The sequence below is a fragment of the Rhinolophus sinicus genome, linkage group LG17 (assembly GCF_036562045.2).
Source record: "Rhinolophus sinicus isolate RSC01 linkage group LG17, ASM3656204v1, whole genome shotgun sequence".
NCBI lineage: Eukaryota > Metazoa > Chordata > Mammalia > Chiroptera > Rhinolophidae > Rhinolophus > Rhinolophus sinicus.
The window spans coordinates 10,518,846-10,807,203 of NC_133766.1; the positions used below are offsets into that span (position 1 = coordinate 10,518,846).

The 288,358-nt window shown below is 42.2% G+C and overlaps 5 protein-coding genes and 1 long non-coding RNA gene across 10 annotated transcripts; 5 read left to right on the forward strand and 1 right to left on the reverse strand.

The window, feature by feature from the left end:
- The first annotated feature begins 2,544 nt into the window (after positions 1-2,544).
- On the forward strand, positions 2,545-133,112 carry XPR1 (xenotropic and polytropic retrovirus receptor 1). Its single transcript, XM_019733509.2, has 15 exons — positions 2,545-2,962; positions 26,775-26,826; positions 78,973-79,074; positions 89,107-89,330; positions 92,182-92,331; positions 92,701-92,784; positions 95,650-95,731; positions 102,128-102,318; positions 102,535-102,714; positions 107,215-107,386; positions 108,531-108,734; positions 117,749-117,915; positions 120,945-121,084; positions 126,054-126,275; positions 128,822-133,112. Exons 1-15 carry the CDS (start codon positions 2,894-2,896, stop codon positions 128,880-128,882), a joined length of 2,100 nt encoding a protein of 699 aa, XP_019589068.1. The 5' UTR covers positions 2,545-2,893; the 3' UTR covers positions 128,883-133,112.
- Positions 133,113-135,070: 1,958 nt separating this feature from the next.
- KIAA1614 (KIAA1614 ortholog) lies at positions 135,071-177,757 on the forward strand. 5 transcript variants are annotated; one of them, XM_074322258.1, is made up of 10 exons: positions 135,071-146,451; positions 149,110-150,056; positions 150,722-150,785; positions 159,429-159,575; positions 163,781-165,342; positions 166,458-166,614; positions 168,319-168,577; positions 171,473-171,600; positions 172,383-172,567; positions 176,727-177,757. In XM_074322258.1, the coding sequence occupies exons 2-10, from the start codon at positions 149,144-149,146 to the stop codon at positions 176,918-176,920; spliced, it is 3,609 nt and encodes a 1,202-aa protein (XP_074178359.1). In that variant the 5' UTR covers positions 135,071-146,451; positions 149,110-149,143; the 3' UTR covers positions 176,921-177,757. The 5 variants fall into 5 exon arrangements, 4 of the variants coding, with proteins under 4 accessions (XP_074178359.1, XP_019589395.2, XP_019589472.2 ...); XM_019733836.2 differs by lacking the exon at positions 135,071-146,451 and adding an exon at positions 146,458-147,451; XM_019733913.2 differs by lacking the exon at positions 135,071-146,451 and adding an exon at positions 146,458-147,451 and having other exon boundaries at positions 166,488-166,614.
- Positions 177,758-184,755: 6,998 nt separating this feature from the next.
- Positions 184,756-215,381, reverse strand: STX6 (syntaxin 6). Its single transcript, XM_019734272.2, has 8 exons — positions 214,901-215,381; positions 204,664-204,833; positions 202,371-202,465; positions 199,727-199,789; positions 199,127-199,252; positions 197,857-197,963; positions 193,916-194,010; positions 184,756-189,961 (listed from the first exon to the last, which is right to left on the reverse strand). The coding sequence occupies exons 1-8, from the start codon at positions 214,933-214,935 to the stop codon at positions 189,885-189,887; spliced, it is 768 nt and encodes a 255-aa protein (XP_019589831.2). The 5' UTR covers positions 214,936-215,381; the 3' UTR covers positions 184,756-189,884.
- LOC141569372 (uncharacterized) lies at positions 204,828-211,570 on the forward strand. Its single transcript, XR_012492937.1, has 3 exons — positions 204,828-204,965; positions 205,719-205,992; positions 211,200-211,570. It is a non-coding gene; the product is annotated as an uncharacterized LOC141569372 (long non-coding RNA).
- A 1,671-nt stretch (positions 215,382-217,052) lies between the features above and the next one.
- Positions 217,053-243,051, forward strand: LOC109444414 (major histocompatibility complex class I-related gene protein). Its single transcript, XM_074322445.1, is given in 9 exon segments — positions 217,053-217,136; positions 220,417-220,492; positions 230,025-230,183; positions 230,186-230,269; positions 230,908-231,063; positions 231,066-231,182; positions 234,676-234,951; positions 235,581-235,683; positions 241,161-243,051. Coding segments are annotated over 9 exon segments (1,137 nt in total). The 3' UTR covers positions 241,243-243,051.
- Positions 243,052-255,199: 12,148 nt separating this feature from the next.
- Positions 255,200-257,377, forward strand: IER5 (immediate early response 5). Its single transcript, XM_019734162.2, has one exon. The coding sequence runs from the start codon at positions 255,435-255,437 to the stop codon at positions 256,401-256,403; it is 969 nt and encodes a 322-aa protein (XP_019589721.2). The 5' UTR covers positions 255,200-255,434; the 3' UTR covers positions 256,404-257,377.
- Positions 257,378-288,358: the final 30,981 nt, after the last annotated feature.

Consider the following 288,358-nt stretch of genomic DNA (forward strand, 5'->3'; position numbering starts at 1 on the left):
GAATGTTTGTTTCCTTGTACATGCCTTAACTACAGCACATATCACACTGCAATCTAGCTATTGGCCCATTTGCCTATCTTGCTGACAGAATTGTATTGTCTTCCAAGGAGAAGACAGTTTTATTTATTTTTGAACTGTTCTTCATTTCCAAAGTGGCATAACTGGTATATCATAGTGCACAATAAAATTTTGTTAAACTTAGAGTTATTTGCCTATTTAAAAAAGAACATGTAAGGCTGGGGACCCTTCTGATTCAGAGTAAAACAATTCAGATTATCATTCATAATACCTAGCCCAGTGCTGTCCAGAAAGTAGGTGTTCAATAAATACTAAGTATTTGATGGCTCTGTCAGTGAAATATCTGAAGTCATAATAGGAATAAGGAAACTTATTATTAAATCTACTTCTGTGGATAAATTAGGGTTTCCATGTCTGAGTGTCAGGGCTCTGGATCAGGCATGAGAAAAATTAAGAATTGGGTATAAAGCTAGCAGTGAGGATTTCCTTTCTTCTCTGGATTGTGCCATGGTTCCAGGATCTTATACACAGTTAAGGCACCAAGATATGGAGTTGTTGGTACAGGATACTATAGTCTACAGGAATTGCTGCTAAGAGTCTACCATTCTAGTCCATATCTGGCTAAAGGCTAAGCAATCTCTTTTGCAGCTGCTCCTGGTTCCGTCTTCTTAGACATACCAAGCAGCCATTTCCTCTCTGTGGTTGTGCCTTCTTCCTGGGAGCTTAACCCTCTCTTTTGCCTATTTCTTCCTCCTGGCAACATTTACCTACAGTAGAGGGGAACTGTTATGGTGGGCAGAGGGTGTGGTGCTGGGTTGAGAAGAATCCTCTGTTTCCTCCACCACTTCCTCCTCCTCCTTCTTCTTCCTCTTCTTCTCTTTAAAGTTTATTGGGGTGACAATTGTTAGTAAAGTTACATAGATTTCAGGTGTTTAATTCTGTATTACATCATCTATATATCATATTGTGTGTTCACCACCCAAAGTCAGTTCTCTTTCCATCACCATATATTTGACCCCCTTTACACTCACCTACTACCCTCTTGTCCCCCTTGCCCTCTGGTAACCACTGAACTATTGTCTGTGTCTATGAGTTTTTGTTTCTTCATTTATTTGTCTTGTTCTTTTGTTGTTTTCAGTTTTATATACCACATGTCAGTGAAATCATATGGTTCTCTACTTTTTCTGTCTGACTTATTTTGCTTAACATTCATTCTAATCTCAAGATCCATCCATGTTGTTGCAAATGCTAGTTCATCTTTTCTTATGGCAGAATAGTATGTCATGCCTTCTTCTTTTTGACCTTGTTTATCCTTTCACCAGAGGTTGAGGCTTTTTTATAACAAAAGTCAGAAAGACTCAGAGCCTATGCCTATTTGCCATCATGCTTCATCCTTCTCCAGAGAAAATGATTGCAGAACTTCTAATGGTATGAAGTTAAGAGGTTTGGAAAGGAGAAAAATTCATGGAGGAAAAAAAAGCCAATATCAGAGATTGATCTCAGAATACTGCCCCACTCACAGTAGTCCTGCAGTCTCTTTGGGTCTCATCAAAACTGTAAGAATTAAAAAACAAAGTACCTGTAAGAGATTTAGAATAGTATTCAGTACGTGGACAGTGAGTGCTTCAGAAATGCTAACTATTACTATTTAGAGGAAGGACCTGGGTTTCTGTCCCAAGTCAGGTCTTCCAGGAAAGTCACTCTCACTTTCAAAGTAGGGCCACGCTGTGTGAGTGATCTATTCCCCTGCTCCTGGAGGACAGTTCAGCCTGGATGCTGGATCCATTTCTGTTCTCCCTGGGTTGCTGTGGTACCTCTAGGGCAGGGGTGTCCAAACTTTTTTCAATGTTTTTCACCAAGGGCCATATCCGGGAAAATACACAAACAGCCGGGCCACTCGCTCGAGGTGAAGTACGTATTGCCTCACTTGGTTTATTTAAGTAAACTAAATATATTTTTGGAATTTGCTGCGGGCCAATAAAAAATGGATCGCGGGCCACAGTTGGCCGGTGGGCCGCAGTTTGGACACTCCTCCTCTAGGGGATTCTCTTTCTTCCCAACCCTAGTTTCCCTCTTAACCCTACCCCTAATCCTCAGAAAGCTCACTCACAAGTTCAATTGGTACCCCCAGTCCTGGTTTGAATCCAGGTATTATTACTGACCTTTCAGGTAGACCTAGTTCTGGATAATTACATTGAAATTCAGAAGCAGCATGCAATCTTTGGCACTGATGTCTTTAATTAAATCCAACAAGCATTTATTGAGCACCTAGAGCATGTAAAATCTGGAGCCTTTAAATATATTTGGCTCTTAACTATATAGTCTGTTTTAGTTACACATTTTGGATGAATTCTGATCCATCTTTGTTTTATGAAGAATTAACACAAAAATGGAAAGATATTTGCACAATTCTTTGCAAACATAAATTTCTTGTGAGGATTACTGTTCCTACAGTGCTAATATTAATTGTAATAACAACACTGCAGCTTCCCACACAGCTGAAGGCCAAGAGGAGCCCGATGGCAGAGGTCAGGGGAGGTGCCTCCAGCACGTCCGGCCCAGCAGAGGCGGAACCTTAAGGAATGTACCCACATCCCGCCCTTTACCCCGCCCCTTTCGTCGGCGCGGCGTAGGCGGTTACCATGGCGATGACGTATGGTGGGCGGGGCGGGGCGGGGCTATGGAGAGGAGGAGGAAGATGGCGGGAGGGCGGCTCTGAGGAGACCTCGGCGGCGGCGGAGGAGGAGAGAAGCGCAGCGCCGCGCCGCGCCGGGGCCCATGTGGGGAGGAGTCCGAATCGCTGTTGCCGCCGCCGCCGTCGCTGCCGCCTCCTGTAACTGCTGGACACGAGTGGAAGTGAGGGGGAAACGTCAGGATGAAGTTCGCTGAGCACCTCTCCGCGCACATCACTCCCGAGTGGAGGAAGCAATACATCCAGTATGAGGTACCGGTGGCGGCCGGGCTGTGGGAGGACTCGGAGGGGCCACCGTCTCGCCAGTCCCGACCTCCACGGCCGCCTTCCGCTCTTGCTGCCTCCCCGCGTCCGGGCGGACTTTGACTGGGTGCCGCGGGGAGCCACTGCGGCATCCCCGTCGCGCCGGCCCCCTCCGGGCCCCACTGACCTTCCCCTCCCCCGCGGCCCCGCTGCCGCCGGGGTAACGGATATGAAGGCGGCGGGCCGGGAGGGCACAGCCTGGCCAGGGCTGGGGAATGGTGGTGGGAGGGCGAGCCGCAGGTGGGGGAGTCGGGGTGTGAGGGGAGCCCGGGTCGCTGCGGCTCCGCTCTAATCCCCTTTGCCCCACTCACCCTGACCTCTGGTCCCCACCCTGGGCGAGCGACTCCTCGGCAAGGTTGGCTCTTGTTTCATTTTGCTCACCTCTCACCAAGGAATCCTTCTCTTTCTAGATAAGCCCCTCCAGTTATTTCCTTCATTCCACAGAGCCCTTCAGCTTTTCTCCACTTGCCCGCTGTTGACAAAGGCTTTGTAACAAGGTTGAAACTTGATTGAAATGTACATCACATATGCAGTGGTTACGGTGTGCAGACGTAATCAACTCTTCTGGGTTGGTAATAAGACGGCGACTCTCGTCTTACTGATTGCATGAAGTATACAAAGTAATCACATCTTTGGTTTTGGCTCTTCTGTTGTTTTGGAATGGAGTGCAGGGGGAAGAGGAAGGAGGAAAGAGAATTATTAAAATTGTCAGATTAGTTTCCCTAAAATTTTTGTTAACCAGGAGGGAAAGTACTGTATGATCAACAATGTACTTTTAAAACATACCTGTGTATTACAGAGATCATGACATCCCCCCTCCCGCCCCCAATTTCTGTGATAACAGCTCCTGGAGGGTTTCTAATAGTGATAAGGAATGGAACGTTAACACAGGGAAAAGTAAAGATAATGGACCCACTTACAGATTCAGAAGGCAAGATACCTGGAGGGCTTTAATCATTGCAATAGGTTATTATCAGTAGCTGGCAATTCAGCTCCTGGATAGAGAAAGAAAGACTTACCTGTAAGCTCCAGGAATTCACATCTACGTTATGTGCAAGAACAAAGAGTATAAAATCAATAGGGAACGCAAATATGCTAGGTAGATTTTATGAATTAAAATATTTTAGTTCTCTATTTAATTTCTATTTAAGTTCAGTGATAGGATGTTTAGGCAATAGCACAAGTTTATTTATTCATATAGCAGTTGTAATAATTGAAGAGTACAGGGAAAGCGATGTAGATAGGTTAAACAGAATGTTGAAGATTGTAAAATAAATTCACCTTGTAACATACAGTGTTGGTTATTGGGAGAAATGAAAGGCCTAAAATTATTAATGCTTTCTTGTCACTTAATTTTCTTACAGTGTTTTGTGGCTACATTTGGAAGAATGAAAAAGGGAGTAGCTTTTCAGCCTGTAGAGTTTTTGATTTATTATTTCTAATAACATTCGGTCAGTTTTAAAACCTTGGCTAGAGTCCAGATGATGGTTTTTATTGAAGGAGGGTATTGGTCTTTCATCTTTCTAGTAGTAATTTTCAGCACCACTGCCAGTTCTTCACAGAAGCATAGGACACAGCATGCTGAAGCAACCTCTTATACTTGTTACATAGTACGGAATGCTTGATTTGGGCAGAAGTAATAGTGGCTGTGTGCTATGATTCATTTGAAGTATTATAGTACTTAACTGTTTCATAGGATTGTATTAATTTGGAATATCTGGAGCTGGAAGGGGCAGCATACAATTTAGTTTGAAAATACAATTACCTCTTGATTTGTAGTGTCAGCTTTGTGACTGGAGTAACCACAGTAATTCTGGGACTCCTCATTCACATACTCCATTTGGATACTAGTCCTAAGTGGTTACTTCTAGGTTGATCACAGAGGGACAGAATACCTGAGCATATGTGTGACTGCATTCATTGTGTTTCCCGGGCCAATTATAAATTATTTTTTGAAAAATTCATTTATTGTGGATAACTGAAATTTTATTCTGCAGAGAGTCCCTAAAATGTGACTCCTGTCCTGGATAAGCTCATTGTTTGGTAGGCAACATTAAAAAAGGGGCATTTTTCTTTGTGAATTGGTGCCATTAAAGACATTGTTTATAGGGTTGGGATCTGTGTGTTACATGTTGTTTCTCAAGAACTGGTACTGTTCCTTTAAAAATACTTAAAAGAAGCATGAATAAGTATTTGGAGTCCAGAAATTTTGGCAGTTTAAAAACTTAGGGGAAAAAAGGACATCATAAAAGATGTTAGCCTTTGCTAGAGAAAAGAACCTTCTTGTAATGCAGTAACGTGTAGTTTCTTATGTATGAAGATGATGCTCTGGAAACAGAACAAACACTTGAATTTGTTTTTCAAACCCTGGTGGTGAAATTTTGGAGTATTACCCCTGATTTCTAACCTAGGGTGTTTTCTAGTGCTATAAATAACTATGCTTCAGCTTCTTTGGTTTTTATGTCATTTCACTATGTTCAGTTTTACTAAACAGAGCTTTAGATAGAAGCTGAAAATTTTGTTTTACATCCATAATCATATGTATATCGGGTATACATGGTCACACGATAAGTGCTGGTTCTTGTATATGTTAGTTGTGAGACCCTCGGGACAGCCTTTTTGCCTTTCTAGGGTTCTTTTCTCCTCCATAAAATAAGAATATAGGACCAGAGTTTTTCAGGGTCTATTGTAGTTACAGGTTTTTTAAATTTAACTTTTAATGGTTTTTATTCCTTGGACTGTTAAAATTATTAATGTTAGTGATCCATCAATATCCTGAAAATTATTGTTTGTAATTTAAAGATAAATTGTGAAGTTCCTAGACTCAATCTTCATGGGCAGAATAATGAAGCATAAAAGAAGAGGGCAACAATGGAGAACCATGTAAAGAAAATCTCTGTGGTCCATTTCTGAATAGTTTTTAGAAAGAATAAACACAAATGAGCAGAGACTATTCTATTGCTGTTTTCAGTAATCTATTTGAGTTTAAATCTTGGCATATAAAATAAAACATTAATAAGTCTTTGTAAGAACACTTTTTTGATTTAGAATCAGTAATTGTATATTTTAGAGCTCTGTAATTGATTAATCAAAATTAACTTAGACCAGTTTAGACCTAATAGACTAGTATGGCCATGTTAATATTTTACAGAATATTAGCAGAAGAAGCAAATATATTTGGTGCCGTAGGCTGCTGACTTGTGTTTTCTTCCCTAGGGTCCTATGCTGCTTTGGTTTCTCAGGAACCAGGAATGATTTTTTCAGTGTATACTGTAGTTTTGTAAGATACTAAAATAATGAGGTATCTAAATTTGATGCTTTTAGAGTTTAAAGGGGATTTAGAGGTTATCTACCTCCTTGTTTTTTTAGGCAAGGAAACTAAGGTCCAGAGAGGTTAAGTCACTTGTCCAGGATCATACTATATAGATAGCTAGTCTCTTGAGGACAGATGTTTAAGCAGTGAGGGTCAGGTCACCCTAGCCTAGCTTTGTGACCCTGATGAAGTCACTTCCTCTTTCTGGGCTTTAGGTTCTTCATCTGTAAAGTGAGAGAACTCGACTGCATCATTTCTAAGCTCATAGCCCTATATTTTTTAAGGACCCATCTAGCTATAAATTTCTGATGTTTTTATGGCTTAATTATGTTTGATATATGAAGAGGAAAGAATTTAAAGGACTATTATTAATAGCATCTTTTTAAATTAACAATGTCCTTTCGAACATTTTTGATAAGATTTTAATCTGTGAATGGAAAGCTAATCCAATGAAACTCTTTTGTTTAACTTAAATAGATAAAAACTGATAGTCATAGATTAATTTTTTGTTGCAAGATTTGGGAACGGATTCTGCTAAACTACACGTCCCTTATTTTCAAGTGTAAGGAAACATTGCCATAACATCATTGTGATTTTCATTTATAGAACTCTCCCATGAGAACACTTGTGTTGCAGGCTTCAGTTTCCCAAAGGTATTATGTTGATTAGTTAGGGTTAACTTGCCTTGCTGGAACTTGTTTGAAATTTCCAGTTTGGCCACCCGATGGGGCACAAACCACACTTTTTCGTTCAGCGCTTCTGCAAATGCAAGTATAGTATAGCATATTTAAGATAACACTTGTAAATGATTGTGTCAGATGCCTAGCATTTACAAATGTGTCTTAAATGAGTGAATGAATGTTGTATAAGATAGGAAGGTATTACTGTTTATTGTCTTTGTATGATAAAGTATGTTAGGGTAAGTATTCTGGAAAGGTTATACTTGTCCATCCATCCCTGAAGGTTGGTTTTGGATCAGCTTTTGGGTGAAGGCCCAGATCATAAGAACCTAAGAATCTTATTTGACCTGGGGTGGCCATGGAAAATTAGTCCTGGCTTCAAATCCAGTCCTAATCTGGAAAGCATTTGAAAGACTGATTGAGTTGTGCTGGTTAGGGGCTTCAAATATATTTGTGTCATATCCCCCAAAGGAGAGGACCCGAAACTCACATGGAATAAGAGAAAGTGGTATTGGAACTGTTTGTTATACTCATTTTTATGCATAAGACAAGGAAGAACTAAAATTTTACTAATAGATCTAATAAATGGATTGATACCTTCTTTAAGAGGTATTCTGAGGGAACGAGAGAGAGGATTGCTAATAGTTTTCTCACTTGTTTTCACCAAATAGCAATTAATGCAGTTTATTGGTGCATAGTTAAATGAATTTATGTATATTATGTAGTTTTCACTAAACTAACTCTCATAAAACGGATGTGATTTAAAAGACTCCTGTAAGGAAGCCTCAACAATAAATAATAGCAATAGTCCAAGCACATGTGAACAACAAGAAAATGGCAGAGCTGACAATTCCACGTCAAGTACTAGCTTTTTGTCAGGCAAATTATAGATAAAAACAATGACACTTTAATACACCTGGCAGGAAGTTCCCCCCAAATTTCAAAATAATTAAGGTAATTCTTTGAAATGAGATTTTTACATCCACTGTCATCCACAATGAACTTCACCCTAAATATTATGTATATTATGTATTAAAAGTATTCTGCCTTTGTGAGGTCTGTTTTTCAGCTCATAATATTATAATCAAGTTTCAAAATCAACTGAATCCTGAAGTTTGAACTAGAATACTATATCACAAAATGTTAAACTAAAATTTTAAAAAATAATGAAGCTTTTCACTTATGTTGTTCTCTAAAAGTATTGTTATTGATGGTAATCTTTTAGAGTTAAAAAAAATTTTGTACTATTCATAAATGAAAGGTAAAAATTATTTTGTTATTGTCTTATCTTTTAAAAACTTCTATTTAGAAAATCCCATGTTTTATAATGTACACAGTTTTAGAAGGATATAATTTACAAATATACAGGAGGTGCATAGTACACCTCTTTTTTTTTTCTTAATAGGGATGTGACATAAACAAAATTTTGAAGACTTTGCTCAAGTTGTACAGCTTAAGCAAAGATAGTTTGTGGGTTGTCCGGTATTGAGCTGGCTTTTAGGATTGAGAGAGTGTGATAATTCACTAGGGTTCTTGCCTTCTCAGGGCTTCCCCTTACCTAGTAAATGCTAAAAGAAGCCAAGCAGACAAAGTTCATGAACAAATGCTTTACAAATTATTCATTCATTCAACAAATATTTGCAGCGGTTCTGATGTTTGCTGTAGGGTGATAGATTTGTTGCTAAATTCTAGCTCTTTTATTATCTTAAAAATAGAAAAAGCAAAACATTATTTTTTGGTTTTTCCTTTTTTTAATATGTTTTTTGGTTTTATATTTCAGTCAACATAGTGTTTTACAAATTAAAATGGTGTGGCAAGGGAAGATTGCATGTTAAGGTCTTGGGACATTGTTATAAATTTGGATAACTTATATAATGATATGAGACTTTCTCCTTAGCTTTTCAAACTTTTTATGTTATACACCTTTAAATATAATTTGTTTATAGGAAGAAATTTAGTGACCTATTCTCATCACCAAGCAGGTGTGGTATCTATAGGGACTGATCAGAAAATCCTTAAAACATTGTTTATTTATTAGAGGTCAGAGGAAAGTACAATTAACCTGCTGTAAGCATAACTTACAATTTTGTTAGCTCTGTAACAAGAGGGACAATATGTTGATTAAGAAAACATAGTCATCTTATTTATTGAGGGCAACCTGCAGTCTTTAGGAAGATCATACACCAGCAATAAGGAAATATAAGTCCTTAGACCCAGTTCTGTCACTGACTGTTCGTTCATAAATAGTGACCAAGTGATTTTTTATTTTTTTTTTGAAGATTGAAGTGGGAACTTTTTAGGTTATGGTGTGAGATACTTATTTAGGCTAAATTGGTAAAGTTTTAATTCAGAGTAATCCATGTGCTTTGTGCACTTTTTCTGTACCTTAGAGTTGTGTTCTTTAACTTTTTTGGTCTTGGGACCACTTGAAACTCTTAAAAATTATTGAGAATTCCAATGTCTATTGATATGTGCTGTATTAGAAATTAAAACTAAGAAATGTTTAAAATACAAAAGTATACAAGCACACCTACTAGCCATCAGAGACATGACATCACACTTCATGTAGCCTTTGGAAAACTCCACTGTGTACTTGTGAAAGAATGAGAGTGAAAAAAGCAAATGAAGTTGTAGTATTATTATGAAACAGTTTTGACCTTTTGGGTTTCCTGCAAAGATTGCTGCCTGAGAGCACAGGACTCCTTTCAGAAAGTTTGGACATGGCCTAAGAGAAAGCTCTCTAGTCTTGGGAAGCACATAAGAGAATATGGAGACTCCATGGGTGAGGATTCTCTGGTATCCCCTCCACCCCCACCCCACCCCACTGTAAAGGACCATAGAGAAAGAAAAGTTGGTTTCCCTGGGGTTCCCATTTTCTTTTTTTTTGAGTTAGTGGAAGTGTAGTCAGCTTGTCATTAAAGTGAATTAATATTGGGCAGTCAAGAATCAGGTGTTAGCTGCTTTACTATATGCTATTTCATTTAATCTGCACAATAATTTTGCAAGATGGATGATTTATCTTGATGAGGAAAGCCAGGCTTAGAATATGGCTACACACCTAGTAAATAGAGCCAGAATTTGAAATCAAATCTGTCATATTTTGGAGTTCTTGCTTTCATATGGGAATTGTAAATAACAACAGTGGTAGTAGCTGTGGCAGTAACAACAGCTGTTGTATTTTGAGTGCTTACTGTGTAGAGCTCTGTGGTAAGTACTTAAAAATTTTTTTTTCCTCTTCATAGCATGCTGTTTAAGTGGGTTGTTAGCTCTCTTTATAGATTGGGGAAACTGAGTCTTAGAGCCATTAAGTAATTTTGTTGATGTTGCCAATTGTGGATAGCAGAGATGAGATTGTAAGAGTCCCTGCTCTTAATTCCTACATCAGACTGCTTTATGAAAAATAAATAAATTCACCTATTTATGCATACATGCATACATACATACATACATACATGCATTTATGCTTGGTCTGAGCTGTTCTCTGGCACCTGCTGAAGTAATGGCTGGTCTGTTTTTAGTTCTAGGTCTGGTCTGGGTGTGGCTTGGAGGTAGTAGAGTGTGGTCTGGAAGTCAGAGTTCACCTCTGTTAATTTATATTTTCTTTAAGATTATCGGTGTAACTATTATTAGGTAAGCAGCTGGTAAATAGAGGAGCTTATAAAGGTGAGCCATAAGAAAAAGATAAAGGTAAAAAGAGGAAGGTAAAGAAAAGTGGACATGCTCGTACCTGTTACTATGTCACAGTTCAGGCATTTGGCTTCTAGATCATAGATCATAGAATATTAGAACTGTAAGAATGTCAGAAATTATTTAGCCCAGTTCCCTTTTTTACCTAAATGGGAAATGAGGTCCAGAGAGGTTAAGTGATTCAAAGTCACATGGCTTGGTTAGTGGCTGAGTTAACACAATTACCAATCACCCTGATTCATTTTATTACTTTAAAAAAAAAAAAAAAAAAAATATATATATATATATATATATACATATATATATATATATTAGTATGATGTATACAGAGACCAAACTCTTCTGAAGCCAGATGCTAGGTTCATGTTCCAGCTCTAAAATTTACTAGCTGAGTGACCTCAGACAAGTCACTTAACTTCTCTGTGCTTCAGTTTTCTCATCTGTAATATGGGGATAATAATAGTAGTTTTATAGGCCTTTTGTTAGGATTAAATGAGTTAATATATGAAAAGTGCCTAGAACAATGTCTGGCACATAGTAATATATATATCATATATATTAAATATATCATATATATTTAAAATTATTTATCTTACAGAGCTCAACAGTATTAGATAATGTTAGGTTAACAAAATTTTTGTCAGGGAAACCAAGCCTCAAAGCTTGTCCCTCTGGGCTTGTCCAATTTAGGTTTTCTTGGAAAATGGCTTTGTTGATTTTAGCTATTATTCCTGTTATCTGTGATACTTATATTAATAAATTGTCCTTAACCTTTGTACATGTACTAGTAAGAAAACCTGTTATGGGAACAGTTATGTGGTTTTGAAATAAATTAGTTCAACCTGGTCACTTATAATTTCTGTTCATTTCAGTATCTGTGTGTTGTTGTTTTTTAAATTGTGAAATTCACATGTGTATTCTTAAGTATGGCTAAATAGCTTACATAAATAGCTTACATGAGTTGAGTTTTTAATGGATATCTAATTTTAGTTCTTTTCAATTTTATAATAAAATTTAATTTTAATACTAGTATTGATTTTAGAGTTGAAAACAACCTCAACACCTTGGTTTTATAAATGAATAAATTAAGGGCAGAGAGGCCATGATATGTGGTCAGTCTTATAACTAGCTGATAGCAGAGCCTGGAATAAGAATACTGACCTTCTCACTGCTGTACCTTGTTGGATCTTATCACTACCATATGAACATTTCTTTGCTTTTAATTTTAAGAATGAATTGTCTTTGTAAGAGTCAATATGAATTTAAATGTTTTTGTTAACAATTACTCACCTACTCTGCATTAATACATTTAATCTGAATCTAATCCATTAGATCACATTAACAGCCTAAAATAGTTCTTGTGTGTGTTGGTTAAAAGACTGTGTAAATTATGAGAATCAAACTAAAAATATTATTGTTTACTTGACTATAGAAAATTAGCCATTGCCCCATCTAGGTAGAAACCTATTTTAGGTGAGATAGGACTAAGTAATTATGGTAAGGCTTACGGGGTTAGGTAGAGAGCAAAACTCAGGAAAGTTGAAAAATCGTTTGGTCATTCCTCTGTAACATAATCTGTGTTTGAAGTTAACAAAGGTTATGTGTGTTACTTGTACATGAAGAGCACATGCTCATCTCTTCTGACATGTTATGAAGCCAAAGTTGGAGCATATATGACTAGAGAAGATCAGAATATGTATTATATTAAATCAATTCATAAGTATTCTTGAATGCCCCTTCTTTGAAAACAAAAAACAATAATGATGATAATAAGAACAGCGAATGTTTATTGAGTGTTTCCAGTATGCCAGGCATTTTACATTTAATCCTTATCCTCTAAGGTAGGTTTTGTTATCCCTGTTTTAAGAAGACAGTAAGTCTTAGATTGAATAGGTTGCCCAAGGTCACATAGCTGGTGAGTGGTAAAATCAGAATTCAAACACAAGTGTGTTTTATTTCAGCGCCTAGATTCTTCACATGGTGATACACTGTCAGACTTATGCAAGGGGCTGGAGATGTAGAGATAAGTAAGACCCTGCCCTAGAGGAGCTCATAACTTCCATGGTCTCCTAATCATAGTACACTGTGATTATGTTACAGAGGGATGGCCAATTGATCTTGTTCTGGAGAGCAAAGGTGTTGATCTTGAAAGGTATTACAGAGGTAGTATTTGAACTGAGTACTAGAGATTGAATAGGGTTTGATCACATGGTGTAGAGGGGAAGGGCACTGGGGGCAATCTGGGTTGAGAGAGTAACACTGAACAAAAGCATAGATAGGTGGACGTGTCCAAGCGTATTAATGGAATTTGGTTTAGTCGACGTTAGAGAGCCTATAGGGTGAGATTGCAAAGGTGGCCTGGGAGGATCAAGGGATGGAATATCATGCAGAGGAGTTAAATGTTTCCTGGGTGTGAACCATCAAGGATTTTAAAGAAGAGATTAGGTAGGGGCCAGGGATCAGTGCAAAGGTAAATGTGCAGTTTAGATCATGGAGGATGCATTGGAGAGGAAAGACCAGACAGGAACGCTAAATAGGTTAGCTAAAAATAATGAGGAGGGGGCTTGAATTAATATGTTATTTAATCTGTTTTAATATGTACTTTCCCCAGATTTTAACACCCGAAGTCAGGATACATTTTATAATTAATGCTGATAGATTAATTGACAGACTTTTTTTTTCATTCTTAGGAGAACATAAAATAATGGTGTATATTACTATTAGTGGCATCTTAAATTTGAAGAAATATGATAGTAATAATACAAAATATTTACTGAATGCCCACTGTATGTCAGGCAGAGTAGTAGATACATGTCAGCATCCAGCATCTGGCAGTGTCTGGCATACTTAGCAACTTTAAAAAAAAATATCTATCTATCTATCTATCTATCTATCTATCTATCTATCTATCTATCTATCTATCTATACACACACACTCACACACACACATAACAGAAAGTGACTGAAAGGCCATGGAATCTGCCTGAGGTGTCATTAAGGGATGAGAAAGAGATTCAGAAGAGCACGGGAGAAGGCAGTGAGTGGAGAAAATTAGAAGTTCATGCCTGTTCCATACACTGTGGTGGCTAGAGCTCTGGAAATGAATTGCTTTGGTATCAATTTAGAGACATTTTTTATTCTTTTAGTTTTGTTTATTCAGTGAATGTGGATTTAGCCTTTTTTACTTAGTTTTATTTAACAAACAAATGTGATCAGCAATAATGAAATTGAGATATCTTTTCCTGTTTTTCAAATATTTTTAATAGCAGGTAACTATTGATGAGGGGTTGAGTCACACAGAGTTCATGCATCTTTTGATAAACCTTTCTTTTTTAGTAGAATAACCTTATTTGAAATGCGAGTTTTCCAAATTATGCTCTTATTAGATATTTGCTAAGAAGGTTGCAAAATGTTTACTCTAGGATTTGTTTGCTTAGTATCATGGACTTTCAAAAATTCAGTTCTTGATAGATTGAGAAATTAGAATTGAAATTATAATAACCCTGTGAGCTTGGGCAAGTCATTAGCCTTTCTGTGCCACAATTTGTAATCTTTAAACTGGGGATAATAATGATGCCTACTTTAGTGGATCATGTAAAATGCAATGAATTAATAATTGGGAATCACTTAGTATAATAGTATAATACTAATATAGATATTGGAGGTGAAGGAGGGAAGAATTCAACATAATGTTTTAAATCTCGGGAAACTGGTAGAGAAAAGCTACTTTGGGGGGTGGTAAACTCATTAAATTAGATCTTAAATATGCTGATTTCATGTGTGAAATGTTTATTAGAGATAATAGCAGGAATTTGAGATTGTATCAAAAGACGAAAATGTTATAATTGAGATAGTAATTAAAGAATTCACTAAAGGAAAGTATATAAGGCAGAAGAATAGAAACACAATAGAGGAAATATTGGAAAATACATTGTCATAGGAGTCAAGGGTCTTAAGGGTAAATGGAGTATCAGAAGTGACATTGTAGACAGATCAGTGAGAATGAGGATTAAAGATAGGCCTTTGGATATGACAAAAGGAGCCCATTGGTGAATTTTGAATATAAAAGGTCTTTTGCTAACTATTCTGGGTTTTAAGAGGTTAAAGTCATTGAGGCAACACGTGTATTTCTCATTAGAGAAATTTGGCTATTAACAGAGTGAGGAAAATAGGATAGAACCTTTAGGAATGAGTAGAATAAAGGAAAAGCTTCTTTGAGGATATTTGAAGGTAGGAGAGAAAATAGCTTTAATTTTATCTAAATTTTTGCTTTAATTGCATTTCCCTCATTTATTGCATGTGAGACTTTTAAAAAGTTATTTTATTTCTCTGAACCTCAGTTTTGTTTTTGTAAAATGGGGATAATATTTACCTTTCAAGGTTATTGTGAGAATTAGATATAATAATATATGAAAGTGCCAGCAAGGGCCTGACCTCTAGAAGGCACTTTTCAATGAAATATAGCTGTTAATTTCTATCATCATTAAAAATAAGCCACAGGAGTAACTTTTACTCATTTATTCAGTAGACATTGTTTTAGGGTGTTACTCAACTTTTTAATATAACAAGACCCCCTTTCAGTGGCGTGAAATTTCTTGAAACCAAATGATGGGAGCTGGACTTTCAGAATCCATTGTTTAAGGAACTGCATTCTGACAAGATGAATTGCTATTATTTCATAGATTCTGAGATGCACATTCCCTGGGTCCACATCCCAACTCTTTTGAAACTGGGTTTCATCTTACAGATGTCATAGTTTAATTGGTAATGTTTTTCTTCCTTACTGGTATATAAAACAAGGGTATGTTTTAACAACTAATCAAATAGAAAGATGATGTATTTTGTAAGTACAGATATCTTCATATATTTTGATAAGTAGTAACATATTTGTGGGAAACATTATTTAGCCTCCAAAGAATACCTAGTTTGTTAAGGTTTTGTAGTATTGAAGTTAGAGCCGTGAAGTGGTGTGAGACCCATGGATTAGAAACCATTTTTATAGGTATATAGGAAACAGCATTGCAGCACCTTTGGGTTCCTTTTTGTTTTCTTACGGATAAACTGGCAAACCAAGAGCAGGAGTGAGAATTTTATGTTGCGATAACTATTACATTTGGCAAAATCCAACATATTTTACCAACCCGTATAAACTTTAAAATTTAAAGAGGGCTGGAAGCCAAAAGCACTATGAACTTTTCTTGTGACTAGTAAATGAAAGAGGTTTGAATTTTGTTTAGAAATAAAATATTATGAATATTGGGAAAAATAAGAAAGAACTTTGCATTTTGATATTTCATGAAACTGGAAATGCTATAATTCAATAAAAATAACAGTAGCTAACACTTTAAAAAATTAACTGATGTGTTGATTTTAGATGTTTAGTTTTTGTATTACAAAGTCTGCAGTTTACAAACATTTTGAACTTGTACTGTGCTAGATGCTGTGGCCTATAAAAACTGAAGTGAGATTGCTCTCTGCCTTCAGAGAATTTACAGCTGTCATCACAATAAATGAAGGAATGAGCCATATAGATTTAATTAGTTAGAAGAGAGCGTTTGTTATCAGCTTTATTTTATCATCAGAATAGGATCCTCAGACAAGGCAGATGCTGATTTATTCTTCTGTCAGACCTGCTTCAGCCCAGAAGTGTGGCTATATGACTTTTCAAGGGCACTCAGTGTAAGTTAAAGAACAGTGTTGTTGGAGGCTTTGGCATACAGGAATGCAATTTTGCTTATTATTGTTAATATAAATCTCTTACTTGAAATTGTCAGTTTTCCTTTCCATAATTTTGTATCTTTATAAGAATAAAAATTTTAGCTACTTTGATCAAGACAAGCCAAACAGGGATGTTGGTTATGATCTAATAATGTGTGCATTCTGTGATATGAAAATTGTTTTTCAAATTTAGTCTCATGAATTATCTATTGCTGTGGCTTAAAACAAAAATTTAGTAGATTAAAACAATAATAATCATTTGTTATCTTATACTGTTTGTGTGTGTCAAGAGTCTGGAAGCAGCTTAACTGGGTGGTTCTGGCTCAGGATATTTTGTGAGGTTGCAGTCAAGATGTCAGCCAGGGCTGCAGTCACCTCAAGGGTAGAGGAGCCAATTCTAGGATGTCTCACTCAGGTGGTTCACAGAATTCTGCTAGTTGTTTTCAGGAGGCCTCAGTTCCTCACCCCTTGGACGTCTTCATAGAGCTGCTTCAGTTGTTTCGTGACTGGCTTTCTCCAGAGTATGTTACCCAAGAGAGAGCAAGATGAAAACCCCAGTGTCCTTTATGACCTGGCCTTGGAAGTACTCGGTCATTTATGCAATATTCTATTGATTATACAGGCCAGCCCGGTTTAGTATGGGAGGAGATCGCACAGAGTGTTACTGCCAGGGAGGAAGGAATTATTGGGGGTCATCGCAGAGGCTAGTTACCACACCTGATATAAAAATCTAATGGTTTAGAAAAGTTTTGGAAATAAAAGGGAGAGTATCAGGAAATTAGAGGTAAATCTTAGAAAATAAGGTTTTGTTCCATATAGTGGGGTACATGTCTTTTTCTCAAAGAAGCATGGGTTATAGAATGAGTAATGCTGGGGCAAGATATTTCAACAACCTCTCTTGAGTCTTTGATCTTCAGTGGTAAAATGAGAATCATATTTACATTAAAGAGTTGTGAGCCCCTGTTAACATAATGTTTAAAATACTCAAAACAATATCTGATAGTAGGCATTCAATAAATGGAGCCTGTTACTTTTATTGATCAGTATTTGTAGCCATCATATCCTCAACTCTCATGTGTATTCAACCCAATCTAATCTTGCCTCTGCCCCCATCTCTATTGAAGTCATATTTTTGAAGGTCACTAGTGAGCTTCTGATCCTCACTTCTAATTACCCGCTCTTAGTCTCTTCCTTCTTGATCTCTAAGCAGCTTATTATTTTTATTTTCTTTAACTTAAGGTTATATTTTATTGATCTTACATATGGATAGTTTACATTATAGGCTCTAAAGTAGAAAGTCAGAGTCTAGGCATTCTAATGTTAGCTGTTTTACTCTATAATTCAGTTGCAGCTTTCCAGTTAGATAAATAGTTACATAGAGAGATGCGTAGGTAGAATAGACATCTATATTCACCATCTAGCTCAATTATCTTAAATATTTTTTTACTTTATTGAGATATAATTAACGTGTAACTGTAAATTTAACATGTACCACATGTTGATTTGATATTTATATATTGCAAAATGATTACCACCGTAGCATTATCTAACAATTCCATCCCATCACATAATTACCATTTCTTTTTTGTGGTGAGAACATTTAAGATCTGGTTTTCAAGTGTATAATACAGTATTATTAGTTATAATCACCATTCTGTACATTAGATCCTCAGAACTTGTTAATCTTATAACTGGAAGTTTGTGCCCTTTAACCAGTATCTCCCCATTTCCCTATCCCCCAGCCCCTGGTAACCACTATTCTACTCTGAGTTTGGCTTTTTTAGATTCTATATGATAAGTGGTAATCATATAGTATTTGACTTTCTCTGACTTCTTTCACTTAGCATAATGCCCTCAAGGTTTACCCAATTTGTTGCAAATGTCAAATTTCCTTCTTTTTCATGGCTGGATAATATTGCATCACACACACTTGTGCACGCATGCGTGGACCCCATCTTCTGTATCCATGTATATTTTGGCATACACTTAGGTTGTTTTCATGTTTGGGCCATGATGAATAATGCTGTAGTGAATATGAGAGTGCAGAAATCTCTTCTATAAGCAGCTTTTGATAGTTTTTAATTTCTCTTCCTTTTGGAAATGCTCCTTTAGTTTTTGTGGTACTGTATACAAGGTTTGCCAATTAAGTTCTCTAACTTGTTGCAACGATATTGCTAACCTTTTTTGATACCAGAGGAATTATTCCTTATGAATTTGTACCAATTGGTCAAACAGTTAACCAAGTTTACTGTTTGGAAGTGCTGAAAAGACTGCATGAAAAAGTTAGACGACCTGAATTTTTTGCCAACAATTCATGGCTCTTGCATCACGACAATGCACCAGCTCACACGACACTGTCTGTGAGGGAGTTTATAGCCAGTAAACAAATAACTGTATTGGAACACTTTCCCTACTCACCTGATCTGGCCCCCAATGACTTCTTTCTTTACCCCAAGATAAAGGAAATATCGAAAGGAAGACGTTTTGATGACACTCAGGACATCAAGGGTAATAGGATGACAGTTCTGATGGCCATCACAGAAAAAGAGTTCCAAAATTGCTTTGAAGGGTGGACTAGGCACTGGCATTGGTGCATAGCTTCTTCCCAAGGGGTGCATTTTGAAGATCACTGTAGTAATAGTCAGCAGTGAGGTATGTAGCACTTTTTCTAGGATGAGTTCGTGAACTTAATTGTCCGACTTAATACATCTCATTTTGTTCCTTATTTCTGTTTTGTATTCCAAAAGATTTCGTTGTTTGCCCACTTCTCACTTTTTGAGAAATTTCATTTATCTAGTCTAGGCAATTTCAAATCAACTATAGATTATTTCATTATTGACAATTTCCAACTCTTAACCACTAGCTTTGACCTATTTTCCAAATTGTAGATCTCTATTTTTTTTTTGTCTCCTGACCATCTCAGTTGTCCTATTGGATACCTAAAGTGGTTTGTCATCCCAAACTCCTCTATCTTTTCTTTGTCCAAGTTTTTTCTTTGTTGTTTTTCCTACTTGGTTAATAGTGTAACTGATCAAACTTCTTTTTACCTGGGCTCAAAATCTTGGAGAGCTTCCATTCCCTTAATTCATGTTTAGTTGTTTGCCTAATTTTTGTTTCACTTCTTGATATTTCCTCTTTCCCATATTTCATCTACTTTGAAATTTCTTTTCATTGCTACTGCTTTAGTTAGGCCTTCAGTATGCTTTGTTCATGTTTTATTTTAGTATTTAACATATTATATTTGAATTTGTCTTTCTGTGTGTCTTCTCCATGTTTGGTTCATCATTACAGTTGACTCTTGAACAACATGGGGGTTAGGGGTGCCAATTCCCCTTGCAGTCGAAAATGCGAGTATAACTTTTTAACTCCCTCAAAACTTAACTACTAATGAATAGTCTACTATTGATAGGAAATCTTACCAATAACACAAATGTAGTCAATTAATACATATTTTGTATACTATATGTATTATATGCTGTATTCTTATAACAAAGTAAACTAGAGAAAAGAAAATGTTATTAAAATCTTTAGGAGGAGAAAATACATTTACAGTATTTATTTAAAAGCTGTGTATATGAGGACCCATGCAGTTCAGACTCATGTTCAAGGGTCAACTGTATTTCTTTAGAGCCTGGCATAGTGCACAGAATAAACATCTAATAACTTTCATTGAATAAATAAAGCTTAGTAACTTACTTAATGATAATATTAAATAATCTAGAAATATTTATTTTGCACCTCTTTTATACAAGTATAAGCAAGGTGACAAAAACCCTGACTTTCCAGTCAAATGGGGAACAAGTGACATAGATAAGTAATGAAAACGAGGTAGAAATGTTAAGTGCTATAAATGGTTTCAAATGGAGTACTACAATATTTCATAGGAGTGAGTGATGATATCCAGCTGGAGGAATCAGAACAAAGCATAAAAGAGGTTAAATTCAATAAGGACCTTAAAGGATGGTTAAGATTTGGAAATTATATTTAAAAGGTGGGGGGTAGGGGAGCGAATTCCAGGTAGAGGCAATAGTCATAAACAAAGGCAAAGATGGAAGAAATATTGAGGTCGCTAAAATGAGTAGTAAGTAATTCATTTTGGCTTTAGGGTCTGATTGTGAAAATGAAATTGTTTTTCTCCAGTTTGGAAGATAAGCCTACAAACACAGTTTGGACCATTCTGGGTACCTTAGACTGGTAGATGAGTATAGACTTTATTCTTGTAAGTTTTGAGCAAGACAATCAGACTGATGCTTTGGAAACATTGATATGGCAACAGTTTGTCAGATGTGTTAGAGAGATGAAAATCTATAGATTAGTAAACCGTTAAGGTCTGTTGTAATAGTTCAGGTAAAAGGAAAGGAGAGAATGAATGTAAATGAGATTGTGGTAGTGGAATTGATTGAACCGGATTACTGAACTCAGGGGTGGAAAGGAGAATGTAGGAATGTGAACTCCACCAGGACAGGGATTTTCACTTTGCACATGATTTATCCCAGGTTCCTAGAACAGTGCCTGGCACATAGCAGATTCTCAGTAAATTACTTGTGGAATGAGTGAGGCGATGATAACTGAGATTATGCATCAGTGTTATTTGGATACTGGCCATAACGTTAACAGAAAGAAAGAACATGAGAAGAGCAGGCTTTGGGAAGAAAACAAATGGAATTTTGGACATTCTGAGTTTATTTTAGTAGACATGTGGCTGAGGATATAGATTTGGGATTTATTTACATATAAATAATAAAAGCTATGTCAGTGAACGTCAGAATATGCTAGTATGGATATTTACAAATGTGAATATATCATATATTCTAAATGAATTCTTCCTATTACAAATTATATGTTTTATACATTTAGTATGCATTTAATAAATTCAATAATAATTTAATGTAACAGCTTTTGCATATTGAATTGCATTTTACTAATGGGCTGCTTTTGAATTCCATGAAAATTTTGAGTCATGCATATTCTTTCTAATATACTATAGGTTTTGGATTTTTGATTATGTGCAAGAGTACACTGATTTTAAAATTTAATTGATTATAAGAATTTGTATAAGTTTTTATTGACTTTATAGAATATATCTACCATCAAAGCAGAGCTAGGTTAGTTTATTTCTATTTGGGGATAAAAATGAAGATTAATTAATGGAGACTCTTTATACAGGACACGTGAGAATGCTAGAATGCCCTCTTTTGAGGTTTATGATTTGATTTACAGAACTGACCTTAGAACTTCTGTGTTAGGAAAGCATGACTGATTTCTAGCTGATGAGCCAGAGAAACCAGGTCAGATGTAACTGACTTCCACATTATTCACAGACTACCCAGTATTTCTGGTGAAAAAAATTAAACAGGAAATGCAAAAAGAAGAAGTGGAAACTGAAAAAGAGATCATTGGAGAATGTTTCTGTGATGCTGTAGGTCAGCACATGATGGACATATTTTTAAGCATATATCAGAATTTTATTCAAGAGTTCCTCTTGGAAAAGTTTTCAGATAATAAATGTCCGATGTAAATTTTATCCAATTATAAAACACTGTGAAACAGGGATTATGGCTCCTTTAAAGGTTTATAACAAATATTCCTTGCCCTTTCTCTTCAAATACCTGTTTATTTTATTGTGTATTAATCCAATAATTAGATTGCAGTGTGCTGACTTTGAATGAATATTGAAGCAAATGAGAGCCATATAGGTTAGATATCTTATTGATGGAAGTGATCATATTTCTAGTGTGTTATATATGAGGCTAATGGTGAGTTGATAGGAAGTAGGAATTTTTCTAGCTTCTGATCTCCTTTGTCTTCGAAATGGTCTGTGAAACCTATCTGTGCTTGGAAAGGAGATAAGAGGTGATCTATGGGTTATTAAAAATTAACAAGACATTTGTATTGGCAGTATTATTGAGTACGTATTAAATTTGACCTATACCCTATTTTGTACAATAGATAACGTTGTAGAAAGTTCAAGTAATATATTTAGCAGACCTTGTTCTTTAAAGCATATGTAAACTGGGCTCTCCATATATTTTCTTAGCAGTCTGTAGGTTTCCTGTGAGAATTAAAAATATAGTGTATTTATGTCAGCAGTCATCAAAAATATAAAAGGAGCATAGTCTAGATAATGTGGAGGACCGTTTTATAACCTACTACTGCCAGGAGGTTGCAGTGCCTACGTTTATGCTTGGCTCCCGGTGGTACTATCCTACCTTGTCAAGTTAATAAGAACTGAAGCATATCTAATGCGTAAATGACCAGTAGAGGGCCAGATGATGCCACAGCCCATTGTATGACATAAGTTTTGTGATAATTCACATTCTGTTCTTAACTAACATTCTTTGAGCATCTTCTGTGTCCTAGGCACTGTTCTAAGTACTCTTCATGTATAATCATGAATCATAATTAATGTAAGGATTTGTGTTTTAAGAATTTTTAATTTTCACAATAGACCTGTGAGGTATATGTGGTCACTATTTCTGTTTTACAGATGAGGGCACTGAAGTACAGAGAAGTCAATTTTCCCAAGCTAACAAATGCTAAGTTGGTTTTCATACACAGTGTCTAACTCTGTAGCTCCTAGCCGCTCTCCTATGCTGCCGCACCTAGAGAAAGGTACTAGGGGAATTACATCAAATCCGACACAAAGTCATTCACCTAGGCATTCCAGACTCAGAAGAAAAGGTATGTGGCGGCCAGCATTGTATTGGCGGCCAGCATTGTATTCATTCATATTACCAGTTGAGATTTTGTTTCTTCAAACAACATGTATTTTCCTGTCATGTTAATGTTGGTTTTGTGGTTGTATTTGGATTGATTTTGTTAGGTTTTACTATTACATGAGTTGTTATAAACCCTAAAAATTTTGTTCTAGTTTACATATATTTCAATAATATAACAAAAAAATTAGAGTAGAGATTACAGTATAGGTGCTGATGAATAGAATTGTTTTGAATTCTTTGGAAATCAAAGAAATTTTTTGTAATGGACATGAATACATGTATTGATTTTATTTATTATACAAATTCATAGTTTTATATAAAGTATTAGATTTTCTTAGAAAGAAATGAGGAAACTCTTTTTGTTGTTTTGTATATTTGAATGTACTCCTTCCAACCCAGGCAAGTGCTCTGGTGACTCACTAGAGACAAACAATCCATAGGTACTAATGTAGAGACATTACTTTGTAGGCTTTTCTCCCTTCCCTTGGTTCCCAGTTGCGGGCTATTTTGTCACAGGCATAGAATGGTATCCTGTTTAGGGAGTACTCTAGAGTCTATTACTATAAAAAAACGCAGAAGGTCTTTTGTTCAGAGGGTAACTGAGGCAGTAAGAAGCAAAAAGAGTTGTCCCTGATTTCACTGAGATTGTCTTTATTTAAATGAAATTATGATTCAGCCTTATAATCAAAATGAAGACTTTCATTTTTCTCTTTATAAAATTTTAATCATTTTTTAAAAATTTGTAAACTTTCCTTTTGCAAATTTAATTCATTTTCATTACATGTCAGAAATTCTACTTAGTATGCTTTTTCAATCATCTTTAATTTTCTCCAAAAAGGAAATCCTTTTGAATTTAAGAATTATTTACTGAGCTCCTACTGTGTACAAGCCACTTTGCTAGTCATTGATGATTTATTTGGTTTCTGATCACATCCCTTAATTTGGTACACATGCCTGTTATACTCCAGAAGTAGAAAAACTTTGTGAGACATTTGAGTCTCTGATACTACCTGCCCCCGTGATAATTTATTTCCATAAGTATTCTCTGGCTGAATTTATTTGTTCCTTATATTTTTCTGCTACTAGCAATTTACTCTAAGCAATGTGTTCATTTACTCTCTTAAAATACCTGTGGAAGAACTGTAACACAATCATTACTCTACAGTTGTAGGACTTCAATATGGAATTCTAATCTGTGAACTAAAATAAAGATTTTCTGATGTTTGATAAGATCTTCTGGACTGACTTCTTTTTTTAGACTAGAAGTTAGTAGTGTCTAAGACTTATGAAATTGTAAAGAAAATAGTGAGTGTATATACCTTTTTCTTAAAAGAAGGTCCATACCTTAGGGCTTTTGTACACGAATAAGTTTAAGAATTAATGGTCAGTAAACATGAGGTTGAGCTTCAAATGTAATCTTAGGAAAGCTGTGGACCACTAATAAAGTTTGTTTCCAAAAAAGATTTCCGTTTGGGTATTTTTTGTGACCACTTCCAACACAAATATAGTTCTTTTTTTCTGGACCAACAACCATTTTCTGACACCAACTGTGTGTCTAACAATTCAGTTCAGTTCTGACACTATCTGGAGTTAGCACAGACCCCACAGTATAAGGGCTTAGTCTCACAAGACTATTCCCACTTAAGACGCCTGCTGCAAATGGGGCACCTGGGCTACCCACACTTCTGCCTGGATAACTATAAATTTGAGGGTTCCCATGACCCCCCTTCAGGATTGGTAATTTGCTAGAATGACTCACAGAACTCATGAAAGTGCTGTACTTACCATTAAAGACTTATAAAGGATACCACTTACGGAAGAGATACACAGGACAAGATACGGGGACAGGGATGGCATGGAGCTTCCATGCCCTCTCCCAGTACATTGATCAGCCTCTGAAACCTGAAGTTGTTTGGAGTTTTTATGGAGGTTTCATTACATGGGCATGATTGATTAAAGATTTTGTCATTAGTGATTGAGCTCAATCTTCAGTCCCTTTCCCCTTCTCAGAGGTCTGGTGTGGGGCTGAAAGTTTTAACCCTCTAATCGTTAATCGGGTTGTTGGTTTTTCTGGGGACCAACTCCCACCCTGAAGCTAACTCCCCCCTACTCCCACCCACTCAAGAGAATCCTCTCATTAGTATGTAAAAAACAGTCAATTCCAAAGGTTTTCAGAGCTTTGTGTCTGGAAGAACAAATTTTTTTTGTTATAAAACAATTGCATTACTGTATTGCCTCAAATTCTATATAAATAGTGAATCTTACTGAATATTTTTGGATTTAAGAATGTGTGACATTAACATTTTTATACATAATTTTCCTACAAAAATGAACAAAATTGCATTGATTTTTCAGTTTTCCTTGTTTTATTGGAAATCTTTTTTACTGTATATTGTCAAACTTGTTTAGTCACGGAACTAACAGATTGGTCATTAATCTAAAGCAAGTGGTAAATTCACTTGGGCAGAATGTCATTCACTAGACTTGAATACAGAGTGAGTTACTCTAGAGGTGTATTTTGCGTGTGTTGGTGTTTATATGCTTGAAACACTCTCAGCCAATGGTTCTGAGGAGGGCTGATTTTGTTCCCAAGGGGACATTTGGCAGTGTCTGGAGACATTTTTGGTTGTAACTACTCTGGTGGTGGTGGAGGGGAGTTCCTACTGTTATTTAGTGGATCCCTAGATGCCAGGAATGCTACTAAAAATCCTGCTATGCACTGAATGACCCTCACAACAAAGAATTATCTGCTCCGAAATGTCCACTTCTACTGAGGTTGAACAAGGTTGGAGGCCAATTTAGGAATCACGCATGGTTAGATGGTATTTGAGGCTTTGAAGCTGTGAGACTGGATACAGTCACCTATGAGTAAGCTTATGACCAGCTCTTGAGCTCTGGAACCTTATCCACTTAATTCTACTGTTTTGCTAGATATGGAGAAATGATTTTCATTTCTGTCCCCAAACCACTTAGTGAGAGACCAAACAGCAACCATCCAAATTACCTAAACATGGTTGTTAGTTTATCTACTGGTTTGGAAAAAAGAATGCAACCTTTACCATCTTTATAGTCTTGAACTATTATGGAGGACTTTCTAGACCTCCAATAAAAAGTATTTGTATTCAAGATGAAAAGATTTCTGAAGATTTTCAGAATTCAGAATAACAGTATGAATGTACTTAACACTGCTGAATTACACACTTAAAAATGATTAAGGTGGTGAATTTTATGTTACGTCTATGTTACCACAATTTAAAAAATTTGTACCCAGTGTTTCATATTTTCTTCTGTTGTGTTCATTGTATTCCTTTAGGACCATTGTTCTCTATAACTATAATCTTTTAGTCAAGAGAGTCTGTGATCTCTCAGGTGATTTTTTAATTCTTTTCAAATGTCCCTTAATTTTTAAAGTGTACAAATTAGCCATTGTCTTAAAAATTAGACAATACTACATTGGTATAAAAGTATAGTATTTTTCTTTTTTAGCTTATTAAGGTTAATTGATGTATTTCACTAAATTCTCAATTTAGGGAATAACATGTAGGCATTGTGTGGATACTGAAAAAGAAGCAATTGTTTAGCTTCAAATCCTTTTAATATAAAGGTTACTCAATTCATGTATTCCTTTTCTTTCTTCCTAATAGGCTTTCAAGGATATGCTGTATTCAGCTCAGGACCAGGCACCTTCTGTGGAAGGTAAGATGTACTAACCCCTACATTTTGTCACATCAAACCTCTTTTTAAGGAAAGATATTTTAAACTGCACAGTATAAAACCAATTTAACCTGCCTCATTATGTAGATATTTTTTATTTTTGTAATATATGAGTATATTATGATTATATTTCAATCAAATTTTTTTTGTTCACATTTTCCCTATGATGGATTGCTTGTATGTCCTTAAATCACCTTAGAATTATGAATCACAGATATTGGGTTAGAGTCAAAGTTCTTATTTGTGTCATGTTCACCCCCCTGAATGTATTTGCATGTCGGTCTGTCCGTCCGTCCATCCATCCGTGAATCCTTAGTCCTTAATTAGTCTAGGCAACACAGCTTTTCCTTTCTATTTATGCCATTCTTTAGACGGGGACTAGTTAAGACAACGGAGTGTCTCTCTCTCTGTCTGTCTCTCTCTCTCTCTCTCTCTCTCAGAGTACAGAACATACTTCCTTCAACATCTGAAAATCTTTACCAGGATACTCGCACTTAGATATTAGTTTTATGATATGTCACTGAATTTTGGTTTATAATATTTTAATATACTTAATTTTCTAATATTTAGCTGAAGACACTTAAGATTTATTAAAATGTTTAGTTCTTTTTTGGATTATCTCTTATTTTGTGTGTCCTAAAGAGTACCACCTCAAAATATTTTAAGAATATAAGAAAAATGTGATTACATGGAAGTTAAAGATTTCCTCACCCTGTGTAGCTTACTTTAATAGCTGGTCTTTTCATTTTATTTTCAAAGTTGGGCTACTAATATTTGATATTTTTTCTTTTTATGTTTTACCATGTGGTTTGTAACAAAGATTCTCTGAGATATGTTGAAAGTTATGATGATCTTTCTTCATCCATCCATGCTAGATCATGTTGCAATTTTCATTCACTCTTAGCTGTTATTATAGAAAAATGGAATTCTGTGAAAGTATGCTAAAATGAAAAATATTTAGAGTTAAGAGCTTTTTACTTTGTTTCATTGCCAAGAGATGTGCATTTCTTTGGACCCTGTTGTAAAGAGAGTGTTGTAGGCTGATCATCCAGATGTATGGTCTGCTTTCATAAGGGAAATACCTGCACTTGTTTGTTCTTTGTACTCTCAGATAAACAGACTAAAGCCCTATAGTTTTTATCTTCTTAAAATGAATTTTTCTCTTTTGAGACACTGGAGGATTAAAGGTATTAGAAAGTGATTTAAAGAAACTTATTCTGTGTAGTATTGAGGTTAGAAAAAGTTATTAGGTTGGTACAAAAGTAATTGCAGTTTTTGTAATTATTTTTAACCATTTAAACCACAATTAGTTTTGCACCAACCTAATAGTAAAGGAACTATACTTTTGTATCTCATTTGCACTGTGATACTATATTAATTTACTGCCTTGTATATGGTGTTAAATTTAAATGATCATTTTTGTCATTTATTCTTGCTATTGATTTCATATATCTTTAAGTTTTTATTTAGCAGTTATCTGAAAAATAATGCAACTTGAGCAGGTTTATCAACAAAGTCTAACATAGGACTTTCAACCTTTAACATTTTTAAAGGAAAAAACGTTTGATAGGCCTTGATTATTTTTTTAAATATTGTCTTTCTTTTCCTCACTAATCTTTTTTCTATACCTTAAGTTTTAGTGGACTTAAAACCTTTGGTGTCAGTGAGCACGGTGTTTTTTTATTTTTATCTAAAACTGAAATATACTGTAAATTGGTGGTTCTCAAATCTGTTGCACATTTAACTCAATTTACCTGTATTTTGTTTGTTTGTTTGACAAATAGTGATACTTAGTCTCCATCTCAGACCAATTAAAATAGGATCTCCGATGGAACCCAGGCACTGTTTAACAGTCTCCCCAGTGGAGAATTCCTGCCATAAATCTTAAATAATTTTAGATCAGTATCGTTAATGCTAACTTCTTTTAGACAGTAATTTGCCAGTAGGTTTATAGGCTTCTTAAGCTCATTGATAGTTTGATTATTCTGTTAGCATACAGGAAAATCTGTCAACCTACGTCACAGAATTAAGAGATCAGTGACATTTCTAACTGAAAAGATAATTTTGCCTCACCCTCTTTTTAGATTTGTGTGCTCTGAGACCAAGCTAAGCTGGCATGGCTCAATAAGAACAATTGGGATTACTGATGCTGTATGTAACGACAAAAGGAGAATTCCAGAGATTAACTAATATTGAAACATAAAGACTTTTTTTATGTTGACTTTGCATTTTTATCTAAATATCTTTGAATAAAATTTTTAACTGGACATTTCCTTGCATCTGTGTATTTTTAAAAGACTTACAAAGCATTACTTTTTTTGAATAATACTAAACTGTTTGATTTGTTGTGGTAAAAGCTAAATTGTATCTTTCAAGAAACCTGTCTGTACTAAATTTTTTTTTTTATTACTCCACATAGTTCCCATAAGTATTTGGAAAGGTTTATAGAATTAGATAAAATATATTAGATAACGGCAGTTATAGAGGTTAGAATAAGGGAGAAATGAAGACAGAATAGTGACTTAAAGCTCCCCTAAATTTAATATATAAAATAGACACTGTAAAGATCCTGGAACAGAAACAGAACATCTGGTAAAAATTAAGGTAATCTGAGTAAATTATGGACTTTAGTTAATAATAATGTATCAGTCAATATTGGTTCATTAAAAGTGGTAAACGTATCATACTAATGTAAGATGTTAATGGTAAGAGAAATTGAGTAGTGCGTATATGGGAACTCTTTGGGCTACCTTTGTAGTTTTTTTGTAAATCTAAAACTTAGAAAATAAAAAGTTTATTAAAAAAATAGATGCCATAAGGTTTTATATAATTGCCAGAAGTTTATTATAAATTCAACTCTGAATTTTCTGGAATTCAGAGGATAAAAGAGAGCATGATTAATTTCAGAATTCATATAAGGTAAATTTTTAGCAGTTCCTCAGCAAAAGATCAGTTTTTACTGAATGTGAGATTTGATTCTTCCTTTGGACCTTTTTGAAGAATAGTATTTTGTTCAGGATGGTGAATAATATCCCCAATAGCAGTTTTACAAAACGCATGACAGTGAGTTTCATAGGCTGCTTCTTAGCATCCAAGGGTGTAATGTAAAAATGTATCACGCTGACCTAAAAGGCCCTAAATAATCTGGTCCTGTGTCAATGACCTCATCTTCTGCTATTTTCCCTCTAGTTCACTAGGCTCCAAATACATTGCCTTTCTTTCTGTACCAAAACCAGATGAAACTTGCACTTACAGTAGGACTTTAGCTGTTGCCCTCCGCTGAGAATTATTAGATCATTCCCTGCCTATGCCCTTCAAGAGGCCTTCTGAATACCCAGTCTTATGCAGCTACTCCGTTACTTCACATCATAGTACATCACTCTATTTTATTTATTTCTTTGCATAGCATTTGTTACTTTCTGATATAATGTGTTTTTTCATTGATTTATTCTCGTGAGATCAATGGAAGTCTCCTGTGGCCAGAGATTTTTTTTTTTTTTTTTTTTCTTTTACTGTTTTATACCTAGTATCTAAAATAGCTACATACTTTACATATTTACTGAGCATATCAGTAATGGGTAGGAATAAAAATAAATGCTTTCCCTCAATCTTACTTGAAGTCCAAGTACTATTTATGAAAAGAAGGAGTAAATTAATCTAGCTTGCTTCTTTGTTTTTATTTTTGGTTTTTAATTTTTAACTTCGCTTGATCTTTAGATACAGAAATTTACCTGCCGGTTAGATAGCTAAGGATATTGTTTGTTGTTGTTTTATATTGCTGACACTGTAATTTCATAAAGTATAGTTGAGGTGACACATGTAGCAGTTCTTTAAAACCAGTAGAAAAGCAGATGATATGAGGACCTAGTTTAAAGATTTTGTGTGTTTGTGGCATTGTGTTATCTTGGTTCCAAGCATAGATTGCTGAGAAATTATATTTTACAAGCTACTGGGTGACTTTGATTGCTGGGAAATTATATTTTACAAGCTACTGGGTGACTGTAAATTTTTTGTAAGACACTAAAACCACCTCATTTCATGTTTTTACATATTTGGTATGTCTCCTTTAAAATATACATGAAATAGGCATATATTTGAAAAACCATATATTAATTGTTAGAGAATTTTTATATGTGTCTACTCAGTGAAGTATATTTTTTAGATTGTTTGAATTAAAATGGAAAGACCTATTGATGCTTTCGTTGTTTTCCTTTCACATTTTGCCTCTCTTGTTATAAAGTATTCCTTTTGATGGGGAGTATACATAGCTAATGTTAGCTGAATACAGCTGTCTGACTTTCTGAAATGGAATAAATAGATACACTTAAGGATGTAAGTCACCACAACTACACTAGTCTCTGCTTTTCTGCCGTTTCTTTTTAGTCCCACTGTCCCCTCGTGAACAGGTTTTGTTGGATCTTTTTTGCTTAGGTTCTCTCTGCTTATTCAACTTGGTTAGCAGATGTGTTACAGTCTCCCTAAGCTCCTTAGAATTCAGCTCTTAGTAGCATAGAAGATGAAAGTACGCTTGTAAATTATTCATTCTGATTATACGCTTGAATGGACAGAGTCCACTTTAGGCATCTTCTTCCATCTCACCTCTGTCCCCAGGTCTTTGTTGTTTTAACAGATGTGAGCTTGCTTTTTAGTTCTAGAGGATGGAAGACTGAATTGCATTTCTAAAATTCATGAAGTAATTTTTGCATGTCTAGGATTACTGTCAAACCCATGCATTCATAATACATTACTTTTCTCGTGTTATGTATAATCTTGTGCCTCCTTTCTGCCCAGTTTTCCATTTTATCATCGTGTATCATTATCTCTGTAAAAATTATTTACATGACTTTTTTGACTTAGAAATAAAACCATTTGATATTTATAATAGAGAGAGTTGTCTCATTTGTTACATTTTCAGCTCGGTGATGACAGGAGAGTATCTTTACTGATTTCCATTTTTCTATTGGTGTTTTGTTTAGTCATGTATTGTTGATTTTCAAAAATCCTCCTGCTTGTAGTGGGTTAATGGTGCACGAGAAGACTATATACTGGGGACTAGTAGAGAATTTAATCCAAAAGAAACACTAGATTCATTTGTAGACACTGCAACCCTATTTTGAGAGCCTTAAAAAAAATACAGATGGCTAAGAGTGGAAGTTGAGGCAAGAGCCAAGCCAACAAGGTAATTGTCATCTCTTTAAGAATGATATATTTTTATCCTCCGTTAAGTTGTTTTAGAAAGGATGAAAAGACCTGACTGATACTCAAAGCCATGTAATGAAATTGTTTCTGAAGGATGTGCTTATTTCATGTTTACTTTGGAAAAGGATTGCATATTCATAACAAATATTATCACCTTCAAAAATAAACTTGTTGATTCTTCAAAGATGCCACTAACCTCAAGCTAGTTCACTGATAGGAAAGATGTGCTTCTGAGTAGTAAATAGTATTACTATTGGAGTTAATGCAATATCTACTTAACTTTAACAGAAAGAGAAGTAATTTGATGCTCATTGCCAGAACATAAGATATTTTAGTAATGTAATTTAATGTTCTAGTAAATGAATGTAATGCTCATTACTAGCATATAAATAGGTAGTAAAATTATGTGATATAAATTAGTATCAACTTTGAGTAGTATACAAGTAGGAAGCTAGAAGAAATGAAGAAATGTTTGGAAAACACAGACCTAATAATCCTTTGTGACACAGTAAAGTATTTAAAGTATCTTCGGTGTTTAAAATTTTCCTTCGCTTATAAAAATCAATAATGTATAAAATGTGTCAATTATCACACAGTGCTGTTTTCTTTTTTATTGGTACTTTTGAGGGAAGGGCATGAAGTAGAGGAGGGATTATTAAATATTGTACCATGAAACAAAAAAGCTCTGGGAACTATTAGTAAATACTCTACATTGTAGAGGAAAACATAACATACTAGATGAATGAATCTGGTGAGTTTCCTAGACTAACTGTTAGAAAACTGGAACAATTGTTAAAGCTTAAAGTTGGCAGAGTTTAAAGTAAGGGAAGTTCTTCTTTATGCACCTTTTGTTTCCTTTAGGCAGGGCCACTTTAGGTGTTTAGTGAAAGAATGCCAATGAGAAAGGTAGAAGAAGCATAAAAAGTTATGATCAGAGAGGATTTCCTCCCCCCCACCCCGTGCTAGGTATACATCATTGAATAAAAAACACAAAAATTCCTGCCCTCAGCATGTTCTAAAAATTGTTTAGATTTGCAACAACTTCTAATTATTGAGGCAATATGAGGAAGGAATAGGTGGTCAGTGATTGGAAGAGTAGGTAATCCTCTTCATTAGTTTTCTATCACTGCTGTAACAATTTACCACAAACTTGATGACTTCAAATGCGAGAAATGTATTTGCTTCAATCTTGAAATTTTGGGGGGTGTATATATATGCCTCTTTCATGCTCTAGTGGTTGCTGGCTTCTTTGGCTTATGGCCACTTCACTCCAGTCTCTGCCTCTTCACTTTGCCTTCTCCTCTGTTCTCTGTGTATCTAAGGACATTTGACATTGGATTTAAGGCCACTTAGATATTTCAGGATGACTTCATCTTAGGATTCTTAATTACGTTGCAAAGAGCCTTTTCCTAAATAAGACAGCATCATGGGTTCCGAGGATTTGATACGCCATCTTTTGGGAGGGTCTATTCTCGGCCTAACATATCCCTAAATCTAAATTGAAAAAAACACGTTGTAATGTTCTTCAAATTATGAACCAGAGCTAGAGGTCCAAATGAAGTATTGCTTTCACATTCTACTCTACCCACTTTGAAAGGAACAGTTAAATGGTGTCAAAGAAAAATTCAGGTATGACACCGAGAAAGTGAAAAACTGGGCAATCGGCTTGAGTGTATAAAATATAGTAAAGGACAGTTTATCTGCTTTTAACCAGAGTTATCTGCAGAATATTCCAAATCATCCCTCTTAAGAATTTCTTTTATATTTCTAGTATCCTTCCTGGGGGGAAACAAAAAAGCAAACCTCTTCCTAGCACACAGGTTAAGTGTCCTCTCTCTCCCCTCCCCCAAATTTTTATTATGGAAATTTTCAAAAACATACAGAAGTAGAGAGAATATATATAGATTCCCATTTATCCACCACCCAGCTTTAATCATTATCAATACAATTCCTAATCTTGTTTCATCCCCCCTGGTTATTTTCATGCAAATTCCAAAAATTGCATAATTTTACCTATGAATATTTCTAAAGGATAGTCTCTGCCCCCATTACCAAATCGCAATTATCACACATAAAATATTAATAGTAATTTCTTAATATTATTAAAAATCTGACAGGGTTCACATTTCCTGAATTATTTTACACTTTTTAAAAAAAGATTGATTAGTTTGAATAGGCACCCAAATAAGATCCATTATATGATACATTGTGATTGATTAGTAAATCTCTTAGTTCTCTATCTATAGTAGCACCATCCAATATGGTAGCCACTAGCCAGCCACATGTAGCTATTTAAAATTAAATTAATTAAAATGAAGTATTCTGATCCTCAGTCATACCACCTACATACCAAGTGGTCAGTCACTTGAGCTTAGGGATTCATTGAATAGCACAGAGTATTTCTCTCACTGAAGAGAGTTCTGTTGGTCAGAGCTGATCTATAGGTTTCCCCTCTAACTCTGTTTTCTGTCATCCTTTGAAAAATTTTTATTATCATTATTAATTGGTAGAAAAAACTGGTTTATTTGCTTCTTTTGGTCTTTCAGAGTCTGGATTTTACTGATTGCAATCCTGTGGTGTACCTTACCATGGTTTCTGTTCTTTATATTTCCTGTAAATTTTTAGTTAAATCTAGAAATTTGATACAGTTCAGATGAAATATTACGTACATATATATTTTCCCCTAAGAACACTTTATAGGTGCTGATGTGTACTTCTATTAGGAGGGCTATATAATATTCGATTGTTTCTCTCTTTGTAGTGTTACTAGCTATTGATGATAATTGCCTAGCCCTAGATACATGAATTCATTAAGGTTTACAAAGTGGTTGTATTTTAATACTCCTGTTTTCATTAGCCAGAAATCTATAAAGAGAAATTACACTTCATCAGCTGTTTGGTGGACAGATTGTATGGGAAAGGTAGAATAATTGCCTAATTCTTTCCCTTTGTTTTCTAGTTTTCAAAATCATATTGGTTCTCTAACATTTTCCAAAGAAAACCAGTAAATGTTTTTTTAACATGTCTTAATGAATTAATATTTAAACACATTCAGTATGTTTTAGTCCAGTGTAGTTTTTATCCTTATTAAAGGTCAGATTTTCATCTTTGGCCCAGTGGGAGCCTCTGCAGGTGAGTTTCTCATTCCTTTTGATATGACCTTCGTAGTCTTTGATAGCTTCTTTTCTAGCTGATGCTTCTATTCTGATATGACAAAACTTTCCAGACTCACTTTATGTATTTCAAGCCTGGGACCTGGGATCAGCCATTCTGCCAAGGAGTTTTGGTTCTTTTAGTGCTAACCTATGAGTCTTAGTTCCTTTAGAAGCCACATACTGGGCTCTTCTTTCAAAATGTCATTGCTACTGAGTTATTCATTGTTTTAGGCTTTCTTTTTCAGCAGAAAGAAATATGTATATACCCACACATGCATGCGTATACATATACTTATAAATAAATATATATATGTATATTTTGAAAGATATACCTCATTCTTTAAAGCTTAGATTCTTAGTGTACTTTACACTTAGACATTTAGAAAATGTCTGCTCTAATTGGATAGGTGAACTGTGATGATTTTTAAGATTGTACTCTTAGACATCATAACCACAAGTATAGCTCTTTGGGATTGGAGTGTTGAGGGTAGTGAATCCACCAGTACTGATTAAAATTTCATTTTCTTCATTGAACGTTGAAAGGGGAAACATAGTTAATCACCTACAAGACTGAATGCCAATTTATGGTTCCGGATGAGAAATTGATCCGCTATCTATTTGTTACAAGAAGTGCATGCAATCAGTGAGATTGGAAAAGGAAATTGAATTTATGTTGGTGTGTTACCACATGCAATTAATTTTGCATATATATCCCAAACATGTGAATCTTATTTGCAGTTGAACTATTTATACTTTGAATCAGGGCATTACTAATCTAGTATATATACTTAAGAGTTTCTATTGTTCCATAATTTCTGTACAATTCCAAATATATTCATATCAGGCTATTCACAAAGGAATCTTTGATTGTATAATGAGAAAATGAAATAGCTGAATTTGTGCATTCCTTTTACAAAGGTTGGAACAGAATAAGGTAATTATAAGATTTATTATTTTTATACTGCTATTTTTTTTCTGTCTGGTATCTCTGTCATCTCAATAGAACAATGGGTTATCTTTTTTTTAAAAGATTTTATTGGGGAAGGGGAACAGGACTTTATTGGGGAACAGTGTGTACTTCCGGGCCTTTTTTTTTTCCCCAAGTCAAGTTGTTGTCCTTTCAATCTTAGTTGTGGAGGGTGCTGTTCAGCTTCAAGTTGTCCTTTCAGTCTTAGTTGTGGAGGGCGCAGCTCAGCTCCAGGTCCAGTTGCCGTTGCTAATTGCAGGGGGCGCTGCCCACCATCCCTTGCGGGACTCAAGGAATTGAACTGGCAACCTTGTGGTTGAGAGCCCACTGGCCCATGTGGGAATCGAACAGGCAGCCTTTGGAGTTAGGAGCATGGAGCTCTAACCGCTTGAGCCACTGGGCTGGCCCCAATGGGTTATCTTTTTAAAAGACTAACACTAGTCTTTCTACTTAAGGTACAATATGATATGGTTCACTCATGACATGATAAATAAATTAGGGTATTTACAGCAGGAAGGAATTTTTAATAGTACAAGAATAACACAGTGTATTAGGTAGATATCCTTTATCCACAATGACCGTAAAAGAATGTTCATAAATGAAGTAGTAAGAGAATGATTAATGGCAGAGGTGAGATATGAGTTGGGTCTTGAAGCATAATTACAGCTGTAGGAGAGGTCTTCTTGGCAAAGAAAAACAACTGGGCAAAACCAAATGGGTGCAAGTACATAAGACGTTCAGAGGAGAGTCAGTAGAGCACTTTAAATGAAGAAAAGGGTTATTGCAGGAGCGAGAGTAGTGAACTGTAAGGATGAGGCCAAATTTTCAAGGGGCTCACATTTTTTTAAAACCTGAGCTGCATTTGGTAGACCAGTATACTCCAACACTTGGAACTCTTAGTCTAATGAAGATGAGAATTTAGAGATGATTGTGTTTTTTGTTCCAGTCCAGCAGTATCCAGAAACTTCCACTTAAGAATGTGGTCTCACATATAAGCTTATCATGATTGCATCTCTTCCCAACCCTATGTTCAGTGTTGGTAGCTTGACATTAGCCTTGATGGGAATATTTACATTATGGAAATTGGCAAACACTACAGGTGAGCTGTCACGTTGGAGAACATTGACCTGTACACTACTAGTTAAATGTAGTAGGGTGGGATAGGTGTAAAGTTTAAGGCACCTGTAAGATGGCAGAATGGTAGCATAATTACAGTTAATATAAAAAATATCTAGGGATTTATCTGTCTTTTTTGATGTAAGCCAGTAGTAAGATACAGCTTTCAAAAAATGTTAATGGTCTATATTAAGTTATATAGAATTAAGAAAAAGTGGTAATTCTACTGTGCGAAGCACTAATCATAACTTTTCCTGGAATATTGTGAATGGTTACAGGTGCCATATTTTTAAAAGGATATTGAACTTTTCTAGAAATGAACAATTAGTATATGGGAATGAGTTTGAAGATTGTTGTAAGGGTAATGATTGAAGAAAAGTGTAGCATAGAGTACTTACTTAGAGGGTACCTCATAGCTCTGATAGAACAAGAATAAGAAATATTTTATATGACTAGATAAGGTAGAATTTGGATCACTGGGTATGGAGTTGCAAATTTTGTTTGTTAGGACTTTCAGATAATTAAAATTGCCCTAAAATTAAACTGATTGAATATAGTGAGTTTTGAAATTGGTTGTCAGGTGACTACTGGCTACTGAACAGGGATATTAAAGGAATTTTTGCATTTGGGAGGAAGGTGCATTAGATCAATGATTGTTAACCACGGTTGCACATTAGAATCACCTGAGGAACATTAAGAAAACAAATACTTCAGTGTATGAGCTGCACCCTAAATTTGCTAAATCAGAACCTTGGGACTCAGGCATCTGTATTTTAAAGCTCTTAGCCTATACGTGCAGCCAAGTGTGGGAATCCCTGGGTTAGGTAAACTATCACGTATTTTCCAATGTAATTTTACAACATAACTCTGACCGTTGGCTGTATCATTTTATTTTCCTGAACAGATTTTGAATAATCTGCATTTGTAAAATATTTAGGAAACCTGGGATACTAGGTACCAAGGAAATGCGTAGACACAGATTTATTGATTCTAAGAACAGAGGTTTTAATTCTAGAAACACTAGTTAAACATTTGTATACTAATTTCATAATGATTAGCAGTAAAATTTAAAGTCCAATATGTTTAAATCAAAATGCATTTAAAAATTATGAAACAATGAAGTTGTGAATACATTCAGAATTTTATTTCTTATGGTTAAAATGTGACAATGATATTGGCAAAATACAGAGGGTGCCAAAAAAAATGTATACACATTTTTTAAAAAGGAAAAAGCTATTAAAATTGTAATATTCAGTATATACTGATGACAAAAGATTAATACAAGTCACGTTTGACTTCTACAATTACAAAAGGTGCTCAAAGTGGTTACCATCAGCGTCCAGACACTTCTGATTACGGTGAACTACTGCTTGAGCAACATTGACCAACGTGTCCACTTGTATACATTTTTTTGGCACCCCAGGTATTAATAATTGTTGCTGGGTATTAGGCATGCTGGGGCTTATATTATTTTCTGTACTTTCTGCTTTATTAATTTTGAAATTTCAATTAACAGCTTAAAAAAACCCAAACTAATGCTAGTCATAATGCATTGAGAGGGAATGTGTAGCTGGTGTGTCCTGAAAACATAATGTATTAGAATTTAGTATTTTCCTCTTTTACAATTGGTTTCTATGCAATTTTATGTGGTTATGGTCTTTCTAGGAAAAACAAATTATTGGTACATTATATTGGATGCTTGGAGCAGAGACACTTGGAAGCTCTCAAAGCTCTATGAAATTCTGTCAGTGAGAATATTAATATCTGAAGTAAGAGATTAGATTATATTTGCTAATAATATGCACAGAGAGAGTTTCCCCTATAGCGAGAGAAACCCCTGGTGTGCAGAGCTCAGTGTCATTAATAATGGTTGTGCTAACTCTTGGTACTTTTTCATGCACTAGTAGACTGTAGGGATCATGCCTTTAAGTAATGAATTGATGAATACAATCCCTCGTCCCCTGGGTAGAGGTGGGGTGAGGAGAAGCTTCTTTTTTCTTCCCTTCACCCTCCCTAAGTTCCTTTCTTTCTTACTGCCTGCTTTTCTTTCTCCTTCTCTCCCGTGTGCCCACTGCCTCTCTGTCCGTCTGTTTCTTAGTCTTTTTCCCTTTCACCTGCCCCTTCTCTGTGCTGATACCTGGATGTGCTTGCCTGTCTTTTTCCCTCTGACATTTCTCCTTGTCTCTCTGACTTGCTCTGTTCACCTTTATCTCTGTCTTTCTAATGCTGTCTCATCCTTGTCTGAGCCTCTCTCTTGTGTCTCCCCTCATTTGTCCGTCTGTTTCTGCCTGTGTCTGTCTCTCCTCTTATCACCATCTCTGCATCCTCGACTCCTGGTCAGTCTGTTTCCCCTCTACCTTTGGTCCTTCTCCCTCTCCCTGTCTGCCCATTTGTCTATCAGTTTGCCTCTCCCTGTCTGTCTTTCTCTCTGTGCATCTGTCTCTGTCTCTTCCTGTCTTTGCCTTTTTATTGTTCTCTCTGCTATGTTCTGTTAATAAGCTCTCTTTGTGCATCACTCTTGTTCTCCCTACCTCCTGTCTGTCCCTCACTCCCCTTCTCTTCCTGACTCGTTATCTTTTACTTGTTCAGTCTCTGTTACTAACCCTTCATGCATTCTTTCACAAGATAGAGTCATACTGCTATCTGCTGTACTTGGGGTGCCACAGGAGTACCAATGGGAAATTTAAATGTTTGAGGGAAATATAGCATTACTTGACATCTGTTGGCAATGCTAGATAGTTCAGTTTCAGTGTTAGATCTTCCTACCTTCCTTTTGATGTTACATTTGTGAAGATGAATTTTCAATGGTTTTTCAGATAAAATGCAAGTACTGTGTGAAAACCACTGAAATTAGAAAATGAGGATTGTAGTGTCCAATGTGATATCAAAGTTTGAGAAGTTATGTGGTGCTGAAATGGACATAAATGCTTATTAAGTTATTTCTACTTACCTGCTTAGTCAGTGAAGTATTAGGTATTTCTTTTGGCCTGAGGTCAGCATGTAAAAATTACTGGGACAACTTGTGGTGTGATTCACGTAGATCCTGAAACTATGTCCCCAAAGTAGATACAAACTGACGTATATTATGTGGCCTGTGGTTATATTGGGGGACTTGATAAAAGTGTGGAGGTCATTTCAAGTTAGAGGTTGATATAGTTCCTGAGTAGGAAAAGCTCACTTCTCTTGTATGACTCTCCTTTGCTACTTACACAGAACACTTCATTTCTGAAGCTTCTGGTCACTAAATGTGTAGGGGTTTTTTTTGCCGTTAGCAAGCAATTAATTCACCAGCTGGGTGTCCTATAATTCTATTCAATTCTGATACTATCTATCTGAAGTTAGCATCAGATTCCACAAATTAAGGACTCACTCCTACAAGACTGACCTACCCGCCTCCCTCCACCCCCCCGGCACATTTCAGACACCATTTGCAAGTCCTAGGTCATCACCTGTACTTCTGACCAACTGGCTATAAATCAGGGTTACCATGCCCCTCTCCTTGGGTTCAATAATTTGTTGAGTGCTCACAGAACTCAGGGAAACACTTAATGTTTTCCAGTTTATCATAAAAGGATATGATAAAGGATACAAATGAACATCCAAATGGACAAGATACCTAGGGCAAGGTACATGGGAAAGGGCATAGAGCTTACATGCCCTCTCCAGGTGTGTCACTCTCCCAGCAACCCAGAGGCTCCCCAAACCTGAAACTTGAGGGATTTTTATGGAGGCTTCGGCACATAAGCATAATTGATCATTAACTCAATTTCCAGCCCCTCTCCCCTTCCTGGAGGGTAGGAGATAGGGCTGAAAATTCCAAGCTTCTAATCATGGCTTGGTTTTTCTGGTGACCAGCCTTGATCTAAGAGCTCACCAAACATTGCTTCATTAGAACAAAAGATGCTCCTTATCATCCAGGAAATTCCAAGGGAATGAAATTGACTAAAATCTTGATTGCTGAAATCATCACCATCCATTCTGCTTCCCCATCCCCCACTTCCCGAGGAGAAGATGGCTTAATAGTGACCATAACAGCTTGGAAAGTGGAAAGTATCTTTCTTTTCTTTTTTCTTTTTTGAAGATATCTTTCTTGAAAAGTGTTTTTATATTTTCCAAAAGATATGGCCTTCTATTATCCAACTTACAAATACTTTTTTGATGTTCTTCTTACTTAAAATGTGTTGATAGTTACCAAATTTTCTCAGTGACAGGCCCCCTATATACATAGTTATGTGTATCCTTTTACTCACAAAAACAACTGACAGACAGTATGTTTATTTGCATATGGATGTTTTGACAGACATTTTCTCAAAAATGAAGAAAGTATCACTTCAAGCAGAACAACTGACAATGTTTGTTGCCAATTTAAAAATTTGAGCTTTTAAGTGAAAATCAGAATTTTGAAATCTTTGACCATTTTTTTTCTTTTTTGTTGAGGTAACATTGTATAATAACATTATGTAAGTTTTCAGGTGTACAGTATTACTTCAGTATCCGTATACGTTATAGCGTGCACCATACATTTGCCCCTTTTACCCATTTGCCCTCCCCACACACCCCTTCCCCTCTGGTAACCACCAATCTGTTGTCTGTATCTATGAGTTTGTTTTTGTTTTGTTTGTTCATTTGTTTCTTTTTTGTTATATTCCACATATGAGTGAAATCATACTGTTTTAGTCCTTTTTCATCTGACTTATTTCACTTAGCATAATATCCTTAAGGTTCATCCATGTTGTCACAAATGGGAATATTTCATCTTTTTATGGCTGAGAGAATTTTGAAATCTTTTATCTGTCACTGTAAGCTTGATAGCTTCCCAATACTTAACGCTTTTCTTTTGAGACCAGCAGTAGTATTAACTGATGTCATTTTAAAATGATATATAATGTAATGTGTCAATTTTTGGAAGATCTATATAACTCTGAACGAATATTTTTCAAATGATGCATGATATTGTAAAATTATGAATGGATATAAAATCCATTCAAAATATAGGATAGACTAATGGATTTCAATGTTAACAGTATGGAAAAAGATACTTACACTTCGCAACTAACCTTTAAGAAGCTATTACTTGTTGAGTTTTAGTATAGTGTCAAAAAAGAATATCTACAGTTATCTGAAAAGAATATTAAAATACTTTTCCATTTTCCAATTGCATATATGTGAGGCATAATTTTTCTTCAATCACAACATATTGCAACAGACTGCATGCAGGAGCAGCTAGGAGCATCCAGCTGTCTTCTATTAAGCCCGGGATTGAAGACATTTGAAAAACTGTAGAACAGTGCTACTCTTCTCAGTAAATGTCTTTCATTTTAGAAAGTACAATTATTTTTCATAAAACATGTTACTTATGTCAACTTGTTAATGGGTTTATTATTTTTTAAATTGACATATAGTTGACATAAAACGGTTAGTTTTGGGTATACAATATGATTTGATATATGTATATATTTTGAAATGATTACTACATTAAGTTTAGTTAGCATCTATCACCATTTTTAAGCGAATTAGTAACTAAATATTGTAAATGTTTGTTTTAATTTCTAGTATGGTATATATCCATAGATAAAACCCATAAAGAGAAGCACTTTGGGGTCATCAGTAGTTTTTAACAGTGTAAAGGGAGCCTGAGACCAAAGAGTCTCAGAATCACTGGCTTGGACAGCATAATGTAGTATCCTAATTGGATTTTCTAACTGCCATATTGTGCTTACAAAAACTGATCTTTTTTAAAAACTCTAAACTTTTTTACTATCTATCAGGTAAAACTCATGCTTGTTTACTTGGCTTTCAAATGGGTTTACCCCAGATGAAGTTTTTAGGTACACAGCACTGTAGTCTCTGAAGTTAAACTAGATTACTTCCTGGGTTTTTTTGCTGTTTTTTTTAAGCTCAGCACTTTTTATAGTGAGTTCGTTTTTTGCTTATGCTGTGTTTTCTTCCTAGAAGGAATGTAACTGTCTTTCTATATCAGCCAATAGAAATTTTAGTAAACTTGTTTATTTGTTGCAGTAGTCAGTAAACATTTATTACATGCCATTTTATATGGAATATAATTTTCTTTAAATGAAAGAATCAAAAGAAATCAAAGAATTTCACAGTGTTTTTGGAACGAGAAAATATACACTGAAAAAAGCAGTTTTTTGAAAGTTACAAAACAATATAGTTCAAACGCAATACAGACCTGCCTCATGTTATTGCACTTAGCTTTATTGTGCTTGCAGATACATACTACGTTTTTACAAATTGAAGGTTTGTGGCAACCCTGCGTAGAGCAAATCTATCCGTGCCATTTTTCCAACAGCATTTGCTCACTTTGTGTGTCTGTATCACATTTTGTTAATTGTCACAGTATTTCAAACTCTTTCATTGTTATATTTGTTATGGTGATGTGTGATTAGTGATTTTTTTTTAAGATTTTATTGGGGAAGGGGAACAGGACTTTATTGGGGAACAGTGTGTACTTCCAGGACTTTTTTCCAAGTCAAGTTGTTGTCCTTTCAATCTTAGTTGTGGAGGGTGCCGTTCAGCTTCAAGTTGTTATCCTTTCAGTCTTAGTTGTGGAGGGCGCAGCTCAGCTCCAGGTCCAGTTGCCGTTGCTAGTTGCAAGGGGCACAGCCCACCATCCCTTGCGGGAGGCAAACCGGCAACATTATGGTTGAGAGGACGTGCTCCAACCAACTGAGCCATTTGGGAGGCAGCTCACCTCAAGGTGCCGTGTTCAATCTTAGTTGCAGGGGGCCGAGCCCACCATCCCTTGCGGGACTCAAGGAATTGAACTGGCAACCAGTGGTTGAGAGCCCACTGGCCCATGTGGGAATCGAACCGGCAGCCTTTGGAGTTAGGAGCATGGAGCTCTAACCGCCTGAGCCACAGGGCCGGCCCTGATTAGTGATTTTTGATGTTACTATTGTAATTGTTTTGGGGCGCCACAAACTGCACCCTTATAAGACAGTGAACTTAATTGATAAATGTGTGTGTTCTGTGTGCTTCACTGACTGGCCCTTTCCTCCCTGTTCCGACTCACAATCAGGCCATTTAAAAATCCTACAATGGCTTCTAAGTTTCAAGTGAAAGGAAGAGTCGCACATCTCTTTGCTTTAGATCAGAAGCTAGAAATGATTAAGCTCAGTGAGGAAGGCATGTTGAAAGCCGAGTTAGGCCGAAAGTTAGGCCTCTCGTGCCAAACAGTTAGCCAAGTTGTGAATGCAAAGGGAAAGTTCTTGAAGGAAATTAAAGTTGCTACTCTGGTGAACACACACATGCTAAGAAAGTAAAACAATCTTATTGCTAACATGGAGAGTTTTCATGGTCTGGATAAAGTATCAAACCAAGCACAACATTTCTTTAATCCAAAACCTAATCCAGAGCAAGGCCCTAACTCTCTTCAGTTTTGTGAATCTCTGTTACAACATCCATTCAGCAGCCCTGTGGATCAAGGAGAACTTTCGACTTTCAAGTCTTACAATTATTTAAGAAATCCATTTTGTAAGGCTATAGCTGCCATAGATAGTGATTCCTCTAATGGATCTGGCAAAGAAAATTGAAAACCTTCTGGAAAGGATTCATCATTCTAGATGCCATTAAGAACATTCGTGATTCATGGGAAAAGGTCAAAATATCAACATTAACAGGAGTTTGGAAGAAGTTGATTCCAACCCTCACGATAACTTTGAGGGGTTCAAGACTTCAGTGGAAGAAGTAACTACAGATGGTGGTAGAAATAGCAAGAGAACTAGAATTAGAAATGGATCCTGAAGATGTGACTGAATTACTTCAAAAAACTTGAAAGGATGAGGAGTTGGTTCTTATGGATGAGCAAAGAAAGTGACTTCTTGAGATGGAATCTACTCCGGTGAAGATGCTGTGAAAATTGTTGAATTGATAACAAAGGATTTAGAATATTATATAAACTTAGTTGATAAAGCAGTGGCAGAGTTTGAGAGGATTGACTCCAATTTTGAAAGAATTTCTGCTGTGGGTAAAACGCTATCAAAGAACATCACATGCTACAGAGAACTCATTCATGAAAGAATCAATCTATGCAGCAAACTTCACTGTTGTCTTATTTTAAGGAATTGCCAGAGCTACTTCAGCCTCCAGCAGCCACCACCCTGATCAGTCAGCAGCCATCATTGAGGCAAGCAAAAAAATTATGACTCGCTGAAGGCTCAGATGATGGTTAGCATTTTTTTTTATTCGTGTCAGGTTTACAAACACTAGTGTAGTAGACATTTACACCCCCCTCTGACATCATATATCACGGTTACAATTCCATTGAGTCTATTTCCCATGCAGTACTCCGCATCCCATGACTATCATTAATTATAGTTGACATCAGTATTATTCAGCTTCAAGTGTACAGCACAGTGTTCAGGCATCTACAGTCCGTGAAGTGGTCCCCTAATAAGACACGTGCCCATATGATCCCCTATAAAATCTTTGCAACATTATTAATTGTATTTCATATCCCTGTGGCTATATTGTGATTACTAATTTGTACTTTCTAATCCCTTTACCTTCTCCCCCGTCCCCACCCTCCCACCTAGCAACCCTGATTCCCCCCCCCATATCTCTGAGTCTATTTCTGTTTTGTTTGTTTGTTTATTCTGTTCTTTAGATTCCACATATAAATGAGATAATATGGTATTTGTCTTTCTCCATCTGATTTATTTCACTTAGTATAATATTATCTAGGTCCGTATATGTCGTTGCAGGTGGTAATATTTCAGTCTTCTTTATGGCCAAATAATACTCATTGTATAAATGTACCACAGTTTCTCTATTCCATCGTCTATCGATGGGCATTTCGGATGGTTAGCATTTTTGAACAATAAAGTATTTTTAAGTTAAGGTTTATTCATTGTCGTTTTAGACATAATGCTATTGCACACATAATAGTCAACAGTATAGTTTGAATATAACTTTTATGTGTATTAGGAAACCAAAAAAATTTGTGTGATGCACGTTATTGTGATGATTTTCAGCATAGCCCTTCATATCTCCAAAGCATGCCTGTATTTGTAGATCAAAAATGATTGGAATGAATAAAATGAAGTCAGGGAAAAGTGAGTTAATAGCTAGTTCATACTATTTTCAAAGGTGATGTTAATTGAAAGAGGAGAACATAGAGCTTTACAGTTGAGAAGATGAAATCTAGTAAAAGTTAGCAGATAGATTCGCAAGAACAGGTATTATGTAAGAGAATCTGAAAGATAAGTTTGGAGATGTATGTTAGGATCCATTCTAGTGGATCAAAATGTTTGAATTTGATTTTTAATAAATATTTATGCATTTTAGCATCTTTCTAACATTTTATTTCTTAGAGATCAACAGAGCCAAAGTATGGTTTATGAAAAGATAAGTGGTTCTGACAGAAGAAGAGAGGAGAGAGTTCTAGGAGATAAGAGAGGAGCTGCCTTTTTATATTGTAATGAAGTTTATTTGATTATCTTTCAAGAACTATTAAAGGAAAACAAACTGAGTTATCTAACCCAAACCCAAGCATAATGTCTTAGAGAATCGATCTGATTAATGAGGAATGACAAATATAATTATGTAGTGACATAGGACAGAATTTCTGAAAACTTTCAAGTTCCATTGTCTTAAACCTTTTGGAGGTTTTTCTTTCTTGGTCGAAGTATAACATAAAAACTTGAGGAAATAGGTCATGATAATTATCTGTCATACAATAAAAGAAATTTTAAAACTGTTGATATAAAGTAATGTATATAAATTGATGAATTAGAGCAATCTGAGGTATGATTTTTATGTGTGGGACATGAAAATTCATATTATAATTTAATATTATTACATCAGTGGTTTTCAAAGTATGGTTTCTGGACCAATAGCGTCAGTTATTGGCACTTGTTAGAAATGTAGATTCTGGGACTCAGCTCAGATATACCAAATCAGGGAATGGGGCCTGGGCTATCTGGTTTACCAAGCTCTTCAGGGGATTCTGATGCATGCTCAAGTTTAAAAACAAACTTAGAATGTTATTATCCTTTCTTGCACCAGCCAGTAAATATAATCCTGTATATGTTATTTTATTCAAGAGTTATGCCTTTGTAGAGTGCCTTAATCAGTTGTACGATCTGTATCAGAATGTTTAAAAGGTAGAATTTATCAGAGCATAAAATCAGAGCATGTGGTGGTTAGATGTCATTAGAACGTAAAAGGAAATTTCTCCATTCTGTGCTGACACTGGAGAAATCCAGGTTGTAAGATTTCAGTGTTTTAGGTAAATATGTCTCCCCACTTTTTCTTTTTGGTACCATTTGTTAACATTTAGCCAACAACTCTGAGAGTGTAGTTTGACAGACTAAGGATAGACTTAAGAGGTGTTAGTAATTGGTCTGGAATGTCACTTGGAATAGTATCAATATCAAAGTAGGTCTTTGATAGAGGTGCCAAAAGAAGTTGTGCCTGTCATGAGTTTGAGCAGGGATTGGAACCATCATTTTGCCATGATTATGTGCATTATAGTTTGAAAGTCATTGTCCTAATATAGGTAAAATGTGTCCTTTTTCCAAGATATAGTATTACGGTTTAGATTTTTGTTATATACAATGAGCATTTAAACAGAAATTTTTGAAGGAGAGAGTTAAACTAGAAGCATTTAAAATGTTACTTTAAATTATTATACATTCATTTATATGTTTTATTTTGAACCCTCATTTTAAGAAAGGACTGAATGAAACTAGAGATTAGTTGAGAAATTGGTCTATGATATAAAATTATCTGATGTATACTGTAACTTAGTTGAACAAAAATGTAATTTTATCTTGTTTTTAACTTGTTAGTTAATTTATGATTATTTACCTGAGGTTTGGCTGTTCTTTTGAAAAATCCTGCCTAAGAAAGCTAAATGCTTGACCATCAGAACACTGGTCCCAAAATAGAGTTCAGACTGTTTTTCAACTTGACACAGTTGTCTCTCTTGCTTTGCTTTCCTCCTGAAATGATGTTTCCATTTTTGGGATGGGAAGAGCTCTGAGTATTTATAGGCTAGTGTGTTTTGGACAGGTGGTGTGTTTACACAGATCAGTGGAATTATCAAATGTCCCCCGAGACCTTTAATGTGAATGCATTTCATTTTATCATCACTCTTTCTATTTAGGAGAACAAAATAATTATGTTGGGTAGATGGAGAACATTCTCTTTAATTTTATATTTTAATATATAAGGTGTCTTCCACATATTAGGAATTTTTCACAGTTTTGGAATGCTAGAGTTACTGGTAAGCCATATAGGTTTGTCATTGAAAAATTTTAGTTTTTTTTTTTTAGATCTTCTTAAAGAGCATACAAATTACAAACATCTCCCCCTTTCCCAGTTTCTGCTTTTTATTTGAGAGGAGTTTTTTAGGGAGTCAGGCCCTGTAAAAACCTAAAGTAGTCATAAATTATTGAAGCTTTCCATATTATATAATTCCAAAATTATAGTAAAATCAAAGTTACTATTGGCGCTACTGTATAACAAAAACTTTGCAACTTAAAAAATTTCTGAAGTTTGGCACGTGTGCGTATTTTCAGCTCTAAAACCATTGTTCTATGGATTATATAAGTAACTTTTCATTGTACTAGGACCATTTTGTCACGAAAGGCACCAAATGAAATTCTTTCTGTCAGCCTATCTATGATAGCTGTCTTCTCTAGTAAACAGAAGTACACATAAATAACTCCTTTCAATTCTTCCTTTCAGTAGGCAGGAACGACTTTCTTTTTTTATCCTTTTTGAGAAACCCCCTCCCCAGTCTCTTGAACCTACTCCCATCTGCTTAGAGACTGGATGATATAGTCCTATTCAGGAAGATATTGAGTCCCCCTCCTTTTGCGCCCCCCTTGCCTGTCTTCAACTCTTTCTGGAACCTCCTCTTTGTTCTATATCCATTGGGCCCTGGTCATCCAAAGCCATCTTTAGTTTTCTCTGTTCTTTGTTGTAATGAATTAACTACTCATTGTAGGATTATCCAGACACTTCATCTACTAGAAGTAGTTAGCTTGCCTCTTGAGACATTTGGCTATTTCATGATTTTGTGTCATATGGTTAAAAACCTCTTTCTATCTGGATGGTGTGTGTGACCATAGTGTTCATCAGTCTTTTCTGTTCTTACAGTTCCTATTTTACCCTTCTACAAACAGAGGTGGAGAGAGGAATGGTAGGTTCTCTCCATGGTTATTGAACACTTAGTTTAATAAAAAATCAGAATCATGTGCCAAATCCTGGAAGTGAGGAGGGGTAGTCCAAAAAAAAAAAAGAGAGTAAGCCATGGACCTTATAGGGGAGAAGATTGTTAAGTGTCTAATTCAATGAGATAAATATTATAAGAGAAAAAAGAACCAAGTGCGGTGAGAGTAAGAAGGTGAGATTCTGCCTTGAGGCAACTTTGGGAGATCAAAGAATATCCATGAGGTGACTTTTAAGCGGGGCTAACATCCATTAGGCACCATAAGCACAGTACCTAGGCTTCACGATTCTCTTAGGAGAATATGTTTCAATTTTAATGTATTTTAAGATCAGAAAGGAAATGAGTATAAAGTAATGAATATATAATGAATCTGGCCTGAATTATATTCTTTATACCAGGGGTATCCAAACTGTGGCCCGCGGGCCAACTGCGGCCCGCAATCCATTTTTCATTGGCCCGCAGCAAATTCCAAAAATGTATTTAGTTTACTTACATAAATCAGGTGAGGCAATACCTACTTCACCTTGAGTGAGTGGCCCGGCTGTTTGTGTATTTTACCGCATATGGCCCTTGGTGAAAAACATTGAAAAAAGTTTGGACACCCCTGCTTTATACTAATGCAGTTATTGTGAAATATAATTTCAATATTTCTTTAAATGGAGATAGTGGCTTCCAAGGCAAAAGTGTCTGGTCCTCACAAATGTCATAATGTGGCCTGCCTTGAAGGGTAAGTAAAGGTTTGTGGGGAACTAGGGACTAAGATCGGCAAAATCTTGAGTAAGAAATTGATAAACCACAGTCACTCTAAGGAACTTAAATAAATATGGTTTCTCTCATACATGCTGCTTCTAGTTGAAGCTGAGTGATGGCTAGAGAAATAAACAGTACTTAGTTAGAATAAACACCACTGATAATGCTAAACCCGAAATATAGATGCCATTATTAGTCAGTGAATTAGTCATTATGTTGAGAGGCCATATCGATTTTAATATTTACTCATTTATCAATTTAATATCAGCTTTACTGAAGAAATATTAAAGATGTATATATCCTTGATAACAGAAATGTGGTTAAAATATGGTGGTATGGAAAATAACATCTTTGATTCTAAGAAGCACTGTAGTTTTCCACAAATCCATCGCCATAAAACTCACATCTCACCATAGAATGGGGAGCAAGGATTGACTATTTCAGACCTTGATTTTATTCACTATTATAAACTATAACCTGTAAGTGTATGATAGTTATTATTTCTATTTCACAGATGAGAGAAACAATCTAAGAAAGATTGGAGTATCTTTTTCAGGGTCAGATATTTAATAAGAAGAAGGCAGGGCCAGGCTTTCAGCCCAAGTATTCTTGACTCCAGAGCCTTTGCTCCTAACTATTAGGCTTCCAAGTTGCTAAATTCAATTTGGGGCATGTTGAGTTCAAGGTGTCCGTCGGACAGCACATAGCAGATACTCAGTATGGTGTATAAGTCTGGCGCTCAGTTAAGTAGTGATGTGGACCAGAGATAAACATTTTGATGTCTCCCTCCTATAGGTGGTAGACTTTAGTAGGAAGAGCCAATTGTCAAGATTAGTATCCTGGAAACCAGGGTGGAGAGAGAGAGTGAACCATAACTTCACCTCATGAACTACCGTGTTTCCCCGAAAATAAGACCTAGCCAGGCACTCAGCTCTACTGTATCTTTTGGAGCAAAAATTAATATAAGACCCGCTCTTATTTTACTATAAGAATGGGTATAATATAATATATAACAAATATAATGTAATATAATACCAGGTCTTATATTGTTTGCTCCAAAAGACGCATTAGAGCTGATTGTCTGGCTAGGTCTTATTTTTGGGGAAACACAGTATGAGTGGTCAGTATTGTGAAATGCAGCAGAGGAGGTCTCAGAATATAAGCACTGAAAAGGATCTATTGTCTTAGCAGCAACAAGGACCTCATTGGTGACTATGGCAAAAGGTAAGGTTTTATTTAATCAGCATGGCCTCTGCATTGGAGAGGAAGTTGGAACCCAAAAAGATTAACCTCAGAAGGTGACCTTATTTGGAAATACCATCTTTTCAGATGTAATTAGTTAAGGGTCTTGAGATCCTTGTCTATAATGAGCCAGTGAGGAATAACAGAGATGCAATTTAGTTCCCTTGACTACTCAGAAGGGAGAATTGATCTTTAGTATGTTTTTATTGTGGCTTCATTGAATAATGAATGCCTGTTGAAAAGCAGAAACACACTTAAATTCAGAAATGCATATTGTCGGACAGAATGTGTCTGTTCTGTACATAATAGTCCAAGTCTATTTGAAAACTGACTGATCAAATAGTGTCTTTTTAAATGGTTTTAAACAGATTTGAGTATTACATTATGGCTCCCTCTAGACATTTAACTTGTTTAGACTTAAGAAAAATTGATTTCCAATTAGCACCAGATTTCATAAGAAAATATTAGCTAAATAATTAATTCCATGAAATGACATGTATTCCAAACAAAAACAGGCAACATCTGTTAATTCAACTGAGAGGACAAGATTGAGCTTGATCCTTTAAGTTTTTAAATTAAATGTTGTTCACAATTTTTATTTCAAGCATCTTTTAAGTACATTTAGTGACTAATACTTTTTCACGCTAGAACTTGAAGTATTTCTTTTGTGTATAGTCATTAAATATTTTATTGATTGACAAACGGTGAGAGCTAGTCAGCTGACATTCTCTTAACTTGAACCCCGTTAATGATCCCCTTCATCTACAAATAATGATTATTAATAATATATTCGTAATTCTTAATAACTCTGAGGCACTATGGTTTTACAATTGATTGTCAATAAGATAGTAAAGGATAAATTATGTTCAGAATAGTTTTATTATATAATCCATTATACTCTAATTATTTGAAAATTTGTAATTCACATTATAAAAAGATATTTTGGAGGATTTTGAAGGTCGTCTAGTTTTAGCTCCCATCCTTTGCATGAATCCCTTTTACATTTTTGCTGAGATGGTCACACAGCCTTCACTTTACACTTCCAGGGATAGGGAGAGCATTACCTCTTAAGTCATACAGCAGCCAGTCATGTGTATCTACCGTATACGAGGCACCAGGGATATCATAAGGCCATGAACAAAATCGACCCTCACCCTGTCTTCATGGAGTCTGCAACCTAGCAGTGATTTTGAATAAGTCATTAAAAGAAGTATGTAAGCAATGTGAGGAAGAAATAACAGAGTGCTATAGAAGGATATGACAAGGGAATTTAACAATCTGGGAGTGTCAGAGAATGTTGCCTTACGGTATTATTATTTAGCTGACACTTGGAGGATGAATTAGCTAAGAAAAAAGTGGGATAGTTTTTCAAGTTGAGGAATCAGCATGTACCAAGATCTAGAGTTGAGAGCATGGTGCATTAAGGAACCTGAAATAATTAGGCGAGGGCGTTCTCATCTCTTACGTATTGAAGAATAAAGGAACCTTTTAAGGATTTGCAGCTTTTGAAGGTCAGCATTAGCTATGGTGAAGCACTTTCCTTAAGTGACTTTATAAGAATCAGACATCAACAAAATAGCGACAGGATGTGAAGAACATAAGAACACCTGTGAGACATCTGTGGCCTCCCAAATATAACCAGAGTTGGGGGTGGGGTGGAGAGCAGGACCAAAAGGAGTTATGAGTCATCACGCAAGTTAAGTGCAGCAAACAGTAAACATCGGAGCTATCATGAATACACCTACAGGCTAATAAGGCTGGAGAAAATGTAGGTTATGTATTACCTAATACAGAATTTTCTAAAACAAGTGATTTGACTTAAACTATTTTCTTCTTCTTTGTTTCATTTCCCTCTTTGCTGGGTAATGGCCTCTTGCAATAGTGATAATATAAATTCATAGAGTCATTTGATTGCTTGACATTTAAAATTTTCCTTTTTAAGTTAACATACAGAAAGGTTGACTTTTTTTGGTTGTTAGTTATATGAATTTTAACACGTGTATAAATCCATGTAACCACCACCACAATTGGGGTACAGAACAGTTCTGTCACCCTGAAAATCTCCTTAAGCTAACACTGTTAATCACACTCTCCTCCTACACATAACCCCTGTTAACCACTGATATGTTTTTCATCACTATAGTTTTGTCTTTTTGAGAATGTTATGTACATAAAATAATACAGTATGTAACTTTTTGATACTGGCTCTTTTCATATAGCACAATTCCCTTGAAATACATGCAACTTGTCACTTGTATCAATAACTCATTCCTTTTTATTACTGAGTACTATTTCTGTTCGATTCCGATCACCTGCCTTAGGAAATTAGGGTTCTGTCCAGTTTTTGATGATTATGCTGCTTTAAACATTTGTGCACAGGTTTTTGGGTGAGTGTAAGGTTTTATTTCTCTAGATATTTAAGTGGGATTGATGGGTCCTTTGGTGAGTGTGTTTTACTTTATGAGAAACTGCCAAACTGTTTTCCACAGTGGCTATATCATTTTGCATTCCCACCAGCAACATGAGTGAGTACCTTTTAGTTCTGCATCTTCACCAACACTTGGTATTTATTGTTAGTATTTTTAAATTTATTTTGTTTATTATTATTTTGATATTTGATTTTTTACTACTTAACATTTATTCTTTTCATTAGTTTCAGGTGTACAACGCAATGTAGTAGTTAGACATTTACACTCCTTACAAAGTAGTAACCCCCCTGCCCCAGTTAGTATTTTTTATTTTAGCTATTCTAGTATGTGAGTAAAGGCTATCTCATTGTAGCTTTAATTTTAGCATCTTTATTATAATTTACATAACATAAAAATTACTTATTTGAGGTACATGTAATTTATAGTGGTTTTTAGTATATTCAGAGAGTTGTGCAACTATCACCACAATCTTAAGTTTTAGAACATTTCATTACTGTGGTTTTAAATTTTGTGTTTCTCTAATGGCTAATGGTGTTGAACATCTTTTCATGTGCTTCTTTGCCATCTCTATTTCCTAGTTTTCTGCCCATTTTTTGTTTGGGTTGTCTGCATTCTTAGTGTTGAGTTTTGAGAGTTCCTTATATATTCTGGATAAACGCTCTGTTCCTGTTTACTTTTGAGAACCCACAAGTAACTATTACATGCATTCTGTTTGTGTTTTATAGATGAATTCAGTGGGAGAAACAGATGGTGTGTGCTTATTAGTACATCTTGATCAAAACCAAAACCTTGATTGCTTGATTTTTTTAGTAAGACATTCTAAAAACTATCACCTTTTCCTCTAAACAAACAAACAGACCTTGCTAGAACTGAGTTATTCTTTAGTATATTTCCTCAGGTAATCTTCATAAGCCTCTGAAAGGGGATCCTTTTTGGGGTGGGGGACATAAGTACAGGAATTACTTAAAAGTTTGTTGTTCTGTATATAAAATGCCTATATTTAACTGGCTTTAAATTATATTTATTTTATGCAGAATGGTTGAAATCAGTTTTATGATTTTTATGGTTTGTATTTCAAATTGAAATCTAGTAATTGTATTGTTTTTATGACAAATGGTCTTTTATTCTTAATCATTATTAATTAATACATGTTTATTTAATATTTGCAACAACTACGTCATCACTCACTATTTAATAGATCTGATCAAGGAATCCAAGTGTTATATAATTTCATTGCCCAAATCCAAAACTTAGAAAATGATGTGTGTGTGGTTGTGTGTATTGTGTTTTTTGTTTGTTTGTTTAAGAATACTAGTAATAGTAACAATTACGCCTCAAGTGGTTATTGTAGTTACCTATAAACAGCTTTTATCTTAGTTTTTATCTTCACCGGCTGTCAGGATATGCACTGGCTTTCAGATATTAAGAGTTTTGGAATAAAAAAAACTGATTTTAAGGCACTTGTATTCAAAGCTCTTATCCATTCATTTGGTAACGAATAGTTTATTTGTACTTTTTAGCCCATAAAAACTCACAGATGAATCCATTATTTAGTTTGTAATTTGCCTTAATTGTTAGATTTTTTAAGGTTCTTAATATAGGCTTTTTTTTTTTTTTAAGTACTTAACTATTTTTTGGTCAGTAGATACTCAGTGAATAAGTTATCTGGAATTTGGATAGTGAAGGTATTTTTTTAATAAGTTATTAGGGAAGACTTTACTACTAATTAAATGTGAGATGATACAGAAATATTCTGATTTTTAATTGAACTCTACAAGGCAGAAAAAATGAGATAATGCAGATGCCTGCAGAGAGTAAACAGAGCACATGTACTCAGAAAATAGAGACCTTACAGCCATAAGGAATAAGAACACAGTTCAGTCCTCAATTGCATGGCTTCCCAATTCCTATGTGGTGGTTCCCGAGTTTTCCACCCAAAATGCTTATGTCTTTGTGGCAGACCTTCTCTTGTTAAAGTGAATAGTGTGTCTGTTCTTTGAAATCAAAAGAACGTAACAAAAACAAGTTTCCACTTAATTGTTTGCAAAGGAAAACATCCTATTATGAATTTTAATATTAAAATTTTATATAAATTATATCCTTGATAACCTGATATGATAGAACACAGATTTCGTCAGTCATACCCCAGCTTGAGTCACAGTGTTCCCATTTACCAACTATGTGATCTTGAACAAATTTGCTGAGTTTTAGGTGCCTTGTTTGTGAAACATTTATATGGCATCCAGCCAGTAGTGTACTGGAGCTGGTTTGTACCAGTTCACAAGAGCTAATTGTTAAATTTTTAGAAATCTTATGAGCTGATTGTTAAACACAGCTATCATTTAAAAATTATGTAAACTTATAATGATGTGCTATTGCATATCTCTTCCCAACTCTGTTCAGTGTTGTCACTTTGGTAACTTGAAATCTGTTGTAGTATTTATACCTTGGAAAATGTAAATACAAACCAAAGCTTGATTTATTGTGTTTGTTGATTGTCTAGATTTAAGAAAGCAGTGGAGAAAGTTCCAATAAAGCAGATAAAACTTAAAAGTTTGTGTCTGTTGCCTGTTATTGTGAGCAGAACAAAAAAATGGAGGAAATAGCCTCAACTATTATCTAACTCAGCAAAGAAGTTAGTTGCTCATGTCATTGGTGAACAAGTGAGGTTATGACATACGTCTTTGTTGTTTTCCTTTCCTCTTATTTAACGTAAATGAAAATATCAAACAACATTCAGGTTGGAACTACACTCATTTATCAGTTGCAACCCCAGGTTGGCTCCTCATGACTTTGGGAAAATCAACAAGAACATTCTGTGAGAATCAGTTGGGTCTATGAAATCTACAACAAAGAGTATTATATATTTTATTATAATTTTTAAATTGTGTCCTAAGCATCCTTTACATCAGTAAAATTTATAATAAACGCATATACATTTCATACACACATACATGCTGAGAGCTGGTTGTTGAGCATTTATCAGCACACAACTCACTGTGTCTAGCACAGAGCAGGCATTCATTAAAGACTGCTTTCCCTGATCCTTTTTACCCCTTTGGCCTTTTCAAACAGAATCAAAATATCGGCCATACTTATGTAATCAGGGTTGGTGAAAGAAAATCTTAACACTGGCTTTAACTTCAAGGCTATGAGATCCTCCGGTATTATCACTTTCACCAGTATTAAAAACTACCTTAGTTAAAAGGACAAATGAAGGGATGAGGGAGTATGGTTTTCTTTTGAATTCCATATGGTGGGAGTTTTCAGGTCTAAAAATACCAATACTTCATTATATTTCAAAGAAGGACATTAGAAGCTTAATGACTTAATGAATATTAAAAAACTGAATCATAGCAATTATCAACATTTTCTTGAAAATATTTTTTCTAGAAATGGGAGTAATTTAAATTTTGGGTTTAATTTTCATTCTTTTTCGTCCTTTGTTCCCTTTCCAGTGTAAATAAGGAAATGATTTTATAAAAAGCATTTCAGCATTAGCTACAGTTAAAACACAAGCTGATTTTCAATCACTACAAAGATGTATTATGGATTTTTTGACAACACTGAATTTTCCATTATGATGGTTTTTCTTTCCATTTTTAATCTGGAATAAAACCTTTTTTAAAGCTTCCGCTTGACAGGGATTTTTTTTTCTTACACATTCAGGCTATATTGTAGGGGTCATGTAGTCAATCTTCTCACTTCCCCTGCCTTCATCTAGTTTAAATAAAAGAAAAGCAGCTATATTTCTGTAGTACATAGCTGATCATTTTCCAGCTCCCAAAGGAGAGAAATTAATTGCTGAACACAGAGATGATGAAACATTGAGATACCTTTCTGTGTGGATTTAATGTTACTAATCAGGGAAAAGTAAGCTTTTACACGTTTTAATCCTATTATTTGCAAAATAATAACATGGAGTAATAATGTTTCCTCCTCATGAATGTTTGAAAATATATAAAGGAATGATTGAATTATGTTGGTATCTTTGTAGAAAACCAATTGACCATACATGTGTGGGTCTATATCTGAGCTCTCTGTTGTATCCCATAGGGTTTATACTGATGTCAGTGTAACACTTGTCTTCATTACTATAGCTTCATAGAAAAATTTGAAATTGGACAGTATAAATTTTCTAGATTTTTTTTCCTTCATTTTCAAAATTGTTTGGCTATTCTAGGTTTTTTGCGTTTCCAAATACATTTTTAAAATCTAGTTGTCAAGTTTTGCAAAACCTGCTGGGATTTTGATTGGGATTGCATTGAATCTATAGCTCATTTTAGTGAGAATTGACATATTAACAATGTTGAATAGTGTAATCCATAAACATGATATATTTCTCCACATATTTAGGTCTTCTTTACTGTGTCTTTGCAACATTTTTAGTTTTCCATATTGTTATATACAGATCTTGCAATATTTTGCTAAATTTATACCCAAGTATTTACTATTTTTGATGCTGTCATAGATGGTAACCATCTTAAATTTCATTTTCGAATCGTTCTTTTCTAGTGTATAAAAATACAGTTGCATTTTGTATATTGTCCTTATAATCTGAAACCTAGTTAAAATAGTTCTAGCAGCGCTTTTGTAGATTTCTGAGGATGTGGTACATACATATTGCATTGTCTGTGAATAAAAACAATTTTAATTTTTTTTCATTTCTGATCCATATGCTGTATATTTTATATACTTGTTAACCCTCAAGCTACAAGGCATTCCTTATCCATTTATGTATCTCTTGTCTAATCATTAGTGAGTTCCTTAATTTGAGATCATAATGACCAATTTTTCTTGCCGTTAGTAAATAAAGGAACTCTTTGGCATAGCTTTTCTAATAAGGTCTTATTCAAAACATGAGTTTCACATCAGTACCTAATAAACAATGAATGAATTTACTAGAAAATGAAAGTTTCTAATTTTTGTAGAAAACTGAAGCCATCTTTTTTAAACTTCTTTTAAGCTGTGTCTTTTTAAACAGTAGCAACTGTTTAAAAATTTAAGACATAGTTTATATTAGTAGATTTACTTTGTAAGCATTAACATTAGTTTTATAAGTAAAATAGCAATAAAAGGGAAGTCAAACTTGCTGACAGCATTTTAAAACTTTGTGTGTTTTTCCATAGAATTATTATTGTCACAATGCATTACTGTTGTACACATATCCTGGAAAATTAAATATAGGTTACTTTCAGAGGTAGAATAATTTAAATGAACCGATAGTTCAATTTTCAGTGGCAGACCCTCTTTCCTATAAAATAGAAAGAGCAGATGGCAATAATCATTGAAGTAAATCTTACCATCATGTCTATAATTTTAAGTGTGTAAGGGATGGTGAGCTCATCTTTCACATAGGCTATTGAAAATTGTTTCCATCAAGGAGGAAGGAGAAAGGAAAAGTTAATGTCTAAGGGGAATAAATGTGTCGCCCATAAGTCTGGGGATATGAGCTTGGAACCTTATAAATACAGAAAGCAATGTAATGATAGCATCATCTATGACACTTAGTAATGGAAAAAGAGGAAGGAGATAGTATGAGTGAAAATGAGATTGAAGCTTCAAGTGAAAGTTGAATGTTTATGGCATTAATTAACATTTACTTGCAGACTCGAATGCTAACCATGGCTGGCAGAAGATGCAATGGAATGGAAAAGGAGCCTTGATTATAAAAAAGAACAAAAGAAATGTGACAAAATAAAGGACAGTAGTTAGCTTAGATGACTAAATTTTGAAAAAGAATTGTTTATTCTTTTCTCTTTTTGGAATTATATGGTTAAATTTGTTGGTTCTCTTTGGTATAGTTTCATTGTAGATCTTGAATAATAAAAATTATTTGAATATGAAAACAAAACATTATAGAATTATAAAACATTAGACAACATAAAACATTATAAAATTATAAAACATTAGACAACATTGCTATCTCCCTATTCTTATGTTTATCTTTTCTGAGAGCTTTAACAATAACAACTTTTTACCAAAAGTCTTATAGTCTTGATTTTTGGCATATGAAACTTACATGATTTTCATGTTTTCTGTGTAACTATTACTGTCATTTTTATTTGGAGATTTTTAGTAATTTCCCCCTTGCTCAACCCTGCATGCATCTTGGTTAAAAAACTTCATTGTGGTCAAGAATTCTGATTGACTGTAATTTTAATCGAAGATTAACTTATTTTTATTCAGCAGATCTCAGAGGAAAAAGAATTTCATACCTCTGAAATATCCTGATTGCGCAGTAAAATTGAACATTCAGGTGTTTTTTTTTTAAAGAAATACAACAATTCCACATAGATCTTCCAGCTTGTCACTAGATCATCATAGACAGTATCAATGTACTCTTAAAAGGTACTCAGGAATATCCAGGTAAGGTTACTGCTAATCATTGTAGATAGGCACAATGAATCAGAACTGAAAATTAATTCTCTAATTTGATACTGAAACATTGAGCGTCAGAAGTTGACAGAAGTACTACCGTGTAGTAAAGAAGTATCAGGTATCCAAAAAAATTGCTTTTAATGATTTAAAAAACAAAAGCGTAAGATAGTTTTAGGTGTACATTATGTAGAAAAAATACTGTGTTAGCAGCAGAATCTGATTTAGTTGACATTTGGCAAGTCACTTGGAGCCTAACATTGCTCCGTACAAAATAGCAATTGGAGTTCTGACAATTGAAGCTTGTTATGTGCGGGCCCTGGCGCAGGACCCAGCTGGCATGTTGTCGTCGATGCTCAGCAAGTCACAGCCGGATCTCGTCTGAAAAAGTACAGTTAGAAAGTCCTTGTTAGGTAATCCTTGTTAAAGGGGCAGCGCTGAAAGTGTTAAAACTGTCGCTTTAGTTGCATTACTAAGAAATAAGCTGAGAGGAAGACTGATTTTCTTTTTTTTGGAGTGATGTATTCATTTCATCATTTAATTATATATCATCTTATAATGTTACCCTTTGATATCTGTCTATATAATTAATAGATTGTATTTCGGCTGAGAGGACAAAAATGTCTTCTACTCTCAGCATAGTCCTGACACAGTGCTAAACATACGTATGTGGTTAACAAATAGGAGAATATGTAATTCTAATTGTACTTTTATTTCCTCAACTTTCACAACTATTGTTCCTATAGTTCTCTTACAGTACTATTTCCCACCACTGAAACTTGTCCTCAGACATGGCAGGTTTTCTTTAGAGCCTTTGTATTTTTTATTCCCTTTGTCTATCTCATTGCAAGGGGGGTTCCTTCTTGTTATCTAGGTCTCAACTCAAATCGCACCTCTTCAGAGAGGTGTTCTCTGACCACCCGTTCTTAATTCACTCTCCCTGCCCTCGTTACACTATCATATCACCCGGTTTAATTGTCATCATTACCATTATAGCAATCTGAAAGTATCTTAATTTATTTAATTACTTGTTTACCCTTCTTATAGAATATGAATTTGCAAGAGCAGAAATCTGGTATGTCTTACACTAGATAAATGACCCCTTGTGGAAAAGTTAATATCATTTATTTTAACTATTTAGTTTCTTTACCTGTGTCCAGTCTATTTGTTGTATTCCTGTTAATTGATAGGTATATGAGAGTTCATTATACTGCCCTCTCTAGTTTTGTATGTTTGTAATTTTATATAGTATAATCTTTTACAAAGGGTAAAACTGATTTATGTTACAGAAAAATGTGGTGGTATAGAACCCAAGTTTGTCCTGAACCCTTCTCTTTTCTTATATGTTAAAATTACTTTGTAAGAGTGGGCTCTTTTTCTCTCTCAAGATTACATCCCCAATAAACCCATTGTTAGCTGAAAATATCTTAAGTTGAAAATACATTTAATACACCTAACCTACCAAACATCATAACGTAGCCTAGCCTACCTCAAATGGGCACAGGACACAATATCCACAAAACACTGGCCACACAGTACCGTGTAGAGTATCTGTTGTGTAGCCTCCTGCTGGCTTGGCTGACTCTGAGTGGAGGCTGGCTGCTGCTGTCCTGCGTCAGGAGGGTATCTCACCTCATATCACCAGCCTGGGAAAAGGTCAAAATTCAAAATTCGAAGTACGGTTTCTACTGAATGCATATTGCTTTTACGCCATTGTAAAGTAGAAAATTCGTAAATTGAGCCATCTTGTTTTGGGGTGAAGCAATGAACAATGATCTACAAACTTATTGTCTACTTTTGTTTCATAACTCCCTTTAACAAAAAGTTTTACCCGTTAACCCTGTTTCATAGAGGTTTTATTATCAAATAAATTTGTCCCCTATATGTGGTGGCCAAAGAGTCATGATGCAGTGTATAGTTTCTAATGTTGAAGCTACAAATACTCAACTCAAAAGAAAAAAAGCAAATTCTAAAACACTGTCTCTTTTCCCTTCTCTCTCTCCTTCTATTTCTCATTTGACCAAATTCTTGTTCAAGTCTACAAATGAGTATTTGTATTTAAGAGGGGAGAGGGAAATCTTACTGAACTCCAAATGGATATTTTGTCTTTGTTGTTTTTTAATAAGAAAGAAGTTTTTATGTCTTTGCAATAAACTTTGATATGCGACATTAAATAATTGAATTGCTGTTCAAAAGCAGTATAAATAGGAGAGTTTTAATAATAAGAAAAACACCCACCCACTCCCTTCAAAATAAAACCATTTTAATAGGAAATTGAATTTAGATATGATAGGCATGACTCATTAGAAAATAATTAAAATTTTGTTCATTAAAATGGTAACGGGAATTGTAGTTTTCAAGAGAGAATAGACTGTTAAAAGATGGATCTATTCAATTGTTTTCATAGTGTGGAAATTTTCAAAGTATATAAACTGGTAATTCTTAAGTGCATTTTTCTTTTTTGCAGTTTTCTTATAGAATGTTGACTAGGTGAAAGTTGCCTGTGGCTTATCATTGTATATATTTATTTGAAAAAATAATATTTGGTGATCTTTTTAATATAATTTCCAAGTAGTCATAGGAGATAGTGAATTAGAAAAATTGGTATATATCGGGCATAGTTATATTCCCCCCTTTTCAGATAATACAGCCATTTCATTTATGATAAAAAAAAAATTTTTTTTAATTGGGGTACGGGAACAGGACTTTATTGGGGAACAGTGTGTACTTCCAAGACTTTTTCCAAGTCAAGTTGTTGTCCTTTCAATCTTAGTTGTAGAGGGCACAGCTCAGCTCCAGGTCCAGTTGCCATTGTTAGTTGCAGGGGGCACAGCCCACCATCCCTTGTGGGAGTCGAACTGACAACCACGTGGTTGAGAGCCCACTGGCCCATGTGGGAATTGAACCGGCAGCCTTAGGAGTGTGGAGCTCCAACTGCCTGAGCCACCAGGCCAGCCTCTGATAAAATTTTATTTGGCTTAATTCCTTACATTTTTGTAGTGCTTTTATATTCATCAACTCATTGAAAACACTGAGAAACAGGTTATTGTAGCAGTTAAGTTTGGGCACAAGACTTAGGCGCTAATCCTAGCTCTGCCACTTAATAGCCTTGTGTCCATGGACAACTATCCTACCTTCTTTAGACTTGTTTCCCCACCTTTACCTGTCCCATGGTTGTAAATGTTAAGGGAGATAATCCATATAATTTGCCTTAGAACATAGTTAAATATTTAATAACTGCTAGATATAATTTGATTCTTCCACCTTCTCATGAAGTCATCAGGGCAGGTATTGTTACTTTCATTTTACAGATTGACACTGACGTTCAAAGAAATTCAAGTGGCTTATTCAAGCTAGTATATCTAGTAAGTATTTAGAGGTTAGGACTAAACTATTGTTTTGATTACTCCAAGTTCAGTATGTTGATTTTACTTAAGAATATTTAAACCAGTAAGAGGTTAGATTAGGAAATTTAAAGATAAATTCTTCAGAAACTTTCTGTGAATAGATTGCCAATTTGGGCAATCTGTTACACATTTTAGAAATAATTTTATCACCTTTAATTGCTATTATTTTCTTAAGGCTCCTTTATAAAACTGAATATTCTTATACTGTTTGATTTTATCTTAATAATCAGCTTTATGAACAAAAAAGCAAGGGTGAAATTGTGTATTCTGACATGGCTTAAAGTAGAAAATTTTGAAAAAGTAATGTAAATACCAAATAATATGAAAATGAAATAAACTCTAGAACATGCATATGCGAGAACATTATGAAGCCATTAAAATCATGATGTTGAAGGATATGTAATAACATGGTAAACTACTCCTAATATATTACATAAAAGGGTATAAACTACACACAGATAATGATCCCAATTCTATACATCACATACTTATACATATATGTTTATAGAAAAAATATGCCAAAACAGTGGCTGAGATTGTCATGAGTAGTAGGAATACTGGTGATTTTTTATAATGAAGGTTTATTACTCTTATAACAAGAAACTTAAAAAATTTTTTTCCATTTAAACTTAGTGAGTAGAGGTTTGGCCTAAGACTAAGGCTTACTATGAAGTTATTAGAGGGCTTTGTAAACACTAGGATCTGTATATTATGTCCTGTTCACAGCATTCTAGGAGGAGCTGCTTCATTCATAGATTCATAGGTCTGCTTTTGGACTTTATGTCCCCAAAATAAATGGTCAGAAATGATGCTTCTGTATGAAACCCTCAAGCCCCATAATTCTGTTATAACCTCCTTTTGGTGAATGCCACCTGAGTTCAGATTAGAGACATGACTAGGATTACATTTATGCAATTCTTTGTGACTCTAAGATGAACAAAAGATGAAGAGGATGTTGTACAATGAAATCATGATCATCAGGTATTTCACTGCAGGATTTATAACAGACTTAACTAGAAAATATGAAATGTGAGTCTGAAGAGCACATAAATTTTGCTCTAAGAATTAAAGGCTTCTTATTCCACTGAATATATTCCAGTCTCTTAGACATTTCAGATTCCTTCCTTTAGTAACTAGAGCCTTTTCTCAATGTCCTTAAGACTCTAAGCTGTTGTTGTTCATAATGCTTCTCAGGATTTTGCCCAAATAAAATAACTTCCCTTTATGTGAGTAGAACTTCTATGACTAAAGACGTCAATAAATTCAGGGGGAAAAACAGTGCTTTTCACTGACTAACATTCAGTAAGTTCAGTCAACTGCAGTCTGCTTGGACTAATTTGTTCCAGGCATCCTGGAACAGGGAAGAATCGCTATTGTATCCCCTTTTCTTTATTTTAGAGATTTTAGCATTCTGTAGCAGTAGGTCTTAACTTTCTTTAAGGTAAATAAGTCACTTTAAGTATTTTAAGAAAAATAGAGATATCTTCTGGGATCTATAACATTTTACATCTAGTTTCAGAAGGAATTCCTTATTGTTTACCTGTGAACTTCTGGTTGAAAATGCCAGTTTTAGTGGTATCTGATTTTTTGTGTGTGTGTCTTTATTTTTGTGTTTTGGGAACTCTTTTTGAACAATGTTCGTCATTTTCTAAAGGATTGTTCCCACCCTGTTGCTTCCTAGAAATATTGTATTATTTAATTTATGTTTTAATATCTGTTTTCCTTGATTTGATGCTTTTTGAATGTTAAACAGAAGATCTAATTTTCTTATGAAAGAATAAGTGAGGTACTAGGGCATGTTCAGAGTTAAACATGACAGATGTGGAATCATAACCCTGTGCACACAGATCATGTCCTCCTGTTGTGCCAAGAGGCAAATTATTACTTTGAGGTTGACAAAGCAAAAGTATTTATGATTAAATACCTCTCACTCTCAAAGTGTGATCCTTACTGGAATCATTATGATCTCTCCTAGCACTTACTGGTAACAAGTATATGCTAACTTCAGGCCCCTGAGAGAAATATGGGAGCCAAGAGCTATGCGAAGTCTAGTGACCTTGGCATAAGACACAAAAGAGAGCTAAGAGATATTTAGATGAATCGCGTTTAGAATGACTAAGTCACCTGAAGAGAATTGCATCTATACTAAGGAGTTAACTCGTTTGTTTTAAGATCTAAATTGTATAATAAAGTTGCCTAAACAGTTTTGCTTCCTGATCATATACTGTGATTCACCTGGTGATAAATATACTAAATGTAGGTAGACATTATTCACCTCTGAAGGTGTATGATATATTCTACTTTAAGTGTAGAAATGATTATTAGTTGAGTTTTTTCATTGTAAGCAATTGAATTTGAATGACTAAGTAAAATAAGGATTTGTTGAAGGATGTTATGGTAGCACATAGAATTGAAAGAACAGAATAGCTGGATCACTGGAAAGAAAAAAACAGGTCAACTTTGATGCTCCAGCAGTAGGGCGTGTGTACTTACTTTTTAGAGCATGTGTATCAAATTATCTGTAATGAAGGACATCTGTATCTGTTGGTTTTTTGGTTCAATATTCGTTCTTTTAAATAATCATTTTGTTTTTGAGCTTATTACTATATTTGTATTAAATACTGTTTACTTTTGATAGTCTATTGCTTCATTAGCCAGCGTATCTCTGCAGATGTCCTTGAGGTAGCCTTTTGCTTCAATGCTCAGTTCTTTCATGGGTTTTTGTTTTCTCTTAGAATTCTTCTGTAAGGAGAACTGTCCTTTCTCCCATATTTATCTATGTATTCAATTATTTATTTATATCAATATGGACCTGTATATATTTCTTTTGTTCTATGGGTTATCATTTCATTTTATTGCTTTGGCCACTGGGAGCTTCTTCAGGTTGGTTCTTGTATCATTTTGACATGCTCCTATCTTTTTGCACAAATGTCTTTTCTGATATCACAAGATATTTCAGGCTCATCTTGTATTTTCCCTGCTCCAGCCTTGGAATCAACCTCTTTTCGTAACAGCACTGAATCTTTCTGTTGGGGAATGATACTTAAAAATCAGGATTTCAGTGCCAGGTGTGCTCACTATTTTTAGAGTATCATTGCTCCTATACTCTGACAGTGCATAGAGCCAAGAAATATGTGTGTGTGTGTGTGTGTGTGTGTGTGTGTGTGTGTATTAACCCTTGCATATACACACTATATTTTTATGTCTATCTACATGTATGTTAAAAACCATTATTTTGCACTGATATTTCTGATTCCACTCCAACACATAAGGTTCATTGTAGCTTTTCCCCTTTTCTAGCCCCCCAAATTAGTTTCCCAGCACCTTTCTCCTATGCCTGAAATATACCTGGTACTCCTTGTTCCAAGAGATTTGGACTATTTACAGTCAATAATTTAAAGTGTTAAGTATTCTCAGGGTTGTTCTGGTCATTAATGTCTCTGAGAAGGGTTATTTAAGAGGGTAAATGTCAGGGAACAAGAGAGATAATGTGAATATGAATGTTGGGGCTGGGGAAGAAATAGTTTTGGGGTGCTTAGGGAGAAAATGTTCAAGCAGAACAGCTTGTGTTAAGTAAGTAAGAAAAGTATGTCTGGTTCAGGGAAATGAATACAGTTCAGGGTAGCTATAGAGGTTGTGACATAGAATTGCTGTTTCATACCATTGTGGTTAGGAAAGGTGCTTGATATAATTCAGCCTTCTTAAACTTATTAAGACTTGTTTTATAGCTTAACATACGATCTATCATAAGGAATGTTCTATGTGTGCTTGAGAAGAACATGTATTCTGCTGCGGTTGGATGGAATGTTCTGTAACTGTCATTTAGGCTAATCTGGTTTAACTTGTAGTTTAATTCCAGTGTTTCCCTGTTGATATTCTGTCTGTGTGATCTGTACGTTATTAAAACTGGGTTATTGAAGTCCCCTTTATTATACTGCTGTCTGTTTCTTCCTTAGATAAGGGGTCCACCTCCTTCTCTCCTCTGGGAGAAGTTGGGAGTTGGGAGTGCCCTTTCAGTTGTCTGGTGCTTTATTGGGGGTGGTGTTTATGGCAAGAGTGTGTCTCAGCTTTTCCTCATCATTTCAGTGTGGGTGATGTGGACATTTTCTCATTCTCCCAATGTGTAAGAGTCACTCAGCTGGTTTCTGGATATTTTTTGGAGGAAATTGCTCTGTGAGTAGCTGTAGATTTAGTGTGTCTGTGGGAGGAGGTGAATTTAGGAGCCTCCTATGTCGCCATCTTGGACCGGAACCCCCAATTCATATTTTGTTTGAAGAAAGATACAGCTTTAAAATATGCTTTAGTTGCTTCGATTGTAAATTTGTCTATATGTAATTAAGAGCCCAAACTATGATTTTTGGATCAGAAATTATTTATGGTTTTTTAATTGAATATGTTCCTTTTTCTTCAGTGAAATAGAAACTTGACCACTTGTCCATATCTTCTATTTGAATATATAAAATCACTAAGCTTTTGCAAAAATTGCATTTTAGTAGTCAGTTATTCATTTCCATGATTTCATTGTTTTACATACTTTTCCTTTGTTCTCTCATCTTTCTCAGTATGATTCTGGGATGTATTTTAATTTTCTGTCAGTCATCGGGAGAATCTCTTTATCAGTGGCTGCTTTTCTAGTCTAATACTGAATGGTCCCAGGATATAGGGGGAGGAAAGCATATAAAATCCTGGCTTTAAGGGATTTTGAGTTAAGAACTTTTTACTTATTTATTTTAGTTGGTATGTTGCTATTATATCAGAATAAAAATTGGGAATATTGGGGAAATTTTTCAACAAAGACGTAGTTTATGGATCTTAATTAACAAAGAGTGAAACATACTTCGGTTTTTTAGTATTTTTGTTAAAAACCTGTGTCTCCTAGCTTTTTTAATATTTGACTTGAATATTGATGTTATGTTCATTATAAATGCATTCTGTCTTTAGCTACATGCGTGCCACTTCAGAGAGAAATGAAATAGTTACATTAACTGTAGTTCTTTGAATTTATTCCTGGAATAAATAACCAGAGTCGTTACAATTCTTATGGTTCATTCTTGTACTCATCTTCACAGAAAAAAAGAGACTGAAAATTCAGTTAAACTAATGCTATTCATCTTGGGTAAGTATCAGGCATTTTGTATTTGTTTGGTTGATAGTAATTCCAGTCTTAATAATACAGGATATATATAACCTGTTACTTTGCAGAAGTAAAAAAGAACTATGATTCGTAATAATTTAGCTAAAGGTGAGTTTAACTAGATAGATATGATTAACAAAGTGGCTTTAAATAATAATATATACTTTCCAGTTATATGAAGTAATCAATTAGGCTAATAGAATTAGAAAATGGAAGTCCTTCTGTAAAGAATAGATAATTCTCATTTGTTTACAAATTAGTGTTTTGTCAGTGCTGAAAAAAGTCCCTTTTTATTGTCTGTTAGGGGAATCCATTTCCAGATCTTCTGTGTTTCCCCGAAAATAAGACCTAACCGGACAATCAGCTTTAATGTATCTTTTGGAGCAAAAATTAACATAAGTCCTGGTCTTATTTTACTATAAGACTGGGTGTAATATGATATGATATATGATATGATATCAGGTCTTATATTAATTTTTGCTCCAAAAGATGCGTTAAAGCTGATTGTCTGGCTAGGTCTTATTTTTGGGGAAACAGGGTTTCATATATACTAAATCTTTTTTTTTTTAATTTTTATTGGGGAATATTGGGGAGCGGTGTGTTTTTTCGGGACTCATCAGTTCCATGTCAAGTTGTTTTTTTTCAATCTAGTTGTGGAGGGTGCAGCTCACTGGCCCATGTGGGAATCGAACCGGCAACCCTTGTTGTTACGAGCACCGTGCTCCAACCATTGAGCAAACCGGCCACCCCCATATATACTAAATCTTGAAATTGATTTGCTTGAATAAAATCAGTAGGTGTTAGTGACAGATTTGATACAGTCAAAGGAGTCCCCTTTCAAATGGCCTTTCCCCGATTTTATAAAATAAAGCCTGTCTCTTAGTAAATCTGAATTTTGTTATGATGCATGCCTCTCTGGCCCTCCAACAAAGGACTATATACAGTTCCAGACTTGCGATTTTTTGACTTTATGGTGGTGAGAAAGTGATACACATTCAGTGGAAACCATACTTTGAATTTTGATCTTTCCCAGGCAGGTGATATGTGGTACAGTACTCTCTCTTGGTACTGGCAGTGGCGGTGAATGATTTTTGCCTAACTGTGGGCTAGCGTAAGTGTTCTGAGCACGTTTAAGGCAGGCCAGGCTAAGCAATGATATTCGATAGGTTAGGTGTATTAAATGCATTTTCAACTTACGATGGTTTGTAGGAACATAACCCCATTGTAAGTCAAGGATCATTTGTAGTGTGAAATACTCAAGTCCTTGGTATAGATGTTGAGAAAGTAAGTGATTAATAGGGTGACATCCTTTCAAAGTCAGATTGTTTTCAATGAAATTGAAGGAAGACTTGTCAGCTTATATATTATTAAAATTAATTTTTAACAGTAGAGCCCTATGCAAATTTTTGGAAAACACTTGGAAGGAGTTCAAAGAATTGACATAGCTACAACAAATTTTCATTCTGATCTACTTATTTATGTGAACAAGTTTTCTCAGCACTTAACATCTATAAGATGAAACACGGGGAATTAGCAATGCTTGTTAATGGTCTCATTCTACAATATTTATAATATTCCAGCAAATAATGTAATATTCATCATTCGGACAAATAATGTAATATTTACTGTTCTAGCAATAATGTAACATTTATCACTGGATATATGAACTAATTGGGAGGAAAAACTCTATTCATTTAAATATGAGATTTATGTTCAAATTCTCAATAAAATTTTATGTTTAATATTTATCAAAGTTTATTACATATTTATGTTGTTTGATGTAGTGTGTTCTAAAAATTGTAGTGATAGCTCGATCCAAAAGAAATTTTAATATTTATACTTTCTAGATAAGAAAGTTTTTGTATTTAAATTTTAATTTGTATACATTTAGTGGCTAGGAAGTATAGGATCATCAATAAATTACTTTCAGATCTAAAAATACGTTAGGATAAATTCTGTAATGTTAGTAGAATGGAAATAGAAGTCCAAGAAGAAAACAAAATGATATAAAATTTCCAACTGTTAAAGAAGAGCTTATTTTGATGTATTTAATAATATTGATGGTGGTTGTCATATTGCTATGACATTTAAATTCCATTAGCTACATTTAAACAAAGTCATTTTATTTTAAAATGCAAATAATTACAATGCATCAGAAATTACATTGTTTATAACTATTTAAAAGTGTTTAAGTCTTTTGTCATAACTTAAAAATATGCAAGATGGGTTTTCAAATTTTTTTATAGGTTACAAGAACAAACAACATTTGAGAGCACTGGCATATAACACTTGCTTTATTATTGAATTATGCCCTTGTTGGAATTATTTATTGCTATTTCATTTGTTGGTGTTTTTTGCTTAGCAGACATTAGGTAAACATTCATTGGGGTGATAAATTGTTTTGATTGTTTCAGAGTTAGTGCCAGTAAGATTAATTTTATCTCAACATGTCACTAAGGTAAATTAAAAGAACTTTTTTGTTGTTGTTCTACTAGGACTATTTTAAAAGCACATTTAGTTAAACTTCATATGATGAAACCTTAAGATAGATCAGAAAATCTTATTTAGGACCACTTCAGCCTAGTTGGATTCAGAATATTTTGCAGAAATTAGCAGCTTTATTTATGGAATATGAAATTTGGAATTAGACGAGGACTTAGAGATTTCCTATTGAAATGCCTTCATTTGTCAAAGAGAAAACGTGGAGTCAAAGAGTCACTTAATCAAGCTAATACAGGTAATTGGTAACCGAACCGTATCAAATCTGTCACTGAAACCTATTGACTTTTACCTCCAGACTATCTCTTGAATTTCTCCACTTCTTTATCTCCAGTGCCTTCACCCTAGTTTGGGCTGTCATCTTTTATTTGATATCTGTACTACATCTGATTTGCTAGCCCACAGCCTCTCATTTACAAAGCATATCTGATCACAATTGTTCCTCTGCTTAAAATCCTTCAAAGATGTCTCATTGGTCATAGGAAAAAGGCCCTAACTGATCAGGCCCCTTCTAGCCTGTCTAGGCTTAACTGCCACCACTGTCCCCCTTGCTCCCTGGATTCTAGTCACACAGGCCTCTTCAGTTTCTCAAATGTACCATGCCCATTTCTTTTCATATATATAAATTTAATTTTAATTGTAATTGACGTACAGTAGTATGTTAGTTTCGGGTATACAACATAGTGTTTCAAGATGTATATACCTTACGAAGTGATCAAAGTAAGTCTAGTAACCATCTGTCACTGTACATAGTTACTGTGATGTTACTGACTCTATTCCCTGTGCTGTACATTATACCCCATGGCTTATTTTATAACTGGAAGTTTGTACTTCTTAATCCCCTTCTCCCTTTTCACCCTTCCCTCTACCCGCCTCCTCTCTAGCAAACATCAGTTTCTTCTCTCTGTATCTTCTGCAGTGTCTTGCTCTATGTATGCTCTTCCTGCTGCGTGGAGCACTTCTGCTGCTCCAAGCCAATGCCTATTTAGACTTCAGATTTCATGTCAAATGACACCTATTCAGAGATGCTCCCATTTCCCCTGAGTCCTTACAGACTAGCTAGGTCCCAGTGCGTGTTTTCTTATCTTTACTTCTTCAAAACTTATATTACAGTTTGTATATTTGTGTGATTATTTGATTAAAGTCTGTTTCCTCAGGTCGAGTGCAATCTCTGAGGGCAAAGTTTATGTGTATTTTGTTTATCATTGTATTCCTAGCACCCGCCTCATTTCCAGGTTCATTCAATGCTTACTGAGTGAATGACTCCCAATTACTTCTATTTCTACTACACAAGTGATTTTAGAGTAACGTGTATGAAATCATCTTTGCCATATGCTTTATTTAATTCACCCATCTGGTGATAGAGTAGCATTTGGGAAAAAAATAGAATTTCAAGTTATTTATTCCTATTTTGTAAATCACACTTAAAAAAACCCACCTTTTTTTCATAAAAGCATAAAACCAATAGTGCTAAATATTCTTTCTATATTTGATGGAACCTAGTCACATATTAATTTTTATTTGTCAGTTCTCATTTATGAGTAGTTTTTGAGACGCTAAGAAGTCATAGAAACTTGCGTATGGAATATAATAAAAATACAAAGAGGTGGTGGTGATATTAAAGTTAGTGCCTCTCAAACTAGTATTGCACAGAATAATGTTCCTGGAAATTTTCATAGAGACTATCTACCCTGTTCCCCACCTCCCCCGTTATTCCCCCTTCACCCAACCAAGAAGGATTGTACCCTTATAAATAACTTGGGGAAACATTGTATACTAAGTCTCTTTCTCATAGAATAACAACAATGTATATTAGCTTAGTAAAACTACTTGGGCCTTGAAGCAGAGTTTCTCACCCTTGGCCCTGTAGGCATTTGGAAAGAGAAGGTGGTTTAGCAGTATCCCTGGCTTCTATCCAGTAGACTCCAGTAACATCCTCCCACTTTGATAACCAAACAAGCGCATTCCAGACATTGCCAAGTGATTCCCGGGAGGCAAAATTGTCCCCATTTGAGAACTACTAGTTTTTGTTTGTTTGTTTTTTTAACAGCATTTTAAAAAAACATTTTATTAGGGAATATTGGGAAACAGTGTGTTTTTCCAGGACCCATCAGCTCCAAGTCAAGTCGTTGTTTTTGTTTATGTTTTTGTTTTCATTCTGGTTCTGGATGGCGCAGCTCACTGGCCCATGTGGGCATCGAACCGGCAACGTTGGTGTTATGAGCACTGCGCTCTAACCAACTGAGGCAACCAGCCACCCCAAGGGAACTACTACCTTAAAGAGATCAGCTTTTCTCTGTTGATATTCATATTTCCCAAACTTACTTGAATTCCTTGGAATTCTCCTTCATTCACATACCTAATGTCCTGGGAAATGCTATTTTATGTTATCGTTTAGTAAAAGTAAACTAATTGTACTTTCCCACCTACTTTTTAGACTCCTCCTTAAAACTTTCAATACTTTCCACTGCTTAGAATAAAATTCAGACTCCTCAATTTGGCCTTCCTGCATGTAAAGGACTTTGTCTCCTTCCGTAACCTGACCTCCTAACCTTATCTTCTGTCCCTTTTGACCTGCTTTCAGGCCCTCAGATATCCTCGTTTCTCTCCTAATACGCTGTTGCCTCTCGAGAATCATTTTGCCCTTGTTCGTTTTTATCCTTTAGGTTCAGGTTTCAGATTAAATGTCATCTCATAAGGAGAGGTCTTTTCTGACCATCCCTTACCCTGCCAAAAAGGACAGTCATCATTATATCCCCAGTATTTAGCAGAGAGCTGAGCATTTTATAGGTACAATAATTATTTGTTGAATAAATAAATGAATATGCTTTAATTTATCACAGTGTTTCTGTTATAGGGTTATTTAAAATTAGAGTTAAAAATATTTTTTATTGAAATATGGTTCAGATACCATAAAATTCACCCTTTAAATGTGTATAATTTAGTGGTTTCTTATATTTTCACAGGTTTATACAACCAACACCACTATCTAATTCCAGAACATTTCATTACTCCCCATTCTCCCCTACCCAGCCACTGACAACCACTAATCTACTTTCTGTCTCTATGGATTTGCATGTTTGGACAGTTCTTATAAGTGGAATTATGCAACATGTGGTCTGGCTTCTTTCCCTTGGATTATGTTTTCATGGTCCATCCATGCTATAGCATGTAATAGTACTTCATTCCTTCTTGTGGCTAAATACTATTCTATTATATGGATGTGCCCTCTTTTGTTTATCCATTCATCTGTTGATAGACTCTTGGAACGTTTCCACTTTTTGGCTATTATGAATAATGCTGCTATGAGCGTTTATGTATAAATTTTTGTGCAAATGTATGTTTTCACTTCTCTTGGGTATATACCTAGAATGGAATTGCTGAATTATATATTAACTCCATATTTAAGTTTTTGAGGAACTGCCAAACTGTTTTCCAAAGTGAGTGTACCATTTTACGTTCCCATCAGCAGTACGTGAGTGTTCCAATTTCTCCCATCCTTGCTAGCACTTGTTATTGTCTGTCTTTTTTATTATAGGCATCCTGCTGGGTATAAAGTGGCATTGTGGTTTTGATTTGCATAGTAGTCATTTTGATATTCTTTATTTTAAGAATATACAGTGAGTCTTTATAAAAGTCACATTCTTACAGGGGAAGGGGGAACCTCATGTTATCTAGGCTCTGTAAACCTATATTTCCTTACCTGTAAAACAAGGGAATTGTACTACTGTGTTTCCCCGAAAATAAGACCTAGCCGGACAGTCAGCTCTAATGCATCTTTTGGAGCAAAAATTAATATAAGACCCGGTCTTATATTATGTTAGATAAGACCTGGTCTTATATTACAGTAAAATAAGACCGGGTCTTATATTAATTTTTGCTCCAAAACACGCATTAGAGTTGATTGTCCAGCTAGGTCTTATTTTCGAGGAAACAGAGTAGTTGGTTTCTGAACACTGAAATTCTCTGTTCCTCCAATTTAGAGTTAGTGATTTCCAACATTATTAGGAGATAGGTTGTAGGAAGCATCTGGTAATAGAAATTGATGTTTTGTAAATCAGCATTCTGCCAACTCCTAACTGAAATTATGTACCTCTAAATTCTGGTATCGATACTCTTTTCAATTACTTATGCTGGTTAGGTTTTACTATGTACTTGTATGATTTAAAAATTTGGATGTGACATGTTTCTCTTTTTCTTCCAGTTAATAATACCCTTTATTTATACAATATAATTTATTTATCCTTCAGAATATGTTTCATTGTAATAGGTTCAAACAATACAATAAGTATAGATATAGCAAAATGTTAGAATCCCTCTCATACCTACTCCTGTTGCAGAGAAGATGACCATAATTAATAGTTTGATATGCACCCTTCCAATCTTTCTATGAATGTACATATGAATATTAATTTATACACATATTTTTTCATAAATGAGATCATGCCGTATATATTCTGTTATTTAAATTTTTCCCTCAACAGTGTGTTTTGGGATTTTAAGACGTATCAGGATATATGTATATTATTTTTTAAATGACTGCATAGTGTTATATGATATTATTATAGTTTATTAAACTGTTCCCCTTTTGTTGGGCATCACTTTGTTTTCTTCATCATTATTAAAAGTAATGGCGCATGGCATCCTTGCACATACACCCATTTGTACAGATATTCCTTTAGAATGTATTTCCTACATGTGAGATTGAACACAATGAAAATTTTGGTAGACTGATTATCTTCCTAAAAGGGTTTACAAATTTACATTTCCACCAACAGGGACTGAGAGTGTTCATTTACCTTTACCATTGCCAATGTGATGGTTGAAAAATTATATTTCATTATTTTAAAGTTATATTTATCTGATATCTAGGATGTTGAGCATCTTTTTTATTTGTTCATTGGCCATTTGTGTTTTTTTATGAATTGCTCTAATTTACCCATTTTTCTTATAGAATATTTTTTTAATATTGTTTTGGAAGAATTTTTAAAAATATATTTTGCAAATGAATCCTTTATTTTAAATGTTGCAGGTATGTTTTTCCATGTCTCTTCTTGTCTTTTAACTTTGCTTATGGTATCTTGTGGAATGGAGATACTTCATTTTGTGAGAATGTCAGTTATTCTCGTTATCGCCTGTTTATGTAGTGTTTAAGGAGACTTTTCCCCATGTAGAGTTATTGTTTTTTCTAATATTTTATAATATTATTTCTTTAACTCCATTTGGAGTTTATTTAAATAGATGGTCAACTGACCCAACCCTATTTGTTATATAGCTGATTCTTCTACTCGTTTGAAGCCCCCTTTATCTGAATCTATGTGTATACAGATTTATTTCTGGGCACTCTCTTCTGTTCTTTTTGTTGTGTTTTGCTAATTCATTTACCAATAAATAGTGTGCTTCTAATCACAGTTGGTTACTGTGTCTATGGAAATCTAAAAGGACAGAACATTTTCCTTCATTTAATTTATTTTGCATAGTTATTCTTGCTATTTTTATCTATAGTGGTTTTTTTTTTCTCTTTACTCTGTTTGCTATTACTTCCTAGTGTTGCTGTAACCTTACTCTGCCCTCGTCTGATTGGTGGCTATTAAGTTATATATATATTAGGAAACTAAATAATAGACTGATAATATTTTAGATAAACAGTCTCTAAATTAAGGAAATGAAGAATTCATGAGATTGATTCATGGATAGAATGTTCATACTTTAATACATAAAATTTATTACGTATGTTTTAGTTTCTCAGAGGCTTAGATTTTTTTCGTTTCTAGATTCTTAGTAATATTTAGATAGATGTTGCTGAATATGCAATTTCTATATAAACATTAATATACGTATGTTAAAATTATTTTTAAAACAGAAACTATGTTTAAATCACTTTGCTGAAAAACTTTATTTCCATCAGATTAGGTTAATGAAAGTTGTCTGTTTATAGGGAAACAAATTAAATGTGACCAAGCCCGTTTTTTGCTTTTGTGTTTTCTTTCCTAACAATATTATAGAGAATAAAATAAAAATGGGGGGGGGGAGAAAGTAATTAAGTAGAATAAGATATTTCTCTTATTTTAAATCAGCTATAGCTAGCTAGATGTGATCATAAGAGTAGCATCTGTTGCCATGGAGCATCTTTCACTCAAGGTTAGCTTAAAAAAAAGGTTTGACCTTCTTTATGTTTAGAAAAAATAATTCTCAGTGGCCTTGGTTGGTTGGGTAGCTGTAGTCTTTATTGTACCTAAATTGCTTAGCTTACATGAGGAAGTTAAAGTGGCATCCCTTCTTTACTGCAAAATCAATAGAATACTGCATTATCTAAAGCATAAGAAATAGATTGTGTGTGTGTGTGTGTGTGTGTGTGTGTGTGTGTGTAAAGGTTTTGTGTACTAATTTTGTTTTACATTTGTATTCGTATGAAATGACTAGATTCAACATGCTTTTTAAAACTTCATATTAAGATTTTGTTTTTCTTTGAAATATCGGTGGTACTGGGAATTAGTGTGTATAGGTATATTTGTTTTGTGTATTACTAAGGGAAATACTATTTCTCTTATTCCTGGACAGGTGAATTATTTAAGAATTTCTGGGGTTGCACTAAGATTTGGGGCATCTGGGGGACATAAAAGAACAGATACTTTTTTTGGATATTTCAAGTTTAAAGTGCCCCAGAGATTCAGAAATAGGATGGTTCTATATAATGATTAGCATCTGGAGTCTAGTCATACCTCACTTGGGCAAGAAATGTATCCTTTTAGGCTTGGGGGTTCCTGAAGATACATATGTATCTGTATTTAAGGAATTCAGTAAAGCTGTGTGCAGTATGACAGAACTCACGAAGTGGATCCAGCCTGCAGACACATATATTGATTAGCCCACTCGGTATTTTTATAAAATATCTAGGTTTATGACTTCTCCTGAAAAATTGGAAGATCTGACAACCTGGGCCACATATCATCACATGGTAGCAACTAACTAGATGGACAGGTGCTCTCCAGTTTGCCAGAATCTATACCACTCCTTATCCTGACGGTGGTGGTTGTCATTTATCACCACACTTGGGTAGTCACCCACTAGCTCAACTCATTTATGTTCTTACCCTGCAACTGGAGGTTTGGAATGCCTGATTTATAACCATCCATCTAAATCTCTTTTTCTGGGTCTGGTGCAGCTAAAGTAAAAATAAGTAGATAGCAATTTAATATAGATAGAACAATCAACTCATTTTTTACCAGAAACATATTACATATTCATGTCTTCATTTTCTCTTGCATCTTTTTTCCCTTGAAGTATTTAATCTACTCTCTTGCAGAGTCCTGTTCATTTCAACTGCCAACACCTTGACTCGTCCTTGACACCTCTGTATACAGTAGTGTGTTTCTTTTCTGAAGTCTTAGAAGACTTATTTTCTTCACCACTATATATTCATTACAGTAGAGCTTTAGAGTCTCATTCAGTTAAAACAAATAATTGTGTTCCTGTGAAGAGAACTTTGATTAGTCTTTTTTGAATTTGGTTCACAGTTCATTTTTTCCAAAGAAATACGTATGTTGTTGTTATTTTGAAAACTAAGAAAGGAGTAACTTTAAATTTTATTTCCCTAGTTTTCCTAATTGGCCTTCAGACATTAAAGTTAAATACTCTTTTCCTTGCTTTCAGTTACTGATGAGGACACAGTAAAGAGGTATTTTGCCAAGTTTGAAGAAAAATTTTTCCAAACCTGTGAAAAGGAACTTGCCAAAATCAACACATTTTATTCAGGTGAGTGGTTTTTTTTGGTACAACACATAAGAGACAATTTCTGCTGCTAAGGGAGGAGAAACTCTACCAAGTCATTGTTTAAACTTCTGATCATCATTTAAACATTGGGGCGTGTTTTCCTTGCTGTGCTGCACTGATGTGGGCATTTCCTTTGGCTGAGGTGGGCATGTGTCAGGTACCTCAGTGTTTAGTAATTAGCCTTAGGTGGTCATTGCCTAGGTTCTCTTGCAGTTGCAAGGATTTCAGGACCTCACTGGGAAGCAGTACCTCGCTAGAACTTCACTATAGCCCAGTCCAGTGCTTGAAAGAGTCAGAAACTTGATTTTATCATTTCTCTCAGAGCTGAATTACAGTTCCAGCTTTTTAGTAAACATCAGTTTTATGCCTGTCCATTGCCTTGCAGAACACTCCTCTCTGGAGCATGGTCTGCAGAGTGGCATCTACAAGATGTAATTGGAGTTGAAAAGAAAACATTAGGACTTGTGTTTCTTTATGTCTTACTCTTTAAAAAATAATTCTGTATATATTTACTCCCCTACCTTTTTAACATCTGTTTTTCCATCTCACTGAGCTCAACTCAGGTTCCTTGACTCCCTTGTTGTATTCCAGTTGTCAGGCCCCTCCCAGAATTACGTCTCTATCAGTTATTTTATCTACTCTGTCCCTTGTGCTTTTAATCCCTTTGCCCTCATTGCCCTGTAATGCTTCTGCCTAGCAAACTCCAACTGTGGACGCATCTAGCCGTTTGCCTCCTTCATGCCTACCCCTGGGCTGCTTAGGACAGCTGGAAAAAAGTCATATAGCAGAACAAATCGGAACCGCTGTAAATTCATTGTTACATTCTTAACTGTGTCCTCAAAGCTTCATGTGGGTCCTAATCAATGCCCTTTTCCATACTCCAAATTGTTCATCTAAACCCTGTATCATTTTCTTGAATTCTGTGACCTATCTTCCCCATCATGCTCCTTAATGTCCTACTTTGCAAATAAAAATAAAGGCCTTCACCTCCTGTTGGTGTATAATACTTATGCAGATCTAGGCCATTATTTCCCCAAATGCCTATAGACTTTCTTACCCTTAGTCATTTTCCTCCAGTCTTTGTAGAAAAGGTAACCCTCTTAAGTCCATGGAAAAATCTCTACAACTACTGACTGAATTTCAGTTCCTTGAGACCTTGCTCCAGTAATTATCTCCTCCAAGAATTGTTGCGTAAATGCATCATTAACTTCCCTTTTTACTGGTTTAGTCTCCTTAGCAAGTCATTCCCTTCAAAGAAAAAAGTGAACAAAAAAGGAAGCAAATATCTTAACTCTGTGTCCTCCTCCTCATCTTGCATTGATAGTTGGACTTCTTCCTAGGCAGAGGGAACAGTTTATGCAAAGGCAGAGCCATTAAAGGAAGTGGCATAGTACATGTCCTCCTCGCTACATCACAAGTGCTTAGAAGGCAGAGATGAAATAGAAATATTGTTTAAAACATGCAAATGGAAAGATTATCAGCAAGGGGAAAATGTACGGAAGGAATGGCAATATTCAAGGACAAAGATAATCTCCATAATAAGGAGGTAGAAGGATAGAGAGGAACCAGCAGTACAGCCAGCCGTGTAATGTAGAGGGAGGAAGAGGAGACTAAAAGAGAAAGAGTATTTAGACTGAGAAAAGGCTATTGGATGTGATTTAAGGCTGTAAATGAAAAACAGATGAGGTCAAGTTTATTCGCATTTTCTTTTACTATGATTTTTTGAGGAAGGATCTCTGAGCCTAATTCTAAATGGATAATTGAGATCACAAAGAATAAATAATGTTTCTTGGTTTACAAAGAAAAATATCTATTGTTAACAATAGGTACATACCTTTATATTTGAGTTACACATAGATATGTGTGTTATGTTTGTATGCACCTATATATGTGTGTATATGCAATATATTTAAATAATTAACTTTTATCATGAAACAATCCTTATCCTTACTACTTGTCATACGGTATTCTATTATTTGTATATTCTGTTTTCTATATTTAATTATTTCTATTTGAATTTTAAAATGTTAATTTATGATCCACTAAATTGCTTTCATGAACCTGTATTGGATTACAAGCCTTGGTTTGAAAAATGATATCTTAGACTTGGTTACTTTTCAACAATAATTCTAGATTGAATGTCCTGAGAGGTCAGTTTGCTGTCAGACATGGCCCATGGACATGGACATGAACATAGTCAGAGTAAGGTGGAACTTCCAGATTATAAACAGTGGGAGACAGAAGGGACACCATTAGAAACTGTCCAGAAGTTGGCTGCACGAGGGCTCAGGGATCCATGGGGCCGCATTGAAGCTTGGAGATACATGGGTGGCTTTGCAAACAGTGTTTCCTTTGTCGGTGCATTACATGGGGATTTGTGCACTTGTGATAGCTGTGGGGCTGAATATCACCTGGAGTCCAAGAAGGAAGATAAGAAGCATCACTGAAGAGAACACCTGGAAGAATCTTAGTGGCTTCTTCACTCTCTTATAAAGATAAAATTTCTTCACTGTAAAAATAAATAAATAAATAGATAAAATAATAATTCCAGTCTTTCTACTATTAAAAACTTGGGGGCTAACTGATTTAATGACTTCCTTTTTCTGTGTGTGTTGGCAGGGACATTAGGGCATGTCTCTTGATGTCATCACAGAGTAGGTACAAATTGATAGTCTTCAGACTGACTTTTTGCCAGGTCAGGAAGTGATGGGTAATATGAAGACATGATTGACAGAAATAGAATTTGGCCCTTGTCCTAGACAGTATCATTTTTCTCCTTATTTAGCCACCTGTTCATTGGCAGATTGTCTTGTAGACTGCAATGCTCAGACACTAGGGCACATGAAAAACTGTAACTAATACAGGAGTGAGTTCAGCTTATACACCTACCTCCACCCTCTTACATCTCACAAAAATATGTAATGGTCAGCTAAAAATGGTCATTTTCTAAGTGAGTTATAGTCTTGACTGAAACCTTTTAATACCCGAAACAAATGCTATAAAAGCCAAACAAACAAAACATAGAAAGAATACTACCAAAATGTGACTATTTATTTTCATAGCAGTTCTGTTACCTACCAATTACATTTTGGATTTTTGAACCTTATTACTTTCTTTAGAAGAAGTCTACCATTTAACCTTCCTATACTTCCTATACTTCTATATATACTTGCTTGTAAAATGAGCAAATTGATTCCCAGCCCTCTAGGGTTGCATATGTGAGGAGTCAGAAGCTACTTTCAATATTTCAGAAAATCTGATGTAAGTTGTTTTCTTGCTCTTTATTTTTTATTACATATTTTTAGTTGATAAGATATGAGGATTTAGTTAGATTTGTAGATAAAATCTTTTTAATATTTGAAAGCCACGGGAGGAGAGAGTAATTTTTTAAAGAAATAAACCTTTTTGGTGATAACATTACTAATCACTGATCTAAGAGTCTCCCAGGTCTCTTCCAACACTAAAAATGGTGTCAATCCTGAAGGCTGTAATGTTAGAAACCTTTTTTGTGGTGACCAGGTATGTCCTTTTCCATTGGTGATAGTAAACACTTCACGTTATAACATCTTTTTTCTTTCTTGAACCAGTTTGCTTTCTTTCTCCATTCAAAATACTTAGCTTCAAAGCTCAACTTAATTGATCTTCAATAAATTGGAATATATTTTGCAAAAAGAAACAAACAAACAAAAAAATATTTAGCTTCTCAGCAGTGTTTTTATGGGCCTACATTAAAAAAATACAAACCAGAATATATCTGTTGCTTTTAATATTCCACAATTAAAACAGGCAAGCCCTTTATATTGATTGGTATGTTTTAAATAGCTAAGAGCTTTTTCCTTTGTTTCCAAACAGTTTCAGTTTTTTTGAGCCTATCCTAGTTTTTTTGGCTTCAGTTTTTATGTTAGGAACTCACAGCAATGTTACGTGCTTTTCCTTTCATACCACAAAGGAGGGAGTGAAGGAGGGAAGAAAGGAGATTGCAGTAGTATTATTTATAAGTAGGAAAATCATGGCAAAATAGAAACAGATTTATTTCTTAGTTAAATATTTTCAGGCTTCATATAAATCAAAGACCAATTGGATAATAATTACTTGGAACTATTCCTGTTATACAGTTATCCTTATAATCCTATTATGCTATATGTTTGTTTTTCTTTATTCTTATTGAGACACTTTATATTATTATTACCACTGAGTATGTGTAATGAAACATAAGAATCTCTTTCACTGAAATACTAAATGTTCATTTTACAAGTGATTTTATGTATCTAGTACCCACATATTTAAACTGACTTAGTGGCTGGTTTTGCTCTTTGCTTGTATGTGTGTTAAAATATAGATTAGATACATATTTAAGTAGGGTGATCATTGGTCTATAATGTTGTTTAAAATTCCCATGGGCGCAGCATTTCTTCCTATATCATGACTCTCTTGAATTTTGAGCTCATTACAACAGAATCAGTTACTTAAGAACTATTAGAAGATGGGGGGTGGGGGTGGGGGAGGTGAATTAAAGCAATCAGTCTGGCTTGCTTTCTTGTTAACACTTCTGATGAAAATTAAAAATTTTTATATATTATCCACAATAAATTTTTCTTTCTTCATTTTGTTAAAAAAAAGTGATTGATAAGTTTCTATTAAAAACAGGCCATGTGAAACCAACTTCATTTTCTTTCTCTTCTTTCCTCCTCCTGCCCTCCTCCCTTTTCTTGTGTTTCTTTCTAAGACTGAAAGGTTCGGGAATGCCCATGGTCATAGGGTAACACAATTCTAGGATGGCATCTTCACAAAAAAAGCAGACTATCATCTAAGTTAATGCTCTTTTAAACTATAGGCTGAGGCCCAATAAATGGGTCAGGAAAGTAAAGTACCTGGGGTTACCACAGGAATTTTTAAAAATATGATTTAAATGTAGTTGAATAGAAAATATCAGAGTTTATTTACCAGTTATGTCTACTTCATGTGTATCACATGATACCTGGCATTTTAGAGTTTTGCAAAGTACTGTGGAACAGACATGAAGCATTGACTTTTCTTGGAGGAAAAGAAAGGGATTGAAGAAAAGCCTCCAGAAGAAGTACCTTTGCAAATGTATGGACATTTGCCAAATGCCGTTGGAGGAGTGTGTTTGGGGATAACGGTAGGGGAGTTGGAGAGTAGTGTCCCAGGGCAGGGAAAAGTATCCAGATGCATAGTGACGTTAAAGTACGTGACATATTTAGGGGTGAGGAGGGTGACAAATAGTCTGCGGAGGCTGGAGTTGTAGAGAATAAGGAGTAAGTTGGTGATTAGAGAGAAAATTGAAGGAATAGGATGTTTTATTCACACATGGAGATTTTAGACTTCAGTGGTTGAGGTGTAACAATTTCAGTAATAAGAATACCAGATAAAAGCAGAACAAAAATTGCATGCAATGTAATAAGATTAACTATCCTGAATCATCTATGATGGGTCAACATTCTTATAAAGTTACTTTGTATTTTGAATTCACATTGAGGTCCATAAATGTTGGTAATATTGCAGGAGAAGTAAACAATAAAAGTATTCCAGGACACTAACTTTATCAAGACTTATTCTTCAGTTGCATAACGATATATAACAGCTTTGCTATTCTGAAGATAGCTTGTAGTTCTGAAATAACTTTTTCTAAAAGTAAAACAAAATACATAAATCTGGTGAAAACTAAATACCTTGTTAACCCTTATTTTAGCCCTTTGAGGGGCACATAGGTGCTTTGAAAGTTCTTGAATGGTTATTGGAAATGTCTATCAAATATTTTTTATATGAGATCTTATACCATTAATTATATATTAAAATAATCAATTCTCATTCACAGTCACTTGATTTCCTGGCATGAGTAGAAATTGGAATTTATTGCCAAATAGGGTGTTTTCATCAACATTCATAAAATTGCTTTGAAATGGTCATTTTTATTTTATTTATTTTTCAATTAAAGTTTATTGGGGTGACCACTGTTAGCAAAGTTACATAGATTTCAGTTGTACAATTCTGTAATACATCATCTATATATCACATTGTGTGTTCATCACCTAGAGTCAGTCTCTTTCCATCACCATAATAATTTCTTATAAGCGTATTTGTAGATTTTTCATTCATAGACCAAAGTATGTTCTTACATACACATATACCTTTTTCCAGGTTTTGTGCTGTCCCATATGTTTGAGTTTTTTGGAGGTCTGAAAATTGGGATGTCATTGCAAAATAGATTTGGGCACTTGTCAAAAGCAGTATTTTTCATCCTTTTTAAACCTATGCCCCTTTTGATAAGTATAAAATTCTCACTCCATAACTATAGTAATATTGAATATTACTATATTGGATATGATTTCTTTCAAATATAAACATGTCCTTTATATTTCCCTACTCCCACCCAGGGACTCTGTCTCTCCCATATGCTCTTCTAGATAGTCTCGTCCTTAAGAAAGAGAATCAGTTGTTTAAAGAAAGTAGCAAAATACCCCTGAAATTTTCATTTCTCCTATATTTCTGTATAGGAACTTGGATTACTACGGAGAACTTTTCCCTACATATTCATTCATTCATTCATTCATTCACTTACTCATTCACTCAACAAACATGGATTGAGCCTGCTGTATGCAAGCTTTTATGATACAATGGTGAAGATGGTAGTCCACACAAAAGCTTGTACATGAATGTTAATAGCAAAATTTATAGTAAAAAAACTCTAAACAATCCAAATGTCCATCAACTGATGAGTAATTTAAAGAAAATATGGTGTATCCACACAATGAAATACAGTTCAGCAATGAAAGGAACAAACTACTGATCCGTGTTCTGAACCTCAAAATCTTTATGCTAAGTTAAAGCCAGACGCAAAAGACTACAGATTGTATGGTTCCTTTATATAAAGTGTCCAGAAAAGGCCTATCTGGGGAGACAAAGCAGATCAGTGGTTACCTGCGGGTGGGGATAGGAGTGAGGAATGACAGCCAACAGCCAGGACAAGAGTTGCAGGGGGTGATGGAAATGTTCCAAACTTGGATCGTGGTGATGTTTGCACAACTCTACAAATATACTAAAAGTCAGAAAACTGCATTATTACCGTGGGTGAATTCTATGGTATGTAAAGTATACCTGAAAAAAATCTATTAAAAAATAAGTTGTTCATTTAAAAATGAAGATTATAGAACCATTGCCCTCAGAGAACTCAGTCAATGAAGCAAACATATAAACGAAGAATTCTACGCAGGGTGCTATCCATACATGTATGTGGTGCCTTGAGGCCCTAAGGAGGGAGCTTCATATTGTAACAGACTTGTTGGGCAAGAAAGACTTTACATAGAAAGTTGTACTTGAGATTAGCCGTGTAAAATGAGTAAGGGGTTTGCCAGATGGAGAGGCATTGGTTTCTTGACTTATTGCTGGCACGTAGGAAGTAGCAGATCCTTTCTTTCCATTTTTTGGACTTCTTACATTTTAAATATCATGTGATGAAAGATGTAAATAATTACAAAATTTATTTTGACAACTTAGGCTAAGGAAGCTAAACAAATAGCAATTTCATATATTACTCCTTTAACAATAAAAATTGATCATATTACTTACGATATTCTGGATATGGGCTTTTACTAATTACCTGAGTTATTTTTATCAGCAGAGTAATTTATATACTTAATAAGTCCTCACGTCTTTTATGATATATGTGTCTTTAATTGTGTATAATATATTTTTTCAATTGGCTAGTAAGTGGTTAAAGCATGAATACTTAAGTTCTTTAACCTAACTACTTAATAAACAGAAGTGGTAAGTATATCTTTTGGCCTAGGAGCATCATGAAAAAATTACTGAGATACTAGTTGCCCTGTGAACCAAGAAAGCACCAAGAGGGTCCGGTCCCTACTGTGTTTGATCATAACAATAACAAGACAAACACATTTGCAATAGAAATGTTTAACTTGTATAAAAGTAACCCTGAGATTCATTTTCCCTTTGACTTCAGTGTGAGATCTGAAAATAGGTGAATAGTGCTTTTTCTTACAACATGGAAGACTAGAAAGAAATCCTGAAAACCTCTCATTACAAAACACTAAAGTGCTGCATAAAATACGCAAAATTATTAGAAAACAAAATATATGCTTAATTAGGATAGAGACATAAAAGAGTATCAAAACCATGAGGAAAGAATAAGAAATGATCAAAATTGCCTTTTAAAAATAGCCAATTAGAACTTTTAAAAATGAAAATATAATCACTGAAATGAATATCTTAATTAAACTAAATTAGGTAGAGCTTAAGAGAGAATTTATAAACTAAAAGATAGAGTTGAAGTAGATACCCAGAATATGACACAAAGAGATAGATAGGAAAATATAAGATATGTAAAAGACAGCAAGAAGATCAAAAGGCCATAGTTGATACCTGTGATTTGCTTTTTCCATTACCCATTCCATATTTCCTTTGCCCTCAGCTAGAATTCCAGCTGGCTAGGGTTTTTTTTACTGGTTGGGATGACCCAAACTTTAATTCTTGAAGGATCTGAACCCTCAATAGTTCTGTCTTTTTTATGATTGCTGTAGTTTTTTATTAACTTTTATTATTGGTTATGGAAGTACTAGGATGCGTTCCAGAGAGCTCCTGGGTTGCAGACACAATCCTCCTCGCTCCTATTGTGTATCAAGAACTCACTGTCCCCTTGACAATCAGCATCAATCACTTTAACCTGTAAACACATTCTTTGCCTACTGGTTCAGTGGTATGATGAGCCCAGAATGGCCAGGTGCAGTCTTGTCTTCCAATTCAGTGGAACCATTGCTGTATTCCTCTGAAAGAAGCATTTCCCCTTCAGAACTAACCAATAGGCTGAGCTCAAGTTGCAGATTGGGAAGCGAAAATTATGTGAGTGGAGTATAAAAATTATGTGAGTGAGAGGAACCACTTACACTTCCACCCCTTGATTCCTAGACAGTGTTTTGGCCATGGTTGGGACAGCACCATATAATGGTCTCAATACTGCATCCTATAAGACAGAAGCCCATCCTTGCAGAGTTTTGTCTCCCAACTCATTTCACTAAGCTTTTCTATTAGGCCAGCTATTTCTGGGTATGTGGTAAGACCATTGTACTTCATGGATATTCCCATTGCTTTACTGCCTTTGCTGTGAAATGAGTTCCTTGATCAGAAATAAAGCTGTGTGGAATATCACGAAAATGGGTAAGATGTTCTACTTAACAGTGGTGCTAGCAGGAGCATTCATTATGAGCAGGGAAGGCACATCTATGTGAACAATACATTTGTTCCGGAGAGGACAAATGTCTGTCCTGTTCTGTTCTTCCTTCCCCACAGACCCTGGCAACCACTGGTCTCCTTTCTGTCTCTATAGATTTACCTGCTCTGGACATTTTTATAAATGGTATCATACAATATGTGGTATTTTGTGTCTGGCTTCTTTGACTCACCATGATGTCTTCAAGATTCATCCATGTTATAGCATGAATCAGTACTTCATTCTTTTTATGCCTTAATAATATTCCATTGTACATATATGCCGTATTTCGCCTATCCGTTCAGTTAATGGACATATGAGTTGTTTCCACTTTTTGAGTATTATGAATGCAAGTTTATGTGAACATGTTTTCAGTTCTTTTGGGTTTATACCTAGGAGTGGAATTGCTGGATCTTAAGGTAACTATGTTTAACTTTTTGAGAACTGCCAAACTGTTGCAAATTACAGTGTGCTGTACCATTTTGCATTTTTACTCTTAGTGGCTTTTTAAATACAGTATCTTCATCTGTAAAAAGAAAGGGTACACTTGAGGTTTTGCAGGGAGGGAAGTGTGGGATAGAATGAAAGGAGCGTGCTATACTGAAACATTTTTTTCATATCCAGTTCTAACTGTTACATGTTAATGGTTTTGTCTTAGAAATTTTAGGGAAACAAATTAGAATAATTAGTAAAAATTTAGACGAGTCACTGAGAACTTTCACCACCATTTTTATCTTGATGATTTGGCAATTCTGTTTTATTTCTTATAGAAAAGCTCGCAGAGGCTCAGCGCAGGTTTGCTACTCTTCAGAATGAGCTGCAGTCCTCACTGGATGCTCAGAAAGAAAGCACGGGTGTTACGACGCTGCGGCAGCGCCGAAAGCCAGTCTTCCACCTGTCGCATGAGGAACGTGTCCAACATAGGAATATTAAAGACCTTAAACTGGCCTTCAGCGAGTTCTACCTCAGTCTTATCCTGCTGCAGAACTATCAGGTACTTAGATTCTTACCCTGGAGAATGGCTCCTTTAAATAATTGAGAAATTATACTAAATAATTTGAGCTGTTTTGATGAGCCATTCCAAAAAGGGAAGTCCTTAGCATGTCATTATTCTTTGTACTTTCATCTTTTTAATATTACATATTCTTGAATTTTTTCCTTATGTTGCTTTTGAAATTTGGTGCAGTTTCTCCCATTGTTGTTACCGCACACAGTAGCAAGTTCTGAAAGATGTGATTGATATGATCCTAACAAATCTGAGCCAGTTATCAGAGTTGCAGGATGGAGACTTGAAGTGCTAAATGAAGCAATCCAAAGGAAATTTTTAAAAACAATTCTAGCTGAAGAATTCAACTGTAAGAACATGGTATTTATATACCATTTAGTATTTTTGAAGACTAGTGAGATTTCTTTAATAATTTTAACTGTTTAAAAAGTCAAAGTTCAGTGTAAAGTTTCCTTTTTTTGCTATTAGAAGGAAATACTGAGAAAAATTTATTGCTTTCGTGGGCAGTTAGTAATTTCGAATCTTGTTTATTTGGCTAATTTGTAAGCCTAAATTATATGAAGCTGAATTATAGCTCTTTGGCCTCAGAAGTTTCAATAGTCAGTATTTCTGATTAGCTAAGATGAAACTTTTATTAGACATTTTCAGTTGGTAATTCAGTTGTATATTCTACATATGTATTTTAATGAGAAGTTTGGCTTCATCTCAGTTGAGACATTCAGTCAAAGCTAAAAGAACGTACATACATACACTTTTGCATGCAGTTTGTAGGTTGTATACAGAATTTTTATTAAGATTTTAAAAAATTGGTAAGCAATTGAAAGTATTTTTGAAGTATTTTTCTGATTTGATTAAAATTTTGTATATCACCAAATTTTTAAAAAGTTACAGTCAAATGTTAAGTGCTTTAGTTGGCTGCTGTTATACCTTAAAAACTGAGTTTATACACACCCAATTACTATTTATATGGTGCTCATTTGTTCTCAAAGATATTGCGTGACTAAGAAGTAGTGAGACACATTCTACCAGCCACTGTTTCACTACTTTTTAGTCAAACTGGGTTTGTTCTTAGCATTCATTAATGAGAATCATAAAATACTTGTACTAGAAGGCCCAATCACAGAATGAAAGACGGATTAGTTGACATTCCATACTAACATGCATTGTTTATGCTTTCTTTAAAATAAACTAAAAGAACATAAAAATTCTCAGAAGTAGTTTGCCGCTAATATATACATATATTGTATAAAAGGTATATTTTGTTTTTGTTAAAACCCTTGTTGACTTTTCTACAGTGAACATTTTTATAACTTGATTGAATAAAAATGTTAATTTTGGGAAAAATATATATATATAAAGGAAAATTCCTTTCCTTTGAAATTTATCGATAGGCTTTATAATTTATTTTTAAAAAACAAAAATATATTTCTTCTTTCTTCTAATGCTATAAAACATTAACATTTCATATTTTATTAATTATGCTTGTGCGTTACAGGCAAATACCCTTGTTAAATTTTATTTCATTAACTTTCCCAGAAGCTTTTGTTTTGGGTCATTATAAAAAGCTCCTTGGGAAAACAAAAATAATTATTAATTATAAAAGTTTTGATCTATCCTCTGTTCTTTGAAGCTGTCTGTTCTGTATGAATACATTTACTTTGAGAATAAGGAGAAGGGAAAATTGTTTGAAAGCAGTCTCTCAATCATGGTATATGTACCCCAAAGAGAGTTTAAAATGATTCATTAATGTATGGGGGGAAAAAAGTAAATAAACCAGCAAGCAGTGAAAGCCTAATTTGGAGTGAATGCTCAATTTTTTTACTAATGGGGATATGTGATCAGCAAATTTGGGAGATCTTTGGTTTAAAGAACCTTGCAAATCCACAGTTTATTGCTTTTTCTTAAAATAAATTTTATTGGGGAGTATTGAGGGACAGTGTGTTTCTCCAGGGTCTGTCAGCTCCAAGTCATTTTCCTTCAGTCTAATTGTGGAGGGCGCAGCTCAGCTCCTAGTCCAGTCGCCGTTTTCAATCTTTAGTTGCAGGGGGTGCAGCCCACCATCCCATGGAGGGAATTGAACCGGCAACCCTGTTGCTTAGAGCTCACACTGCAACCAACTGAGCCACCCGGCCGCCCCTCTTGCTTTTTTTTGCATGTTGATCAAACAACAACAGAATTTGAAAATGTAGAAAAGTAGGATTTTGATATTGTAGAAATGGAGAAAAAGTGCTAGCTCCTATCCATTATCAGCAAAATCCTGTGTGATCATTAGTTCTTTTCTACTGACTCTTCTTTGCACTCCCGTCCCCAAACTGAGAATGGATGGAAGCAAAATGAAAGTTAGAAATAGATGAGCTTTCATTTTCTATGTTGGTTCATACATGTTTGCATAGTAGTAGGGGGGAAATACATAGCTATACCACTCCTTCAAAAAGCAGAGAACTTATAAATGTGTTCGTGCATGATAAATCCAAAATATTTTCTGAAAATACTCTTTGGATCAAAGAATCAAAATAATGTAAATTAGCTATTTTGAGAATAATTATACATAGGAAAATGGAAATAAAAATGTTTTGAGTTTAGGACTTCTGTTAATTTTTTTGAAATAGAAATAATAGGATTCTTGGTTAGGGTTTCTTTCTATTACTGATTGCTTACTACCTTGAAATGAATAAATAAGAAAGAAGAGTCTTATCCTTTTAGTAAATTGTTTTATGAAATCATTGCCATTTCGCTCAGTACTCAAAACTTCAGTCAGCTCTGTCTACTCATACTGCTTATTATTTTTCATCTTTGATGGTATAGAAATTATAGTAGTGTTTCTCATTTCTTTCCATAGAATTTGAATTTTACAGGGTTTCGAAAAATCCTTAAAAAGCATGACAAGATCCTGGAAACATCTCGTGGAGCAGATTGGCGAGTGGCTCATGTAGAAGTGGCCCCATTTTATACATGCAAGAAAATCAACCAGCTCATCTCTGAAACTGAGGTACAGTAATCTCACTTGCATACTACATATTTTCCAATAATTTACATGTCTAATTTTTAATGAAATAATTCCTCATTTCTGTTCTCCTTTATTAGTTGCTAGCATTGAATATATACATTCTTAACTCATGATTTTTTTCCTTTTGCTTTATCAATACTCATTTACCAAGAGGTTATCAGAATACCATATATGCCAGGGGTGCCAAAAAAATGTGTACACATGACTTGTATTCATCTTTTGTTATCGGTATATATTGAGTATTAACAATTTTAATACAGTTTTTTCCTTTGTATAAATGATTCAGAATTATTTATACAATACTCAAGTTTAGTGTAACTTTTGTCAACATTTAATAATGTGTCTTTCTAGGCTGTAGTGACCAATGAACTTGAAGATGGTGACAGACAAAAAGCTATGAAACGTTTACGTGTTCCCCCTTTGGGAGCTGCTCAGGTTAGTATTTGTTTCCAGTTATTTGGTGGGTTGATTTTGCCAATTTAATAATCAACACAATTTGTTTCGCTGGTAAAATATACTGATTTCAATATTTGGAAAAAAATGTTTCAGTCACAGTTTGTAAGTTATTAGTATTGTTACTTTTGTTCTAAAAAATTAGGTGCCAAGTCTCATTGCATAATGAATTGTAATGTCTTCCCACCTTTCTCCATCTTATCCTGTATTCCTTCTCTTGTTTATTGTTATTGACATGCTAACTTCTTGGTCTCACTAAATGATTAAGAGGAGATATTTATTTGATGATGAGGGGGTTCAGATGTGCTGGGCTACTACATAGTTTCATCCAAAACATAATAGTTAACACCTAAAAAAGCATTTATTAACTGATATCTATACATTAGTTACACACACACACACACACACACACACACACACACACAAAATTAAGTGATACCCTCTGTGGTATAAAATAAGTCTCAATAAAGTTCAAAAGATTTAAATTATAGAAAATAATGTTCTCTAACCACAGTGGCATAGAAATCAATAACAGAAAGAGCTTTCTTATCCTAATAAAAGGTCTTTACAAAAACCTACAACTAATATCGTACTTAATGGTGAAACACTGAATGCTTTCTCCTTAACTTAAGGACAATATTCGACATTGTACTGGAGATTATAGCCAACGCAGTAAGGTAAAAAAAAGAAGTAAGAGGTATTCAGATTAGAAAGAAAGAAGTTAAACTGGTGGGGGTTTTTTGCAGATGACATTATAACCTATGTAGAATATCTAAGGAATCTATAGACTAGCTACTAGAACTAATAAGTGAGTTTAGCAAAGTTGCAGAATACAAGATCAATATTTAAAAATCAATTGTATTTCTATATACCATCAAGAACAGTTGGAAATGAAAAAATTTAAAAATAATGCTATTCATAATGAAAATATGAAATATTTAGGGATAAGTATGACAAAAGATGAGCAAGATCTCTACATTGAAAGCTACAAAACATTGCTTAGAGAAATTAAAGAAAAATAGGTAAGCGATATACCAAGTTCATGGGTTAGAAAACCCATTATTTTAAAGATATTTCTTTCTAAATTGATCTATAGATACAGCACTATCCAACTCAGAATCTCAACAGGACTTTTTTTTTTATAATTGGTAAGCAGATTTTAAAATTTATGTGGAAATACAAAAGATCAAGAATAGCCAAAACAACTTTGGAACAACTAAGTTGAAGGATTAACACTACCTGATATCAAACTTACTATTAAAGCTACAGTAATCAAGACAGTGTGGTATTAGTGTCAGGATAGGCAAATAGGTTAATGGAACAGAGTAGCATCTATAAATAGACCAGTAAGTGTATGGATAACTACTTTTCAATAAAGATGCAAAGACCATTCAGTGGAGAAAGGATAGTCTTTTTCAACAAATGGTGCTGGAGCAATTGGCTTACATATGAAAAACAAAGAACTTCCATGCATTCTTCACACTATATACAAAAATTAATTTTAAGTGTACCGTAGACCTAAATGAAACCTAAAACTACAAATTTTTGAAGAAGACATGGGAGAAAGTACAGGTGACTTTGGGTTACATAAAGATTTCTTAGAAATGACACTTCATCAAAGTTTTGGAAACTTCTCTTCAAAAGACAATGTTAAGAGAATGAAAAGAAAAGCAACAGACTAGGAGAAAATATTTACAAAATATCTCTGGTGAGGAGGGGTAGGTATTTGGATCTGGAAGAACTAGGAACTTCAAAGGTAATAGAAATGTTCTGTTTCTAAAGATTGATGATAATAAGTTTAGGTATATGTTATGATTCAGTTCCTAACAGTCCAAATACATTTTATTTATAGAGATACAGATGATATAGATATAGATGTAGATATGGATATAGATATATAGATATATTCTTTTGTATGTATGATAAATTGCCCAATTTTGAAAACTAAAGAAAAAATTTTTGAAAAAAACAAATCACTGTCTTCCTTCTGGATGCTTTCAAGTCCTAAACTAACAATTCTATAGATATCTGTCTTGATAAAGAAGAAATCAGAGGGCGTCTGAATGCTTGTTTTTGTTTTAAGGTTTTTTAGAAAACATTTAAAGTATCTTAAATGTAACATCACCTCTAACAACAACAAAAGTTTTTGCAATATTCATAGCAAATATTTAAATCCCTAAGATTAATTCTCTCCGTGTTTCTCATCCCTTTACATTTAAAATATCAAATACTTTCTTTATTTTAGAAAACAGAATTCTTTTTGTCATTTTCTAAATATAAAATTACATTGTAATAGAGAAAAATATTTTTGAATCTGCACACCCCGGACATACTGTGATATGTCGGGCTCTGAGAATCTAGTATATCTTTAAAAATTCACTTTGAATTATCCCAGTATAATAGTGTAAGTACTATCAGAAAGTAAGTGTTCTAATTTTTACTGTTGTCTCTATTACTGATTGTACCAAATATATGAACTCCAATTGAGTAATACTGACTTACGACATTTAAAGATGTGTACACTGTAAAAATGAAATTGCACTTAAATCTGTCCTATAAGAAAATCAGTATATACACATACATAATTTGATACCTAAGACTGTCATCTTGTTTATTTAGTGACTCAGATTTCTGTAGCAGAATTCGAACAATTAGCAACTCTATTCTAGTATTATAGAATGAAGAAAAGACGATTCTTTGGGTCAGATTTATAAAAATTCAGATCATAAAATATTTTTGTTTTCATTGTAGAACTTTGAGGCTCATACATGGTAGAATTTTGTTACAGCATATACTAATGTATTTGTATTTTGCCCCATACTCAAAATGCTGTTTTTCTGTCCACAGCCTGCACCAGCATGGACTACTTTTAGAGTTGGCCTATTTTGTGGCATATTCATTGTACTGAATGTTACCCTTGTACTTGCCGGTAAGTAGTTTAAATTTTGCATTAAATTTTTCTTACTAATATGTCTATGCTATGTTCTGTCCTACCAAAACTACTACCTCCCAAACGACCAAAGCTACTGAAAGGGAAATCTGTTAAGGCTAAGTTTTTTGTTATTATAGATAAATGAGTGGAGCTCATTTGTTTGGGTTTGTTTTTCCCTTTGTGTACATATTATTCTTTAAAATACTGCTAGTTGATGACCTCTTATTCTCCATTATTTTCCAGTGTTTATGCATAATTTCTTCAGACTTTTTCAGTGTTCAAGAACCTCAGCCCCCTTGATCACAGATAGTAGTAAATAGGGTTACAAAATTCATGTACTAAAGCTTATTCACCTGCTTTTTTGGAGACTTACATCCTTTCCAGAACCTATTTGCAATTTTCATATGATTTTAAGAAGCTTGGTTATATAATTTCCTATTCTATAGAAGTTAAAAATTAGAAAGAGGTAGGAGGAATTGCTAGAAACAGGTGCACTTCCAACATGAAGAAATGATATAACATCCAGGGAAGCATAATCTTACTAAACCTCCCAACAGAATTTTAAATACCCTCTCAGCTGCATTTGACATTGTGGATCACTCCTTGAAACTCTTTCTTCAGTTGTTTTGGGGAAACCACACTGTGCTGGTGTTTCTATTATATTTGACCGGCAGTTCTTTCCCACTCTCCTTTGCTGGCTATTTTTTTCTTTGTGACATCTGAATTTTGGGGATTACCACTGGGCTCAATCGTCAGATCTCTTCCCCTGTCTACGTTTATTTTCTACCTAGGCAATCTTACTCAAACATGTGGCTATAAATACCATCTATCTGTTAATGACTCCCAAGTAGCTATATATACGCTCTCTTCTCTGAATGCTATATAATTGGCTACTTGGGTGTCTGACAGACATCTCAAACTTACATGTACCTTTATAAACCCTTATATACTCGTACACTTTCTCTTCCATGTGGCATTATCTTTCATCAGTTTCTCAGGCCAAAAACCTTTAGCCTCTCTTTCCCCTCATACCTCATCTTCAGTCCATCAGCATATCCTGTTGCTCTGTCTTCAAAGCACATCCTGAATCTGACCACCTCCACCAGTGCCATCCTTGTCTAAGCAACCATCTCTTGCTTAGTGTACCGCAACAACCTTCTGAACTTGTCTCCCTGAAACCACTCTTGCCTCCTATAGCCACTAATGTCTTTTTAAAAAAATATGAGTTAGATCATGTCACTCTCCTCTTCAAAATCCATTAATGGCTTCTCTTACAACAGAATTGAAGCTTCTTACTATGACTTGCAAGACCCTACAGAATCTCGCCCCTGTGGACCTTTCTGACTTTACATCCTGTCATCCTCCCCACACCTAGTTTCAGTCACTTTCACTTTATTTCCACCCACACGTGTGTTGTTCCTATTCCTTGAACCACCCCAAGCTCATTCCCATCTACGAGCACTTGCAATTTCCTAAAAAGACTCTTCCACAAGAAGTCTACGTAGCTTACTCCCTCACCTCTTATAGTCTCTGTTCAAATGCCACCTCCTCAACAAGGCCTTTCCTGATCACCCTACCCTAAAAGAACCTGTTCTATCCCATTAGCCAACATTAGTGTCCTTCCGAGCACTTATAATTACATGACATAATATTTCATATTTATGTTCTTGCTATCCGTTTTCGCACTGTAATGTAAGTACCTTGATGCCTGGGCTTTTATCTCTTCTGTTCACCATTGTATTTCCAGCACCTAGAACACTGCCTGGGACATAGTAGGGATTCAGAAATATTGGTGGAAGTTTGAATGGACGGAAGAGAAGGACCAAGATGAAATTAAATGATATACAAAAAAAACACACACAGGATTATCACTTTGTGAGGAGTGTAAATATCTATTACATTGTTTTGTACACCTGAAACTAATAATAAAACACACACACACAAACACACACATACAACAAAAAGACAGACACATCTCAAAGGTTCTTGCACTTGAAGACTTTTACTTTAAGGGCAAATAATCCTGGTATACCTCAAGAGTCTGTGTCCTTTTATAATAACTGAATCATTAATAAAGGATTAAATTCTGCTCAGTGAAGTCTACAAAGCTACATGACTTAGAAATAGATGTTATTGTATAAATTTCCATTATATCCTGTTTTGGACTTGCAGTAATCATAATAGTGCCTGAACAAGGAAGGTTTATATCACTGTCACTTAACTATTCTCGATTGCAGAGATTATGTATTTTTCATGTTTGTATTTTAAATTCCTAACAGTGCAAGGCATATATCGGATGTTTAAGAAGTAATCTTACTGAACTCATTATTCCTCATAAACATTCTTTTTAGTTAAGATTGTTAATTGCACATTATGAAATTATAACCCAAGTTGTAATAGCTTTTAGAGAGTGTATGAACTTTACTGTTACAATGTGTTTTCATTTGTATTTTCAGAGTTCTCCTTCTAATTACTAAAAATTAACTAGTAATTGTTTTCTACATGAGCTCGTGATTTAATATTGTTATAATTTATGTTATTTTCCCCCTTCTTTCATTCCCCACCCCCACTCCAGTTCAAGCCATTGTTTCTCAGTCTAGTTGTGTAGGACACAGCTCCCTGGCCCATGCTGGTATTATGAGTCTTGGGCGTTCCCTCCCACCCCCCGGCTGAGGCAGGCGGACAGCAGCTCACGGCAGCTCTCGCCAGCCGCCGGCCACTCATGCTGACCACGGGCCACTCATGGCAGCACACGACTGCTCATGCAGGCTGCCAGCCACTCACGCTGACCTTCGGCTGTTCACGGCAGCCCAGCTCCAGGGAGAGCCATTGTTCACGATCTCAGCTGTAGAGGGTGCAGCTCACTGGCCCATGTGGGAATCAAACCAGCAACCTCAGCGTTAGGAACAGGGCGCTCCAACCACCTGAGCCACCAGGCCGGCCCTATGATCATATTTTAATCTGGTTCTATTTCTTGAGATGAATGCAGTCGTTTTATGTAGAATGTATGGAAATACTACAATAAAAAACCTAGCCCCCAGATGATCAAGCTAGCTGTTGTGGAAAGAACAGTTACTAGTCTTTAAAAGGCCTTGCCTGGGTTTCAGTCCCAGCTCCACCGTTTGTTAATTGTTTGGCTTTTGAGGATATCACTTCTCTGAAACAGTTTCCTCATTTGTTAAAGGAGCTTAATACCTTAAATTTAAAGGATCGTTTTTGAATTCATTCAACAAAGAAATTTTATGTATCTCACAGTTGTGCTTGATACCCATGAGTCTTAAGATAGATAAGAGAATCCCTTTTCCTATTAAGCTTATTATTATGCCAGGGAGATTAAGACATATTAAAACAATAGTAATACACAACAAGATAGAAAGTGTTAAATCTTCTACATAAGCAGGTCAAAGGAACAAGTGATAACTTTTAAATGAGAGCATCAGGGAGACATTTATGCTGGACATTGATGGAATGAAAGATACTCCAAGTGAAGGAGACAGATGAGCATAGATTTTAACTTTAGTTGGCCGGGGTATGGGGTGGAGCATAGGTGGAGGGGAGTGGGTTATGCAGGAGAGAAGTGATAAATTCACCTAGGGTAAAGGAGAGTATTGGATGATAAGAATGCAAAGAGTTTGAGACCAGTTCTTAGAGTTCAGCCGACAAGTGTTAGTAAAAACACATTTATAGTTGTGAAGCACTATATCAATATAGTGCAGGTGATAGGAGTTGCTCTTTCTGTAGGGAAAACCTTAGTCATTCGTATGTGGAATTTTTTACTTCCAAGATGAGCATGGTGGTATCATTAAATAAGACATAAGACTAAATAAATACATACACTTCTTTATTCTTTTTATGTGAACGAATCGAAAAGAAGTTTTTTAAAATTCAGGGACAAGTTGAGGTGTTTGCTTTCATAAATATAGACTAAGTTTTTGTGAGGCAGTCTGAGTTTTTTAATGTTTGTGGTGTATGCATTTAGTGTCGTGCATTGTGTTCTCACCTTAGATCCCCTCTTAGTTTGATCTTTGTGTGTGGGGTCAGGGGAGGCAGGGTACATACAGTTAAAGTTAGCTGTCTGTCCTTAGTTATCTCCCAGCAGATGCTTAAAAAATAACAGTGTTGAGAGTTGAGAGGGAAACACTGCAGTAGTAATACATGTACAAGCACGATTCTTGTTTTCAAACATTCACATCAAAAAAATAATGCACATGATTGCTGTAGTTTCTCAAGGGGACATGACCTGATATTTAATAATTTGTCTGAAATTTATGTAGTTCTCATGAAGATGAAAAATTACCTGTTTAGATTTTTTAAAACTTCTCTTATAGATTCCTAATAACCTTTACTTAATTTGATGCAGTAACAATATACTTGTTCCTTTGTTGTCTATTCTTCAGTAACAGCCAGAATAACCCTTTAAAATTGTTGATCTTGTCATGTCACTTATGTGCAAAACCTTTCATTGGCTTCATACATCAAAGTGAAAGCTTAAGTCTTGACAAAGTCCTGCAAAGTCCTGCTGGATCTGCCCCTGGATCCCTTTTAGCACTTTACCTCTCCTTTATTCCAACATAGCGGCCTTGGCCTTCTTCCTGTGCCTGGAGCACACCAGGCTCATGCCTACCTTGGAGCCCTTTGAACTTTCCCTTTACTGGGAGCTCTGTGCCTTCAGATATTCACATGATTCATTCTCTGTTCCCTTAAGGAAATGTAAATGCTCTGCAAATATCCTGAGAGGTCTTCTGGACCACCCTACCTAAAAGAACACCTAAGAGCATTCTTTATCTCCTTATCCTACGTTTTTTTTCTTTCAAAAAACTTATCACTGTCTAATATTATACAAAAGTTTCCTGAAGACAGGTATTTTGTCAGACTGGTGTCACATATAATAGGTACCTAATAAATATTTGTTAAATTAATGAAAAAATGAAGTTTCCTCAAGTAAAAGGAAGAAAAATCCTGATATATACTGAATACTCATAATAGGCCAGACATTGTTTTGGTCATTAATATATGTTATTCACATTTAATCTTCTTAACAAACTTTTTAGAGTAGATATTATCCCCCATTGACCAGCAAGGAAATGGCGACTTAGAAATATTAAATAATTTGCCCTAGTTTAGCTAGGATTTGAAATCTGGTCTATCATATTTGACTCCAAAGCAAAGACTTTCTGTACCATGTTATTTTTAAATTAGTAAATGTGCTATGTACAATAGAGAATACAAAATTAAATAAGCGGTTCATTAAGTGTATACGGTAGTATATAATTAAATTTCAAATGAATAGTACTAATAATGCATATTATAGTTATTTGGAAAAATTGAGAAATTGTAACACAAATTGAAATGTTTGGCCCATAGTAGGCTCAAAGTGAAACATATTGGTACAATGAATTTTTGGACAGAAAAGGATCTGGCTCTTAAATAATAGAATTTGAATTGTTAGAGCAAGGCCATGTTAGGTCTAGGGGACAATATAAGCAAATGTGAAATGAAAACTTATTAAAAAGGATAATAAAATTCATCAGGAGGTAAGAATTAATGTTTAGGGATACTGTGAGAAAAGATTGGGAACAGTGAGTTGGAGATCAAATTGTGACGAACATGAATTACAAGGCTAAGGTGTTGGAATGTTCTAATTATTGGAGAGCTATACAATAGCCGTGATCCTGCATATTTGTGTGGGTATATGGGCACTAGAATGTAGTGGTTAAGACTGTGGGCTTTGAAATAAAACTGAGTTAAAATCCTGGCTCTGCCCTATACTAGCTTAGGAGCCCCAGCAAATTGCTTAACATTTTCTGTGCTCTAGTTTCCTCATCAATCAAATGGCAATAATACTTTTCAACTCACAGAGCCATTGTGAGGATTAGGTGAATTATTATAGGTAAAGATACTGAGAACAATCCTTAGCACATAGGAAGCATTCTACAAGTATTAACTGTTGTCACGTGTATGATTTTTGAATTCTCACATTAGTGTCGTGTGTACTATTTCTTTTAATTTTCACAGCAACTCTGTGAGGTAGGTATTACTATATCCAGTTTAATGATGGACAAAACAAAACCCAAGACGTTGTGTCATGCCGGATATCCCCAGCTGATGTAACTTATCTTGTGGTTCTAAACTATTTTACCATGGTTCTCTGAGAGCTAAGAAATTAATGGAACTACGGATCAACATGGTAACAGTAAAATTTCAGGAAAATTATTCTGGTGAAATGAAGAAAGGAAAGAACCTGGAAGCAAGTATATCAGATTCTTAAGATAATCTAGATTTAGATTTTATTTATAAAAAATACTTATGCCGGGGCTGTTGAGAATTAAGAGAAAAGACATTATTAAAAGAGACATTATGAATTTTCTAACCAGTTAATTGATATTCTTTCAGCTGTATTTAAACTTGAAACAAATAGAAGTGTATGGCCCTTGATAAGAATCTATCGGGGTGGCTTTCTTCTGATTGAATTCCTTTTCCTACTGGGCATCAACACGTATGGTTGGAGACAGGCTGGAGTAAATCACGTGCTCATCTTTGAACTGAATCCGAGAAGCAATTTGTCTCATCAACATCTTTTTGAGGTAATCAAAGCAAGACATAAAGTCCCACAACTATAGTTTGCATTAGGTATGCACACTGGTTTAGTGGGTACTGAAATCCATCTTCTACTTGAAGAGGACTGTTGACTTCATAACTAAACATTTTTCTTACCTTTGTTTTATTAAAGAGATTTCTGAGTAATGGTAAAAATAAAATAACAATTTTTTTCTCTTTTTGTCTTTTCCATCATTTATCAGATTGCTGGATTCCTTGGGATATTGTGGTGCCTGAGCCTTCTGGCATGCTTCTTTGCTCCAATTAGTATCATCCCTACATATGTGTATCCACTTGTCCTTTATGGATTTATGGTTTTCTTTCTTATCAACCCCACCAAAACTTTCTATTATAAATCCCGGTTTTGGCTGCTTAAACTGCTGGTAAGTCCAGAAATTTGTGTACCATTTTTAGAGTGGCGTATTGGTCATTGAATTCTTCCAGGATGAAACCAAGGCTGCTGTACTGCACGACTCCAGGAGGCTCGGTTCTCACTGACTGTAGTCTGCATGAGAAGCCCCAGCTTCTGGGGCCAAGAATACAGTATGGTGTACACCTGATGCTGCAGAGTGCAGTGGCTTTGGCAGCAGCACACGTGCGTTTCTTTCCTCCAGAAATGGAGTATGAAGATGTTTCGATACTGAAATGATTTTGCAAATAAATAATAATTCATTAATTTAATTACTTAATTACACAGATTATTTAATCAGCTGTGATAACATGTAGCACTCTATAAGTTTCCTTTTTTAAAAAAAGGTAAAACTTATTTTTATGTTAAATTCATATAAGTAGTTCACCAAATTTTTGTTTTACGAAAGATTGGTTTTCTAAGAGTAACAGGAATATCTTGCCATATCGCCAAGTTTAATTTGAGAAAATGACTTTGATTCTTTGTTTATAATAAATTTCATTTCTTCTTCCACTTTACATATTTCTTAATCTCAGAATCATGCAGTCTCAGCATTAGGATATAGAATTTCCTGCAAAAATGGTAACCATATTTTTTGTGATAGTGTAAAGATAGCTTTAGGAAAGGACTTCTACTTACTCCTAAATTAATAAACCAGCTCTATTTTGAAAATCAATTGAGAATGCTTCTATTTTCATAATTATTTCTTATATTATGAATTACAACTAACAGTAGAATAAAAATTAGTGATTAAATTGACCAATCTCTACACAAACTTTCAGGATTTTCTGAAAGTGAAATAATAATTTTTTTTTTCACCTTATATACTGCCTTGAACACTGTAGTTTTCTTTTTTTTTTCCTTTTTGTATGCCCCATAGGGGTGTAAAATATGGCCTTCCTATAAAAAAAAAAAGCATTCAACAGATAAAAAGCAACCTATGTTCTAATACAGGTGAGAATTTATAGCAATCAGGAAAAAGAAAATGGCCCAAATCTCCTTGATTTTTTTTTTTTCCTCCATAGTTGATTGTTATTTATTTGTATATCTTATTTCTTCTACTAGGATTTTTATCACAAATTGAGACTCTTCCTCTTTTCCTCCAATTTCATTAATATAAATAAATAAAAGAACAAATAATTTCCTTTATGTATAGCACCACTAGGCTTAACTTTGGGTTTGAATGCTGAATATGGAAGTTAGATGTACAAGAGTATTTTGATAAGTCCTAAATATACCATCACCTTGAATACGTTTTGTTATCATCATCTAGAAAACATGCTTTTTAGATGAATTTTTTTAAGACAAGAATAATTTGAGCCATCTTTTTCTCTCTTGAAATTTACACTAAAAATAAATCATTTCCAAATAGTACAACATCATTAGATTACCTTTCTTATTTTGAAATTATTTGTCTTTTATTACTAGATTTTTGTGGAGTTTTTAAACTGTGTTATTTACATTAGAAATGTAGTATCTTTTGGTAACAAGGAAATAACTTTCAAATTATAAACACCTGTTGTTTCCTGCTTCAATTATTGTGAAATCTTTATAACGCTATTTTGAAATGCGGATTGAAAGACTCAGAAAACTCAGGTGTTAATATGATTGTGTCATTGCAGTAACAGAATATAATACAGTTGTGTACATTTTGTGCTAAACGAGCATCTCCCCAGTGCATCCTTCTTTGTTTAAACAGTAAGCTATGATTCACGCATGAGCAATTACTCTTATTAGCAGAACGATTCCCCATTGAGCAGACATTTATCTATGCGTCTTCCATGTGTTAATAAATGAGGACTTATTGATGGAATAGGTTGGCAATGATAATATAATAAGAAATAACAGAACAATGAAATGTACTAGAGCCTCATCTTAAAGTAAAACTATATTTCCTTCTTTCGTTTTTTCTTTAATTTTTAGTGGGAAAAGAACATACATCATTTGGCCATAGTGGAAGACACTGGGCGCTATTTATACCCATATTTAAATTTGAATCTATGACTTGATATATGGTACTTTCCTCCCCCAAAAAAGCTAAAAAAGTTTATAGGGAATTGATTTATTTTGATATTACTATCATATGTCAAATTAGTACAGCTTGTTTACATTCATTAAGTCATACATCATTTCTCCAGATCTATATTTGCCCTAATTGGAAATCCATTAGGAAGTATAAATAATGCCTCTGATTTTCTAAACAAAAATATCAACTTATTCCTATAGAAGGCTACTTGAAGTTTTTAAATTAGAGAACTTTGCTATATAATTTGGAAATTGATTTTTCCCCAATATTTTCTTTACAATATTTTCTTTAGTTTATAGTAAAGTTTTTATAGTAAAATTTTTTGTCTCTACTATAAGAATAAATAGAGAGATGTTCTCATTAATAATGCACTGTTCTGTGCATCCTTATAATAAACCGTGAGGTTGAGCTGCTATTTATCCACATTTTATAAATGAGGAAACTTACTTAGGTTCAGTGAAGTTAGATGAGGTTGCACAGTAAGTAATGGAGATGGGATATGAGCCCTGGCCGTCTGGCTCCATAATCTGTACTCTTAAACACGGTCATTTATCCGCTAGACCTGGTAGTCACTTTATCTAAGGTGTTTAACTTTGATTGAGTGGATCAAATTAATGGAATACAAAAATTAAATTTGGAAAGAATGTGATTATTCACAAGCCTCTAAAAAGTAGAAATTAAAACTTCAGCTCTTGATCTGCGTTAACTTAGAAGCTGAGGTTAGCATATATATTTTGTATAATAACTTATTCGTGGCTTTTTTGTGTATGTGGATGAAACACCAAATATCCAGAATTGTCTCTAGCTTTCTTAGTACTGTGACTTGGTGGATCATTATCATTTTAATCAAAATCACAACAAGGTAGAAGTTTGAAAGACCTTAACCAGAACAAGAAAGGAAGAAGAATTCTCACTCAAAAGGGGAATTCATATAAATCCAAGATGAATTTGACTGTGTAAATCTTTTAAATCTATTCTATACCCTAGAGTTTCTTAAAATACTACATAAACTGGTACCAAAATTTTTCCGTGCGTAAGTGACTAACATCTAAACCCCTAACTGCTCCCGCCCCCAAAAAAGAGTTTGCTGTATCTGGAACTTATGGTTGCAAGTGATATAGGTTGTCTCTCTGTCTTACTTATTGAAAGGGTGAGTAAGTGATCAAGATCGAGACTGAGCCATGGACTCAAAATATGTCAGCTCCAGAATATAATTTCCCAGAGTCTGTACTGTGTCCTGCAAACACCTGGTCCGACTTCCAAAGTTCCAAGGCAATACCTGTTGTTGCTGACACCTAGGATCGATTTGTAATATAGCCGTTATTCTCCCTGAAATAATAAAGGGGAATAGAGAAAGAATAGAAAAAAACTGCCAGGTCTGAGAAGAGAGCCATAGTCTCCCAGGTTGAATATGTCCACTAAATGATTATAATTTAGATGGCAGGAGAGCTACAGATTTAGACTTACTTTCTCAAAACTGCCGCTTAGCCAGAATTCCTTGCTTAGGAGTCCATTTTCATCTGTACTAGACAGAAAGGGTCTGACAGGGTGAGGGCTAAAACTGCCTTCACCCTATCTTCACTTCACTCAAGGCCTTTCAGGGCATTCTGCACAATTTGAGGCTATTTATGGTGATAATAGTATCTGATCTTGCCTCTGCAATGCCAGGATTTCTCTTTGCAGTGGGAAACAGCTTTCCATAGAACAGGCCAGGATGCATTTGTTGTTAAGTCTTCCATAAAATGGGGATATGAGTAACACCTGGCTCATAGGATTGTTAGTAGCTTATGAGAAATGCATTATGAGAAAAATATGCAGCATGGATTAGTGCTCAGTGCATTTAACCTGAGTTCATTTATCATTGTTTTCATAACAGTGGGATGTGGGCTGATTTTTTGTGGCATAATTTGAAAACAAATGCAGTCATCATCATGGCATTAGTGAAATGAAAGTGATTTTGCTTAGCGAATAAGGCATGCTTCAGACGACATACCATCCTTCCCTTCCTGTCCTTGGTAGGCAAAGAGCTTTGTATTCATTTACTAAGCTTCCATCCCAGCTAAGATGGGAGAATACTTCAGAATTTATCATAGCACGTGGGTCTCCAGCAAAATTTACCCTAGAGCCTAATACTAAGTGTCCAGTCAGTGCTTCTACTTTCTATCACTCTCTGCTTTCAGCTTCAACTCTTCCCACTTCTCTACTTTCTAGCAATTTCTGCCTTCCCTCCCCCCTTTTATTTACTCTCTTAGTTATGCATTCAACTCATTCCTCTCACTAGCACTAATTCTCAACCTAGCCACTGTTGCCAGGTCCCTGTGTTTGTGATTGGCTCATTAGTTTCCAGTTTATCAGCTAAAATAATGATGCTGCGTGGTCAGACATGAATTAGAGAAATTTAATATGAATTTTCTTGTTTCTCTGTGTTCTGATTTTTTTTCCTCCTAGTTTCGAGTATTTACAGCCCCCTTCCATAAGGTAGGCTTTGCGGATTTCTGGCTGGCCGATCAGCTGAACAGCCTGTCAGTGATACTGATGGACCTGGAATATATGATCTGTTTCTACAGTTTTGAGCTCAAATGGGAGCGAAGTGGGGGCCTTTTGCCAAATAATTCAGAAGGTAGGGTATGAATGTGCATCCACACTACTAAACTGCCAGTGGAAACCAAGAAATATTGGGAATGATAACTGAGACATTTAAGATCATGATGAAAACTCATCCAATAATATTACAAACTTAATTAAATGTACTTGGCACTACTTTAGCACCCTCTTTATCTGACATAATTTGGCTCTTAAATTATGTGTTAAGATTTTAGCCATCCATTTGCCAAGAGATTTACAACTTACACTAAAAAAATTCTAAAACTGAAAAAAAAAAGTTCTAGTACATTGGTAGTTATAGTACAAAGGCTTTGGTGCCAACAGTTGCCATCACAACATTGGTTTATGATGATCAGAATACTGATTATTTAGAGCTACATTAAGTGCTTTGAGAAAGTCATTGTGGATTGTTTTTTTAATTCTTATTGGGAACCTTGTTTTCCTTCTGGCTCTTTATCCCACTCTTAGTTTATGCCAAGAGTTCAAGTTATTAAGGAATTTTGCCTTAGACCACATTTAGTCTGCTTACGTAACATCTAACAAAAGTTAATGAAACTGCTGCCAACACATTTTCATTTGATTGTCAGCAGATGAAAACTCTATTATAGGTTGATCACTCTATAATACATTCCCAGAATTTGAAGAAAAATTGATTTACCAACTCCATTCTTCTCATTTAAAAATACAAATTTTGCTCTTCATTAAAAAATAAAAAGTGTAAGAACATGAACAACCTTAGTGAGAATGTTATATTATAGTGGCTTGCAGTTCATGAAATTGATTGGAGTCACCGGTGGTAGTTGTAGGTATTCCAGATGTTTCAAACACAGAGCTAACTTTTCTTTCTCTTTGACTAGTATACTCATCTTCTAATTTTATTATGGTCTTACCACTCTCCAAAGAAAGCGATTCCAGAAGAGATAGTCAGAAACCTGAGAGGGCAATTTTCCTACTAGGTCCTTCCTATGTATTTTACCTTCTCTCCTTGGCTTATCTACCACTAAAAAAATATGAGAATATAATAGTTGCAAAGAAGAAAGTGATTCTAAAACCCAGGCTCCCTGCTTTTATGGACTTGCTAGTGGTTACAATATATAACTAAATGATGTGAACAAGTTATTTTTTTATTTTTTTAAATTGTAATTTTTTCTTCTTTGAAGTCGTCACAGAACCAGAAATTTGCCACAAATATTCATATGGTGTGCGGGCCATTGTTCAGTGCATTCCTGCTTGGCTTCGCTTCATCCAGTGCCTGCGCAGATACCGAGACACGAAAAGGGCCTTTCCTCATTTAGTTAATGCTGGGAAGTACTCTACAACTTTCTTCATGGTGACGTTTGCAGCCCTGCACAGCACTCACAAAGGTATTCTATGATTGACTGGGAAGAGGTTTTTCAAAGTATGATTTTCACTACTTGAATCTGTTTACTCTGGTTACTTTTTCCTGTGTCATGCTCTTTTTTCCACTGAAGTCCCCTCAGTTATACTAGTTTGTTCTTGAACACAATTTTAGTCACATTCCAAAATTTACTAGCAAGTACCATTAAAAAGAATCAAAGTCATCCAGAATAGAAGTATTTGTAATAACATTTGAAATCCTGAATTGTGTTTAATGGGTTCAATCAGTAGACATCTTGGATTTTCATTTGGTTTTTTTAGACTTGTTGTTCATTAATGAGGTTGGGAAATGCTAGGTTAAAAAAGTCCCTGTGGCAATCATGTATATTTTTAATCTCTTTCCTTCACCAAGTTATAAGGATTGTTTCCAGCCCATTTAACTGCAAATTGAGTTTTCTGATCTCTCTAGTTTCTTATCTCCATGGCAACCAGTTATTACTTGAGACAGCTCTTCTGTTGGGAGGAGAAAAAAGCTTTTAGGTTTTGAGCCACATGCAGTCACCCTTTTGAATTTTTAACCTTTTTTGAAGAACTGTCGATCAAAGATCTCGCTTCCTTTTACTAAAATGCATTACTTCTTTGTCTATTCAAATCAAAATCAGCCCACACCTTAGAGGCTGTACCCTCTCATCTGTGGGTGGTAAAGAAATGTCACTAATTGAAATTATGACATTTATTTTTAAATACTTTGGTAAACTTTTTCAGTGTGTTTTTTTTTTTTTAATTGAGATACCTTGTTTTAGGAGCCTTAGTGTTTCTAGAACTGCTGCTTACCTAAAAAGTGTGTCTAAAATGGTCATGAAAGATTAGGGCAGTGCTTTTTGTTGTTTGCTTGTTTGGGTTTTTTTGTAAGGCTTGTGATTTGGTCCAGCAGAACACTTGAAAACATACTTCTACTTTTTGCAGTAGATTCTGTGATTACAGTAATATTGATAATGCAGCCAATAATCTTACCACTAGATAGGCACCCTTGTTAAATGATAATTTAACTAAGTACCTCAGTGAAGGAAACACGTCCTCAAAGCTCCCTTCCTTTTAACTCTTGATGAGGAATGCTATTATTCAGTCCTGGCATGCATCGTGATTCAGCAGTTTATCGCCAAGAATTTGTAAATCAGGCAACTGATTTGGCATGGTACCCCATGACTCAAGAACCCTTTACTTTTCTCCTGTTTCGGGGAAAATTAAGTACTGTTTTTTGGTTGATTTTTAGGACATATCTTTATACTGATACCATTTAGTACGAAGCTGAAATTTTTTGGTTGATTTTTAGGACATATCTTTATACTGATACCATTTAGTACGAAGCTGAAATTTTTTGGTTGATTTTTAGGACATATCTTTATACTGATACCATTTAGTACGAAGCTGAAAATCTGAATTCCTCAAATCTACAAAGCATTCCAAATCTAAAAATCTAGAAGGCTTGGATAGAATTGCGGTCTTCAGACTTTCTTTTCTCCTGTACCCCTTCAAACAATTTTTTAAACTATATTTTTATCATCTATCATTTTTATTTTATCATCTTTATTATTTTAAACTATTATTCTTTAAACTATATTACTTCGTGGGCATTTTTAAGTTTGCATCTGAAATTTTTCAGAGAATGCATTCAGTAAGCATTGAGAATATTCTATGTATCAAGCTGTGCTCGACACTGAAAATAGAGCAACAAACAAAACATGATTCTTGCCCTTAAGAATTCATAATCTAGTAGGGGAAATAGTCAAGTAAAAAAGGATTAATTGTTTGCACAACAGTGTGCCTATACTTAAAACTTCTGAACTGTATACCTAGAAATGGTTAAATTTTATGCTACCGTGTTTCCCTTAAAATAAGATCTAGCTGGACCATCAGCTCTAATGTGTCTTTTGGAGCAAAAATTAAGACCCAGTCTTACTTTACTATAATATAAGACCAGGTCTTATATTATATTATATAATATAATATAATATAATATAATATAATATAATATAATATAATAACCGGGTCTAATAATATAATATATATTAATTTTTGCTCCAAAAGACGCATTAAAGCTGATGGTCCAGCTAGGTCTTATTGTCGGGGAAACACGATATGTGTTTTTTACCACAATAATAATAGTTTTTAAAAAGACATTTAAAATAGAGGGTAAAGAGGTAAGTAAGATACCAGAGCAGCCTACATAAAGCACAAGTCCTAACCCAGCCTCTAGGTCTCAGGATGGGGAAGTACAGAGAAGACTTCCCAGAGGTGATAGTTAAGCTATCATTGTCTGAATTGAGTTAAGGAGGATTCCAGTTATCCCATTGTGTGTTTTGCCCAAGGCCATGTAATTTGTAAGTGGTGGAAGTGCTACTGTTTTCCAGTTCTGTTCATGTCCAGCCTAGGGCTTTTTTTGTTTTCCCCTCCCCAGACCAAGCCACACCTTTAAAATGGAGTTACAGTATCTGTTCTGTTTACTTCACAGATTTGTTGTAAGGATTAAATAAGGTGTAGTGCATATAAAATCACTTTATGCATTCTAACTTGCTATACAAATGGAATTTATCATTAAATATAATTCTTTGCTGTATAGAACTGGTATATGTGTCTTCCTTTATTGAATGTCTTTATAAGAGAAACCCTTTCGATCACTTTGGGTGGAGGGGGCTTGTATGGGGCAAGTGTCAATAAGGAATGTTTTTGGCTTTTTGTTCTGGTAACACAGATGTTTACTCACTGAACTTGATTCATGTGCCTACAGTCAATTTTTTTAAAAAAACAAGCGTTGGTTATATATCTTAGTTATATCCCTAAAATTAAAGAAAAACACTCTTTGTAGTTGCTACATATTAAATATTTATACCTTTTTTTTTTTAACATCTAAAAGCCTAAAATGGGGGGGGAAATGGAAAGACAACTCAGAGGGACCATGGACAGAAATTTTGACATGAAGTGATGATCAAAAGTAGAATTTGATTTGTTTTTTCTTGGGCAATATTCCAAGAAAAAAGGCATCAGAAAACATAGACTTTGGAAATAATCGTTAGGTCAAAGGAATAGATTGTATATGGTTAACAGGGTAGATCTTTTTCTATTGGACATGTACGTGCTAATTAAAAAGGATAAATTTTATGAGGGGAAGAATAGAAGATGGTGAAGTAACCTCGTTCAGACTCAGGGATCTGAGTCTTTTCAGAGTACTAGGCGTGCAAGAGTTTTCGTAGTAACAGCATTATTGGGGACATTTTCAAGATATTTACAAAGGTTATGTCTTATGTTATCTGCATGATTTGTAAAAATTGAGGCTCAAAAGTTAGCTCTGGACCTAGAGTCACTTTTTAAAAGGTGAGAGAGGTGGTTTAGGCCCATTTTAGGGAAACTAAGTATGATAATACTGCAAATAGCCCTCACTTGTTGCAGTAAGAAGGAAACACATTTTAAACATTTCAGTATATTTTTATTTTCCTTCGTTGATTTTAGAAACAAAGGAGAGTAGCTGGCAGCCAGTCTCCATATTTTAAGAATTTACATTTCATTATACGCCTAAATTTGATGCCAACTCCTACAAGTTTTTTGTTGGAATTGGGATTGGAAGAGACAGGAAAGTGTTTTAAATGGTTTTTGTGTGTCCTTGAGGTTTCTTGGCTTTGACAAGGAAAAGCTTGTGGGAGGTAGAGTAATAGAAGAAGCCATTGTGTTGTCATTTCTAACCCGTTGATTTCACTAGATTTTCTGTTTTTCATTTGCAGTTTCTAACATTGTAAAATATTCATAAATTCTTAGTGGATTTTGCTCCTTGCTATTCTCTGAATATGTAGAAGAAAAAAACTTCTTTTAAAAAATCCTTTATATTTCACATTTTCAGTTTTTTGTTAGCATCAAGCATTTGCTATTTCACTTTTTAAAATATTTGGGGAAAGAGGGATTCTCTGCTGACTTAAAAGCTGAGTTCATTTCTGTTTGCTCGTTGTCCAGTGCCCAGATCCCTGCTAGATCCCTTCCTGTTTAACATTCTGTAAGGCTCGCTGTGTCCCCTAATGAGGATTCCTCAGCAGTAGTCCAGTGCCTTTCTTCAGTGCAAATAGTCATGTCATTGTTTTGAGTGAGCACACATAGTCCTGAAGTGCTTCCTTTCTGAGGTATGGCCAGTTTGTTACCCTGTTTCTTCCCTGATAATAGGCTGATATGCATGAATTTCCAAATTTTAGTCTTGTTATACTATGATAGAAACACTTTTTAAAAATTCTCTAGGGAAACTTCTGTTACAATTTTTTAAAGACATACACAAAAATTTTTAAAACTATTTAGATAAAGTTTTTATTTGTGGCTTACTATTGAAAGTAGCTCAAATCTTTAGCCCCTTTTGAAATTTGATATTCTGCTGTAATTTGTCTAGTTTAATGCAGACAAGAAATAGATTATTGTATCACACAAGAAATCAATTATTTTAGAATTTATTATTTGTCGATATTGGCTTCAAGCTTGCTGATGCCATAAAATCAAATGTGAGATATTGTTTGCTTCTGATTATTAATTTTACTTTGACAATTATTTCCTGAGTAGATTTTATATACTTGGCATTGTGTTAATTTTAAATAATTTTATAAATGTTACATTAATAATCCCATTTATATTTCACCTTAAATTGCTTTACAAATATTATAGCTTTAAATAAATTAAATTTTCTTTGTAGCTTCCTTCCTGCCCCCACTTTCTCCCTAACCTCTGGCAACTACTAGTATGTTCTCCATTTAATAATTTTGCTATTTCAAGAATTTTGTATAAATGGTATCATATTGTCCTGTAACCATTTGAGATCTGTTTTTTTTGTTGTTGTTTTTTTTCACTCAGCATAATTCTCTGGAGACTCATTGAGGTTTTTGCATAAATCAATAGTTTGTTCCTTTTTGTTGCTGAATAGTATTCTATGGCAAGGATGGATGTACCATAGTTGAACCAGTCACCCATGAATGACACTTGTGTTGTTTCTAATTTCAAGCTATTATGAATATAGCTGCTATAAGCATTCATGTACAGGGTTTTGGTGAACATAAATTGTCATTTCTCTGTGATAAATGCCCAAGAGTACAATTGCTGGGTAGTATGTTAGCTGCATGTTTAGTTAAAAAAAAACACACACACAAAAACTGCCAAACTATTTTAAGGGTGGCTGTACCATTTTATATTCTCATCATCAGTGTCTGAGTGATCTGGTTTCTCCACCTCCTCACTAGCATTTTATGATGTCACTATTTTTTATTTAAGCCATCCAGCTAGGTGTGTAGTGATATCTCATCATGGCTTTAATATTGTTGAATTTCTTTTCAAATGCTTATTTGCAATGTGTATGTCCTCTTTAGTGAATCGTCTATTTTCTTACCTAATTTCAAATTAAAAACTAGTAAACTGTTATCAGAGTAGAAAGGTTTTGGCTGAAAATAAGACTATTTACCTTCACACAGTGCCACTTTTTTCCTTTTTAAAATATCGTCCCTGAAATATGGTTCAGGATGATTTTCATGGGTAATTTTTCTGGTTTCTTTCTTCAGCACTTTTCCTGACGTATTACGTATTTTGCTTTATCCTTCCTATGATGGGTATAGGTATAAAAGTCTAACCTTATTTTTATTTGTTTTAGATTCACTAGATGTCATTACCATAAATACGTCCCCTATGGGTTATGCTTCTGACATGGCAGGTGTGTACTAGAAGCTTAGAGTAGAATAGCAATGACTTGATTTTCTGTGATTCTGCACATCATTAAAGTAGGCTACCAGAGATGGCCAGGAGAGAATTAGATATAATTGCTTGCCTAAAGTGACAATATTTTTCCAGTACATCCCCTGAATACCAATGAACGCAGATGATTTCGCGTAGAAGCACTTCTCATTTGGGAGGGGGGAAGATCAAATAAGGATAATAATTAAAAAGAGACCAAAACGTAGCATATGTAGACCAGGTGTATGCTAATCATTGTTTGATAAAACATTACTTATTCCAAAATATTCTGTTAAAATATTTGGTTTTTTAAAAGTCAGTAAGTCTTTGTGTATGTTTCGTCGAAATTTTATAGAAATAATATGGACTTAGAAAGGAGGGAGGTGCTTGACCCACTGTACCATTTTAAGAATTAAAGGATCAGACTTGTATTTAAAATCTAAGAAAAATAAAAGAAAATTAGCATATTACTTGTAGTTTAATTTCTTTTTTATTTTCCCCCCATAATCTCCTTTTATATAATAATTTGAATTCAATGTAATTAGGAAAGAAAATAAGCTTTCAGTAATAAGACTTGATTTTACGTATGCTTACTTGAGAAATACACATTTTGTTACCTCCTGATGAATGTCTATTACTGTATTCTCATTTTATTAACTTTTCTAGGAAACAAAATGGTGGCTTATTGTTGAATAAACTAAATGAGATATATGTAAATTACTTGGCACATAGTAAATATTCCGTTAAAAGAGAGTTGCAGATATAATTTACAGCTCAGTCACTTGTCTTTACTTCTTTGTGATGATCTTGTTTTGAAAATATGAGAAGAGTGTAAATTTTATTAAGTTGCTCAATGTGCTTTATTCCCTGCAAACTATAGTAGATGAGTAATAGTTTTTTTTATTGCAACCATAATGCTAATAATTGAACTATACTATTCAGCTAGACCTTGTATCTATCTATAGAATCAAATAAAAGGTATGTCAGAATACATCCAACTAAACCTAGATAGTAAGAAATATTTTGTTAGGCCTTTTAGGTTGATGATTCATATGGCACAATGTTGTAGTATAAATATTCAACCCAGTTTGCTTTTGATGAAAAAAAGTTTTTGTGGAAATAATTTAAACCTGAAAATGTGTTTATATCAAAGCTTGACTGCTCAGTAGAATTACTTGTGGACTATTTAAAAAACATTTTTTTCTGTTCCCTACCACTGACTTTCCAAGAGAAGAAGCTGAACAGTCAAATGATAGTATATATGTTTAACAAACCAGCTCTCTGGTGGGAGTGGGGATACAGGGCACAGATTTGCAGTGTTTGCTGATTTCCACGGTGTAAATACTTCCACCATAGCCAGTTTCAAGCTACTAAGATGATGACATTGAATGTTGGGAAAGATGTATAGTATTGTATAGTAGTTCCTTTATACAGATACAATAAACATACATAACTGAAAAGAATAATAGCAGAATTTAGTAAAATAATTAGGAAGTGGTGAATTTTGAGTTTTTATTACCTTTGTTTTTAATATAATTAATTGTAAGTTTATATAATTTAATTTAGTAATGACTGTGTTTAACAACCAGCTTACAAAGTTTTTGAAAGTTGAACAGGTGGCTCTCATGAGCTGGTACGAGCTGACTTACACAACACTGGAGCTCTGAGATATCTGTGTTTTTTAACCAACTACCCATAATTCTAATGCAAGCAACCTACCAGCTAGTTATTTTTCTAAAATACAGATCTGATCCTAAGGCCCAAGAAGGCATTCCACAGCCAGGCACAAAATGTCTTTTCCAGCCTCATTTCAAATCATACCCATCCCCACACAGCCTCTGTATTTCACCCACACTAGACTTAGATTACTTTCAGCTTCTCAAACACACTTTGCACTTTCCCACCCTCATGCTTTTTTATTATTTTCCTTCAGTTTTGAATGGCCTTCCTTGCCTCATCTGCCTGACTTTTGCAACACTATTTATTTATCCTTCTAGAAATAACTCAAATGCTACTTCCTCTTATTTCCTACTGTTGGAAACATTCCCATTCTCCTTGATGTTCTCATAATACTTTGTTTATAATTCATTTTGAACTCAAACTTATTATCAGTAAAGAATAGTTGTTTTACTTGCTATATTATAAATTTCCAAAGGGTTCCTTTGAATCATACTGTACTTAACACTTTAATACCATGGTGTAAATACTTCCTAAAATTTTAATACCTAAAAATGATTAATAAACATGTTTATTTTAATAGGAAGAATTATGGATAATGCATTTACGTTCTTTACTTTCTATGCCTTTGGGAAACTAACCAAAATTTAAACTTTTTTTTTTTTAATTAGGTGATTTGTACCTTTTGTCCTGATGATTTAGGACCATAGTAGTAGTTATATAGCTATATTCTGCACCTAGAGAACACAAATGGTCTCGTCTGATCTCAGAAGCTAAGCAGGGTCGGGCCTGGTTAGTACTTGGATGGGAGAACACAAATAACATCTTGATGACTCTCGAACTTAAAAATGAATTTCATTAGAGAATATATGATGTACTTAAGAGTAACAAGGAGTAAATTGTATAACTACATTTGCAAATTATTTTTATTCTTCTGATTTAGTACACTTTATAGTGTTCCCAGCATAAAGTCACATTAGGTCTTTGTATCAATAAACAACTTCTATAAGAAGAAAATAGTGTGTTTGCTTTGATTTGAGAAATTTGCTTTAATACATGTTCTTAAGGATCAATTTCTCATCAGTTGGTTGCTTTCTGGTATTTTCTCTAGAATTAAAATTAGCTGATCACTGTCACAACAAATATTGACAGGATTCAAGGGTATGAAGGAAATGTTCTAAAGTAAATAAACAATCCAAGAATTTCTTGAAGCAGTTGCAGTACATTCCTTGTTAGTAGTGTCTCTTTTTTTTTTTTTTCAATTTTGGCCCTAAGCTGCCACCTGATGGCAGAAACTAAAATGACATCTTTGTAGTATTATAAGCCTCCATCGCAATTATTTGGATTTTTATATATTCAACATAGAGCCTCCAGAACTTTAAATGCACATTTGTACAAATTGTATGTATTTGATAAATGTTTGATGATTACTTTTGACTTCAGGAGAATCAGATTTATTATTTAACCTTTGTGAGACAATGATCCTACTAAGGGGAGATATGTTTAAAATCTTCCTTCCTTTATGGAGCTGTATAAAGAATCTGTTCTTCAATTAGTTTCATTTAATGAAGAATTTTACTTAAATCTAGTAATTTTCCCTTTCCCTTTTTTTCTTCAGAACGAGAGCACTCAGATACCAAGGTATTCTTTTACCTGTGGATTGTCTTTTGTATCATCAGTTCCTGTTATACCCTTATCTGGGATCTGAAGATGGACTGGGGTCTCTTTGATAAGAACGCAGGAGAAAACACCTTCCTCCGGGAAGAGATTGTATACCCCCAAAAAGTATGTACAGTGTTTGTGTCTGTTTAAAAAAACAAACAAAAAAACACTCAGGTGTACCACCAGCTAAATCCTAGTATGACATATACCCAATCCCAACATAATATAAATAGAAAAAACAATTCCAAAAAATACTAGTTCAGTCAGCAAAAAAAATGTATCAGGTGTTTACTATATGCTGGGCACTATAGAAAATAAAAACAAAACAAAATTCTGGTTCTTAGAGAGGCCATGAACTATATTATATTCCAAACGGATTGCAATACAATATAATAAAGACTAAAATAGAGGAATGAGTAGCTTACCATAATTTTTAATTTATGTTTGAACATGCAATTCCCTCCACTCAAATGCCCCTTTGCCTTGCAAACTCCTGTTCCTCCCTTTTAAAAGTCAGTTTTAGTATTATTTTCTCTAAAAAAGCCTTTCTTTATTTCTCCAAGCATATTTAGCTATTCATCCTAATCCCATTTTACCCTATACAAACTGCCATTATAGCAATTATCACATTGCATTACAATTATCTGTTTAGGTATCCATATCCCTCACTGCCCTGCGTGTAGTAGATTTAATGTTTGTGAGATGAATGTATAAATACTTGCCTGAATGAGCAGCGTACAAGGAAAGGGCGTGCCTGACTGCTTGAGTGCATCAGGAGGGCTGCTTTCATTTATTTCACCCAGCTTTTGTTAAAAGTGCCAGTTCAATCTGAAAATATATGGATAATTCCTTAGGAATTAGTTTAGGATTTTTATCTATGTATGAATAAAAAGATGAGAGAGGCAGAATTAAAAAGTCAAAAGACCAAGAGTGTCTTTATTCAGATATTGACAGGAATTAAACAATGAACTGGAAATCCTGATAAGTGAATTCTAGTCCCAGCTCACTCACTAACTAGGCAAACAGACTGCAGTGTATTCTCTTCTGTAAGGCACGATGTTGTAACTCTTGGTCCTTCTCCAGTTCTAAAATTCTGTGAGGGGGCAGGGAGTACAGATTGGGTCACTAGTATTTTATGCTATGTCAGAATGTCACCAGTACCTCAAAATGGTACTTTAAAAAGTGTGTGAACATATAATATTCAATTCGTGCATAAGGAAGGCTGTTTTCACGTGTGAGTTTTGAAGGTATATATGATAAGAGAGTATATACAAAGAATGATTTGTAAGGTAACTTCAGATAAGCAAATGAAGGCAGAACAGGGGATATCCATTGACAGTGATCTTTTTTATGTAAGCTATAGCAGTAATCCTAATGTGCAGACTTAGAATTTATGCCCAGGGCAGTGGACATACCTTCATACATCTTATTTGAAAAGAAAATCGGTAACGGTATGCACAAGTCAGAGAGCAGACATGAGCTCAGGTAAGAATGGTCCTTTTGCGCTCACCAAATGTGTGTGCCTTCTTGCTCCTTACATTGTTCTTGCCTTACTAGAGATAGAATACATTCATTTCTTATTATGCTGATTGTTTAGATGAACTGTTTGTATCTTTATATAAATGTTAATCCGTTCCTCCTTTTAAATAGTTCTAACTTACTGCTTTCTATAGTGAATAGACTCAATCAGTTTCCTTATTATATTTTTTCATGGCCCTAGAAAATAAAGTATATGCTTTCCTACTTTATAATTTGCAAATTTATGACAAAAATGTTCTGCTGGATTGCCACAAAATTTCAATTTTAGAAAGGAAAATATTGGAATAAAATTCATTCTACTTGAAAAGGGAAGAAACTATTTGTGAAATCCAGTGGAGCTTCATTTAAAAATTAAGAACACATCTATAAAAACCCTAAAATCAGTCCCTAGGAATTAACAGTGCATAATATCGAGCACCACACCCAGTTCCAAGAAACATTTTTATTTCCATATTAAAACTTAACTTTTCTGTGTTTCTTGACCTCAAGTTAAGTATATTCTTCCCAAAAGACTTCCACATTTTTGGCAACATCAGCTTCTATGTCAGTCAACTGTGGGTCAGCTTAAGACTGACTCTTAAATGCATGTGAAATTGCAGTTTTTCACTGAAGCCTAATAATAATTTACTGAATGTGGGTTTATCCAAAAATTGCATTATCACTATATTGCATGGATGGTGGAGGGAACAGGGAGGTATGTTGATGTGTTAAAATCTTCATAAAAATCTATCATAATGATCATAGTGGATAATATCTAAAATTGATTGATCAAGGTATAGCAATATACACATTATTTAGAACAGGGAGGATAAATACTAGGAGAAACAGCTACAAATTTTGAAAATGTTTGTCTACAGAATGGGAAAAGAAGGTGACATTGAATATTATACATTCACACACTTTTTTGTTGTTGCTACCCTTCTAATATGAGTAGTCCTTTGTTAAAACTTCTTAAAAATAAAATGAATTCTATGGCCTAATACATAGCAGTTCTAGTTTCTAAGATGTCACAACCTTTAAAAACATATTTAAACCAGACTTGTGTAGGTAAATCTGGACTACTAAATACCTGGAAGAATTGGTTAGTTGAGTGCTATTTTCCCCATGTAAAAATGGAACATTCCTTAAATTCAGCCATGTTTGTGAAATCCAAGCTTCATTTCATTTACTGAAATCAAAAAGCAAGGCAAAACCTCCTTCAAATACAGGGTAAAGCAGTTGGAAATAGCACAGCTAATAAATCTGTTCATTTCTAATATTAGCTATTGACTCATTAGCGTATCACATATGTATTAGAATGTCATCTCAATCAGATTGAGGATCTCACCTAGCTTATACTTCTGAGACCTAGAAGACAGACTGGTATACAATATAAGAATGAAATATATTTGTTAAATGATTACTGAAATTCAGTAAAACTTCATTTTTAATAGTGCACCATTTAAGAAAAAAACTAAATTTGTGCAATCTTTCTAAACTATAAAATAAAATAAAACTCTTTCCTCTTTAACTGTGTTTTGTTGGTGAGACATATATGAGTCTTGTTGCTGGGATAGGTGTGCTATTGTGTGAGAGACATGGTAAGTATACTGAATTTGCTTATTATTCCTCAGGCCTATTACTACTGTGCCATCATAGAGGATGTGATACTGCGCTTTGCTTGGACTATTCAAATGTCAGTTACCTACGCGACTGCGTTGCCTCATTCTGGGGACATCATTGCTACTGTTTTGGCTCCCCTTGAGGTTTTCCGGTAAGCAGACTACCGAAAAGTTTATCAAAGGTTCTTTTTACCTAAAAAGAAAAAAATGTCTGAATTAGAATTTATTGAAACTTATACTTGAAAAGCTTAAAGTTTACAACTTCTCTCAATCTTATCCGCGTCAGAGTTGGAAAATCCTACAGAGTAAGAGATTAATTCTTACAAAGTTAAAATAACTGCTAATGATGACTTACAGGCTCTTTTAGAGTTGGGATCCATTGGAAGGGTCATGAGTAGAAATTGTGAGGTAAAAAGTCTTAGAAATTAAAATTCACGTCTTTAGAGAATCAGTTTTTGCAATTTGTCAGTCTCGGTTATTCAGCCCAACTTTCTCACTGGAAACAAATAAAAACAGTGCCAGATAAAATGTTTTTTTTAAATCAGTGATTTGACAAGATAGCCTGAAATCTAAGTGAAAGCAGGTACCCGAAGATAAGCAGAGCACTAAAGCCAATATTGCATTTAAGAAATACCTAGAGACTTGAGATTCAATTCTAATAGCCAATTTAAAAATTTTATGCACCTAATAATATAGCTTAAAAAATATATAAAGCAAAAGTTCACATTACTAAAATGTAGTAGATGAATTTACAATTATGGAGGAAGATTTTAACGTATTTTTCTCAGTAATAAGTAGTCAGTTAACAACCAGTTTGACCTAACTGGCATATGTAGAGCACCACATACAACAACCGTTAAATACACATTCTTTTAAATGCATGTAGAACATTTACCAAAATTAACCATATGGTGGGCCATAAAGAAAGTATCGACAAATTTCAGAGGGTTAAAATCACAAAAAGATAACTGGAAATTCCCAAATGTTTAGAGATTAAATGGTACATGTCTAAATAACCCATGTGTCAAAGTTGAAATTGCAGTGGAAATTTAAAAATATTTTGAACACAATGATTGAAATTGTGGTAAAAGAAAATACGAAATGCAGCTAAAGCCATGCTTAGAGGTACATGTATATAGCCTTAGATGTATATATTAGAAAAATATACAGCTCAATAAATTGGAAAAATTTAAAAACAGTAAATCAAACCTAAAAGAAAGTATAAAGAAGGAAGTACAAAGAACAGAAATTAATGAAATAGAAAGTAAACATACAATAGAGAAAAATTATCAAAGCCAAAGTTCTTTAAAAAGACTAATCGATAAAATGTCTAAATAGGAGTGATCAAGCAAAAAAAGGAAAGAAGGCACAAATTTCAAATACAGATATCCTAAAGATGTTTTTTAAAAAGAGTAAGATGATATTATGAGTAACTTTATGTCAATAAATTTAAAAATATAGATGAAATGGACAAATTCCTCAAAAAGCACAGTTTACCAAAACCAATAAAGAAGAAATGGGAAATCAGATAGGCTTATATCTATTAAAGAAATTACATTCATATTAAAACTCTCCCCACAAAGAAAACTGCAGGCCCAGAGAATTTTTCCAAATATCTGAGTAGGAAATATTATCAATTTTACATAAAACTCTTCAAGGGAAAAGAGGCAATGAAAGGAACAGAACACTTCCCAGTTCATTTTGTGCAGCCAGCATGACTTGGATGTCTAAACCTGCAAGGACATTCCAAGAAAGACCAGTCTGTCTCATGGACAGAAATGCAGAAATCATGAATATTTACTAATTAATCCAGCAATATATGTAAAGGATAGTACATCACAACCAAGTTAGGTTCTTTCTAGGAATGTAAGATTTAATATTAAAAAAATCATTTAACATATAAAAATCATTCTGTAACTGATTAAAAAAATAAAAGGGGGGAACCATAATTATTTACTGATGACATGATTGTATATGCAGAAAATTCTAAAGAATGTACAAATAAGCTATTAAAATAAGTGTAGCTGTGTCCCTAAATACGAGGTCAATATAAATATAAATTAGTGTTGTTCTATAAAACAGTCGCAAACAACTAGAAAATGAAAATTTTAAAACCATACCATTTTTTAATAGCATCAGAATATATCAAATACCTAGGAATGAATTTAATGAAAGATATGTATATGAAAATTGATAATAAGCCAGTTCTGTAATTTATATGGAAACAGAAAGGATCAAGAATAGGCAAGACCATCCTGAAAAGAACAAAGTTAAAGGACTTACACTCTCAAATATTAAGACATAGAACTACAGTAATTAAGACAGTGTCTGGTGTTGGTGAAAGAATAGACAAGTAGTCCACTGGAACAGAATAGGGAGTCCAGAAACAGATCTACACATGCATTGACACTACCTGATTTATGACAAAGGTGGCTAAATAAGAGTGGAGAAAACGAGGTCCTTTAGTAATGATATTGTCAACTAGATCCATACGGGGGAAAAATGAATCTCAACTCCTCTGGCATACCATATGCAAAATCAATTCCAGGTGGATTGCAGAACTAAATATGAAAGGTAAATCAATAATGCTCTAAAAGATAACATAGGATGGTGCCATCAAGGCAGCTTTGGTGTATGGTAATGTTACATGTCTTATTTTTGAGTGGTAATTACTCATTGTGATCACTTTATAATAATCAAGCCGCACACTTACAATTTGCCCACTTTTATATATCTATGCTATACTTTAATGCTTATTTTTTTAAAGCAGCCCAAAGGAAAGGATTATCTTCAAAATAGTGGCAGTTAGATTGACAGCTGACTTCTCAGCAGCAACAATGAAAGTCGGAAGTCATTAAAATGGTATCTTTAGTGTGCTGAAAGAAAATACTAAAACTGTCTAGAACTCTTCACCCAGTGAAAATTCTTTCACAAATGAAGGTGAAAGATATTTTCAGACCAGGTGGATAGCATTACTCTGAGTCAGAATGGGCACATTTAGCAGGATGACCTAATAAGATATAACCTAGAAACATAAAGGTAAACCTGAAAGATAAAGATTGAATCTGGAAACAGTGTATTTGTTGCTGTCAGTACTCTCTCCAAACCATTTGTCAACCCTTCTTCACTTTCCCACATGTCTAGGTCTAGGACCTGAAACTTCGTCACTACCAAGATCTCCTCCACCCACTTCTTTCTCTTTCATGTATGCTGCTTCATAAATTAAATTTTTTTCTAGTTAAAAAAAATTGCTTAATTATACATTTATTCTTGGTTATTGTATTTTTAAAAATGTATTTGCTTAATAATACAATCAGGTGTTCTATCACTATTTAAAACAAAAGCAAAAAAACCTCCTTTGAATCTACTTTCTTCCTCCAACTGTTGCCCGTTTTTCTCTCTCCTTCACAGCAGAACTCTTCTAAGAGATGTCTGTGTTTGCTGTCTCCACTCTCTTACTCCTCCCCCATTCTCCCTTTAATTCAACTCATGTTTTTTCCAATACACAAACTAAATCATTTTTGTTAATAATCTATAATAATAGTAAACACGTATTGCTTAGGATGTACCTGGCACTGTTTTAAGCCCTTTACATGTATCAACTTAACTGAATCCTCACAACAGTCTTCTGAGGTAGGTACTGTTACTGTTCCATCTTACTGGTGACAAAGGTTAAGTAACTCATCCAGGATTATTATATCTAGTAAGTTATGGAGCCATGATTCACATTTAGACAGTCTCCCAGAATCTATACTCTTAGATCATACAGCCTCTCTATTTTGTTAAATCCAGAAGTCAGTTCTCTGTACTTACTTTACCTTAGCAAAGCACTTTCTTCACTTGATTTCTCAGAAAATACATTCTTCTGTTTCACTAGTTATTTCTTCTCAACTTCTTTACTGGTTCTTCCTCTTTCCAAATTGTAAATGTTAGAGTGCTTTAGGGTATAATCCGCTGCCCTCATCTGTCCTCTACTTATGTTATTTCTAAGTCCATGACTTGGAAATACTCTTTTTACTGTCTCCAGCCCGAGACTTTCCCTTGAACTGCAAACTCATGTCCATCCTAGTTACTGAATTTTCCCCTTGGCTATCTGATGGCTCTAGCCTAATAGGAACAACCCAGATCTGTAGTAACTGGTGTCATCATTCACTGAGACCAAAAACTGAGACCACTCACATCCCAGTAAGTCTTGTCAGCTCCATCTTCATAAATAAATCCCTAGTCTGTCTGCTTCTCATCACCTCTGTTATCACCACCTTAATCTAAGTCTCCATCATCTCTTTCCTGAACTGCTGCAGCAGCTTCTAATTGGTCTTCTTCCAGCTATTCTTGCCTCCCTCTGAGCTATTCACAGTGAAGCAGATAGAATGATCTTTTTAAAAGGAAATCACATCATTCCCCTACTCAGAACTCTCCTTGTTTTCCATCATACTTGAAATCTAAACACTTTACTATGGCATGTAAGGCCCTCTGTGGATCAGGCCCTTTTCTACGTCACCATCTGTATCTCCTGCCAGTTGAACCTCCCTGTTCCACCCCAGCCCCACTGGCCTTGCTGTTGTTTCAAAGGCCACACCAAAGGCCTTTCCAACTTGAGGCCTTTATACTTGCTATTTCCTCTGCCTAGGATACTTTTCTTCAGGATTTTACATGACTTGCTTCCTTGCATCATTCATGCTTCTGCTAGTTGCCATCTCTTCAGAGATGTCCCCTTGCCCTGCTTTATTTTTTTTTTTTTTGTAGCGCACTTATCCTTAGCTGACTATTTATTATCTGTCTCTGCCACTAGAAATCACTCCCCATAAGGGCAGAGGCTTTATCTGTCTCTCAGTGCCTTTTCCTGTCATACTGTAGACACTCCATAAATATGTGTTTAATAAAATGAAAGAGTGAGTACTCTGAAACTGCCTTCCACCAGTTCCCTTCCCTTTGGCCACTTCGTTCTCGTTCCCCCACACATACCATGCCATCTTTACCTATTTTATTTTAATATTCTAGCCCTTAATTTCTTGTTTTTGTTTCTATGCTTGGAAACTTGACATACTGGAAGGTTTACAGGTTATAGTAGAAAGTTAACATTTTATAAGTAATTTGCCTACTCTTCTCCGTTTTGCTAAGGCGATTTGTGTGGAACTTCTTCCGCCTGGAGAATGAACATCTGAATAACTGTGGTGAATTCCGTGCTGTGCGGGACATCTCTGTGGCGCCTCTGAACGCAGATGATCAGACACTCCTAGAGCAGATGATGGACCAGGATGATGGGGTACGAAACCGCCAGAAGAACCGGCCATGGAAGTACAGCCAGAGCATATCTCTGCGCCGACCTCGCCTCGCTTCTCAGTACGTATGGCGTCCACTTCTGGGAGACATTTAAGCTAAGAAGCTATCAGGTTGAACCAAATGAAATTATTGGCATTCAACCAGTTTTCATCTACCAAAAAAACTGCAGTAACAGTAATTTCATATGATCCAACCTATAGAATGTCTTAATGAGCACATAGAGTAAAAAAAATGGCATTAATACATTAATGCCCACTAATTTGGTGTTAAAAGTACATGGGGGGACAATTATTGGAGAATAATTTATTTGATTCTTCAGTATGTTTTGTCTACAAATAATTTTCAAGTTATAAACCGTAGGAATCCTGGCTCTGTCACTTGCCATCTATGTAACCTTAGCCAAATTACTTAATTGCTCTACATGACCCCTCACCTGCAAATTGGGATTAATATGGTCCCTGCTCAGGGTGGTTAAATGGATTGAATATGTTGTTACATGGGATTTAGACCAGTTTCCTCACAGAAAGGGCTCAGTAAGTGTAAGCTATTTTTATTTTCTTACTAAATACCTACAATAGTATTTTTTATCAATCATTGACTTTGTATGTTCCTAAAAATAACAACAAATGTAGGATATTGTGGCTGCATTTGAAATTTAGAGATAGAAGATATCACAGTGGATTGGAATGAAGGAGGAGACTTAAAGTCAAACATGGACAGTTTTCTTAAGGATAAGGGATTGTTTGAATAGGATAGAGGCACAGTAAAGACATAGGGTGGAAGGGAGGGGCCGCAAGGAAAACCATGTGACTAGAACTATAGTAAGAGCATTTAGCTTAATAGATGAAGTATGATTGTGAAAGGCTGAGAAGTGCAAACTTGGTCTTGTCGGCAGGAGGAGTCACAGAGTTTTTGCTTAGAAGAATAACACGAAAGTATTTTCCTAAGTTTTAATGGCACTGCAGTGTTTGGGGTTTTTTTTGCAGTATTTTTAAGTATGGGACATTGAGGACTTGGATTAGGATACTTATAATAGGACTAAAAAGAATGTAAGGAGACATTTTAAAGGAAGTAAAAAATAGGAAATGGTAATAGTATATAAACCTATAGATATAGGGGAGCAGAGTAGAAATTGCCCACATTTTAGGTAGAATTTGGAGGTTCTCTAAAGAGAAGAATGTGGAGAAGAGAAGAGAACAAGGAACTAAGTCGTAGGGAATAAACAGGCAAGAGAGAAAAAAGGGGGCGTCAGAAAAGGGACGGTCAGGGAGATCAGAAGGAAGAGCTTTAAAACAAAGCACGATACATTAGAGCAAGGAAGCAGAGTTCTGAAGAAGCAGAAGGAGGGGGTGCTGGGGCTGGTGATGTCAGCAAGGTAAGTACCACAAAGGCCTGGAAGACAGTACTGTAGTAGGTGGTTCTCATTGAGCTCCTAAATTTGGACATTAAACCTTGTCAGTTACCAGCAGAGGGCAATCTAAACATACACAATTTCTGCTTCAGAAACAAGGAAGTTCTTTGGCAACAGATTATGTTCAATTTCAGGTGTTCAGTGGAAAAACACTGGGATACTAGATTGCAACCAGAGGAAGATGTTTAGAACAATGGAGCAGGTTCTGTGCAAGGAAAGAGCAGGAAGTCTAAAATCAGATCTGAATTTTAGGACTCACTTTTTGACTCATGCAACCTTGAACACATCCTTAACGTTTTTTGTTGGTTTCCACCTCTGTCAAGTAGGAATAATACCTACTTCAGCCGAATATTTTAACATTATCTAGTCCCATTTTTCATCCAGTAAAGCAATATCTTCTACAGCATCCTGAAGAGATGGTCATCTTATGCCGATTGACAATCATCAGTGATAATGAAGTTTATAACTACATAAGTTTATAATTGTTGTTGGACAGTTATCATGGTAGATAGCTTGTATGGGGCTGAAATGTTTCACTATAACTTCAACCCGTTGATCCTCGTTGGGCTCTCTAATAGTCTCCTCCCTCTTCTGCATCATACTTTGTCAAGTGTTTGAAGACAACTGTCTCTCCTTAGGTCCTATCTTCTGCAAGTTAACTGTCCTTGGTTTTCAATGTGTACCTCAAATGGCAGTATTTCTACAATCCTCATCATAATTCCTTATATTTGTTTAATGCTTTACTGATGCTTTTTACATTCATTTTCTCATTTGATGTCCACATTTTCTCCATGAGGGGAAAGTAGTATTATGTGAACTATGTATTATTATTGGATTATTATTCCTGCTTTACAGAGATGAAAATTGGCACTCAAAGAGGTTAAAGAGATACATCATAAAATCAAAGTCAGTACTCCAACTCATATCTCCTAATTCCAGAATACTCCTCTGTCTGTTGTACGTGACCTGCCATTGTTCTTGTTACCTCCCTCTGGTTACAATCTAGTTTCGTAGTGTTTTCCCAGTAACACCTGAAATTGAATATGGAACTCCAGGAGTAGTCCTCTGGTGCAGTATATAGTGCCTGTTTAGGGTGTATTTTTAATTGTGATAAGATTGGAAATGGACCTGATACTGTGGATGTGTTTGTATTTTAGTAACGGACGAAGTGCTCTTTTCCCCCTATTACCACTAGATCCAAGACTCGTGACACTAAGGTATTGATAGAAGACACAGATGATGAAGCCAACACTTGAATCCTCTGAAGTCTAGATTAACATCCTTGGTTTTCGTACTCTACAATTCTTTCCTCGACCAGCGCAACCTCTAGTATCTTTCCAGCCGAAAACAAGAGAAGACACATAACACATTTTCCGAGCTCTTCCAGATCGGATCCTATGGACTCCAAACAAGCTCACTGTGTTTCTTTTCTTTTATTCTGGTTTAATTTTGATTTTCTATTTTTAAAACAAATATTTACTTCATTTTGCCAATCAGAGGACATTTTAAGGAACAAAAACATAGTATCTTATGGATTGTTTACAATCACAAGGACACAGATACCTATCAGGATGACAAACAGGCATTGCAAGGACCCTCTGATGGGACGGTACTGAGATACTGTGGCTTCCACTGGCCTGATTTTGACTGGTTGAAACCGGATATTGGTTTTTAAATTTTTTGTCAGTCTGTGTGGAGAATTTTTTCCTTTCCTTCATCATACCCAGCGCAAAAGCACTGGCTGCACTTGCAGGGAAAGTGCAACTTAGAGCAGTACCTTCATTCACGAAGCTACTTTTTAATTTGATGTAACTTTTCTTATTTTGGGGAGGGTTGCTGGGTGGGCGGGAAATATGATGTATTTGTTACATATCATTTTCTCATTATTTATGAAACTTAACCATAAAAGAATGATATAACTCCTGTGCAATGAGGTGATACAGTGAAAGAAGACAGGGGAAACTAATGTCGGACAGCGTTTCTGAGAAGTTAGTCCACAATACCTCTTTCATAAGACAACTTGTACCAGTTTGACTTTTCTTTTTAATTTTAAGCCAAAGTTTCATTACTAATTTTTTAAGTTGCTGCTGCTTTAGAATTCTGAGCATGTCTCACTCATAACAAACCATCCATACACCTTCATGGTTTAAATTTGTTTAAGAGGTGTGATACCTTTTTTTTTTTTTTAAGGGACAGGCATGGAATACATTTACCTATATTCCAACCATAACAACTAAAGTTATGCCTTATTAAGCTTCAGCATGTAGGATAATTGAATAGTATAACCTTTACTAACTCTAAATTAGAAGACAAGCCTACTTGAGAGATTCTCTACACCCTCATTGGATAGCTTTTCTTCTGGGCTCACTTAACATTAGCCAGAATTTGATCAAATTAAGTCTGTCTTGGGGAAACCGTATTTTTGAGAGCATAGAACAAATTATCCTTCCTTGTTCACGTTACACAAATAAAACAGACCTTGGCTGCCATTTCTCCCAGCAGTTTTAAAGAACGAACATTGGATGTCATGCCCTCCTGTGATAGGAAACCTGCTTTTAAAATGTTTTGGGACTAAGCTTGGTCATACACAAAAAGTATATTTCTTAGATATTTCAAACTATCATAGTCTGTACACAATGCCCATTTTCACTATTTTGTTTAATTTCTTTCCTGTGTTCATAACTCATCCAGGTAAGCCCAAAAACTGTAAAGGGTTTTACTTCCTTGAATGTGGTTGGCATTAAATTTAGCATTTCATTATCTAACAAAATTAATATAAATACAGGAAAAAGTAAAATATGTTTTAAATCCTCCCTTCCCCCTAGATCCAGATGAAGGTTCCAAAGTCAATCTCAGTGGGTTTGTGAAATTAAATTACTCCTGTCATTTTCAGCTTAATTTTAGACAAAAGAACAAATTAAGTGGAAGGACAGCTATTATTACTTAGTCTTAAAAACATGATTGTTGCTCCTTAATATACCCCTTTTATCATCAGCTCTTCTCCCATGCATTACAAATACTTTACTCATTCGTTATAATTTTAGTAGATTAAAGTTACTCTTATTACCAAAATTCTATCAATTAATTGACAAGTAGTTTCTTTTTATAGGAGTTTCTTCCATCTTTATTCTGACACACTTCCAAAATTTGTTCCATTTGTGAATCAAGATTTTTTTTTTAATTGTACAACTTTGTGGCTTTTATTGCTTTTTTGTGTTTTGCCAAGCATGTTCCTTGTTCCAAAATTGAAGAGGAAAAGCTTAATTACTGGTTTGTTTGCTTGTTTTTTTAGTTTAAGTGAATTGAATCATAATAATCAGTGGTAACAATTTAGTGCCCCTTAATAGATTAAAGGTTGCATTATTTGTACTTGGGATTGTTTTTCTAATTATTGTTTTTGTACTTTAAAACTATGGGAGAAATATCACTGGTCTGTCAAGAAATAGCAGTAATTATTATTGAGTTATATGGAGAAGTCCAGTGGACCAGTCATTTCTTATACAAATAAAATTGGTGATACTAATGTGTATCCAGAACAATTTGAATTATCAATTTCATTTTCTATTAGTAAACCTATATAATGAGACACATAAAATCTTACAGTTGACTTCTGATATTTGAACGCCCCAGTATTTTTACTTCTGTGTGTCCTATGGCCAATTTGGTCTTTCTTCAACTGTTATGATTCTAGGCCCTAATCAGTATTATTGTTTCATAGATAATACAATGTTAGAATGTATTCCTTTCCTGACGTGTTTGTCCTATTAGCATAGTCTATTAGGATGATAGGCTTATGGAACTCATGACAGATGCTTAAATATGTATTTAAATACACACACAACTTTATGTTCCTCCTAAAGCTGTAAAGAGAAAAGAGGGCTTTTCCTCATCAAGAGGAAACAGTTTGGGAGACAGAATGTACATTTAAATTGTTTCCTCCAAAAAGGCAATGAGCATTTTTCTCTCCTAAATTTTATATGTCCTAGAGTTGCGAGTGCTATGTCCTACATAAAATTTTATTGGAGACTCCTGTGCACTGAAACTCTCAATAGAACTCTTAGGAAATGACTATCACAAAGTCATTTGAAAGGAGCAGCAATCTAACCAAAGGTAAAACTTCATCTCATTTTAGGTTTAGAAATTCTGGTTTTATTTGAGAATCACACAATTTAATATATCAATTAAAATACTCCCCAAAGGAATGAAAAGGAAGTATAAATAAAAGAATAAAGTTCATTTTTCACTTTCTGATAGTATGGAAAGCACTAATATGTGATGAGTATAGAGAAACTAGAAGACGAAAGTGGCTTATTTTCTATGCACAAATATGTGCCTATGTTTAAGACTGCCCCTACCATTAAAATTGGATACTTGATCATTGTATGTCAAACAGAAAGACAACAAAATAATTAAAAATTAAGTCATGATTAATTAGGTTATGATGGTCATTTTTAAGATTGGAAAGAAGTTAAAAACCCATTACAACTTTCTTTTCCAGCAGCTACCATTTTTCTCCTTACGAAAGCTGCTTAACTTCAGATTCAGAAGCAATGATGTGAGAGGAGCATGCCAGGCACCTCAGCAGTAACCTATATGGACCCTTAAAGAAGGAAAATGGGGGCCAGCCCCTAGGAGCCAGGACTTCCCAATATTCTCAACATGAGGGTTCTGAGACTTTAACTTGAGATTTTACTAGACATGAAATCCACCATGGTTTGACCGAAGTACTTTCATGATAACTAGAGAAAGCAGTTCATCCTTTCTTAACAGGTAAACTAATGCAAATTAACAATAGAAGAGTGTTATATATTACTGAGTTGTACAGGCATCAGATTAACAAGACATGTAGCCGAAGAGAAGTAAAATAATTGTGGCGGTGCCAGAGAAGAGCAAGAGGATGCTGGACCTTAGCGGCAGAAACAGGGCCCTTAGGAAAGTCTGAGAGCTCCGTAGCACGGAGGTGATGGCTTGCTGTCTCTCCTTTCAGTAGTTATGTTGCTGCCTTTCTTTTTTGTCATTTTTCTCCATTACTTTTCATTATTCAGGAAATAGTTCTTTATGCCCAAATGCAATTTTCTAAATAATGACTAGAAAAATTTCATAGTCTACGGAAAATAATTTAGAAAATAACCCTATCCATGGCATTACTTTATTCAAAAACAGAATTCTCTGAAGTGATAGAACATTTTTTGGTAAATCTATTTCAGATTATTATTGTTTTCTTGAATAGTTTGCACAAAATTTGCCTTTCTCAAAAAATAAATACTTCTTGCTATATAACATTTAAAATTTTAAAATTAAGATAGCTTCTCAGATTTGAAAACAATAATGTTGAATCTATGGCTTTGTCAACCACAAAATCACCATACTTTTCTCAAATCTAATAAAAAAGCCAGTGTCACTACAGGTAAGATCTGTAGACACTAGGTTAAGGCAATAAAAGTTCTGGTAGAACTTTGGAAAAAATTAGGTAAAAAAAAAATAAATCAAATTTATCAGCTTAGTTCATTTCCTTTTCATGATGGATCTAAATTTTATATCTTGCGATGCTTAGCTGAAACAAGGAGAGTTAAAGTCAGATTTTATAAATTAAACATACCTTTCTGCATTTGAGGTATCAGTCTTGATAGTAAATTTAAAAACTAACTTTCTGCGTCGAATTTCAATCTATACAACGTCAGTGCACAGTGGTAATGTGGGATAGTTGGTTATATTGGAGCATAAGAAACTTGTGCTGGTCCGTGCTACAATCCAGTAATTTAACCAGCATTAAACCACACTTCACTCACCAAACATGAAGAAGTAAAAACATCTAATTAGATTTGGAAGAGGTTAATTTAAGTGATATGAGAAGTTTGCCTGGGAATGGAGAGGAACCTGCTGATTGCTATGGCTCATAACGCCTTTCTTGTATGAATTGGCAGAACTCTGATACTGAGTTGCCCCTTAAAAACAACCTTCCAGAATGTATTTGCTTACGGTGGAAGAAGTGAGAGGGACAAGATGAGAGTTTCCCCTGACATGAAGAGAATCATTACACTAATTTTCATCTAAGGTATGTTTCCTTATAGCAGACCTTTGGTTTATTTTATTATTAAATCACAGCCACCTTCAGTTTTTCTATGGTGCCAGCCCCTAAGGAGGACAATCAAATAACCAGTTGTTTGCCTTGGAGTCAGTGTGTCTGCTATTTACACAGTCTCATATGCCTTCAAATTAGTTGCTTGATTAAACCTCCACCTTACCTTAGTTATTTTTATGCTCTTTCCTCTGTACCACCATCAGTCAGAGGGAAGACTTTCCACCAGAAAGATGTGGACTTCTAAGAAAGAGCAAGGATTCCTTCTCACTATCCCTTGATCGTAATCTCTGAAGTTCCTACTCACACTTCCTGATTGTCCTATTTGCAACACCAGCATGGTGGGAATAGGCTGAAAGATTGCGGGGAATCCCAAAAGAGGAATCCATCATGACATTGTTATTCTTTTGAACTGTAAAGTAAAGCTGTGAGCCACTCATGTCTGCAAAAAGAGCAGAACTCTTTAAGCTCTGTCACATTGTGAAGATTAATTTCTTGCTATTTTCCAGAGTAGCACAGAAGCTTGTATCAATGAAGAATATGTAGGAGGGGAATAGGGTGTAAAATGTATGTTTTCAAACCCTCTCCCTCAGTTCCTTCACCCCCTACCACATTGTGTTGGCCAAATGATGCTATTCTATGAAACCCTGAGCTATAGTTGTCAGAAGTAACTATGGAATGTGATTAGTCCTCTGTGGGTGCTTTTTTCCCTCTTTTTCCACCCTTGCTTCCTTACTCTCTCCACTCTGGTAAATGGAAAAGGTGACGTCAAAAAAATGATGCTTGCTTGGACTCATGTTGTATCTGTGACTATGCTGTTAGCTGTCTCCTTTTTCCTTCTTATATGGGTAGAATTCTTATGAAATGTGGAGTTCCCTTCTTGATAAGTAGGTTAAATGCACAATGTGGTACTGTTTTATAGTTTCTAGATGGTTGTATAAAGCAAAAAGTTAATGTGGTTATGTGTTTTTAAAAGAAAATAAGTGATTGGTTACAAAACTCTGTCCTTTTTTCATTATTACAAGCTCTCTCTCTCTTTTCCAACAGCTTGCTGACTCCTTTGTCACTGGCGAATGGTTTGTGTGATTGTGTTTTTCTCTCTGGGTTTCTTGGATTCCTGAACATGACTCTTCTTAGGACTAACTTGTATAAGGGTTTAGGGCAAACAAATCAAGGGTGAAAATTTTTTTAACTCTTTCACTAAATTAAATAATAATCTCCAATGGCCTTTTTTCTTTAGGTAATATATGAAGTATGGTTCTAAAGCAGTGGGATTGATGCAGCAAGTCATTTTTTGTTTTTGTTTTACTCACACAAAGAAATTTCAAGTGCTAGGTGAAATAATATATTCAGTTATATTTTGGAGAGCTGGAACCGGTTATCACTACGTATCCGTGCCCTCCCTGTGTGGGAACACTGAACTCGATGAAGAATTCCTAATTAGTTACCACTCCTTACATCTGTCTGTCTAGGAAAAAAATCATAAAACTAACTGAACCTAGGATGAATATACTTAAAATGCAAAGACACAAGATATTTGATTGACCAAAGCACAGAAGCCTTTTTATTTTAATACCACAAGCTTTATTGCTATATTTCTGTATAGACTATACCAGAATATAATGTGGAGTTTACAGATTAAATTCAAGATAAGTTGTGAATACATATGCATCACAAGATACTCAGTACCCCTTCCTATAATCTGATGATAATACATGCTCAGCGTTTGTATGACTATAGTATTTTACACTTTCCAAATATGTAGCGTCTCAGATACGTGGGTTAACAAGTCATTTCAATCTGTAAGTGACTAGACAAAAATCTAGACCAGCTGAGTGTACAATCCCAAATGATTCGCTCTGTTTATCCTTTTTAGACACGTTCAGAATCTTGGGCTGTTTTTAGTGACCTATGTCTTTATATGGACGATTTTGATGAGATCTTTTTTCTAAGTCTATGAGAACAATAATGACCAATTTTATACTTTCTGATTCACTTCTTTTTCTAGTTTCCCACATCTTCCTAAGGGAATTAAGGAGTTCTGAAGTTTTAAAAATTGATTTAGTATGTATTTATTGAGTTCCTATCATTATAGGTTTATGAAGACAATCAGGGAGAGGTGATAAAATCATTTCTAAACTACTTATCTAAAACCACGGCCTAAACCGACAGACTGTCTTTTTACTCGGTATCCACCCCAGGGTAAGCTGAATTTTCTGTCTCAAGGTAGCGATTCCTCTTTGCCTCTTCCCAGGCGGACATTATTCTTTTATAAATCCTTTTAAAAATAAAAGTATTAGAGTTGTGAAGATTTATTTCTTCAGAACTTTCTATTGCCAAAAAACTGTCTTTATGCTCCATTTTATAATTCACTTACTTAGGCATGTCTTACCTGAATGGATGTACTTTTTTAACAACTGGGGACAGCCTCCCACACAGGAGACACTATATAATTAAGTAACACATGAGCATCAAAGTTCAACCAATGTTTACCTTTATAAAATGAAGTTTCCCCCCAAATATTAATGCATTTTATATTGACTGCATAGCTGAATGAGAATGAGGATGATAACAGCATTCCGCCTTGCTCCAACTGGGGCAGCCCTATGGCTTCTTTTCTATATGAGTGAATAGAGTAACCAAAGTTAACGTATGATTTTTGGCAGTAGATTTGCTATGCTATTCTACTTCCTCATGGTAAGTTTGTAGGAGATAACCAAGTAACTCTAGAAATAGGTAACAAGAGAATCCAGGAGAAGCGTATTAATAATATTAACTCCCAAATCTTTTGTTTGCCACTTCACTAAATTTAAAAATTATTATATATTATGTGGTTGAAGTAAACAGAAATTTGCTTATTTATGTTTTCTTAAACTCTGCCTTCTGACTAGATGAGCCAGTAAACTTAAAAACTTTAGTTAATCCGGGCTTCTGTAGCCCTTCGATGAGGAAGTATCAAAGATAGTTCAGAAACATCGGTTCACCAAAGATTATTCCTGTAACTGGGATTTAGAAATTTTTTTTCCCCCACTTCCATAGATTCTTTAGAAAACTTGAAAACCTCCCTGGCAGCCTTAGTCAATAGACTTACTGGGTAGGTTGTGGGCCCTGCTGCCAGCTATTGTGTCCATGAGGTCCTACCCTGGTTTCCTTCTGTGGCAATACCCAGTCTTGACTGGGCTGGAACTCTAATAGTAATACAATTCAAGGGAGAAAAGACACTTTTTCCCCAAATGTGCTATTTACCAAAATGTTTTAAACACCTAGTGAATGGTAGGGGCTTAATAAATATTTGTTAAGCTGAAAGGTAACTTCTAGAGCCTATCAGTAGATGAGCTGCCGAGTAAAACTTAGGAGGTAATTGGCTTTTTTGGTTGACTGGTAGAGGCTGTGCCTCTTAAGAATACTTGCTCGCTGGCAAACTGGCCAGTCTCCTCACTTTGATCCCTGTGTGAAAACTTGATTCTGATGCCCCCTCGCGATAATTAGTTGATGCTTCTTCATCTGTGGACTTTCTGTTCCCTCCCACAGAGAACAGACGTGGTCCCTCCAGGGCCAAGGAGTCACTGCTGATTCTCGTTGCCGACCACAGGGCAGGCACAGCGCACCTCCACGTGCATATGTAGTGAGAGAAGTAACTCCCTGGTCACTGCAGTCATCACTGAACCTGGGGTTAGCACTCGGTTCTGACTGGCTCTACGGTCCACATTCTCGCTCCTTAAACAAGAAAAAACGGCAGGAAAAATAGGTTTTTAACCTGCTTAGCAATCATCTAGGAGGTGACTTGTGAATCATTGCTTCTTCTGAAAGCTATGCTTGGTCAAGATCAGAATATAACCATTTTAAAGAATCAAAAATACTATCCTCCCTCCCACAAAACAAACACACCCACACACACAAATTGTAGGTTGCTCAGTAGGCTGAGTCCCACTGATTGCTGCTTTCTGGGAATTTTGGCCTCTGCCCCCTAGGGAAGACAGCGCTTAGGACTTTTTTCTTAAACTAATAAATTAGCTCCCTAATTGACTGCTTTTCACAGGAGTCCTCTCCCTTGAGCCGTCCACCTCCCTCCCTTCCTGCCAGTTGTTAAAATCTTCACTGGTGGTGAATTGGAATGGTGTACTGGAGGGAGGCGTGCACTTGAAATGTATCAGGCATTTGATGTAAAGAGGAGACAGGCGCTATAGAGCAATGAGATTGGATGGCTATTGCTAAGTGCCATTGATGCCTACAGAGGGACAATGAACAGCTGAGGGCAAGTACCAGGCAATTGCAAGCCAGATATGGAACCAGAGGGCCTCTGGCTGCATGCAAAGAAGCTCGCATCTGCAGTGGGAGGGAAGGGAAAGTGAGGACCAAGCCCAGGACTCGAATAGAGCAGAACTTCAAAGGTAGTTAAATACCCAACCAGGGCAGATCTGTTATGCAGGGTCAGGGCCCTGATTGGGAAAACCTGACACATCAGGTGCAACATCTGGTCAGGGTCCTCCCCCCAAAGATTTTGACTCCCCATCCCTATTCCATCCATGATGGGAGAGATGAAAGAGGCCTCTCATGTGCCAGACAAGATGTGCTCAGGGTCCCTCTGACTCAGCCGGGTCCATGCTGGCCCTGCTAAGGGAGGATAGGGACTGTGCATCCAGGCAGCATGTGCTGATGGGACCGGGAGCGATCCCTGATGGTGATCGCAGAAAGGGGCCAGATTACAAGAGTGAATAGAAAAGAATCTTGGACAAGATACGAATTGTACACTTGAAACCTGTATTTTATTAACTAATGTCACCCCAATAAAAGTAAAAAAAAAAATTTTTGTCTTAGATGCTCCATACTGAAGAATTAGAAAAAGGTAACCCCTTTTTGGTGACTTGTAGGGTTCTACCAACCATGATTTTCACCACTGCTCTCTTGGGGGCAGAGACAAGTTTCCTGGACCCAGCCCCCAAGGCTGCTACAAAATAGAGCTGGACATTGGGGGAGAGCCCAAGGGGAGAAAGGGGAGTAGGAAACTAGAGAGATGATTCTGGGTGAACAGCATATTAAAGGATAAACAGCCATGAACCACACAGAGTACCTTTCAAGACATGGCTGCTTATGAAAGGGTGACGTGGGGCCCAGTGGGGCAGGACTTTGCACATATAAAATCAGAGCTTTTAAGTGCTTGACAACCCTCAGACACTGGCACTCCTAGAAGGCTTTCTAAGAAGTTGTAAGAACCCACTTTGGCCTGATACCTGGCCGCCTGGGGACTCTGAGCTCTCTGCTCTCCTCAGCTCAGTAAAGGTGGCACTCCAAACCCTGTCTCAGCCAGCTATGCTCTGAAAAAGGCCACTGTGTCACAGCTGCTTCACTATTAAACACACTCTGGTGCATACAACCCCAGATGTCCCCCAGGGGCTCCTTGGGGTAGCATCTTCCCTTTGAACACCTAACCTCTCCCAGATCCCATCCACCCCTTCACTCTCCACCATCATTCTGGACCCAACCTCTTGAGTAAGTAGCTTCTCACCTTTTCATTAATAGCTGATCCTTTTATTACTTCCAAGGACTCTAAGTTTGTAAAGATTTTGTCCAACAAACCAACCACATTTATTGCATAATAATCCTTGTCCCCATGACAACCGATACTGTCATACTGAGTTGATACAGTACCAGTCAAAAGCAAAGACACTTCTGATGGTAAATGTATAATTTCCATTAGACTTCTTTAAATATTGGAAATAGCTATGCTCTCCTCCCCACGAGGTGTCTGGGAACCCCAGGTTGGGAAACTTCTGTTCTGAGGGCTAATGTTGAGTGAGTGCCAACAGTCTCTCTAGTTCTCCCTTTTCACAGGTGGGCAAACTGTGGCTGTTAGTTTTAAGGTGAATAGGCTGAATCAAATTGACAATTAGTGGAAATTGAGATTTTTTTTTTTAGAAGTCTCCCCCTTTTTGGTCTCTAACTCCTCATAGTACTAGACTTCCTAAAAAGTAAAAGAAAGCTGGGATGGGCCACTTGCACTCGAGGGAGACTCTTCTGCTTGCAGTCTGGCCCTTTCTGTGGAACCTTGGAATTTGGTATACAGCAGGCAGCTACTGTACTAGGTGGAGAGGCTTAGACTATCTCAGCAGGAAGGAGAGGGTATCTGGATCAGGTTGTCCCAAAGTGTATTCCAGAGGAGATTTATTGCTACTTTGAGGGAAATGGCTTCTGTGGTCAATTACTTTTGAGAAACGCAGGGTTAAACAAAGGTATAAAGGTGTAGTTTTGTTTTCACTTCAGGATTTTCCTGAGCCTTTGAGACTCAACTTTGAGCCTAATGACCTGCCAGGAGGATGAGATGGCACATATTATGTACCCAAACTTACTGGACCTGAATTCTCTTTTTCAAAAGAGACCTATTAATACCTCATGGGACCCTGGGGTTCTGAGGAATTCCGTTTGGGGCCTTAGTCCAGTCCACCATTTGTAGGTGAGGAAACTGAAGTCCACTGAGTGCCCGGGCTTGGTCCCACACAGAGATATGGCCTAGCCAGAGCCGAGTCCAGTCTCCAGAGTCTAAGCCTGGACTTTTCAAATTCAAGTCTTTCCCTCCATACCTCACCCACCACATATCTTAAATTAACCCAAGAAAACTTTCCAATGGACCACAGAAGTGGAGGGAATTCTGCTCAGAGAGAGGCTGCTTCTGAGGCTTTTTTGTGTCCTCAGCAAAACCTCCAGGCTGGTGGGGACAGGCGGGAGTGGGGACACAGGAAGCCCCACAGGACAAGGCATTGCACAGTCGGGGGGCTAGAGAGGGCCCCAGCTCCTGGAGGCCCCAGGTAATGGTTGACCTGAGGAGGTAATGGTAGATCAGCAGGAAAGCCCTGAGGGCAGCTTCCACAGTGGCAAAAGCAGGTTCACCGGGCCCTGCAGACTGGCCTCTTCCGGTGGGTGCCCTGTAAGCCCACATCTTGTGGCCTGGGCCGGTTGGAGACATTTGGTCTGCAGCTGCTGGTAAGGGCTCTCAGGTACTGTCCCCACTGTGATGGGGACGATGTCTCCAGGAGGGAGAGAGGATTTGACTGCTCTTTCAGAGCTTGTCGAGAAGCATCCTCAGCCAAAAGTGAGGGGTCAGCAGGGCTCCATGCTGACTTCCCCATTTGCTTGAGGCCGTGTTCAAGGGGCTGCCAACAGCAAGATAAATAGGCACTTGGCTCCCTTCCCAGAGTGGCCTCAGACACCCAGTCTGCAGGAAGGACACAAAAAAGACAAAAATGAAGAGCTGGGGCTTTCCAGTGTCATAGTGCTACCTTCCACACAGCCAAGATGTACTGTCTTTCCCCTCTGTCCAAAGCAGCTTCTGAAACTCCGAGGAGACCCTCCCCCACCCAACGCTGAGCCACTCTGCTTGGCCAGGTCAGACCTCCACTGGCACAGCCAGACCTTCTTCCCTCCCCGCCTACCCCCAAAATGTGGGAGGGACACAGTAAGCAGCTGTCTTCCATGCCCCAGGTGACCAGCCCCAGCACAAGCCTTGTTTCCCTTTGGGCATTAGCGGGGTTGAGGGGCTCTGATTGGAGAGGGAAGCATTCTTGGGGGGCACCCATCTGAGAGCTGTGGTCTGGTGGGGCCGTGTATGTGACTCTCTGAAAGGCTAGTCTCTGCTATAATTCAGACAGCAGGTTGGCAGGCCTGGAGAGGGGCTGGGGCTGGGTTACTCACCAGCCTTTTAACTGTGGGCACATTTCCTAGGCGTCCTTGAGTCTTAGCTCCTTCCTCTGTGAAATTCGAACTGGAGGGTTGTTGGGGAGTGTTGAGGAGTATGAGGTGCTGCTCTAGGACAGTGTGAGACGAGTGTGTAACCCCAGTCCCTGTGGAAGGGGGAGGCGAGCGCTGTGGGGAAGGACGTACACAGCCCCGCTCCCAGCGTCAGCCTGAGTGAAGCTCCTTAGGGAGCTCCTTCCGTAAGTGAAACAGATCCACGGTCCTCATTACCCTTCTCGCACTTGATCAAGCTCGTACACAGACCTGAGCTTGACCCTCATCCAAATTAACTACTAAACAAGCATATCATCTACAAAGTATTATGCCTTTATACTCCTTTAAAATAATTATGCATTATAATCATACTCCTTTTTAATAATTATACGTTGCAGAACTTATAGATCATTGTTAAATGACTGTGGTTACACAGAGCATTCTTGTTCAGTCTCTAATTTTGAAAGGACCACCCTGGGGTTTCACCATTTTGTAATATGTTAGCTGTTAGATGTTGGATTTGAGAGAGAGATTTTTATCATGTTAAGGAAGGCTCTACTTCTAGGTACATTGTTAAATTTTGTCAAATACCTTTTCAGCTTCCATTGAAATAATTGTAATTTTTAATTGAACTGTTGGTGTGAGGATTATACTAATATATTTTTTCATAGTCTCTCATATGTCTTAAGCAAATCATTAATATAATACCAAGTACTTTCTGTCTTTTCTCAAAATGAAAAATGGTCACAAAGGTGACTTTAGGTCTCAGTCATCCTCCAAGAATTTTCTCCCTGAATCTGCTCTTATTTCATAGATGAGACAATCGACTTGGGCCACGATGACAGGTTGTTGGCAGGTTCAAGGCAGGCTGTCCTCATCCCGGCGACGGCCTCCACGGAGCAGGCCTGGTCGAGTAGGAGGGAGAGTAGGAAAATATTTTCCTAATCTCAGCCATTTCTCCATGATTAGGATTATGAACTGAAAGCCTACAGTTTGTACTCGGGCATGGGAACACATGTCTAGCAGAGTCAGGGTGGATACAGGGTGAGTGGGCATCAAAGGCAGTGAAGTTGGGATCCATATCTCTGGGGAAGGTCCCTGCCTGCCAGGGGAGGGGAACGTGGTGCAGGCTGACCCTGACCTTGACCAGGTAAGAACCACACTTCTGTTTTCATTGGAACTTACTCAGTTCAGCAAGTGTGGCATAGGAGAGCACAGCGTACGTGAGTGTGTGTGTGTGTGTGTGTGTGTGTGTGTTGGAGTACACAGAGAAGCATAACAAGGAAGTAAGGTGGCTGCTCTCTGGAGATGCCCAGTTGTCATGTTGCCCAGCTGTCTGTATCTCTGAGATCCTCTCCCAGCCTGCTTTCCATGCTTCTCTCTCATCTTCTCTCCCCGTCCCCATCCACTTCCTCTTCTGGCAGCTATTTTACCTTCGCCAGGCTCACTCATAATTGAAGTATAAGGCCCACCCCACTATCTGTGATCAATGGCCATTTTGGAAAGAGGGACGAAGGGCAGAGGCAAAAGGGCCTGAGCATCAGGTGTAATTGGGCGTCAGTCAGGGAGCCTGGGTGCTGTCCTGGCCTTGCTATGACTGACTTTCTCACAGGCCCTGGGGCAGGCCTGGCCACACTGATAGAATGAAGCAAATCCTTTAGAAGTGACCTCGATCCTCTTAGGCATCCTCACCTGAGATGGATTTTTTTTCCCCCTTAACTTTAGCATCTGGCATTTAGTCAATACCTATTATGTGGTGGGCACATGTTAGGGGCCAGGAACAAAGCTATGGATCAGGACACGCTCCGTGAAGTGTCACATGTTGACGGCCCAATGCGGTAGGCTCTGGCCCAGGTCAGGAGGACTGTGGAGGGTACTGGGGAAGGCTTCCCTGAGGAGGTGACATCTGAGCTGAGTGTGGACTGGCTAGTAGAAGCCAACCAAATTGGTATGTGTGTGTGGAATGAAGCAGGAGGGAAAGCCTGAGCAAAGACAAGGAGACGTGAAGCAGTGGAGAGTCGAGGGAACTAGAAACAATTCAACATACGGTGGGCATGCAGGACAGGCTGTTTGGGTGGTGAGAGCTGAGGCAGAAGGGACCATGTGCCGTACAAAGGAGTTTGAGTTGTAATCCCAGGACTTGTGCTTCTCAAAACTGAGTGGGCCTCAAAATCACTAGGGAGGTTTATTAGAAAGCAGACTCCTGGGCCTTTCTCCAGTCTAAGGAATCAGAACCTCCGTGGGTCCAGAGTCCGCCTTGTACCAGCGTCCCAGGGCCTCTCTAGAGGCACAGGTCAGACCAGCCCTCGCGAAGTTGTGGGAGGGCTCTGAGCAGGGGAGAGGTGGTGCCCGGGTGGCAGTCCCAGCACTCTCTGGGGCCTCTGCTGCAAAGGAATGACGAGGCCTGAGTGAAGGGCAGAGAGCAGTGTCCCCACCGGCTGCTCCTCAGACCCTGTGCCCCATGAGCAGCCGAGCAGCCAGAAAATGTGGGTTTCCCACTGGACAGGCAGAGGCATGGCAGAGGTGTCCCTCCTACCCCATCCTCCCAAACCTGGCTCTGACGTGTGACCTCCAAGGACTGTTTCTCACCTATCCCTTCATCCTAAGTGAAACCTGATTTCCACATCCTACACGGCTACTTATTCAAGCTGAGTGTTCAGAGCGCTTTGTGGGAAGGTGGAGAGGTGGAGTGAGGCTTGTGTTTTCATCCAGGCTAAGTGGAAGGAGGATTCCTGGGGTGCTGAGTTTCCCTGGTTGTTCAAAGGAAGAAGAGGGCTATGTGATTGCTGCTTACCATGTATTTGTGTTCCTCCTCGATTTCTCTACAAAAGACGGCTATGAAATGAAAGGGTGTGATATGTAAGGACAGAAGGTAGTTCCCCAGCCCAGAAACATGCCATGCTTGAGGGTAGACAACCTTCTAGGGACTTCCTCTCCACAGGATAGAGTCCAAGTTTTTCACCCGGACCCCAACAGGCCCTCAGCCAGGCCACAGTACCCTGCTCTGCAGCCTCAACCCTCCCCTTGCTTTTCCCACTTTAATTTTTTACACTTAGTAACACTGAAACCAGGCAGTTTCACACCTGGATGCCTGTGTTTATGCTAATCTCTCTGTCTGAAATGCCTTCTGCTACCCTTCCCCTTTGGCTAATTCCTACTCAGTCTCCAAGACCCAGCTCTCGGTGGTGATGATACGCCCTCCCACCCAGCACATACTTCAACCTAGCTGCTCCTGTGAGCTGACCAAAGCCACCACCTTATGCCCACCTCACTGGGAGCACTTATAGATAATAGGAAGCTTATGTGCCCGCCCCTCCCTGCCCCTTCTTGACCAGCAGTTCCTCAAGGACAGGCTCTGTGGTATTACATTTTGTCTCCCCAGTGCCTGGCACATAGAGGAGCTCAGCAGCTATTTGCTGAACCCAACAGAATTCAGATGAACAAGAAGTGCCCTCAGATGTGTGAACGTCCTGATAATGTTAACAGCAGTCTGAGAATTTGCTTCTTGGTGTTTGTAGGACAGGTGGTATGTTAAAGCCTCTGTATAGATGTGACACTACATCCTCCTAAATTAAGTGTAAAATAACAAATTTAATGAGTAAACTGAAGATGATTATTTGTGTCTCAAAAGGTTGGGGGGCAGGTTTCTTTTAAACATTAAGCCTTTGCTGGAACTTTCAGAAACTTGCCTTACAGATCATTAACTTCTGGGGGAAGGGTGGGGGCAGGAGTTACGGAAAAGCTGCCTCTAAAAGTCTGAGTCCTGAGATGCCTCTGAAAGGAGGACGCGAGGCAGGAGTTCTGGGGGCCAGATAGGTCTGGGTCCAGATTCTGGCCCTACTAGCTGGGTGGCCCCAGGCAAGTCCCTTAACCTCTCTGTGCCCCAAGTTCCTTATCCCTAAAGTGGGGGAACACTATACCTACTGTACAGGGCTCTTGTAAAGCTCTGAAAGAGCCTGCGTGGAGTACCTTAGCTCACAGGCAGGCCCTGATAACTGTAATAGTGTTGTTATTAAGTTTGATGTTACACATGGAGGAGAGGACCGATTTTACCTTGGATGGCAGGAATAAGGAAGGCAGAAAGGGCTGACTCGTATTTTGACTATCACAGCACTTCACAATTTTTTTTTTTTAACTAAAGCTTTTCGTGTTGAATGGCAGAATACTGGCACATGTGAAGTGGAGTTGATATGAGGGTCTTGGACTCCAGAAGGCCTGCACTTACTAGCTCTGTGACCTTGGGCAGATCACCTCAGTTTACTCATCTGTAGAAAGGAGTCAATAAACAGTATCCATCTCTTAAGGTTGCCATAGGAGATAAGAGATGCAATGTGCTTAGCCCAATGTGGGTGCATAGTATGTCCTCATAAACGGTACGTGACTCTTTTACGAAGTGACCAGTACAAGTAAATAGTGCTAAGTGCCCTATTGGAGCAACCACTTGCTCTGGGAATATGCAGGGGGGAGGGGATGAACTGCAAGACTCTGGAGACCACCTGTCATGAGAGCTGTGGGACCTTGGCCCTGTTCTCTAACAGAGGGTTTGCCCTACATAATCTGTCAGGTTCCTAAATTAACCCAAGGCCAATCTACCACATCTCCCCAAACAGTTGCTCTCAGACCTGGGTGCTTTGGCCCTGCCCCGATGTGGGACGTTTTGCAGGGGAGCTCCTACTCAGGAGGCAGGCCTTCTCTGGAAATGTCCTTGGCCTCCGCTCCGACGCTCTTCGCTCATTGCGTGGTCCTCACTGTTGCTGTGCCTGTCATCTAGACTGTGACTGTCGTGCACAAGTGCCAGTAGGAGAGCAGAAGCTTGCTGGCGACAGGAGAGAGGGATGAGCACTTTCCTTTTGTAGAGATTTCTGCAGTCTCCTGGGTCCTCATTCTCTCGTTTCCCATCCTTTGTGGGAAAATAGGTTTGGAAATAGGTGAGGCTTTGGCACCTCCCTCTGAGTGGAAAGAGAAAGCTCCACTGGTGTGGGCCACAGCTGCGAGAGACTCGCTCTGCTGCTCCTTCCTCCCAGGTCTGCAAACAGCGATAAGCTCTCTTCAGGAGTCCGAGGACCCTGAGAATCGGTCCCTATGCAGGGAGGCTGGCAACACAGGCACCAGGGTCTCCTCTTAGCAGGACAGGATGAGGGAACCCACCTCCACTCCAGGCACCCTCCAGCCTCCGGAAAGCAGAACCTAATGACCTTGACCTCGGAGGAAGCCGTACCCTAGGCTGATGGGGGCGTCCCCTCACCGAGGGCAGAAGCCTCCTCTGGAAAAGCTGTCTAAACAAAGGGCATTCCTTAGCTTCCACCCGGACAGCCGAGCCTCCCACCAGGCTCCGGGTGTAGAGTTACACGCGTTCCCGCGAAGCTCAGGAAGAACGTGCTGTTTTCTTAGCTTTTGCTCGGGTTGAGCCGCGTCCCACAGCTGCGCTCCCTGCAGCCGCCCTGGGTCTGCCACCCGCCGCGAAGGGGGTCAGTCCCGCCGAGTGCCCCGCGTCCCCGCGCAGGGCCCGGGCATCGTTCCCGAAGTCGGCCGGGGCCGTGCCTGCCCTCCCGCCCCTCTGACGTGAGTGAGGCGCTGGCTCCCTGGCCGCGGGAGAAGCGGCTCCCCGGGACTCAGGCGTCCGGCCGGCGGAGAGGGCCCGCGGCTGCAGCGGGCGCCGAGGGCGGCGAGGCCGGGCGGGGCAGGCCCGGCTGCTCCAGCCCCTTCCGCTCCCCTCCTTTCTGCGCTCCGCTCCCGCTCTCCCCATCCCTGCCCTGGAAGGCGCCCGGCTTGGCCTCTTTCCCCTTCGTGGCACAGCCGTGAACTAGCAGCCGATGCCACTGCCTTCCCCTCCCGGCCCGCTTCCCTCCTCGGACCCGGAGGGAGGCCGTGGCCGGACCCCGCCCAAGCCCGGGGCTGCCCGCTGAGCCGGGAGCAGAGCCCGGACCCCGGGCCTAGGAAGGAGAGGGGTAGAGGAGGGCTCGCCTGTCCAGGGATGGACGGGATGCAGGAGGAGGCGGCCAAAGCTGCGGGCGGCGGCCCTCAGTGAGTACCGAGGAGGCGAGGCGCCGGCCGGCTGGCGGGGTGGCCGGGTGGCTGGGCCACGGAGCCGGGAGGGTGCGGGAGGGGGAGGCCCGCCCTTCGTGTCCATCTTCAGTTCAGCCTTTCTGAGTTTGAGCAAATACAGCCCTGGGCCGGCGCCTCCGAATCAGGCGACTCCGAGCAGCGCGGTCTGTCTCCGCAGACGGCCCCGCAGTGCCCCGGTGGAAGGCGCTCATTCCCGAAGGTCTCCCCGATGCGTTATCTCTGCGATGACTGGTCCAGCGTTTACCGGCCAGAAAGTTCTGTTCATTTAACTGAAGTCGCCCCCATTACATCCTAATCCTCTGCTCTATGAACTGAACCTTAGAAGATCAGTGAGTGGGCTGCATAGAGAAAGTCGGTACATTCTAGATTAACTGGTAGAGTAAACGATCTCGGCCTTCCAAAGAGAGTCCTTAACACTTCACTGGTTTAAAGCAGATGTAACATTTTGTACTATGTGTGTATTTTACTTTATGAAATATGTACATTCCTGAAACATGTATAAATTGAATTGTAATAAACAACTATAGAGGAAGGGACTTGCCGTTTAAGAGACTTCTGTGGTGAATCTTTAGTCAATATACGAAGGGAATAATTAACGCCTAATTTGTAATTTAGGTCAATATAGATTTTTACGTTTGCAGTTTACTTCAAGGGGGACATAGCTAGAGGTATGATGTTGAGGGAGCATTTTCTCAGAGAGCAGGATAAATATTAAGACGCTGGCCTGTATGTGTGCACAGAACAACTTGATGAAGAAAATCCCGTGCGCACTGTCATTCCCTGTGAACACATTGTCAGCCCTGCCACCAAGGAGCTGTCATTCTGTCAAGTCACTTAACCTCTCTAGACAGGATATTCTCATCTACAGAATAAGGGGAATGGGGTTAAGTGAGCGCCGAGTGTTTTGGAAGAGCCCCAGCCTTGGAACGAGAAGCTTTGCAATCCAAACTGGCCTCCCCTGAGCACCTGTGTGACATAATCTCACTGTACCTCAGTTTTTCCGTCTGTAAAAATGGGGATAATAATGCTCTTCTGGCCGAATTGTGTGAGGACTTTCTGAGAGAGTGTGTTAGAAAGTACTTGAGGCCTGCCTGGCGCAGAGCAGGTGCTGGTAGGGCCTGGTGACTGATTATGACACCCTTTGAGCAGAGCCCCATGCTGAAGTCCTGGGGATTGGAGGGTGAGGGTGGGGGGTCCACAAGACACCTTCCACCTGAGAGTCAGATCCTGAGCTCCTGTGTGATGTCACAGCCACCACCTGTCAGGGAAGCAAGAGGCCAGGGATTGGGAAATCTGACTTGGCTTTTCACTCTGGTCCACACTTGGCATAGGATTAGTTGTTTGACGCTGGTGCCCCTTATGTAAAATGGGGATAGAAAATTGAGAACACTACTCAGTCTTGGAAGAAAAAAATCAATAATATTTCATTTTTATCGTCCAATGATTTATACGTTTCAGAGTGTATTCACATTATCTAGAGGGTATCCCCTGCTCCATCCCCAAATTAGTCTCATCTGGACAGGCCTCAATCTGAAGGCACTTTGGGGACCCAAGAGGTTGTTGGAGCTAGCCAGGCCCTGGGATTAAGGAGCTCTCTGTTTGTTTTTCTCTTCCAGAGGGCCCAAAACAGGGAGCAGAACAGCCAGCTCCATGGAGGTGACCTCAGCTGTAGAGAGAAGTGGCACTGAGCCACAGCCCAGTAATGGACACCTCCCAAGATCCTGGCCCTGCCCTGAGGAAGACAGAACACCCAGCCTGGTGGCCCCCCAGCCTCTTAGGGCATGGGGGCTACAGCTCCAAGGCCCCTCTGTGCTGGAGTCCAAGGTCAGGGCCTTGAAGGAGAAGATGACAGCAGGGAAACAGGGGGTGAGCCCCTGCCTCACTGCCCATGAGTGGTCATCCCCCAAAAAACCCAAATGCCGACGAGTCAAGGCGGCTGGAGCCAGGACTCCATCAGAGGTGTCTCCCCTGCCGGAAGCTGCGGGGGTCCTCCATGCTCAGAACCTGACTGACAGGCAGCTCCTCAGCAGTGTCAGTGAGGAGGAACCCGCCAGGAATGGGGGTCCCGGACCTCCCAGGCCACCTCTCCCTGGGCTCAAGTGCTGGAATGAGAAAAGCCCATGGCCTCCAGAAGCCGTGTGGACACTGCCTCACCACGAGAGGGAGCTGCTGCCAGGTCCCGGCTCTTTGCACGAGAGCCCCATCCACAGACTCACTCCAGGCTGGCCTAGGGGCCCCGGGCCTTGTAACAAGGTCACCCATACGCCCAACCCGAGGAAAGGAAGGTCACACCTTCTTTGGGATGGTCTAGGCACAGGGGGAGACCTGGATAGCTTGTCTCTGACCCCCAAAGAGGATTTTGTCCCCAGGCCAGCCTTGCTGGGAGGGCTCTGGAGAGCTGGAGACCTAGGGGCCCTGGACACGGGGGGCAGTGCCTTGCCCCTGTCAGACCGGGTGGAGAGGAACCGCCTTCTGCTGCAGGAGATGCTACTTGTTGGGGGGAAGGGGCCCCCCAAGGTGGGACTCCAAGCCTGGCCTCCATCCTGGGACAGAACTGGACCAGGTGAGGCTCACTCTGTAGGTCTGGGTGGTGGGGTAACAGGAGGAGGAAAAGGGGAGGGGGGATATGGAGGGGGGATAGAAGAGGGAGGAGAGCACAGTTTATCACCAAAATCATCCAGATGTCCTCTTATGCTTGGCTTTGACATAGATTCTTTACCACCTCGCAGCCAGTCCCATCTGCAAAGACCCCCATGACTCCCCATACCAATGGGAGGCCACCCCCTGTGCGTGGGGGTGGAGGCTACCACAGCTTCTTCCCTGTGGCTTATACCCTTCCCTAGAGTGGCTTTTTGTACCTCTTTCCAACGACATGCCCTCACCCCCCTTGGACCACTCCCCACATACCGGCTGAGCACCCTGTCAGGTGGACTGACCTCAGGTGGAAGCACTGCTGCAATGAGCGAGTGCTCGCGCCTGAGAAGACCCCTCTTCCCCTTCTTTCCTCCCCACCCCAAAAGCTCATTCCTCATCCCTGCCGGCCCCACAGCCCATGGCAATCACTGCCCACCTGCAGTCGCCATGACAGGCTGTGCCTCCACTTCTGGCAGGTTTATCTGGGGAGTAAAGGGCTTCTGAAGAAACCCTTCTCCTCAACATTCATTAAGTGGCAGCTGAGAGCCCAGTTTCCTGCTCTTCCCTGATCTCTGCTTCCCTTCTGGATCCTAGAGCGACCAGCAGTGGACGTGGATTGGGACTCAGGAATCTCCCTGCAGGACTCAGACCAGAACAGGTAAGAGCTCAGAGCCCACATTTTCTCTCCTGCCTTCCTCGCCATCATCCCTCCATTTACCCAGAGTCAGGAGAGTGGGAGACCTCGAGAAAGCACGAGGGCAGGCAGACCCGGAGTGGCAGACCAGTGGACAGTGGGCCAATATCAGTCATCATCCCTGAGACCACGTAGAGTACCCGTCAGTCACCCCGTGCCCTAGGGGGCCTGCCTGCTACTTGGAAAAAACAAAACACTGGGCATGAGGCAACGTGCAAAGAACATCACAAACAACCCACTCTGCATTCTTGGGAGTCGGTTCCCCTGCCCGGCCTCTGTCTCTTCATCTTGAAAGCGGGCTGAATAGTATCTGTGTGGTGACTGCACAGGACTGCATAAGGCTAAAACGAGATACTGGTTGTGAAAATCCTTAGGGAAAGTACATGAAAGCAAAGCATTTACTACACCAATTCCTTCCCCAGTCAAGGGGATGTGCTGGGGCCATGTAAGGCTCTCAGCTCCTCTGACCTCATCGTGCCATCCCACAGACTTTGCTCTAGTCCCTCTACCCATGTGCTGGGGCAGAGGGACACACTGGGGAGAAGAGCGAGCTCACAGTGGGGGTGAGCGCCACCCAGGGGCCTGAGCTGCCCCCGCTGGTGTCGCTCAGAGGCTGGCCGCAGCCTAAGTCTGTGCCGCGCTCCAGGCCCACGAGGCTAAAGGAGGTCCCAGAGCTGGGAGCAGCCCCGTTTCCCCAGCTGTGCAGTCAGGAGCGTCTCTGGTCTCTGCTGAATGCAGAGGTTGGCATGTTGCTTGTCCATTTTCAGGCCACTCCCTGCATAAATGCCACGTAGTTGGTCACAGAGCAAGGGCTGCCCAGATTTAGGTGGTTCAGCTTCTGCTCGGCAGCTGGCCCTCTGGGTAGCAGAGAGGGCCAGCTGGAGAGGGGCTGGTCTGGCTCCTTCCCCGTCGTTATGTGTGACTTGGAATCGGTGTCACTCCCTCTGCCAGGGGTCTCTTCTTCCTCCCCCATGGCCAGCACTTTCCACCTCTGCTCATGTCCCCACCCAGCCCTGCCACAGTGTGGAGGAGTGTGACACTCGTTCCTCCTTTCTCTCCTCTCCTCCTTCCCTGGGAGCCCATGGAGGAGACAGGCTTGGGCAGATGCCCCAGACACCTCGTGTCCGATGAGATGGTGGCTTTTTTCCCCACAGCTGCTTCTTCCCACCGTTGCTCCCAGGATGGGAGAGAGGCCTAGCTGCAAGATGCCGCCACCATCCCCTGGGGGTTGTGTCCAGAGGTCTCTAGTGAAAGGAGTCAAAGCTCCTGCCTGGCATTTTGGATAATAAGTAATAAAGGAGAACATCAGGCATGAGGTAGGGAGGGACTTCCCCCAGTCCTGTGAGGGGATGGCATCTGTGTAGCATCCTCAGAATGGGGATTTCTGGACAATTTTTTCATCTGGCAGGCCATCTGCAGCATTCTCACGTTCAGGCAGAGTATGGGTGGGCATGTGTAGGATGTTTAGGCCTGTATGTGTGTTGTATGATACGTATGTATATACAGTGTGATATATATAGTATGATATATATATATATATATATATTATGTATATATAGTGTGTGTGTGTGTGTGTGTGTGTGTGTGTATATATATATATATATATATATATATATATATATATATATAGTATATATAGTATATATGTACATATGGGGGGTGAGTACATGTGTGGAGAGAGACGGGGAGAGAGAAAGTGCCTTAGTCAGCTTTACGGTTCTGCTCCCCATATATCGAGGCAGAAAGTTGACATGAGGAAAATTTTGTCCTCAGGTTTGTTTAGAAGGTCGTTCAGAGTGCCCCGTTGACCTCTCCTGCCGATTTACAGCCAGGCATGTACTGAGTAGACACCCAGAGAACATCTCTGGTGCAAGGATGAGAGAAAGGTCAACTATGTTTCCAGTTGCCCCACACAGGGCAACTCGCTTGGCATGATTCCTGAGTCTCCTGGACAGATATTAAAGTGGTCCCTAAGGGAACCCTTGTGCGCTGTTGGTGGGATTGCAAATTGGTGCAGCCACTATGGAAGACTGTGTGGAGGTTCCTCAAAGAATTAAAAATAGAACTGCCTTATGACCCAGCAATTCCACTCCTGGGTATTTGTCCAAAGAAATTCAAAATACTAATTCGAAAAAATATATGCAAGCCTATGTTTACTGCAGTGCTATTCACAATAGCCAAGATATGGAAACAAACAAAATGCCCATCAATAGACAATTGGATAAAGAAATTATGGTACATTTATAAAATGGAGTATTACTCTGCCATAAAAAAAGAATGAAATCACCATTTGCAACAACATGGATGGACCTAGAGGGTATTATGCTAAGTGAAATAAGTCAGACTGAGAAAGACAAATGTCATATGATCTCACTTAGGTGTGGAATCTAAAGAACAGAATGAATGAGCAAACAAAACAGAAATAGACTCATAGATACAGAAAAAAACTGATGGTTGCTCAATGGGAGGGGCTTGGGGGACTGGGGAGAAGGTGAAGGGATTAGAAAGTACAAATTGGTAGTCATAAATTAGTCACAGGGACGTGAAATACAGTATGGGGGATATAATCAATAATGTAAAGATCATGTAGGGGACCTGATGGGCACTTGTATTATTGGGGAGGCCACTTCACATGGATGGTGTAGATGCCTGACCACTGCACTGTACACCTGAAGCTGAAGTAGAGTAATGTTGAATAGCAACTATAATTAAATGGTCACGGATGTAAAGTACGGTATAGGGAATATAATCAACGGTACTGTAATAGCTATGTACGATGTCAGAGGGGTAGTAGACTTGGGGGAAGGAGGATTATCACTTTGTGAAGGATGTAAATGTCTGATCATTACATTGTTTTGTACACCTGAAACTAATATAAAAAATTAAATTTTTTTTAAAAAGTGGTCCCTAAGACACAGCAGGGCTCCATCTCTGCTTTACAGGAGATGATTTATTGATACCACTTCTGTGTAGCTGAACTTCCCAAGAGACCTTTGAAATGAGGCACGTTTCTCTTAGCTCTGTCCTGCAGGAGTGCCAAAGGGCAGCAGGGTCCTGGGCTTAGTGCCTGCACTAAGTGGCATAGGACCCTGGCACCATGTTCTGAGGCTGTGGCCGTGCGTCATGATGGCCAACCTGACACGGACCGGGACTCCTTCAGGACATGCCCTGGCAGTTAGCCCCTCCGACCTTCTCAGGGTTGGAGGCATAAATCGTCCTGCTTCACACTCAGTCAAGTTTAGCATCAGTGCGGTTCAGTGTTGCAACTAAATAACCATTTTGACCAATTTACTCAACATGTATCTAATTATGTCCATAATTGTTACTGCTCTACGTGGTGATGAAACATGGTGATGAAACAAGAAGCTCATGACATGACGATGCCGGCAGAGCTAGATAGTTACTGTCTGACTGAGGGGACAGGCCCAGCTTGTTGGGGTGTAGTCACAGGGAGAGTCAACCATGGAGGTGAGACCCTCGAGATGCCAAGGGCACACCAGAAGTGCCCCAGGACCCTAAATGCTTAGGGTCACATGTAGAGGCGACCTCCCTTCCCTGGCTCCTAGGTTGTCCCCTCTACGGAGGACCAAAAGAAGACCTGGTCCTAGAGAGCCAGACATCCTGTGGCCAGTCCTTCCCGCTAGAAAACCATGCCAGCCAGCCTTGCCACGTTCAAGCCATTGTTATGTGCCAAGTACTGTGCTAAATGCTGTGTCCATATTCTCATTTCAGCTCTTTTATTGTGTCTGTTTCACTGACAGAGAGACCCCTCTGGGGAGAGGTTAAGTGACTTGCCCAGCATCATACTGCTACTAAGTGTTGGAGCCAGGACTCGCACTCAGAGCTACTTGGCTCCAAGGTCTGTGCTCTCACCCTTAAGCTGCACTTCCACAAGCTGTCTCTTTGTGCCCCCACAGGCCACTCCTTGAGTTAGGGGTCTGAACTTCTGCCTCCCCCACCCTGGTGTTCTCAGATGTAGGCAAAGGAGGGTAGGTGACAGGCACCATTGGATAAGCTTGTTTTTCTCCTAAGTCACTGTTGACATGATTCAGGAAATGGGGTTTTCATTTGGGGGGAGAGGATGAGGGGAGAGGTGAGCACTTCAGGGAAGGCAAAGTGGGGCCAGGGTTTTCAGTGGCCTTGTCTGTGGGTTGACGGGGAAGGGAGGCCTTAGAGACAGGGGAGGGGAGGAAAGGGAAATGCCGTCCTCAGCCCTTAGCAACCCTGTGAGCTCTCATCCTCTTCTTATGTAAAATGGCCAGGACCAGCTTGGCCCCTTCCCTGTCTTGAGGTCATCTTGTAATCGGCTTACAGATTGCCTTAGGATCCCAAATTAACCCAGCTGGAGCGAAAAGTGTGTGGAGCCAGAGGAGCAGTCAAAGCCACGCGTACCCTGGGCCCCATACCACAAGGAAGTCAGTGCAAAAATTACTCAGGGTCGTGGGGCTGCTGTGAGCACCAGGGCGACAGGCAGTCATTTCAGAGGCTGTGCTATGACCCAGCCGCTCTGGTTCAAATCAGGACCTTCTGTGTGAGGGATCTTGGGGCCACCCGAGTATCTTTGATTATTGAGCCTCCCGAGGGCTTTAATGACTTCTCTGCTGGGGGGAAATAGAGAGGAGAAGGTCGTATGTTTCATATGTGCTGTGATGAAGGAAGTTGGGAGGATTGCCTAGGTCGTTGATTTGCCCCATCCCTGTGGCAGAATCATGCCCATTTATCGATACACAGCCCAGTCTCCAGTGTACACATTTCTTCATGAGAAGAGAGGGAGCAGCAGAGAGCCCGCCTGCAGCTGCTCACACTTTGGTGGGTCCCACTTTTGGGGTCGCTGTTGGGATTGCTGCGGTCAAAACTCTCTGCCCTGAACAGGGCTAATAATAACGGCAATAATAATAATAAATGCTAACATTGGATTCTTACCAAATGCCCAGCTCTGTGCTAACCTCTTCTAAGGGAATCAATCTCACTTAATAACTGAGCCTTTAGTTAGCTGATGAGGAAACTGAGGCCTAACCCCGTAGTAACCTGTCAGGGTGACACAGTTGCATTCCAGAATTAGACCCTGGACAGGCTGCCCCAGAACCACTGCTCCCAGGTCTGTCCTGTCAGCGTCCTGCAACCCTGGGAAGAAGACGCCCAAGCATCATGGAGCACATGGCCCAGAATAAAAAATTCCGGGCCTTCCTTTCCTCTTCTCCTCACTCAGGAAACTGCACACAGTATGACAGCAGGAGAGTTCTCTACTTGGTCATCAAATGGCTTGATAATATACAAAAATGGAACAAATGCTAGGCAAAAAGCTTTATATAGTATGTTCTCTACACTAGATATTTTCCCTTTACCTGCTGCATCTTGGAATCTGGGAAGTGTCAGGTCACGTTACTTTCCAAATTATTTCCTTAATTCATGTTCCTGGGATGAAAGGGTTAAATCCAGACTTGCTGGAGCTTATCGTTTTAATCCGGGTTTATAATGGCTGCAGAAAGAGGCCACTCTGTCCCATTGACCTCCCTGGCTAGGAGAGAAATGGTAATTGTCCTGACTTGAGCTCTTGACCTGCCTGAGTATGAGGGGAGCTGAGCTCAGAGCTAAGCCTGTCCCTCCACCAGGAAACTGGCTTAGCCAGGGAGACCAGAGGGGAGCGGCCCACACGCTACCCTTTGTCCTCGGGAAGCAGCTTAGGACTCCGGTAACTAGGAGGGGAGAGAGAAGGGCCGGAACACTCCTGTGCAATTCCAGTTGTCCCTAACAGTTAGGTCTTTGTAGGGTTTGCTGCTCCTCGAGGACCAAACTTCTGTGGTGTGAACCCCCCAGGGAGAGGACCTCAAAGTCCCTCACCCCACCTTGGGGAGCACCAGACTACCTGGCCAAAGGCCCAGACTCCTAGGGTACTGAGTCCTCTCCCCTATCCAATTCCTGTTGTTTACAGATGGGGAAACTGAGGCCCAGGGAGGAAAAGCACTCAGCCACTTGATCCGTATACCCTACCTGTGAGTGAATGAGTCCCAGATGTGCAAGCTTTCAAGAAAGAGTGACAAACGCTGTCTTTTCTTAGGTGGAATTGCCTTTGTCTAACCACACACTAACTGCCCCAATCCGTCCAGGAAAGTTCCAGAGGAATTGTGAAAGCTGGGATTGTGGGTTATAGTCCATGATGGGAAGGTGTTGGCTCCAGGCCTGTGTGCCCTTGGTGGACGCCAGGGTCAGATTAGACTGGAAAGGCTCCCTCACATGGAAGAGTCTAAACCCGTCTGCTGGTGGGGTTGGCGCCCCTGGGGTGGGCCAGGACGATGCAGCGATGGGAGATGGGCAGTTAAAGTGGGCCAGGCTCCTAGTCCCACAGCCCCGCACCTGCTTGAGCCTGCCTCTGGGGTGAAGGAATGCCTCCCCCGCAGGGCCCATTAGGGCCTGCCCGCTCCGGGTCCTCCATGACTCGGAGGTTCTTGCCCTGCTGACGTTGGCTGCCATCTGTGAAGGTGACTGCCACTCTCCCCCTTGCTCAGTTTGTTTACTCCAGGTGCCTACAAAGCCCTGCTTTTCTAATCAGTGGAGAAACCAGCTTTGTCTGCCAGGAACCAGAGCAGGGCAGCTGATGGGAAAACAAAAAATACCAGGTCCAAGTTGAGGGAGAGAAAGGAAACAGCAAAGCTGGAATATGGCTTAGGAACCTGGGGCAAGGCTGATCCTGGAAGCATCAGGCCAGCTGCCAGGGGCCGTCCTGCCTGCCCACCAGGTCTTGTGACAAATGCCCTCCGACAGCCGGGGAAGCACAGCTGCCACTGGAAGGCTCTGAGCGTGCGGGCGAGCAGCCAGCAGCCCCCGGCTGCAGGGGCGGCTCTCCGGGCTGGTAACCTCATTATCTCTGCTGTCGGAGCAGGAGCCCCAGGGAACACAGCTGCTCTCAGCAGCGCATTGGAGGAGCTGCCTGCTCGGGAAGCTGTGCAAAGGGAGGCCTCTCCTGCCAAAGGAGGCTTCACAGAGCAGCAGGCCTGGAGACGCATGTTCACATCGCTCCAATCGACCCTCCTGCTTCCAAAACTGTGCCTGCGCCCTGCCAGGGTTCACGGGCACAGATGGCGCCTTTATTCTAGCAGTTCTTTTTTTTTTTTTTTTACCCCTTGGGCTCCAAAGCAGGGTTAGGTACAAATCATAAGAACAGGAGAGAGAGAGAGAGAGAGAGAGAGAGAGAGAGAGAGAGAGAGAGAGAGAGATACACGGAAGGAAGAAAGGGAGGGAGGCAGGGAGGAGGGAGGAAGGAAAAAGCCCTAGACTGCCCAGAGCTTGTCCAAGGATTTCCAAAGGCAGCCTCAGAGTTGTGCCACTCATGTCAGTCATCTGTCACCTGCACGGCCACTTTCTCAGGTGACATACTGGGTGGGTAAAGCATGGCGTTGGGCAGGTGGCAGCCTGAGATCTGGGCCCTGCTGAGTGTCTCCCTGCTGAGCTCCTCCAGTGGACCCTCCCCGGTGAGGACAGCTCAGCGTATGTGACAGTGAGGACAGGAGCAGCCAAAGAGGATGCTGAAGTCACCTCACAGAGTGTGTCTGACTCCAGCCACAAACATCTGCAGCCAGCTGGCCCTGGGACCCAGGAAGCAGCGGAAACAGGATATGGGAAGGATGCTGGAGGCAGTGGGGCGGCTGTTGCCTGCTCTGCTCTCAGTTGCTGTTCGACCTTGAGCAATGTGCCAAGCACGCCTGTCTGCTCCGGAAAACCCTCATCTGTCAAGTGGAGAGCACACCTGCCCTCGGCCAGCCTGGCTGGGAGCGCGGGCTCTGCGCAGAGAAATGTCTTGTCAGTCAGAGGCGGTGGGGCTGCTGTTACCGCTGTAACCCGCTGTGGGCTGTATGTCACTGTCTGGGAGACAGCTTTGAAAAAGGGCTGCTGTCATTTTCTGCAGCTCTGGACTGGCTGGGGAGGCAGCACACATGTAGGTGGTGAGGGCTGGTAGAGAACCCTTGTTATTATGAAAAATCAAGCCATTTGCTGACTTGGTGTGGGTTCAGCTCAATTTCTCTCGGCCCTCAATGGATGCCTGGCGGGTTTCGATTGGGAGCGAGGCAGAAAAACAGCAGGACTTATAAAAATGTCATTCCCCCAAGGGCAGGGCCCTGAGTCCTTGTTTCTGTGTGTGTGTGGGGGGGTGCAGGGTGGTGCTGGGTGAGCTTGAGTGGGTATGTGTGGGTGCAAAGAGACAGAAGGAATGAAGGAGGTGATGCGTGTAAAGACCATCTGGCTGGGCACAGGCCCAGCCCAGCAACCCAGGCCCTTTTCTCTCCCTCCCTCCAGAAAACTCCCGCTGTCTGCCCAGGGAAGGAACAATAGAATAATGTGGAGACTCCCCTACCCTTTTCTAGATCTTCCTGGGGTCTCTGCCTCTGGTCCCTGAGCAGATGTCCAAGATGGGCCAGCTCCACAGCCCTGTCCAGAGTGGCTCAGGGCCAGGCCCCAGGCTGGGTGCCCTCTGTGTGGGAGCTGGACGAGGACGGCTGCACACGCAGGGCTTTTTCTGGCACCGCCATGCCTAACGCTGGTAAAGCCCTCCTAATCCATGTTATTTTCTACTCCCTCCCCCACCCACTGTGGCCTGTGTGCCACCTGCAGGACCTCTGGACCCAAGCCGGAGCCCGTGCTGAGGAGCCCCAGGCATGAGGAAGGCAAGCATCTGCTGCAGCGTGCCCGCATGAAAGCCAGGACCCGGCCCCTCCGTGCCAGCCATGATATCGTGCCCACCGTGGCCCAGGGCAGCCGGTGAGTGGGGCCTGGGCCGGGCTGGCCTGGGAGGGCTGCGGCAGGGAGAGGAGATGGGACCCAGCCCAAGTGGGACGGCTCACTCCTCCCTTCTGCCTGTGTGCATGTGGTTCCCACATCAAGCACTTGCTTTAGCTCAGTGAGTGGGTCAACACACTTTACTGAGGTACTGAGGATTCGAAGGTGAATAGAACATAATCCGAGCTCCCCGGGGAGACGAGGTCACTGTCTCCAGGAAGAAAGACAGGCAAACAATCAGTACAATTCTGTGGGCTGTGGTGTAGGAGAGGGAAGAGGTACGTGCAGGCCTGGAACCCTGAGGCTCCACCTGGAAAGGACGGGGGAGGCTCGAGAGGAGGTGGCTTCTAAGCTGGGCCTTGGAGGAGATACAGATATTCGCCGGGCAGATGAGGGAGGCCAGGGTGAGCATCTGAGGCAGAAACCATGAGCAGAAGCACCATGCTCAGGAGTTCGGCCAGGCTGGAGCCTGAAGGAATGCTGGGTACATGGTGTGAAGGCCAGAGAGCTCCCTAGTGGCCGGTTGTGCGGGCCTCCAGGCCAGCTGAACAATTGGCATGTCTCCTGCAACAGCTAGTACCTACTAAAGGGTTTTCAGGGGCTGGGTAGCATGATCACATTTGTGTTTTCAGAAAGTCGTTCTGGCTGCAGGGATTGTTGCATCTGGGGGCTGGGGGCCAAGAGGAGGCTGCACCGTGGTCCTGGTGAGATGTGACACGGAGGATGGTTTGCAGATAAGAGATTGCCAAGAGCCAGAAACAAGCAGGTTTAATGAGGCAGCAGAGAAGTTGATAAGAGACTCCAGAACCAGAAGACTGGGTTTGAATTCTGGCTCTGCCACTTATTAGCTGCGTGCCTTTAGGGAAATCTCAGTGCCTCAATTGTCTCATCTGCAAAATGGAAATTATAATAGTGTCTGTATTACAGAGTTGTTGTGAGGGTTACATGAGTTAATATTGGTAAAGTGTTTAGAACAGCACCTGACATGTAGTGAGTAGTACTCTATGCATGTTACCTCTTAATATTAACTCATTTACAGTTGTCCCCCCTGATGGGCAGGAGATATTTTCCAAGATCCGCCGAGGATGCCTGAAACCTTGGATAGTACCGAACCCTACACAAACTATTCTTTTTCCTGTACTTGCATAGCTTTTCACTGAAGGAAGCACTCTGCAGCTTCTCTGGCATATCTGAATTGTCGGCATCTCTACTCTTGCCCTTGGGGGCCACTATTAAGTGAAATAAGGGGTACTTGAACACAAGTACTATGATACTACGACAGTTGATCTGATAACTGAGACAGCTACTAGACTCCTGGGTGGGTTGCATGTGCAGCGTGGAGACACTGGACAAAGAGTGGATTCAAGTCCCTAGTGGGACGGAGCGGGACGACATGAGATTTCATCTCACTACTCGGAATAGCGCGCAATTTAAAACTTATGAATTATTTATTGCTGGAATTTCCCATTTCATATTTTCAGACTGCAGTTGACCGCTGGTAACTGAAAGGACAGAAAGTCCCCACAGCTAAGGGGGAACTACTGTAATGAACTGGATGGGGACAGTGTGAGAGGGGGGCATCCAGGATGCAGCCCAGGGTTCTGACTTGGTGTCTGAAGGGTTGGTGGGGCCTTAGCCAAGGAGGGAAGCTTAGGTGCAGGGTCAGGCTTTGGAGGGGTTTGCCCAGAGAGCATCCACTAGAGATTCTTATCAGGCAGTTGGATACAAGGTCTGTAGAAGAGGAAAGAGGTCAGAACTCCAGACTTGGGCATTACCCTGATTTCACGATGCCAGAGCCATGGGTGAGGGTGAGTGCATCAGGGTGAAGAGACGGGAAAAGAACAAGTTCAAGGACATTCTGACCAGCACTTTGCATGCATGGCTGCTCTCTGATGACATCCCATCCCCACTGTTGTGCCTGTTCCATGTACGGTGTCCCGCAGAAACCACTTACACCTGGAGGTCACCACACCAGCGCTGGCACACCTGGGCCTGAGGTGGGACTGCCAGCCCACACCAAACTGCACCAGGCTCAAGCAGGACCCCCCATCTGAGTGGCTGACAAAACCCGCGGCTTCCTTCGCACGGTGGGCCTGCTGGTTTCCATCACCACCCGGCACAAGAGGGAACGAGGACTCTGAGTGGAACTGAGCCATCTGCTCTTTGATGGGAGTTGCTGAACCCACTCCTGAAAGGCAGAGGACCCGCACAGCACCTTTGAAATGACCCTGGCATGAGCAGAGGGTGGCAGCCTGCCTCAATGTCCAATGTCACTGTGACCTAAGGAAACGGCTCAGGAGACCCGATACCCTGGCTGGCAAGAAGTGCCAGACCAGGTGCCCTTTTATTTCCACATTTGGTGCCTCATCTCCCTCTGGCTGGAGGGCACTCCTTAGGAACGGGCATGGCTTCTCTGCAGCATCCTAACTGTTCTTCTCTGCACATAACGGGGCTCAGAGTCTTCAACTTCCACAGAATCCTCCTGTTCCCCTGTCAATAGGAATGTAGGTTGGGTTGGGTAGCCTCAAAATAGGCAAGCAGACCGGCCAAACAGATCTGATTGTAGACACTTACTCTTGGACACTTCCTCTTCCCTGTATCATGTCAGCAGCTCACAACAACCCCAGTCATTAACCTTAAAGTAGGTTCCCCTTTGCCAGGCTGTCCCCTGGCTGTAGAAATGCTATAGAAATGCAAGGTGACCCACTTTAGCAGCTGCTGTGTCCAGAAAAGAATTACTTTGACTTGGCAGCACTGGTGAATCCTGAGAGGGCAGAGCTGAAAATCACTGCCAGATGCTTGCTGCAGATGCTTCTAAAGGTTACGTTTGTCAGATCACCCTGGAGAGCCACGCTGAGTTAACATGGAGATGCCACACAGGCCCTGGGCCTCAGTTAGATGCAGGAGCTCCCCACCCCCATCCTCTCCAGCCTGGAGGCATCACTGCTTCCAACTAGCAGTTTGGTGAAAGGTGATGGAAGAGTGGGGGCGGCAGAGCCCTCTCCAGAGGCCTTCTTTATCCTGGGTCTGGTGGGGGTGGCTGGGGCACGCCTGAACAGACAGGCAGGCTTTTCCCAGGAGGCAAAGGGGCAGCAGGAGCTGCATTTTCTGGAAACAAATCCCCGTAGATATCGAGCAGCTCTTGGAAGCACATGCTTGTGCTGTTTGGGGGACAGGCACACCTACTCCAGGGAGGGCAGAACAAGCATGTCAGCACGATGCAGGGCCTGGGAGGTGACACCCTAAATGCCATTGTCCCCTGCCAGAGTGGCTGTGTGAAGACTGGGTCGCACTGATTGTGTGATTAGGACAGCATTGCTGCCGGAAGTGGGCCTCCAGCAAGGGGCCTTCCCACCCTTCCCATAGGGCCACTCGAGTCCAGGTTCTGAGCCAGATAGAATCCTGCCTGGGAGGGAGGAAGGCCTCAGCCTGAGAAGCTTGGCAGGGGTTGTTTGCTCACTGCTGAGGTGCCTCATTTGCTCCGCACTTGTCCTCCCAATCCTCATGGCACCTTCATGCTCTGTCCACAGCCACAGTACCTCCCAGAGCAAAGGCTGATGCCAGAATGAGGAGACTCTTCCTAGCCCAGTAATTCTCGTCCCAGCTGTGCAGGACCAGAGTGTGTGTGAGGGGCTGGGGAGTGGCAGGTACAGGAAGGGGGTGTGCAAGCTGACAAGACAAGCCCCCAGGGCATCGCTCACTGTCAGAATTGTGTCAACGAAGAGAATTAGGAACCCCGAGTGAGAGCAAGAAACCCTGGCTTCAGATCCCACACAGTCGGTCTCGCACACGCTTCCCATTAAACCTTTCCAGCAAATACAGTATTGCCACAATTCATTACCAGATGCTGTGATGGCCAGGGCACTTCCTCTCTCTCTCTCTCTCTCACACACACACACACACACACCACGAGGACTTTGATGTCGTCCTTCTGTACGATCCTGAGTTTAATAATGTTTCACCTTGAATCAGGCTGAGTGGACAACGTGGCAAAGACAATAAAGACCGTCGTGATGACTTTGTTTAGCGCTGTGTCTCAGGATCAGGATGGGCTTGTAAGCTACTCGGATTTGCTGCCTGATTCCCCAGGAACCTGCCTTGGGGGTGTAGTTACTGACTGGCGTCGCCTAGGGTACCTCCCTCCCCACCTTCTACCTGTGACCTCTCTCCTCCTGTCTCCCCATCAGAGATGGCGGGAGAAGCCCAGCCCTGGACCGGAGGACGCCCTTGGCCTGCAGAGAGCAGCTCCAGAACGGAAGCACGAGTGACTCCTCCAGCGGGGAGTCCAGCAGTGGGCAGTGGCCAAAGCGGGGCCCCTCCCCGTCCCACGTCCGCTTTGAGGACGAGTCTGCCCGAGAGGCCGAGTCCCGCTACCTGGAGCGGCTGCAGCAGCGCCAGCGCCAGGTACTGAGCCCCGCGCTGCAGACGGGCGGCCAGGGTCCCCTGCGCTCCAAGCCCGAGCTTGCAGACTACATCGCCGGGGGCCTCCAGCGCAGGGATGCGAGGGAAGGGGCTCTGCACGGGCTTGTGGGCCGCCTGGACCAGAGGGCCCTCCCGGCGCCGCTGCCCACACGGGGCAGCCAGAGAACGTGCAGAGCCTGCGGCAGCTGCATCGAGGACCGACGGCCTGTCCAGGGGAAAGCAGCCCCCAACCCCAGGGTCCCCCAGGAGCGCGAGGCTGCCTCCGGGCTGGAGGGACCGTCGGCTGAGCCCCTTGGCTCCTGCGGCCTGAGCGCCCCCGTCTGGCTCCTCCCCGCCAAGCAGGGGCTCCGCACCGAGTGGCTTCGGGAGACACACGTTGGAGACTCGGTGCGCGCAGAGGAGGTGGACTCAGCCCTGGACAGCACGGACACATCGGACAGCTGCAGGACCGACAGCGAGGAGGCTGGGACCTCGCAGCCCAGCAGGGCCCGCGGCCCGGCCCGAGGCAGCAGCCCCCGTCCGCGGGGCTCCAGGCCTCGAGGAGGCCACAGATGGTCCCGGAAGGAGCCGTCCGAGAGCCCTCGGGCTCCGCACTACCTGCCTGGCGTTGATCTCAAGGAGGTTTCAGATGAGGCAAAAGAAGGCAGAGGACACACGCCTGAGGGGGCTCTGTTCCCCAGAGAAGACGCTTTCTCTCAGCCTCCTGCGCAAGGCTCTGAGAGGGCCTCCCTGGGGTCCCAGTGGCAACCAGGACCAGGAATGGGAAACCCCGGTTCTCACCCTGTGGATTCCTGGGCTCCGTTCAGGAAAGCCTGTGCCACCACCTCATTCATGAAGCTGGCGTCCCCTGGGCCAGACACACAAACCCAGGTTGTTGAAAGTCACGAGTCTCTGGAAACGGAGCCCCTGCAACAGAACCACGACAAGCTCTCTGCCCCGCATCAGGCCCAGCAGCCAGCTGCTTCCCTGTCCCCCGAAGGATGGGTGCCAACTCCTCCCTCTTCCCGGAACACCACCTCACCTGGGTCTCACCGGAAGGCAGCCCTGGCTGGGCCTCGCAGGCCAGGTGACCAGGGAGAGACTATGGACAGCCCCCCATCTCCTTCCAGAAGTGTAGTGCCCACGGCCTGCGAGCTCAGCCCCCCGCAGACCGAGTCCTGCAGCCCCCACGTCCGCCAGCCACTGCTGACCCTGTCCACCAACAACTGCAACAACAGCATACCTGGGAGGCTGCAGGAGCCCTGGGGAGGCGCCATCCATGAGGGCGGGGTGCTGCAGGGCACCCGCAGCCAGGAGCCCGAGGAGCCCCTGGACAACTGCAGAGATGGTAAGGGGCTGCCCTGGGGCTAGGGCACCAGGCACAGTAACCAGCAGGCAGAGCTCCCATGAGGAGCGTTTGGGTTATGCTCTGGCGCCTGAGCCCTCCCAGACCCCCTGGCCCTGGCAAGGATGTAGGATGTCACCTCTGCCCTTGAAAGGGGTCCTCGTATTGTGGGCAAATCCCTGATGTTGTGACAATTTGACCACTCACTCTTAGGCAGAGGTGACAGGCATGCCCCACGTGGCCTTGCCTTATTGTGCCCACAGCTCTGGCAGCCGGGGATGGGGTGGCTCAGGAGGGATCCAGGGCTTGGAAACAGTGTAGGGAGAGGGCAGAGACGACAGGCCATACGGACCTTACCGAGGGTGTGGATGCCCCCGCCTCCCCCACATGCTGGCTACCCCTCCACGGCACACAGACACATACACTTTCCCTCTCCCTCCCTCGCTCACGTGAACCTCAAGGAAGCAGGTCCCACCCTGAGGTCGCTCCCCCTCTGCTAAGGTGTGGTTTCCTTCCCTCAGTGGCTGTAGGCTGGCTGCTAGCGGCCCCCAGCCACTTCCTGGGAGGTTTCTATTCTGAGAGCTGCTGACCTTTCTGGGCAGCCTGGCCTTCACCTCCCGGGGCCTGGAGTAGAGGCCCAGGTGAGGCTCCTCCTTTCATTATTAGCCAGGAGGTCCTGGACACGTCACCTAACCCCTCTGCACTCCAGGCTCCCCTGATGTTACCTGAGGAGAATAATAGAACCTGTCTCCTAGGAGCTCATGAAATAATCTCTGTGGAGGGTTTAAAGCATTGCGTAGTTCATCATGGATGCCCCAGGAATACAAAACTTCCCCCTGCTCCCAACTGTGTCTCGATATAGGAGGGACATAGCTTATCACAAGCAGCCCCTTCATTTCACAGACGTTTACGAATCATCTGCTGTGTACCAGGTGCTGTGCCGGGGTGATGGGGTGACAGCAGTAAGACCCCGTCACTGCTTTGTGGGTCTCACTGCTCGCTGGGGGCCTCTCCAGCTTCCTCTGGCTCTTCTGCCTCTGGATTGGACATGTTCTCTCCCCTGATCATGACCTGTGAGGCTGGGTCAGTGACACGGGAGGTCTCTGTCGTTGTGGCAGGAGGACTCCAGGACTGTCTCCCCTCCACAGATGTCGGCACCATCAGCTCTGTGGCTATCACCCTCTCCCTGGCCTCAGAGGAGCCAGAGTCCAGCCGGGAACCAGAGGGAGGTCTGCAGAGGACAGAGCTGAGTTCCCAAGGGCTTGTGTCATCCGGGTGAGTGACAAGAGCAAGCAGCAGCCCTGACTGTAGGGGATGGGGCCCGGAGACTCTAGGTGAAGAAAGAGCCCTGTTGGAGTGGTCGCACGACTGACCTTACTGCTCCCAAATCCTCGCATGGTACCCCTATATTCCTTTCCCAACCTGTTCCTGTCTAAGGTACTTGATTATTCATGCAAACGTTTGTTGAACGGCCTCAAGCTCCAGGCGCTGTGCTGGACGCAGCTGGCCAGCCAGTCCCAGCCTCCAGATGCTCCAGGATCAGGTGATCTGTGTGTGGGGCCTTGCTCCTGGCTCTGGGCTTGGAGACCACCAGACGCTGCGGAAACAGCCCGCATTCACGTTTCCATTCTCTCGAACGCGTGCGGTCTGAGCCTGTGCTCTGGGGCCTCAAAGCCTGGGCGAGCCAGTCCCCTGGTCGGGGCTTCCTCCTGTCCACTATGCACCATTCCTGGTGACGTGGCCCAAGGTGTCACCTGCACTGAGCGCCAAGGCCCCATCTCCAGCCCTGTGTGCTCCCCAGAACTCGAGACCCCACATGTCCACTAGCGTGTCTGAGAGGACTAACTGAATTCTCCATCGCTGCTGACAAAAACTGCTTCCCCCAGCAAACACAACACTGGCCACAGCACGCTCACGCCCCAAATCTGGTGTCCTCTTGGCTGCTCTCTCTTCCTTCTCTGCGTCTCTAACCCCCTGGCCAGTCCTCTCCGGTTCCTGCATCCAGCTGTACCGCGTTTCTCCTGGTCTAAGCTGCGTCCCTTCTTTCTGTACGACTCTTAGAGGCCACGTGCCCTCTGCCCTCACTCCTGCCCCCTCCAGTTCCTTCTCCACACAGTGATGGGGTGATGGGGTGACAGCATTAAGACCCTGTCAAATGCTGTCAAAGGGATCTTTCTAAAACCTTCATTAAATGATGTCATTTCTCCTGCTTGAAACCCTTCCGTGCTTTTTCCTCTCAGAATAGACTCCAAACCTCTTCCCTCGGATCACGTGCTCCGTGTTATCGGGCCTCGGCCTGCCCGTGTGACCTCACCTGGTGCCTCCTTCCTCCTTGCTCATTACATCCAATCCTATTGGCCTGACCCTGTTATGTTCTTGAAAGCACCGGGCCTCTTCCTGCCGTAGCACTGTGGTGCCAGCTGTTCTCTCACCCTGGAATTCTCACCTCCTGGCTTGGCAGGACTGGCCTCTTCTTGCCATGCAACTCCCAGTTTAAATTTCATCTTCTCAGAGAGTCCTTTCCTGGTCAACCTGTCATTGTCTGCTTCACCCCACTCAGCAGTCACTGGTGGTTTCTCACTCTGTTTCCTAGTCTGCTGTTTATAAGCTCCCGAGGAAAAGGACCTTGTCTGTTTTGTTTACCACGTACCCTCATTGTTTGCCACATGTCCCAGTGCCTGCAAGAGGCCTGGAAGAGGTTCTCAAGAAATAGTGAATGAACAAGTGAATGAATAAATGACTGGGTGACTCCACAGTTGCGTGTGACACCAAGGGTCTTGTCTGAGCTGTTCTCCCTAAAAGCTACCCACGCAGAGTCCCACGGAAGCCCGCTCGGCCTTTCTTTCTGCAGCCTGGCTGTCACTTCCTCCACAAGACATTGGTGCTGGCCCACCTGGGGCCCACAGACCCTTAGATACAGCCTGCCTTCATCTCCCCCAGCCCTCTCCCACCCACCTCACGTCCACCCTTGCGTTTCAGAGCACTACCGGGGGTCAGTGCGAGACCCGGCCCACCCTCAGCTGCCCCTTCTGACAGGAACAAGAAAAGCAGCAGCAGCATCGCCTCCACCCTGGGGCTGAAAAAGTTCTTCTTGGCCCTGGGCCAGGGCACCCGGCCCAGGTTGGGCAAGTCCCGCAGCTGCAGTGTGGAGCAGCTGCAGTCCCCGCTGCCTGGCTCGGCTTCACACACCAGCACCCCCAAAGTGAAGAGAGCCCCATCGTTACAATACCTGCATCTGGTGAGTCCTAAGGGCCCAGCCAAGGGGTGTGTGAGGCCAGTGGTGGTGTAGCCACCATTGGAGTGAAAGGAGAAAGGAAGCACACAGGCGGCCCCCGCCCGGAGGCCAAGGTGGAGAAAAGGAGGCTGCTGGCTTCCTTCCCTATACTTCATCCCTGAGGCTTGAGTTCCCCTGGACACGGTGGGGGTAGCGGCATCCACACTTCTGTTCTTCCCCCAGCTCCCCGCGCCCGGGCTCATCTTAGAGTCCTCCTTCAACTCTGCCACCTCTACCAAGACCTGGAGTCGACTACCTGGTCATTCTAGAACCTTCTTCATGGTCTCAGTGACTCAGTCTAGCACAAATCACTTCACACCTGGATTAGCTCCACGCCCCCGTGACTGGCATCCCTGCTGCTCCGAGCCCTGTCTTTTCCCCGTGGCTCCCAGAGTAGCTCCTTCTGATCAGCAAATCTGGCCTTGCCACCCCCTTACGCAACACCGGCCATTGGTCCCTCGTCACCCTCAGATAAAGTTCAGCTCACTTGGCAGTGCTGAAGGGTTTCTGTGATCCGCTTTCGTCTCTCACCACTCTCCTTCTCACACTTGACCCCAGTGATCCTTGACCTTGCAGTTCTGTAATCAGGACACACATGTCTAACTTTGAACCTTCACCTGGAATGTTTCTCCCACCTTCCCTACCTGCTAATATTGGCTCATCCATCGACACTTCAGCCATTGCCTCCTCCAGGAAGTTGCTTCCAACCCTTCCTTGGGCTCAGCTCTGGGCCTCTGCTCTGTGTTCCCATCTCATCCTGGGCTTCCCGCCTTCGTGGAACTTGCCACATGGTATTTTAATTGATTTTTGTCTGTTTCCCCTCGCTGGAATGTGAATATCTGAGGAAACACCATTGATCTTTGTGTTCCCGATATGCAGTATGATGGCGGGTATGGTAAATGTGCTCAGTACACGGTGGGAAGGAGTGAAGGCAGAGCGGCCTCCCATGTGCAATAGGACAGACCAGCAGAAGCTCACTGACTCTCAGCTAGCTTCCTGGAAACGCTGTTCTATTCCAGGTGTTTTCAGGTACTGTTTGTTCTTCTATTCCCTGCACCCCTCCCCTGGGCAGAGCGAAGTAGGTGATTATGGTTTGGGGCACTGGAGGAGAATGCAGGCTGAGTGGAAATTCCACTGGTTGTCTGGCCCAGGAACACTACCTGGGACGTGGTCAGTGCTCAGTAAGTATTTGCTGGATGGATAAACGGAAGGCCAAGCGATCATAAGCTGGGAAGGGGAGCCTAGACTGACATTGTGCTCCAGGAACCCACTTTCCTCCTGACATTAATTCGTCCCTGTGTGTCTGCGCCAGAGCACCCAGGTGCACTGCCCTCAGAGCTTTGGTCTCTGTAAACCCCTCAAGGGAAGTGACGACGACGTTAGGGTAGTAGAGGAGCGGGCAAAGAGAAGAAAGGAGGCTGGCAGAGACACGGTGGGAGCAAGTGCAGGAGGACTGAGCGGTGGAAAGAAACGTTCAAGAACTGGAGAAAGAATCCGTCTCACCCAGCAATGTTGATGACAGCTACTTCCTGTCAGACCTGTGCTGCCAGGTGTGTGTGTGTGTGTGTGTGTGTGTGTGTGTGTGTGTGTGCATGGAGAGGGTAGGTGGATGCTACAGCAGTTTGGTTTTCATTTTGCCCTCCTGAGTGGGCAGTGGCCTTGTTCTCACACGCGACCTCCAGGGGTCGTGGTCCTTTGACCTTTGAACCTGCATCTGGAAGGCTCTCCTCCCATCGCCCCTTTCCCCTTTCCCTAGGGAATGCCTGCTTGTTCTTCGGGTCTGAGTTATGCGTGACTTCTCCCAGGAAGACTTCTTAAACTCTAATACAAGTCAGCCCCTCTCCGAAGTTTCTTGATCATATGCTTTACTTCTTTGGAGCGTGGATTCCAATCATAATAAATGTCTTTAATATTTGTTTAAAAGTCTGTTTCTCCCTGCCTCCGTCTTCATCACTCCCACCTCCCACCTTCAGTGCGGCCTCCTCATTGGCTCAATTTCTAGCACACAGATCTGATCTTGTAACTCTTCTGATTAACGTCACTCAGGGGCACCTCAGGAGGCCATATGACGTTCTCCCAGGGCTGGCCCCAGCTCCAGCCCATCTCTCATCCCCTCTGCAGCCTATGACCATGAGTATGTTCCAGAACCTACCATGCTTTCTCTAGTCACTCCATGTCTTTGCATCTGCTGTTTCTTCTTCATGGGGCACCTCACCTCTGTCTTCACCTGGAGAGTTTATGCGTCAAGCCCCACTCAGGTGTCAGCTCCTCTAGTGTCCCCAAACGCCCTAAGCCAAGCGAAGTCTCTCTCTGCTTCCCTGCACCTGGTTCGCGCTTTCAGCCGAACACTTACAACTGCACTTAGGGCTTTGACCTTACCTGTGCTCACCCACCCCCATCACTGGGGGAACTCCTGAGGTACTCACGTTTTGTCTTTTCCGTCTTTTTATTCTGTGTTTTAAGGTACACACTTAGATAAAAATTTTTGAATGTAAGTGATCATAAAAGAATCACAAAATAATATTTATGATTTTAACTCTAAAATTGTAGTTATTCTATAACTTGCTTTCACTTTTTTCTTACCAAGACAATTAGATTTTCTTAATAAATGAGATAATTAGTATTATAGTACTAGTAAGTTATTTCAGCCAAAAAAAAAAAAATGAAAGTTCAGATCACCTGTGTAGGCCCATCTAATTTGAGTAAGTTACGGAGATTCCTGTTGGACACTTTGAAGTAATGACAAAAACGCTACCACTACTTTCTTGCAGGGCCCTCAGATTCATGGTTGGGGTCAGGTCTGTCAGGCCCTTGCAGGGGGCGCTTTTCTCACCTGCAATATTGTATCTTTACCACTAGGTGTCACCCCCTCACCAACATCGAAAAGCTGCCTCCTTTCAGAACCTCCATTCTCTGCTGAGCGGCAAGGTGGACCGATCCAGCCTCTACCTGGTAGGGGAGCCAGGGGACGACAGTGCAGCTGGCAGGTAAGAGTGGACAAGTGAGCAAGTGGTTTGGAGGATAAACTCAGAGTAGACAGTGGAGCTGTAAGCTTAACTCTTTCCTGCCTCAGCTGCATGGCCCTGAGTGGGGTCCCATTCCGAGAAACGGACACCAACTTCCTGACCCTCAGGTGCCACAAGAGGCTTGGAGCCCGTACCTCAGTGCCCTTGCCCTGTGCGATTGAGCTCTGAGAAGGTGTGGCAGTGCTAGAAGGGGTAGAGTAGGAAGGTTTGGTTCCTCGGTGCCTCTACTATCTGATGACATCTTGAAATCCGAATGTTCAGAGAGCTTCTTAGCCCAGTTAAAGATCCAATTAAAGCTCCAGAGGCAGAGACCCCAAAGAGGCCCTTGACCTGTGAGCCTGCCTACAGAAACCCCGCCCTCTCTGATGAGACCCTGTAGGCTGGCTGCTCTTACCCCGGGCTCCATGGAGGGGTTTCGGGGGTCCATTAATTCCTGGAAATTTTATATAAAATCATAGCTTTCACCAGGTTCTCAGAGAGGTCTCCGCACCCAAAAAGATGAAAACCCACTGCTCTTGGGCGGGGCGGGGCGCTTCTGGTTTTGTGGCACTGGGCTCTGAGGGACCTCCAACGGCTGTGAGGAGCAGCACCTCAGCCCTCGAAGGCTCTTCATGCTGGTTAGATGTGTGGTGCCCCGGCAGCAGCTCCGCCAGCTGAGAGGCAGCAGTCATCTTTAAGCCAAGGAGTGACTGGGGCCCAGTGCCCAGCCCTCTTCCCTCACTCTGTCCTTGGTGCCCTTGCAGGTTAGCCAAGGCCCCACCCCGGCGTGCCCTCAGCGTGGAGGATGTGGGTGCGCCCAGCCTGGCTCGCACAGTGGGCCGCGTGGTAGAGGTGTTCCCTGATGGCACAAGCCAGCTGCAGCTACAACGCTCCCCGGAGGGCACTTTTGGCTTCTGTGTGGCCTCAGGGAATGGGCGCCGGGACTCAGGTATGTCCCCTCCACTTTCTGGGCTCCTCTGTCCTGGGTCCTCAGCAAACCAGTGGTGCCTGTGGCTGTGGTCAGAGGCATGTTCTGGTCTTTGGCTGAGCAGTGGAGCTCTGGACTCGGAGAACCTCTTACTGAAAAGACTGGAGTCCTCCCCATAGGGGCTCTTTCTGGAGAGTCACAGTGTGGGGCTGCCGGAGGGGGTAGCTGCCGCAGGCTTCACTCCACTGCCGCTCTGCTGTGTGCTGACGTTCTCAGAGTCAGAATCGTGAAGGCCAGCTCTTCACTGGAGAGCGAAAGGAGATTGTTTGTGCTTGCCAGTTCTCAGAGGCGATCCCTTTGATGTGGCTGATGTGTTCAAACGGTTCCCCCCTCTAGCTGCTGAATGTGTCTGGGCACGTGGAGTGTGCCTTCCTGTCTGTGCGTCCGGGTCCCTCCCTCAGGGCTGGCTCCTGGGGGTTATGTTCACATGCATCCTGGCTCCAGCCCTGGCAGGGTCAGGGAGGGGCTCTGGGCATCCTTCTGCACTCGGCCAGATCTCAGCTGTCCTTTACCCGAGGTCTGAGCTCCAGAAACCACCTCAGGGTGAGCCCTGAAAGATGCTTCCCAGACGCAGTGACTAGGGATGGAAGACAGGTATGCTAGAGGCGAGGAGGAAGCGAGGAAGAAGAGAGAAAGGGAGAGACAGGCACAAAAGGACTGGCTCAGAAGGACTGGCTCAGAAGCCTGTCCTGCTGGGCTCTGCTGAGGAGGGTGTAGCTCTATGCTCTGATCGCTGGGATCAGTTCTTTAACCCGGAAATGGATCTGCCTGCTGCCAGATTTGCACACTGCAGCCAGCTCTTGCCTCTGTTCCCTCATTCATTATTTCAGCAAATAGATACTGAGCACCTCTAGGTGTTGCCAGTACTGGGGACACAGCAGTAAATGGAATGGACAAACCCCTGTCCTCAGGAGCACACATTCCAGTGAGGGAGATGGACTATATCTACAAAAAATATACATTTTATATGCTGTGTAATACATGGCAGTGAAAAGTGCAGAGAAACACACAAATGAAGCAGGGTAAGGGCCCGAGGGTAGTGACTGGGGGCCGGGGGTGCCAGTGGGGCAGCTTTTCTGAGCAGACGCTGGAGGGAGGGAGGAGCCATGTGGTGTCTGGGGGACAAGCATTCCAGACAGAGGGAACAGCCAGTGCAGTGGCCCTGAGGGGTGGCAATGAGCTCAGCCTATTGGAGGCGCTGACTGTGGGCAGGTCAAGCTGAACAGAGCAGCGAGGGGGAGAGTCAGAGCTGAGCTCAGAAAGGGGCGTCACACCAAGTGAGGGGAACAGTGGGGCTGGCAGCAGAGGCCGAGGCGCTCTGATTTACACTTTTAACAGGGTCACTGGCTGCTGTGTTGAGAACAGATTCTATTGGGCTGCAGGCGGAACCAGGCAGACCAGAGTGAAAGCTATTTCAATAGTCCAGGGAAGACAGGATGTTGGTGGCTTGAACTCAGGTGGCCATGGCGATGGTGAAACACGGTTGGATTCTGGTTGACTTGGAGGTAGTTTGGACTCAGTTTACTGATAAATTTTCCATGAGTGTGAGAGGTAGAGAGGAAAAGTTTCTCCCACTTTGCACCTCAGGAGGGTACAACGTCCGTCCTCACAGGAAGATGGCGTTTGTTGACATATCTTGATTACCACAAAGCACCCAACAGGTGTTAGCCACCTGCCTTTTCTTAGCTTCCTCTCTCCTTGGGTGAGGGGAATAGGCCCCCAAAGAGGCAGCATGAGGGCCGAGAGTTAGACAACATAGCACGGTTTATACTCCAGCACCTCTGCTGGCTGTGTGACCTTGAGCAAGTTACTTAGCCCCTCTGAGCCTGGCACTTTTCTTCCCTTCCCTCTTCAGAAAGAGAATGTATTTGGGGAGCAGAACTTCAGACGGGTACTTTCATGGTCTGCATCATTTGTCAGTGTGAAATCATACACAACTGGGCATGCACTCTGCCCTGCCATCCTCCCCAGAAGTCCCTTTCGGCCCCTTTGCAGGCAGTGCAAGCCCCTCCCCCATTACCTGTCATGGAGTTCTGATGAGCAGGGGTCTGTAGTCGCCAAGGGCTCCTTGGTGCACTTGGGCTCTGCCCTGGCCTGCTCCCTGGGGTGCCCCTCACCTGGGTCAGTGTGAGCTCTTCCCTGTCCTGCCCAGGTGCTGTCCTGCCCCTGCTCCTGCAGCTGGCCGCTGGCTGTCACACAGAGATCCCCCTGCACATGAAACGTGGTTGGTGCTGGTGCCTCCTTGTCACAGACTATCCTCCAGCAGCGGAGGCTTGTTTCTCCTGGGACTCAGAGGGGCTGTGAGCGGGGGCCATTCACGGTCCTCGCTAAAACATCAAGATGTTGGTGCTACTTTGCTGGCTACCACATCCAATTCTCGACAAGCATGGGAGAATGGCAGGCTTTGCCTTCTGCTTCTGACTGAAGACAACACAGAGATCGTACATCCTTAACAAAGGCCACTTCCCATAGACAATAAACGCCTACAATAGCAATCTCTCTGTCATATTTTTATCATGACTTGCAGTTGTGAAGCCCACCCGAGAGTCTCCCAAAATGGCTGGCATGACATCAGTGTCTAGTCCAGCTCTGGCTGCATTCTTCTGGGTTTTCTCACCGTTCCCCACCTGCCCTTCCTGCTGTACAGTAGCCATTTTTGCAGACTCCACCACTCCCCACCTTACTTGCCCTTCCCCCCATGCCACCAATGTGCAGACAGGGCAGGCAAGCAATTCAAACACTCAGACAGAAGAGGTAGAAGATAGGGCAAGGGCTGGGAGACAAGCCTGAGCAGCTGAGATGACAGATATGTCTGGTCGGGTGGGAGACAGCCTTGCAGAAAAGGCTCAGCTTGGCGGGGAAACACAGAAAGGGCATTCGACAGCTCAGACCAGGGATGGGGAATGTGTCAAAAGATTGGATTTGCTAAACCCAGAGCTACAAGCTTCAGGTGCCTTGGAGGAGATTTCAGTGTGCTTCCAAACCAGAATTTCAGAGGGTGGGCTCTGAAAAGCTTGACTTCTGTTGGACTGAACAAAGGACCTGTGGGGTTAGGTAGACTAGAGAGATGTCTTAAATGGCTTCAAGCCAGAGACAGAAAGCAGATGAGATGCCCGTTTGGGTCCCTTCTGAGGAAGCTGATTCTAGGAAGAGGTGGAGAGTGAGGCATGGGCCGCTGCTTGTTGTGGAGGGAGCCAGCGAGCCGAGCCTGGGCTGGGGAGCAGGGAGGGTGTTAAGGCGGCACAAGCTACCCCAGTGTGTGGCCAGGAGAGGCCGGGGAACCAGCCAACCCAGCCCACAGGCCCCACAAAGCCTGTTCCATGGACGTGGGTTCCCAGAATCGGACCCAGGAAAGGAGAAGCGGGTTCTCCCCAGGATCTGTCTGCACTTTAGAGACCCAGGAATGGTCATACTGGCCAAGCAGGGCCTCCTGGGGGCAGTGGATGGGAGAGGGTGTGTGTGACAAAAAGTGAGCTACCATGACTTTGAATGTGAGGTTGGACTTGTATATTTCCTGGGTTTTTGCCCAGAGGCCTCCAAATTGCAAGTGAGGAACCATAACCGAGGAAGACGGAGGCCAGGGCTCGTCCTAGACAATACCGGGGAGCAAACCAGGTTTGGGTTGGCCCTCAGCACCCCGGGGATACCTTCCCCCCACTGCAGTGATTTGGGGGCAGCCATGGAGCTCGTTTGTGGGTGCCCCCAGCACAGTACCAGGCACATCGTAGGTCTTTTTCTCAGTTTTTAAATATTATTTTCCTCCCTATTCTGCAATCAAAACTTATCTCAGAAAAACCTAAGATTAGCTCCTTCACACTGGGTTATAATATGAGTAACAACAGCTAAAAGCGTTGTTTGCATTAAGGGCATTTTAACAGAGAAGATGGAGAAAGGAAGTTCTACCATGGAGGCGGGCACACTGTATCTATGTATAAAGCCGGTTGTGGCTGTGAGGGGGACTGATGAGGGTGTGTGTGTGTGTGTGTGTGTGTGTGTGTGTGTGTGTGCTCTGTATGAACACCTGCCCCCCCTCTCCCCCCAAAACAGCACCCACCTGGTCAGCATGGCAGACAGGCATGTCTTTACTTCATGTGTTAAATTCTCCTGTTCTCCTTTGCAGGGCTCTATGTGCAGGAGATGGCGGACACGAGCACGGCCAAGCTGTACTCGGGGCTGCTGGGGGTGGGGGATGAGATCCTCGAGGTGAACGGAGCCAAGGTTGCAGGGCTGGGCTTGGCTCACGTGCAGGAGCTCCTGGCCCACGCAGAGAGCCTGTCACTCCGTGTGCTGAGGCAGAGGCCTGTCCCACGGTGACCCACAAGGTCTTTGGCCGTCACTGTCACCCCTCAGAAGCCACGAACCACCCCAGGGAGTATGACTGGGAAAGCACTGCCCAAAGCTGCTGGAAGAGCAGGGTGGCACGACGTGAACACCCTGGACTGTGGCTGGGTTTTTGTGATTGACCACCCTAAAGAGAGGGAAGGAGCCTGTGTGCGTGTCTTGTGTAAGGATGTTAATTTATGCAGAACCAGGGAAAGATATGTGGGTGTCCATGCCTGAGGTGCTGTCAGCAGCTTCCTGCACCTTTGCTGGCAGGGGCAGGAAAGATTCAGTAGATCCTTCTGTTGGTCCCTGAGCTTCGGTCGCCTCTCCCCCAAGTCCCATCCCATCCTGGTCAAGGGCTCCAGCAGCTTCCCACACTCCAGAACCAAAGAAATGCTGGGCCGTACTGGCCTGGCACCTGCCTTTTTCAGTCTCATTTCTCCCAAGTCCCATTTGACATCTTTGCTCTTTTTCCAGAAATGGGTGAAGTGTCTCCAGTAACAGCCTTACAGCCACTGACCACCCATTCCAAAACAAAAGTTAGGACATGTGGTCTGTTGTAAGAACATCTGAGAGAGGTTATCTGGTAGCCAGAATATTAAGAACTTTTTTGATATATAAGGTTGAAGGAAAAAGTGAAACAGACCAATTTCAGGGAAGGGCTGCTGTGGCCAGTGAGACTGGCCAGACAACCTCATCCCCAGCGCCCTGCCTTCGGTCTCTACCCAGCGTGAGGCTGAAGCTACCAGAGCCTGGCCTCTCTTCCTCCTGTCGAGCTTGGACACTGGGCTGTATGTAGCTCATGCCAGGCTGTGCCCAGCCACAAGCTCTCTGTGCAGACTCCCTGACAGCAGCTGTGGTGGCCGGCCAGCAGGGCAATGGCATGGCACAGGCCAGGGCGATGGGTTGTCCCACCTGGCCACTTCCTCTCTCTAGGCTTGAATACTGCCCAAAGGGTTAGGACTTTCTGTGAGTGGACGGCTGTGTGTCAGTCTTAAATTATTAAAAAGCAAGGCTGTAACTTCTTCCATCCTGAGTTTTTATATTCTGGGCTGAACGCTCACTTGACCTTCACTAATCATGGGCAGGGGCCTGGAGTGGGGGAGGAGGAGAGCAGACAAAAGCTCAGCGTGGGCTGTGTTGGGCATCCCAGAGGAGAAGGCTGAGGAGGCACCCAGGGTTGGGGTGACAGCTAGGGTAGATGCAGAAGCCTCCAGAGACAGTCCTTGGGCTGGGAGAGGAGCCCTGAGCAAAGTGCATTTATCAGCAGGAGACAGAATGGAGCTACGGGGACTTGCATAGATGCAACTAGGGGGGTGAAGTGGGCGGTTCAGGGCTGTTGTAGAATTTGGCTGGTACAGGTTGTGGTTACACACATACACCCTTCAGAGTTGGGTTAAGATGAGTGTTGCTGCAGCTTTCAGGGCGAAAGTTATTGGAGGAGGCATGTGGCCTAAGGGAAAGGTGATGGGAAGGGCCAGCAATCCTGTGGAGTGTGTGTAAGCGAGTGTTCTCCCATCCTAGGGTCTTATCCTCAGGAGCTCGTTAAAACCCCTCTTTACTGCTCCTGCAGGATGGGGAAGCTGGGCTGACCTGGGGTGGAGCATAAAGGAGGAATGCGGAGGTTCTAGAAAGTGAGCAGAGGGGCCAAAGCAACAAGTATTTGGGCCTTCGGGATGTGAAGAGGGTACCTGGATACCTCACAGACCAAATCCTATAAATGGTCCCATATTGGAACAACAGGCATGGGGAACCCCTGGTGGCTCCAGTACCCCGATTCCTGGGCTTGTGGTGTTGACCCAAGAAGTATACCTTCCAAAAAGGACTCCTTGTGGTTAACAAGGTCCAAATTCATGATCAGAGCCTAATAGCGATTGTTTACAGAGGCCTCTCACAGACAGTGCATATCAGAGAGAAGGCACAGACTCAGGTGCCAGACCTCCTGCACTGAGTTCCTGCAGTCTCAGCCAAAGCTCATAAAGGAGTTCCTGGAATTATATTTCAACCAATGGACTGAGACCGACCCCATCCAATGGGAACTGCACAGCTATATTCTTATTTGCATGTTCACTGGCCAATCAGAGCAGCTCCATAATGACCAATCAGAACATGCAATTCTGACCAATCAGACGTACAAAGTTGGATTCCTTATTTGCATAGAAAAGGACCAATCAGAGACTGGGGAAGGGACTTTACTATAAAAGGTGGCCTCAGCTTTATCTTAGCAGTGTACTTTTGGTTTCTATCAGAGGTTGTGTTTCTGTGGTTTGCAAACTGTTCATTTATGAAAAGTTTCTCCTTTTTCTCCACTCCTGTTGATACCAGACTGGTGGCAGCAAACTTTTGTTGACAGAAGTCATGAAGCTTGAGGGACATTTCATGTCGAAAAAGATTTTAGGGGCTAAAGGCACCCTATTTACTCTGTATAGCGAGGGCTATGTGCCTTTCCAGCCCCAGCTGGGAAGAAATGGGGATGCTGGGACAGGGACAGGACAAGGAAAGGTCTCGAAGGAGTATTGAGCTCCCAGGTGCAGGGGGCCAGGCTCTTGACACATCTCAGTCCTTAGAGTAGCCCTGCCAGGCATATCCTGTTTACTGTCTATTTGAAGGAACGGAGAACCAAGTACAGCAACAATAATAGGGCATTCAGACCTGGCCTGTCTGACTCAGGGCCCACTCTTCCTACAACAGCCCCCCACGCAGTGCCAGAAAAGCCTTGCTAGAAGGGCATGGAGGGGTGAGGGGGGAATGGGAAGGGGGTAAAAGGAGGAAGGGGGTGAAGGGAGGAAGGAAGGGGAAGAGGGGGAAGGGGGGTAGAGGGGGACCTGGGAGGCGCTCTGGACCGGCTGTGCGAAGAAGCAGGCCTGCCTTGCTCTGATTCCAAGGAGGCCGCAGAAGGCGCTTCTTCCTGGGGTAAAGTGATGCAGCGCCCTGCCTTGTGCGGGTGGGAGGGGCTTTGGTTCCCCTGGGTGTCCTTCTGACCGTCCCATCTGGTCTCTGCTTCCTGGGGAGCTGCTGACCAGGTCAGCCCTGCGTCACCACAGGACCATCAGCTCTCGCAGTACCTAGAACCAGGAGCCAGGCCATGTGCCAGGCCGCAGCTTAGGGAGATGAGAAAGACGCCTCTCCCCGACACGGCCACGGTCTACGGGAGCCGCTCAGCCGTTACCACACGGCCAGGTGTGTGCAGCACGAGAAGCTGGCACCTGGTGCACGTGGGGTGTGGAGCCTGGGCGTGGTCAGGCCTCAGCTGAGGGTGGGAGGCTTAATTAAAAGGAGGTGCGCCCACGCGGGGTTTACTAAGATGAGTGGGAACTGGCAGGATGGGGAAGGGAAAGGACGGACAGCCACAGCCAAGGAGCAGCATGTGCACAGGTGTGGCTTTTTCTGTCTCGCGTACGACCCCCAACCCCAGGGCAGTTCCATAGTATCTGCAGTTCACACGAGGAACCTAAACACTGGGCCTACACGGAACAGAAAGGGCACCGATTTGGGCCTCAGACAAGTCAATATCTTTAGGGTGACGGGGGTGGGGGGACAAATTCTGAAGGCACCTCAGAAGCGCGCGCTCCTCCCGGTCCTGGGAGGACGACACACCCCACCACGCCTGTTTTGACTCGTTTTCGGGGTCGTCTCTTCTCGTTGGCGGAGGGGCCTATGCGAGGCGAGAGCGCGTCTCCTCGGTAGGGCGGAGGGGGGGACCAAGGTCTGTCGCAGGCCATGACCAGGAGGCGACTGTGCGTGGGCAACCGCCCCGCACCCACCCGCCCTTGCTCCAGTCGCCCGCGCCGTCCGCGCTGCTGGCCTCCCGGAGGTGCCCGACGCGCCAGCCTCCCGGCCTCGGCCGCGCCCGGCCGCCTCTCGCCACGGTCTGTGGCCGCCCTCCCTCGCCTCCGTGGGGGCGGAGATGGGCCCCGCATGCCCTGCCCGCCTCTGGGACGCACAGCGGGGCACGGGCTCGGGTAGAGCCACAGCTGGTCAGGGCCTGGTGTCCGGGGCTGGGTTACCGGGAGGTTACACGCACCGCGCCCCCTGCCCCACGAGACACTTTGCTGGGCGCCACAGGCCAGGATGAAGACACCTGGCTTTGTCCTTGAGGAAGGCATGATGAGCAAGAAGGCGTAAGGCAGAGGGAACAGAGGCTGGCAACTAACGGTGACGACACCTTGGTATTTTAAAAGCTGATGGTGGAGGCGGCGCGCCCAGCGCTGTCCTGGTTGGAGCCAGAGTTGGCGAAAGGGGTGGCAGGGGAAAAGCGGGGACCAGCCTGCGAGTTGAGGGCACAGGGATGGGAACCGGGTGCGCTCAGAGTCCCGAGATCTGAATCATAATGGAGGAACCGCAGGAGCAGCTCGAATTTGGGAAATCAAGGTTAACCTGGGAATTCAGGGACGTCGGTCGCTGCACAGTCTCCAACCCTGTTCTCACTGCTCCGCAAATGTCCCAGAGCCTGTTGGGGACCTTAAGGACGCAATCCCGAATCCTTAAGGCAACTCTGCGAGGGAGTTACCTTCACTAGGGCCGGCATCGGGACTTGGCTTTGGTTTTCCTTCAGGGAAATGGGGTTGGCACCCCCACCTGCCCGCTGGGGGAGGGGAGAAGGACAGACAGATCACTTTCTGGAACAATGTTTCTGAACCGGAGGCTCGTGGGTCACAAACGCTATCTTGTGGGTGGAAACTAGCATTTAAAAAAACAGTGCCTACCACAAGCCAAGGGTAGGTTTTGTTTGGGGAAAGCTGCTTTCAGATGTGTGTCCAGAGTTGTAATTTAAAGAGTTGTTAATGGCCCTGCTCTGGAGGCTGCAAAGAACTCACCCTCAGGACCAAGGGAGGGAAGGGTGGGTTGGTCTAGAGGGCGGAGTGGGGGGGGGGAGAAAGCCGACTGGTCCTCCATCCCACCCCTCCGCTGGATCCACCGTCAGACCTGCGCAGGGGCCTGTGCTGCCTGCCAGAGGCTACTGAAACCTTCCCGGCCTGGTGGCTGGTCTGTGTGCCTGCTTCTGGGGAAGAGGCATCCTTGATCCTACATCCCTGTCGCCAAAGGAAACCCGTGTGCCAGAAGCAGACTGCCATGTGCCTGGCCTTCCCGGTCCTCCAGACTGGCCTCCAGGCAGCAGGATTCCCATGTGAGCATTTATTGGCAGGAGCTGGGTTGTTGGTTTCCTGACCCATGCATGACCCAACTCCATATAGTCCTTCATCCATCCATTTGCTTAGCTTATTTGTATGCCTTTGCTGGCATACCCTTCCCCAGTCCACCCATGGACCCCCTGGCAGCCTTCAAAAATATTTGCAGTACCTGCCCTGAGAAGCACTCCATGACATCTGCATGCTGACTTGGGCCCCTTCTCTCAGTTCCCATAGAATCTGATGCCAAGGGCTCTTTGTTGTGGCTCTTTTCACATAGAACTGCTGTTTATCCTGCACCAAACGTGCAACAACTGGGCTTCCTGGCCCACCTGCCCAACCCATTTCCCACCCCAAATTCCCAGGCGGGTTCTGGAGCTATTCAAAATGCCCTGCTGCCAAACGGTTCCCCCCCCCCCGCCCTCTCCCATCCTCTATGAAGTTCCCCTTTTCTACAGAGCCAGAGCACCTGCTTAAATGGCAGCAGCCTTCCTTGGCAAGAAGCTGTGCCCAGCTCTCCCAGGCTGAGTTTGACCCGGTCGGAGTGCTGGACCCCGAGGAGGGGGCTGCAGGATTAGTTCTGATATCTGCCCATGGAGCCGGCCCTTAACAGCTGCCCTACCAGGCCTGGAGCGCATCCGGGGCACTCCAGTGCGTGTCGGGCTGCCTGCTGTGCCTGCCTTTGTCTTGTCCTTCTGCACTCTGGGCTCTGGCCCCAATTCAGTGTGGAGCTGCCCTTTGGGGTCTGGCAGGGTGCCTGGCACTGGGGAGAGGCCTGCCCTACCCTTGGGGAGCCCATATCCCCAGGTGGAGACAGCTATAGCTGTGGAAAGAGACAAACCAGTGTGCCAAGGGCTACAATGGGAGCGCCAGGCGGGAGACCAGATTCCACCTGGTGAGTAGAAAATCTACCCAGAAGAGCCATCCGCAGGCTCACCTCCCTCCATGCAGTTCTGTTATCTCAGAAACAAGGAATGCTGGCAGGCATGGGGGCTACAGCAGCGTCCAGATGCCACAGCTTTGGTTCTCATCCTGGGCTCCTCAGACAGTCTCCAGGCTTTCCTGAGTTTATATAATAAGGAGTTTGGCTTGCTTACTTTTTGCACATTTCCAGCCAAATAAAAGCTCCAAAACACCTTATCAGCAAAGCTGACCTGCCTGAGATCCTGGAAGATTTCTGGAACTCCAGTGGTCTTATAAGGTTTGACATGTCAAAGCCAAGGCAACTGGTGTCCATCTTTGGCACTGCTAGTCCAATGCATTACTCCACTGTGACCTTGTGCCACAGCTCTTTTGATCCCTCTTCCTCTCTTGAGCTTTATGCTACCATTTCTCTGGTTAAAAGACGACTTAGTGAAACATCTGCTTGCCACCACTGAAATCTAAATGGCATCTTTTTTCTTTGAAGAGAGGCTGCATAACGGTCCAATCAGACCCGGGTTCCAATTCTGACTACCGTTTACGAGTGGTATCCTTGGGCAAATTTCTTAATTGCTCCATGCCTCAGTTTTTAGGTATATAATGGGCCGCAACAGTATTTCCCTCATGGGGTTGTGAGAATGAAACATATATAGTGTTTTGCTCCCTATTAGGTCCCTAATGCTTGGTCAAAAACCAGCCTGGCACATCAGAGCAAATGTTAGCCAGAAGTATTGCTATTTTGCAATGAGAAACGAAACTTGAGAAATTTGCCCCTGGAAGAGTTATGGCCCCTTCCCAAAGGCCGGCCAATCTTAATGTGAGCTTTTGTGAACAGAATCAGAAAGCATTTAAGCATGTGCACAGTGAAGGGTGTGGGGAGGGAAGTCCAAGTCCAAGGTGGCTTCTGGAACCCGTCCCTCCCCCTCTGAGAGGTGTATTGGTGGGAACTTTGTGTCCAGGCTCTGCCTCTCTGCCTGTGCCTGCACCAAACAGGAGCCACCACCAAAGTGCTGGGTGTCAGCACTGTGGTAGGAGGGGCTGTGTGTCCCATCCCGTCCTAGCTGCCTATTATGACATTAGGGGGAAATGAAGCTGAGGATTTGTGAAGCACAGAGGTGCCAATTTCTGTGCCAGGCACTGGGGGCATAGGAAGTGGCTCTGCCTCTCATCAGCTGTGTGACCTTGAGAAATTACTTGTCCATTTCCTCATCTGCAGATTTGTTATTATATGAGGAAACGTCCTAGTTTCCTACAGCCAATTTAAGTATTATATATATTCCTCCAGAGTGCTAATTACAGTGCCTGGTACATCATAGAAGGAACTCAATAAGTGAGGGTGACGATGACATATGGATTAGTGAGGTCCCTGCACATAGGGATCTCCTGCTCTTTCAACTGCCAATTCAGATGGCCAGTATTCTTGTCAACACTTCAGTGAGGGGGCTCATGAAGGACTCAGTTCCTTTTGTGTTCTAGTCTCTCTGCTCCCCAGATTCCCAGTCCCAACTGAAACTCCATGCTGTACAATATTCTGAATACGTAGAATGGTTATTTGGGGATTTAAGAATCCATACGACTAGCTCAGCCAGAGAAAGCACAATTTAGCATTCAGATTTTCCTGCAGCCACAAACTTTTCCTACCCCAGGCATATGCACATGTCCATGTTTATGAGTGGGGGCAGAAGGAAGGAAGGGAGCCGTGTTTAGGTGTGGAAGGAACTAAAAACAAAAACCAACCAAACAGACTTTAAAAAAAAACAAAACCCAGGACAAAGCTCATGGTCGCTCCATTTCTCTTTAATACTGAACAGTATTATTCATACAGTTGTAACATGAGTTCAAGAGCAGAAGTAAGAAACATTACCGATAGACTTCAGGGTGTAAAAATACCACTTTTAAGGATGGCTAGTTAAGGGGTGTTTGTTTTTGTTTGTTTTTTTGGTTTTTGGTTTTTTTACACAAGTATTTTTAAAAAGTTTTCAAGTGTATGGTGTCATCAAATTTTATTTCATGTCAGGATTACAATCAAAGCTGTGGAAGCTGTTAAGTTGCAGGGACGGTTGACTGTAGCCTAAGTCCCACAATGCAGCAGCAGTGATTCTCAACCTAAAGTGGGCGACGGAATCCCCTCGAGGGCGTGGTAAACACAGCCCGCTGGCCCCACCCCAGGTCTGTGATGCAGAGTCAGGGTGGGGCCTGAGAATCTGCATTTCTAGCAAGTTCCCAGGGAATGCTGCCACCGCTGGTCCCACAGCACATTTGGGGACCCACCATCTGGAGAAGCAAGACCTATCTACCTGTAGCGAGGGCTGTAAACTTCTGGCACCAGAGCTCTGGCACTTTCCTGGGGTGGGGGGCAGCAGGGAACAGGAAGCACCATTGGGCAGTCACCCAGGCATTTTCAGTTCTAATTCTAGATCGCACGTCTTTAGTTTGTACCTTCTAGTTATTTAAAAATAAAACGCTATCAGGTTATTTATCCTTGGAAGAAAAATCTGACAGTTTAGTCCTGCTGAGTACTACCATGTATTACATATTCTATTTTTAAATTACACCAATTTCTAATTACAAATGAGCCAGGGAAAGCATATTTCCACTTACAGAAACTGAATCTATAATCACTTACAGCTTGTTTCCTTGGCCTTTTCCTGGTTTCCAGGCCACCCCTTCACCCTGGGCATTCTCCTAGCCTGGGTCAGTCAGGATGTAATCCCATGGCGCTTACAAGCAGTTCCATTAACTTAGTGGGACACCTAGCCGGCCTCTCCTCACCCTGCACAGGCGACTGGGCACAAATACTTTTTCTGAGGATTAGGACGTCTGCGTCTCCCCAAACAAACCTTAATTGCAGGGTAGCAACTGCCATTCAGTAGTGGGTCTCAGCTAAAACCTACTTTCTGCAGAGCAGGAAAGAACCACCTTGAACTTGGCCGCACCCCGGAGCTGACAGAAAGCTTGGCTGGAGTGGAGCATGGGCTGCCGCCAGGGCCAGGAAACAGCGCCCGAGACGCTTTGGTCAGCGAACAACAAAGCTGGGTGGTCTTATTTCTAACACCCTCTGAATCATTAAGTGGCTTCTGGGTTTGCAAACCATAACCTTATAAAAAGAAATGGCAAAGTACACTTTCTCACAAGGATCTGGCTGCAGTAGGCAAACCCGGTCCGAGAAAGGTTCCCGTGAAGCCCAGCAGTAGGGCGGGTCGTGGGGCGATCTAAGCACAGCTCCCATCAGCACAACCTCGAAGAAGCGCCCAATGTCCCATCAGAAGGAAAGCAGCACCAACACGTTAGCTTATGTCAGAGGGAAACAAGTTCCTTTTCTTTCTTCCTCACCTCCCAACATAGCTGTATTGTAAAGAGGCTATAATATAAAGAACTCCCAAATACGTGCAGACCACAGCAACATGACCAAGACGCCACTGTAACTTTCAGAGCTTTAGTGTCAGGGGGGGCGCAGATCGGCTGTCAGTCTGTGAATCCTTCTCTCTGCTCTCGATGGACAAAGAACACTTTAAGAATAATAATACTAATAATAATATTCTTAAAATATCCAGGAGGGAAAGAAATGCCAGTGAGAGGAAGACAAAGAGGGAGAATGGAAGGTAGTGCATTCCAGACATTAGCTCTCCAGACAGTCCGAAGTTTGTCTTTACAGATTCGTCCCACGGTACGAGGTAAAGCCAAACAGTTCAGAGTCCAGAGTTGAAAAACAATGCATATTTATCACTCAGTTTTGAGATCCTGCAATGCTATGAAATTCTCTAGAAAGGTAACGGTCTCACTTTACAGACGGGAAAATTACCAAAAGAAAAATCTTGGCTCTGCCACCTCCACTTCCAGAAGGTACAGCACTTAACAGAGACAGATTTCTGTTGGAGTTTGACTGGATTTCTCTTCACAGCCCTTAATCGCACGAGGTGAGAAGGAAAGGAAGTTGCCAAGTCGTTGGCTCCCAGACCCATCAGTCTGTTTAACTCTGGCTGAAAGCAGAGAATCATGGGCAAGTGACCAAGTCTCCCCCTTCGGCTCTGGCATGTCGATCCTCATGTGACACATCACAGTGACACACACGGAGCACCAGTGATTGTCCAGTCAACACAAAGACGATTCAATAATTAGGACTGAAAACTAAGGTATTTTAGCTTTCCAGTTGGACTCCTACTCTGGCAAACTCTCTCTGGTTCATTCCCCATTCTGCCCCAAATCAGTTGATCAGTAAAATGTTCTTCCAGTAAACACAAATGGAGCTCTTTCTCCGTTACCCATCTCATTCTGCCAGTTCTTTAGAAATGATGAATATGGGATGCGGTGTGGACGACTGAAGGAGAAAAGGAGCCCAACCCTGTGACAGGGTGTGCTTCTAAGCAGCATGGGGGTGTCACCTGTGCCTGCTCCTCTGCCGTCTGTGACAGGCAGCCAAGGGACCACGCGGGTGCCCTCCAAAGCCTGGTAACATTAAGATCACTGAGGAGGAAATACTGCCTTTAGAAATAAACCTAAGCCCCTGGCTTCTTCTCTGTGACCACCCAGTGTGGGTACAACAGGCTCAGACCCCAGGATCAAGCCAGTGGGGCCAGAAGTGATGCTTGGGGTAGAGCCGGCTCTGAAGATACACTGAGAGGCCGACTATCAAAGAACAGCTCCATCGAGGCCTGGAGAGCGCAGCGACCCTACAGGGAGGAAGCACGCAGCATTTGTATTTTCAGTAACTGTTCTCTTTCTAAATATCTCCCTATTGCGTTTGAGACCGAGTCTGCCTCACAACAACCACTCTTTAGCTAAGACCTGAAGTCAGTGAGGTCAGTGTGCCGATTCTAAATATATCCAAATACTGAGTAATTAAGCCTCACGGTCACAAAACCTGGTCGCTGAAGTCAAGAGTGTATCTTACTCATCAGTGATCAGGCGGGTTCCCAACAGGCCGCCCTCCTGACACACACGACAGTTCTGCAGGGCTTAGTAAACCTAGGAATAGTGGGACAACAGCATGGCTTTTCCGTAAGGCCGTCATGTAATTCTGACACCGGCTGCCTCGCATAACATGGAGAGCATGGATGACAGTACTGAGACAAGGTCCACATTTAGTTTTAACACAGACTTGTATATTTTAATGCAAATCTAACGCCCGTCCCTGTTCTAAGTTTATAGAAGACTTATTTGAATAAGTCTCAAAACTTTGTAAAACAAATGATCTAGTACCCTATACATCTGAAGCCCTTTGTTAATAATCACTTTTTTTTTGCTAATTTGAAAAGAAATAACTTATTTATATCTCAAATAGAGTTGAATGTAAACGTGGATGTCAACCACCCTTTCAGTTTTATAAATCTACTTTTAGCTTTCATCAACAGGCAGATTTCCTTACCTACCATGATCCTAAATATGAGAAAATACCCTTCTTTAAAAAATTGTTATACACATTTATTAAAAAGTGCAATTCAAAAGTTAGCTGGGCAAGTACATCATTGCAAATTGCAAAACACAAAAAAAAAAGAAAAAAGAAAAAGGAGGGTAAAAGCCCCAAAACAAAACAAAAACCAAGGAATATACACAAAACAAGAAAAAAAAAAACTTTGAAAAATTTAGTGTGCTGAAAAGTGGACCCCAAAAGATGAGGAAATGAGAAGGCAAAGCTACAAGTCTGTCCAGATGTCGCTGTGCGTTCCACGTGCAAAGGAGATGGGTGAGGAGACAGCAGCCTGGCTGCCAGCCTCTGGCTCTGGGTTCAGCTGCTACTTCAAAATTAGGTTATTCATCAGGGAGGTTATAAAAACATCCTATACACATGGCCACGTTGGAGGCATTTGCAAAGTCACCAGGAGCTTGAACTTTAGTGTCTCAGCAACTGAAACTCAATTTGAAGCATCTGTTACTTAAATTTGGACTGGCTCAGTTATTTGAATGGATGATAAAAATCAAGTTGTCATCTTAGGGAAACAAAACAAGTTCACCTCCCTCTTCTTGCCATGTCTCACAGGGTTAAGAAAAGCCTGGTCCCAACTAGCCTTTTTTGTCACGACAGTTTCTGACTAAATGTAGTAAATGTACTAACCCCTCCCCACCCCATCCCGCCAAGACGGAGGGCCACAGGATCTTACCCCACTCAAGTGTGCCGCTCAGCAGCCATATATATAAAAATACAAGGTGCACCCCTGGGGAGGAGGCCGTAGGGCAGCCACAGGAATTCAGCCAGACCTTGTCCGCCCCGCGCTCGGCTGTGCACACATAGGGTCCTGCTGCCCTTCCTCCTTTCAATTCAAGACATGCACTGTTAGCACCCCCAAACCCCAGTGCTTTTCATTATTTTCCATGAGTTATTCTTACCACAAACAAAAATGTGCCTGGAAAAGCAATTGTATCCCTGTACTTAGCCCTGAAAAACGAACCACTGCGTTTTCTGTCACAAACTACTTCTGGGCCTTACCCCCATAATGACCAGCTCTCGGAGGATAAGGGGCGCTCCCACAAGGGGCAAGGGAGCAGACCCGGGCGCCCAGTCCCAACAGGGCTCCTCGGGACGGGACAGCAGCTGCAGTCAGAGCAGGGGGTTCTGAGCTGCGGAGGATGGGACGCAACGAGCAACAGCGAATGCTAGCCGAGTCTGCAGATTTTTCTGGATTCCTCAGAGGCCCTCCACAGGGAGAGAGGTCCAGGGAGGCAGAGCAGTGGCAAGTTGTCCTCAGAACAGGACAGGCGGTGCCAGGAGTGTGCAGTCGTCACTTCCTCTTCCCACGGGCCCCTCCGGCGCTGGAATGGAGGGGCTGCCTCCATTGTGGGGTCACAGAGAGAAAAGTCAGCGCAGGCTGTGTTTCCAGGAGACGGAGGCGAGGAGCCGGCACGGCTTGCTGCTTCTCCTCCTCCCCGGGTCCGTGTGCAGGAGGCAGCGTGTACGCGTGGCGCTGCCGTCACAGCACTAAGAAGAGGACCAGCACGACCAACAGGACTGCAAAGAGGACGGCTATGGCACACCACTGGCGCCGATCTGCAAGGCGGGACACGAGGATTAGCTCTCTCGGGACTCGACCTTCCCCAAGATACAGTCACACGAAACTGAAGCAGAAAAGGGACAGAGTGTGTAGCTGACAGGGGCAGAGAGGCCCTTGAACCTGTCCAGGCACCCGGTACTCAATGCCGCTCTGCTCCTGGCCTGCACTGCACCTGCCGCTCCCCTGGAAGCTGCCTCGTGGGAAGGATGTGCTTCCTGCCTGGCGTCTGTAAAACCCATGGCTCTCAGCTTTCAGTGGGTACTTACTGTGTCCCTGGGAAAGACGTTGGCACTGGCGTTCCAGATCAAAGCCCACCTGCTTTAAGCTCCCTCCAACGTCAAATCATTTAATTTGACAATAATCCTATTCTGCTCACTATGGAAGGATGGAAAGGAGATGCAAGTTCCTGCTAGTCACTTCCGGAAACAACAAGCTGAGAACGCAAGCCCCAGTGATTCATTTTACACCACACCTCGTCAAGAAAGTGAGATTACTCAACCAGAAGTGTGTTGAAGTAATGTATGCAGCTTTTCTGTAAATGAAAGTGAACTGTCTTTTCTGAAACAGAAACGGTGGCTAGTCCAGCAAAATGGCTGAGAGCAAGGCCATGATCACACAGGCCCCGGGGGATCCTGGCACCAGCCCACAATCCTGACTGTGGTGGCCCTCCGACCTCTACAACGGCTGCCTCCCAGGGCTGCTGTTTGAACTAAACCACACACTCTTGGGGCACACGTGGGGTACACGATGCTGTACTCGTCAGGATGGTTCCTTAATGTGGACAGATGGAGAAAGAACAAGTGGTCTTGCCACTGATAAGTCCTGCTGTTCCCACAGAGGGTCAGACTGAAAGGAAAGAATTTCACTAGCCTATGAAAATGCTACAAATAAGAGTTCCATTTAAATAGAACTGTAAATGTAGACCGAGTCATCAGAAGTTTATTTGAAAGCCTGCAGATTTTAGCACATAATAGCTATTAAGAATCACATTATAAGAGGGTCTGAATCTATAGGAAAATCGATTGTAAAACTTTCCACAAGGCAATGCTAAGTCTACAGAACATGAACTTAAATTATTTAAATGTGCTGGAGAGCAAACTCTTAAAAGCAGCCAATAGAATGTCCACTAAATGATATAAGTGAAGCAAATACCTCCTTGGTGGTGACCACTTTGCTCTGCCTCAGGCATGCTAGAAACACACTTGCTAACTGCGAGTCAGGTAAAGACCCCAGCTCTATCCATTCCTTTTCTGAAATAGGACTATTCCAAAGTATTCCAGAGTTGGCCTATGCCAGATTCTATTTTTAATCTTGTTAACTATCACTTCCGTGGTCAAGAAAACCCTAGTATCCAACATTCTTTCATCTATTTTAAAATGTTTACAATAATTTAAAATCACTCATTGAAATTAGATATTCTTCCAGGACAAAACAATCAAGGTAATTGCTTCCTAACTACCCTATCTCCCATCTCACACCTAATTTCTGCACTTACCTCCCCCCCACACACACACACACCCCAGGCTGCCTGCCATTTTCAAACCCAGATTTCCAATATTGAACCAGCTTTCCACTTTTTGGTTTTCCATCAGCCTCCACTAAACCCCCTCAATCACTTTCTCTTCTGCGATTGAATTAAATAGAGGTTTTCATCAAGGAAAACATCCATCACACAAGCTAGCACAACCCAGGAATGCTCTTTTAAAGCTCTTTTCCTTTGAAGTGGTTACCTTGCTTCCATGAAGCATGAACTAGGTAATAACCCCAGGGAGCTGTTACCTGAGCTGACTTCTCCCCAGAAGGGGCGGGACTAACCATAAGGGCTTTTGTGACCTCAAGTGAAAAGTCTTACTCAGTCTTTCTGCAAGATCAAGACCTGCCTCAAAGAGCAGAGGGGAACAAAGACAACTCCAGGGGTAGTTTTGTTTTCCCCTCCCCAAATATTTTTCTCCCCTAAGGTGAAAAGACGAACAATATAATTTTGGAAAGCGAGGGAAAAACAACCTTAGTGTCTACTCACAAGAATATACTTTCTTTGGGTAGGAGAAGGATGAGATGTGTGTCTCTTGTGGGTCATTCAACAAGTCAGTGTGGCATCTTGGCTGATGTCTGCCCCCGGAGCAGCCAGCCATGGGAAAGCAGAAGTCCTGTCTCTCAAGAAGGGTGCAGCATGCGTGTGTGTTCATAGGTACTACCTCATCGAACGTCAGTGTGTGTCTCGATATCCTTTCTGTACGTGCAGGCTTGATTAAAAAGCAGTGAACTTTCCCCAAAGTTACGGAGAACGGAGACAAATACAAATTGCCTTTGTCGTCAAACTGAAGCAGACACTCCCAAGCAGGAGGCGCTTAGCGATCTTTCTCTCAGGAGCAAGCAAAGATGAAAATGAAAACCACAGGCACGCTGTCCAAACTGAAGGTCCTTTCAGCCTAAATGCTCTGTTTCCTGGCTCTCTTTCCTAGACAAATATAACCAAAGTTCTTACTTTGCTCCCCAAACCTTTCTTTCGGGAAAAAGTAGAATAAAGCATAAGCAAGTTTCAGTGCTATTTATATACACTGGACGGCTTATCACAATGCTAGTTCTTTTCTAAATTATTCATACCCGGAACGCTGAGGAGTAGACACAGTGCATCTTTGTTCGCTTGGTCTTCCGCAAACAAAACTGGTGCTGAAGTAGCTACTTGACTTTGCGACTAATACATACACTAGTGAGAGGCCTGGTGTTTAAACTGGTTATATAATACTTCATTAAAGCTTTCTTCTTCTTTTCTCTTTTTTTTTTTTTTTTCCAAGCAGAGGGGTGAGGGGTGGAAAAGGAGAGAACAGAGGGAATCAGAAAGGCGACTGTGCAAACCTGTCTCTCAACGTGTCAAAGATGAACTAAGCTGGTGCCTGCTTCAGGCAATGACGGGCCTGCTAGAAGCATAGCAGGAGAGCAAGGAAGTAAGTCTAGCTATGAGCTTTCCTTTGTTTTGGATATAACGGGTCCTTTGCCTCTTTGGGCCATCTTCTGCCAGTCTCGCATTTGTCTTGTGTTTTTTAAACAACATATACTAAGTACTAATACATGGGAGACACTGTTAAACAGTTGTGCATTAATTATTATTATTTCATTTAGCTCACAATGATCTCCAGAGGACGGCATCACCCTATTTATACATAAAAAAACTGAGCCCCAGAGAGTGGCTAATGTAGCCTGACTATTAAACTCCTGGAAAGCAACTGTGCACAAGTATTTAAATCTTGCCTCAAAAGGCTAAACTGTTACACTCTATAACATGTACCTGACAGGGGGAAACCAACAGAAAAATGAGGTGTCAAGAAACGGGCGTTTTCATGGGGCAGGGGGTGCTCTGGTTCACGAACACTTAAATTACCTCAAGGAGTATCTCCGTTCCTCCCTTCACCAAGCCACCCCCGCCAAGCAAAGAAAAAAACAAGGTACCAGATTTTCTTTGATTTAAACTATACTATTATTTCTCTTGTACTAGGGGAAGTGGTTTTAGTAATCGAAAAACTGTCACTGGAACCCATCTTCCTACATAGCAACTAATTTGGAAAATGTTACTTCATCCCCATCCTGGTGCAAATTTGCTGGAATATTCACTATGGATTTAAATGTAAACAATTTAAATTTGATCTAAAAGGGCACTTCATCTGAAATGGTAGTGGTTTTTCTTTCAATGAAGTCAGTCCAGGAGAAACAGTAACTGGCTTCTTGCTTTCATTTTAAAATAAGTTCCCTATTTGGGTGAGGAAATAGGAAAAACAAATAAAAAAGGATTTGTAACTGCAAAGAAAAGCCACCCACCACCACCAGCTGTGTGCAGTCCACACGTGGAAAAATGTGCCACAGGAAAGGGATCTGAATGGACACACCCGTGAGAGAACCCCCCGAGATTGTGTTTCCAGAATGAAGAATTCTTACACTTGAAACACCATACATACCACTGGTCATGTGAGACGCTTTTGCAAGTTTCTTCATTACGTTGTCCAGCCGAGACTGAGTGCTCTCCAACTCGTGAGAGAAATCATCCAACATTCTAGAAAGAGAAGCAGATGGAGAAGGGGAGAAGGTCGCTGGTCAACTCTAAGCCTTGGCAACGCCGTGGTCGTGGAATTCAATGAGGACCTAAGCATCGGTTTTAGCAAATGAGAGAGGCAACACTGGGATCCAAACGCCCAATTTATCATCTGGAATCCCTGGGACAAGATATGCGTTTGATTTCAGGATTACTGGCATTTTAAAAAGTACTAAGTTATATGTGCTGTATGTTAGCCAACAGCCTTAGCAAGGCCTCGGGGCAGCCCCATAATCAAACATGCTATTATTTCTGCAGAGAAACAACCATGAGCAGTCATACTTGCAGTCTATTCAGGTCAGGTTTTACTGTAACATGAGCTTGCTGCAAAGTTACATTTTTTTAAATTTATTTTTCTAGATTTCAGAATTGCAGACAAGGAAGTGTGGACCTGACTATACAACCACACAAACTCCGTGTCAGTGCAGCGCAGCAGAAAGAAGCCTACGTGAAGTCACAGCCAGGGCTTGCCACTTGCTGACCTGGCCACCGTGGACAAAGCACTCTACAGCTGCTGGCACTGGTTCCTCATCTGTGAACCCAGCTTCCCTGCCAGGTCTTCTAAGCACCAGGTAACAGACAAAGCACTTGACAGCACTATGTATGGGTGAAGAGCCCACTTTCATCGAGGAGTAACCTCCTTTAAAGCACTTCGCGCTTTATCATAAAGCCAGAGGCCTCCCTGATGCTGTGTGCCCCTCGTCTACACCCACAGAGAAGCCGGTATTTCTCCCTCTGAGGGAACTGGCCCCACGAGGCTCACAATATTTGCTGTCCAAGGTGCAACTAGGAAAGAAAACACCAAAAGACTCCTATTCCAAGTGTTTATTTCATGAGTCACTAAACATTCCAGACGTGTCAACCTTGGATTAACACGGTTATCCTGAGGCTAGAACATAACCTACCGATCAGTACAGAGGTCTTACTAAACAGGCTTTATTACTCCGACAGCATCAGTGGCAGCTAGAAACTGCGTGTCTAGGTCTGGGCCCACACGAGGCACCTGACAGCCCTGCAGGATTTGGGGCAATCAGGTCTTTATTATGTCAATTAGTAAATAAACTCCATATTGACAGCTAAATAAACAAGTCTTTGTCCCTCACCTGGATTTTCACAAACACTTTTAGCTCATGGTAGACCCCGCTCGCCGGCATCTTGGCCCTGCAGCGGCAGACCTGTCCAGGCAGGATCACAGCCTGAAAACCAGAGCTACCTCGGGGCGCTGGGCAGGACTTTTCCTCCTGAAGACAAAACAGGCAGGTCGCCCAACCTCTAGGCCAAGGGCACCCACTACTCAAGTTTCTAGCCCAGATCTACCGAACTCAGCGCTGTCCAAAAGAAATATTAGGTTGGTGCAAAAGTAATGGCACTTTTTGCAATTATTTTTAACCTTTGAAACCACAATTACTTTTGCACCAACCTAATAGAAGGTGAGTCACACATGCCATTTAATACTGTCTAGTAGTCAGGTTAAAAAAAAAGGCATACATTTAATGTTTTATTTAGCCTAATATGTCCAAAATAGTATCATTTCGACATGTAATTAATGTAAAAAATCACTAATAAGCTATTTTACATTTTTTTCAAAATCTAGTGTGCATTTTACACTCAGGGCACATCTCACTTCAGACTGGCCACGCTTCACATACTCAGTGACACACGTGGCCGGTGGCTCCTGCACTGGACAGCACAGGTCTCAGTCCAAGACCCACGTTTCTTTATTTTAATGTACTTGTTATTTTTATCAGAGACACACATGTACATAGTTTAGAGAACTAAATAGTCCTACGAGGCTTTTTATTAAAAACCACAGATGTTTACCGTTCTCTCCGACAAACGCTTTCAACCCCTCACACTAGTCTCTTGGTGCTTTCTCTATTTTTTGAAGTAACCCGCTGACATCTCTGTATCCTGGTCCCGCTGACTCCCCACCGTGAAAGGCTAGGGCTTAGCTCTCCTCCCACTGCACCCCCACCTCTGTGTCCTCCCCACTTCTCTTCCCCCTTCCTTCCAATACAATGGTGTCAGTTTGAAGACATCAACTTTCAGGGTTCAATGTCATGACTGAGGAAGTTCTCTTCCCAGCTGGGGTTTTTACAGCATGAGTCACACGGCTCCTTGGCTCTCCCCTCTGCTGCCTGAGCAGTCTACTTTCTCTGGTCTGCTGAGTCCATAACCATTCAGCTTTCTACTTTCCAGGATCTAAAGTGTTGCTCTGGTTACTGTTCCTTAGTCTATGCTCGGTGTCCATAGGTTAAAGCCATAGCAAAATCCCTTTGCTACTGTTCCAGCGGGCTTTAGAGCGGGAGTAGAAATCAGTGTGTTCAATTCACCATCTTTCCCTGCAAGTCTGCCAGGCTCTCTCTCTCTCTCATCTACCCGGGAGCTCAGGCAATTAGTCCTTTCCCATCCCCAAACTGGAATAAATTTTATTAGACAGAAACTAAATGGCACGCTCCGATTCCTGCTCCTCCAGCATCCTACCGAGGGGCCCCTACTTCCAGTCTGGCTCCAGTGGGCTCATCATCTGAACCCCAGACCGAGGGACCTTCCAAAACTGTAGGCCTGACCATGGCATTACTGCTAACAAGCCCTCCCTGGCTTCCCACCACCCTTAGAGTGAAAAGTCCGAACTCCTTCACATGGCTTCTGAGTCCTGCCCGAGCTGTGCTCTGCCTCCGTTTGACCTCTGCAATGCCTCTCCCAGGCCCCATGCTCTAGACACTAACCCTTTGGTTCTATGCACTGTCTCATCGCCTCCAAGTCTTCACAGGTGCTCCTTCCTCCTCCAGGTGGACCTTCACCCTTCACATTCCTCTTCCACCCCCACTCTCACCACACCTGGTACCTTCCAACACATCCTTCCGGTTCTCAGGGACCTTGGATGAAGTTGGGTCTGCGGCTTAGGCTAAGGTAGGGCTCTCGAGGCACCAGGCACTTCCCCCATCACAGCACTCCTGCCGCTTCTCTGTCGCCATTCAGTGACTTGCATTCATTTGTATCACGTCTATTCTACCCAGTAAATGGTAATCTCTGTGGCAGAGACAGTCTATTCTGTTTGCTCCTCTGTCGATACCCAGGGCCTCCCAGAACACATGCCTAGTTTGAATTTATAATAAATGAATGTATAACACTGAACACAGAACTGAGATGGGAGGCTTTCTAACATATCCTAGTGGGACTTCCTTACTTTTTTTCAGAAACAAAATTGTAAAATGGTAAAGGTATTATGTGGTAGCATTTAAAAATGCTGATTTTGGTGTCATAGTTCAGAATGCTTAAGGAAAAACAAGTTAACCTAGTTATGTTTCCTTGTGTGTTTTACTTTGATTTTTGAAGGGGAAGATTTTTTTATTAATTGGAGTTAAGTTTATAAGGTTTTCTCAGGAAGCTGAAATTTACGATGCAAAGCAAAAAGCTTTGTTCGGTGTTGTGTTGGAGTCATGGGATGAGACAGCTAAGTTAGCTCACGTCCTACTCTCTTCGGGACACGACTCCCCACAGAGGTGACACAGCCGTATCTGTTTCACATCTCCATTCACAACAACACTTCAAGTCTCTGCTCAGAGGAAGTTGTATCTGTTTTTGCAGGTGTTGGAAAAAAAAAATCATAATCATATCTCTGCCTAAACCCTGTTGAATATTTTACCTGATAATTTGCTTCTTTTGGAGAGACTAGTCTGTAAAGCAGAATAAAAATGCAGCCACAAATGAAATAGCTTTGGGGTTTACTAGTCACATAACCATCAGGCTTTTTAGGCTCCTCCCCTCAATGTCACGGCCGTGACAGGGGCGGCTGGCACTCACACGGCCTGCTCCTCCAGCTCCCCGCCGATGCGCTGGGACATGCTCTTCAGCACCCCGATGCTGCCAGACACCAGCTCCAACTGCTCATCCTGCTGTGCCACGATCAGCTGATGCCAGAGAAGGGGGGACAAGCCATTAAAACCCCTCTTACCTGGTTCCGAGCCCAGCACGCTAGCAGCTGCTGGCTTCTTTGCCAACTTGGGACAATTCGCATTCAGAAGCAAAGCCCAGAAATCAAAGGACCAGACCGCCACCTCCCAGAACGCGCTGCTCCAAAGGCTGAATTGTCAAGCTACTGATACCTCCTGCTGGTCCCACTTGTGAACAGCCAGCGAGGCTTAAACCCACCCCGAGAGATTTACTCTGCTTGGCTGAAGTCCCACAAGGGAACAGACAAAGGCCCAAAGCACCTGTACGGTGACCACTGAGACATGGGGACGCTTGGGAAGAGGAGTCCCACCGCCAGGGTCAAGGTCTCAACCCATAACAGACTTAAATACAAGAGAGTCTGGTAAATCTCTGGACGTGGGAAAACCATGCACAGAGTCCTTTGCTCCCTCCTCAAGGACACACTGGAGGAGGCCCCGTGGCAGTAAGTTACCCCAAGGACATACTGACTGATGAATCTGCCTCCTCACTTTTCATAAAGAAGTTTGCTTGGTGAATAGCAATTTAAGCAGACAACTGGTTAAGCAGACATACAAATGGAAAAAGAACATATAAACTATATAAAATACATACATAAAACACGATATTTAAGAACCAGTAGTTGCAATGGATAGATAATCCTCAAATCCCCAAACACATTATTAGCCTCCTTTTATTAATACAACTATACATCAAAAGCAGCAACAGAATCAGCCTCACTTTCCTTCTACCCCTTCACCTCCACTAAAGCAATCATTCTTATATATAATGGAACCAACAATAATTTTCAGTGAAGAAATCAGAACTGCATTTTTCTGCAAGTTCACCTGTGTTGAACTGAACAAAAACACTGAGCATATGAGTGGAGGCCGGGAAGAGGATTCTGTTTGTTTTTAAATCAGTGACCTTGTCTATCAGTTTGGGAGGTCTGGTCTGCTTTTCCTGAGAGACCTAATCAAGCTTGGTTCTCCGGAAACAGCCGTGCTCTGGAGGTGGTTTTAGGAACCCTTTCTGTACGCAGTCACTCCGCATGCAGCCGTGGGCAGCCGCAGGGCAAGCTCTGGTCCAGCCTGCCTGGCGTCCTTCAAAGTCCCCCGGCTGGCAGACGACCCACTTTCTGTACCTGCTGCTGTGCCTGCTGCTCCTCGATGAAATGGGAGTTGGCTAACTGGAGCTCGGGGTCCAGGCGCCCGTATTTATCTGGTGGTCCAACGCTCCAGTTCTGGCCGCCACTGTCTCCCAGCAGCGCCTGCAAGAGCGGGGCAGGGGACAGCCAGGTCAGGAGGAACCGACGGTTTCCCCCTCTGAACGAGTACCCCATGACGGCGACATATAGAGTTCTCATACTGCTAATCATCTCGGTCCCCCAGGGCGGCCTTTTATGTAGCAGTGGAGGTGCCTACGTGCTATAGTTTAAGGAATGCCAGGAGGGGCACTCTGTCCCCAAGCTCTCCCAACAGGACTGACAAATAGGCTTTGTCCCATTAAAATGCAAATAAATGTCAACTTGAAATCAACAAATGCCCATCTTGTGACTGTGGTGCTGGGGCAGTCAGCAGAGAGGTGACTGGACTTTCCCCAAACCTGCCTGCCTCCTTCCAGGCTCGGCATACACAGGGCTTCTGCACAATCACACGACACACAGATGTCAGCATTTTAAAATTCCAAATATCTAACCGTGTATTTTCTTTGATGGATACCGTATGTTGAGATGTTTACGCACCTGTCTGTTTTTCCTTTCAGCTAATGCCTGCACAGATGAAGTCGACATCTGATCCTTCATGTCCTAATGAGATAAGTAGAAGACCAGAAAAGAAATGAATATCCTTAGATGAAAAAAAAAATCATGGTTAATATTTGGCACACAAGCAAAATATGCGTAAGTTATTATTAAGTTTTTTAGCAAAAAAACAGCATTGTTTGGCTTTTTTCATTCTTGAAAATAAAGGAAATAATGAGAACACCATCCCCTTAAAAACAGGTAACCTGGATACTAAATTGAAATAGGAGCAAGGAGGAAGGGAACTAGCATTTCCTGGGAACCTACCATAGGCCAGAAACACTGTTACATGCTTACGCACATTATCTCTGAATTTGCACGATGACTGTAAAGCTGGTGTTATCTCTATTTTACAGTCGAAGAGATTGAGATCTAGAAAGGCTAAGACACTTTCTCAAGGTTACATAGTCATAAAATGGTAATCCTCGGGTAGACTGCTCACGGGCTAGCATTGTCTTATGTGATACATGTACGAAACCAGGCACTTTACAATAATTACCATTAAATACCAGAGAAGACTTTTGAATAATGATATAACAGGTCACTTCTTTTTGAGTTGGATTCAGTATAGGTTACTTCTAACATCAGAGTGAATTTCCAGAGTGACATCAGAAATAATTTTGCATGGAAAGAAAAATGAAGGGACCCATTCCTTACTGTGAAGCCACTTTATTAAATATAAGCCACTTTGCCTACCATCTTTAACCACAAAATGATTTGAGCTGAGTACATGATTACTGTAACACAATTTTTTTTAAAGGCTGCCAAAATACTTTATAATTTTCTGTTGGCAAGTAGACTATTTTATACATGCAAATGTTGAGGTATTAAGCTTTCAGAAACGTCTTCTAAGACCTGTGCATGACAAGCAAATGGTAGATCAGACAGCGCCACAGCTTTCGTAACCCCTACAGTGGGAAGTCTGAATAAGAACCATCTTGCTTCTACTTTGAGAGAGCCCATTCCATCCTTCGCCTCCACAGGACATCAGCTGGACTTCATTAAAGTCAGATCAGCAAAAGCTCAGTGAGGTACTGTTCACCCTCCACTGGCAAATACTAACTGCCTCTCAAAAAGGGGTCATAGATTAAAACAAGAATGAATAAAAACCCTAAGGAATTCAGTTGGATCGTATAGTATGGTTTAGATCTCAATTCTAGACTTGATTTAGAATACTTCTTTCAAAGACTGCACTTTAAAAAAACTTTACAGATACTAGAAAACAAACTTTGGATTCTACTTCCAATTATACTAACTAACTTAACTTTCAACGTATTGACCTCTGATTTTCCATTAAAGCAACTCTAATGACGAAGGTCAAGAATATGTGCTTCACAGCAAGGCACCATTTAAATACCAACATCTACAGAAGTGTCCTTCAGAAAAATCTATTACAAAAAATAAAAAAGCAAACTTCATTTGTAAAATAAATAACTGGGGAATGATTTACCTTTCCAAAAAAGATGTCACATAGCAATGGAGCTTCCTTGTCAGAATAGCTTTCTGAACTGGCTAGAAATTAGGAGTGTCTAATCCAATTCTCATTATATAGATGGGGGCAGATGAGGTCCAAAAAGGTTACTGTACCCATTAAAATGTGGGTTTATTTATAAACAATTTAGATATATGTATATAGAAAGGCACCTAATGAATAAAACAAAGAACAAGAATATTTCAAGTTCAGTGATAATCCACCACTTGAAATCTTGTCCAAAGGAAATCACATGATATAAAATCTTTGGCAAACATATCCCAAGGTTCCTGCCTAAGATGCCTCTTAAAGCCATATGTCAGCACTGATATGATCCCAAGTTTTTTTATTCAAGGAAGCTGCTTTCTAGTACATATGCTAAAGACAGCTGGTTGTTTTACATCTAGTTATGCTAATCAAACGGCTTAGCCATATAGTTTCAAAATACAAACAATACCTTAATGATACAAGATTTTACTTAAATGATATTTTCACTGAGGTTTTTAAACAATAGGTTATTATCTAGATAATTTGAGATTAACTATTTCTTCACTTCGATTGGTTTTTTTACACTCTGATAGCTGCTTGCTTGCTTGCTCTGGATACCTCCCGAAAGGCTGTCAAGCAGTTGTATATGGAAATGTCAATAACATGGGTTGCAAGAGTTCCAGAATTCAGATGGTGAAAGAGGCCGCCATCCAAACCCAGTAAGACTCACCCTTCACAATGCAAAGTGATTACAAATCCATCAAGAAACCAAATGGTTTCTACAATAGTAATTCTTCCTTTTGCCCAGAAATATAGTATACTAAGAACTAAAGAGGAAAAATGACAACTGATTTGGAGGAACGAGAAGTATAGACAAACAGGACACCACTGAAGTAACTTCCCAACGCCAGCAGTCTACGCCCTCAATTTTGCTCTAAGAAATAAGTCTGACAACACTGAAGACAGGTTGTTTTATTTCACCTAGAGGAATTCTACATGGGAAACTGACATTTAATTCATACGAAAAAGTAGTTCCAGAGTTGACCTATTAGTTTAAAATTAAGGGAAAGAGTTCTGAGAAGTTTGCTATTTCTTACACAAATAACACAATAGCATCATATTCCTTACCCTGACAACTTGCCGAGTACTTGTGATGAAGGCTTTTCTTATACTCAATTCGGTGGCGTCGAGATTGAATTTTCTAGGATTGGCTTCAACTATGCGTGGGTCAAAAAGTCAAGGTAAAGCCATGTCATCATAAAAAGCCTAATAAATGATGTCACGTTAAACCATTGACTCTCTCACAGGTAAACAATAAAGTCTGGCCCAACGTATCTGACCCACGGTCACCTTGACACTAACCATTCTCAGACTTTCTCTGCCCACAGCCATAGGCAGACCCTTGCCCCCAAGGCAGAGAGGACCTGCCAGGCTAAGAGCCCCAGCCCTGACGGGGTCACTACATGCCCAGGGCGGGCTGACCGAGGGCCAGGGGCTGGGCTCTTTCAGATGCCCGCTAGCACTTCGTAGCTATTGTTTTTCTTACTCCAGATCACCTTTTCCATGACACCTTTCACAAGCCTTTTTCACTTGCCATCCCAAACCATTCCACTTATATCAAGAAGCTCACCCTGCTTCTTAATCTAGAGAGATGGAGGCTTCCCAGGGAAGCTTCCTGACCTCACCCTCAGGGTAGTCCTGCAGCCCCATGTCAGGCGCCCACAAGGCTCTCAACTTTCCTCTCCTAGTGTGCAGTATGTATTTGTGCTATGATGGAATTAATGTCGGTTCCCCTGCCCCCAGGCCCTCTTTACCCTCCACCGTAAATTCCATGAGGGTTGGTACACTGTTTTACTTATCATTCCAGCTTCAGTAACAAACAAAATGTCCAGCACATGGTACACTCAATAACTATTGACTAAATAGCATCTCTGAGTATCTATTAAAACTTCTGTCCTTTGTCTCTCACAATTTCTCTATTTCCCCCAATCTTTTCCTCTTCCCTCCTATCTCAAGGGAAGACGTAACTCCCTGGAACTGTGCTTTTTTTTCTTTTTTTTTTTTTCTTTTTTATTGGGGAATACTGGGGGACAGTGTGTTTCTCCAGGGCCTATCAGCTCCAAGTCGTCCTTCAATCTAGTTGTGGAGGGCGCAGCTCAGCTCCAAGTCCAGTCACCATTTTCAATCATTAGTTGCAGGGGGCACAGCCCACCATCCCATGGAGGGAACTGAACCGGCAACCTTATTGTTGAGAGTTCGCGCTCTAACCAACTGAGCCATCTGGCTGCCCCTCAGGAAGCTCAGTGGCAGCTCGTTGTCTTCAATCTAGTTGTTGAGGGCGCTGCTCACTGGCCCATGTGGGAATCGAACCTGCAACCCTGTTGTTCAGAGCTCACGCTCTAACCAACTGAGCCATCCGGCTGCCCCCTGGAGTTGTGCTTTTGATGCCGCCCTCCAGCATATTCTGTTCCACTCATTTTAGAGAACACACTTGTCTTTGAATAATTTAAAAGGTGGCTGGCGTCATTACGATTGGTAGAAATGATGCGCTCCACACTTTAACAGAGACTCCCGTGCTGAGTATGGAGGGATCCTGACAAAGTCTGGTTCGCTTGATGTTTTTATCACAATGAGAGAAAAAACAAAACAGAGCTCCGAACATGCAACCAGCATATCTTCAATCTAAAGTTTTAATTAAATGGGATTTTTCCCGTGGAAAAGGCCACGTAACATGGCTTTTACAGTTTTCTGGTTCATCAGTCCGATCGACGGACGTATTTATTAGTAACATCGACAGCAAAACTTAGCACCACACACGTGCTTTTCCTAAATGCAGTTTCAGGGCACAGATGCCTCTCAAGTAGACACTGGCAGTGTCCCGTCCCTTCTTGAACAGGAGGAAGACAGTCTACAAAAGGAGTTTCTTTTGATCTCTCATGACCAATGTGGCACAGGGCTCTGTATGTGCCTCTGTGTGATCACAACTGCTAACACCTTCACAGACGCCCACTGCGTGTCAGGCTCCGTTCCAAGCTCTTTACCTGTTAAACTTCCAACAACCGTAGGAGCGCGGTGCTATTAGCATCCCAACTTGCTACCGGAAAGCAATGTGAAGCACAGAGCCATGTGCCTAGTCACACAGTGACCAGTGGGCCAGGACTCAACACGCAGCCTGACGAGGGCATAGCCACTGTAGGACGCTGCCTCTCCACAGCAGGGGATGCCCTGCGCTCTAGAAGAAACTGGCTGCTCTCCCTTAGCTTACTGGGCAATTCTTTTAAGTGTGTCAGGGTACACATAAGAGCAACACCCGTCGATTATAAAAGGAAATGCCCGATCTATGTGTTTGAGACATCTGAATAAAAAACTCGCCCATCTGCCTGTTGGCCCCACAGGGCACAGATGCCACAGAAAAGGATATTGATGGTTTCGTCCAGGTCCTCTAGGTCCCACTCTATGCTGCGGAGGTTGTTCCTCAGCTCGTTGGTGGTCCAGTCTGTTTCCTCCCGCGTTGCCGTGGAGGGGTCCTGGAGGAGCTCCGTCCATCGCTGAAACAGCCCCTGGGCAGTGTTGACTGCTTTCTGTACTTCTCTGTGACCAAGGTGAGGGAGAGGAAACGAAGGTGAGGAAGAGGACAGGTTCCCTAAACAAGTCACTACGTGACTTAAGTGAACACTTACGGGCACACACCATCCTCGGCAACCACCATTCCCACAAGTGTTGGTAAGTCTTTCTAGAAGGCTCCTCACGGACAAATATCAAAGTTCAAAACTGTAAAGTAACCATCTGAGGATTATGTTCTCAGCTGAGGTTCAGAATAAAATAGCCATTATTTAAGCAGCTATAATACCAAGTTTGTTTGGGAAAGACAAAAATCTAATTTTGTTCTGAACAGACTATGCTTGAAGAAGTTTAAGAAGCAATCCTACAAATTAACTAAAGGGCCATTAACCTTCCCACATGCTGCCATTTGGTGGGATAGTAATTTATATTCAGATGTAAAAGTCTTAATACAGCTTTTCTTGTCTTGGGGGGGGCGTGTAAAGGGGTGGAGAAAGGGCTCCTCTCACACAGCTCGCCTTTGCGAGGTTGAGTATTTTTATTTCTGACATTTTTAAACCCAAGATCTCATTAGAAGAGTTTCAAACATTATTAACTTAACACATATCTACTTCCCTGGACTAAGCAATGCTGTGGAGCAGACTGCTGTGTTTCTTGTTTAGAGACGGGGATTGGGCCGTAAATGCTATGATGGAGGATGCTTTTAGATTAGATACAGTCACCAGGTTTTAAACACTTGCCCCCCTACCATTGGGCCAATATCCTCCATTTAAATACTATAATCTAACACGATGGCATATAAAAGCCAAAAAGGAGTCATTGTATAATCACATGGTCTCTTTTGTACAAAGATAATAACCTCACTGCTCTCTCACTAAAAGATCTGCTTTGGTTCTTCTGTGATTTCTTAACCAGCTCTTCTGGGTGTTCAGGGTGTCTGCTGTCTACAGCGTCAAGACAGACTCTGCATGCATCCTATTCCTGCTGACATTTCAAGTACCAGAAGAGAAAGCACTAACAAAAATAAGGAAAGTGCCTTACAATATTCCAGTCTGCGGAATACTGATGAGAACTAAAAGGCTGCGTGTTAAACGTTTCGCTATCAGGTCCGGGCTGACTAATAAATCACTGAGCTGTACGACCAGCAATGACTCTACCAAGGGACGTTCATATCCACTTGATGGGTTAGGTAAGTCTTCTCCTGGTTTCTCTCATGTCAGCCTTTACTTTCAGCGCTAATGAGAAACTCTACTTGAGATAAATGGGAAAGACTAAGTAAGTGAGATGTAAATTTACTATCTTTACTCGTTATTGAGGTGTCTGGCTGATTTGGTGAAGAAAGGGGTACACATCTCCCCATAATACCACATACTTGGTTTATCTGTAAGTGTTTAATATCATCTATGATAATGGAAGATAGTTAAAGAGGGATCTATAGCAATATCTCATTTTAAAGAATATAAAATGGATCAACTCTGTAAAGTAAATATAAATTCCTTTTTGAGAACTAAACCTAAGAAGTTCTCAAACCTAAGAAGACACGGGCAAGGGCATATCATGTTTTCTACAACCAGTACACAAGTCTGATGCTGGAATTCAATTTTCTTAAGCAGCAATCCATACTTTTTTCCTTGTCTCTCTTTTTGGTCTCAGGGCTCTTTTGCACTCTTCAAAATTATTGATGATTCCACAGAAATTTATGTAGAAATTCAAACAGACATTTAAAAAAATTTATCAATTAATTAAAGCTATAACGAACTTACTACATGTTAACACGTTTGTGAAAAATAACTAAATAACTTCTGAAACAAAAAAAGTACAGATCAAAGTGGAACTGTTTAACATTTTTATTTTTGCAAATCTCTCTAATATCTGGTTTAACAAAAGGCAGCCGGATGCTCATGTTTTTACATTCAGTCTGTTGACATACATTTTGGTTGAGTATATGATGAAACTCCAGCCTCATCCAGATATACAGTCGGGAGAGAGAGGAGTATTTTAATAGCTTTCGCAGATAATTGTGGATATTCTTTTTGCTACCACACCAAAATGTGACAAATGGCAGTTTCTTAAAGGTTAGTTGCAATGTGGAACCTGAAACTGTAGCAGACTTTGAACTCTCATACATTACAATGTATTTTGAACGGATCTTTTACCCACATATGATTTTATAACTTCATGACTGGTCATTTGAAAATGCATCTTTCAAATGCTGACTCACTTCATTACACAATATCCAAAATCACATAATAATATCACCACCAATCTCATCAGAAAAACTAAAGTATTGGGAATTTGTAAGATAACAGTAGTTGGTATAAGCTTTCCAAAATTCTATTTAAAAAATGGGGAGGTTCTAATGTTATCATCAGCAAAAATACTGTCAGCTGTTATCCATGAAGTGACAGGTTCATTCTCATTCATTTTTAAGAGAATATCTCAAGTATTTTTTAGATAATTTTGAGATCTGAGAACATATTCAAGTCTTAATAACCAATTTGTCAGTTATTCTTTCAAGTAAAAGTGAGATTCTGTGTGGTGAAGAAAGCGAGCTGTTTCAGCCTGCATCTCAATCTCAGAAGTGCTTTTCGTGGAAACAGCCATCTTATTTCACAATATAGCAAAAGTGCTTTATGCACGCTTTCATTTTGACACAGAATATTAAAATGTGTAGTAAGGCAGGGAGAAAACTTTCTCAAATTACATATCTGATGAAGGACATATCTAGAATATATTAACACTCCCAAAATTTCACAAGAAAACAAGTCAATTTTAAAAAGGGCAAAAGATTTGAATAGTCACTTCACCAAAAAAGACAGAGAAATGAAAACTAAGCACACAAAAAGATGTTCAGTGTCACTGGTCATCAGGAAAATGTGAACTAAATCCACAACAAGATACCACTACATACTTCAAATGGCTTAAAAAAGAAAACAAAAAACAAAACTGAAAATGCCAAGTGCAGACCAGGTGCTGATGTCACTGGAACTCTCGAGCGTTACTGGTAGGAAAGCAAAATGGTCCAGCCATCTTGGAAAACAGTTTGGCTGTTTCTTAAAATTAAATGTACACTCACCATATAACCCAACAATCCAACTCCTAGGTGGGTAAACAGTAATTTTCCAATGACTTGTGGGGAAAAAAATTTCTCTTTGCTGCGCTACCTACAGTTATATACACTTTTGACCGTCGACCTGCGGCTGTTTCCACAACTCTCCTGGATAACACTGCCGCCAGTGACGCTGCAGGTCACAGCCGTGACCTGAACTCTTCTTCATTTTCAGTGCACTTGACACTACGGCCTTCATATCTATTTTCTTGAAACTCTCTCTTCCTTTTACGACATTGTACTCCTCTAGTTTCTACCAATTTTCTCTTTCCTCTTCCTCCATTTGGTCCCCATGTTTCTTCCTCAGTAGGCTTTTTGCAGCTTCTAGGTCCTCATCGACACACAGGTTCAAAAGATGCCTTTCTGACCCCAACTGCATTTCCAGCCCTAACCATTCACTCAGAATTAACAACTACATTTTCAGCTGCCTATAGGACTATTCCATTTGCCTAAAACCAAGCTAATCATATCCTCCCTACAAACAAAACAAAACAAGCAAGTATTCAAACAAAAAGACAAAGCAGGGGGAAAAATCTGCTTCCTTCTCTCACTTCCCCATTTTAGTAAATAGTGCCACTATTTTCCAACAGTCAAAACTTGTCTAGACAAGCGTCATCACTGACTCTTCCTCTTCTTTCTTTCTCACCTTGCACAACCTCTACTTAAACTCAATCATTGGATTTGAGATCTGGAAGGAACTTTCAAGATAACTAGTCTGCACTCATTGAGCAAATAAGAGAGCTGGGGCTCAGCCACGTTGGCTTCTTGCCTCAAGTTCTTCTGACTCTGAGGACGAGGCACCATTCACCAGTAAGACCTATTCAATCCATCTTTGCTAAGGCTCCAGACAAATCTATTTTCTTTGTGGACTCAGAAGACCTGGGTTTAAGCCCTGAAAAGTTGTGTGACCACAGGCAAGTGGATAGTAACTGCTAGTTAAAACTGCCTTCTGATTAAGAATTTACAATAGGAAACAGGTTAAACTGAAACTCCTCGGCTGGGTATTCCATGCATCCTCTTCCCCCAAACTGGCCAGCCTTAATATCCAACCTGATTTCTCACTAAAGCAAATTCGGTTTCAGGTCACAGGTTGTCTTCCCATCCTCCCTTTTCTCATTCCTGGCTCTAGACTTCTCCTAGCTGTTTCCCTTAAGGCCCAGATTGAGCCCCCACTTGCCTCACTCAAGTGTCCTTGACCAACATTCCCTTTGCAGGGGGGTGGAAGGGGGGGCTGTCTTTCCTTTTTTCAGTCTCCAGGGTATCCCAACTCTATTCCAAAATCTTACACACAACGCATATTGTCTTTCACATACACTCTCACATGCTGCCTAATGTTCTCCAAACTAAACTACAATTTCAGGAGCCAAATATTGTATTAGGCATTCAATTCATTTAAAAGCAATGTTTGCAAAGTTGTTTTTTACAATGAACCATCTGATTCTGATTTTTTTAAAATAGGAAATGAGATTTGACTTACATTCAATTGTGCTGAACTAAAATTACTCTGCAAGTAAGGATTAATCTTTTTCACAGTGACTATACCAATAAAAAGACTTTTCTCAACACTGTGAATCAAATGCACAATGCCTGCCTTCAAAGAGCTCATACTCTAGTGTTAAAAAGGTTGTATATACAGACAAGAGATGGATAGAGGCTACCACAAGATAACACATGCCATCTTGCTCATCTGCTTACTTATGCCATTATTTCAACACTGATCCACAGCCAAGAACCTGGGAATAAAACTCTCCTTGTTCAGCCACACAAAGCCTCCAAACCAGCAAAATATTACAGAGCCGTCCCCTTTCACGCCTTTCACCTAAAGGAGAGGCTCACTCGGTACCAACATACTCCATAGTCCAAGGCTCAAGTCTGTGGTTTTCTCAGTGGTCTGTTTGATTACAAGTCGCACATGCTAAAGGTTTGCCAAAACAAGAAAGGGAAAACAACTATAGAGCCCAAAACTTAAAATGGGTTCGCTCATCAAACAAGTACTGCATTAAGTTCCCAGATGAAAATGACACAATTCAAACACGGTATTTTTCTCCTGGCAAAATAGTGTCTATTTCTTCAAATGAGAATCCCAGTATTGGCAAGGGATCAGGGAAATGGGCCCCTCACACCCTGGGGTGGGGAGTCAAGTGGAGACAGGCGTGTATTTTAGAGGGCAATCTGAAATATGCATCAGAAGCTTTGAAAATGTGCATGCCCTCTGATTGAGCAATTCTATTACAGGAATACAGGCTATGGGAAAATCAGAAACGGCAACAGAGACTTGTGACAAACAGGCTTGACACTATATTAATTGTAATACTGAAAAAATTAGAAACATCGTAAATGTCATCCTGGGTGATAAATTATATTACATTTATATGACAAAGTACAATGCAATCAGTAAAAGCCCTCCCTGCCACATTTTAAGGATATAAAATAACACAGGTGAAAAGATTATAAAACAGTATAATCCCAATTTCTAAAATGAGTATTAATATTAATAATAATACACATATATGAAAACCTTGTCCTTTCCACCTCCAAACTTATGAACTTGAAGTTTTTCTTGAAGTTTTCTTTACTAAGTGTTATTTTCTTCATTTCTAAAATGATGGTAATAGTACTAATACCTACTTCATAAGGATTAAAAAGACTACTCCTGTTGGGTTCTTAGCACAGAGACAGATATATAATAAGAGATCAAAAAACGGATTGATAGTATCATATAAAACTATTAATAGAAACAAAGATAAAAAAAGACACCAAGATTTTAACTAATTATTGGAGGATGGTGGCATTTCAACAAATTTTTATTTTCTTTTATATTTTTATTTCCTAAGTTTTCTAAAATAAGCATGCCTTAATTTTAACATTATTTTAAATGTTACTCAAAAAAAAACACAACACAAAACAATAAGACATGGTCTTTCCTTTCAACAAGGGCAGCCTATTTGGATGCAAACTTAGAGAATGTTTATTGAACAATTAATATGTGCCCCAAACTGAGCTAGGCAATTTACGCATGTATTATGTATTAAATGTATTAATGCATGTAATCCTAATGACCAATAAAGTAGGCATTATTAAGCCAAGTTTGTATGTGAAAAAACGGGTTCCGAGAGGATGATTAACTTGCCAAAAATTACACCAAATAATCGATAGAACTGAGATTCCAACCTTGGATTAGCGCGATTACCCAAGCTCAGTTCTTACACCAAACCTCACCGCCTCCCAAAGTCCCATAAAAGGAAACACTGCCCCCGGAAGACACATTTTCTTACTTCTCCTCACAGAACCCATGAGCACCTGCCACGCCGTGTTTGGTTCCTCTGTATGCTGCGTGTCCCTGGAATGTGAGCTCCGTAAGGACAGGGATGTTGTTTGCTCGCTCCTGTGCCCTCGGCTCTCAGTAAGTACTTTGGAATGAAGGATTCGGAAAGGAGAAATGACCTAAGCGTGTCTCTGTGGCCTTAGCTGGTAGCAGTGTGATGCTCGCGGCAGAAGCTGCTTATACGAGTCCAGGTGGGAGGGGGCAAGGACATGAACTAGAGCATTAGAGAAGGTTCCAGAGAGAGCCCCGTGGTGGCACATACTGGCCACAATGACCAAGTGGTCCTGGGACTGAAGGAGAGAGCGCGGAGTCAGGAGAGGAGGGCTAGGAGGAGGATGCATGGGTCAGGTGTTGGTAGGGAGGAGGAAGGAGAAGAAAAAGAGAAGGGGCGGAGATGCACGCCACAGGGTGGAAAACAGGGAATAATGACTGGAAAAGAGAAAAACACTCAGGAGAGAGTTGGGTTAGAGTGGCTGGGGAGCAGGTGTGCACACACCCAGGGAGCACGGGCGGGAATCGGGACTATCACGCTCACCCCGCGAGAACACACACAAGGATCAACTAGAGCAGCTACGCTTAAGGGATGGATGAGGGACAGAGGTGACAGCAGAGCCAGGAGGTTCAGGACGAGGTCTGAATTACACTGTAGTGGAAATACCGTGGTGAATGGCTGCGTAGAGTGGGTGCCTGGGGACTGAGAGCTTCCAGGACCGTGGTCAAGTTCACTGCACTGAGGCAGGCGCTGCTGAGCACTGAGCTGTGGGCAGGCAGAGTCCGACGAGGGAGAGGAGGGCTGACTCATGCAGGCCATGAAGTGTTTGGACTTTATTTTGTAGGGAGCTGGCAGCCACTAAGTGATGGGAAGTAGGGAAACCCTTCTTAGAGTCCAGAAAATTACTCCTGTGCTACCCACATGGAGCTGTGAAGCCACATGTGCCTACTGAACGCTGGAAATTTGCTAGTGTGACTGAAGAATTAAAACTATAATTTAAATTAAACTTTAAAAACTGATATGCAATTCAGTTACCAGAAAATATTTAAGAATGTTGGGAACAATTTGGGTATATGAAGCTACTTTTCAACTATAAGTTTAATAAATACAGATCAAGTATTTCTGATGAAAATTTCACATCCAAATTGAGATGTACTATAAGTGCAAAATATATACCAGGTTTTGAAGATGTCATACTAAAAAGTAAAGTATCTCATTACTAATCTGTATATTAATCATGTTAAAACATTTTGAACCTATTAGGTTAAAGACGACATTAAAATTAATTTCACCTATTTCTTACTGTTTAATGTGGCTACTAGGAAATGTAGAATGGCATACATGGCTCACATTATATTCTGTATAACACTGATCCAACAGAACCCAGGGCAGGGGAGAGGAAAGAGACTGGGAGCAGGAAGACCAATTAGAGACTCTGGTAAGAGTCCAGATGAGACACAGTCCTGAATTATCTGAATTCTACCCATCTTCAAAATCTGATTCAAGATTTACTACTACCTCCAAAAGCTTTTCCAATCATTACTCATCCCTAATGAGTCACCTTTCTCCAAACTCCTGGGTCACCCATCTTCTCTAGCATTCACCTCAGCACTCAATCATTTCCACTTGCTTTTGTGGCCAGTTATTTCTCAGTTTAGACTATCAGCTCCTAGGCTAAGGGCCACAGTTAGGTGTCTTTAATTTTTCTACATTGTGTGATGCATTTTCAATACATTTAATAAACAGAGGTGCATGGCTCCTCAAGTAGTCTGTCACAGTCTGTCTGACAGACTGTATGTGGCTAAATTTACCTTTGTACAGCAGAAGATATTGAGAGTCTCATTTCCTTCAGATACGTGAAGGGCAATAAAATTATGTCAAAATCAACCAAGACTCCAGGCCAATGTTCCAATACAGCAGTGATATCTAATCAGTGAGCAAGCACAGACTGTCTTGGATACTCTCAGGGAAAAAAAGAAAAAAAAAGTCCAGATGGCACAGCAATTTAGCATTTTCACAAATTCTATTAAAAATCAAGCAAACAAAATTTTTCTGATTCTCTCTGGTCTCCATGGCCAGAGATAACCTTTGCAACCTAAGCATCAAGAACTTTTCATTCAGGGGAAAAACACACAGTTTTAACATTTAAAAGTTAATCCCTAAATCGATTCTAACAAATAACACATTTTCCAGGTAGAGAGCCACATATTACTAAAAAATCTACAATTCGGCATTTTCCCACCTAAGTTAAAGGACAGTGGGGTCGAAGGGGGATCCAAGATGGTGGAGTAGATAAATGCTGTGCTTGCCCCCTTCTGTGACCACATTAAAATTACACCTAAATTATAGAACAATCAACCTGGAGAACCACCTGAAGTCTAGCTGAACAGAAGTCCTATTACTAAGGCGATAAAGAAGAAGCCATGTCAAGACTGGGGAAAAAATTAATTAAAGGTGAAGAAAAACCTTTTTAGGGAAACGTTAAGAAACTTATAAATATATTTACTGTATCGTAAATAATAAAGTATTTCACCTAAAGCACCATTTACATTTTCTAAGAACCCTTACAAAAATAAGTAAACACCCAGGTACCTGGTCAGCTTTCACCACTCCCCAAATAGGAAGTAAGCAGCACCTAGTTGAAAGCAAAGGGACCCTTTATGATTTTCAGTACTGATCATCTGGGAACTTTGTGGTTCTCAAATTTATGTTTGTTTGACATTTAAAACATAAAGTTGACAAGTGGTAACAACGTTAAGAATCCATCTTTCTTGCAGTTGTTTAATGGCTACAAAACCGATACAGTAACAAAGTGTTATTAAAGTTTCTATCGCCAAACAATCCAACAATCAAAGATGGAGTCAGGACAGCTCAAAGGGAAAAACAAGTAGGGAAACCTGTCAAATAGCCTGGATGAAATCAGGGAGTTGAAAAGAAAGCACTCATTTCCTTTAGCACTGTGGGAAAATCCCGGTGCTAATAGGAAGCCGAGGAAAGTTTAGTTTGGCTGATTTCATTTTGTTTTCCTTCCAACATCATCACTGAGTATGAACGATTGCTTTCCTCCCCTCCCATTACTCAATAAAAACTCCCCCACTGAATTGAGCTGTCTTCCGGAGCCATCCTCCCCAGCCTCCCAGATCCACAGCGCCCCAGCCTCCCAGCCTGCAAACGTGCCTGGACGCCTCCAGGCCGGTTGTGGTCCCACCAGTCTGCCGGCCAGCGCTCCCATCTCAATGGACAATGGGAGCTCACCCCCGTCAACACCAACTACAAAGCTCAGGAGGGCCATTTCCCTTTTCCTGCCCAGATGCTGTTTTCCCTCCTTCGAAGCAGGGCCTCATGCTCCACTAGAGCTGGGACCCGCGTCTCTCTACCCACCTGCAGAGCTGCTGAACTCCTCGACCCCCAAATAAGTTACACCGCAGCGCACAGGCCAAAGGGGACCCCCTCCCCAGGGGATTGGTTGGAGGCACGGATTTCACAGAGCAGGTAGGACGGGGAGGGGATGTCTCTGGACTCTTGGTCAAGGCTCTGAAGGCTAAGCCGTCCCCACCGTCCCCTCCCCAGCCTCAACTTGTCTCCCCTCCCCCTCCAGCAAGGAGAGCGGGGAGGTGCGGGCAGGCAGCATCGCCACCTCCCCCTTCAGTGGAACTCTCGGCGACACTCACCCTTTCACCACAAAGAAGGGGTCCTCCATGGACATGGCTTCCCGGCCCCCAGCCGCCTCACGCCCGCTCCACGCACCGGGCGCCCGCGCCCTCCGATCCTCCCTCCGCCCACCCGATGGGCCTCCCGCAGCCGCCGGCGCCTCAGCCTGGGGACCCCAGAGCAGCGGGCGCGCGCAGGCCGGGGTGATGCGGACAGCGGCTGGTCCAGCACTCGGTGGGATTGCAGATCGAATCCCAGACTCCGGCGCCGGCCCCCGCAGCTGCCTCCTCCCCCAGCTCCTCCCGCTGGTCCGGCCGGCCTGACCCCGCCCCCGGGGCCCACAGCCTGGGCCAACCACGAACACAGCGCGCTGCACCACTTCCGCACCCGCGCTCACGTGACCAGGACCTGCCCCCGCCCCGTCGTGGGCGGAGCCTAGGCAAGCGTCGCTCGACCCTGGAGGCGGGGCTCTGGGAGAGAGGGACAGGGGCCAGTCTTCTCTCAACCCGCCCCTCAGGATTCAGGGGGAGGAGCCGCCTTTTCTCTCCGAGGAAGACAGGTAGATTTTCAGGATGTGAGGTAGTACCTGAATTGCACAATCCTTAGAACTTTTCTCTACGTACTTTGAATACTTGATTTTGATAACGTATAAATCCATCTCATCCTCGACTTACAGTAAAGCGTGCTCATAGACATGATCTGATTATGACAATGTTGCACAATTCCTTTAGGTCTTACTATGTGTCCAGCATCGGGATAAAGGCTGTTTATGCATTATCTCAATGTATCGTGTCGGGGACGAGGTATTATTATTCCCATTTTGTAGAAGAGAAAAGTTCAGAACGGTTTCAAGATTTCCTGTGGTCACACAGCCTGGACAGGGCAGAGCCACAGGTTCTGTCCACCTTTAACCAGACTGGCGTGTATTTTCGTTTGCTGTGTATTTTGCAAGTAATTAGTAAGGTAATCTTTTCATACAGCCTATGGTGCTTCCCAGGAGAGAGCACCTTTGAGGGACAAAGAAGGGGCCACGCATGGCAACCTGCTCTCAGCTATGGTTCAAGAGCTCTTCCCAACGCATTTTGGTCAGAACAATTAGCCAACTCTTACGCTAGATGTGCTATGTGGGTTGTGAACTTCAATCGCTGATAATCACTGAGCAGTTACTGTGTGTCAGGCACTGTGCTGTTATCTCAGTTGCTCGCACAGTGAGGTAATTACTGTTAGTGTCCCCATTTTACAAATGAGAGTTCAGACTCTTGGAGGTTATGTGACTTGCCCAAGGTCACCAGTCTTTCTGGAGTTGGAAGAGTCCTCTGAGCCAGACAAACCCTGTTTGAACCAGGGTTCTATTATTCAGTTCCTCATCTATAAGAAGTGAAGAAGAATATTTACTTCATGGGCTGTTATGAAGGTTAAATGAAAATGCAGGTACACGCCCAAGGCCCCAGCAGAGTAAGGTAGTGAAATCAGGGAAACCAGTCAGGAAGCTGCTGTGCTCATCTGGTCTGAAGGGATGAGGACCAGACCAGGATGAATCTGACAGATATTTCCAAGGGAAAACAAAACAAAACACCTAGATATGATGAGAGATTGAATGGGGTTAGGGAGGAGACAGGTGTAAGTCCAGGCTTCTCGGAGACCTGGAGGACTAGTGGAGGTCAGATGTGGGGAAAAGAAACTATTGGGAGAGAACTGTTTATTAGGCTGTGGACATATTGAGATGGGGAGGTGGAAAAGGGTCATCATCTTTCATTCCTTCAACAAACACATGTAAATTGAGGGGCAGATGAGAATGGTGACTACGAGCCACACTTGGAGCCAGATTGCCTGAGTTCAAATCCCAATTCTGCTACTTCCTGTTGTGTCTTGGGCTTCCTCTCTCACTGTCCTGAAGTAGACACCATAATAGTGCCTTTTGCATAGAGTGTCATGAGGATTCAAAGAATTGATGTGTGAAAAGTGCTTAGAACAGTGCTTGGCACGCGCTGTGTGATCTTACTATGTGCTAAGTGCTAAAGACAGAGAAGAACAGCCTTGGTCCTTGCTGTGAAAGAATTCTCAGACCCATTAGAGAAATAGGCAGTTACACACAAGGAGAGAAGGGCACAGGTTGCCATAGAAACACAAAGACAAGATACCAATTTTGGGGGGGGGGGTTGTTTCTAAGCAATGGCTGGAGGCAGCCAGGAGACTGCATTGCAGCCTGTGGGGGAGCCACGGCAGAGGGTGATGCTGGCATGTAAGGAACAGGATGTAACAGGAGGCGCTAAGGCTGGAGTCTGACAAGGTCAGATGACCAGGGCCCTTGATTATGATGTTAAGAACTGTAGACACTCTCCTACAGATCATGGCAGCTGAGGGAATTGGCAGGGTCAGACTGGCATTTGACACTGTGGTGGCTGGGAGGTCAACTGGGAGGTCATGGTCTAGAGGAGGAGAGATGAGGGTGTCTTGAGATAGGCTCATGGCAAATAGGATGGAGAGGAGGGATGCATTTGAGAATAAGTTAAAGGCAAAGTCAGTGGACTTGGTGACTGATTGGTTCAGGGTGTTAGGGGGTTGCTGAAAGCAGAGGGAGGAAGGCTTGCAGGCCTTTCTGGAGTTGGAAGTACGTAGGTAGTTGTTAGTTCCAATCACCAGGAAAGAGAACACAGGAGGAAAATTAGATGGAGGGTGGATGTAAATTAGCTGCTAGCATGTTGGTTTTCCCCACTGAACTAGAAGCTTCTGGAGGGAGGGGAGACTATGTCAATATTATTTTACCTCAATGCCTAGCATACCCTCTGGTTATCTATTCCATGAGCTTATTAGTTAAACCACAAATGAGAGGTCAGAAACACAGCAGAAGCATAGAAGATAGAGGACAGAGGCTTGGAGAATTCCCATAATAAGGGATTTGTAAAAATACCAGCAATGGACATAGTGAAGGGTTGAGATATGAAATGTGTGTGGGAGGGTATGGGGTGTCCCTTTCTTTAATGTCACCCTCCTTCACCCTCTCTCAACCCAAACAAGACATTGGCCTCCACTGCCCTGGGAACAGGGAAGCTATAGTTAAAATGCAAGCATCTTTTCATGGGCTTATTGACCATTTGTATATCTTCTATGGAGAAATGTCTATTGAAGTTTTTGCTCTTTTTTTAATTGGGTTGTTTCAGGTTTTGTTGTTGCTGAGTTCACCCTGCATCCTTTTTGAAATAACACTGAGTAAGGGAGAAAAGTGTTGCATAGATGTTAGGTATTATACTCTTCATCATTATCTCAATCTTTTAAAAACCCTGAAATACATATGCATGCTCTGGAATACTCCAGGAAACATTCGCTCACATTGGCTTGCACGGATCCAGCCATGGCTGTCTGCGTTTCCCAGCCCCAGCTACAGAAAGTATCCATCCACACACCTGTCCACACACACTGGTTATGTTTCCTTCACTCTCCTTGGTTGCTACCAGCACCTCTATCCTTACCCTCTACACACTGGTTTAAAATAAGGAGGAATTCTAGTCAACTTATATATCCAACACTAGAAAATGATTAAGAGTTTATGGAATATCCATTTGATGGTCATTAGAAATGTTATTTTAAAGTATGTAATGACATGTATAGAAGATTGCAAGACAAAATTGTATATATGATATTTCAACTCTGTTCATTTTTATACATAGAAAAAATGTATTTAAAGTTTGGCATAATGAAATGTTTACTTGGATCATCAGAAATACAAAAAGTAAAAACATAAAAATAAAAAATAAGAGAAGTGAGAAAGTCGTGGCCACGTATGCAAAACTACAACAAAAGTTAGCAGTTTTAAATGATTAATTTTAGAGTAAGGCAAGTTAGAAATGTATAAATGAATGGATATTGGCGAGTATTAAAAGTTAAAATATGTTATTGGAATTCAGTGAAATTCTTGACGAAACAGTGAATTTGAACCAGTGTAGGAGGACAGGTATGATCTTTACGATCTCTATGAATTTGTTGGTGTGCAGGGAAGGAGCAACCACACTCTGGTGGTGAAGTAGTGAATAACAACAGTAACAATGATTGTTAATTACTACGTATGTAGCAGACATTGTGCTGAGCAACATACATACATAACCTTCAGAAGTGGCTCCAGAATTTCTACATAGGGCAGGCTTTAGAATTTAACTTAAAGTTCAGACGGCAGGACGAGGAGGCTTGAACTGAAGTTACATGGCAGACCCACTGTCTTTTCTTAAATTAGAGGTTTACTTGGGATGGCTCAAGAGGACTACTGGTGATTATGTGTATATGATAATAGTACTGTGAAATCCCAACAAGTGACAAGTCTCTTATTGCTGCAGTAACAAATTACCATAAACTTAGCGGCCTAAACAACACAAATTTATTCTCTTATAGCTCGGAGGTCAGAAGTCCAAAAGTGGGTCTCACAGGCTAAAATCAAAGTGTTGGCAGGGTTGCATGCTTTCTGGAGGCTCTCGAGAAGAAGCTGTTCCTTCTCCATCCTGTTCTAGAGGCTGTCTGCATTCCTTGGCTCCCTTCCAGCAATAGCATGACTCCCACCTTGCTTCCAAGGTCACATCTTCCCTGACTCTGACACGTTTGCCTGCCTCTTATAAGGACCTTGTGATGCAAACCCAGGTCACTGATCCAAGGCCTGCCTCATGGGCTTGCCTCCACTCATCTCTCCCACTAACCTCCACTTCCTCTTGCTTGTCTGGGCCTGTCCTCCAGCTCCCTGGACAAACTTAAGCAACTGTTTCCCAACTTGCCATGCTCTCCCAATGACAGTGTAGTCGCAGCTTGACCCCGGGGATTGCTAATTAAGCAAGCCAAGTGTATGCCTCTCGGAATCTTCGTTTAGGCCTTTTTCTTGCTCTCCTTTATTCAACAAACATTTTTGAGCTTATTGTGCTGGAGGATAGACCTAAGCTAAAAATGGCAAGACAGTCTAAGCCATAGGTGCTACGTCACATCAGTCACATGAACTATACTATTGTAGGAAGTCAGAGCAAGGAGTTCCAAATCCTGGGAACCTTGTGTGAATCTTTCTCGTGCACCCTGGGAGAAAGAAGCAAAAGCTTCTTTCCTTTTGAGCTCCACGAGGGACCAGGGGTGATTAATCTTTGTGTTCCCTGTGCCTTGCGCATAGCTGTGCTCCATAGATGTTTAAAAGTTGGGAACAGGACCACCTGAAACTAATATAATATTGTATGTCAACTATAATTGAAAAATAATTTAATAATAACTTAAAATAAAAAAAAAAGGTTGGGAACAGGGCCAAGAGACACACCAAAAAAAAAAAAAAAAAAAAAAAAGCAAGCAGTGTCTGAAAACAGCAATCGGTTAGAAGTTATCCTGAAAGCCAGTCAGAACTTTCGTCTCTCTCTATTCTACCTAGCAACTGCTGACACCGCGCACACCTCCTATTTTTATTGGGAGAGAGCCCTGAGCGTCGCGCAGTCGCTGAATCTCTGAAGAGCGGGAGGAGTCTAGGCTCTTGAAAGATCCGCAGGGACCCGTCGGTGTTTTGGTTAAAAGAATCTGAAAGGAAAGGACTTTAGAGGGGCTGACGGTGCTCCTGTTACGTCTCCTCATTGTGTTAACGGTGAAGCACAGCGTTGCCCGTGAGTATCCCAAGTTCTCTTTGCTCCGAACGCCCCCGCTGAGGCGGCGTAGGGGGCAGCGCTTGTCCTAAAACGTGTGGTGAAATGTGGAAGAAGCCGGGCGGAAAAGTGTGTTTATGAAACCCGGGACTTGGTGGAGCGCCGGACTCGCTGAACAGTTGTCCCTCCGGTTCCTGCGTGTCACCCACCTTCTGAGAGGGTGGAAGCCATGCTGGGAAGACCTCCCGGTGACTTCCTCCCGTCTCAGCGTCGCTCCCTGTCTTTTCTGCTCAGACCCTTTCTTTGACTTGTGTCTCCTCTTCACGAGCGCAGTGAGTCTCGCGACGAGTTTCGGGGCCTCGCGCCGCGGCACAGAACCCCTGGGCCATGCGTTTCTTCCTCACCACGAGCCCCACCAGTAACCAAAGATCCCGGGAAGATGAAAGCGCGGTTCTGGACGCGTGGACTGGATGGAAGAGGCACCGGCTAAGCAGAGGAGACGTTCTTCGTGACTTAGGGGCCCGTGGCACGAGGGAAGCAGTGCCTTCCGTTGCCCCCAAACCATGAGAAGGCCCGTGGCCTGGAAGCACCGGGCTTCTCTGCCCGACCGCTCTTCCAGCTACGGGCTGGCATTCCTGGGGGGGCGGGGGGGGGGCAGTGTCTAGAACTCAATCTCAGCCACCCCTGTAGGCAGGGACTCGTGAAATGACAGCGAGGAACTCTTTCAAATCATCTGTGTATTCATTACACAGAGGTCGGTGGATGGCCCACCGCGTGCCAGGCACTTTGGAGGATGTGACAGTGAGCAAGACAGACATTGGACCTGCTTCTACAGAAATTTAATCCAGAAAAGCCCCACCATTTAAGTCAGAAATAGGCTCAGAAAACCCAGCCCAGAGAGGTCGGCTCAGCTCACATAACAAACAGAGTCTGAATCCACACAGGCCTTCCAGCCACAGTTGAGGGCTTTCCAATGTCACCGAGCCTCTGGTTGTGGCCACTGGGCACTTTGATAATGGGTAGGATGCGAAATAAGCTCAGTCAGCCTATAAAGGGTAGGGAAAGTCACTTTATGTTGATTACTCTCCTTTTGACGCCTTAGACGCCCTTTTTCTCTGTCATGTCTTGTGCCCTGGAGGATGAGTGCCACTGCTACGGACTACGTCACCCAGTCCCTCTTGCAGGCTAATTTCTACCCAGTGGGAGACACTGAAAGGAGAGAGATCAGAGAGCAAGGAGGAAAAAGAGGTTGGAGTGTTTCGTCTTCCTCCTTCCCCTCTTTCTGTAATGTCTCTGGTCGTAGCCGTGTCCCTCTGTAATACAGTTTCCCTAAATAGCCCCATCTTTATGGTTCCAGCTGCCACTGGGCTTTAGCACTAATTGCTGCTCTAATCTCTGCCACCCTAGGGGTGGTCATGGCTTCCCATCATTGCTAGCTTCTGGGTGCCTCATGCTCCCCTTAACCTTTCCTATGCCTCTGCAAGGAGTCCCTTCTTCGGGTCTCTTCTTGTGACTCATCTGGAGTGAAGGCTGTTTCCTGCCAGGACCCTGACTGAGAATTCTTGAGCACCGAGGGATGCTGACAGGGAAGGGAGCCAGGGCTATGAAAAAAGACTTTGTGTGCTTGATATTTGTGCCTCATGCTGGCCCTCAGTAGCAGCTTCTCGTTGTGGAAATGCAGGGAAGAGATACCAGCGTGTTTGGGGTCACAACTCCAGGATGTTAAAATAACTCCAATATCACTTCCAGTGTGTTGCTTTCGTCGATTCCATAACATGCAGCAGACTGCTCCTTCCTTTGTACTCCCCTAGCTCCTGTTCACAGCTTTTTCATTTCCTATTTGTAAAAATCTTTCCTTCAAGGCTCTCCTGAAAGCCAGGGAGAGATCTCTTCATTTTCCTCTTCTGCGTTTCCCCAGCACTACCTAGTGACCTGTTGGCACTTAATAAATGCCTCCTGAGTGAATTGATGTTCAAAGGTAATGTTCCTAAGAAATTGAAGTTATCTGACTGTGAGCCATAGAGAACTTAGGCAGTAATAATGACTACAGATTTGCAGCTGTGGTTTACTGTAGTTGCAGAATTTGTGCGAGAAAAAAAAAGATGTTTCATGCTTTACACCTCATCCTGTTCTTCATTCAGCCTATGTGAAACGGACTGGGTGATGTGGGTGGGTGTAATTAGGCGAGGGCCGTGCATGGGCTCCCTCTTCCATAGCCACATGTGGTTTTGTGTGTTTAATTGTGAAATAACCAAGGTCAGTTTCTTGCTATTATTCATAATTCTATGGAGGTATGAATCTGCTGTATCATTCTGCTTCACGAAGGCAGGAGTCCTTCACAAACAAGGACTGATGGTGGATCAGCCCCCGAAATTCACAACCAAGCTAGTGTGGAAGGACAGACTTCCAGATTATAGGTTTCGAAATGACCTTGAGTTCAAAGAGTTAACATGAGAAAATATGGGCATTCGTTACAGACTTTTTTAGACTTCAGTCTGTTTCCATGGAGCTGTTGCCAAGGTACATGCAGCAGAAATTTCTCCAAGACAATGTTTTACTCCCCGAAGGCCCTCTTCTTCTTGGTTGACATTGAATCTATCTAAATCTGAGAAATTCAAATAATTCGTAGATTTTCTTCCGACTGGTTGGAATATCTGTTTATTCTCACTAAAATCCATTGCTCTTAACCATCCTCTTATGCCAGAGGATTGCCAAGAACTGGAGGGAGGGGGCCTGAGTTAAAGGCCCTGTTTCCCTGAAAATAAGACCTAGCCAGACAATCAGCTCTAATGAGTCTTTTGGAGCAAAAATTAATATGACCCAGTATTGTATTGTATTATATTAAATTATATTAATTATAAGACCCGGTCTTATAGTAAAACAAGACTGGGTCTTATAATCATTTTTGCTCCAAAAGACGCATTAGAGCTGACTGTCCAGCTAGGTCTAATTTTCAGGAAAACATAGGATCAAGTGCATGGCTCTTTATAGACACTTGTTTTATGAAACGCAAATTGAAACACATGACAAAGGACATTCTTTCTGATGTCCAAATTGATATTTATTGTGGAAAACCTTTCAAGAATGTATGAATCAAGTCACATTTTTTTTTTACAACTTCAATGAATCATTTAAAAACAATAAAATTCACAAAATTTAAACATTCTTCTAGGAAATATGAGACATATGGTCATCACTGTATACAGAGAGTACTAAGGGGGAAAAAAGAATGCCAGCGCTCATTCATTCATTCTCTAAAGTCCTGTAGTGGTCTCCTTGCTACTCCTCAAGCACATGGACCTTGCACCCTCCTTGACTTGGGCTTGCTTTCCTGTCTGGAAGGTTCTTCTCCCATGGCTCACTTCCTCACTTCGTTCACATCTCTGCACAAATGCCACCTTTACTGGCCCGCCTATCTAAAAGGTCAGCCCTCTTCACACTCTATCTCTTTCCATGCTTTTTCTTCACAGCCTTTATCACTCCCTGATCTTGAATTATGTATGTACCTATTGTCAGTCTTCCTTCTAGAAATTAGCCTAGAGGGCTGGGTCTTTGATGTGTTCACTGCTGCATCCCTAGCAGCTAGGACTGTGCCTACTGAAATTCAGAAAAGAATACAACTTATACAAAAGGAGACATTGGTAATCCCCAAAAGAGTAACTAAAAAGTCCAACTGTCACATCAACACTTTGAGGCCCTCAGTGAGTTCCTGTAGTTAGGAGGTTGTTAGGAGAAGGACTGGCCATCCTTGCTGCCCATAGAACCACCCACATCACTGCATGTTGGAGAAGTGTCCAAGGGTCCTCTTGACTAAAAATATCACCATCCGCCTCTCCCCCTCACTCCCATGATGCCTGAAATTCCAAAGAGTAGTTCCCAGGAACTAGAATCACTCTGACTGCATTAAGGCATCAGGCTTCTTGGGAGGCCTTGGTTATCCAATCAGGTCTCACTGCCACGTGGTGGGAAGGTCTAGAGCCTGGGCCTCCAGGGACTGGGGAATCGGTGACAGTGAGTCATGTTTGACAGCAGGGGGCGGGAGAGAGCAATGGATGGGGCAAAGAGCCTGAACTAGAGTCGAGCCGGGGATGGACCCCTGCCTGAGGACCTACTGGGTGGTCTAAGGCAGACAGGCTTCCCATCTGCGAGATCAGAGTGATTCCTGGCTCCTCCACTTGTGGATTCTAAGGATGGTCTCCGGCAGTTTTCTTCATCTCTCTCTCTACCTATTTTCTGGCTGTGAAATGGGAATTTTAAAACCCACCTGAAAGGATTGCCATGAGGAGGATATGAAACTCCTGTTTATCAAAGGCTTCACCTGGTCCCTAACACACTGTATGTGCTCAGTGAATACGCGAGCTCTCATGGGGATGATTCAGATGCTGCTGCCTTTCGTAGCTCATGGAAGGCCCAGCTTCATGGAAGCTTTGTAACCTCCTCCTTTGAGCATTTCCGGATTGCTTCACATGAGAGCAGGCTCCCTGTCCTCTCAGCTGCTGGAACTGGCACCTCTTTGGTGGCACTTACTGCTTACTGCCATGTGTCACTGCACCATATTTACTGATGTTATGTGCTTTAGTTCTCCTATAATACTCTAAGTTCCTGGAAGGAAGAACTGGTGTCTGATTCGTATTTCTCTTCCTGACATTGCCTCACAATTCCTTGTACATGGTAGATACCAATAAAAATCGCCCCCATGGAGAAGTGCCTGAAAACACTTTACCAATTATTTTATAACCAGCGATTTTCACTGCCTTTTGTAAAAATGGCCAACTAGTTAATCTACAGTTTAAAGGGAACATAAGTTAGGACATCACGTAGCCACTGCCTCTGGTCTCAGTGCTCTGGTTGTGGTGCTCAGGCTTCCCAGCAATGGCTGTCCGAGACTATTGGGACAGGCCAGCGAATGCTCTCTGGGGAGCAGCTTGACTGGCCTGGACAGAAAACCGAATTCTAAAATGTCGATTTCAGTTCAATAAGTGGTTCCATGCTGATCATCTGTTCATGGAGAGGAAGAGAGAAACCCAATTTCATCATTATTGGAGCAAGAAGAAAGAATCAGAAGATTCTTAGATTGAAGCATGTGGAAGTCCTTCCCAGTGATTCAGCCTTTGTAGTTGTACTAGACGTCTGACCATCTGGGCAGTATATCCAGAGGGTATACACACTCACAAGGCCTAATGTACCATGAGCAAAAGAGGATCACAGACGTTCCCGTGTCTTTTCTGTTCTGAGTTACTGACTTAACTTCTGTCCACCAACCTCCCATCACAGCTGACGTCGTGTTTTGGAAGCCCAACTAAGGAGCAAGCGTGACTCATACCTGTGGACACACCAGATGGGTAACTGGGCCCAAGGCAAACAAAGAGGAGAGGGCTGTGACGTCCTGGAGCAGAGCCAGGCTGCAGCTGCATGAGGGGTGGACCGGGCAGGTGACCGGCAGACGGAGACAGCCTTCGGGGGCCGAGCAGCCTGGGAAGTCAGGGCCGGCCGGTGGAGCACTGCTCCGAAACCAGGAATGAGACTGAGACTGAGGTTGAAGGAAAGGACAGTCGCCTGGACTGGGACACCATTGGCAACAGACCGTATTTTTCTCTATTTACCTCTTATAACGGGATAATGCAGATTTTTATGAAGTGATAGTTTAATAAGAAAGCGAGATTACGAGAAAGATAAATATGTACTGTGTGTGTCAATAATGTCAGTGATACTTAGAATAAATCCTCCCGTTGAGCGGTAACGCTCCAAGTTCTTAACCTTTTTTTTTTTTTTTTTAACTTTTTGGCATCTACTAGGCATGTAGGCCCCTGACGTCATAAAAGGAACCCCAGATTCCAAGGGAAGTTCTATACCAACCCAACTTAGCTCAGTAACACAGTCTCTTTTTTGAAAATTCCTTCTTCTTTCTCTCGCATTCTTTGCCTGGAATTTGATTTCTCTGAGTTTTTTCCCTATGAATAACTGTGGAAGCAAGCCCTACATATTTCTTTTCCCCTCACTCCCTCCACTCCAGCCACAGGCCTTCTTGCTGCTCCTGGAACATGCCAGGCATATCCTTTCCTCAGGACCTTTGCACAGTCCCCTCTGCGTGGACTGCTGTACCCAGACACCTGCCTGCCTCCCTCACTCCCTACAGGTACTTGTTCAGAAGTCACCTTCTTGGGGAGGCCTCCCATAACCATGGCTGCTTAAAATTGTATTGTTTAGTCCTCTTTGTAGCTTCGTTTTTCTCCATTGCCCTTTTTAAAATACAAGTTATGTAATTCATCTATTTTGTATTGTCTGTCTTCCTCCCTCCCTCCCATCAGAGTGTAGGCTCCATAGGGCAGATATTTTATCTGCTTCATCCGTTGTGTGCTCATGGTTTAGAACAGGGCCTGGCACAGGGGAGACACTCACATGTTTGTTGACTATACAACTGGATGCGAAGAAAGTGTGAGAACCGATGTTCGTGACTTGTTTTTCCTTTTGCCTCCATCTTTAAACAGTTGCTCACCTGCAGTGTAGCCACAAAAACCTTTCCAGGTACAGAGAAATAGGATTGCTTCAAAGTCAGTTACAAATTCAAGCATATTCCCCTTTTGCAGATTCCAGATTTCATGTAACTCAGATTTCAGCTCTGCTCTCCACTCACCAGGCGGCCCTCTAAGAAAAGTACTTTTTAAAGTATAGGTTCCAGGTTAGCTTCGCACTCATTTCACCTTGCTTATTTCATTATTTCAAAGCAGAGAAATAAAATGTTTTGCGAATAATTTAATTCACAAATATTTATAAAGGTCCTCCCATGCGCCAAGCTCCCTGTGCTAGGCCTTGCAGGAAATACAAAGGGAGAAAGTTACGTCCCAGTTGCTCAGTGCCTTAGGATGCAGAAGTGAGAAGAAGGTGACAAAGCTGAAGAGACTAGAAGGCAGAAGGTGGTACCTCTTGATTTGGGGCTAGAACTTGTGCTTCAGTCCTGGCTCCTGTCAGAAGACGCAGCACCTGTGTGGGGAGATGCCCAACCTCAGAAGCTTCCACTGTGTCGCCTCCTCACCCCTGGCCCCCTCCCCAGGAAGGGAAATGGGGAGGTAAAAGGTCAAAGCAGTGCAGAGGCGTCCTTGGGGACCTGATGCTCTGCCCAGGCCTGGGGAAGACCAGCCTCCATGTTGCTCAGAGCTGCAGCTGACATGCAGGATACCACCTCCGGGAGGGGCCCAGGAGGCTGGGGCACCTCCTCTGAACCCTGCCAAGCTGCTCCCACCCCAGCTAGAGGAGCGGGGAGCAAAGGGAGAAAAGTTCTGCTTTCACAGAACTGGTGGGATCGGGTGAAAGGGGGCTCCGCAGGCCTGGTTCGGTCTCAGAGGATCCTGTCTCCCCTAGTGGTCAAGGTGAGGGTACCTGGACTTGGGGTGGTCAGTTCTGACAGGCAGTGTCTGCACGTTACAGATTCTTTCAGAGATGGGTCCCGAGAAAAGAAAAAGATAGACAGACTTGTATGCACAAAAGCTGAACCAACTACTTTATGAGCTGATTTTTACAAGTGTGATAAATGTATTTATAAATGCAGAGGAAGGAGGGAACATCAGTAAGTGGTATTCAGCCTGGGGGCTGGGAGCCTGACACCCATCCAGGGTTCTCTGCAGTGACACGGGCCACGTGGGAAGATCGAGTGCTGGGGAGTTCACAGCTGGGACAGGGCATTGGGCTGGGCAGTCAGGCACGGCTTTGGGGCTGTGGTGTCTAGTACAGCCTTTAGACCGGCCCGAGGAGCCCCGGACATGGACGTGGACCCTCACTTTAGAGGGCCCTGCCCTGACCCTCTTACCCACATCCTTCACTGAGTGAGGAGTCCATGGGGCTGGGGGAGGTGCTCACCCTGAGACTGGAACTTGCTGCCCAGATAACTTGGAGCTTCTTGGGTTTACGAAGGCCTCTTCCTTGGGTCCACCTTCCTGAGGATGAGCCATGCTCTGCTAGGCCCGAGGAGGTGGGGGTGGGGGGCGGCGAGGGGCAGTGTTGTGGCTGGAGCTTGAATGAGAGACCAGGGGTGTCTCATGTGGGCACGAGGCCCTTGGCAGGACTGGATGGAGCCCGGGGTGGGCAAAGAAGGGGGTGGGTCTTCGGCCCAGGGCCAGGGGATGAACAGCGGGGGACAGTGTTGTCTGTGCCACCCAAATCACGTTCAGCATGTCACAAAGTCTGAGATTTGTACATTTGAACATGGCATTCGAGGTCGTAGGAAGGACTATTTGTCAAGATAGAAGGATAGAACATAGGTAACAGTTTGTTAGCTCGGTTTATTCCTTTTACGTGTTTGAATCCTTAGTCTTCTTGACTGGCCACGCGCATGTCAGGGCTGGTCCTGGGAGTGTCTTTGGAGACGGGGTTTGATGACTGGGAAGGACTTCGATGGGTGAGGATGGCAGCGGGTAACAGGACAGAAAGCGCGGGATGGGCATTTGCCGACCGAGTGAGCAGTCGGGGCAGGAAGCCGGAGCTGCAGCACGACGTCTGCCTGCCAGCCCTTTGGCACGGTGTGGGGGCTCGCCTTCTCAGCCGGGCTCTGCTTCCCTCTCGGGTGTCACGTCTCCCTTCTCCTCTGTGACACTCAGTGTGCTCCCGCCCTCCTCGGCCACTGGTTCCCAGCATGCTGCGCTCTCTTATGCCTCCTGCCGAATACATGGTTTCTGTTTGGCTGCCACCACTCCCCTTCCTATGTCCCCACCCAGCCCCTTGGCCTGCTCACCTCCTACCTGTCCCTGAGATCTCCCCTAAGACATCTCTTCTCTGGAAAGTCTTCCCGAGGGCCCACGCCCCGTGCTCACCCCCATCAGGACACCCATCACACGGTTTTGAACCTGCCCTGTCTGTCTCCACCAGACTGTCAGCTTCTGGGATGAGCTAAGTTCACTGTGGAAGTGGCAGGGAGGGCCAAACAGGCTTGTTTCACGTTAGCTTCCTTCTGACACTTAGTAACCACCACAATTCTCAGAGTGATAATTGGCCAGAATAAAAGGTAGAGAAAAGCATAGCAAGCCAGGTGGCAGAGGAGGTTTGGCATAATAGGAAAAGAACTGCGCTTTGAAAAGATGTTTTTCTCAGAAGGCCTGAATTCTTATGTGGATTCTCCCTCTGACTGACCTGGGGTGTGTGTGTGTGTGCGCACACATATAGGGGTGGAGAGGGGGCCCTTATTTATCCACCCAGAGCCCTCACTGGTAAAACGGGGAGTTGGGTTATCAGTGTTTGCAAACCCGGAGGCCCAGTGAGTGGTCTGGGCCCTTCCCCCCACAGACCAGAGCAGCGCTCCCTTCTTCACGTACAAGTTGGGGTTACCTGTAAAATTTCATGCTAAGGTTTTCAAACCCGAACAAAAAAGGCTCCACGTCTTAGGCTAGAGCTGTCCAGTCCTTTCCAGCCCCTAGCTCCTAGGGTTCCGATTCTGTAAGAGGCAGCAGCAGCTGGGGCCCAGGAGGGATGGACGTAGCTGAACACCGTGTGGGGATGAACTGGAGGGCAGCCCAGGGTGAAGATGGTCTGTGACTCTGATCCTCCTTCTTTGCCTCCCTCCCAGGGACTCACTCTCGGAGATGTTTTCGCCTGGGCGTTTCAGATCCTGGCCATGGGATCCCTGAATTTATTTCCGTGGGGTACGTGGACTCTCCTCCCATTGCCACATACAACAGCATCTCTCGGCTGAAGGAGCCCCAGGCCCCATGGATGGCAGAGCACCTCGCCCTGACCGCTGGGAGAGGTACCCTCAGCTGCTGCGGGGCTGGCAGCACACGTTGCAGCTGCAGAGGCACTACAATCACTCAGGTGATGAACGCAGCAGCAGGCTTTCCCCCCTCGTCCCCACCCCTAGAGCCGTCCTTGGGCGATAGCACATGGGAGCAGTTGCTCTCGGTGGCGTTGGCAAAGCCCAGACAATCTGGTGGATGGGGTTCAGTGCCTGCCATCTGCCCTGTGCAGCTTCCAAATTGTGTGTTGTCCCCAGGAGCCCTTTGTCCTGTGTTCCCCAGACCCCTACTGGGCTCTCATTCATTCAAGCTCTGACCTGGATCTTCTCCTGTCCCATCTAATGTGGCCGCCCTGGGCCTCTCTTCCTGGGGGCCAGCCTTGGTGAGATGCTCGCTTATGCATCATGATTTGTGACACTGACTGTTTCAGGGGTGGTTCTGGCTACTGCGTAGCTCCCCCTCCTCCACTATGCTATAAAGTTTATCAATGAATCGTTCCCATTATAGGAAAGCTCCCCAAGGCAGGAATCATGTTCCTTGGCGTGCAGTAGGTGTGCCACCAATGCTCGTTGCTAGGGGATGACGTCACAGGAAGCTGCTGGAGACGGTGTTGCCCTGGTGGGCCAGTGGGGTGTTCTGTTCTGGGGCAGAGCCACACCTCCAGTCCCATCACCTGGGCACCCACCTCCACACCCCTGCTCTGTGTGTATGTTCCAGGGTTTCACACTTATCAGACGGTGACTGGCTGTGAGTTGCTGAAGGATGGAAACAGTGCGGGATTTCTGCAATGTGCGTATGACGGACAGGATTTCATTATCTTCAATAAAGATACGCTCTCCTGGACGGCTGTAGATAACGTGGTGCACATCACCAAGGGGCATGAGAGGCCAGTCGGCACGAGTTACAGTATCAGAAGAACTGACTGGAAAACGAATGCATCGCATGGTTGAAGAGATCCCTGGAGTGCGGGAAAGATACCCTACAAAGGACAGGTAAGGGGAAGGGAAAATGCCTTTGTCCTCGCACCCTCAGCACCCTTGGTTTTATACACCTTCCTCTGCTCTAGGTTATGGTCACCCTATTCTGAAATCCTTGTTCGTTGGACTATCGTGGTCTCTCACCCCCTGTGAAAACTTTCCCTCACTACTTTTTATCAGTGTCTTGACAAGATTCAAGAATTCCACTTGTCTTGACAGAGTGAACTACCTCCAGGGCCCCCTCCTTTTGGGGGAGCCAGTGACACAAATCCTTCCATCTCCTGTCAGTGATAGGTTGGGAACTACTTTGGGTGGTGGAACAATTCTTACAAGTTGTTTACTAAGTAAGGGCTCCTGCAACACCAGTATGCATGAAAATCTGGACCTAACAAAGAACAAACAGAAGGTGTTTGCTAAAGGATTTATGATAAGATTTCTCTCAATAAAAAGCTCCTGTTACATAGTAAAGATAGGATTCAATCGGTCAACTTTTAGTTAATACAGAGCTTTTTACTCATAATCTTATTCAAAATGAATGATGTGTGTATTGTGCCATGGGAACCTGCTAGACCAATGAGCCTTTTCCCACAGCAGTGGTCTTGAATGGCGGGACTTTGCAGAGCTGTGGGGCCCTTGGGAGGCATGTGGCCCACGGTCATAAATATGGAGTGTCTCTCTAAGAGCATCAGCTTCGGGGGCAGTAACCGGAGTTTGAGCTTCACTCTCCCACTCACTAGCTGAATAACCATCTTAATTGTAAGGTGGCGGGTAACAGAAACCTACTCAAACTGGCTTACACACAAAGAGGGGAGCTGTTTAAAAGGCAAGAATCAGGGCAGTGTGGGGACCTGAGGAATTAAAACCAAGATTTGAATGGCTTTCTCCCAGGTGAGGACGTGGCAGCCAACACAAATCTCAAATCCTCCTAGCATCACCATTTTAGAAGAATGGGCTTCTCTCTCTCAGCTCTAGTTACAAAAAAATTTTTTTATCACAGGAGGGCTCTGGTTGGCCTCCGTTGGATCATGTGACACCTCTTGCACTAATCGTCGTGACCATCGGGATAAGTTTCTAACATTGTCCATGGGTAACAGAGTCCTGGCAGAACTAAATGGCATACTCAAAATGGTTTAACTGAGGAGAATTCAATAACGAGATTATTTACAGAGATACAGTAAGGGTTGAGGAAACCAGTAAGGGATAGTGAAATACCTAGAGATTTGCAACAGAAGGAAGCCATTACACCCCCTAGATCTGAAGGCACTACTGTTACCAGAGCCCAGCAAGGGCTGGTACCCAGGAGGAACCTTCTAACAAGAGCTGTGGCCTGGGAGAAACACAATCACTGGCAGATCACAGTGGCTGGGGGACTGGTGGACAAGACCCAACCACTCTCTCCCTGAGTTATACGAGTTTTTGCTGAGGATGCTCCACCCACAGGCCAGCCCCAGCCAGAAGCTGGCGGCAAGGGAGCCCTGGAGGTGGTCAGAAGAGCACAGCCTCCTGGGGCACAGAGCAGGGCTCAGAAGGTCAGAGGCTATATCTGGAGGCTAGCGAAGAGAGAATAACCAGGGCACACAGTTGGGTTATGTTTGGGTGGCAGGATTAAGATTGGTACCTCTTCACAGAAACACCTGTTGGGGTGGGGGCGACTAATTTTCCAAATCGTGGCATGTGTTTGTCAGGAGAACGGGTCCTTGTTATTAGGGAAAAAATGGGGCAAACAGATGCTAGGCCAACGAAACAATGACCTTGAATAAAATAAACAGGTGTGATATGACTACCTCACAGAAACTGATGTGAAATAATATACATGCAAGCTCCGTGTATACTGTAGATCTCTGCTCACTCATTTAATGTTGTTATTGTTGCCAGACTGAAGAATGTCTGGCAGCTCAGGATCTAGGTGAAGTCTATGGCCAACTTGGGTTGCATGGGACCCTTCATCATGAGACAGTCAGGCCTGCAGAAGGGCTGTGGGAGTCTCCACTTCTCATCTGGATGAGTGGCATAGTCTTTAGCTGCAAACAGGGAAGCCCCAGTTGCCTGGCCTGCTGTTCTTGGTGAATCCAGCACTAGGGAGAAGGTAGGGAACTAGCAAAAAGGTGCGATGAATTGGGATGAATTGGGATTTGAGGGTTAATAGTAATCCTGTTGATCCTCTCTGGGGTGCAGAGCTCTTTGGAAAACCGGGAAGAGGGACGCCTGGGCACCTGGGGTGTGTGAGAAGAGTGTGGGAAGTGTGACTTCCCCTTCCAAGCCTCCTCTCTCTACCATGAGTGTCCTAATGGGGTCTCCACCCTGTGGTCAAAACCCACTCCTAGGAAAGGATCTGTCAATAGGCAGATTCTCTCGCCTGGTGGCGATTATACGTGCTTTTTAACGTTGGAAAGCCTTTTTCTCCCACTCAATGTCATGCCTCAGGAAACAGAAAGGGAAGGTATTGTTGAGGTGTAGATTATTCCCTGTATTGGGGTGGCAGACAGCACGGTGGGGGAAGGGGCTGCAGGAAGCAACCCCCCGGGCATGACATTGGGCTCTGTGTGGCTCACGTTTGGATATGACCCGGTGTTAGCAGGAAACATTAAGAGCAGCACCACGTGGGGAATGTGCAGAATGGCCAAGTGGGAGCAAGGCCACGGTGGACAATTCCTCGTCGTCACTGTGCGTGCCCATCTCTGATACGAATCTCTAGAGCCCTTTGAAGGGCGTAACCATCACATATATTTTTGTCTGATGACAATCGCTATCTCAGTCCCTTTGGGCAGCTACAACAAAATACCACAGACTGGGTACAAACAAACAACAGAAACTTGTTTCTTGTAATTCTGGAGGCTAAAACCCAGATCACGGTACCGGCATGAGGGCTGGTCAGATGCAGGCTCTGTTCCGGATTGCAGACCGCGGACTTCTTGCTGTGTCCTCACAGGGTGGACGGGGGCTGGGGATTTTTCTGGATCCTCTTTTATAAGGCGCTAATCCCATTTTTGAGGGTTCTGCCCTCATGAGTTAAGCACTTCCCAAAGGCCCCACCTCCTAATGTCATCGCCTTTGGGGGTTCGGATGAACGTGGGGGAGGGAGGAGACAAAACCATTCAGACAAACAGCAATCACCAAAGTACCAGCCTGAGTACACAAGGCCATTCAGAACCAAAGCTGAGCTGAAATGGCTTGATATCTGTTTGCACTAGCACACAATTGGAAAAGGGAGTGTTGAGTTCTGATCTCCAATCTTTTGCTGACTTACTTCTCATAAAGAGTCACTTTCACGTTATGTAGCTCAGTTACGTGGCTCCACTCCACATTCATTATTCTCCAGCACACCGCCCTCGCAGACAGTACGTAATAAATAAGTTTGTTGTTGATGAGCCTGGGTGCTGGGCCATTCTTGGTTTCAGATGTTTCCCGCAATGAAGAAAACTGACTGGGAAACCCAGTCACCAAGTTCTAATATTTGTATGCTCAGTACATGCGATGTTTCTATTTCACTTTACATTCTTCTTCCTAGAGCCCCCACTGGTCGGAGTAAGCCGCAAAGAGACTTTTCCAGGGATTACAACTCTTTTCTGCAGAGTTTATGGCTTTTATCCCCCCGAAATTTCCATGATCTGGATGAGAAATGGTGAAGCAATCCTCCAAGAAATGGATTATGGAGACATTCTTCCCAGTGGGGACGGGACCTGTCAGACATGGGTGTCAGGTGAGCTGGAGACTCAGAGCAGTGACCTTTACTCCTGTCACGTGGAGCACTGTGACGTCCAGATGGTTCTCCTAGTCCCCCAGGGTAAGAACCGGGTGGCGCTGTCTGGGAGATGAGATCGAGGAAGGGGGGTAAGCGGCAGGCAGGGATCATGGTGTGTGTTAGAACCGGTCTGAAATCAGAGCTTCTGTCCCTTTTTGGTCTTGGGACTCCTTTATACTCATAAAAACTTTCATGCTCATAAAAATTATTGAAGACCCCCACAAAGCTTTTGTTTATGTGGGTTATATCTGCTGCTATTTACTGGATTACAAATTAAAAATTTTTTTAATTTTTTAAAGTTAAGAAAACACAAGCACCGATTCCATTCACCATCAGAGCAAAGATGTCGTCGTGTAGCCTCTAGAAAGCTCCCCTGTGCACATGTGAGAGGTTGAGATTTTTTAAGAAAAGGGCAGGGGAGGGGGATCGTGAGTTAAACCTCAAGGACCCTCTGAGAATCTTAAGGACCCCGGGGGCATTCAGGCTCCACTTTGAGAACTGCTGTCCCTGTTTTAGATCATTGCCCTAATGGGGCCATAATGGGGCTGTGACGTGAGAAACAGGAAGAAAATGGTGTTGGCTTCCTGATGGGCTCAGCGACAAAAGCCGCCAAAAGTTAATGCAGAAGAGGAGGAGGACCTGTGGATTTTTCCTCATGTGCTTGCTTTCAGAGTCAGGAGCTGTCCCTCTGCGGATGGAAGCTGTCCTTGGGTCCATTGTCCTCGTGATTGCCCTGCTGGAGTCGGCATCCAAGCCTGGAGAGAAGGCCCCAAGGTGAGAGGCACGTGGAAGGGTCCGAGGGGGCCACAGACTGTCGCTCCTACAGCTCCACACGCTTGCTTTCCTGCACCTGCCACTCCAAGCTCCATTTGGGAATGGGGTGGGCCTCACTCTGTGATCACAGAAGGACTTGGAACACCTCTCCCGCCACACAGGGAACACACACCAGGGGTAACGCTTGCAAGGAGAGTGGTCTGTTTCATAGGTGATGTGACGCTTGACATCAAGAGAGGAGTTCAACTCCTGTCCAGGTGAACTGTCCTCCTAGAAGCTGGGTCAGAGAAGACAGAGTGATCTTGATTTGTCTTTTTCCAAACTAGATCTTTATTATTCATTACTATTGACTTTTTGTTTTGCCCTTTGTTTTGAGATGGCAGTAAGTTTTCCCATTTGACAAACATTTTTCTGCCCCAATCATATGAAAGACCTTTTCCTTCTAAATTCATCTTTTAATACATGAAATGTTGAAGAGTCGACATGGAAAATAAGACTCAGGGAAAGGAGAAATGGGAGAGATATAGGGTCTTGATACCTTGGGGGTAAAATTCATTCATTCTCTAAATATGTATGAAGTACCTACTATGTTCCAGGCTGTGTACTGGACTCCGGGATGTAGCAAAGCAAAAGGCAGACGTGATCCCTGCTGTCTTGTGCGGTCATTGCCCCCCTGGATTCAGGAGGTGCTCAAGTTGATCACAGCCTAATATTGATGGGACCTAGAACACGGGTGTGAAGCCGGTGGGGGACGGGGGCTTGGAGGTAAAACCAACCCCTTTCATAGAACATCAACTCAGTGAGTTAGTAGGTCATTCTGATGTTTTCTTTATAAAGTACAGCGCTAATCCCAAGGCAATAAATGAGAGCTGCTGCCACTCCTCTCTCAAGAACAATACACACTGGGAGTTTCTGCTTTTTATCTTGTGGAGTTTGTGAATTTGAGTTAAAATTTGTCGGGTACTGAGAGAATCTTGACAAAGCAGACTAAAAGTGTCAGTGCCAGCTTCTTGGATTTTGCTGAACATTTCGTAATTTTTTTTTTTTTTTTTTTTGAGCTATAAGGAAAAATGCACGTATCTGACTAAAAAGTCTTCCTTTCAGAGCAAAATGGAGTCATCTACCTTCCTACCCCAGATCAATGATTGGAGATAGCTCTTGTCCAGTTGTCATTCCTCTGGCTGCGAACCGTGGTCTCCTCTGGCCCCTGTGGACTCCAGTTCAGGGCTCAAAATTGTGCCACACCCACAACAGACCCGGATGTTACAGGATTGAGCATTTATGGCAGAAGATAGAGCCACAAAGTTTTCTTTGTTCTCTGGTTTCAAAAAGCCTGTTGGCTGTCAAGCTCCTTTGATGGACTCCTGTACCACATTTGGCTCTGAGTATAGCTTGTCTCATGACATAACTACCCTCCGTCCTATTGTCAATGATGACTTACAAATAAACAGATAACCTCCGAGCTGGAAGGAAGCTTCCAATCGAGTGCAGGAAATATCTTCTCCATGTCTTCTCCAAATGTCTTCTGCCTTTGACTTGAGCACCCAGCCTCCACTTGAGTTCTACCTGTGAAGGGCACCTCACTACATCATAAAATGGCCTTTTGCGTCTTTCATGAGAATGTTTATTATGCAAGAGCTTTGACAATCGTGGGTGCCATGACGGTGACCCAACAAACAGGTTTGGACCACCCATGAGAGTAGCCATCAAGTTTCTACAATGGCCTGTGAATGGCCAGATTATTTTACACATTTTCTGGCCCGAGAGAAAGCTTGAGTGCCTTCGTCTAAGGGCATCTCTGCCTGTAGCTTGGAATCTTGGAAATATGCCTGGTTGGATCTGTGGAAGTGATCTCATTCTTTCTGTCTTTTGTGGGAAAGTAAGAGCAATAAGTACCAGGCATATTATCACCTCCAATGGAACTAGAGAAATCTAGACCCAAGTGCAATCTTTTAATATAAAAATGACAGTATGTTTATGGCTCAGAAGAGGGTTAAATTCTAATTCCTGTTCTTCCTCTACTGCTTATTGTAGATGGGCCCTTATACCCTATGCTTGTTCTCTGCACGTTTGCACTAGGAGTAAATAAAAGCCCCACCGTGAGAGTTAACACCCCCTCGATCCTCCTCACTCTCCTCCCCCTAAAATTTTTGCTGTCATTTACCTCTTGTTTGCCTGCCATTTTTGATTCTCTACAAGAAGGTCACATCGTGCCAGAGGGCACGTGCTGATGTCTTCCATAAGTTAAATATGAGTTCAGACCCAGAACCCTAGACTCTCCTGGACATAAGATTTCTGGAAACACTCAGATGGAGGGGAGCCCATATTGTGATTCCAGGACAACTCAACAAGGCTTTCACTGTGGTCTCCTTCCCCAACAAGGTTCCTTTCTGCTTCCCCACAGTTGGCTTGGCTGAGTTAAACGAACACCAAATATGGCCACTTCCAGGAATGACTTACCACATAGCAAGAAACACCATATATGGCATTAAATGTACCTTTGTTGTAAATCGTGTTTGATTACAATAAACTCTGTCCATGTATTCTATTTCTGGCTTGTAAACCAACTGAGGACATAAGCAGGGCCACAGCTCACCAAGATGGGACATTTGTGCAAATTAGAAAATTGTTCCCTTCTTCTCGGTGGCCACTGACTTAGGTCAGGTCTCATGACTTAGCCTGCAAACCACAAAGTAGATTGCTGCCTCGTTTGCCCCCTTGGTGTGTGCACGGCACAACGTTACATGGTAGATCTGGTCATACCATTAGAACATAGATGGAAATTGGCTATAGACTAAGATGAATGAATTGATTTGGAAGGGCGGGGTGATAGTGGGATAAAAACAGGACAACTCATTCAAAACGATAGAACTAGAAGCCCTGTTTGTATATCCAAACAGCTAAAATTATCTGAAAGGTTTCACATAATCCTATCATGGAGTTTATTTATGGCAATCTATTTTTAAATTTTTATGTCATATTACACAGTCTGTTTGCACAATGCCTTGTATGTAGTAGGAACCCGGTAAATACTTCTTGAATGAACCAGTACAGTATTTTAATTAGCTACTCCTCACGTACTGGTGCAAAAGAACAGTGTCATCTTACAGCTGAAATCATAGAGGGGAAATATCCCGTTCAGGATCATATGACATTCTAGGGGCCCAGGAGAAACACCCCAAGGACTTGTCTGAATTTTTCAAAGGTATCTGTAGCATTAACATTCTTGATTTAATACTTTGTCTTGTAATTGCCGTGTTTGTGAAAGTTTCTAACTACACTCCCCCCCACCCCCCGCCACACACACACACACACACACACACACACGAGGGACAGGGACAAAATTCAGAGATCCTTATAAGAGGCACCGTTGTTTCTTGAAGGCTATGAGAAGACATGCTGAGAAATGAGTTCTCAGTCATGTTGGGGTCCCAAATATCTGAAACCTAGTATCTGTCTTTTTATTCTTATGGCCTATAGTGCTGTTATATAATCTGATTTTTCCCTTCTGTCGTCATTTGGGTATTTAGTTCATGAAAGGTCTTGAAATACGAATTCCATCAATTCTTGTTAATGACCTAGGAAATATGTGAAACTGCTGCTTCTAAGGAGCCCTGATCATGTATGTATTTCCTCCTCACCCCCCTCCTCCTTCGTTCTTCCCTGAATTCAGTGTTAGCTGAACCCATCAGGCAGGAGCTTCTACATTTGTCCCTTGGCAGGGATTGGGTGTGAGAGAATGTTTGGGACCAGAAGGTTCTGAGCTGGTTGGAGCTGGACAGTTGGAGCTGAGGGCCGAGCGGCAGCTGGAAGGCTGGGTTGGCCTGAAGCCCTGGCAAGCCGAGAGCGGGGCTGAGGCAAGTGCCGTGGCAGCAGCCAGACCTCTGAAGAAGCAAAACAGGTCCAGAGAGTGGGAACAACGGAGGAGAAAAACAACTTCTGAGAAAACAGCTTCTCAAATGGAAAATAAGTGCAGGGAACAGGAGGCTACAGACCAAAATGGGAAGCCACCAGAATGGAAAAGGAAGTGAAACCAAGAAAGAAATGAGACGTTCGACCTCAAGCTAAAGCAGTCTTTGCTTTTTTTTTTTCAACTTTTCAAGGTGTCGGTGTGGATCTAAGGTAAATCTGTTACCTGAACTGAGTGAAAGCTCTATTTTTTTTTTTTTTTTTTTCTGAGCAACATGACAGTAGCATAAATAAAGAATTCTGGGAACACATCAAGAAGACACAAACTCTAAAAGGTGACAATTCTGGGGAAATTTGGAAGGCTGGGATAATAAAAAGTAAAACATTTGGAGTCTCAGCTGCTGAATACAATCCCTTGAGGTACTTTAAAAGATCTGAAAGCCTGTACTCTGCCTCTTACTCACAAAGCTACTACAAATACATGATGTGTGGATTACACACAACAGGAAGTTGCCCAACCAGATGTGACCTCCTGGGGCTGAGTATTTGGGCGGCCCTCCCTCCACCTTACTGAATTAGTTATTGATCCCTGAGATCAAGGAGGGTTAAAGACAAAAGGAAGCTCCTCTAACCCCGTGGAGGCCTTTGCAACGGAAATTCAGATCAAATTTGAAAGATTGATAAATGTGTCCAGCGTCATGGACTTGAAATCAGTCTACATGATGACATGTGTGTAGGCCCAATGATGGAATGTTCAAGGATTGTCCCCTGCCACAAGGAGTTAGTAGTTTCTCTGTGTGTCACTGTATATACTGTATTGTCATTACAGACACAGAGTTTGTTTGCTAATAATCTGCCATGGGTAGTGGTATTCACATGAAATTCTTACGGCCTTCTTTAGTTAATCAGCCATTCATAGAATGTTCCATGAGGCCTGAGACACTGGTGCCTGGCATATAGGAGGCACTCAATACTCATATATATTGACAAAGTAACTTTCAGTAATAAATAATCTACTGTGAGCCAGACTATATAGGCAAGAGAGCCCAAGAGATATTTTGAAAATTACCAGGTGCAGAAATGGCCCAGACATATGCCTGTAAGCCTATCAATCTTCCATTGTAGAACATGATTTTAAGGAAGGTAATTTAAAATATATTTCTGTAAACTAGACCCGCAGTTTTGTGTTAACAGAAGAAATACAACTCTGACAGTGACCTTTTGTGATAATGCTGAACAACACAGGTTGGATAAAACAATAGAATGAAATGGGAGGACCTGCATATAAATATCCCATTAATGGAAGGGAGGAGGGAGAGGGAGGAGTGAGATTGCTGAGTGCTGCCTCCATCCCCACAGCTGCTGGGCTGGGCTTCCAGGACCAACAAGCATTTGGATTTTTGTGGGGTTTTTTATTTGGTTTGTTTGTTTTATAAATTTTATTGGGGAATATTGGGGAACAGTGAGTGTGTTACTCCAGGGCCCATAAGCTCCAAGTCATTGTCTTTCAATCTAGTTGTGGAGGGCGCAGCTCAGCTCCAAGTCCACTTGCCGTTTTCAATCTTTAGTTGCAGGGGGCGCAGCCCACCATCCCTTGAGGGAATTGAACCGGCAGCCTTGTTGTTGAGAGTTCATGCTCTAACCAACTGAGCCATCTGGCCACCCCTCAGGAAGCTCAGCGGCAGCTCATTGTCTTCAGTCTAGTTGTGGAGGGTGCAGTTCACTGGCCCATGTGGGAATCGAACCGGCAACGCTGTTGTTCAGAGCTCACACTCTAACCAACTGAGCCATCCGGTAGCCCCCAACAAGCTAATGGTGACATCTAGAGACTCAAGGATATTCAGCGAGACAGAGTAAGTTCTAGTCCTCTTATTTCCTTTTGCCTTTCCCGGCTGGCTAATCCTCAGAATGAACTCCCTCTCTAAACTTGTAAATGCTTTTTGGCTCTGCTGTTCAATTGCCACTTGGCTACTGTGTTGGTGTGTATCTGTTTCTGCACAGCATATCTCTCTGGATAGACTGTAAACACTGTAAGGACACAGTTTGAATTCCATCTTCTTCACTTAGTATCAGGGTGATCTTAAGTTATTTAACTTCTTAGTCTCGGTTTATAAAAACAGGTTTGTAACTACCTGTCTCCTAGAGTTAATGTAGGAATTAAATGAGAGGCGTGTGTGTGTGTTTTCAGGGACTTATTCTTCGTGTCCCACATAATCACAGCTCCCATTTATTGAATGCTTACTATGAACTGGGCACTTTACATATATCATCTCTGTTCCTCATAACACTTTGTCAGCAGGTGTCATTATCTCCATTTCGCTGAAGCTCAGATAAGTTATGTTTTTTGACAAGGTCACAGTTAATAAGTGGTAGAGACATGATTCAAGCCCACATCCTGCTCCATATACAGCGTGTGCTCTTTCCAGTACGCCACCCTGTCTGCACACAGTAGGCACTCGGTTGAGGCTTGATGAAAACTGTACGGTATCATCTCAACACTATGCTCTATAGTGAACCTTGGGAACAAAGGAATAAAAACAACTTGACAGTGAATCAGAAGATCGATAAAGTCCCTTATAAATTTGTGAAAGTCTGATTGTTTTTTGTTCAGCCTTTGACAGTGTAACTTTAATGCTGAATAAGGAAGGCCTGGAGGGCCAGATGAAGCCATAGGGAGTTGTCACACATTTCTGGAAATGTCAGTGAAGGCCATAGAGGAGATTCATTGCGTGTTAATTCTTGTCAGATGAGAATAGCTGATGCACAACAGGAAAATTAAAAGCACCTCACCTTGCAAACAAACTCACCCATGGTAGATCCAGGGGTAGGATTTTAGAGCTGGAGGATTATTTAGAGGTCATATAGTTAAATTCTCTCATTTTACAGATTAGAAAATTGAGGCTTGGAAAGAGTAAAATGATTTGCCAAAAGAAACCAACTGTAAACTTCATGTCTTTACATAAATATGTTCAACATCACTAGTCATTAGGAAAATGCAAGTTAAATATATGGTGATGGAAGGAGAACTGACTCTAGGTGGTGAACACACAATGGGATTTATAGATGATGTAATACAGAATTGTACACCTGAAATCTATGTAATTTTACTAACAATTGTCACCCCAATAAATTTAAAAACTAAATTATAAAAAAAAAGAAAGAAAATGCAAGTTAAGACCACAGTGAGATATCACTGCATACTTATCAGAATTGCTAAAATAAAAAATAGCAACAACACTAAATACTGACGAGGATGTGGAGAAACTGGATCCCTCATCCATTGTTGGTGGGAACAGAGAATGGTACAGGCATTCTGGGAAAGAGTTTGGGCATTTCTTCAAAAACTATATATTTACCCAACAATTATACTCCTAGCAATTTACCACAGAGAAATGAAAAGTGTGTTCATATAAAATCTGTACAGAATTATTCATAGCAGCTTTATCTGTAATAGTCCAAAACTGGAAACAACCAAGATGTCCCTTCACACTGTGTTTCCCCGAAAATAAGACCTAACTGGACAATCAGCTCTAATGCATCTTTTGGAGCAAAAATTAATATAAGACCCGGTCTTATTTCACTATAATATAATATAATGTAATGTAATATAATATAATATAATATAATATAATATAATATAATATAATATAATATAATATAAGACTGGGTATAATATAATAATAATATAATGTAAATACCGGGCATAATAGAATGTAACACCGAGTCATATTAATTTTTGCTCCAAAAGACGCATTGGGGCTGATTGTCCGGCTAGGTCTTATTTTCGGGGAAACACGGTAGATGAATGGTCAAACAATAATACATCCCAGCTATGGAATACTGCTCAGAAATAAAATGGAATAAACTATATATGTAACAATTTAGATGAATCTCAAGGGCATTTGAGATTGAAAAAGCCAGTCTTGGGGTGGCTGGTTAGCTCAGTTGGTTAGAGTGTGGTGCTAATAACACCACGGTTGACGGTTTGATCCCCATATGGGCCACTGTGAGCTGCGCTCGCCTTTACAAAAAAAAAAAGGAAAAAAAAAAGCCAATCTCAAAAGGTCACATACTATATAATTCTATTTCTATAGCATTCTCAAAATAATAAAATTATAAAGCTGGAAAACAGATTAGTGGTTGCCAGGGTTAGAGATGGTTTGGGGGAAGGGGGCAAATGTGACTATAAAGAGGTGACATGAGAGAGCCCTCTATCTCGATTGCAGTGGGGGTCACACGAATCTACACATGATAAAATGACATAGAACTATACACATACCAGTTTCAGTTTTCTGATTTCGATATTATACCATAATTACGTAAGATGTAACCATGAAGGAAAGTTGGTGAAGGGTACATGGCACCTCTCTGTACTATCTTTGTGCTTTCCTGTTACTCTATAATTATTTCAAAATATATTTCAAAAAACATTGAAGGACAATGCAGCAACTCATTTCTGTTATGATAACTGGTAATTATTTGGCTTCCATGAAACTAGTTCCACGTAGAAATTGGCCAAACAATAAAATCGACGGACAGTTCCAGCTTGTTAAAATGATCTGTGCCTGTTAGAGCCACCCAAAAACTCTTTTTTAGAAAAATCCCATTTCATTTGCAATCAGTAGTTTGTAACTTACGACACTTAAGGGGAACCATTAACAGTGGAATAATCTGAAAAGTCTATTAGAATTTGATGATCTCATGTTTTAACATTACAAGTAATTTGTTTGGGGAGTATTGGGGGGGGGGGGCGAGCATTTCCACGGTTTCAAAGTCCCATAGAAGAAAAATGCAAGGTATCTGGTGCCTGGATCTTGCTGCCATCTTTCACAATTTGAAGATGCCTCCACCTAAGGTGAGCATCATCTACCTGTGTGACTGAAAGTTTTCGTTGCTTGGTGGTAGCCCCTCAAGGTGAGATGAATTTCAGTCTCTTTTTGCACAAGCAGGGGGCTACCACTTCATACTAAGAGTCTTCGTTTGCAATTCTAGTCAATACAACTTGATTTTGTAAAACAAGCTCCAGAAATGCCTAGGATATTAAGTGATACTGGACTGCACAGAATTGTCAGTAGAATTAATGTGCTAATGAGGCAGTAGCACAGCTTTGCTCAGGATTAACACATTCAGGAGCCAACCAATTAACTGCCCTTTCTCACACCTCCCTGGCATATTCTGTGCTCAGAATTCGGTAAAGCTGCTGGCCTAAGTAAATCTCAGCTCTCCTATGCTCTCTGTTGGTTTTGCAGGGCACGGGGAGTGGGGGCGGAGTTGGATAAATGAATGGCCTTAAAGCTAGCTGAATGCAAAATCCCGGATTGAGCTATCTTGTCTTTATACTCAGTGTTCCATACCTGTATGATCACGTATTTGCTTAGCATCGTCCCCGTCCTTTCTGGATACACACAGCCTTTCTCCCACTCCAATTTGGGGCAGAGCAGAAGCTGTGCTCTCTGGGCTGCAAGTGTTCTATTTTGCCTATTGTTCTGGCACTAGCATTGCTCCCTAATTAATATCCCTCTATCATGCAGAGTTGTTGCCAAAGTAAAATGAATGTAAGCATCCCTGGTTCCGAAAGTCCAACATGTGAGTCAGCCACAAATGCCTTTGAAGGAGGGTCCTTTGGAAATATGGCACCACGTATATACTCCTATTCTTCTCTCTTTACTTTAAAAGCCCATCCATAGTCTCCAAACTATCTCCTTTCATCATGAGGTTTTTGCTTCTTTAAGGTGTTTCACAGAGTCAAGGGTGGGAAAGGTAATGTCGTAAAATGCTTTATATTTGTATCACTGTATACTGCTCCTCCAACCTCTTTCCTGGAAACTTCTTCCTCAAGGGAAAATAGCTGTTTTCTCTCTAAATCATGAATTCAGCAAACGTGTGCTGACTGTAACCTCGTGCGTGCCATGTACAGTGCTAGGTGCTGCAGAGGATATGTGAGGAGAAGTCTCGTTGGAAAATCAAAGTCAATCATAACACTTCTCTGTTTTGCCTATCTGTCAGAAAAAAGTTTGTCAACTGTATATTCCCTTTTCTAGAATATCAGGAGAAAAAGAGATAATGTATAAGTATTCCAAGTGTCTTCCTCTACTATCCATCCATCCATCCATCCATCCATCCATCCATCCATCCATCCATCCATCCATCCAACACTTTAAGAGTCCTTCCAGCAGGCTGAGCACCCAGCATTTCAGTGCCTCCTTTGGACCAAGTGCTGTACTGGGCACTGAGGATACACACAGGAGACCTTCTGCTGCCCTGGGGAAGTCCCCACCCAGAGGGACACAGGAGTATGACCAGACCACCATCTAGAATGTGACTCGTAGAGTGGAAGCAGGTACACAGGACAAAAGGAGCCCAGCCCACAGTTTCTAGCAGCTGAGCTTGACTGAATTAATTCACAGAACAGATTTCTGGTTTGGATAGCTCCTTTAATACCCTCTGGGCGTATTTTCAGGGAAATTTAAAAACAGCAAAATCTAGACTCCAATTTGAGATGTGTCATCTTTGACTCCTCTGGGAACATGTTCAGTCCTTCCATTTCTCTGCCTGCCTCCTTTATCTTCAGGCTCCTGACCTTCTCCAAGGCCGGGTTGCTGGAGTGTTCCCTTTGTGTAGCGCATTGTGTGCTTTTCCTTCCCATCCACATCCCCATTCGTGACAGGAGACATTTCAGGACCCCAGAGAGCCTGGACTGGCAGAGCAAATTGACATGGGGGAGTGTGAAGGCAGCCATTCAGAGAAAAGGAAGAGGAACAGGTAAAAATGGCAGGCCAAAAGAGCAGAAAATGGGGAAGGGAAGCAAGAACGAACGAGGACAAAGCAGAGAAGAAGGGGAAAAAAGAAAAAATGATGAAGAAAAGACAACACCAGCCCTAATCAGATCTCTCCAGACCTGGTGTTGAGCAATGTCTGTACCTACACAGGAGTCAGGTTGAAAGGGCTGGCTGCAACAGTCCTTCCAAACATGGGGTGAGGTGAGCAGAATTGCAGGAATACCAGAAGACCTGACTCATTCACTGAGCTGCATCTCAAAGAGCGATTTTGCTTCCAAATTATGAACTGAGGGGAAAAATGCCTTCCCAGCATCTATCATGTGTTGCTTTTGAAAATTATTATTTTGGAGCACGAAGCTGTTTCCTGTCTTTAAAGCCTATTATCTATTTCGCTTCCAGGTGGAGCCTGGGCTGCCTGCTAATTTAATCCCCTGGGTTTTCCCCTCTGCCTTCAAGATCTCACAGAGATGTAGGCTTCATAAAGGGGGCACCTTTGTGTCTTCTTCCCCTGAAGGTCCCCCATCTACCCTGACAGCAAAGGAGATGCTATTTTGAGAAACAGCAGCTGAGTGGGAAGGATTGTTAATTGTCAAACCCTTCCAGTTTAGTTAGATCTCATGGCAAAAAAAAAAAATAGGGCGCAAAGCCGTACCCTTTCCTTCATTCTATTTTACTCTCCCATCCATGAGAGGGGAAGGGGGTAAAGGGCTCCTGCTGCTCCTCAAGCACAGGCACACAAACTAATGTTTTTTAAAAAAATAAACCTAATTCTTCTACGCAATTGGAAACACATGACAAACATAATAATATTGGCCCCCAAACCTAGCAAAGTACAATAATTTAAAAATCATTTATAAACCTTAAAACAAACAAACCCAAACTCCCCCTCATAACAGAAAAGCTACCTCAGGGGCCCTGTGGTCCATTTGGATCATTGCCTTTATTCAACCCCCTGCAGCCCAAATGACTAAGCCGATGCCCCTCCCACCAACACCCACTGACACACTCCCACTGACACACTGGAAAACAATTCTACCGAGACTCACCACTAGGAACACTCATGGTGACACACGCTCACACCATCACAGCGTGGACAAATTCAAAATCAAACAGCGAAAGGGCCAAACTGAAAAAAGCCTCCTTGGGACTCTGCCCCACCACACTCTGAAACTTCCTAAGCATTAGGTCAGCCTTGGCTGGGGATGGGGAAAGACTGAGAAACAAAATCTTAGGCTTCTTAGAACCAAAATCTTTAAAGACAGGAATGGACAATGGCCAAAGAACATTTTATAGTTAACTACCTGTAGTTAGTTTTTCTCCCTTGACTGATTCTCATATGGAAGGATGTCTAGTCCACCATCACTTTTATTTTTAATTTATTTGGGTGACAATTGTTAGTAAAATTACATAGATTTCAGGTGTACAATTCTGTATTACATCATCTATAAATACCATTGTCTGTTCACCACCCAGAGTCAGTTCTCCTTCCATCACCATATATTTGACACCCTCACTTTTAAAGGATACTTTTTTTTTTCCAAAATGATCTTTTGGTATTTTCAGGGATTACCAAAAGGAATTATCCCTTATTCTAAGTGGAACTGGACTTGGAGAACTTTATAAATGATAGCGATGCAGGGAAGGACGTAAGCGTGCTGCCTAGTTTACAGTCATTTTTTCCTCAAAAGAGCTCAGACTGCCTTCTAAACATAAATCTGCTAATCCACACCCTAGCTCCTGGTTAAACAGCAGGTCTTTAACTTCCTTTTACACTGGAGGATGTGTCTGTATAAATACTCAGAATTTGCTTAGTCAAAATGAGCATGAAATGGGTTAGTGATTTTTTGGTTTTCAAACTGAATGAGCATTCATGTTAGAATTTAGATGAGCTATGTGGATCTAAAATGGACTTGACTGATGAATTAGAACTTGTTCTAGTAGCTACAGCAATTAGAAGGGAAGTGGGGAGACAAGGCAAGAATTTCCGATTGGCCAAATGATATATGTTGCCCCCAAATGAGGTGCTGACACCCAGTGGGGTTTTCAGGGCATCACTAACCTGAAATACGTGTTGAATCAGAACTGAGTAGGCAAGCAATTACTCAGTATTAGAATCATACATTTGTAAATAGAATAGCAGGAAAAGCAAACTATCAAAAATCAACTTGTTTTATGTGAAAAATAGCTTTTATAGGGAAATGGTAGAGCCTAGGGTCATGAATAATTATGATCTAGGGTAAGATGAAATGTATTTGCAGTGGCAGTTTGGTGAATGTGCCACTGGAATAGCTTATGTTGAGTACTTTTTTTTTATGCTCAAGTTGGCTGGGTTTGAATATTTTAGCCTCAAGAAACCCATTAGTTAATTTATTTATCAAATAGTTACTGATCCCTTGTTATGTACCTAGCAATATTCAGGGTTCTGGGTGTAGAGGAGGCAGGGTGCAAAAAAGTGTAATGTAGCATCTCCGAGAACTGTATATTGTTCCTGGAAAATGAGAACTGTATCTACACAGAAGTTAAATAACATGCGACTAAATAAAATACAAAACAAAAATAAGGGTTATCAGAAGATAATGAGTGATATTGTGGTTTTAAGTAACAAAGGACTGTTAGGTTATGAAAGAGAGTGTGTGAGTCCAAGTGAGTGCTGTAAATACCAATGGCTTCTTGGAGGAAGTGGTGGTACAGAATTTGGGCAGGAGGGAGAGGGCATTCTGTTGAGGAAGTAGGAGATGAGACATACACTCTTGATTAGACCTATGGGGCAGAGTTGGGGCATTTATTTTGTTCAGAGTGGGAGAAAGGTTGGAAAGATTTCCCTCGACTCGGAGAAGCATAGAATTCCAGACCTGAAATGATCCTAAAACAATCAGTCCTAGTCCACTGGTTCTGCAACGTGGCTGCATATTGTAACCACCCAAGGAGCTTGAAAGAAGTCCAATGCCTGAGTCTCACCCAGGAGATTCTGATTTAAGACATCTGGGGTGAGGCCCAGGTATCTCCATATTTAAAAGCTCTCCAGGTGATTCTAATGTGCAGCCCTGGTGTGAGGATCACGGATTTAGTCCTACTTCCTGCTTTTACAAGGTAAAGACCTCCTGCAAATCTGCCCACACGTAGCTGGTGAGGAGCCAGGCTCTGTTCAACATTCGAGGCTGTTTGTCTTTGACAGTGTGCTGTATACTGCGCAGAAGACCAAGCAGGAGGGTTGGATTTTTGCCATGAAGGTCATGGAGAACCACAGAAGGTTTTTGTGCAGGAAAACGGCACACTGAAAACAAATGGTCCTGCGACTTCCAGATGGACACCCGAATAGAAACGAATGAGTGCACCCTAGCAATGCTCGAGAATGACGCTATCCCAGTGAGTGCCGCCTCTTTGAAATTTAAGTTTACATGTTTATATTTTGAATTTAAAAGTAAGATTGCGGTACTTTCTGTGTCATCATATTCAGATAAGTAGAATTGTGTTTCTCTACTTTTGTGGTGACTTCTCAATTCTACAAAGGACTTTCTGCTGGCTAGTTAGCTCTGTATTTTTCTTTGACTTTCTCCTCAACTCCACAACGATCTAAGTGTTTTAGGTTTCCTTCTTTTTTTAACTTCCTTTTCCCTCTTCTCTAATCAAGGACATTTGTTAATTGCTCACAATATGCTCATGCATATTTATATGTCTACACCTCCCTATCCCTTTATTATCCCGAGGGCAGTGTTGTCCAATTGAAATATAATTTGATTTGCTAACAATTGTCACCCCAATAAATTTAATAATAAAAAAAGGAAATAGAATTTGAGCCACATGTTAAAAAAAAACAGGTTAAAATTAATTTTAATGATATATTTTAGTTAACCCAGTAGATCTGAAATTTTATTATTTCAACATGTAACCATTCTAAAAATATTAATGAGATATTTTATGCTCTCTTTTTGATACTAAGTCTGAAACCTGCTATGGATTTTACAATTACAGCGTCAATCCCAATGCTAAATTTTCAAACTTCAAAAATATGGCAGTAAAGTTGGGTTTCAGGAAAAGGAGTCTATATATCCTGTTTTCGTTTTTAGATGTGAATTAAAGGAAATTTAAAACTCAGTTCCTCAGGGGCCTAATGGCTACTGCATTGAACAGTGCAGATCTGGGGTTTTATATGGTAGTGTTTTCTCATTTTGTGGCTTGAGAGGGTATTAGGTCCATGTGAATGAGTCGAAGTGCTCTACTTATTGAGGAATTTGTTTTCCTTTGCAGTATTAAAGAAGGCACAGTATGACAAAGATTATTCTAAGAACCACCTAAGACTTTCTGAACCAAGACACAACATTTAGGACAAGAAGGAGGGTGGGGCTGTAATAATTTAGGAAAGGACATGGGGAGGAGGAAAGAAGCCAGGTTTCCGTGCCCACCCCTAGTCAAATGCTATTTGAAGATAAAGAAATTCTATAGTTGCTGAGCAGTCAAGAGGAAAGAAAGGATGTAAAATGTGCCAGAACTGAGGGAGAAAAGGTTGAATGAAAAAGTGGATTTTGTGTGTTCTCAGAGGAGCAAGAGGCATATTGCTTACGTAGAATGCTAACAATGTAGTTTTATAGAGCTTTCCGCCCTAAACAATTCAGGATGTCATACAAATCACTATTCACTCACATGAGCTACTTTGACTTAAAAAAAAATTTCCAAATGTTCTAACATTGAGAGGTAGGCACAGTGCAGATGTTTTTATTTTACCCACCCCCTTCTCGCTCGTTTCTTCTCACGGAGCTATTGTGTGTATAGTCCACAGTGTGTTTGCGTCGTTCTTATATAGACTAGACTCAATTTAAGGCAATACAAGCTCTGCAACCATCTGATGATAATACTTAGCCTTCAACTAGTCATGCAAACAAGACAAAGTCAATGGCAGTGGGTAGACAGCCCTTTCCTGAGAGGAATCCCCAGGCTGGGGACCCATAGGGCCTGATTGGGAACAGCTGTGGCCAGCGCTCAGCGTCCTCATCTCCTTGTGCCCAGCGGAGAAGATGGGGGATGGACAGACAGATCAGACCCAATGGACATGCGTGGCCACTTCTTCCAGAGCACAGAGCAGTTGCTTCCTCTGTCCTTCGGACACCCCTAGTGTTTCTCATAGTGCTACCAGTTATTTTTTTCTTTTTAACTGAGAAAATCTCAAAGATTGATGACAGCAAACTCTCTCAATTACCTGCTTCCTAAAGTTTAGAAGACTGTGTTCTGTATCTTCCCACTTTTTCTGGGAGGTGGAGGTGAAGCTTGCTGACCCTAAGAGCCTAGGCCCTCCAAAGAGGAGTTCTCAAGGTTGTACTTTGTTGTCTCAGGATTAGAGGATAATAATTGTGATCACGCTCAATTTCAAGTCAGCAGATATTTATAGAGCACCTACTATGTGGTATAATAGAAAACGCATTCAAAATTCAACTGGGACTAACAGTGTACCTACTGTGTGCTTGGTACTGAGCTAGGCACTGGTATAACAATAACTAGACTTAGTAAGTGCTTGTATGGTGCTAGAGACTGTACGTACGTTTATTATTCCCATTTTACACGATAGGTGACTAGGCACAGGAATGTTGCAAAACTCAGACTGGATTTTCTTATTTCACCGAGATGTGAAATCACTTTCCAAATGTCATATAGTAAGTAAGAGGTAGAATAAGGTAGGGGCACCTCACAGCCCTTCCCTCAAGCTTTAAATAGGTTCAGAGTTGAAACCCACCCTCTCTGCCTACCGCTGTATGACTTTAGGAAAATTACTTAAACTTTTGAAATCCTAGTTTCCTCATCTGTAAATGGATATAATGATATGTAATATTTTCAGAACTGTCTACAGATGATAAATAACGTCTGTAAAGTGACTAGCGCAGTGCCTGGCAGACAATACCATTATTAGGGATTCATAAATCCAAATGCATAATCACTCAGTACACAGTGGTATGGCTACCCACCCCTGTTGTTAAAACATTGAAAGGCTTCCCTGCCAGTTGGCAGACCCCTTGAGTGCCCCACGTCCTGGCCATCTTGCCCCTCCTGTAGGAGCCTCCCATAACTCCTGGCCCTCTAAGGGCCTCCAGGACTCCGCTCTGATGCTTAGTGCCTGTGTTGCCCAGTTGTTAAGTATTTTCACTATCGCCTGGCTACAAATATGAGATGGACTCCTGCCTCTGTTGAGAGCACAGTTTGGGAGGGGCCCTGGGCATGACAGGGGAAAGTGAGGAGGTCAGTGATGAAAGAGAATGTTTCGCATGGTGCAGGATGGTGATACGCCCCGCCCAGATGGGTCAGGACGGCTTTATCAGTGACCGGTTTAGGTGGGTGGAGGCATCCCAGGTCATCACTAAAGCTCCTTTTGTCTCTCAGTTTTTTTCATTCTTGCCACCTCCACCGAGTTCAGGCCTTCATGACCCTTTGCCTAAACTTCCACAAGTGCTTTATGATTAAGTGGTCCTCTTTATAATTAAGTGTACTGTTCTAGAATCTATTCTTTAGTTCCCTTACTCAATAACCTTTAGTAGATTCCTGTGGCCACCATCTCCTTATTGAGGCATCCACGACCCACTATCATGTAGCACCAGCCTCTGTTTTCAGCCTTTTCCACCTCCTGTAAGTGTCTGGCACACCTGCCAAATGAGATGGTCCCCACCAGGGCTCTGTTGCTCCTGCTGCTTGGAACTTGTGGGTCCTACTTCAGGGTTTTTCTGTGCCCTCCTCAAATGCAACTTCTTTCTCCCATCTCCGTTCCTCCTCCCACCCCATGCCTCTTCTCCCACCCCAAAGTTGTGTTGGGGGGTGATGTATTCTGATAACTGAAATACATTGGTAGCTTATTATATGCCAGGCTGTTCTAAGAACTTTGCATGTGTTACCTTGTTTTAGCCTCACAAAAACTCTTAAGAGGTAGCCACTGTTATTATCTCTATTTTAAGATGAAAAAGACCAAGGCACAGAAAGGTGAAATAACTTTCCAGAGGTCACACTGCAAGTAAAATGTGGAGCTGGGATTGCAACTCAAGAAGCTTGTCTTCCAGCCTGTACTCTTAATCAGTGTTTTTTTAGTAACTAACAGCTCTCAAAGAAAGAGAAAATGGAAACATTTATCTCATGTTATTACTCAAACTACAAGGCCTGCTTTTGTAATTATTTGTGTTATTATTTCCTCTCCTTCTTTATGTGAGCTGCAAATTCCTGGAGGGAAGGAACTCTGGGTGTCATGGACCGGTGTGTCAGTCACCTTCAATAAGTTGTGGGCATAGGTGATATTTCTGAGCCATCACATCCCTTGGAGGCCTCTGATTGTGAATTGGCCATAATCAAGCCCACTTTTTACTAGTATTTCTTCTAACTAAATACAGCAAATCCTCCAATGTCATTTTCTTCAACATTGTTTCATTATAAGGTTGATGAGATGCTGTGGGAACTTAACTCTTATTTATATCAATTAGCCTGTGGTAAAATCGGTTGTGTTCTGTGTCGTGTCTATAGACTATTTGGCCAAACTCTGGTCAGGCCAACAGTTCCGAGAAAGCTGTACTTTGTTTTATGATTCAGATTGTGGCTTAGTTGTCATTTCCCTTCTGCATAATAGAGAAGATGTGTGTGTGTGTGTGTGTGTGTGTGTGTGTGTGTGTGTGTGTGTGTGATTTCTCCCTTTTAGAGCTGGAGAAACTAAGGTGTTCTGAGATTATTCACTCAGTTGTCAGGCAGGTCTGTGGGGGAGCTTAGGTGGGACTAACTGAAACTGACCTGTAGGAACCCAGTCGAGGACCCTGGCCAACCCTGTGGTGATTCTGCCCTAATGCCATGTACTAAGGATCAGTGGAAAGGCTAAGTTGTTGACTGACCAGAAAATTCTGGAACACTCTTCCCCTATATTTTTACCTTGACACAAAATAAAATTATGACATCATGATGAGAGCACAGGACTTCTCTATTTGTAATTTTAGAACTTGCTCGATTTTTGTCAAGGGTGGCTGGTCAGTCCTTGTGTTGAAGAAAAACATCATTGTGGAGAACTTGTACCACCTTTCCTCATAACCTGTGTGACAACGGTTTGTTCTAAAATCTAGAGAACACACAATAATAGATGCTGGCTTTAGTGGAACACCAGTAACTTTGTACCTAGACACGATTCCTTGATAAGCAACCCAAACTGAGAAACTTTTAGAACCACCGTTTTCTTTATTCCGTGTTAGAATTGACGGCTGCTAAGAGTGCATGTGACTCTAGGGGGCAAGGGACTCATACAACATTAATATCTGCTAAATATCTTGTAGTACTATTGTTATCCAAGGGGTTTCCCTTGCCGCGCTCTGCTGTTATCTTCATTTCTGTCAGGGTTGGTCAGGAGCTTACAGGTGTGTGCAGCCTTGAAAATGGACATGCGTGTGTGTGTGTGTGTGTGTGTGTGTGTGTGTGTGTGTGTGTGTGTGTGTCGGGGGGAGGTGAACCAGGACAGATCCGGACTTTATTGCAGAGCAAGGTCCACCACCATACTCGGATGAAAGTCCGAATGGCTTAGCTCGCTTTGGTTCTGGCACACCAGCGCACAAACCACATTCTTTACCTACAAACAACACGGTGGCTATGCCTCCTCCCCGTCACCCGCCCTAGGAGCACAGACGCTCCACAACCCGCCGGTCCCTTGCCACATGCGTAGTCCCCTTTAAGAGTCTGCTCCGCGGGACTAACGTTCGAAAGGCTCTGGCGCCCCTCCTCGGGCTCCGATTGGCCGCGCGTAGAGCACGAGGGCGCGTTGTCCCGCCCCGGAACGGTTGGCGGCCTTTCGCGATTGGCGGGCGAGGAGCATATATAAGGCGCCGGGGGAGTGGGACTGCCCTCAGTTAGCGACCAGGCACCAGACCGGACACAAAACTGGGTAGTTACCTGTTGTGGAGGGGACGCGGAGGTCAATAAGCGCGTCACAGGAATCGTTTCTCTCCGGAGTCTTAGGGAGGATTTGTTGACGCCTCCAGCCTCCAATTTCTCTCCCTGTTTTTGGACCCTAGCCGGGGCTCAGCCCTCCTCTCCGCGCCCGCCTGTGAAGGGGCAGCAGGCAGGATGGAGTTCAAGCTGGAGGCGCACCGCATTGTCAGTATCTCCCTGGGCAAGATCTACAACTCGCGGGTCCAGCGCGGCGGCATCAAGCTGCACAAGAACCTTCTGGTCTCGCTGGTGTTGCGCAGCGCCCGCCAGGTCTACCTGAGCGACCCGTGCCCCGGCCTCTACCTGGCCGGTCCCTCAGGGACCCCGATAGCGCTGCCGCAGCTGCCCGGGGAGCCTGCAGCCGGCCCCGCCGCGGGATGGGGAGAGCCACCACCGCCGGCCGTCCCGGCCGCCTGGCAGGAGACCGAGCCGCACCCGGAACGCTCCGCGGTCCCAGACGCTCAGCGGGCGGTTGACGCGGAGCCCGCGGCTCCCGGGATCGACGCCGGGGACACTATCCTGGGCGGACAAGCGGCGGCGGGACCTGTCTGGCGCCGCGTGGAGGGACCGCGAGAGGCCGCGGCCGGAGGACCCGGGACCCCCGCTGGAGGCTCGGAAGTCTTCCCCGAGGTGGCCCGGGCGCCGCGCCACCACTGCGGCCGCCCCCCAGGAGGGGAGGACCAGCTGGGGGCGCTGGGCGCCACCCCCCGCGGTGACTGCTGCTGTGCAAAGGAAGAGGCCCCCGCGCCGCCCCCCGTCGGCCCCAGGAAGCGCGGCGCGGCAGGGGCGGGCGGCGTCGGAGGCCAGGCGGGCTGCCCCGCGCCCAGCTCGACCCCGCTGAAGAAGCCCCGCCGGGACTTGGAGGAGCCATCGGGTGGGGCGGCGCCCGAGGAGGAGGAGATGGAGACCGGGAACGTGGCTAACCTTATTAGCATCTTCGGTTCCAGCTTCTCGGGACTCCTGCGGAAAAGCCCCGGGGGCGGCCGGGAGGAAGCCGACGGAGAGGAGAGCGGTCCGGAAGCCACTGAGCCCGGGCAGATCTGCTGCGATAAGCCGGTGCTGAGAGACATGAACCCCTGGAGCACAGCCATCGTGGCCTTCTGAGCCCTCGGTCTCCGTGCGGGCAGGAGAGTGAGCAGCTGGCGTACCGACGCGAGGGCTGGGCCTCTCCCAGCTGCGAGGACGACCCGGAGACCGTGGGCGCCCAGCGCGTTGGGGAGACTGTGGCTGCTGCCCGGCAGTGCCCGCTGCCCGTGGCCTTGGACACCCTGCTGTGCCGGCCTCTCTCTTGGGACCCTACTTGAGACTTGGGCATGTGAGGCTTATCGGAAGAGGACGCTCGTACACTTGTGTGTCTGTGTATGTCTGTGTTGTAAGTTTGTTTTGTGATTTAAGACTATTTTGTCCTTCTGGAATGCATCACCCCTTCCCCAGGGCTTAGGAGACTGGGGGCAGACAGGGACTTTCCTCTGCCAGCAGCCCCAAGAAGGAAGCGGCGAAAAGGGCCGGGGAGTTCCCCGTGCGTTCTTGGGGCAGGAAGGGACTTTACACACACCCCTCACATGAAAGCTAGAACGGTACCAGGGCCAGGAGTGGCGTTTCCTCGCAGGATTTCCTAAGACTAGAGGGATTTAGCCTGCAGTAGAGACTTGTATTATTTCTCTCCCTCCCCACCTTTCTCTCTCACTGAAGCACCGTTTATACCCTGTGATTACTCTGGGAAAGGGGAATCTTAGCGGCCCTTGTCTTCCCCAGAGGGAAAAAAGCTTGACGGACTTCACAGAAGAGTTCAAGCTTGGAAATACGGAGTTTATAGAGAAAAGATATATTTTTAAAAGCTCTAGTTCAGAACTACTACACAGTGCTTTTAAAAAATGTTTAATGAAACAAAGTTTACAGACAGAACCCTTAAGTGGAAAGACCTTATGGTTTTGTAGATATGGTGACTCCAGTCTTTGTTGTATAAAGGTTGGGGGAGCTGACAAGGTTTTTGTACAGTATTTTCTCCTTCGTTGTATTGATTTTTGTATAAAAATGTAACTCTACGTGTCTAACACGTATTAAATATTTTGAAGCAACTTCACTGCCTCCTTGCCTGTTCATCACCTGTCTGGGTTGGGAGGGGGGTGGGAGGAGGGAGACTGTGGTCCAGGCTGGAAAATTGAAGGTGTGGTTGGTTGTTAATATCAGTCAAGCACAGACTGGGGACATTGCTGTCTTCAGTGAGTAGTATCCAGAGAGACACGTTTAAGATTTCTCCCCCAGATCAGAGGACTGCTACTAGTTACTAATGTCAGTGGCCTGCCTGTTTCTTGAAACTTGCCACTCCAGCCACCTTTTCTAAAGTCATATTAGGCCAATTTGATTTTTTTTATCAGCTCAATCTGTTGGTGTCTTACTTAATATTAAATAGCTGAAGTGCCAACTTTTGAAGCAACGTTTTGTCTCCTGCTAAACTATATAACTTGGGTCCTCTTTCAGCTTTGTTATTGAAAAAAAGCTGACATGAGGGAAACGGATGAGACTGACTCGCCCAGCTGGTCAGGTCCACCTCTGCATTCCAGTTGACTGTCAGGATAGACTTTTTCAATGTTTTTTTTTTTTTTTCTTCTGTTGTTATATCTGTAGAAAGTAAATGCATCAGTGAAAGGAAATCGCTTGTGTCAAACCAGATAAGGGAGGAGGCCCAGGAGGCTTAGGCAAACTTATTTAGCAAAACTTCCTGATTTGCTTTTGTCGTGCACATGGTGACATCAGTGTTTTGGCCATGGTGAACACTTGGGTGACGACAGCCAAATCATCTGTTTATTTCAATCCAATTACTGCACTTAAGAGAGCTTTTTGTCTAAGGCAATTGATATTCAGTATTTGAAAGTTATTCACTGATCTGTTTCAGAAGCAAATCAATTAGAGAATGGTGTCTTAAAATACGGTTGATGGTATTGGCCTATAAAGCTTATGAATAAATAGAGTGTTTGAAAGATAGGAGAAATTGAGGAGAGATTCGATAAAGTTTTAAGTAAGGCTAGGGCCCTTGAGCAAAAAGGATCAGAGGAATGGTGCTTTGGCCTTCCTGACGTCCTGATTGTATGAACTTGTCACAGCTGAGTAGACCAGTGCTTTGTTATTTCTGCAAATCTATAAGTGATTCATTAAGCATAAGGAACTTTGTGCTATACGCTCTATCGCCATAATAATATATTCATAGAATTAAACATTCTCTAATCAGGGTTTTGTTAAAATTGACTTGTTTTTCTTTCAGAGATTAGCTACTGAAGTTCTGTTACAGCCTTAAGAGATTCATTGAGAGCTGACTGCTTAACCTGAAGCAAGTGTCTAGGGCTTTAATTTTGCAAACACTTCCTGTTGCTAGAAAGTAATTGTGATGCTTGAACAGCTATCTCAGTGCATTTTTATATTTGAAAGCGAGTAACATTTGGTGTGTAGAAGAGTTGATGTGTTGTGGATGAGACGAAAGTTCCTGTTGGTCCTTGTTTTCACATTAAGACCATGGGACCATGTGTCTGCTTAATTTAGAGAATGTAAATGGACATATTTGATTGGGAGATACAACACGGTAGGAAATCAGAAAAGGTCATTATCTTATTTGTCACAGAATTGTTGCAGAAGCACTTTTGATGTAATGGTTAGAGCATGGGCTCTGGAGCCAGACTTACTGGGCTTGTATCTTGGCTCTGCCACTTATTAGCTGAGGGACCCTGGACAGATTAGTTCATCTCTCTGCACATTTTCAAATGTGAGATTGAGATAATCATACCTACTTCCTAGGATTGTGCAAATTAATGATTTAATGCCCCTAAGGTTCTTAGAAAAGTATCTCATACTTAATAAGCACTCAGTATTGTTAATGCAGAAGTGAGTTCTATGTATAAATCAGATTTATTATGGTCAAAGAATTGTGTATATTTGGAAGAAAGGAAGGGAAAGGAGAATCTACTTTTAAATGATACAGTGAATGCTGGGTTCTTTGATTGTTCTGCTTTTCTCTGAACACTTGGCAGTCACAAAGCTTCGTTCCATCAGCCTACTTTTGCTGTTTTGTACGTCTCGCACCAACCCTGCAACTTTCCTGATTGTGTCAAACAACTCTATTTTCAGGGAGGAGCAAGCAGGAGTGAAAACACTCAAGGAGCAAAGATCTTGTTGACATACAAATGCTGTCTGTGGATGAGGAAAGAGAAAAAAAATAGCCCACAGGGTTATTTTTAGCCTGAATTGCTTGGGCATAGAATGTTTCTTAAGCCGTGTTAATTGATAGGTCGGGGAAGGAGCCTTCCCAGTGCCAGGATGGGGTTATCAGACACTCCTAAATCAGATTCAGTGTGACTAGAAATGAAGCCATAGTTTTAGTACTAACTGCTTCTTGCCCGCTCTGGTAGGGACCTCTTCTCTTGAGCAAATTAACCTTAGCTCTGGTCTGGAAAAAATGCACTTTTGACTGCCATGTGAAAACCAGATGTTTAAAGTGCTTTTCGAGAAGTCATCTAAGAAGATCACTTCAATAATGAATACAGGCGATACGTTTTAGTAGTGCTTCTCCACCAGGTCGCTTTAACCCAGTCTTCCCGCTCAGAAACCAGAGGTTGTGCTCGGGGAAGGAACTCATGATGGAAAGCCTGAACTGCCTCTCTGAAGTGACTGGGTTTGCTCTAAGACACCTCATGGAGTGCTATTAACCCCTCCATTCCTGCCATTCATCACTGATTGGATTTGGGGATGAGAAAGAAGTGGAAGGGAATGGGCCACTTAACAACGTTAGGAGAATGCTTCTCCAAGTAAAGATGGGCTAAATATCAGGAAGTGAATTAATAATGACGAGACTGCTCCGTGTCGTCGCTGGATTAGTCTGAGTCTCTTACTGCAACTTGCTAGGCATGGCAGCGCAGCTCAGAGCCTGTGAGGTGAGGTCGAAAGGCTACTACCCCCTGTGACATGCAGTTTGACGGACATTTATTTCCTTATACTTTTTTTTTTTTAAGTAGAGTTAGTTCAGTTCACTGAATAACCAAAGAACTTCTGATCTCTTGCCCTAAATATTTTATTCTTGTCCTGTTTGTGAAATTTTTATTCTCCTAGGCTTGCTTTTATCCCAGCAGTCACTGAAAGAAAACGAGAATGAAAAGAAACACTGATCCAACCCTCCCGTGACTATGAAAGAAGCCATTACTATTAGGTGCAGAACTCTGGTGGGGAGTGAGGTCTGCTTCCCAGGATCCCTGGCACTCTTTCCAGTAATGAGCAGTTTGTCTCTCAGCCTTTGAACCATTGTTCACATTTAAAATTCTACCCAGTGGAAAGCCTTGAGAGGAAAAATATAGTGGAAGCAGAGTTGGCTACGAAGCACTGTGATCTTAACTTATGTCCTCAGAGTTTTGCAGACCATCCTTGAGGGTACAGTAGAGAAGGGGGTATTAGCAGAGCAGAAAGTGTAAAAGGATACCCACATCTACTGTATTTCCCCGAAATAAGACCTAGCCGGACAATCAGCTCTCATGCGTCTTTCGGAGCAAAAATTAACATAAGACCTGATATTATATTATATTATATTATATTATATTATATTATATTATATTATATTATATTATATTATATTATTATAAAGACCTGGTCTTATAGTATAGTAAAATAAGACCGGGTCTTATATTAATTTTTGCTCCAAAAGACACATTCCAGCTGATTGTCCGGCTAGGTCTTACTTTTGGGGAAACACGGTAGAAGAATGGTTACCTCCTGATCCAAACACAGGTTTTCCCAGTGCCTTCCCCCAGTGGGAATGAGGGTTTTAAAAATAAAATTCCTCTCTAGCAATTGCTCTCTCCCAGAGGAATACAGCCCAAAGCATCTTTGCTGGACTATATCCTGGGGTTTATCTCAGACCTTTGGAATCCTACAAGCAGGGCGGGAGAAGCCTCAGGGACTGCATTCCTGAAAGGGTCTCCGTGTGTCTCTCTCTCTCTCTCTCTCTCTCTCTCTCTCTCTCTCTCTCTCTCTCTCTCTCTCTCCATCCCCTCCTCCCCCTCCCTGTCTCCCTCTCCCTCCCTCTTCCTCTCCCCCCCACCCCCTACTCTCCTGGCTAGCTATAGCCTCCACCATTGGATGCTGCCCAGTTAAGGGCAGTTGAGGGAGAGTACTGTTATCAGCTTTTGAAAGCTGAAAGAAGAGAAGTTGTCCCTAGCGCCACCGATGAGCATGTCTAGCCATGATTCTCTTGGGATTGACATAAAATAGGCCTCTGATAGTTGGTGGTAAATCTACTTGTTTTATATAATAAAGTTTTCCGGGACCTGGTCACAAGAGACTCCTATGTCTGTGATAAGCCACATCCCTAACTTAGAGCATGAAGGTGAGACTCAGCTTCCCCTCTTTTACCCATTTACTGTAGCACCAAATCAGCCCTGGTCCCCGCCCTCTGCTTTTCCCAGGCAGCCCAATCATCCTCTCAGTTTTTCTAGGACTCAGGGATGTGCCAAAAGCCATGTGTTTCACCTGTTTGTGCTTCGACCCACTCTACCTCTCAAGCTTTGGGGCACGGAAGCTGCTGCAAACTTGCTTCCTCTGCAGTAAAAGAAAACCATTCTATTCCCTGCTCAAGGCACTGAACTTGTCTCTGACGTTCAGGATTTCCCTTGGCTGCTCCCCACACTTGATCCCTTTCCTGAATCCAGGATACCACCCATTAGAGTTTTGTTCCAAGTTGATCCACATCTGTTCTGCTTGGCTATTTCTTTCCAGCTGGTATCCTCCTGTCCTTTGGGGCACAGATACTCCTGCAGTGCCCTAGCTGTCTTGTCTTGCTGTCACTGTCTGTCTGGGTCTTTCTAAGCCTCCCCTCCCTCCGTGCCCTCCTGAAGACACTCACATTCATTGTTTGCCTGTGGAAGAGTGAGTGGGAATGCCACCATCCGCTAAGAAGGAGCAGAGTTGGATTTCTTGACCTTGAGACTCAGTCTCCAGAGACCATGCCTCAGAGATCAAGCCACAGCTGTGAGAGCTGGCCATCCAATCCCGGAGCCTTGCCAGATCCCCAATTCCATCATTCTAGCTGGGGGTGGGTCCGGTAGTGTCCATCGTGGAACTAGAAGCAGCCGCTGAAAACTAGCTTGGCCTGTGGCCAGATGGAGGGACGGAGAGGCAGAGCCAGGGCCGCCCAAATGTGGGCTACACAGCATTTCTGATCCCCCTTCCCTTTGCTGGAATTCCATGTGCCACTCTCTAGGACAGATAATGAATCACAGAGCTGCTCTGATGAAGAAAATTCAAAAGCCTCTTTGCCTTGTTTCCCCTCTCCAGGCTTTGATTGACTTAACAGAAACTTTTCACTGTGAGTTACCCGAAGTGGGAGTGGGGGAGGATGATAACCCACTGGAATCATGCAACAGAGGTGACCCGTAGGAAGTGAGCTAGAGGGTGTGAAGAGAGAGATACAGTGGGTGGGGGGCCGTCAACAGGAGGAATTGCCACTGAGTCCAGTTCTGTTCAAGAAGGTCTGCTGTGGGCCGAATCCACAGCAGGAGTCCCGTCCTCTTCTTTGTCCCTGGCTTGTCTCAAGCTGCACCCCAACCTCCCATTTTCTTCTGACAATTTCCCAGTTTTATTTTTGGTTTGGAAAAGGGTGAAAGCGCCTTGGCATCTGCATTTAGCAGTCTCTCTCTCTCTCTCTCTCTCTCTCTCTCTCTCTCTCGCTCGCTTGCTCGCTTACTCTCACTGTGTGACCTACTTTAGAGACTGGAGTTGCTTTTCTTTTTATGGCCATGGGAGAAATCCCTGAAAGCAAAGATTCAGTTTCAGAAGCTGAACTTCAGGTACCTGGGACACCGTGCTGAGGTTGTTATTACTCTATGATTTCTGTGGTTTTTCTCCCCCCACCCCACTCCCTCTTCAAAATGTCTTTTAAAAGGCGCTCTTCCTCTGCACTGCTGAGAGCAGCTGTAAAGATGCCTTGCGTGGGCGATTCTGGCATGGGGGCTGGCCCAGCTGTCTGCTTCCCAACCTTCCAGGCACCTGGGCATCAGGCATCTGGCCTCCTACCACGGAACAGCAACTTAAGGCTCTCGAACTCCCCTAGGAGAGAAGGGGACAGAGAGGGTGAGTCTACTACTTATCAGTCAGGAAAGAGTAAATGCAGCCCAGAGAGCAAGTAGGTTGTCTCGAATGGTCAAGTGAAGAGCAGGCAGAAGCAGTGTTAGAATTCACTGTGGACTCCATTCCTTGAGACCATGCAGAGCAAGGGACTTGTGGACCCAAATTTGAACATATGACTCACTACTTGGAGAGTCATTCATCTCTTTTTGTTTCTATTTATAGTAAAAAAAAAAATAAGTACCCACTTGCCTCATAATTGTGATTTGAAGAGAAATCAGTGTTTGTAAAGCAAAGCTAGAAGATATAAACAACTCAGCCCTGGGTCCCATCAATTAAGTATTTATAGGAACCTTCAGAAGGGTTTCATCAATGGGGAAAACAAAGATGCCAATAACAGGATCCTGGCCTTCAAGTCAGATAACATTCCAGATGAGATGCAAAAACAACCCAGAAAACCCCCAGAAAATCTGACCGTAGATAAGGAAGTGTGATCGAGCCCCTTGCTTCTCAAAGTGTGGTCCGTGGGCCAGCAGCACGGGTCTCAGGGTGACAGCTGCCGTTTACCAGAAATACAGACTCTCAGGCCCACCCCAGACCGAGCGAATCTGCCTGTTAACGAGCTCCCCAAGTGATTTGTATGCACACTACAGTTTAAAAAGCAGATATTTCCACTGATCTCAGGGTCAAGAGTGAACCTCTCAGCTTGAGGTCACTCAAGGCCTACTTCCCTCTTGCCATTCCTTCCCTCACAGGCTGCCTCCTGTCAAACGTCAAACGTTACTATCTACAGGCTTCCGGGCCTTTTCAAATGCTACTCCCCAGGGGGCACAGCCAAGTTCAGAGGTAGTCCTTAAAGCTCAGAGTATAAACTCCAGGCGAGAGAGAAGTGCCCACGCTAAGGACCTAGTGAAAGGGGGGCCTAGACGTAGGGGCTGGAGTAGGATGAGGACACTGTCAGCAGAACAGTTTGTGGAGAGGTGGGCGTAGAGCCAGAGGCGATGGCCAACAGAAGCGTTGAAGAAAATAAAAACAAAGAAAATGTCATCGAACTAAAGATTGTCATCCATGAGTTTGGAGACGTTCTGGTAGAAGACGGGAGAGAAAACCCTATTATAAAGGGACTGGAGGGAAGGTGTGGAGGTTCTAGCTATAACTCCCCCTGCCCCCCTGCCAGAAATTTGTCAAAAGGCAAAAGAGAACCAGGATGATGGTTAGAGAGGACGCTGGGTCCAACGAAAGGCCCTGTGAATGTCTCAAGGCAGAAGCAGTGGGTGCAGAAAACAGCTCTATTGAGGTGAATGGGGCTTGAATATATAAACTGCTAAGTATGGGTCTCTTATCAGAAAGAATCAACACTTTCTTTTCCTTCTCCTGTCAAATAAAAGGAGACTGGAGACACTAATAACTCACTCCAGGGACCTTGTTAGTATCAGCAGTCTGTGTTCTCTTCCTCCCTCCCAGCCCTGCAACACTCTTGCAGCTTAAACTCCGGCATCCCACTCGGCAAGGTAACGGCGGGGGTTCCCGGAGGAAAAAGGACCACTCCCCAAACCTAGTGCCGCCAGCTACTACTCTAAGAAACATCTATATTTCTGATGCTTTATCCCTTTTATATATTAGGAGTTTAAAATGTACTGGACTGCAGGCTCGTGATATGAAGAAAGCAGGATTTGGGGTTCTCAGCAGAAAACACCTACACACACACACACTCGTCTGTTCTCATACGGACAGCCAGTTATGAATGAGCGTGACTTCCTGGGTAAGAGATTCTCTCTTCCTTCCCTCCCAACCAAGTCTGACCTCATCTGTCATTTTCAGTGTTACGGGGGATTAGTCTGAGGCTGAGGACCGGTGGAGACGTGTCCAACAAAGAGGCTCCGGATGCTGAGAGAAGGGGAGAGAAGCTGAGCAGCTTCAGGTCTCTTCAGGCAACTGACGAGAGGGGTTAAGGAGATGAGAGTCAGCGTGGGAGAGGGGAGAAGAGGCGTGGACGGATGGGGAAGGCAAGAGAGACAGATGTCTGTGATGATTTCAAGAGAAACACAGACTAAAATAAACTCAGAGTCAGAAAACAGGAAGAATGTGAGAAAAGGAAAAGGTAGTACAGTGTATTTGTGACAACATAGCCCCGTCCAGATGGAGAACCAGCATCGTCCCCCAGCAAAGTCCTTTGGAACACGGAGGGGGGGGAATGCAAAAGAATCAGCAGCTCTGCTTAGTAGTGGGACCATTTGAAACTAAAGATCGAAGAGATTTTACAAAGCCACACCATTACTGGTCCTTCATCACAATTTTCTGAAAGGATAAGATGAGGCCCTAACTCGTTACTCTTTGCATGCCTAGACCACCCAGAGACAAAATTCAACCCAGAGCTCAAAATTCCTGCAGTCTGTTTGCTTTCTGTCCTAATTAGCTGAAGCTATTTCTAAAAACAGATCCTCTCCTCTCGCAGATTCCAGCGCAGCCCTTTCCCCACTGCTACCTGTATCCAGTACCTTCCGCTGACTTCTGTCTGCTTCTTCTACTTAAGTTCCTGCTCAGGCGCCAGGGCTGCAGACCTGTCCCCACGCACTCCATCTTGCCATCACCCCAAACACTTGCTAAATCTTATAGCATTACCTTCACAGTGAAGCCCATTTCCATTCCTGCTCCCCAGATCCCACTGTCACCTTCTTCCGTCTTTACTTCAAGCTCTTACTACTTTTCGTCTGTTCTCCCCTCTCCCTCAAACCTCTCTTTCCCCTAGACTTACCTTAGCTTACTCATCTTACAATCTGGTGTTGGTGATGTTATCAGTCTCCAACTCAAAAGCCTCTAATGACTCCCCATATTCTCCTCTGAACTCCTCTGCCTGCCATTCAGCCTTTCCTTCAACCATCATTTTCTGTCTGCTCTGTGCCAGGCACTGGGTACAGAGATGAGTAAGGAACTTGATGCCTGGGGGTGGGGGGTGTGTGTGTAGAGGGATAGAAAATTCATTGCAATTCATATAATACTATGGTGATAAGGGAATCTTGATGAAGGGTGCTTAACCCAGACAGAGTGTCAGGAAAGGGTTCCTGGGAAAAGGAGGTTATTTCTGTACTGAGCCCCAAAAGGCAATTTGTAGAGGAAAGACATTCCAAAAAGCTAGCGCTGCACATGCAAAGGCCCTGGGGCCAGAGAGCTGGTAGTATCTGGACATCTCAAATGCTTCATTCTGGTTGAAACATGGGTGCGGAGTGGAACATGACTCCGAGGATTAGGACAGGTCAGGCATGTCATGCCAGGGGGGTTGGTTTCCTGTTGCAAGATGTGGGGAAGCCAAGGAAGGCTTCTAAGCAGGGGCGGGACCCAATCAGAGTTGCGTTCAGATCCATCACTGGCTATAGAGTGGGGACCGGATTGCGAGTGGAAGACTGGAGGCAGAGTGGGGCAGGGGCCGGTCAGAGGTTGTGCAGCGATCCCAGTTAGAAGTTACTGGGCTTAATAGCAGCAGCAACACTTTTCCTTGGCCCCTAGTGTACATGCTTTGTATTGTTATTATGTACATTTTTTTTTTTTAATTTCCTTACCTCTCCCTTCCCTACCGGATTATAAATTCTTTGAAGATAAGTGCTGGACCTTAATCTTATCTATGTAGAGGCCTTTCCGTGCCAGGATCTGCATTGATATCAATTAAGCCAGAGAGAGTGAAAAAAAAAAAAAAAAGTCAGGGGTGGGGCTGGGGGTGGGGAGGGGAGTAGCCTAGAAGCCCAAGGCAGGAGGACGCCCACAGCCAAAAGAGAGAAAGGAATGTACAGCTTCTTTCACTCTAACCCCATACTTCCTGCAGCCCAGCTGGGCTCCCACTCCAGTTTCTGAGAAGCAAATTCTGAGTCACCTCTTTCTTCCTAAATTCTCTTCCCCAAAAGCTTTTGAAGATTGTAGGGGTACTGGGGTAGGGAGGGTGGCAACACCGTCTGATTCTTGCCCCGTCTCACAACATAGACAAAGAACAGTGGTGCTGACAGTGGCCAAGCCAAGAAGAATGGAGTAGAACTCTGAGAGACTGTCGTCTGCCTCTCAGCCCTGGGACCTCATTGCCATTGAGGGTGGAACTGTACTTGGAAAAGTAGGCAGAGGGTGGGGAAATTCGCCTTGAGAAGCTAGGTGGGAGGGGGCCCGAGGGAAGGCAGCTGCCTCTCCAGCACTGAATAGAATCTAATATTTTAAGCCACTTCTCTGGTTACCGGGCTGTCTTGTAGGTAATTGCCTGTTTACTCATTTCCAGTTTGCAGAGGCTGTTGGACTCCTGCTGCTCTGGGAGTTGTGGGCTTACTGACCCCCCCCTTCTCCCCTCACCTTCTCCATGTATTGAACCCGCTGGGAAGGAACAAAGACCAGAGTTCAAGTTCTAATGAGGTCTCCAGTGAGGTAGAAGTGATAGTCTTCATTTCGTCCCAGAGAGATGTTGAAATCCCAGAACCAGCCTTTAAATTGGCTGTCGGCTGGCCTGTGGGGTGGGGGCATGTGGGGGTGGCAGGCCCCTGAGCTGGTTTCTGGAGTGGGGCTTGAAGTGCAGGTAGCCCTAGAGGGCTCATTTCCTCCCCAACCCACAGCCCTTCCCCCAGGGAGGGCACGTGAGGGCGGCATGCGTAATAAACCCCTAAAGTCAGAGTGGATTGAAGATGTGATACACACAAGTATGCAACTTGAACTCATAAAGAAAACAGTCAGAGATACGTGAATCCTCAGCATCTGACTAATGCTCCCAAAAGGGAACAGATAAAGGCTAGTCCCTTCATTAACCAAGGTCCTTATCTGCTCTGCATTTCTATTGTGAGAGATGGTCACGTATTCAAGTGAGACTTAAATACTTTGTGCCTCTGGAGGCCTTCTGTGAAAGCATTGACACCTTGCTGGTAAAAGTCAGAGGTATGCAATCTTCTCCTAATTAAATTCTACTTATTTACAAATGGTTAGGGTTGCACTAACTCTTAGGGAACCCTCAGGTCAAACAAACAAACAGAGATATGTACTATAGAATTTCAATAGGAGACTCATGGAAGAGTTTACTGTTGCTTCTCCTTTGGGAGATTAGGTCCTGGGGGACTCTTAGCCTTGATCTCTCTTTAAGTTCAGTTCCTCTATTTGGTCAGGGCTCTGGGGAGGCGCTCAGAGCCCTTAGGCAGGAGGAAGAAGAGCAGCAGCGTGGCCAGTGGCATCAGGAGCGGCTCTGCCTCCACTGTCACCTGCTCTCTTTCCCTCTGTTGTCACCTGCTCTCAGCATTACCTGTGAGTCTCTCAACAGTCAGGTTGTCCCAGGATTCCTCTGCCTACACCGCTTTCCCCACATACCTGCGTTGCCCGTTACTCCTTGCAGACATTTCTCCTTGTAATTATTTGTTCACCTCTTTCTTTTCCTGACCAAGCTGTGCTCTCCCCACCTCTAAATCACGTTCATCTTTCTAGCCCCATAATCTGGATCGGAACCTAGCATGTGGTACGTACTTAGCATTCGTTGACGAGGTGTTTTCTGGGGAGACTACAGGCCATTCGCAATCAGTGTGACTTTCAGCAAGTCACCGAATCGTTCTGAGTTTTAACTTCATTTTAGAATAAATCCTGCCAATTCCAACTGACATGGTTACGAATTAAAAATGAGACAACTGTGGAAGTACTGAACAAAAAACGCCAGGTGGTGGAGGTGGTAGGAGGGGCGCTGGGCTCCAAGCAAAGACACATTTGTCTTAGTCTGTTCGGGCTGCCATAACAAAATACCACAGACTGGGTGGCTTAAACAACAGAAATTTATTTTCTCCGTTTTGGATGACGGAAGTCTGAGATTTGGGTGCTAGGCTGGCTGGGTTCGAGTGAGGGGTCTCTTCCTGGCTTGCAGATGGCTGCCTTCTCATTACATCCTCACCTGGAGGTGGTGGTGGGGAGATTTCTCTTTCCCTCTTCTTATAAAGCCACAGTCCCTATGACCTCATTTAACTTCACCTCCTAAAGACCGTATCTCTAGATACAGTCACATTGAGAGTTAGGGCTTTGGCATGAATTGGGGTGCGGGGGGGACACAACCCAGTCATAGTAATATTAAATGAGACTCAACAGCACATAGAACCCGTCAGTACTGCCCCCATGCCCTCCAACTTGCAGATCTGGCACACCCCCTGTCCCCCGTCCTTGCTCTCTGGATAACAGATTGTCTTTCTGATCCTGTGTCAACATTTATTATTTTATAACCCCCCGTCTCTTACTGGGACTTGTCTTCTGGGCTTGGGTTTTGGTGCCAACACTTGGACTGTGTGGTAGTGGAAGCTGTCCTTTAGGCTAGGAAGTAAAAAGGAAGTCCTCTGGTGTTTAAAGCCAAACAGAGTCAAGGACACAGGAGTGGCCCTGGAAAAACAATTTTTCTCTGATGGAATCTGTTGCCCCATTCTGAGAAGACTGGAAGAGGTTGTCTGTATCTTACAAGGAGAGCTGGAGGTAAAACTGGCAAAGTTTTAGGAAAGCATTTTGCAGCGGTAGTACATGAAGCATGACTTGTATACCAATTTATAGCTGTCCCAGGAACAAAATCATTTGTGTGGCGTAGCCTATGGCTCATGAAGAATGTTTCGTACATTATCTTGTCTTCACAACAACCATTTCACAGAGGAGGAAACTTAGGCCTAAATGGCCCAGCAAGTCTCATGCCTAGGTCCCCTGACTGTGTACCCTCAAACTCTTTCCGTCATTCCAAGGTAACCCCACTAGACCGCTTCAAAGAAAACAGGGGTTTCTAACAACTAGCAGAGTCAATTCTGTGCGGTTCCCCTATGATGATAGACGAGGCTCTAGTTTTATTGCCCTATATCGGTTGCCCTATATTGCACCTTCGAAATCTTCCTCTTGGGGTTGGGGTGGGCAGTAATACCAGCATGGGCCAAGAGGGACTTTTGTTCACGGGGTGCAGTGTTCTTGGGGAGGAGGCTTCCTGGAAGGCATGACCCCAGCTCCTCAGGGCGATTCCCCCTCCAGCCCTTCTTCCCTCTAGCCCAGTGCCCCCTCGACCCACACTTTCGGGTTTCTCCCGCCCTGGGTAAGAAAGAGGGCTTTATTTTCTGGGTCCCCTCTTTCATCTGGCCGTGCGGGCTGGGACCCTCCACCAAGGTCTCCTCCCATCCAGGAGGCAGGGCAGGGTGACCTGGGGAAGATTCCCAGGGGCCGGGAGGTCAGGCGGGGCCGAGCCAGGCTCGGAGGAGACACCGCTGTGAACACCAGCGCTCAGGCGGAGCTTCCTCGCTGCTCCCGCCTTTCCGGGCTGGCTGCTGCGTGCGGCCCGCCTGAGAGCTGGCCCTGGCGGGGGCGGGGGTGGGGGCGGCCACCTCTTGAGTCGCCTCCTGAGCGCCGCGGCCACCGTTGCCAGGGTAACGGGGGGGGGGCGCTCAGGTGGGGGAGGAGGCCAGGGAGGCTGGGGGCCAGCGGCCCACTTAGCGGGCGGGGCGGGGCCGGAGGGCCCTCAGCGGGCGGGCGGGGGCAGGAGTCGCTGCCTTGTCACCATGGGAACGGTGCAGCTATTTCCAAGCCCCAGGCGGTGCCAGTGGCGCGGTGCCAGGGTGCGAGGGTATTGCAGGACAGCGGCAATCTGCTGCGGCCTGGGACCTAACAATGCGCCTCTTCTGCAGCGCGGGGCTCGCCGGCAAGAGGCCCCGCTAATCAGAGAGGCCGGGGCAGCCCCCGCGCTTCGAGCCTCCTCTCAGGTCCTCGGCGGGGAACCTGTGGTCCTGGGCGCTGCCGGCTGCACGTGCTGCCCCCGCCACCATCGTCCTCAACAGACAAAGCGGGGGTGGGGAGGGCTCTCCCAGGCGCGTTGCTTTGGCGCCCCCCTTCACCCCATGGACCCTTTGATTTCTTCCCACTCTTCGTCTTCATTGCTCCCTCGTTCCACCCCTCACCTGCCTCCTGGAGTGCCTTCTCTTTTGTGTTGCCACCTCCGATTTGGCCCTCACTCCAAAGCTGCCTTAAAACACGACTTCTGTTGACCTCGCCCCTCCCCCACGCTGTCATCTCCTTTGGTAGCTTAATACATTTATTATAAGGGCGACTGCTCCCCGGCTTCTTATGTGTTTCAGCTCCCATTACCTTTTCTATTGTCTGCTCCCCTGCCTATCAGAACCTACTTTCTGTCCTAAGCCTTTCAAGATTTTCAGAAACTCTCTTGACATCTCTGCCTCTTTCCTGGTTTCCTTTCCCTCTTTTTTTCCCCCTCTCAGTGGACAGCAGAAAGGAGATTACAAATGGCTACCTAGATAGAGCCCCCTTCGCATCTCGCTGCCACCACCCTTTTTTCTGCGACCCTGAGATCATATTATTTGGGTACCGTGGGTGGGGCTGTATGTGGGAGTGTGGGGGTTCTGCTGTGCCCTTAGCAATCCCTTTACTTGAAAGCTTAACTGAAGGAAACTCCTGGGAGGCCAGAACCCCTGATGCACCTTGAGGAGTCAACATCTCTCTTATTCCATCCCTGCTTAGCCACGCTTTGCTTTGCTCACACACCATGTGTCTCTTCCTACCTCTGGACTCCCTTCACCCCTGCCCCCCGCCCCCAGCATCACATTGTTCATCCTTTTGGCACTGGCCCTAGAAGAGGAAAGGGCAGGTCCCCCACCCCAGGAAGGAAGGTGGGGCAGAGCAGCTCCTGCAGGAAGGGAAGGAAAAAGGAGGGAAGGAAGGAAGTGGCCAACAGAAGAAGGTGGAATCCGGTGGGAGGGCTTTGCATTGTTTCAACGTCTTTTCTTTTTAGCTCTGCAAAGTCAAGCCCAAGGCCATCCCAGAACCAAGGTTCTGCTGCCATGTCCCAGAACCCATGCTGGGACTGCCTGCCTGAGCCTGGAGGGGACAGTCAGAGGTGTTGATGGACATATTTAAGGGAGGTGGGCAGAGTTCAAAGTGTGCTGCAGCCTGTAAGCACTTACATTTTTAATGTTTCCACTTCCTTTTGTTTCTTTTCTGTCCAACAAAGTCAGCTTTTATTTTGCCTTTTTTCTCCCCATAGAAAGCCCCAGGGTAGAACTATGCCTCAGGTAAGAAAAATGAATCTAAACATTTCCTGAGGATCTCTGTGAATCAACTCTTATGGTGTCTGATACTTTACATTTACATGGGGCGTTATCGTTTATAAAGGTCTGCCACTTAACACTACCTCACCTCAGCCATTATCCCTGCTTGATTCCCTTGCCCCACTAACTTTAATACTCAGCCTTTCAGGGAATAAATAGTCATCAGTATCGCTCTTTGATATTCTCTCTACTCTTCCTGGCCCAGGCCCAAATTGCAGGCTCCAGGAATACAGGCAACGAAGTGTTTTGGTCTATGCTACGCCCACGGTCCAGTACCGAAGGTGCTTAGTTATAGACGAAAAGGGTTGTCGTGTGACTGTTATTTACATAGTGTATCTTTGCATCGCCATTCACTTAACATCCAAATGCCTAGAAAACTGCCAGCTAGGTTTATGGCTCTACAGGCAGCATCTTGTTCTTTGAAAGCCTCAGAATGGAAAAAAAAAAAAAAAATTGATTACTGCTTTGGAAGAGCTTGTCTGAACCTTGTCTAATGTGAACCCGCTGCTGTCTGTCTTCCCGCTTCTGGACTCATTGACAGTGTCCTGAACTCTGAGGGGAGGGCCCAGGGAGAGGAGCGCCCATCCCTGTTCTCTCTGTAAGCATGGCCTCCTGGTGGTGATGTGGTACCAACACCTTTCTGATGGCCTGGGATGTGGGTGAGGGTCGGGGAAGCAGCCCAGCAACTCGGAAATCTTTCTGTGCTCCTTTTGGTTTTCCTTGCTGTCTGGTCGGGGGAGGAAAGTATGAAGGGGCAGAAACCTGTATATGGAGCTGGGACAAGTACGGGCAGAGCCATGGGGTGGGTCTTCCCTTCCTGCTGCCCTACTTACCCAGCGCTCTAGAGGGAATTTGCTACAACCTCCAATTAGCAAACCAACCTGCCAGCCAGTTGGCCCTGGGCACTTACTGAGTTAGGGTGCTTCAGGGAGCTTCGTTTCTCACAGCAAACACTAGCCCTGCCAACAGTGCTGTGGTCGTTGTGTGGAGGGGTCTTGGATCCAGGAAAGGGGAGAGGAGATTTCTGGTAAATAGTAAAAGAGCATTTTCTCATAACCTGAGATCGAGGAGCCCAGACTCCTAGAGTTCATGGTCATGGAAATGGTCAAGGAGTCCAGGATGTCAGAAACTCTGCACTGCATGTTCCTGCCCCGGGTGGAGGCCAATGGGTGACCCCCACACTCCCTTCTAACCCCAAGAGCCTGCAATTTTGAAATACACTAATGATCCTAGGCAGCGTTCAGTGAATGGCTCAGCTCTATCGGGATCCCATTCATTGATTGTGTCTTGAGTGTGTACGTTGTACTGTTGCCCTACTAGAGTGTGGGAGATTCAGAGATGTGAGTGGTGGTGCCTAAGGTCTTTGCGGAGGCCGCTGGCACTCAGAGCAAACAGAGGCCAGAAGGGTTCCAGGCCAGGGTGAGAGGTCCTGCTCCGCATCACTTCTTCATCAAAGCACAGAGGTCAGCATCCTCTTACATCATTGCCCGTGATTTGTTTCTTCCTGAGATGCTGGATTGTAAGATTTCCAGGCCTTTGATCTGTAGGAGTGGGGCAGAAATGAGAAACTGTAATGATCCAGAGAGCAGTACCGAGGGAGTGGGGCTGTGTCTGCAAGGGTCAAGGCTGGGTGAGGAGAGCGCCCACCCTGTCAGGATACCCTGGGATGGGGACAGGAGTGAGAGACCTGGGAGGAAAAGGCGGTGGAAATGAATGGGCCCCTGCAGGAGGAGGTAATGAGGTGAATCCGGAAAATCTGTCACTGAGGTCCAAGAGGAGAGCGAGAGGTTTAAGCTCTCTTGGTCTTTTTAAAAGATGAGATGAGTCTGTTAGTGGCCTGGACTTATGAAGACAGATCTGTTTTGTTGGCTCCTATCAGGAGCCTGGGATGGAGCCGGTGGTGGCTTCCCATGGCTGCTGTGAAAGACGATGACATCCCAGCACTTGGGTGGCCTGGAATCAGCTCTGGGGCCCCTCTTTCTTTCCCCATCTTTGGCAAAAGGAGTCCTGCTAAGCCCCAAGAACTCCTTCCCTGGTCAGTGCTGAGCACCCCACCCCCGCCCCAATTCGGCCTCCTCAGGAAGAATCCAGGCCTGTGTGGGGAACGCTCAGGACCTGTGAGCCAGGGAGAGCGGTGGGCTGGGGGTGGAGGTGATCACCGCAGGACAGTGAATGTCTGGGGGACAGGAGGGTCCCTCACAAGGATTCTGATTGGCTTATCTATTCAGGAGGGTAACCCAGGAGTCAGTTTAGAGTCCTTGGCATTCTCGGGATGAAAACCACTGCTTGATTGGCTATGTTTGTGTGTGTCCTGGAAGAGCCTCTAAGAATCTCAGGTCCAGAGCGTCCTTCACGGGATCGTGTCTTGTAGCTCTGGAAGGACCTGAGTGTACGATTTGAAGGGCCTTGTGTGTATGTGTGTGTGTGGGGGGGAGAGGTGAGAGGGTGGGAGGGGAAGTGGGGGTTCAGCGGGGCTCACATTCCTCTAACCAGGACTCCCACCAGCCTGCAGCTTCTGTTGGGACCTCGGTCTAGTTTGAGACATAATCTTCAGCACTCACTGGAATGCAGATGCTGCTTGTGGGTATCATGCAGCTAAGGATCACCAGCTGCTGTAAGGAGCAGCCTGTGGGTGCAGGAAAGGGCCCCCCAGCACAGGCCAGGAGCCTGGAGGAGTGGGATCTAGGACCAGGAACTTTTGTTGGGGGTAGAGACAGGTCAAGGGAGAAAAACAATCCAAACAGCAGAGCTAGCGTTAGGAGCAGCCTCTTCTGTCTGCACTTCAGGCCTGTGAGCTTTGAACTCTGAGCTGACCCAGGGCCAGGCCGCAGGCTCAAAGTGCTCAACCACCTCTGAACCCTAGGGCCTGTGGACCCGCGGCGGTGTCCTAGGTTAGCTCAGAACCCTCTCTGGGATAGGAGGATGCTGGAATGGGATTTCATTCTCCTCCGAACTTGAGCACAGGAAGGCTGCTGCTGGGAGTTTTGCTCTTGTCTACATTCAGATCATCACGGGGTTCTTTGCTTTGAAGAACGCGTGGAAGCTAGGGGCTCAGTTTGACAAGGGCTCTGCAGGGGAATTGCATGATGCATTGGGGGCTGCAGAAAGCTCCTCTCCTGCCCAGATGATGGATGTGATGGGCCTCTGTGAGGGATGCGGCCAGATGCCGGTTGCTTTTGTGGTTTTAGCTCTTGGTGGTGGGTTCAGCTACAAAGCCCTGGTAAGTATTTCATCTCACTCCAGAGATGCCTGGTCTTCAAAAGAGCTCGTGTCTTTTCTTTTCCAGAGAGCCTTTCCTGATTACCCTGCGCCGCCCCCTTTCCCCCCTATGTCTCAGTCTGGAGTAAGATTTCTTTGCTCTGTGCTCCAGAGAAGGGTGTGTATTTACCGTACGTATTAGAATTGCGGTACTTTTTCCCTGTGTCTTCCCGACAAGAAAACAATTTCTTCTGGGTTTTCCTAGTGCTCAGCACCGAGTTTGATATGCAGTTAGCACTTGTTTATTTGGTTAGTTGCTAATTGTCAGTGTTCCCACCTCGCACTCCCCCCTGCCCCCCCCAGCCACTAGAATTGAAGCTCCCTATAAGAGCAAGGATGTCGCCTTCCTTGTTCACTGCCAAACCCCATAGCACATAGTAGGCCTGCAATGAACATTTGTTGAATGAATGGATGGAAGTCAAGGACTGGAATTCACATTAGGACTCTTCCCCTGAGTGCCGTGGTGATGGTTTGTCAGTCACTCACCACGTGTATGATGGCGTGGTGGGGAGCTGGGCTGGGACCAGTCCAAAGCACTGTCCTGAGGCCCCACTTCAAGTCTCTGCTGCCTGGAATCTTATTCCAGCCTCTGCTGCCGTGGCCGGCTCAGTGCAAGATTCCCAGCCTCGTGCGTGTGCAACTGAGAAATACAGAGGAGTTAATAACTGTGGGCAACTGCTTCCCATTTCTGCCGCCGTGTGTCACTTTCCCAAATATAGTCCTTACCTATCAGCCTTTGTCTCAGGCTCCGCTTCTGGGGGATGCCAGGTGAAAACCACCCAGCTCCACTCTTGACTCTGCTACTTCCCAGCTCTGTCTTTGGGTCAAACCACTTAACCCTCTGCTCCTGTGGCCTCCGCTGAAAATCGGGGATCCTAAGGCCATCATGTAAAGTGTGTGCGAGTGTCTGTGTCAGTCCCTCGTAGGGCAGGCACTCGCTAGGGTGTCTTTCTTTCCCTCCCTCCGGTTTCTGTTAAAAGGCAGGTCTAGAAACTGTGCTTTGCCTTCGAGCTGGTGAGGCCTTGTGAAGAAATGTCGCCGAGCATGATCTCCGCTCTGGGGGGGAAGGTCCGAGCAGAAGAGCAAAGGGTGACTAGGCCAGATGACTCAGGCATTCTTCTCTGGAGCGTTCTGTAAACATTGGTGAATGGAATTTTGCAACATGCTTGACAGGTGGGCGGCAGAAAGAGGTGAGGGGGTGGAGGCAGGGAAGAGGCCGGACATGTTCGTCAGGGGCCAGGGGAGCATGTCTGAGATGCCCCTCTGGCACATGTGCGGGCGTCTTCACTGGGTGCATGGGGTAGTGACTTCTTAACTTCTCTTTCTGTCCCCCACTTGCTTTCCTTGCACCATCACCTCCTCTCCCAGATGGCATCCTTTTGCTGCAGAGAAGAATCCCAGAGTTTTTCATGCTCCTCCCTCCCTCCCATCATGCTTTCCCTCCAAAATAGCTTAAATCCCAAAGCAATGAAAGTTCATTTCTGGTGCTACTCTTACAGTGTACCCTGCATGCCTCCTCAGCCTACAGGTAAGGCGAGTTCTGGGCACATTAGCCCATTGGCCACTGGGAAGCGCTTTGAGAAATGATTCAGGAGGGCTGGGTCAGCTTTCTTGGCATTAAGTCATTATCTCTGCGAGCTGGAAGGCCTCTGCTTCCCACCCTCCCAGGCAGTCTGCACTTCCAAGAACCATGCTCACTGATTTGCAGAGGGTCTGTTTTTCTCTCTCCTCTTGGCCTCCTGACCCCAAGGGACCAGCGGAGGGGATATTGGGGCCAGGGTGAAATGTCTGGACACCACCCGCTCCACAGAGGTGGCCCCTTCTCTCAGAGCCACTCCCCTCCAGCTCCCAAGGGACTAGATTCCTGCCCTCCCGGAAATCTGGCAGACATCTGGCCTGGCTGGGCCCTCTGAAGGAGCCCAGGAGGGGAGAGGGACAGCTGCCAGCAGAAGACAGCAGCAGCTGGGCCAGCAGAGCCCCCGCCTCCTGCCTCTCTCTTCAGCAATCCGTCTCCCACCCACCCAGTGGGCGCCCCACCAGCCCAGCGTGTCCGCTCTCTGAGCTCCTCACTGTGCCCTCCCTGAGGTCTCTGTGCCTTGCAGCCAGGTGAGCTTGGAGACCTGTGGCTCAGCCCACTCTGCCGCTCCACGGCCTGCGGCCCAGGGAGCCAAAGCTCGGAGAACATTCTCTGAAGGGAAGTCACAGAGAGTGCAGGGGAGAGGGAGAGTGAAAACAGTGAGGGAATCATCAACTACGTTGTCAGGACCTTTCATCTCTGGGATCCCATTTCCCAAATTGCCACACTTGTCCTTCCACGGGTGAATAGTCACGTGCGCACACCATTTGCTCAGCCGCCTTTCAGTGTAGGTGGCTCCTCAGTCAAACTCCTTCCCAGCCCAGCCCTCCTCTCCTCACTGTCTGATCCTCCCCGGACTCCAGCCCCGTGTAGCGGACTGGGGCCTTCATCACGGTGGTTCTCAAAGTGTGGTTCCTGGACCAGCCACATGGCTATCATGTGGGAATTTGAAATGCAGATTCACAGGCTCGCCCAGACCTACTGAATCAGAAACTCGGGGGCTCAGCAGTCTGCCCCAAGTGGTTTTGATGTTCTCTGAAGTTTGAGAACCACTGTTTTCTCAGAGCATCTGTGAGAGTCTGAACAGAGGAACCCTTGCCCAGAACCAGCCAGGTCTCCTGGTGAACACCCCGTATCTCGCAAAAGGTGCTGGAGGCCCCCACCACAGATGCCCCCACCAGACACGTTCAGGAGCACTCAGTGGGCACTTTTCACGGACTCTTCTCCCACCAGAAGTGGGGCTCCCCAGGAGTAGAAGTGCATGGAGATGCTGGGAGATAGGGCAGTGTAGTAAAAAAGGGGAGAGGGCTTCTCCTCTGGATGAAGTTCAGGGAACCAGCGACTTGCCTGAGGAAGCGTGTTCACTCAGAATTAAAATGCCATTGTGGTTCTGGCTGTGTGTCCGGTCGTCTTCCCAGGCAGGGGCACCACCAGTGACAGTGTCATTTAGTTAGTTGGGTACTTCTGGGTGACAACGTCTAATTTATGGAAGCATAGAGTACGGTGGAAGGAGCACTGGGTAAAGAGTCAGGAAACATGAACACTTTTTACACATCTTTGTTGTAACTTAGGTTAACTCTTTCTGGCCTCAGTTTCTCATTGTATGTAACGAGTATAGTATCAGCTCATTTACCTGAAATCAAAGCTTTGAGGCTAGGATAAGAGCCTTGTGAAAAATTTTTGAGAAAGTTGAAAGGGTTTGGTATCTAACCCTGCAACGCCAGATTTTTTTTTTTTAAAGCTGTTTCTGTGCTCTGAACCGGAAGTGCAAGGAGACTCAGAGGGCAGGTTGGTGGTGTGTCAGAAAGAACAGTTGTCGGAGTCAGGAAGCTTGGGCCCAGTTTCAGTTTTGCCATTAACCAGCACTGTGGTTGTGGGTCAGCCACTTTCTCTGGGCCTCAGTTTCCTCGTCTGTAAAATGGGAACATTATAGTAGATTATAACTAATGTCATGCCCAAATTTAACAGTCTAAGAGTCCATGACTTTGATGAGTTGGTCTTCACAGCCTGGATTCCCACGTACACTCCATGATGGTCTGGCCTTTGCCACATGGAGGGAGGGAAACCAAAGAAAACAGATGGGGCACATCAGGATATCGTTGCTAGAGCCAGGATTCGGGAGCCAGGGCATGGAGGCTGCAGACAGAAGGCAGAGCTGGAAGGCTTTCTGGTAGGGTGACAAGTCATTCTCAGAGAGACAGTTTGCTAAAAGTCTGGGTGTTGTTTTTTTTTTTTTTTTTATCACCCATGAAGCTTAGGGCGGCAGCTCATAAAGAAGGGAGTTCCCAAGAGAGAAGTAAGTGGGCTGGCTTTATAAGTTTCTTCTATCCTTTTTCCTCGTTGGCTTTATAACATTGGATGGAATGTCACACTGACAAAGCTAGAGACAGAGATCAGAAGGGGCTGGGATCGGGGGCTGGGGGTAGAGGGTGGGGCTTAACATTCTCAGCTTCATGTGGATTCCTCATCCTTCGCCTGACCTTGAGTGGGCCACTCCCAAGGCAGAGAGTAGGTCATTGACTTCAGGAAGGAAAAAGAACGTAGCATCCGCTCAACAGGACTAGCACCTCTGCCTCCCAAACATCATCTCTGCTTCTCTTGGGCCTGGGCCCTCCCTGCCTCCACCCAGGTCAAGGGTATGTTCCCTGAGCCCCGCTCTCATCCTTCCTTCTGCCTCTATGGGGGCCACTCACAGTTTTGAGAGCAGCTTAAGTGGCAGAACCGGTGTCACAGCGCCCTGGGGCACTCTGAGTCTATAGCTTCTACTCCTGGGAACAGCCAGAGGCTATTTCTACTCCCTTAGTCAGCACAGGGTGGGAAGGGTGAGGGCCTGGGAAAGGCCAGTGGTGTGAGCTTCTGTAGCAATTGCTCCTCTGTAAACACCCTAATAGTAGGTCTGGATTATGCTTGTCACCCCCTGATAATTACCATCTGCAGCACAATACCCCCTAGGTGGGACACACCAGCCAGCTCATCACAGCACAGGGGGCCGTGGAGTAAGCACTGGATTGCCCAGATCTCTTCCTACAGTTGCTAGGCAACTGGGAGTTTGTGCTGAAGTGGGGATCTCATTTAGGAAAATCTCCCCAGGTCTCCCAAATCTCTGAAACATAAATTGATTGTTCTGTAAGTGGAGGCCTTGGAGGACAGAGCTCACTTGGGAGGGTCAGAGGCTGGTCCAAGTGCAATGAGAGGCCGGGCTGGTCACCAAATGATGGGCCAAGGCAGTCCAGAGGACCGAGGGGGAGGGGGTGGGGAGGCTGGTCTGGGGGCAGCCGTTTTGCTGAAATACCATGGCTGCTCTTTAGGGCACGGGGCTCAGTTAGTGTGTGTTATGGCTGTATCTGGTTGGGGTGAGAAGCAGCTCAGGGATGTCTGCTTTGCACTGGCCAGAGAAGTCGCACAGGTGACCCAGCAGAACAAGAGATGCAGAGGGGAGGAAGGTGGGTTGGTGCTAGTTGGCTTGTTTTTGGTGTCAAGCCCCGTCGTGGTGCTCGGGAGCAGGTTCTAGTGTCCTTGGCTCCACTAGACCAGTGTTTGAGACCATGGTTGGAGGAGAAAACTCTGGGAGCTGCCGCCCTGCTTGCCAAAAGTGATGTCATTTGGGGACTGGTGAACTGAACTTTATCTATTAAAGAACCTAATGCACTGTCTCAGGAATGACTTGGGAATCTATTCCCGAGACCCTCAGCATCGTAGGCTGGAGCAGATGCAGAGTTGGGAAGGAGGAGGAGGAAGCAGCAGGCCCTTTGGCCCTGGGACGTTATTAACCTTGACCCAGCATGAGTGACACTTCTCTGTTGAGTTTTGAGTCTAACTCTGCTTTCCTGATAGAATACCCTAGCTCAGAAGCAGACACCAAACACAGTCAACATTCAACACACCTTTCTGAACCATGTACTTGACCATGCACTTGGCACAGTGCTAGGATCCAGGTGGAAATGGGGACCTAAGGGACCCAGTCCCTGCCCTCCAGGAGCTCACAGCCTCGCCAGGGAGGTGTCATGCACTACATACCTGCACTACAGCAACCAGAGGTCATTTTTCTTGCTGGGAAGGAGCCTCCCACAGCCCCGAGTCTGCGGCTTTGTCCTAAGGAGGAGGTAATACAAACCTGTTTATCTTCCCAGAGCAAGACTTCCCTGGGGGCTGCTTGTCAGAAACAGGCTCTCAGTTTGCCTGAGTCAGGCTGGTCTCTGGAATCCCGTTGGGCAGGGAGGCTGTGGGGGAGTGGGAAGAGGCAAGGCACGTACCTGGCATGGGAGCTGAGGAGGTGGACGCCAAGCGCTGCCTTCTCAGTGGCTGGCCTCCCGGCAGCCCTGACCGCAGTGCCCTCCACCTAGGGCTCCCATAAGCCAGGCTCCAGTACTGCCCTGAGGGGATGATGATGAAACGAACAAGCTGCCCACACACTCATGGTCATGGGATTTAAACACAGACATATCGATGTCATGATCACCTTCAGTTCAACCAATATTCATGGAGTTCCCACCGTGTGCCAGCTCTGGGGCTTGGTGCTTTCCCGCGGCTGTCTGGCTTACTCTCCATTCGCTCAATAATTCTGTGAAGCGGGTATCAGCCTCACTTTACAGATGAGAAAACAGAACCTGGGGGGCCCGAGTGCACAGCGACTGTCACAGACTCAAAATGGAACTCTGTGGCTTGCAGGTTCTACCGGGCCTCACTTTGCTGGCCCTCGAGAATTTCACACCCATTTTATCTAAAACCAAGTTCACTGGTATTGACTCCTTACTTCCCTAAGTAAATGGCCATTGGTCTTGGTCCTGGAAATGTGGAAGTTATCCCAGATGCCTCCCTGTCTCTCATCCCTACGTTCTGTGTGGTTCTTTTTTTTTTTTTTTTACCATTCAAACATCTCTTGAGTCTGTTTCCTCTTTCCATTCTGGGCCACTGCTCTAATCCAGGTTCCAGTAATTTATCAGCCTGGTCAGCCCAGTGGCCTCTGCCTGGAGCCGTCCCCACTCTCTCCCACCCAACATGCTGTTGGAGAATACTGCTCTGTGACCTTTCGGGTAAATGAAAACCTGTTCTTTTGAATCAAAGGCCCTTTTGAACTGGACCTTGGTTATTTGTGTGCCATGTCTCCTCTCACGTCCTCACGCACTGTCCTGTCCCCCGGGCTCAGGTCTTGTTTGCAGCCCTCCCTATCGCCCCCCCATGTTGCTCAGGGTGGTCTTTCTTTCTGGACGACTTTTATCTCAGCCCTCTCCACTCATTGCCTCAGCTCTCATGTATGTCTTCTGACCTAAGCCGGGCTTCCTCCCTTTGTGTTAGCGTTTCCAGATGTCCTGGGTGGAGTTGCCCTTCCCTGCTACCTGCCCCCAGAGTGGAGCCTGGGTCTCTGCCCACCAGAGGTGGAATTATCTGGTGCGTGACAACCCTAGTGGTGATTTGACAAATGAACAACCTTAGAAAATAGTTTTCTTTTTTCAGTGGGGGAGATACTGCAACATGCCAATTACAAAAAGAAATTTGCTAAGGCTGGATGGATATAGCGTATAGGTCTTTACTGAAAGGCACAGAGCTTTAGCCTTTGTTGAAGTATACTGCGGACTGTGCCAGGTAGGCCACGTCATGTAATCAGTAATGCTGGGACCGTGTCACAGAGCCTCGAGAGCACAGCCACAGCCATTCAGCAGTGAGCTGCCACACCTGGGGTTCAAATCCGGGCAAATCCTCTCCTCCTTCCACTGCCTCCTGTGGCCTCTCCTACTTGGAGGCAGCATTTCCAGTGTGGGGCTTATCTTTTGGCTATTTGGGGGTCTATTAGGACTGTCCCAAGGGAGGACCTAAGGGATGGGGGACCAGGGATGACAGGATCAGTTATGTCCAGGGGGCCACACCTCAACTTCCTGGTTTTTCTGGTGTATTTTCATCACACCTCACTATGTCTCTCCTGAAGCACAATTCCTACAGTAGGATTGTCACAAAGTGGCCTGAAGGCTGAGGTCACTGCGACTCAGCATTAGGTACATACGGCAGGAGAAAGAAGATACCCTTGGAGCTGTTTATGCCCCATATGTCCCAAGGCAGCGAGTATCCCCCAGGACAATGGGGAGGGGAGAGGTACAGCCAAGCGCCGGTCTCAGAGCAGGAAGAGCTTGGCCAGCTGGAGGAGCTGCACGGGCGGGACGAGCATTTCACAGCGGTGCTAGTCGTTTTGCACCCTCCACCTCTCACCGTGTCTGCACTGGCAGCTCAGGGTGCATGCTGGGACTTCCCCACGTGACCTTCACTATGACAGTCATCTGGAAACTGGCTACTCCCACGTTGAGGTCGTCTGGCTGCCTTGTTTGTGGCTGCTCTTCCTCCGTGCGCCCTCCCCCTTCCCCCCTCCCTTCTGCTCTTCTTCCTCCTCCTCCTTCGTTTCTCTTTTCTTCTAGAGGAGGCCTCCCTGAAGGTCTTGTGAGCCCACACATATGAGGGCAGCTCTGGGAGCCTCTTCCACGTCAGCTGACAATATTTAGTTCTCCCCATCCCCCCAGTCCGTCTATTTTCCAGAAGTTTTCATGTTGGCTCATGTTGAGCCACTGCAGAAACCCCCTTGAGAGGCCTTAAAAAATCACAGCGACTGGCACAAACCCAACATTTCTAGTCTTCCTTTACGTCCTGTGTTCCCAGTAGTTCTCCCTCCTTGGCCAAACACGTGCCTGTCTTTATGTCCCAGCCCTGCTGTGCTTTCTCGCAGGGCGTGCTGGGAAATGCTGCAGGGCCGTTTCTCTGCTGTAGGGGAACCTGCCCCGGCTGCCCTCTCCTCTGGTGGTCTGCCCATCATCTCTGAGGTCTCCTTAGCATTCATTTGTTCACCCAACAGATCATTATTGAGCACCTGCTCTGCTCAGGTGCTGTTTCAGTCATGAGGAATGCTCTGGGAAACGTGACAGAGTTCTTGAGAAGCTTATGTTGTGGGGAGGGATTGGACAAACATAAACAAACAACGAAAGCAAGAACCCCAAAGCCCCAAGCTGTATATAAATAATATATTTTCACATAGTTATAAGTGCTAAGAAGAAAACAAAATAGGAGAATACACAAGAGGAGAAGAGAAAAAATATCCAGTACAAAGCACCCAGGCTAGGAAAAAGCTTGCGGAGTGGAAAGGAGGTGGCGTGGCCACACGTAGTGGCTGAGGGGACATGAGGTGCCTGGGGAGGAGGGAGCAAGGTAGGGCCTGGGTCACGTGGGGTCTTATACGCCATAGTGAGGAGTTGATTTTATTTTATACACAGTAACAGGGGAGTAACAGGACCAGCTCTTGAAAAGGACCACTCTGTCTATTGTAGAAAACAGCTTTTAGGGACCAAGAATAGGAACAAGGAGACCAATTGCGGGGCCTGGTGTAGTGACTCTGGTGGAACAGTGAGGGTGGATTTGGTTGAGGGCAGCAGAGAGGGAGAGACATAAACAGATTCAAGATCCAGGGTAGAGAGGCAGCCCCCATGGAGCAGGAAATGCCCTGGGACCCAGTCCTGGGATTGACTCCTGCGTCCCCCTCCCACCAGCTGTGGCAGTGTGTAGGACTACCCTCCTTCTCAGTCCGCTCCTCTAGAAAATGAGGATAAGGGCGCTGCCCCTGCCCTTTCTCAGGTGGGGAGAGGAAGCTGACTATACCCAGCAGGGGGCCTAGGGAGCCCGGCCTCAGGCCTCAGCCCTGTTCCTCGTGATGATGGTTGAATATACGCTACAGTGGTGGCTCCACGTTCCCAGGGTTTCCTAGAACCCACTTCTCCTCAGCTAACAGGTGAAAGAGACAGATTCTCACCCAGGCTGCTGGGACTAGGGAATTCGAAGCCAAGTCAGTGAAGGGTATGTTTGGGGAGCATCCCCTTGCAAAGTGGGGAACTGGGTTTGGCCCAGCGCCTCGGAGAGGCCCAGCACTACTGGAAATGCTCTGAGGGGCTGATGGACGGCTTGGACCTGGCAGTGAGCCTGTAGCCGTCCAGAGGGGCAGCTGCTAACGGTGGCTCTGGACATGTGTGCTTTGTTGGATGAGGGAAGGAAAGCAGGGAAAGCTTTGATGGACTCACAGGTTTCCAGAAACTCTCAGTGCGGTCATGTTTTGAGCTTTTATGGGTGGAGTAGGTCAATGTCAAGCCCTTTCCATGAAGTTCTGAGCAGAGGTTCCACCCTGGAAATCACCTGCCCCATGCTGGCTTGTCAAGTCCGTCCTGCAGCCCTGTGGGAGCCAGCTGACTCTGGGGCAGGGTGCATGGCTTTTATGAAGGCATGAATCAAAGGTCAGTGTAACGTGAGCACTTGCATGGGCTACACCCCTTTCTCTTTAGCTCTCTGAAGTCTGGACTCTGGAACCTCAGAAGGGAAGTGAAGGTGAACTCATATCGTTTGTTTACGTACGGTGTGCCCAGCAGCATGGCAAGCACCGTGGAATACTCATGACGTGCTGGTGAAGTAAACGTTATCTCCATTTTGTTTATACTAGGAAACTGAGGCGCTGAGGGGTAGAAGGATCTTTTCCCAAAGTCATGTGACGGGTCATGGGAACCCAAGTCTGCCTGCTCCACAGGCCCTGCTGTCCAGGAGAGGCGGGGTGTACACCAGAATCGCCAGAATAGGGGTGGTGGCATCTTGATTGTTAATAAAAACAAGTCCCTCGGGTGCTTGCAATGCCAGCCAGGATAGGAGGCTTCTGCTCTGGAATGTGCAGCTTCCCGGAATGTCTTAGTGGGGGCATTTGGAGCCCAAAGAGAGAGTGGGCACCCATCTTTGGAATATCACCTTAGCAAGATTTACAGAATCCTAACAGGGAAGGAAGCTTTAATCTGTGTCAGCTGGCTTTCTGGCTGTGATGGGGTGACTCACTGAACTGCTCTGAGCCTCAGTTTCCTTGTCTGTAAAATGGGGATCCAAATATTTACCCTGCAGGACTATTGAAGGATAAAGGATATTACACAACGACTTAGCATAATGCCTGGCCCCACTCATCACTGAATAAGTGGTAGCGATGAACACTGTTTGCTGCATCATCAAACTTCCTATTTGTGGGGGGAGTTGGAGGACAGTTAGCTCTTTGTGGCCCAGTCACCCATTGTTGAGACCCCTCCTTGACACAGCATGTCCCATAGAAAGAGGAGACTGCCAGCTACTTTTCCTCCCTCCTGGGAAAGCCCAGTGTCCCCACAGGCCTTTTGGGCCCCAGTCCCCGGTGCTTGAGGCTTAGACATGAAGCGATGCTTTGCTTTTCAGCTGGCGAGCGTGCCTCCCTCCCCAGGCTGGCCGGGGGCAGGCTGGGCAAGGGGAGCTGGCAGGGAGAGCTGGCCTCGTGCTGAGGAGGCTGGCCCTGTGCCCTACTCCTCTGCCAGCTGGGCGGCTGGGCTTGGCAGCAGCTTGGACTAGCTCGAAGGCCCAGCAGGGGCCTCTGTGGGGTGGCAGCCTCCCTGAACCCCTCAGCTAGCACTAGGCCATCTGGTGCCTCTGTCCCCTTTTGTATGCGTGGGGAAAGAGGGGGAGGAGAGAGAGTTCTCTGGCCAGCTTTCTTTGGAACTGAGGAGAAGGAGGAGCTTGAGATAGAGAGCCACAGGGCCTCAGGATGAGGTGGAGACATTTAGGACTCAGGGGGAGAAGGGACAGAGCAAGCCTGAGCCGTGAAAGGGGGCAGGGAAGGAAGAAAGCGCTGAAGGCGTGGGCTCTGGGGTGGGGGCTTTGGCAGGGAAGACAAAAGGGAGAGAGAGCAAGAAAGAGAAAGCTGTGTGGAGAGGAAAGCTTGAGTGGTGCAGACGAGGGAATAAAATTATGCAGAAAAGAATAAAGTCCAGGAGTAGGAAAAGGTACCCGAAATATCTCCAAGTCCAATGTGTGAAATGGTTGCTGTATTTCTGTTCTAAGAAAGAGGAAGTGAGAGCGTGTGGGCTGCAGGTGAGGGGAGGGCTGGCTGAGAGAGCAGGCTGGGTTCCAGCCCAGCCCTGCCCAGCAGCTGTGAAGGTTGGGTCCCCATCAGAACTGCTACCAACCGCAGACTTTTGGAAAGGCATGTAATGGTTCGTCTCTAGGGGTGGGGAGAAAAATTGTGTTGACAAATATGCCCTTTGATGTGGTTCTCTTGGGTAGTAAAAGTGTGCATTCCTGAGGCCCTTAGGAAAGTGACTTTAAAGAATTTCATATTTGGGGATTGATAGTGGCTTTGAGGGGGCTGTCGCCTGTCAGCGGGTGGCATATGCCGCCGCCTCCAGGCAGGCCCCCGGGCAGCGCACCCCGAGTAAAGCAGACACAGAAATAACAGTGTCAAGGTGCTGCCTGTGTTTCCCTGGTCTTCCTTTGGGCTCATGCTCTACATTTGTTGAAGTCACGAAGGACACAGAGAATGGTCTGTTTTTCTCTGCTTGGGACACTACGGACTGGCCTTATGTTGGGAGCACTGCTCCCCTGGCCCTTCTGCTGGCAGACTCGTTTCTGGATTCCTCTCAGAGTTAAGCTGTCTCCCCTCCTGGGGTTCTTCCAGGCAGTGCTGCCCCATCCCTGGCCTGAGATGCTGCCCCTCTGGGTGTCCCAGAAGTCTGCCCTGTTGTCTGTGTGCAGCCTTATTAGCTCTGTCTTCTGGTCCCATCGGCAAGGTGGGACTGATCACCATCCCATTCCCGTCCTTGAAGCGGGAAGTCGGCACTGAACTAATTCATGGCTGAGGCACTGGGAGGGCACATTAGGTGGCACACAGCTAAGTGTGATTGATTTAGTGCAAATAGGTCCATTTAGCAGCAACCAGCGTGGCAGTTTTTTTCTCCCCCATTAAAGTCACTTGAAGATCATAAGTTAGTGGCTCTAGGAAGTGCTGTGCGGCTCTGGTGGTGCTGGTGGTGGTGGTGGGGTACCCAGAGTGGGGCTAGCCCTGCTCAGTGAGGAGCAAGGTGGCGATGGGGGAAGCACCCGATGTAGCAGAGGGACAGCTGAAAATGAGCAGGGCTGACAGGAGATGGCCAGTCACGTGTGTTTGCAGGTGGGCTCACAGCTACTTGGGCTGCACCTCTGGAAGAAGGAATAGACTTTGTATCAACCGCTATTTATGGAGCATCTATGATGTA

Coding starts and splice junctions, on each gene's coding strand:
- XPR1 (XM_019733509.2), top strand. CDS start 2,894: ATGAAGTTCGCTGAGCACCTCTCCGCGCACATCACTCCCGAGTGGAGG. Junction 108,735..117,748: donor CCTGCACAGCACTCACAAAG/GTATTCTATGAT, acceptor TTTTTTCTTCAG/AACGAGAGCACTCAGATACC. Junction 126,276..128,821: donor CGACCTCGCCTCGCTTCTCA/GTACGTATGGCG, acceptor TATTACCACTAG/ATCCAAGACTCGTGACACTA.
- KIAA1614 (XM_019733836.2), top strand. CDS start 147,402: ATGGACGGGATGCAGGAGGAGGCGGCCAAAGCTGCGGGCGGCGGCCCT. Junction 165,343..166,457: donor CCTGGACAACTGCAGAGATG/GTAAGGGGCTGC, acceptor TCGTTGTGGCAG/GAGGACTCCAGGACTGTCTC. Junction 168,578..171,472: donor CGTTACAATACCTGCATCTG/GTGAGTCCTAAG, acceptor CTTTACCACTAG/GTGTCACCCCCTCACCAACA.
- STX6 (XM_019734272.2), bottom strand. CDS start 214,935: ATGTCCATGGAGGACCCCTTCTTTGTGGTGAAAGG. Junction 204,834..214,900: donor CCCTTCTTTGTGGTGAAAGG/GTGAGTGTCGCC, acceptor CCTTGGTCACAG/AGAAGTACAGAAAGCAGTCA. Junction 194,011..197,856: donor GAGCTGGAGGAGCAGGCCGT/GTGAGTGCCAGC, acceptor TTCTCTTTCTAG/AATGTTGGATGATTTCTCTC.
- IER5 (XM_019734162.2), top strand. CDS start 255,435: ATGGAGTTCAAGCTGGAGGCGCACCGCATTGTCAGTATCTCCCTGGGC.